Below are 248,167 nucleotides of genomic sequence, written 5' to 3' on the forward strand. Positions count from 1 at the left end.
TGGGTGAAGGGCAGAGGGAGATACAGGCTTCCAGTTATGAAATGAATAGGTCACAGGAATAACAGGTACAACATAGGGAATATAGTGGAATAGTATTACAACAGCATTGTATGGTGAGAGATGGTAGTTACCTTGTGGAGATTGTAGCATAATATATAAAGTTGTCAAATCCCTGTTATATACCTGAAATGAATGTAACACTGTGTGTCAGCTATACTCAACACACACACACACACACACACACACACTCACATATAAAGCACTAACAAACGAGAAATATATAGATAGATGCTCAATATCACTCACAATGCGCATGCTGATAGAAACCAATGGGGGCAGAAGGGAGGTGCTTTAGAGGTCTGCTGGATTCAGGCCTTGCTGGGAAGGAGACTCAGAGCAGAAATGATGAATCAGAAAGAAGAGGCCTATGTAGATGTAAGAGAACTTAGCTGATTACTCACCATTTATGGCTCAAATTGTAATTTCAGAGTTATTCTGGAAATAATAGTGTGAGTTTCAAGCAAGGAATGGAAACCCCATAACTCCTTTGGAAAACTCAGTTTCCCATTTTTCTTGTCATGGTTACAGGAATGATCATGAAGGGAAAAGGGTACAGTTCTTTGACTGTAACAGGTGATCCAGGGTGTTACTTAAGCAAGGTGTTTCTACAACACCTGTGTTGTGATTGAACACTACAGTAGAGGGTCTTGAAGATTGGAATGCTCAGTTTTGGAGAAGATTATATCCCTAGAATATGCTACCCAGCTTGGATTTCCAAGCCCTACAAAAAATTGACCATATCCAGTCTGCAGAGAAAGTTGAGGTATTTTTATTTTATCATGATTTTAGGCTTTCAAGTGGCCAGCTGTAGTTCCAGTCATTTTCACCATTCCTGTCATCCCCTCAAATCCATATATTGAAGTCCTCATCCCTAGTACCTCAGAATTTGGCCCTCTTTGGAGGGTCTTTACAGATGTAATCAAATTAAAAATGAGTTCATTTGGGAGGACCCTAATCCAATGACTGGTGTCCTTATAAAAAAGAGAAAGTTTGGAGAGAGACATATAGGGAGAATGCCATGTGAGCATGAAGACAGGCATCTACCAGCCAAAGAGGGAGGCCTGGAACAGATCCTTCTTTCATAGCCCACAGTGGGAATCAACTCTGCAGATACCTTGATTTTGGCCTTCTAGCCCCCAGAACTGTGAGGCTATAAATTTCTGTTGTCTAAGCTACCTAGTCTTTGTTACTGAGTTATGTTAGCCCTAGCAGACTAATCCAGTCCCCATGTTCAGTCATATTCTTCCATATGCCCTCATCTAGACTATAATAATTTTTAAATTTGAAGTGAATAAAAGTATACTCTTTGAAACTGTTTTCAGGTATGAAAGGTAATGGAGAAATGGTGAGGAGGAGGAAGAGGGACATCTGGTGATTTAACAAGTGTTTGTTGTATAAACATCTCTGGCACCATCTTGTATGTGAGAGGTATGATAGTGAATAAGACAACATGGCTCCTGTCTTCCTGGAGTCTGTAGTCTAGCAGGAACCACTCTGAACCTAGACAATTCTGAGAGTGTAACAAATGTTTTCTGTGACAAGGGTATGCATAGCCTCTTGTGAGAGCAGATCCTACTTTTAGGATCCAGAAAGACTTCTCTGATTTGGAAGTGACTTCTTTTTTTTTTTTTTTTTTAAGATTTTATTTATTTATTTGGCAGACAGAGATCACAAGTAGGCAGAGAGGCAGGCAGAGAGAGAAGAGGAAGCAGGCTCCCCACTGAGCTGAGAGCCCAATGTGGAGCTCGATCCCAGAACCCTGGGATCATGACCTGAGCCGAAGGCAGAGGCTTTAACCCACTGAACCACCCAGGCGCCCCTGGAAGTGACTTCTGACCTGGATAATTGGTAGAAGTCAGCTGGTGATAGGGGTGGAAGATAAAGGAAAGACAAGGAGGGGAATGAGAGCAGTGTTTCTAGGTGGAATATAAAGTCTCTGTGCCTCGAATATAAAGAGGAGGAAAACTTGTCTTCCATTTTAGAGCTGAAGACATGGCCCCAGAGTCATGAAGGAACTGAGCAAAGAGGGTAAGAATATATGAGTGGGAAAAAAATTCTCAGTTGCAGTCCCTATTGTAGGCAGCATGCAGGTGTAGAAGTGACCTTGATTAGGGCAGGTCACCTTGAATGCTAAATGCAGGAGGAATAAATTGGTTGCCTTCAGCGACCCCTCAGGCATGCTATGTAGTCTTCCTGACGCATTGGCCTAGTATTCTCATGCAACATTTTCACAGCCTGGTCTGGAAGCTTCTAATTTTTTTTTTTTTTTTTAAACAGTGCTCAACTCTGTGAGAGGGCCAACCAACAAAGAAAACCCCACTTAGCTGATGGGAGAATTGTTGGGGCTTGTCCTCAGATGGGAGAGGCCACTCCCTTCTCTTCCATTCCCTTCCAAGAACCATAAAACTGAAAGGGCCTTTTATGTTTCTGATAAATGGTTTGGCAAACATTTTGAGTTTTGGAATCATACCTTACCTGACTTGCCTTCCACTAATCCCCCACCTCTACACCCCCAACAGAATAAGTTGTGTCTCCGGGCAACACAGCCTGAGGAATGAATGGTGTCTCACAGAAGTTAATGTTTTCATGATGTCTTCTGGATCTTCATCCTGATTTTTGCCATTTATCAGTCCTGTGACTGAAAAAACTCACCTCTCATCCCTGAATTTCAGTTTCTGAGATAATAAACCAGTTGGATGAGAAAGGCTGCTAATAGGATCCCTCCCAACCTGAATGTTAGGATTCTGTTATTCTTTCTATATCCAAAAGCAATTTAATTCATCCCCATTCAACCTAACCGTCATTGTCAGAGGTCAGGGGAAGCAGCCTTTGGCGATGTTGGGGAGTCCTACAGCTCCCCTGTTGTCTTTAGTAAGTGTAGTGAAGAGTGGGTAAAACATGAACCAGCAGAAACCCCATTTCCCCCTCAGCTCTCTCACCTGCCATCATCAATGATGCTGCCCTTCCCCCTCCACCTCCCTCCTACCCTCTTCCACCCACAAATTCATCTAAAAACTTTTGCCTAGAGGGGAATTCAAGACTTATTTCTTTAATGGTCAGAATTGTGCTAGGTCAAGACTTTTAACTGTGTATTTAATTAGTCATCTGTATGCATGTAACTTAAAGGCGTTCAGCTGTGCCTTTTTTATAGGATTAATAAAGCGGGTTGTAAATCACCTATGCAGCCTATAAAAGTATTTATAGCAGCTTTTCTCTCCTTTTGCCATTACAGAAGCTCTGTTTGAACTAGCTGAGGTTTGCATGGGGAGAGTTCTACCCAGTTCTAGGAGGAAAGCGTTAACAGTCCCTTCCTGGCAAACCACAACTCCATCATTAGGCAATGCGAAATGTGCTGAAATGTTAAGCTCCAGCAAGGACGTTCCAAGGGGTTATTGCCAACAGCAAGCCTTCTATGTTAATGAAAATCAAAATACAAAAAGCCAGTCAACTGCAAGCACAAAACTTAAGCCGAGCTGGAGAAATAGGACCAGAGCTGGAATGCCATGGCTTCTTGACTTCTATAAACCTTAACAGGATTTGGCAAGCCCTTCTCCAAGCTCATACATTTGCACTGGCCAAACACCTTTTGAACCACCTCAGCCAATTCCACAGTATCACTGAGTCTGTAAAGGAACAAACCACCTTTTGTCTGATAGACACGTAGAGCTTTTGTGGGTAAAATAAACAGTTACCAGAACTGCTTCTTTGTGTCAGGAGGAGGTTCGCTTCTCACACCCTTCTCTCCAGCCTACCAAAACAAAGCTCCCAGGTCTTAAAAGAAAATTAGATCCATGTCATGTTCCTAGTATCACTACTCTTCAAGTCCTGCCCAGCTGGAATTCTTCCTCTAGTTGAATGTGATGGGAAGTAGCATTGACTGGGACCCTGTCACTGAGGTTGACAATTAGTTAAACACAGATATATCTCGGTTATCCATTTCAGGGCTAACCCTGAAAAATAGAGGCCATAGATTTTGCTTTTGCAGACACATGTTCTGAAACCTTGTAATACATGTTTCTTCTTTAGAAGAATCCTGACTCTCTAATGATCAGCACCTTCTCAAAAGGCAAAACAAAAACAAAAACAAAGGCAAGGGAAGCAAGGGCAAAAATGAACTATTGCGATTTCATCAAGATCAAAAGCTTTTGCACAGCAAAGGAAACAGTTAACAAAATCAAAAGACAACTGACAGAATGGGAGAAGATATTTGCAAACGACATATCAGATAAAGGGCTAGTGTCCAGAATCTATAAAGAACTTAGCAAACTCAACACCCAAAGAACAAATAATCCAATCAAGAAATGGGCAGAGGACATGAACAGACATTTCTGCAAAGAAGACATCCAGATGGCCAACAGACACATGAAAAAGTGCTCCATATCACTCGGCATCAGGGAAATACAAATCAAAACCACAATGAGATATCACCTCACACCAGTCTGAATGGCTAAAATCAACAAGTCAGGAAATGACAGATGCTGGCGAGGATGCGGAGAAAGGGGAACCCTCCTACACTGTTGGTGGGAATGCAAGCTGGTGTAGCCACTCTGGAAAACAGCATGGAGGTTCCTCAAAATGTTGAAAATAGAACTGCCCTATGACCCAGCAATTGCACTATTGGGTATTTACCCTAAAGATACAAACGTAGTGATCCAAAGGGGCACGTGCACCAGAATGTTTATAGCAGCAATGTCCACAATAGCCAAACTATGGAAAGAACCTAGATGTCCATCAACAGATGAATGGATCAAGAAGATGTGGTATATATACACAATGGAATACTATGCAGCCATCAAAAGAAATGAAATCTTGCCATTTGCGACAACATGGATGGAACTAGAGCGTGTCATGCTTAGCGAAATAAGTCAAGCAGAGAAAGACAACTATCATATGATCTCCCTGATATGAGGAAGTAGTGATGCAACATGGGGGCTTAAGTGGGTACGAGAAGAATAAATGAAACAAGATGGGATTGGGAGGAAAACAAACCATAAGTGACTCTTAATCTCACAAAACAAACTGAGGGTTGCTGGGGGGAGGGGGTTTGGGAGAAGGGGGTGGGATTATGGACATTGGGGAGGGTATGTGCTTTGGTGAGTGCTGTGAAGTGTGTAAACCTGGTGATTCACAGACCTGTACCCCTGGGGATAAAAATATATGTTTATAAAAAAAATAAAAAATTAAAATACAAAAAAAAAACCCAAAAAACAAAAAACAAAAAATGGATTGTTAAAAAGGTCATAGCAGCCTATGAAGAATCATCTCACTTCAGGTTTGGGCACTGAAGGCAAAGGACGGGCTGCCTTCTCAGGACTGGGGGCTTCTGTAAATGGGTGGTAGTTTGCATATTTCCCTGGCTATCAGAGAGTAGGTGCTTAATCACTTTGGTGGCTCCTTTATGGATGGTAACTAGTATTCTCTTTGACTATGGCTAGCTTAATTTGAACTTGTTTTTTGTTAATGGATCATTGTATGCTTCTAGAAAAGACATTCTCCTTTTTATTTGTTTATTTTTTAAAAAGCTGTTTCTCTCTCTCTCTCTCAGAGTTGATAAGGATTAGAAAATACTTGAAGTGGAGATTGAAAGTTTCATTTACAGTTTTTCTTTCATTGTATTTACTTTGGTTGTGACTGACTTAATTTTATTGAGGTACAGTCTACATATCATGAAATTCATTCATTTTAAGTATATCATTCAGTGATGTATTTTTGTAGATTTACTAAATGGTGTGGCACAATAATCATTTTTAAAACATCTTCACTGCTACAACAAGATTTCTTGTATCTGTTTATAATTAATTCTGTTTCTAACCCTAGCTACAAGCACCATTAATCTACTTTCTGTTTCTGTAGATCTGCCTTTTCGGCACATTTCATATACATATTACATTCAGTATGTAATCTTTTGGGTCTGGCTTCTTTCACTCAAAATAATGTTTTTGAGATTTATTAATGTTGTAGCATGTTTCAATATTTCCTTCCCTTTTACTGCTGAGACCATTCTGTTGTTGTAAAACCATCTTTTGTTTATCTGTTCACCAATTTATGGATGTTTGGGTTATGTTCACTTTTAGGTGCTTATGAATAACTTTTGCCATGAACGTTTGAGTACAAATCTTTGTGTGGACATATGTTGTCCTTTCTTTTAGTCACATGTATAGGTCTGGAATTTCTGGATCATATGGTAAATTTATGTTTAACTTTTAAAGAAACTGTTAAACATTTTTCCGAAGCATCTATACCATTTAAATTCCTACCAGCATTGTGTGAAGGTTTCTACTTCTCCACAGCCTGGACAACATTTTCTATTATCTGTCATTTTAGCAGCCATCCTAGTGGATATAATGTGATATCTCAGTGTGGTTTTGATTTGCATTTTTCTGGTGACTAATGATGCGTATCATCTTTTTTTGTGCTTCTTAGCCATTTAATATCTTTTTGGTGAAATGTTTATTTATATCTTTGGTCCATGTTTAATTGAGTTCTTTGTGTTTTTATTATTGAATTTTAAGAGGGTTGGTTTTTTGTTTTTTTGGTTTTTGTTTGGTATATTCTGGGTACAAGCACTTTACCAGTTATGTAATTTGCAAAAATATTTTCTCCCATTTTGTGGTTTAGTTTCATTGTCTCGAAGTCTTTTGAGGCACAAAAGTATTGAATTTTGATGAAGTCTAATTTATTATTATATTTTTCTTTTTTTAAAGTCATTCTTTTAGTGTTGTATCTGAGAAGTCTTTGCTAACCCAGGTTCCTGAAGATTTTCTCCTGTTTTCTTTTAAATATGTGATATTCAGCTTTTACATTTAAGTCACTGATCCATCTTAAATTAATTTTTGTGTTTAATGTGAGGTCTGAGTTAACTCTTTTATGTCGATATATAATTTTCCTAGCATCGTGTGTTAAAAAGATGATTCTTTCCCCACTGAATTTCCTTGACACCATTGTCAAAAATCAATTGACTATAACTATAAGGATTTATTTCTCTCAAATTGTTTGTATCTTTATATGTATCCTTATGCTGGTGCTTAGTTCTGATTTAGATTATTTTGGAATTCTGATTGTCTAAAAAGAATCACTGCAATTGGACATAAGAAATTGAGCTGAAAATTTTTTTAATACAACTCTTCCCACAGACAGAAATGGGAGAAATGAGGTGATCTAAGAAATGGTTTGCATGAAAGGAGAACCCAGAACCAGAGCTATCTGTGTGACTGAACTGATTCTCATGTAGAGAAGACCCACTATATGAAATGAAAGCCCAAAGCAAATACAAGACTTGAATATTTAGTAAGGAAGCTCTCCTGGCAGGGGACAGGCGATGAGACAGCTGAGCCAGGTGGTCAGTTAGGGAAAATATTTCTCTCTCTCTCTTGCCCAAACTCTTCAAAGATTGGAGACATGGAGCAATTTAGTAAGAACCTCTATTTTTTAATGGAGATATCTCTACAAAACTATGATTTATGAAAAAAGAAACACCTCCCCATTTTCCTAAGAAAAGGAAAATAGGCAAAAATGTAGCTACCTTGATAAAGAAGAGTAGTGGTGGTAGGCTCTAGCTTCTAGTATTCCTTTCTTCTTACTATTTCCATCCTTTTTCCCAGTTTCTCATATGTCAGGGATCTGCTACTGTTCTAGGTACAGACACAACCAGCTTCTGTGATCTTTTTTAAAATGGACATATCATCACAAATACTGTTGAAAGTGGCAACAATATAACAAATCTGGCTTATTATTATTATGCTTATAACTTAGAACAACATGCCAGGGACAAGGAAGACATTTGTACATAATTGAAGTCCATTCATAGCAGAAGTTTCTAAGAAATCTCCTTTACAGAATCATGAGTTATTGAAATTCCTTCCTCAAAGGGATCACTGTTTCCTAAGCTCTCATAGACCAGTGAAAGAAGTTCATTGAAGCAACAGAAGTTGACAATACAGAATAAAGGGCTTTTCCTGGAATCATGTTAAGAAGATGTGGCCATGCCTCTTCAAGATGCCTTGTCTCTAGAGCATCTTATCTGGAATCTTTGAGACTTAAATGGTAGGCCTGAGCTAGAATTAGTTTGGAGGCCTTCCATATCTATAGGTGAAATAAGTTCCACATCACCCAATATTATGGTCCCAGTCTCTTCCTTGACCTACTAGGTTAGGTGAAAATAATAGGAACTCGGCAATCATGAATACATTACAAAGTATGTGGGCCAATACATTACTGGCACCTAGTGATCTTCAGTAATGTTGATTCTCTGAAAAATGTTGTTGATCTCTCTGAAGAAGGAGACTTTCAGAGAGCTAGGTTATTAGGTAAGTTTTGATGAGTAACAAAAGAGGCAGGAGATCCTTGAGCAAGGCACAAGTGAGCATTTGCCTCTGAAGCAAAGCTTTGGATCTAAATGTGTGAAAATTAATTGACCCTTCTAAATGTTGAACCCATATGGATTTTATATTATATTTCCTTCTAAATAATCAAGCTTATAAAGCTGTTACCTAAAATGCAGAACAAGAATTGGCTGGAACTCACCTGAATAAGTACTACACTGCGCCCAACTCACAGGCAAATCAAACAGTAAGTCCCTATTTCCTTGTGTACCACCCCACTGAAGCAAGCACTGAGGATAGGCAGAAACCCCAAACCCAGGACAAAAAGTCAGGAAAACTATGTCTCCTAACCTCTTTTCCCTGCTTTTGTTTTTTCCTCTTCCCTGTTGGCCCCAGAGCCCTGCAGTGACCCTTCATCATGCCTGGTTTCCTCCTAGATCTATCTGTTCACTTAAGAAATGCCTTCACCATCCCATTCCTTCTTCAGAACATACCTACCTGCCTGTGTGCCTTCCCGGGAGAAGGCAGCAAATCCACTCATAGGGACTGCTACGGAATGACTATGTTAAGGCGTCTAGAAAGGATTTTAGTTGACTGAAGCTAGTTGGAGAGAGACCTACTTAGAGACTGTTTTATAGCTGGGAACCCACTCTACCCACGTTACCTACTGTTCGTGTCTTGTCCCTCTTTTCTTACAGAAGTCCAGAGAAGCCAGGCCCATCCAGGCCATGTGCATGGGGGCTAGGGGAGAGTGGCAATGCCTTCTGAGTTTTGTTCTGGGTAATTAACCTCAATTATTGCAGTAAGACTCTTGTCTGGTTGTGGACAAATCATCCCAGGCTGGCCTCAGATGCTCTGGTTAGTCCCTGCTGTTCCATGGGCCTCTGTTGTCAGCCCTGGACACACAGACATTGACAGCAGTCGCCACAGGCTGCACTCCGTTCTGTTGCTCGGACACTTTGTTCTGACCATGCTGGGCTCTGGGCTTGGCTTCCTTTCCACAGAAGCTGTGAAGTTCCCATTGTGTTGGGGTTGGCTGAGGCTCTGGAGAGTCACGTGGGGATGAGAGTCTGCTGGAGCATATGCTGCCTAGGGGTCTAGGACAGAAGATTGGAGCTGTTCTCAAAGCCCAAGGCCTGATGGGGCTTTCCAGCCCTTTCTTTATCCTAGAAACCCAGGAAAGGGCTCAGAGAAGGAGCTGTTGGTGTGCAAAGTATACAGAGGGGCCCTCTGGTGATGCAGGGCTTGGGAGGAGGGCTGGATGGGCAATGATGAAGGAGGAGAAGGAAACCCCAGTAGACCTGGCTTTGGCTATGAGCCAAGCTCATTACCAGCATTCTTAGGGAAAACAAAACAAAACAAAAAACATTTAGTAACTGTCATGAAAGGGCTCAATTTTTTTTAGTAGTGCATTTTTTTTCTTGTTTATAAAAATATCCATGTTCACTGTAACAAACATGGAAAAGACAAAAATCACCAATAGAAAAACAAAAATCATTCAAATAGGGATAACTGTTGTTAATGTGTAGATATTTTGGTATAAACTCATCTTTTTTTTCTTAAATGTAAAGAAATTGTATTTTATATATGTATGCACATTTTTAACCAAAGGAGAAATCACATTCTATTATACCCTTTTTTCCCCACTCAGTGTTATATATTTTTCTGCAGAATGATCACTCAATCAAACACCTATGGTATGGACAAACACATATGGTTGTCTCTAATTTTTTTCTTTCCTTTTTTTTTTTTTTTAAGATTTTCTTTATTTATTTGAAAGAGAGAGAGAGAGAGGAGAGGAGAGCACAGAGGGAGAGTGAGCGGGAGAAGCAGACTCCCCACCCAGTACAAAGCCTAGTGGGGGGCTTGATCCCAGAACTCTGAGACCACGACACCAGCTGAAGGCAGATGCTTACCTGATTGATCTACCCAGGCACCCTGTTTTTTTTTTTTTTAAAGTGGGCTCCATGCCTAGTACAGAGAGGCAAGTGTGGGTCTTGAACTCATAACCCAGAGATTAAGACCTGAGCTGAAACCAAGTGTCAGATGCTTAATTTACTGAGCCACCCAGGCACCCCATGTTGTCTCTAATTTTAACATAAGTCTTTGCTCACTTTCATAGTTATATCTTTAAAATATATTTCTAGAAGTTGAATATGCATGTTAAATTTTTTATACATATTGCAAAATTTCCTTCCAGTAAGATTTTTCTAAATTATATTTGCATCAGTAGTAGATGAAATATATTTTTTACAGTCTAACATTGGATAGATTGTATCTTTGTTAATCTTCATCAAATTGAAAAGCATTAAATTCTCTCATAACTTTAATTTGAATCTTTTTGCCTATTAGTGTGATTCAGTATTTTTTTCATGTATTTAATGATGAAATATACAGATACATATCACCAATAAATGGGATATTTCTATTTTTAATTGCTCTATTAGGGCTATTTATATATTGGGATATCTTCAGTTTGATGCAAATACTTTGCTAATTGGTCATTTCCCTTTAATTTTAATTTTAATTATTTAAATGTCATATAATCAAATGTATTAATCTTTTTCCTTTAGAGTATCTTGATGCTATCATGTATACTTGATGCTACTTAGGAAGATTGTTTCCACTGTAGGATTTAATACTCATCTTCGCCCGCCCCCAGTATTGAGAAATAATTTTTTAATTTCACAAGTAACCCTTTATTCATTTATTTATTTTTTAAAAAGATTTTATTTGTTTATTTGACAGAGAGAGAGATCACAAGTAGGCAGAGAGGCAGGCAGAGAGGAGGGAAGCAGTCTTCCTGCTGAGCAGAAGAGCCCAATTCGGGGCTCGATCCTAGGACCCTGAGATCATGACCTGAGCCGAAGGCAGAGGCTTGCCCCACTGAGCCACAGGTGCCCCCACAAGTAACTCTTTAATCTATTTGTAATATAAGCCTCCATGGATAAGGTAGGAAATCTAATTTTCTTTCCCAAACTATTTTCCCAACTCCATTTATTGAATAATAGAGTCATCCTTCATTGATACAAGATGCCACCTTGTTGGGATAGGAAATACTTACACATGAACTCTGTTGCTTGATCTGTCTGTACAGTTCTGAAGCAATACCACTCTCCTTTAGTGATCATAGATTTATGCAGCCCTTCTATTTATTTGTCAAGTTTTTTCTTTTCTTCCAATATGTTTATTAGTTTTTGTTGCTTCTTTAATGAGTCCTTTCCCTCTTTATTTTGGTATTTTGGCTTTCTTTATAATGTCTTCAATAAATTTTTAGTACACTTGTTTTATCTTTCTTTAAAAATGCATTTAATGTTACAAATATGCTTCTGATTACATCAGTCTCATACTTCAGATTTTAAAATGTGATGTTCTCATTATTACTATTTTCTAAGTATTCTTTAATCATAGTTTTGATTTTTCTCTATCCCCAGAGTAATTTTTAAAAGCGTGTTTGAATAATCAAGTAGTGACTTAAAGGTTTTATACTTTTATTATTAAAATGAAGTATAAAATATTTGGGAAACTAGTGCTGTTTTCTGTGTGTCCCAAAGCATATCAGTTATGGGGAAAAAATATTTATCTGTTTATATGGTCCAGAAGTCAATATATAGAAAGTGAGACAGTCATATCAATGATATTTCTGCAGTTCTCTTTCTCCTTCTATTCTTTTTTACCTCTTGATCTATCAATAACAAATAGGATTTTGTTAAAGTCTTTTGTGCTTCTATAAATTCTGTCAGAAGATCTAGGGTCGTAAGTGCTATGTATTTCAATGTTGTATTATTCTGTTAGTAAGATGTTAATGTTAATTATACAAATTGATGTACCACATGATAAGATATGAGAGCATCAATTCTGTGTTATTTCTGCTCAAAACATGTAATCTAATCTAATCATGAAGAAATAGCAGACAAACCCAAATTGAGGAATTTTCTATAAACAATTGGCCTGTAGTATTTTCAGAGGCATTAAAGTCACAGAGGTCAAGGAAAGACTGTATAATTGCTCTAAATTGATGGAGATAAAAGACATGACAACTAAATATGATTCTGGATTGGATGCTTTTGTCATAAAGAGTATTTTGGGAGCAATTGGTAAAACTTGCATGGGGTCTGTGAATTAGATGCTAGTAATGTATCAGTGGGAATGTCTGGATTTTGATGCTTGCATTGTAGTTATATAGGAAAATATCTTCTTTAGAAGATATACACTAGACTATCTGAGGGTTCTGCTGATCATGTGAGCCAGTCTCAAAAAGTTCAAGGGAAAAGTTTTCGAGAAGCTTTCTTTAAGTTTGAAATTGTTTAAAAAGAAAAAGATCAACACAAGTGTTTTCTGAGACGTTTGGACCTCTAAGTCCTATTGTACAGTTTGTCTTCATAGTCATATTGATGCCAATTAACATTATGATAGTTTTTAATGCTGGATGTGTTATTAGACACATCTGAGTGCTCCGTGTCCTGAGGGGTCCCAGCTAGTGACCTGAGCAGGGTAGTGCAGAGCTGGGGAGAATGGGTGAAGAGTGAACAGCAAGGGCTCAGGGCTCAGGACAGAACTGGCTGGAGACGCTCAGAGCAAGGTGGTGTCGAGTGTTGTAAGAAGGCAGTTGGAGGCAAGAGTCTGATTCACAGTGGAATGAAATGAATTCTGCAGAAAGTGGTGGCCCTTTTGCCCAATTTGCTTTTTAGGGAGTCCACATGATGCCCTTGGTGATGTCCTGGCATCTCTGTCTCTGGCAATCTTTGAGGGCAAGGTGGTAAGGCAGATCATAGTCAGGAGACTCGAATTCTTCTCTTGGCCTGCCACAAACCAGCTCCGACACAGGGAAAGTCATTTAGGCTCACAGTGACTCAATTTTCTATTTTGTGAATGGAGAGTGTTGGACTTTCAGGCTCTTCCCAAGTTCAGAGTTGCGATTTTGAACATCAGTGAGAATGAACATTTTAATAATTCAAAGAGAAGTGAGATCCAGGTGGGCTGGAGCAGATAGAAAAAGCCTCATGGAGTGGCTGGGAGTGGTGTGGGGCCTTCAACATGGGGCAGGATATAAATCTTTGGGCAAGAGGAGAGAGGACCAGAGAAAACCTGTGCCTTGGAGACAGACTTTCTGAATGGCAGAGAGGTCAGGGGAGAGCATGGAGAAGGGCAAGGAGGCGGCGGGACCAGCTTCGAGCGTGGTTACTCATCTTTCATCCACATGAACTCTGGCTGCGAAGATTCTGGCACAAGTTTCTGCTTCTAAGGTTGTTGTGTGGATGAAAGGCATGAATGTTTTCAGTACGATTAGGAAATGATCAGCTGTTAAAAGTAGACCAAATCTACCTTCTTACCTGGAATAACTGCAGTGTTTTAAGGACGTATTATCTTTTCCCCCCTCCTTAAACTAGTGGGCAGAATTGAGGAGAACAAAGGCAACTGGAAAGAAAGAACTATAAAAATTAATTTAGTGTTTTCTTAGGAAATTTAATATGCCACAGTTGGGCCTTGTGGGTGCTTTGTTACTTTTTCTCCCTCTTTCAAGAAAGGGTCTGGGTCGGGTACATGCAGAAGAATAGAAGGCAAAAGAAATGTGTCTTCCAAACCATGGAATGACCCATGGGACCTCCGTAGACCACATACTTCTCATTTCAGTGACCCCAATACCAAAGAACCACAGTCAGCCATGCTCACACCCTCTCTGTAGAGGCAACCATTTGTCAGCAGTGGATGGGAAACTGCCAAGGGGAAACAGATCCATCTGGGAAGGCAAGGGCACAGGGTGGGACAATGCACCCAGCAGGTTACTGACTCTCTCTCTCTTGCTCTCTCTCTCTGTGACAGTGGGGTGTGATACCTCTTGGTTCTCTGCCCTTGAGTGGCCACGAGGGAGGAATATGTCCCAGGGGGCAGACGTTAGGCTTGGTTGGGCACAGAGGCTAGGAAATTCTTCATTTGTCTAAAGGAAATCAGAATGTGGGCAGACTATTTTGTGAAAAGCCGACACATGCAGCCTGAGGAGAGAAGAGCCTGTACCCAATGGCTAAGTGGAGCGTGGAGCCCTGGCAAGGAAGAGAAGAAAAGCAGGCCTGGGCTGAGGGCCACGGCGGCGTGCCTGGTGGGAGCCCCATTATTCCACCCCCTCTTGCTCTCTGTGGCTGGGAACACAAAGAGAAAGAGGGTGGGATGGGAGGGCTTGGCCCTTCTCCCTGCAGAGGTCGGTCCACTGGCCTCAAATGATTATTGCCTTTAATGAATTGCAGCTTGTAAAAGGCTTTGAAGTTAGAAGGCAGAGCCTGAGCGCTGAGGATTCTTTTCCTTAAATCATTTCATTCTATGACTCGAAAAACAAAATTGCTCTTGAGCAGAGAGCAACGGTCAAGGCTGCCAACCTCCATTCGTGCTAACTTTTCTTTTTCTCTTTCAAACTGCTGTTAAAAGGTGAAGACTACAAAATGTGGAATAAGCGAAGCACAGGAAGACAATGGGAGGTAGGGGAACATGTTAAAGGGGCGGCCATTGGAGCAATAGCAATTAGCCCCATTAGCTTGGGCATAACCCATAAACGTAAGGAGCGCATAAATGGTGAAAGCCAATCGCTGTGGTGCCCCTGGGAAAAGATTTCGGTGCTGGAACCATCTCACTAAACGGACATAAAAAGATCATACGGTGTGTTTCTTTCGGTGGCAATTAACCTCAATTACTATGCTGTAGTCCATAAAAACAGCTGCATCAGATAGATTCCATGTGGGATCTGTGTCTGAGTCTGGGCTGTCCCCACCAGTTATCCTATAGACAGTGATTGCATTTGGGGCATTTTCAGACACAGTATAAAATTTTCCCTGGCATTGTTGGCTCCTAAGGATAAAAGCAAGAGTAGCAGGTGTGCCTTCCCAACCAACCCTTTATAAGCCTGGGCATTGTGACAGCATTTGCTGGCTTGCACCTTGGTAATGAGCTAGAGAAAAGCAAAGAAGGGAAGGCAATTGAATTCGCCAGGGTTCTTTCAGGCACCTTGAAGAGAAAAGTTCAGCCTAGGATTTTAATTCACATAGTTCCTTCCTCTGAAGAACACTTTGCTGATATTATCACTTTAAGCTGTCTGTGTAGCTTTATTTTGAAATTGTTACAGGTATTTCATATTGGTATTTCCCCTCATTAACAGCAAATCAATGGTTCTATAAACATCAGAATAATTGCATGCCTCTTCCTTGGAAGCATTTTTAAAATTCTGTGTCTTCCTCAGGGTCTTGTTCCTCTGCTCTCAGTCCCCTGCCCTCCCCCTCTCTTCTCTTCACCCCCTTCTCCTGCTTCTTGCTCTGTTTTAGGCAATTTAATTCTTTTACTTATTTCTAGGGTTTATCCTTTATATAACACGCTTATTTCTATTTCCTGTTCCACTTCCTTTTTAACGAAACTAAAGAAATACTTTATTTTAGTTGGCTTTGTCTGCATTCCCATTCTTCATAATAGTGGTCATGTTTCCCTACGTCTTCATAATGGTATATTTGTATATACATGGGCAAGCCCATTCTCCTTTTCCACTTGTTAGTCGTACTCTAATCTGGCCTGAAACTTTCTGGTAGTATCTCTTAATACTTTTTAAAAAAGATTTTATTTATTTGCCGGGGGAGGGGGGTTGGTGGTGGACACAAACAGGGGGAGTGGGAAAGGGAGAAGCAGACTGCCTCCCGAGCAGGGAACAGGAAACAGGCCTGGATGGGAGGACTCTGGGGTCCTGACCTGAGCCCAAGGCAGATACTTAAGGACTGAGCACCCAGGCACCACAGTATCTCTCAATACTTCTCAAATCTCTATTTTAAAATTTTTCATGTTGTTAATGGTTTTTAAATGTTGTGATATAATGATTTATAGTAAGAAATACATGTTTGGTCTTCCTTCCCATTCCCGGCACAGAGCTCCAAAATCCCTTGGAATTTTCTGAGATGCTATCAATTGATCAAGGTGTCTTTTATTATGTTAATGAGGGAAACTTCGGAAACCTCCCAGTAATCCAAGTGTGGGGGGCCTGGTTGCCAGGGGAACCAACCCGGATTAGGGGGTTGGAAGTTCAGCCCCACCCTCTGACCTTGGCTAGAGAGACTGAATTCAGTTACCATTGCACAGTGATTTAACCAATTCTGCCTGGGTAATAAAGCCTCCACAAAACCCCAGAAAAGAATGGGATATAGGAGAGCTTCTGGTTGATGAACCAGAATGCATCCCTATGTCAGGACCCAAACTCCCTGGAGACAAATCTCCTGCCTTGGAACCTTACCCTTTGTATCTTCATCTGGCTGTTGATTCATATCCTGTGATTTCCTTTGTAATAGTCTGGTAGTCTAGTAAGTAAACTGATTTCCTGAGATCTGTGAGCAGCTCTTGCAAGTGAATTGAACCCAGGGAGGGGCTTGTGGGAACTTCTCCTTTGTAGCCAGTCTGTCAGAAGCAGAGGTAACAACCTTCACTTTTATTTGGCATCTAAACTGGGGACAAGAGGGGTACAGTCTCTTGACACTGGGTCCTTAACCTGTGGAATCTAAGACTAGCTCTGGGTAGATAGTATCAGAATTGAGTTAAATTTGTGGGACATCTGGTCAGCATCCACAGAGAATTGAGTTAATTGCTTGGTAGTATGTTGAAGATAAAACACATTGGAAATGGTGTCAGAATTGGAAGTATCCTGGGTGTGTGATCCACGTAAATGGCTTTGATATTTTTCCATTGTATACTCGTTATTATTTTCCTTGTTAGGTTCTTTGTCCTTCACTTGGCCATCCTCTATTATATCCTTTTTTGAGAAAGCCACATAATATGGGAGAAAGAAAAAAGTCTTAGTTCCAGCCTTGGCTCAATTTTATCTTGGTTAAATTACACAACTTGTTAGCCTCAGCTTTCTTGATTATGAAATGGGAATAATAAAGTCAAGCTCTCAGAGCTATTATGAGGACTAATTGAATAGCATAGGTGGAACTTCTATATTGTGGGTCTCCAAAGTATTGCTTCTCCTTGCCATTTCAGGCAAATGGTGTCCATTTCATAAACTCTTGGTAAGGAAATAACTTCTAATAAGTCTTTCAGTATAGACAGGTGAAACTTCAAGTGTTGTCTCCCATTACAATTGTGTGGATTTTGGTATTAAAACATAAAACCGTAGTCCATAAGTAAATTAGGCTTTTGTCACATCAGGCTCCCTTTTTGAGGAGTATACCTGCTTCACAATAGCTCCATGAGCTATGGTCTGGTAACCCCTCTTTTATAGAGGTTCAGGAGTGTTACAGAAGTCCCATTCATCACTGGAGGGAATTACATAACTGTAGTCCATTCTGTAGTCATTGCCAGCTGAATGGGAGAGAGGAAAAGGGTGGCTGTTTCAGGTCCAGGACACGGATATTGTTGGGGAAAGAGAAGTGAGGGAAGAGAGAGTCCTGTTAGATCCTTGCCCAGTGCAGTCCAAGTATTCGGCTATGTCTCTATTGGGCTTTTCCTTTTATGGCACTGCACCAGATTTGCTATTGAATCAACCAATGGTTAGCTAATACATGAGAAAACAGTGAGCAATAATAATGCCAGAAAGAACAATAATAATGCAAGAAAAAGAATGTGAGACTGTGGGACCTACCCTCAGAGAGACAGAAAACCTCTACCTCACAGAGAACATGGTAGTGAAGTTGCCTTTGTTGTGGTGCATCAGTGGCTCAGTTCACTGTGGCTTCAAAATGGTAAGGCCTGGATAGTTTAAGACCTGGAATCCACGGGGCACCTGGGTGGTTCAGGTTATAATCTCATGGGTGGTGGAATTGAGGGGCTCCATGCTCAGCAGGAAGTCTGCTGGAGATTCTCTTTCTCCATCTCCCTTTGTCCCTGTCCTCCCCACCATACACTTTTGCTCTCTCTCTCAAATAAATAGATCTTTTAAAAAAACCCCACAGAAAACAGAAAGTACTTGAAATCATGAAAACTTGAGAATTAATGCAAGAATGCGGATGGTAGAGAAGAGAGAGTCATTCCCATAGAATCAATTCCTGCTCATTGGAAAGAAGCATTCACTTCAAACGGCGTAGCTACAGTCTTGAGGATGGGTGTCTTGGGCCACTCTAGAGAGTTTTCTTTGAACTGAGAAGTTGTTAGAAGAGAAGTAGGTGTCTCTGATTTCCGACTTTTTCCTGTTTCTCTACCTGGCCTTGGGTATACCAGTTCATTGCTCTCAGATTCTCTCTTAGCAAGCAGAGAAGGGAACAGAAGTCCTAGAATGGTGTTCTGTAGTTGAGGATCTTCTTTGAATAAAGCTTTTAGAATATGACTCTCTAATATCAGAGTCAGATATTAGAATAGTGGTTTTCAAAGTGTGAACCCCTAGTGTACTGAATCAGGATTTCTGGGGTTAGGCTCAGCATTCTGGTTTCACAAACTCATCGGATGATTCCGATTTGTGCCACTGTGTGGGAACTGCTGGACGAGAACACAGGGTTTAAGAATGCAGACTGTGTTCCCTGGGTTCTAATCTTAATTCTATGTTTTACTAAATGTCGGTTGTCTAAGGGCTGTTACAAGTATTAGATAAGAAAGTGTCTGTTGACAGGGTTTTATCAGAATCAGAATCCTAGCCGGCACTCAGTAGATGTTACCTGTAGTGTTGAGTGGAGTGAGGAGGGGGTCCTGAGTTTGCTTGTTGAAAGGCTTGCCAGGGGAACCAGTTATTTTTGCATATTAAGCCTCTCTACCTTGTTCGGTGCTGTGGGTTCTGAATGAGTGTGTCTTCCTTGTGTCCCACTATTATTTAAGAGGTGTGGAGAATGTTTCTTTTTCGAGTCGAATGGCTGCACCAATAGTGAAAACGCAGGCTGGCTGAGGCCAGAGCTGCATCTAACTTTGTCTTTTGGAAAATGGGTGGAGGGAGCAAGAGTTACCTAGCTTTTTTTCCCCTTTGGCAACACTGTTCTTCCTGAACTCTGAGGAGTAATGAAGATAGAAAAATGAACATTTTTGTGGTTTAGCTGACATTAAAATGGGAAAAAGCACATCACGGGAATTAGAATGTCCTGTTCATTCGTCACTTTTTCTTCAATTAAAATGTCTCAGCAAGCAGGGGAAAAAAAAAACAAGCCCTCGGTGACCTCATAATTCATTATTTCTAAGGAATATACTTAATTCCCAGTGGAGATAAATCTGAAATCGATTTTCCATTTCTGTTGGCCATAGACTGGCGGCCTCTCAGGTCCTTGTGAAGGAGAGTATGTACCTTTTGTGGGGTTGGCAGGGGCTGTTTAGGAGAGGGGGCTGATAACCTTGAAGGCAGCTGTGGAAGATCCAGTTTCTTTCATGAGCCACTCTGAGCCTTTTAGAGACTGAAGAGGAGGAACTTGGGCAGGCATTTTCATGACAAGGCTTTGCTAACTATAGTCAGGGCCACTCTTAAAACTGAGATCCTCTTTCCAGACCCTTAGAAAAGAATGTAAAAGGTACCAACTGCTGATAAGGGGCATGCGGGAAGGGCAGTAGAGCCTTTACTGATTGGACCACGGTTGTTAGAAAGAGTGTATGGTCCAGTGCTTTCTAGAATATCCTTTGCCTCCACATTCCCAAGACCTCTGAGCTTGAGGTTAACTAGAACTGTAACTGAACTTTGAATTCTCTGAGCCACCCCGCCTCCCCCACACCCCAATTTCCCAATGCCAGGATTATACTTTTCCTTACACAAAGGGGATGGCACAGCATTCATTTCTGTGGTTAGACCTGGAAAAATTTCTGGGGATGGTTCACATATCTTGTGCTATGACAAGCTGAACCAACATTAGACCCCCCTATGTGAGTAACACCATAGCCTTAACCTCCCTGCAAAGTCAACAGACTAGAGTATAGATCATCACAGAATTCAGCAGTGACAAATTCACCTCCAAGGTCAGTGAAATGTCTGCTGGTTTTTCAAAGGGTGTTTTCATGTTGAATTTACACTTACCAGCTGTGCAAACACAAGATGATAGGAACGGAAGTCACAAATGAGCCACACCTCAGAAAAGGTATACTAAATTTAACACTTTGTAACTTGATTCCATATAAATACAGTTACATTCCTTTTTACAGCATTAATTAAATTGAGATAATAATCCAGGCAAAACCCAAATAATTCTGGGGTTGACTATTCTATGGGAAGTAGCTGAATAATGATCAAATCTGTATTTCATTAGCTATCATAACAACCATAACAAATTGCATTTAAATAGCAGATTTACACATAACACTGTAATTAGAGCCATTGTTTGGCAGTAGTCCCTCATTAGAATGATAGAATAATTTCTGGGGACCTGGCCAGGAGAGTGTTCCCCACAGACTCTAGGGTCAAGCTTATGTTCCTATAGTAGGCTGAATAATAGTCCCCAAAGATACTAGGTCTTAATCCCTGGAACACATGAACATTAATTTATATGGCAAAATCTTTGCAGCTGTGATTTAGTGCAAGGCTCTTGAGATGGGGCGATTGACCCAATTAGCAAAATGGGATCCCATTGTAATCACATGCATCCTAGTAAGAGTGATGCAGAGGAGAATGTTGTGTGAAACCAGAGCAGAAAGAGGTTTGAGGATGCTGACCTTGAGTAGTGAAGTCATGTGGCCATAGGCCAAGGAGTGCTATAGCTCCCAGAAGCTGGAAGAAGCAGGGAGCAGATTTTCTCCGACAGTCTCCCTTGTGGCCCTGCCAACACCTTAATTTCAGCCTACTGATAGTGACTTTGGGCTTGTGGACTGCAGAGCTGTAGGAGAAAGTGTGTTTTCAGCCCCTGGTTTGTGGTAATTTGTTACAGCAGCTATAGGAAACTAATACAGAACCTACAGTCTCTTCCTGAGGGTGAATCTGAGTGGAGTACTAGGATGCTAGGGCAGACTTCATTGCAACAGTTGAGTCCTTTAACAGCCTCACCGCATTTAATTTCTCCTGTAGGACACCTGGGATCCTTATGCAAGTGAACCATGTCTCATCTCCTTTCTACTAACGCCCAGATGTGCCGCTCAAATCCTCATTCAGGATCCTGTTACATGCACCAGCGCTGTATGTAGGACACAGAGGTAAGGATTAGAGAATGTAACCCATTCCCTTCCCCATGCCTCATAAGCCACTCATTGTGGTTCTTTCATTTATTCATCCATTCACTTAGCAATTATTCTTACGAGGCTGTTCTGTGTCTTGAACTATGTATGCACTTTCAGAAATTCAGCAATAATTTATCTTCCAGCTCTTTACATTTAAGCCAAAACTCAGTTGAATCTCATTTAGTGCCAAGTTTACACGAGAAGTGCCTTTACAGGAGAAGTGCTTTCCTGCTTAAAGAAAGGCCCTTACTTAAATCTAATCTCATTTAAAAATTATTTCTGGTCATATGGATGAATAGTGATTCGTTTCTTTTCCCACCCACTGCATCAGGTGAACCATTCCAGGACAAACCTAGGATGTTGCCTATGATGACAGTATATACAGGTTTATCAGGTTTGCTTTTGTCATGAAATGATTTCAGAGGAGGTTACTATCTGTATTTGTACTTTGAAAATATCCATTGCCTTTTAGAATAGGGACTTTAGAGATCTAGGGTGACATCGCATTAATTTGTGTTGTGTGACTGCTAACAGTATCAAGTCTAGGAGCATGTGTGTGACCAAATTAATTATAACAGGAATATGGTGAATTCACCTGATTCTACTGAGCTTTATCTATTAAGTTATAATTCAGATAGATTCTGAATGTTAAAATCCACTAAGTCACTTTTGCAATATGTGCTCATTTTCATACCTCTGTGGATCTCTATACTTGCTGAAAAGCCTGAGTATCTTTGGATCTTGATACTTTTACAAAGGGTGTCTTAGTGCCTGAAATAGTAATTAAGAAGCCAGATACTGGAGGCAGAATAATGCGAGTTCAAATCTCACATCTGACCATTTATAAGATATGTAACCTTGGGCCTGACCTCACTTGATTTTAGTATCTTTATATGAAAATACAAGAATTACAAATGTGTCCCACTAGGACAAGAAGCAAGGTAGCATTGTCCCTGTTTTTGACAAAAAATGCAAGGTAGCATTTGTCACTGTTTTTGACAAACCAGATTATAGAGCATATACCAGTAAACAGCAGCAGGGAATGAGAAAAATAAAGAAATGGAGAAAAACCAAAAAATGGAAAAAATTTTTATTGACTTTATTGGCAAATGATGGGAATTGAGTATGCAGTACTTGACCTGAGGGCTTTTAGGCTTTTTGTGGGGGAAGCAGTGTCTATGAAGTTGCCTAGAACATATAAAGAAGGGGCCATCCTATTTTTTTTCCTTTTCTCCTTCCCCTTCCTTTTCCTATTTATCTATCTATCTAGTTAGTTAGTTAGTTAGTTAGAAGGACAGAAGCCTCCATGATATCAGAAGCTGATGGCACATGTCAATCCCTGCTCTATCCTTTGTCTTAGTGGAGTGTCTCTCTAGGATGAACCTATATCAGTTAGGATTAGTACTGGTTGCCAGTAACAAAGTTACTGTTACAGTAAGTTATAGTAACTCAAGTTAACTCAAGTAACTAAGTTATAGTAACTCAAATAAGATAGACATTTATTTCTCTCTTGTGGACATGTAGGAGGTGGGCCGTTCAGAACTGACTAGCAACTCTGCTTCACAAAGTCCTCAGGGACTTGGACTCTTCCAACTCACTGTTCTGCTGTATCTAGAGTGAGATTTTTGTCCTCAGGGTCCAACATGGTGGTTAGAATTCAAGCCATCATACCCAAGTTCCAAGAAAGAAGAAGGGATGGAGAAGAAAGGGACAAAATGTATCTTAAGCTTTCTTTGAGAAAATTCACGGAAATGGCATGACAGATCCATCTCTTTCCCATTGGTCAGCAACTAGAGACCTGGTTACCTCAAGCTGTAAAGGAAACCAAGACATCTGGTCATGAGTCTAAAAACTGGGGGTTCTGTTACTGTGGAGAAAGGAAAGTGCCATGGTAATCTCCTAAATCCCAGTTCTCAGTAAATCATTAATTTAATCAGTATATGTTGGTTCTAGCCTTCTTTGTAGCAACATTTGTATAACATTGCCATTACACAAAGTAGAAGATGTGGCTACCTACAATTTTAAGTTAGTAATGAAAGAATCTAGCTTCCTTCCTTGATTCTGATAAATCTTGAACTGCTCTTCTGAAGGGTGATGTAATACTTGAGTTCTCATTACAAGTGAGGATCTGATATAACTGGATTCAAATCCTAGCTCTTCTGCTTAGTACCTGTGTGTCTTGGAGCAGATTACTTAAACTTTCAGAACTGCAGTTTCATTTTCCTGTTATGGTCATAGCACCCATACCTAACAATTTTGTTAGGGTCGGGTATCAGTAGAGATGTTAAATACCTGTAATACAGATATAGTTGGTAGAATAAATGAGAACTTTTGTTCCATTCTCTTGTTCCCTGTTCTTTTGTGCTCTGACCATTTCTCCACTCCCAGTCTCCCAAGACATCTTCTCTTCTAGATTTGGATGTTTTCCAACAAGTTCACCTAAAAGGGTAGCCCCAGAATATTCAGGGTACATTGTTAACTGCAGGAATTGCCATGCTGTCATTGTAAGTAGAAAACAACTCAGCCAGGAGCACATTCCATAGACTGATGCTCACCCAGAAACATGCAGAACACACACAGCTATACCTAAGACTTCCATAAATATAAACCCTAATGTGCACAGGGATAAGCATTTATCTTTTTACAAGACTTGGTCATCACGGCTGAATCAAATTTCCTGGATGAGCTGAAGCAAATGTGGTCCCTAAAGTAGTACCCTGGTGGAGACTTAAGGGATTCTAGGACAGTGCCCTAGACTGAATATTTGTGTTCCCCAACATTCATGTTAAATCCAATATATTTGGATTTATTTACACCTTTATTAACACCTTTGAGAGGTGCTACATCATGAGGGTGCTTAGGTAGAGCCCTCATAATTTATTAGAAAAAAAAAAAAAAGGCTTCAGAGGGCTCCCTTCAATGTCCTACCATATGAGGTTGTAGGGCCCTCACCAGACCTTGAATCTACTGGTGTCTTGATCTTGAACTTCCCAGTGTCCAGAACTATGAGAATTAAATGTGTGTTATTTATAAGCCACACAGTTGATAGGATTCTGCTACCGCATCCAAAGCTGATTAAGACACCCAGGCTTATCCTACGCAGCCTGTTTTCCGTGTTCTCTCCTCATCCTTGCCTTTGCTAACAACAGACCATTCTGTCTCCTTGGTCATGAGGCTCATTGCAGGTAATTTATTTTAATACTTACTGTTTTTGTTTCCTAGGGCTGCCATAACAAAGTACTATAAATTGGGTGGCTTAAACAATAGGCATTTATTTTCTCACAATTCTGGAGTTGAGAAGTCTAATATCAAGCTATCAGCAGGACCCTTTGACACTGGAAAGTTATTCCTTGCTGTTGCCTGATTTCTGATGGTAGCTGGTGACTGCAACACTCCACTCTCTGCTTTTTTTTTTTTGTCTCATGGTGTTCTCCCTCTGTGTCTCTGAACTTTTCCTCTTAAGAGGATTAGGTGCCAGCCTAAAGATCTCATTTTCACTTGGCTGCATCTGCAAAAACCCTGTTTTCAAATGTGGTCACATTCACAAGTACTAAGAGCTAGGACTTTAACCAATCTTTTTGGGGAACACAATTCTATCTAACACTTAATGTAGAATTTTGAGAAATTAAGAATAAGTTAGAACAGATTCAAAGTTAACCCTGTGCAATTTTCACTGACTTCCAGTTGCTTTTGATAGTCTTGGTTAGTGGAAAAGAATGGGCCAGAATCATGTGCTATTAGCAGTGAGAAGTTGAGGGTGAGCTTTGGAAGTGAGTCTTGAATGTGAATATTGTGATTACCAGGTGGATCCCAAAACGTGGAAGGTTTTCCTTCTGCTTATGGGTGGAGCTGGGATGTTCAAGGAAGAGATGGCCGAGTACTTCAATTGGTGGTCAAAGTCAGGAGCTGGGTTGTTTTAAGCTTGTGTGTGTGCACGCATGCAAATGTGTCCATGTGCATAACTTTGTGTGTGACTATGTGCATGTGAATGACTGTGACTGTGTGAAAGTTCATGTATGTGAGTGAATGTGTACATGTGGGGTGAATGAGTGTTGTGTGTGTGTGTGTGTGTGTGTGAAATTTCTAGAAGGCAGTAATGGGAACCCTGGGATGTTAACAGCAGTTAGGTGGGTGGGAGAAAGGACAATCACAGGGGCAGAACATCTAAGTATAGGAAGTTAGAATGTGACTTTCTAATGAAAGGGAACACAGAAGATTATGTAAAATTAGAAACCTGAAAGTCTGTGCCAGGTCTATATCCAGTTGCCTTATGTTTCTCTTCCTCCATTATTTAGGATGAATGGCTATAGGCCAGATCCAATTGTAGTTTTTGCCTCTGATTTTTTTTTTTTAATGAGAAACAAACACTAGTATTTTTTATTCTGTCATATTTAGAAAACTATATCCCTTCCTCCTTCTTTCTTGATTCTACTCTAATATAAGAACCACCAGATTGAGATCAGTCTTGCCAAGAAAGTTTTATTATAAAGATGAAAATGCACAGAGAAAAGTTTTAGTCTGAAAATACAAGGTAGTTAGATAGTTTTAAAAAAAAAAGAAAGAAAGAAAGAAAGAAAGAAAGAAAGAAAGAAAGAAAGAAAGAAAGAAAGAAAGAAAATCTAAATTTTAATGCATGGGCACATTTTGCTCTAATTATTTTATTTGCCATTAGCAATAAGGCTCAATAACTCTTAAGCTGTAGACCAACCAAAAACCTATTTGGGAACTTAGTACCAATGAATGAGCTATTATCTCTACCTATCCCACTTACTCTCACTTTATTTTCTAACCTCTCTGATGTCACATTCAAAGAGTTTGACTATAATGAAATAATGCAAAAGAACAAGACAGAATGGAAAGTGAAACTAGCTTTGAAACTATTTTTCCTGGAAAAAAAAATGAAAGAATTCCCAAGAACAAGATACACCAACGGGAGATGAATATCCTGTAACTTTTTCTATAAAATAAATATGAATCAGAATATGGTGCCCTCCACATGGAAGACACTAAATAAGAACTTGTTTATGATGATGGTGGTGGGCATGGTGATTTGAGGTCTGGAATAACTTGAACCAAAAAGAATATTCATGTGGCAGATTGGGTTTCTCAAAGATGGCCATAATAAGATATGGCCTCAATTAGATAGCCATCTCTTCCCACAATATGTTCTTACAATGTAACTCTGACATACCTATATTATTATGTCAAGGTATGACCTTGATATATATTGGTATATGTTTCCTCCCTCTCATCCTGGGCAGACCTTTGTAAATACTTTGCCCAACAGAATGTGATAGCCATGGTGCTGGATGACTTCCAAAGCTAGGACACAATATATAATAGGGTTTCTATTTGGTGATCTCGCTCTCTCTGATTGTCCTTGAAGCCTAGCCACCACTTTCTGAGAAATACAGCCTACATAGAGAAGCTGTGTGTGGGTGTTCCAGCTGACAGTGCTAACTAGACCCCCACTTGATAGCCAGCATCACTGCCATACCATGGTTGAAGGAGCCTTCAGATGATCCCAACCTCCAGCCTGCAAGCCTTCCAGCTGATGCTCCAGATCCAGTGACTTGTCTGAATTTCGGACCCATGGGAAATGGGAAAGATAATAAAGAATTACTGTTTTAAATCACTATATCTGGGGAGTAATTTGTAATGCAGCAGTAGTATGCCTCCCTAGAGAATTCACGGGTACTACCAGATCACCCACACAGGGAGCTTGCCGATTCTGCTTTTTGTGGCATTATCTTGCTTGAATGGTACAAGCGCTTCCTCTCTGTCCTGGGGGTTACTTCTTGATCTAAGTTCCCATCATTGCTGGCCTCAGCCACTAGGCTTTCATAGGCTTGTCAAGGTGGGCCTCAAAGTTATGGTTAGGGTTTCATAGTCCACTATTGAAATTTTAATTTTATAGTCACATAATATACTTGTTTCAAATTTTGGCCTATGCTGTATGAATTAATGCTTTCCAACTTTAATGTGCATACAGATCACCTAGGGATCTTATTAAAGTGCAAGTTCTGATTCAGTTTCCAGGTCTTGCTGCTAGGACAGATCTCTGAACCACACTTTGAATCAAGGGTGTAGAAGGTTGTATGGACAAAACAAACTTTTGTATGATTGATCCCCAAGGAAAGAAACCAGGGATAGTATTGTCATTGATCATCTGTGTGGTAAGTCTCTACCTAGGTGTTCGCTATACATCAGCTTTAGTCCTCATACCACTAGCAAGGTGTAAATATTATCTCCACATTGACTATGTAGAAGCTAAGGTTCATAGAGGTTAGGTAAGCAAACAGAGCCGGGACTCAACTTTATCTTTGCCTTTGTGTGGTCCATCTTTCATGCTTTCTAAGCCTATGATTGGCTTGCTGGTTATCATATTATTTTGAATAAAGAGGTACTTTTGTAATGGGTCTGTGCAATAGAACTTTCTGCAGTGACAAAACTGTTCTGTATCAGTTCTGTCAAATATGATAACCACATGTGGCTATGGAGAATTGAAATGTGGCTGGTATAACTGAAAAATAAATTTTCATTAAATTTTATTTTAATTAAAAATTTAAATATATATAGCTATTGGCCAAGAAAAGTGACTAATTGCTGTTGGCTACTGTATAGGACAGCACAACTTTATAGAAAAGGTCCTAGGGTCATTGAGTTTGAAAGGTGACTTGGACTTGCACTATAGGTATATGTGCCATGACCATCCCTGCATGTGAGACATTGGGAGCATTTAAAACAGTGCACATAATTTTCATCCCTAATCTTTACTTTCATCTTCTTCCCTTTCCTAAATCACATTGCATCAGACAACTTCTTCCTTTTGGACTCAGATCATTTAAACAGAAGTTTTAAACATGGTACAAATACTGGAGGCTACAAAGAGGAGGAAATGCCACTTCAGGAAGGGGGGAGGGATTTGATGCAGGAGTCCCTGAGAGACTGGAATAGCAAGTGGAAACCGCTGTTCCATTCTTTGAAGATTTGGGAAAAGAATGGAAAAGATGTGTTCAGATTCTTTATTATTCTCCTGGGACTTACACCAATTAAAATGCTGTCAGGTATGAGGAAAAGAAACCTTGATTCAGATTGCTCTAAACAAAGAAGAAGTATATTATTTCACATAATTGGAAGTCCAAGGCAGAGTAGACTTCAGAGTCTGTTGACGCAATTGCTCCACAGTGTCTTAAAAGACCTGTGTTCTCACCATCGCTCTTCCCTTTCACCTTTAATGCTGGCTTCCTCATCTTGCAGGCAGTGAGGTGGCCTCAGCAGTTCTGAGCACTATATCCAGGCATGGCAATCTACAGAGGAAGGGGGAAACTCTTTCTTCCTGTCGCTCACTCTCAGAAGATTGGAAAGTTTCTCCAGAAGTGCTCAGATTTCCCCTTCATGTTTCTTTGGCTGGAATTTGGTCCCATAACCACTTCTGAAATCTTCCTTATACCAATCAGGTCCACTTATGGGGCTGGGAGTGAGGTCAGCTTTTTCTAAATACATGGATTCCTAAAAAAAAATTGGGTTTCTATTAGAAGGAAAGAAAGGGGAGGCAATCCCATTGTCCATTACAAGACAGCTATTGAAGCATCTAGTTGGGTAAAGGCAAACCAGAGAATATCAGAGTAAGTGGCCTGTTTCTCTGATGATGACCATGGGTGGCTCCACATTTATCTCAATGCCACATCTACTACATTTTTGGACTGAAAACATCTGTGGAGTCTCATGGATCTATTCTAGGGACTCCTGATTCCCTGTGGCCTGGGCAGGGCAGGGCCTGGGCAGGGCACACAGGGACCCAGGATTCCTACATGCCCTAGTGAAGGCCAAAGAGGGGCCAGAGAGGTACTGAGAGGTCCTGTGGCCCAGCAGAGGCCCAAAAAATATCAACAGCAAGAGTAATGTACCTGACACAGAGTTCAAAACAGGGTTTCATTTTCACATATGGAACTCTTCTTGTCTCTAAGAATATTTCCAAGTTGTGAGTCTCACCCTACCATCCTGGAACTGATATGTGCCAGTCTCTAAGATAACTCCATGGTGTCAGGGGACTGCTTTTGCCTATGCCTGGCTTCTTGATTCTTGTTCCATTTAGAGAACACCCTCATCTGGCTCAACTTATGCCTTTAGGGAGTCATCCCCAGACCTCTCTGTGTGGAAGCAGAGGCTTGGGAACAGTGTGATTTGGGTATCTTTTTCTCCACTTAAAAACCTAGAAAATGTTTAGTGAAATACTGTCAAATATTTTCCACTTAAAGGAATCATTTCCTTGAGTCACATTCTCTGATTTTACTGTTCTTCAAATTCAGTTGGATTATTCTAGAGCTCTCAGAGGAAGACATCCTAGAAGGCTAATACTGGCCCTAGGTGGCATTCACAACTTTACCTATTGCAACAAGAAAGGAACCTAGCCTTGAGCTGATCTTACTGCTGTGCCTATGAAATCTTTCCTGTCTTGTGCACTGGAAATCCCCAGAGCTGAACCTCTCTACAGCCTTTCCTGAATTGCTGCATGGCTTCCTTAGGCTTCCTTCCTTCCTTGCTCCTTAAGAAATCTGTTTGTGGAGTTATCTTATTATTATTATTATTATTTAATATTAATTCATATCCTATCCTGAATTCCTCCCTAGCTTCCTGAAATCAGTATTTGGTTTATGCTCTCACATTCCATGCCATCGTACCCATGTATCTCTGCCAAATGTGTCTCTCTACCTGACAGATCCTGTTGGCTGAGGATATTGCCATACCACTCCTTGTGTGTCCTTCCCATTTCCATGGTTCTACATTTTTTTGGAACACAGTGGACCATTGGGTTTATTTTATTTTATTTTTTTTAATTGTATTTATTTATTTGAAAGACGGAGATCACAAGTAGGCAGAGAGGCAGGCAGAGAGAGAGAGAGAGGGAAGCAGGCTTCCTGCGGAGCAGGGAGCCCGATGCGGGGCTCGATCCCAGGACCCTGAGATCATGACCCGAGCCAAAGGCAGCAGCCCAAACCACTGAGCCACCCAGGCGCCCCGACCATTGGGTTTAGAAGAGCCTTAGCTGAGTCCTGATGGATGACCCAACTGTATTTCCAAAGGTGATTCCACTCACTAGAACCAGAAGGCTGTATCAGAATTGCCTGTGGAGTTTTTGGGAAATGCATATTCCTAGGCCCATGTACTACTGAATAAAACACCTGGGATAGGAGTAGAGGAAGGGGACAGGAGAGTGAGTCTATTTTTGAAATACATTCCCAGGTGATACTGCAGACCTAGGCATGGGACTTGCTAGTTTGGTGCCTCCTTAGTTTTCATGTAGCTCTCTGCCTTCCATGTTGAAATCACTCTTACAGTGGTGGTAAATTAGGAACTGAGGCCTCTTTTAGACTGAGGGCAACACAGTGCCTTCCGAATAATGGGGATGAGAGAGTAAATTCACCTATAAGCCAGACCATGAGTCCGGACTCTGAACAGCCACTCACAGGGGTCAGCAATAAGGGTGCAGATATTTTGTGTTTGTTTGTTTGAGGGATAGGTGTTCAGGAATTTGGGTTAATGATAATACCTAGAATTTTGTCATGGTTTGAACAGTTCTTAGGTAACGTTAACTCAGTTATCACTGTCAACAAACGTCCATTGAATGTCAACCGTGTATAGGATACTGGGGCTTGGTATTGGAGACTAAAAAAAAAATAATTAAACACCTTCACCTAGAGTTGGAAAAGAACACAGAGGCTTCAGAAGATGTGCTGAAATCTATGTTGCAAGGAAAATTGAAATTTTCTTGTTTCAGGTCTGTTTTCCTCTTAACTCACTCATTTAAGGATTCCTAGGGGTTGTGATATACCAGATGCTGTGCTAAGCCAAGGGTGGTATAGAGTGGTAAGGGTATAGAGATAAGAAGAAATGGTCCCAGTGCAACAGGGAGCAGTATAATTTCCACACAGTGTAGTCAGAGCTAAACAGAAATCATACTAACCTTTGTAGGAGCCCAGAGAAGCAGCTTTTTTAATGTGATGTTTAGAGCACTGGTTGCTTAAAACTGCCTAAGAATGAACTATGTACCTGGGAGTACACCAAGCATTTGAAATTATCTAGGCTCTCTCCACTGCTGTAGCCTTCACCACTGCTCAGCATCTGCACATCCTTACAATGGCTAAAACAGCAATGGCCTACAAGGAAAAAAGGAAGGAGCTGCCATGCTGTCCCTGATCTGCTCTTGCTTTTACCCCAAACCTTGCAACATCAACATCTATACTTATGGTGATATGGAAGTGAAGCAAATCAACAAATGTGCCTCTGGCCAGACTTTTTTGCTGATCCTGAAGCTGCCATCTCCCATCTCAGAATCCCCATGAACTTTAGCTTCTCCAGAGAAGAAAGACCTGTCTCTGGAGGAGATCCAGAAAAAACTGGAGGCTGCAGAGGAAAGAAGTCAGTCTCAGGAAGCCCAGTCTCAGGGAACAATTGGCAGAGAAGAGGGAACATGAGTGAGAAGTCCTTCAGAAGGCTTTGGAGGAGAACAACAGCTTCAGCAAAATGGTGGAGGAAAAGCTAATCCTGAAAATGGAACAAATTAAAGAAAACCGTGAGGTTAAGGAAAAAAAAAAAGAAATTATCTCATCTAATATAATTTATCATTTTCTGGGATCCTTTTAGGTAAATATTCTTACCCCTATTTTACAATCACATAGATTCTCCCTAAATGGTAACTGAAGCTTCTTTGACAGGGCATAAAATACTATCTCTGTAACATTCCCAGTATTCATTTGAATATACTGATTTGCATAAGAGGGTCCCGAGGTTTAAGAAGGACTTGAACTCTTGGGTGGAAACAGTGGGAAAAACTTTGGGAGAAAAGTCCTAAAGGGGTAGAGGTAGCCTATTGAGTTGATCCAATTAAAGATTTGTTCAAGGTTTAAGGTTTGGAGACTTCTGGATAAAGTGTGCCCTGTATTTCCAATCCACCAGTATCTGGGGAAGAAGAGCTACCAGACTTTGGAATCCAGTCAGTGTCGTTGCTTCATTTTGGGAAATCCTTGACTGACCAAAACATGTTTGATGGGAACTTCCTCTCTTGCTCCAAAAAGAACTTTTAAAACATGGTAGTGATGGTGCCCAAAGGCTTGAGCAAGGAGGATCAAAATGGTGGCAGGGATGGTGGTAGATTTTCTTCCTAACTGGCAGCCAAACTGCTCCACCTGGCAAGGAAAGTCTGTTACCTTTAGGTAACTGAGATGACTGTGGCATTAACAATGAGAACAAAATTCCAATATCCACATGCACTGCATACATTAGCTTGGTCTGGATTTAGAGTCCGTGTTCAAGTCTTCCTTAGCAGTTCCTAAAAATACTTGGGGAGATGGGATTTATTTGAAACAAACAAACAAACAAACAAACAAAAAAAAAAAAACCACAACAAAACAAAACCATGAAGCCAGAACTGAATTTGCCTTTAAACTGGCTGGAGGAGGGACAGGGTGGTCAAGCTAGTGAGAGTCAGGGATTGGTAAGTGCCGAGATTTTTTAATCCTAGTGTAATGGAGCTCTTTGAGCCACCTACAGATGAGAAAACTGAAGATTATTCATTGCTCATGGTCATGGAACCAGGACACAGCAGAGCCAGGCTTCAAACCCAGACTCTTTGGACTACAGATCTATTCCTCTTGTGAGGTGACCTTTGAAAAGAGGGTTTGTAAATCGAAAGGGAGCCCTTTAGGTCATTCCAGAGACAGTTGCAGCCAAGTATGCAAAGACGTAAGGTTGAAAGAACAGGGTGTTTGGGAGCTTAGGCCACATAATTTGTAATTCAGCAAGACTGAGGTAGCCTTCATAGAGGAAATGATAATAGGCGAGCCCGAAAAGACACATTGGGGTGGATTGTGCAGACTCTGTGTGCCTTGCTAAGGTGTAACACCTAGACCTCTCATAACACACCCTCCTGCTTTTTGATAAACACAAAAATCTAATTTCCTCTTTTATAGTTATTTGAAATATCAACTACAGTCAATATGTAGACCAAAAAAATCACAGCAATGGAAATTTTTGCAATGCAAATTTCCAAATGACTATGTTCTTGAGTTCATATAGTATTTTCTATCTCTGTTGCCTGGAGGTAGACCTTTAGAGTTAGGGAGATCAGGATGAAGCCATTACAACTCTACAAAAGCAGTGCAGAAGGAGAAGGAACAGATTCAAGAACCCTTTCAGAGAAAGAACTGAGAAGAACTCTCCCAGGAGAGAACTATTGGATTTTTAAACTGCCTAAATTATTGAGGACTTCTGCTTTGAACATGAAGCTGCTATATTCCAACTCTGCATAGACATTGGAATTTGATTTTAAGTTCAGGAATGACTCAAAGAAGAGAATTCTAGACTCTGCTTTTCACAACATCAATATAAATGGGTGTCTTGTGTCAAAATGAAAGAGTCTATGACTTCAATGATTTCTCCTTCAGAACAAACATTTACTTTGCCTCATCCATATCACTTATTATAACTGCCAATGATTGTTGCAGGAACTGTAGGAATTTCTTTGCATGTAGCCTCTCATCAAATCTCAGAGTCATGCCATGGGTTAGTTATTATTATCCTCATTTTATAGAGAAGGGGCCGGGGGCTCAGAAACAAGTCCGTATAGCTGGTTTAAGTGGTGGAGTTGGAATTGGAACTCAGGCCTATTTCATGTCAGAGTCATTCTGAGTGTATGTATGTGGACCTGATACTAAGAGAGCTCAGGGGCTTATACTGTGACCTGGGGCACAATGATATTGTCACTTACTCCCAGAAGAGATAAGGGCAATGCTGAACAGCAAATGCCTCCTGGCGTCGGGTTGCACCATGCCTGTAAGGACACCTTTATATTGTGCCAGATGGCCCCTGTAGTCCTTTGACTTGAAACAGAGAAGACAAAAGTCAGTCCTCACTCTCTGAAGCTGAAGTCCTCAGGGCTGCCCAGCTCAGATCCAGATGGAATCTAGAATGGGTCCAGGTGCACATGGGGCCAGGAGTCTCAGAGATGAGGAGAGCGACTCATCTGACACCTCTGGCTCAGGGGTCCCAGCTATTAAATGACCTTGATACTTACTTACATGGGTTATATTAAATCCCTTGTACTTAATTTTTTCCCTTTTATTTTTTAAAGTTATTATTTAAATAATTCTGAAAAAGGTGAACATGTTTTTGTTTTAAGAATTCAGACATCATAAAATCCTGGAGCAGCTTTTACACGTTTAACAACAGGCTGCAACTGTGAAAGAAACAAGTTATAAATGGCATTTAAACACAAACTGAATTCTTTTCTCCCAAATGCTAAGGACTTCTGTCTGCTACCCACAGGATACAGTTCACCTTATCATCTATGGAAGCCTTTTTACTTGTCATGGATTTTGTGGGAAGAAAATACAGCATGTGTTCTTATCTAATGTAGTTGTTTTAAACTTAATAAATAGCCTTCTAAAAGTCACTTTTGGATTATTTCTCATAGGCCTACAACTTAAATTACTAAGGTTTAAAAGTGCACAAAGATAGTACAAAGACCCTTGGCTACTATCTTCATATATTTGGCACCTAAGTCTAGGTCAGACAAGTCCCAGCTGTTAAGTTGATAATGGCCAACCTTGGCATTGTGATATATGGCCCTAGAAATGAGGAAGAGAGCCGCCATCTCAGAAGGGTTGAAATTTGTTACCACTTAACTGGCAAAAGCTGAATAGAGTAATGGTAGAACAATGAATCCACATTTCTTAGGAAAAGGAAACTAAGTAAGAATGGAACAATCTATAAATGTGGGAGGAGATTAGGTAGTGAGTCTCCCAAGGTTAACCGCAATGCCAGTACTTGTTTTCCCAAGTTGGAAAAAAAACAAAGTTCTACACCACCCAAAATGAAGTCAGACCAAGCCCATCATGTTTTAAATATGTGGTGATGCTTTCTTTAGAAAAGGCCCCTGAAGAAGACATAAGAAAGAACAGTTCTGCCCGCAGGCCTGGTCGAACTCTGGCTTTGACAACTCCTGTGGGCTTTTATGTGGCTATTTACTCTGAATAAATAATGGAACCACATTCTCACACAAGGACTGCTAATTCTGCAGCCTCCTAAGATCCAGAAGTTACCACAAAACCAAACTGTATACTTACATGTGCAAGGGAGTCTGGAACTCCAACAAGAAGCTTGCGTCCCTCTCAGGCTGGCTAACATCACGAGTCTGTGTCCCATTTGCCTTTAGAGTGTTCTGTTGTTTGTTGGCTGGTTGGTTGGTTGGTTGTGTCTTCCACAGTTACATTGGAAGGTGGTGATGGGGGAATGGAGTATGCGGGTAGATTTGTAGGAAAAAGGGTGATGGCAACCTCTGTCTTTCACATGAAACTATTCGCACCATTGAGTTTCCAAAGAGACATCTTGTCAATGATGAGGGGATGAGGGAATTAGCAATTGACTTTTCCTTCTCACTGGGTAATGCTATGGGAATAAGTGCTAAATAGCCAAAGGAAAGGGCCAACTACTCTACTCCTCAAGTAGGACTGTAAAATTTCTCACCTTGTGGCCACCTGAGGCATTGAGGTGGTTCACTGTCATGAGGGAGGGAAGTGAAATTAAATGCATATCCCTCTTTTGCTGACCTCTCAAGACTGCATTGATCTCTCACTGCCACACTCCCCAGGACCACAGGGAGCCCTCTCTTACTACTAAACCCTTTGGGAATTGAACTCCAGGCCAATGAGAATTAATGGAAGAAAAGATTAGAAAGGAAGAAAAACAAGTGGGTCTTCACTTTAACAGTGGTCAGTCTTCCACTTGAGACTAGAGACTGTGGTTATTATAAATAATGCATACAGTTTCATTCATCAGATTAGGTGCACATTTTTACTTTGACCTATTTGTAACCTTTCAAGTGATTCTTTTTGCTTACATGCTATGGAACAGAAAATATTTTAGTTTCTTTATTTGTGATGGTTGTCTGCAGAACCACAAATACGAAAAAGGTGGACTAGTGGTTTCCTGCCTGATGATGACTTCTCACCTTCATTGTAGCTCTGTGAGGGAGGACCTGGATCTTTCTCACTGTTGTATACCCAGGGCTTTGTTCATGGGAGGCCCTCAATAGATAGCAAATGAATGAATGAGCATCAAAAACAAAGAGTTCGGAATTGAGTGCTATGGTAACAAATGCACTAAATAAGTATAATTGCCATGTGCATCTGTGATAGTGACATTAGGATGAAAAATACTTTTTACTGTTTACATGAAGATTCAGTTTTAGGAATGTGATGACAAGAAGGATAAGGGTCAGAGTATTCAGTGAAGCTGCCACATCCAAGGACTGACACACAATAGTAATAAGTAGTCAGTGCCAAGGTTAATTTTTAAAGCCTCTAACCAGTCATTTGCAAGGAGAGTTAAAAAAAAAAAAAAGGAGCTAAAAAAAGAGTTAAGAAAAAGTTAAAAAGTATCAGCTTGACTTTTGTACCATTTCTTTATGACTCATCCACTTTCTTTAAGTAAATCAGTCCTTTAAGGGTGTGACACTGACCTTTTAAAGCCACTAAATTGGCAAGATTTGTCCCCTCCCCAGACTAATCATTTATTCTTTCATTCATTACATATTTTTAAATGCCTATTATAGATCACTGTGGTAGCATTTCAGAATAAAAAGAAGATTGTACACATGGTTCTTAACTTTCGTTACTTACGATCTGTCTTAGTCTGTTCAGGCTACTATAGCAAAATACCATAGACTGGGTGGCTTGTTAACAATAGAAATTTATGTCTTACAGTTTTGGAGGGTGAAAGTCCTAGACTAGGGTACCAGTACAGTCAGGTGAGAGCCCTCTTCTGGGTTTCAGCTTGCTGACTTTTCATTGTGTCCTCACGTGATGGAAGGGACCAGGGAGTACCCTAGAGATGCCTCTGTAAGGGCACTCATTCCATTGGTGAGAACGTGGGCATCGATCTTATGACCTTCCAAAGACCCCACCTCCTAATCCCATCACCTTGGGGGTTAGGTTTTAACATTTGAATTTGGGGGGTACACATACATATCATAGTATAACCTATTAGGGGAGAAAGGATACTATAAGCCCATGAAAAACGAAGGTGATCCCCAGTGGAAATGGCTATACTTAAAAATATGTTGGAAGTCAGTATGTGATCAGAAACCTGAAGGAAGGAGTCTACCCAGAGCCTACTCTTCTTTTAGGAACCATCATTTCCCCATCCTGAGCCACAGGATTACTACATAAGCCATGTTCCCATAGTATGAACCCACTTGCCTAGCTGAAGTCGCATGGACCGAGGGTGGCACCTGACAATGCTGGACCCGTCAGATCCTAGGGATTTGGAATTGGGTGTAAGATGCCGGTTTTGTTCGGTTATCCGCCTTTGAGAAGAGATGTAAACATTGGTAGTGGCTATTTTCCATCATGACAAAGCAAAGAAAGTCAGTTGCAGTGTGGAAAAAGAATGAAACAAACGTGAGGAGAGAAGCAATGATAAGGGAAGGTGAAAAGGGACTCTGGTTCCTTCCAGTAGCTCCAGTCCTTATTTGGAGATTCATTTTCCCCCTGTCTTGCCATCCAGGAGACATCTCTGTATCCATTTAAGGGTGCATTTCTACTTGCTCCTGCAGAAAACAGTTTCATCTTTAACAAGGTGCCTGGTTAATCTGATGTCTGGCTGGCTTGTATCTTTGGAAATCCAGGGAATTTCTGGTCTAAACTGAGGACACTTTCCTAATCCCGCCCCCTACCCCTTCCTCCTGCCATGTGTGTCCACTAGCACCTCTCATTTCATGCCATCTCAGAGGTTGGGTTCTTCATATCTCCATGGGTCTGTTGCTACCCTTTCTTTCAGCCTCCAAAGTCGATGACAAGTGCTTCAAATATTTCATCTTATTTAATCCTTACAGTAACTCTTTTTGAGGTAAATACTATTAACTCCATTTTGCAGATTACTCAGATACATAAAGAAATTGACCAATTTACCCATCATCACATAACTGATACGTGACAGAGCCATGATGTGGACAGAAGCAACATGACTTCTGAGCACATGCTCTCAGCACTCAGCTTCTCCCCTTTTTGCTGTTACAGCAGAGGGAGCATTACATAGAATCATCTTTTCTTCAGCGCTTTTAAACTGTTAGGATGGTTCTATTCCTCTCATTCTATCAGTGTCATAAAACATAAACCTCATTGCAAACACAAGTTTGGTGCTTACTAATCCCTCTCCTCTTACCAGGCACACAGGCAGTCTAAATTCCTTATTCTCACTTGAAGTTAAGTTGGAGACAGTGCTGCATACTAGCCAATGGCATGGGGCAAAGGGTGACGTATGTTCCTTCCAAGCCTAGAAATAAATTTCTCTAGACAGTTTTCTTTGCTCTTTTTCTCTCCTTTGATATGTTTAAGGAGTCCATTTCCTATGGATGACAGTGGCACAAGTTACGAGGAGACAAGATCTCTGAGTCATTCCATGGAGGTGAACAATGTAGGAGAACCATCCAACCTTCACAGACTGACATGAGCAGGAAATAAATGGTTGTGGTGCTGAACTACTACAGTTTAGGGTGGTTTGTTACAGAAGCTGCCAGCTTTCCCTTATTGATCTACCTCCTGAATTCTAAAAATTAGGTGAGCATGCTGATAGACAATGAGGTAGGCACTTGGGTAGACATATCAAGATTGTTTTATTGGAAGCTCCATCCTTTAAGAAATCTGATTTGTGGTATTAATGAAAGAAAGTATTGATAATATTATCAAAAAGCACTCAGCTCAGTGCTTCTGTTCTTGTTAGAAGGACAGTGCCTTGGGAGTGTTTGCCATAACTTATGGAGTCAATCTTTCTGTGGCTCCTCAGAACATTCTCTGGGTGGTGGGATCAGTTCCTTGCTTATGCAGGGACAGGGACTTCAGTCAGAATCAGGGAGTTATATTTCAGTATGGGATGCTCAGGGGCTCAGGTCCAACTTACAGAGAGGCTGCGTTTAGTTGCTTTTTGACAGCACTGGTGCAGGATGGAAGGATTTGTTGTTGTTGTTTTCAACTAACATACAGTGTGACCATTCAGTCTCCTTGAACCTATGCCTGTAAGGACTTTCTCCATTCCTTCCTATCAGAAAAAGGAGTCAGTGTTGTCCACATGGAAACTTCTGGCTTGGGTGAGTAAAGGAAGATGTGACCAAGTGGAGTTGATTAAGAATGAACCCTTGGTGTTTGCATGTCACCTATTGGAGATACAGAATCAAAACTGTTGCCTTTTGTTAGGAACTCCACATTGGAAGCTGAGAGAGTCTTTTGCGGAAGTAGTTGAAAATGTGTTAAGAGTTGCTAAGTTTAACATTAATCTTATCATTTAGTCAGAGGTCAAGGTTTTATTTCAAATTAAATTTATCATGAAATTAGGAAAATGGGCTTGCCACATTTCAGTGATCTCCATGATCCCTGTATGGTTTCATCATCTTGCCAATGAACCTTCTGACTCTGCCAGTGCACACGGCTCTCTGTGGGACCACAGAAAGGTAAAGAGAAACAAAAGGGCTAAAAATCTATGCTTTTGTTCTATTCTTACAGTTCAAATTAAATGACTTAAGAATATCCACCATTTCTTCAAAATACACTGGGCTGCCAAGAGATGGCTACATTAAGATTCAAGGACATGAGCTTTGGAGTTGTCATGCTTAATATAATCTGTGGCTGTTGTTTTTCTATATTATTATTTATTCAACTAATAATTCCCGAGTACCTCGATGTTCTGTGCACTGAGTGCAATGGAACTGCTACCTACATCTGGTGGAGTATGTATTTACAATTTGTTGCCACCTCTGCTACAGCATAGCCAATTTTAATACGCTAGAAGATGGAATTCAGAGTCTGGCACATAGTGGGTGCTCAGAATGCTTGTTGAATGGACACATGAGCCCATTAGGGTATCTGAGAAATTCTACATGAGCAGCCGTGTAACATCACCTCTGCTTTACCTCAATCTGTGACCCTGTGAAAAAGATTGCCTTTCCTACTTCAAAAAAGGACAACACTTGTTCTATAGTGTGTTTGTACAACAAACATTTATTGAGTGGCTATTTTGTGGTGGACACGGTGCTGGGCAAGGAGACACCGAGGCTCTGACCTCTTCTTCTAGCAGCAGCATACTGGTTGACCTACCCTTTATTGACTTGGCAAGTTAGGTAATTCTCAGTTAAGCACTGCTGCCTTTGAAAATGTCTCCTTTCTTTGACCCTCAATTATGCCAGGAGAGGAGAGAGGGAGGCAGTTGATCGGTATGAATGTCAGGGCCATAATAAACCCTGATTTACTTAAGAGTACGTGGAATGAAACCAGTAGAGTGTTAACCAACATTTTCTCTGAAACGAGGTTGGGAAGGATTAGCTTAGGGGAGGGCACTGTTAGAAAGAGAAGAGCCATTAATCACTGTCCTGAAATAATCCAAATTGAATATCTTATTGTTTAATTATTTTTAATCTTTTGGATATACAGAGCGCCCCAGGGTATTTTCTTTTCTCTGTCCCTCCTACAGAGCAGGCTGCTCTGGGAGTTGAAGTCCTCCTGTGTGTACCTTGAACTGGATCCAAATTCATTACAGATAGACTGTGTCTTGGACAGAAATGATGAAGCTGGTAAAGAGGAGGGGGCAAGAGGGTGAGCAAGCAAGCCATGGTAGTAGCTAGGGCTAGCTGTACAAGTTGAAAGGTGATCTTTGACCTTCTCATGACTCATAAAGCACTTTATGCCTCCCACCCCTTGGTCAAGAATTTTCAAGCTCAACAAAAGGGCTTTTAGCTCAAATGCCACTTTAACCTAACTTCACAAGGATGACTTATTTTGGTTTCTGTGTTGACCAAGTAAATTTCTTCACTTTGACTACCTAATAGCCCACCACCTTGGTTGATCCCATGTCTGTTTGTCAGGTCATGCACTTTGTCCAGGCATGGAACAAGGTGGGTGAGGTTTTATTTTTCAGTTGTGGGAAATGGATCACCAGATGTCTGATTTAGGTATATGGATGGATTAGAGCTGCCAATTTGCAAATATTTCCATTCAAGAGTCATTCCAAGTTGTGAACCCTCACAAGTCAAGCTAAAAGAATCCTGAGAGGAGGATTTCTGAGCTCAGTACCCTAGACCCATCCCCAAGACTTTCTAATACTTTTGCAGCTTTAATCTCTGATGCTGCCCCACCGCTGATAAAGAGTACCAATTACTGCATTCACCACCATTGAAATGTCCAGTTTCCTTCTGGGAGAGAAAACTATTAGAGACTACAATGGGATTTAAATGTAGCTGAGTTAGGCAGTAAGCTATAGAGGGCCACAGGCTCTAGAAGATTTGGATTTTTCTGTTCTGTTTTATACATTTTCCCATCTCTTTCGAACTCTATTTCCCAAGCCAGACAATATGATTAAAGAATTACAGCCCGTCTTCTTTTAACAGGCCTAGCTAGTGCTATTGAGGTAAGCTAAAGATGGCTACAAATTCTTTAACATTCCTTCAATGACAGATGGGGTCTTCAGCTTGAATCTGGATACCCTTTGTGATGCTTGACCAGTAGAATTCTTTGGAGGTAACACCATGTTTCTGTGGCACTTTGTTATGTGGAAATTGATGTTTAGAATATGTTGGCTGGGGGCAAGATAAGGCATCTGAATATGGTGATACATAGGGACCTCTTATAGTTGTGGGAAAAGGATCACATTTAACAAGAATCTACTATTTTCCCAGACTTGCACCAGCTTTGTGAAACAAGGATATTCATCTATGGCTCCCATGTTTAAGAAGTTCACAGTCTAATGGAGATGGTAGATGTATGAACTAGGGATGGTACTGATGGGATGCAGCCTTACCAAGATGCACAGGTTACCCTGAAGAGCATGACTGAGAACCCCATTTTAAGCAGTACTAGCTGCAAGGATGTGGAATTTGGAGTGACTCCCAGGGACTGCGCAGGGAGTCCTCTGAAAGGTCTCCATGGAAAAGGTGACAGTTCAGCAAGGTTTTAAGAGTGGGAGTTGGTTCTCCTAAATCCAGAGCTCCAGCAGCCCTTTGTGCTGAGAGAGGTATAATATGGCAAATGCTAAAATGCTTCCCTAACCAAAAATACCTTCCCTGCTAGCCCTGCCATGGTGTTTAAAACTTCTACAATATTCAGTCTTTGAATAGGCTTTGAAGGTCTGCAAAATTTTAAATATTATTTGGGAAAGGTAACACAATAGGTCATTTTTAAAATTCACTCACACATTAACACACATTTCCTTATTTTTATGTACAAAATTATTGTTTTTCATTGACTCTCTAGACTGCTATATTATAGATGTTAAAAATAATGTTCTGATTAAATAAATGTTTGGCACTCAGAGATTATGGATACCTAAAGGCATAGATTGTTTTAGGGAGAGACACCTTGGTGAGTTGTAGGGAACCCCTCCTTTCAAAGCACGAGTTGTTTCCTACATAAGGAATGAGCATATGCTTTTGAAAAACCAAATACCTGCTTATGTTTGGAGCGTATTTAGCACTGGGAGTGGTAGTGAGGGACATACAGCAGGATTTGGCATGGTGTGTTCAAGGGGGTTCCGGTCTACTTAATCAAAAGTAACAACTAACTGAACTGCGCAGGTTATGATGTATGCGTATTTCAACATGAAGCAATGGGGCAGCCATTTACAGTTGTATAGGAGAGCAGCAAAAAAAGTCAGCTAGAGGGGACTTTAGGTGCCAAGGAAGGCTCTTTATGAGCTTTCTGTGACACAAAATGACCCAGCCCTTCTGTGCAATATATTTAGTGTTGTTCTAGATACAAAGAATGTCCATAGATTCTGTGGAAGGAAGATACATCGAACTTAGAGGACGGTTATCTTTTGGGAAGATAATTAAGCCCAATTATTGTTTGACTCCTCAGCTGCACCAAGTTCTCTGGGGCTGCCATGGTCAGAAGAAATTCTTTTATTTATTTTGGTTATCTAATCTCTTTGCTCTGTTTGTTTCCAGAAAAGGGTTTGAAGATCAGCAGTGTCATTGATCCCATGCCTGTGTAGCTGACAGCCTTTCTGAACTATGGGTCTGATGATAACACTTCAGTGCTGAAAGTCCATAAAAAAAATCCCACGTCCAGAGTGCTTGGGTAGCTCAGTCAGTTGAGCCTCTGACTCTTGATTTTGGCTCAGGTCATGACCTCAGGGTTGTGGGATGGAGCCCCATGTAGGGCTCAGTGCTCTGCGTGGCGTCTCCTTGGGATTCTCTCTCTCCCTCTGCCCCCCGCCCCAGGCCCACCCACCCTGCTTGCCCACTTGCCCACCCACTTGCCCCTGTTTTCATGTGTGTGCATGTGCATTCTCTCTCTCTGGAAAAAGAAAAAAAAAAACCCCACTTCCTCTACCCAGCATGGCATTCTATAATTTGGCCCCCTCACCTTCCGGCGCTCCCATCTTGCCCTAGACTTAGGCCACACACCTTTGAAATTCCTTTCCCCATAGTCCCTCTAAGCCCACAGTGCCTTCCCCTTCCATCTAGATTGACTTCTACCCATACCAGAGCCAGCTCAGGCATCAACTCCCTAATTACACATTAGCTTTAAGCTTCCAGGAAAGAATGCATTTACTGTGCCCTTCATCAGGTACTCGTTGCACTTAAAACCAGGGGGTGTTCTCAAGAGTGTTGCGTGCCCCCTCACCCCACCCACTCTCTACCCTTCTCCATTCTTCTCTGTGCCCCAGGAGGCTGACCCATATGCACCTCATACCCCCTTAACCTTCCAGCTCCCTGTTAGCCTTGGCTAATAGGAAACACCAACAGGGGATCAGGAAGGAGGAAGAGAAGGAGGGAGTTGAGTTATTAATCCCCTGCCTCCCTACTTCTGGTTGCTATGGTTTGTCTTTGTCTTTCTGCCAAAAGCTGTAGTCCCTTTTAGGCAACCCTGCCTCTCTAGCTGCCTTCTCCTACTTCTGGTATTCTCTCCTCCTTCTTGTGTATTTGGGCTTCCAGTGGTAGCAGAAGTTCTTAGTTGCTACTAGCCATGGAGCACTGCCTTGTTCTGGTCTATTCCCTGAAACCTTGCCCATGCCATTGTGAATAGTCTGATTCAGTACAAATGAACCATCTATATCCAGCAGGACACTCACTGATATAGCCAGTTTTCAGGGTAAGATCAGGAGCTTTCTGTAATGTTTATAATCTGATATTTTGGTGTCTTTCTTCCAAGATGTCATCTGAACTGTGGCTTCAAAGCTGTAAAGCAGGTAGACACAGCCTGCCTGTAGCACCAGAAAACCTTACTCTAAGCTCCCCATTCCTGTACTTCAAATGGGGAATTTGGATATCATGTTAATTTGCCACATCCACAGTGCAAATCTAATGAATTCAGATCAAGAAAACTCTAATAGTAGGATTTATTATTAGCCGTGTGTACCCCACCCTCAATTAGTAGAGGATAAAATATTTATACAGAGGCTGGAGGCAAATATAAAGAACTAATCCTGCTCCTCCAATCCCTCCACAAGATCTGGAGGTGGAAATTCAACTCAATAATAGGTGTTTGGATTAATTATGGCAGCTGAAATTACAAAGTAGATGCTCAGTAAAGGCTTGTAAAATAAAATTTAATTGGGTGATTGCTCATACCGCAAGTACTGTGAAGAGCTGAGTTGAAACCAGAATTGAATTCCTGTTTGAACAGGCTGGTTTCTGAAGGCACCCATGTCCCACCTTGGATGTTGGTGGCACAGCTGTGATCCGTTTGTGGAGTGCTCCAAGTGGGAAAGACCACCCATCGGTCTCTGAACTGCAAGCCAAGGAGGGTAACTTGCTGTAAAGTATTTATTTGCCAAATGATAATGTCAACTGCACATACACCATGGTGGCTGGAAAATTACATGTCTGAGCCAGGGACGGTTGTACATTTCAAGGTTAAGATGGGCAAGGAATCCCTCTGGCTTTCCTCCCCTATGAACGTCCAGGTCCACACAGCCAGATGCAGCTGAGCATCTGGGCTGGGGGGTTCTGCAGACGCAGCCACCACAGAGAGGGAGTTTTTCATGAGTGATGCTTGCAGATCAAAGTGAAACCCCTGACTCGTGTGCCCAGGGGCAAAAAGGCCTGAAAGAGGGCTCTGTTGAAAGAACAGTAGTCCTCCCTATGCTGAAGTTGGCCAGTGGGAGTTTTTCAATTTGCACCTGGTGTTGGGCAGGAGTTCACGAAAATCCACAGAAAGGAAGGTTTCCGAGTTGAATGATCGCAAAGGAAAAAAAAAGTTGAACCGGAGTCCTTTGGAATCATGAAAAGCACTGATTGAATTTGTGAAACAGAGACTTAAATCTTTGGCGAGAAGAAGGCTTCTCGGAGGTCTGCCCTCCATGAACGCGTGTGGTGGGGCGTCTGCGGTCACCTTTGCGGCCACGAGCCTTTGGAAGGGAGCTGAGTCGCTCACAGCCACCCGGGGGAGCCAGAAGGGCTGTGCTTTTCTGACCAGGAGTCTTTTTCATCTTCTCTTTCCAGGGCAGAAAGATTTTCCCAGCTCGCTAAATATTTAAAATTTGTACTCAGTGACAGCCCCTTTCTTTACTCAGCAGAAGATTTTTGGGATTTTGTAAATGCATTTCTTCTTTCCAAAGTGTCCAGAGCCTTTTTGTAAAACACACATTTTACCTATAAATGTATCTTTTAGTAGTACAGAAATAATAAATGCTCATTATACAAGCTTCAAATGCCACTAAAGAGACTAATAAAGAGACTTAAAATCACCCTGAATGTTACCCCAGCGTTGACCACCATCAAAGGATCAGAAGCTCTGCTTCCAGCCTTCATTTTCTAAGCATTTAGCAATATACAAGAAGTGAATTTTTTTAAATTACAGAAGAAAACCTAAATGTATATTTTAGTTCTTGAAACTACAATAACTGAGGTTAAAATTGATGAACACCACAGAGTGTTGCTTTGCTAAAAGGACACCTCTGTATTCCTATTTTATTTGACTTTCCAGAGCCTTTGAAACTTTTGACCCAATGTCTCTTTGAGCTCTTACGTTTCTTGTCAGTTTCCCCCTCATGCAGCCGCTTTACTACTTCGCTTCTAAAACACACTGCTCCTAAAGCTTTTCCCTTCTAGGATTTAAGGTCTCTATGCTCAAGATTTCCAAATTGGTGCTCTATGTGGCCACAGGGTAGGCATCTTAAACATAATACAGAAATGTGAAACTGGAAATATGCTGTGAATTCTGAACGCTTAAAGGAATAAACTTCCTCTCTGAGAAGTAGAAATGATCTAAATGGTTTCATTCCTGGCACATGGCTAGCTTTGTGAAGTTGAGGAAAATGCTTAAATGACTTGTCTGAAAAATATTAGGCCCGCCACATGTTAGGGCACTTTGGAGTAAAGTGATGGGAAGTAGGGTGAGGTAGATAGGGAGTGATTCATGGTACAATCTGGGTTCTAGGGCTGGTCCACACTAATGAGGAGAAGGACGGCACTGTTGATCCAAGTAATGTGGAAAATCTTTGCCATGTTTCACTTAAACGCCCTGTAATTTTTTTTTTTTTTTTTTACAGAAAGGGCTGTTCTGACACTGGGAGCTTCTGGCCTCCTTCATCAGAGGAGCCGGCTGGCCCCATCGCTCATGACTTCCCTTTCCATTAAGATGCTCATTTGCTCCCAGGTGGACTTATCTCAGCCTTGTCTTACTTCTTTGTGGTCCTGCTTAAATGCGTTTGAATTTGTAACTGTGCTAGGTCCAGGCTTTGGTCAGAATTAAGAGAATTTGTTAAAGCTGACAGAAGCAAAGACTTCAGAAGGGCACATTGGACTTCCCAGTAACTTAATGAAAAATAGACACTCTTGGATGTAGATAATAAGGACAATGAAGATTTTTGATCTCTGACCATGTGCCAAGCATAGTGTCTGATGCTTTATAAGCCTTATCTCTATTTAGTTCTCCATTGACCTTAGGAGTTAACTACAGTTCTTTTCCCTAGGCAACAGATGTAAACACAAGGCTCACAGAGGTTAAGTCACGTGCCCAAGAGTACCCAGTCACGGGCAGGGCCTCGGTTCTGGGCTAGTCTACTCCAGAACCTTACCTGTTACCTGTTGCTGCCTCCACTCGTCATCCTGGAACTTCTCATCAGTTGAGCCCAGTAATGGCGTTTCAGGCTGGCAGGGACTCTCAACCCTGCATGCACATTGACTCAGGGGGACCTTTGGAAGAATACTCATCCCAAACCCACCTAGCCCCCAGAGATTCTGATTTATTTAGAATTGAGGCCAATATCGATTATCTTCAGTTAAGTAGAGGCTAGCATTTCGTTTGTTTGCTTGCTTGTTTGTTTGTTTTAAAGTGATCCCAAGCTCTGGGTTAGAGATATAGTTTCTTCTGGGAGATGGATACATCAACTCCAGGAGTTTAGTGCTTTCCCCTCAGTCCTTTCACCTTGTTCTGAATGCCCAGCCTTCTCTCCCTCAGATACACCCATCTCAAGAATCATCAAATCACTCCCCTTTGCACTCCCTAAGTAATTCTGTATATAGTTTGGCCCAGATAGTGGTGTGAAGAATGCCTTATAGCTAATGATCAATTTATGGGTGCTACATCTCCCCGCCCAGTTGATTTGTATAGGGCAAAACTCTGACTTCTCCAGCTTCTGTTGGCTTGAAGATACTTTGTATAGTGGTGTGTGTGTGTGCGGGTGTATACAAAGTGCTGGCTTAGCTAGTGGCAAAACCACTATGGGATTTCAGGCCTATGAGAGAGAGTGCAAGGAGCAATGAAGAAAAATAAATCAAGTATTAGTGGTCTTTTATGATAATTGTATCTCTATTTATGTATTCAGTAAGTAGTTATTGAGCATCTGCTATGTAGCAATCATATTCTAGTGAGAGACATAGAATTATCACCTATGTAAACCCATAAACAAGTCGTTTCAGATAGTATTGGAATCTTGAAGGAAATAAAAGTAGTTAACATAGAAATGAGTGACTGGGTGGGAAGAGGGCCTTCAGGATAGCTGGGGAAGGTCTTGCTGAGGGAGGGGACAATTGAGCCTGAAGTCTGAGGACATATCCATGGAAATTCTGGTGCGTGTTACAGATAGAAACCTTGGAAGCAGGCATAACTTTGTGTGCTTAAGGCACAGGAGCAAGGCCTGTGTAGGGCAGACATACTGAACAGGAAGGGTGGTAGCGAGGTCAAAGATGCATGTTGTGCCAGAGTCTACAGGCCTTGAATGTCTGAGTAAGAAGTATGGATTTCTTTGTGGGTATAATAAGATTTTTGAAAATTGCAATTCACAGTCAAATGATGATACAAATATAAATATATGTTGGCTTTCCTAATTTTTCCTTCTATTTGGATCAGGGATCTTAAGGAAATTCTACTAGTGAATTTAGGGTAAGGAAAGCTTCCATGTATTGGGTTCTCTTTGTTCCAAAAAACATTTCTCTGACACAGTGTTCAAATGCCCGAGGGACACATTATCATTCACTATGGGTTTTTTCCCTAACTGTGCTGAAAGGTGAGGAAAGGCCTATCCCTGACAAAATGTTCGTCTCATTTTACTCTGGTGGTAACTTGGCAGTAGTGGAGTTGTGGCTCGTTGTGCCATTTATAACGTCAGCTAACTACAGAGCTCAGCTTGCTTTTTCATTGTTTTAATATGAAACCTCTGAGAAGTAGAAATGTGTGATGGACACTTGATGTGTTATCGATTGCTGAACAACAAATTACTACCAACTTAGCAGCTTAAAATGAAACACATTTATTACCTCAGAGATTCCATGAATTGGGAGTCTGGACACAACTTAACAGGGTACCCTGCTCAGGGTCTCAGAAGGCTGTCATCCAGGTATCTGCTGGGCTACATTCTCATTTAGATGTTTAACTGGGAAAGAATCTGCTTCTGAGCTCCCTCAGGTTTGGGGGAGAATTCATTTCCTTCCAGTTGTAAGACTGAGGCCTCTGGCATCTTGGCATCTGTCAGCCAGGAGCTGCCCTGGAGGCTGCTTTATCTCCTTGCCATGGGGGCCAATCTGCCAGCCAGATAGATTCTTATATAACACAACATAACAGTTGAAGTCATAGCCTATCACTTTTGCTATATTCTGTTGGGTCAGAAACAAGTTCTAGGTCTTATACATACACAAGAAGAAGAGATTACACAAGAATATACACACCAAGAATCTAGAACTAAGAATCATGGGGCCATCTTAGAGTCTGTCCACCATACTTGGTTTTATTAAAAAACAAAACAAAACAAAACAAACTTGTCTTTGGAAGTTATAACTAATGTAATAACATTCAGTGGTTGTTGATAAGAAGACATCTTAAACATTTTCCTTTTATAAATTAAAACTTTGTTCTTCATGGGTTTATTCTGGGACTAGAAGGGGAGGTACATCTTTGAAACATGACTTTAAAGCTGGTTTGTAAACTGACAAATGTCTGCCCGGTTACTGATACTTGGGGCAGTCCAAAGCTATCTCCCATCTTTTTGCGGTAAGACCACTTCATCCTGTTCTATATCACAGGCAGCCAAAATAAATCCATGGAACTTTTTAACCTGCCTTTTTAGGAGACAAGCCTTCCCCTGGAATATTTACAGAGTGACCATCCTCCGTGCATACTCACATGATGCTCTGTCATCTTTGGGAGGAGAGCCAATAGTATAAAACATTGCCAGGGAAAAAAATGGATCACAGCAAAGTAACCTGGGCATTTAACCAGGCTGAATTTGGCATGCTTTGTCCATACACTTTTAGTAAAGATTTGCCTTTTATTGTCACTCTCGCCTAGCCAGTATTTTAGTGGTTCTTTCTGCTTCTAGAAATTGGAGCCCCCCAAATACTAGATCCTAGTTGTGGTGTTGTCAGGTCAGACACAGTCCCAAAGAGTGGCTTGGAGGGAGTACCAAGAATCTCCCTTACTGCCATATTCACTCCCCCCAACAGCCCTCGCCATTCTCCCTTCCCTATTACCCTGCCTTTTCCTTGATATGGACAGTGTGTGTCTTCTCAGTCTTCTGTAAAGTGCCCTGCCAACTAAGCTGTGGGACTAGACTCTGACCTCCACCCTCTTCCAACCACATTGCTGCCCCCAGACCTCTCTCATTGAGAGTGTCTGGGACTTCTTCCATTTCATGTTGATATCAAAAGAGAGATTTGGGAATATTTTTATCTTTTTCTTGACCCTTCCTTTAGAATTCAAAGGGGTAAAAGTTACTTTAAATACTGTCTGAAAATGGGGCACCTCAGTGTCTCAGTCAGTTAAGCATTTGCCTTCAGGTCAGGTCATGATCCCAGGGTCCTGGGATCGAGCCCCACGTCAGGCTCCCTGCTCAGTAGGAAGTCTGCTTCTCGTCACCCTCTCCCCCTACCCCTGCTCTTGCTTTCTCTCTCTCTCTCAAATGGGTAAATAAAATCTTAATAAATAAAAAATACATATATATTGTCTGAAAGACAGATATGAGCTAGCTGTATCCCAGGCCCAGACAACTGGTTTTCTTTCTTTGCTAGGAGGTGGTTGTTGCCAGCCTCTGTAGGTTTCCTGGGTCAAAGAAACAGAATTTAGAACCTACAAGTGTTGATCAAGACCGATGCCACGACTTTGATCAGTTAAGAATAAATCAGAAATTTACGGTTTAAATTCCCTTTGAAATACATACACACTTGGAGGTTAAGGGGGAAAAGTGTTTGGCAGAATACATCTGAGAAGTTGCCAGCCATATAATGCTTGAAAAATAGCCAGATAGAATTTGCCAAACCTAAAAGCAGCCAGTTTGCTCATCTCCACATTAAAGGAACATTAAGGTCTTTATCTATTGACCTGAACCTACCTACGAAAGAAGGGGAATTCTAGAGCTGAGACTAATGTTTTTTTGGAAAAAACACCTTCTGCTGCCTAATTATTGTTGAGATCTCTGTGATGTGGCATATCTAGTGCTTGATATTCAATAATACACAAGGGTGGAGTTGGCAAGTAAGTAAAGGATGTTATAATGAGGGCAGGAACCGATTAGCCTCATTAGGTCAAGCCAGCCCAAGAACAAGTGATGGCCTCTGACTGCAGGAAGGAAAAAGTAGATGAAGTGTTAGGAAAGATGTCAGTGTGTAATAAGCAAGGCCACAGCTGCCTCAGGATAGAATATCCCTTTCTAAAGAGCCCCAGATAGAAAGCATACAACAGACACACTCTTGAAGTTCTAAGAAAAAAGAAGTATTCAGATAATAGTGAGAATTACTATTTTTTATCATTTTTATTGCTGTAATTTATTAGATCCCTAGCATGGGCTTACCTAGCATGTTGTGTGCTAAGCCCTTTGCATATACCATTGAGAAACCTAACCGCACTGCAGTATAAGTATTTAAACAGTTGGTGTGAGTTCTCTCACAAGATTCCTGATTGATATCTTGAAGTCACGTTATTAATCATCTGAAACCTATGTTTTATGGAAAGGTATCTCTGAGCAGCCAGAACGCCTGAGACTTAGGGGTTCTTGCAGATTTCCAACCATCTGAATATTGTGTCTTGCCCAGTCTGTCCCAAAGTGATTATTTGCAGCATATCATTGAGGCAGTTCAACAACTGTGAGGGGTCGGAGGCCCAGTCCATGCCCAAATTTGCTGAAAGGGTGCAAATAGTATTTGTTAGAGTTAATGGACCAAGTAGTGTTTTTGGATATTCCCAAGTGGCCAATATTGATATGATATGATATTGGCCAATATTGATATGTGAGGTAATATTTACTGAGAGCCTAGCATGTATACTGTTGTGATAGTTTCTATAGATGGTAATTAGTTTAATCTTTATAATGACTTATAATCTTTATAATGACTATATTCTTTAGTCATGGGGAACCAATACTTTGAGGTAGTATTAGAAGGGACTAACCGCTATAACAAACACCCTCCCATCTTAGTGGCTTCATACAATAAAAGATTTATTTCTTCCAGACCTCACTGTCCCGTACATGATTGGCAGGCGTATTTTCACACCATGGTTTGGGAAAGCAGCAACAGATTTAGAGGTCTCGGAATCTTCTCCTGGATCTTCTGCAACTGGCAAGAAAACCATGAAAGGCGAGAAGGAGCCCAGAGGATCTCGTGGGAAGTTTTAGGGGTCAGCCCAGGAGGGTCATTCCGACTTCTGCCCACATTCTTATAGTCAGAAATGGTCACCAGGCCCCACACCGATGAAGAAATAAAAGGAGAAGTGTGGTTTTCCTGTGTTCCCAGGAGGGAGAAGAAACAGTGTGGTAGAGGCATAGGGATACATTTTCCCCAGGGAAGTGCTATTATTCCTGCTTTACAGCTGAGGGAATCAAGGCATTGGAAGTTTTGATACCCAAGATCATGTCGTTCAATACCCAATGTCAGTGACAATAAGCAGGCTGATGATTCAAAACCAAGTAGTCTCATTTCTGAGCCCATGCTTGTAACTACACTCTCTACTGCCTCTCAATTACTGCCAGTCAGAAAAGTTATTCTCAAGTCATCACTATTCGGTTTGTTGATTTTATCCCAGATCCAGCCCCAGATTATTTTTTTTTAAAGATTTTATTTATTTATCAGAGAGAGAGGGTGGGGGGAGAGAGCGAGCACAGGCAGAGGCAGAGGGAGAAGCAGGCTCCCTGCCGAGCAAGGAGCCCGATGTGGGACTCAATCCCAGGACGCTGGGATCATGACCTGAGCTGAAGGCAGCTGCTTAACCAACTGAGCCACCCAGGCGTCCCCAGCCCCAGATTATTATTTAAACATTTTTGTGATTGGGTAGGAGTGCCATTTAGAGTCCTAGTCACGGATGATAATGAGAGGGGGTTAGACAAACAGCACAGAATTCTGGTCTGTAGGAACATTTTACATCACCCCCACCTCCATATTCTTTCCTGATCTCAGACCCACCTACCCACTTACGAACCACCAGTACCACCACTGCTGAGAAAAAAGGAGAAAGAAGTAAAAAGGAAAAAAAAAGAAAGAAAGAAAGAAAAGTCCTGATAAAGCTTTCACAGTAAGAAGGTCAAAGGGAGTTGAGTGAGTTAATATCTAACTGCACCTGAAATTAACCAGACATTTGGCTCTTTTCCCAAAATGGATGGTTAAAAATATCAGACCGTGAGCTCTGAATGAGTTTAGCCCAACCTTCAGCCTTGTGCTCACCCTCCACTGCTATTTCCCATGTGTTCTAAACCATCTGAAACCATCTCACTGAGCCTCCCCCGTGGTGCCTTGCCCTCAAGTCTCAGAGACAACCTCAGACTGGCCCAGTCAGACCCTTGGAAAGCTTCAGAATGCTGCCTGTCAGATATGTCCGTGTCAGCACGCCACCTGTTCTGGCAGGAAACCAATTTTCTATTTCTTCCTCCTTCGGGAAATGTGCCTGTTTCTGGCATCTGTCCCCGTGTATCCTGCTCACACACTGAGACAAAGAAGTCATTTCATTTCTAAAGCCGTCTTTCCCACTTAAAAGAAAAAAAATTCTTGCGTTCTCTCTTAACAGCCCTGTTGACTCCTTCATCTTCCTCCACTTTATGTATTTAAATCTATTCTTGTTTCCTTGTATAATAATCTTGCTCCATTTTCTCTTAAAGTTCCCTTCTTTGTTTTTTGTTTTTTTGTTGTTGTTGTTTGTTTGGGGTCTTCATCTTTTTTTAAAATCACCTCTAATTATATAAAAGAACCCCTCTTAAGTAATCTGAGGTGTTTTCATATGCATCAACCACTGATCTTAATGGTGTTCACTGCTGTTCTGGAACATTTTGTCGTTTATCTTTAGACAAGTTTGACTATTTGCTTTTCTTTCTTCCTAAGAGCCTACTAAGTTATAGATAGTATGAGTGAGAAAACATGACAGTATTGAAATATGGGCTTATGCTATTGATCTATACTTTAAGAAACACTATTTTTTAAAAGAACGTTGGACTTACTCTTTTTTTTTTTTTTTTTTTTCCAAATTCCTGCCACCTCTGTTGTTTAAAACATGATTTCTTCGGAGGGTGAAAAGAAACGCGTTCCAGGGAGGTTGCTTCACTGCCGTGTAGGCAGGTCACATGGAGTCTCCTCTTCCTACAGAATCATTCTGTGATCTTGGTAAAGCGAAGCCGCAGGACAAAAGTGTATTTAAAGAAAGATATTATGGGACCGGAAGCTTAGAGAATTTAACTTTACTTCTGTGACTCAGATGCCTCCCATTTTAAGAAAGTCCTCTGAACACTGTGTACTTTGGTTTTGCCTTTTCATAAAAAAGAAACCAATAAAAATACAGCATCTACAATGTAGGCCCCTAACAAACTTCCAATAAATGGCTCGTTAAAATCTTTTTCAAAAATGGTGTGGATGAAAAATTAATGAACTTACCAGGAAAATGAGATTTGTTTCCTAGGAATTGGTATTTTGTGAACATTCTATGCCCTCCTCCTTCTGTCTTCTGCCAGATTTTTGCCAGTTCTTCTCTTCCACTGAGCAATACTTGGATTTGCCAGATGTGTTTCAAAGAGCATGAGAATTTTAGTGGAAAACACAAGAAAGCAAGGTATAATGAGATATGTGGTGTGTGCTCTTGGACATGGGACAGATTTACTTATCATCACCCTTCTGTCCTCTCTAAGACACAGTGTCACTGTCACTCATTCTGTATATTGTCAAGGCAGAACCCATAGGCTCAAATCCTGGCTCCATTCATGAGAAGCTCTGTGATTTTCAGCAAGATTGATAACCTCTCTAAAGGTTAGTGTTGATTGGTAGGTAAGAGAGGTTAACCTCTCTAAGATCTTAGTGTCTTCATTAGTAAAGTCCTCTTTGGGAACTGTAAGGATCCCATGAAGAAAAGCAAGAGAAACTCTTACCACAGTGCCTGGCATATTGTTAATATGCAACAAGTGACCCTCCCATAAACTCAATGGAGTATATTCTTAAAATATTAAACTACCCTCTCTTCCTCCTCCCTTCAAATATTAATCCCTAGCAAATCCTGTTTCCTTAAATTCCTTTGGCCTTTACAGTTGATTGCCACAGGGAAAGAGGGTAGGCAGATATTTAAACTCAGAGGTTATCATTTCCCTCTGAATTAAAAAAGCTAATGTTTTGAGTTCCTAGTGTGACAATAACCTTGAAAGCCAAGTTTTTTTGGGGAAAAAAAGCCTTCTACTTTGTAAAGCTTCCCTTTGCTTATATGGAGTGAAGTCTGGTAAATTTGGACTCCAGAGCTTTATTTATCAGACCTAGAAAAAGGAAGAAGGGAGATATGATGTAAGAATAAATTTTATCTGACTGAAAGGGAAAGTAAGAAAGCCCTTCAGGTTCCAGAGAGAGGAGTCCAGGAAGGGAGAAGAGAGACAGGATATCAGAACTGAGTAACATGACTTTACCATCAAGATCAGAACTCCCAGTGGAAGAAGGTTTGAGAAACTCTCCCAGCAGGTTGACACATCCCAGACATCTCAAGATAAATGTTAATTCAGAATGTTAGCTAATCCCTCTTTAGGGGGGAATTCCCTGTTTTCAGCCTAGCTGTGGAGCAGCATGGCATCACACACATGGGAGTTCAGAAAGGGAAGAAGTACCCTTCTTGGTCCTCATGGAGCTCCAGAACCCTCATGTGTCCTAGTAGAAGAATCAGGAAGTGCTATAGGCCCTTGAAACAGAGAGAGATGGAGAAGGAGGAGGTTATTTTATGGTGTGGGGTCAGAAGCCTATGGTAGAAATCACAACTTCTACTTCAAGTGCTAGGTACAAATGAGGTAAGCTGTATCACACTAGAGACAAGAATGGGCAACAGAGACATGATCCAAACAGTCATATCATGTCAGGCCTGGAACATTCAAGGAATGACAAAGACACAGTAACCCTGGAGTAACAACATTAACTTTTCTCTGCTACCTGTGGAAGTAAAGCACCCTCCAATAAGATAAGATCTGAGAGAGAAAATAATCTATGTTTACTTTTGTGCATCTGAATGTAATTCGTAGATTTCTGACCCTTCTATGAAAGTAATTGAGAACTGGCCTCATATTGAAGCTGACTTTCAGTTTCTCTCTCTCTCTCTCTCTCTCTGTGTGTGTGTGTGTGTGTGTGTGTGTGTGTGTGTGTGTCGGGAGTGGGTGAGGAACAGGGTGGTTGGCATAAGGCTTCTAACTACCTCACAGGGATGTGAACAGAGGAAGCTATCTTTTAGAAAATAAATTTTGAAGCTCTATGGGATAATCAAGGTAGTCTGTCACAGAAACATTATTTTTTCATATGAGAGTTGGTCACCTAAGGGAGTCCACCAAAACACACAGACCTGTAGCCATTCCACGCCATGCCAGTCACTTGGCTGTAAGAGTCGTCCTGAACAAAGTTTATGAGTCCTAATCAGATATATCTCACTCCTTGCTGCCTGAAGCACTCCCTGTTTGGGGCTGAAGTAATTTGACTAAAAATATACCTACCAATCAACACCTCCCTGTTGTTTCTAGCTACATGGATGCTTGGGGCAGAAAAAGTCTCCAAATAGACTTCAAAGAGCCCACAGCTCTTCAGGACACTAATCACACCAGTGTTGTGGAAAGCAGAATAGATGTGTAGCACAGTTACCAATAATGTCAACAAACTCAAGGTGTTAGCGTGTGAAATGAGGTTGTTATTTTGATGACACTGATTATATCAACTGTTCCTCCTTACAATCATAGGGTACTTTTAGATCATGGACACTAAAATTACCAACCAGTAATTTAGAGATCAAATTTACAGCAACCCATTCAAAATAAATTGGTTCATTTTGGCTCCATGGCATTAGGCAACAGAAGGAATGTGAAGTTCTCAAACTGGTTTGTGGCACATCTTTGTAGCCAAGCTTGATAAAGTTCTAGACAAACAGCTCTTTCAGGCATTGTTCATCTAGGAGGTCTTTTCTGCTCTTGTCAGAATGGAAATCCCAAAAACACATATTTGAGAGTCCACAGACTGTCTTCATAGTATATTTGAGTAACTTCAGAAGCTTCGTTGGAAAATTATTTTGTAACCCAGGTCATCCTGCTTCATGAGGAAACACTATATTCCTGAATAACCATCAATCTTATTCCACATCACCATATTGGATACAAGAAGTACTATCCCCTCCCAAATATTTCTAAGCATCCCTGGATGGCTTACATTCCTGGTGGTTGTTCATTGAATCAGTTAGGAATTAGGCCCACTTAGGAAATGGCCAACTGCTGCTGTTTAAGCAGGAAGAGGGGTGTTGTTCTCACACATTAGAAGGCTGGAGTGAGCAATCCCAAGGGCTCTGTAAGGTCTTTAGTGTTCTAGGCCCCTTCAGGGTTTCTTTACTCTCTCTGTAATGGAAGGCTTTTACCTCATGCTTCTTGTCTGGTGGCCACAAGATGGCTGCCTCTTTTGCTCTCAGCAGAAAGAAGGAAGGACTGAGGGACTCAAAGGACTGAAAAAGAGGGCTGGGGACAACACTTGAGGCAGCAAAACAAAACTTTGACTTGTCATTATATCTCACTAGCCTGAAACATATGTCCACACCTTTGCTGTAGTCTGAGAAAGCAAGGATTTTACAGAGATACCTTCCTACCTGAAATGAAATATGAATAAGTTTGGTAAGGAAAAGGGGGAGCATAAGTTCCCTGAGCACCCAGCAGTGCCTGCCACTCTCCCTACCCCTCTTTCTGAGCCACTGCTCCTCCACACTGGCCATGTTTGGCCATTTCCTAACTACTGGGCAGAACCCAAACACTGTATACCAGATCTACATGTCTTGGTAGAGGCCTTGCGTCTTTCTGGGAGAGTAGCCTCCTGAGCATTTCTTTGTGATCGTCCAGCTTGATGCCATCTTGCTGAGACCACTTTCTTTATTAATTCAATTAACAGATACTTTGGTGGTGCCTCTGTGTGTCAGATACTGTTGTAGACAGAGAGAATATGGAAGGGAACAAAATCTCATGGCCCCTATTCTCATGGAACTTACATCATGGGAAAAACTGATTTTCACCCTTAGTCATCCCCATATCTGTGCACATTTGTGCAGGGTTCAACCTGCATCACTATTTATGACAACCCTGATAAGTCCCCAGGGATCCAGGCTTCTATCAGAAGAAGTCAGAAATAAAGAGAGAGTCAGAAATAAAGAGAAGTCAGAAATAGAGAGAGTCTGACAAGGTCTCTTTCTCTTTCCCTCTTGACTGAGAATTCCATAGGTAAAGAAAATATACAATGCCAGGGTCCTATGTAAGGTTTTTAAAGTGGAATAGGATTCTTAAGGAATTTGAAGAGTCTGTATGTAGGTGATGAAGGCTAATGTGACTGAGTTTATGAGTTTATAAACTTCTCAACGTAAAGTCCTCACCAGGCTCTCTCTTCTCCAGCTACTGTGTTCTGTTTTATGTTCCAGCTAAGCATAGGATTTTCCCTCTCTGCCCTTCTCCCCTTCCCTGAAGAGCTTCTCCCTGCTCTCTGTCCAGCCATATCCTTTAAACCACATTATTTCAAACCATTCTTCTTAAGCTCACCATATACTACAATGCTTATTGATCCGCACTCTGTTCTGCCTGACTCTCCCTCAACACTTGCATTTATCTATGTCCGGCTACCCATCACCACACCCTTGTACTGATGCCTGTTCTGGTTCTTCATGAAATGACCAAACTCACAAAATGGGTGTTAGGGTCTGCTACACACATGGGAGCTTCCCCACTATCTACTGTATTACTTTTTGTCCAGAATAGACTTCCATACATGGGGGTTCTGCAGGTATAAGATGCAAAATTTCTCTTCAGTGTGCTCAATTTTCTAGGCAATTTATATTTGAGATTGCAAGCAAGTGCTTGTGTCACTGGTTCCAGCCTTCTCTGGGTGGTGACAGAATCATGGGGAGGCAATCTGTGTTTCCTCCACCTACTGAGGGTTCTCTGTGTCCAAGAAAATACAATGCACCAACTCCAACGCTTTGGTTTTCCAGTCAGCCTTTGACTGAATCCCTCCTCTCTGGCAGTCCACTGATTCTGGGTCCTCAGAGGGATAGATATAAAGAGAGGTACAATTCCATGGATATGCTAATGGAGAGTGCAGAACTGAGCTCCAGTTTTCTTCCCAATAAAATCGGTGACTAGATAGGTTTCACAATTTGTTTTAAGGATTATGTGAGAAAAAATATAATAAAATCCTGTGTAGATTGCAGGCATGAGGCATGTATTAATTCACTGTTCCATCCCTGTTACATTCTCATGTTGAGATATCCACTGTCAGTTACACAAAGTCTCATTCCGCCCCATTCTGCTGTTGTGAACTCCTCTGGGAGGAAAGTCACATCCTATTTTCTTTACATAAGGAAGAATTAGATGATAGAAAGAATATGAGGAATCAAGAAACCAGGATCTTGTTCATGGACCTGCCATTCATTATCTATATGACTTTGGGCTGGTTTGCTTGTCAGTAAAATAAGGGGTTTGGTTTGGATGATTGCTAACATGTATGTGTCTAACCTATATCCCCTAAAGAACTTAGTGATGGGTACCCAGTAAACATGATACTCAAGACATTCTTTTTTAAGAAAAGTTTTTATTTAAATTCAATTTAGTTGACATAGTCCTATTAGTTTCACGTATATAATGTAGTGATTTAAGACTTCCATACATCATCTGGTCCTTGTCACAAGAAGCACACTCTTTCATCCCTAACACCTATTTCACTCATCTCCCCCACCAACCTTCCCCTCTGGTAACCTTCAGTTTGTTCTCTATAGTTAAGAATCTATTTCTCGGTTTGTCCCCCTCTCTCTCTTTTTCCCTTAGCTCGCTTGTTTTATTTCCTAAATTTCACATACTCAAAACTTTGTAAGAGGCTAATAGGTGATTGTCTAATGTTTTGATGGCATTGTGATCCTACCAGGTCTTCCTTGCCAGTGTCTGAGAGAATAGAGAGCTTAATCATGCTATAGGCCCACAGAGAAAAAGTAGCCCTTCAATCAAGTCCAGTCCCAGCCCAGATTCTAGGAACCAGCCAACAAGTCACAAAATGCATGCCTTCACCTAAACTCCATCCATCCATCCCAGCCAACAAACGTCACATGGGGATGCTGATGGGAATGGTAGATAAGAGATAGGAATTTAAATTCAGGTTCTGAAACTTCCCTTTTGTTTTACTACCACAGCTGATGACGGTGAGCAATGTTTTGGCACCTTCTCCACCCACGGACAGGGTCATGAAGTTCGGTATTGAGGTTGAGCATGGCTTTGAGATTTTCAGGTAAAAAAAAAATGCTATATTGATCAGATTATAAAATTTCTAATTCTTCTATCACATTTCTGTAGACCAAGAAAGGTTTTTCCTTGCCTGAGCCTTTATTTGTAGTTATGCAAAACACAGTGATTTGTATTACAACCAATCAATTTAAATGGTATCTTTGAAATTATTTTAAATAAAACTGGGATGAAGGTCCTGGTTCTTGATGTGTTTGTGGTACCATTACAAGAATACTTACCATATTGATCTCTAATGAGCTAGTTTGGATTTTTTCCTTTAAGAATGCTAAGACAAGGGGCACCTGGGTGGCTGAGTCAGTTAAGCATCTGGCTTGGGCTCAAGTCATGATCTCAGGGTCCTGGGATCAAGCCCCAGGGCAGGCTCCCTGCATAGCAGGAAGTCTGCTTTTCCCTCTCTCTCTGCCTGCTGCTCCCCCTGCACTCCTCTCTCTCTGTCAAATAAATGAAATTAAAAAAAAAAAAAGAATGCTAAGACAAGATCATTTTGATACAACTTCATTTCTGCCTCTGAAGGCAAGGAACCTCAATCTAAATACAAGTTTTCATAATTAATTTAAATTGGCCAAAGGTCATACTGCAGAGAGGAAGGGATTGGAAATTAGCTACCAAAAGGGAATGAATTGTCCAGTTCAAAAGGTAAGTTCACCTCCATTTTAGCACTTTCCTCATTTGGAAATCTGGACTAGAAGGCAGTAAGGTAAAGAGATACAACTCATCCTAAGATGTGAGGTAGCTCCTGGCTGTTTTCAATTTTCACACGTTCTTTAGTTTAAGGATTTGCCGAAGGTCTTAGAACAGATGTTATGTAGGCTGTCAACTCAAATGTACCTAGGCATAACTAATATATCCTACTTCATCGGTTTGGAATATGAAATAACCTCACCTTTCTTTGAATGTTTAATTTATAATAATTCCAATTCCGTGTTTTCACTGAGAAGTCTCTACTTTCTTTTCTGGCCATTGCCCATGAGAAGTCTAAGAACCCAAGTCTACACAGGCCAACACAGTCACTCATGGAAGAAGATGCTAGTTCTTGCTATGTCACTGCTGAAAACATCCATCCATTAGTCTAGGACAGATAGAAGGGTTGCTGCCATCATCTGTCTAGGGACCAGGGGAAGTTGGCAGGGCAGAGTGCTTCTCCCCGGAATGTCATGCTCCACTCAGGCATGGGGCTCCGGACCATAGCAAGCTGGGATCCAGCAAGATGAATCTTTGTGATCAGTTTTCTTTTCTCACATACTCAGCCATTTGCCACTGAGCATGGTCATGATGTGATGATGACTCATTCTGGAAGGGATAATATCAGTGCCAGACCAGCTCTCCTCTTGGATAATCTTGACCCTGTTCTTAAGCTTGGGGTACTCAAATGTGCCTCATGGTCAAGTGCCCCCCTGGGCCCCACCCCAGTGACTTTTCCTGCTAAATTAGTTCAGTTAAAAAGATTTCAGTGTTTCAGAGATGTTCTCACTTGACTCACTTGGCATATCTAAAGTAAGGACTCGGATCCCTGTTTCTCTTTGGCTCTCAAAGAATCACATTATAAACATGGGAGTGGTACATGAAGGAGTGACACTGACTAATGCCATTGCCAAGAGTATTCAAGAATCAAAACTTTGTCAAGTCAGAGAATACCCTGTTATAAGCCCTCTGTGAGAACAGTGGGTGAGCGCTAGCCTTATGTCTGCCAAGCCTCTCACGTGGCTCAGTCTAGAGCAAAAGTATCTATGTCAAAGTGATTTGATAACTAAAATCAGAAACAGCAACTTCTAAATGGCCTTTTCCTGAATAATAATGAAGATAATAATTTCAAGTTCGACATTGTTGGGCCACCAGTAATGGTTTGTGTGAAGGGTAATGCTTTGTGAGAACTGATTTGGTACTTTGTATTTATACGTTAATACTCAGTGGAAAGGAACGGGTAAGAGAGGAAGAGTCCTGACCCCCAACATGTGTAGGTCCTGTGCTAGTCCTGGCGTACTTGTCTCCCTACAAAGCTAAAGCTCAGAGAAGTTAAGGAACCTGCCCATTGTCACAGAGCCAGTGCATGGCAGAGCTGAGATTCAGAATCACGTCCTCCTGACTGTAGTAACATTTATTCTCTTAACCACTGTACCCTAGGTCTTTTCTGGGTGAGCAACAACGAAAGCTGTTAACTAATCAAATAGGCAGAAATGTAGAAGACACAAGGTCTGGGGTCCTTCTAAAACTCTGTCTCCTCCTCTCCTCACATCTCTGCTCCATGCCAGGTGTGCCTTGGTGATTAATGCTTCTGACGCTCTGGGTGTGTCCAGATGATATGCTATCTACAGCACACAAATGGGAAATTTCAAGATGGTGTTCTTTAACAGGCTTGCCACCAAATGCTGTCAGAAAACTAAAATTGTCCAGGCTATTTTGAGACCAAACTCAAAGTTTTATCCAGCTTCTCCCCCAAGTAAATTGATGTTCATGAATCTCAGAGCTGTTCTCTGCCTCATATTTTAATCGGAGTCATATAGCTAGAATTTGTGCTCATTCAAATTCATGTCCCTTTGTGGACCCCAAGCCTTCTGAAAAGCCCAGTGGAATTGCATGATCTCAGATAGAATCAGGGGCCTGCATTCATTAGCTTCAAAGTAAAGAGAGAGAAGGCAAGAGTTGACTCAGAACATGAACACAGTACCAAGAAGAAAATTAGAATTGCCCATTTAATGTTTACATATCTTCTAGGCTGGGGTGAGTGTAGCTTGTTTACTTTTGAGTGCAAATGACTGAGTTTTCCCACCTTGAGATAGAAACCCAACCTGTGAGACAAAATTTTCTTTTCTGCCCTCCTTTTCTAACAAGTAGGGATGGCTTGGTGAAATGTACATCAGTTTTCATTCCAGGTGAGAAAATAGAAGGAAGCCTGCAATTTCTAAATAACGCATCTAAGATGCATCTGAGACCAGACGAGACAGGACACTTATATAAATAGTAGCAAGGACTGGAAATTTCAAGCCCTCCCCAACCCCTACCCCAATTATTGGCATTTGACACTTGGCCTTAGGTTGTGGATTCCTCATGGTCACTGTGTAGCCCGGGAAGTGATGCTGGGTGACACACACAGAGAATCTTTTCCTGGAAGTGGGTTTGGAGGAGAGCTTATTATAAACAATAAGCCCTTGTGTATGGGGATTGAAAATAAACTCAGACAGTGCATCAGGTTACGGTTATGTGTTGAAAGGCTACAATCCACCATCTGTCACCTATCTGCATGCCCTGACTGCAGCATTTGCCTCTGCCTGGAGTTCCAGGAACTCTGACTAAGTGGTCAGGCACTTCTTTATACAGAGGCAGTGATTTACGGTAGATGGCCATGGAGTTGAAACTTATTTTTAAAAACAGATAATACTTTGGTCCTTTTAAAGAAAAGAGGTGATGTTGTATTAGATGGCCACATGATCTTTCATCTGTACACTCATTCCTGGTCACCCACCTGTGGTGGTCTCGCAGACTCTTCTGGATTAGTTTTCATGTATTTTCCTCCATAAGTGTATATGATATTATCCAGTCATAGCTATTGTTGGCTTCAAGCTGTGTGAATGAAAAATAGATACAGGCTCTCCAGCTCTGCCCCCCCATACAAAAAAAGTAATAATTTTCTATCATTACTTTTGGTTGTATACTAAAGTTATCATCAAGCAGATACTATTTCTGGACCAGAACGTGTGTATATGGGTCAGCTGTCTCATCCTTTCTGCCATGATGTACACCTCAGTTGAAATGCTTTCTTCTGTTGTTCTTTCTCCTGTGGCATAGCTTCCATTCTGGAATTAACTCTATCATTTCAAGAGGGTATTTTCTATCACCTCAAAGTCCTTAGGAGGGCTCAGGGAAGAGTATTTTGGCACTTACTTAGGCAGGATGATTGTGCTGGTTTTAATACCAATTTGGAAATTAAAGGTGTCTTGAGTCTTAAGATTACATAAATTCCTGCTTGGCAAACAAGGATTGTTCTGGCACTGGGGGCCCGGGGGCTAACATATCATCTTTTTACCCAAATCCTTTCTCTCTGAGTCTGCTTTGTTGGTAAAAGGCAGAACCCAAGACAGTGCTGACTATAAATCCAGCCTGAGAGCCAATGAACAAGGCAAGGGTCCAGGGGAGGGTAGAGGGGTGTCCTCAAATCTCTTGAGTCATTTTAGGGGATAGGGAGGATGCACTGGGAGTGTCATGGCTTCTCATTCCATTGGCTCATATTCAGCTACAAGAAGGCACAGGGGGCACAGGGGGAAAGCATGGCTCCTGTGTTCCCATAAGACAGTCCCTGAAATAGGAACGTTTCATGTATTAAGTGAGTCCCAGTGGCAGCTGAATGCTATAAAAAGTTAGAAATTTTCCCCTAAGTACAGGTTCCCAGCCTGTGGGCTGTGGGCTTCTGGCGGGTGCACTTTTTGTAGAGGGTAGAAAATTCACAATTGCTGAGAAAGAGCCTGGGTGATAGGGGTCATGCAGGTGTGTCCAGGGTCATCTAGCGGAGTGGTTAAGGCTCCGGACCCTGACAGATTCAAACCCTGGCTGTGCCTTTTACTAGTTGTATGGCCCCAAAGTGAGGTATTTAACCTCTGAGTGTTTCTGGCTCTCCATCTGTCTGGTGAGGGCAGTGGCAATACTATCACCCCTTTGGGTGGTCATCTTAAGTGAGTTAATATATATGCACTAGTGTTGCTCACGCAGTTAAGACAAAAGACATTTTAGCTATGATTATTAGGCAGACATATTTGTGGCTGTTCTCATGATAAATTAAAAACACATGCATTTAAAGGTAATTTCAGTGCAATGCTTTGTCAATATATATGGTTTCAGTGGATGGAAATCAAATGTAGAATTATCATCATAAGGGGATTCCTATTGTCAGAAACAGATAGAAGGAATAAAGAGCTGGTGCTGAGTTATCCCAAAACAGGAAAGAAAATACAACTGGCATGCTGGGCCAGTGTCTCCAGGTGGGCCAAGGGTCTGTGATACTTTCAGGAGCTCATGAAAATGTTCTAAATTCTTTTTAAAAGTAGAAATAATGTTTTCATGCATAATTGTTAATATTAAGTATACGTTGATCTTTAGTGGGTATTCATTTAAAATATTATTTTTTGGGGAGCCTGGGTGGCTCAGTGGTTTGGGCTGCTGCCTTTGGCTCGGGTCATGATCTCAGGGTCCTGGGATCGAGCCCCGCATCGGGCTCCCTGCGGAGCAGGTAGCCTGCTTCCCTATCTCTCTCTCTCTCTGTCTGCCTCTCTGCCTACTTGTGATCTCTGTCCTTCAAATAAATAAATAAAATCTTAAAAAAAAATTTAAAAAAAAAATTAAATATTATTTTTTATATTTTTTTGGTGGGAAGTTGGCCAATGAGGGAAAACGTATCCAGACCCATGGATGTCCTGTTGTGGCCCAAGTGCCGTGCTTCTCTTACATTTGTTCACATCCTTGTCTGTGTCCCCTCCTGAATGTGGGGGGGGGGCAGTCTTAAGAGCAGAGACTGCAACTTATTTGCCTTTGTACACAGAAAGCCTTTCATGGTGGCTGGCACCTAACAGGCAACCATAAATATTTGATGAAAGAAATGATGAGGATGGGGCACCTGGGTGGCTCAGTGGGTTAAAGCCTCTGCCTTCCGCTCAGGTCATGATCCTGGCATCCTGGGATCAAGCCCCGCATCAGATCTCTGCTCAGCGGGGAGCCTGCTTCCTCCTCTCTCTTTCTGCCTGCCTCTGCCTACTTGTGATCTCTGATCTCTGTCTGTCAAGTGAATAGGTAAAATCTTAAAAAAAAAAAAAAAAGAAAGAAAGAAAGAAAGAAATGATGAGGATTTGGGTGACATGCAAAAGGCCTGGGGCCTTGGAAGGAAGGTGGTTGTTCAGTCCATCTCAGCCTAGAAGTACATTTGAAAGTAGCATTCTATGTGATGTGGATAAAAACCCAAAAGGAGGAGTGCTTGGGTGGCTCAGTTGGTTAAGCTGCTGCCTTCTGCTCAGGTCATGATCCCTCGGTCCTGGGATTGAGCCCTGCATTGGGCTCCTTGCTCAGTGGGGGAGTCTGCTTCTCCCTCTCCCTCTGCTCATGCTCTCTCTCTCTCTCTCTCTCTTTCTCAAATAAATAAATAAATCTTAAAAAGAAAAAATAAAAGAAAACCCAAAAGGACAGCGAGCGAGCAGAGCGAGAAAGAGACACATACTCCTTTTTCTTTGGATTTGACTTGAGAGCAGTCTTTACATGAAAGATGGACCATTGAGCTCCACCTGGGACCCACCTTCTGGAAAGGGAGCCCTCACATGTGGGTCCTAGCAGAGTGGTGCTGTTCACAGCAGAACGGGGAGTGAAACTATGGAGATGTGAACACAAACAAGTCATGCCTTTCTCTTCTCCCTTAGACCTCTTCTGAGTCCTCTGCTGCCTGAGGCCAGGGAAGGAAGAGATCCCTGAGGGGACAGCAGTGCCCTGAGCAGCCAAGGTCTTGGTGGCTAAGAACTAGATCCAGTGAGTAGTAAGTGGAATTGCTGAGGTTATGCAAGAGAGGACTTGGAATCCAGCTTATTTGAAGGCCTGTGTTACATGGGTAGAGCTCTGTGTCCACAAGCATGTCCATGTCTTATTTTGCTGTAATCCATTTCACTTTGCCTTGTTTCTGCCTGAACTGTGGGACCCAGAACCCCAGCTTGCTAGAAGAGGTGGTAGAATGATTGCCTCCCACACAGGAGAGGCGCATCCATTCCAGCCAAATGTATTGTGGGGGCTCCAAGAAGATGCCTGCGAGGCAAGGTTTATTTCTGGCAGGCAGGAGAGGTTCCAGAGCAAGGGGGAAGACAGGGAGGAAGAAAGAAGAGAGAAGGGGGAAAGGTGAAAGAGAAAGACAGAAAAGGAATGAGTCAGGGGAGGGTTTGTTCATAGCTATTTACAGTATATATTTAAATTGATGAATTAGAAAAACTGTTCCAATTTCAGCCTATGTCCTCACTTGAGTTTTGAATTTTGGGTGCCTGGGTGCCTCAATTGGTTCAGCATCTGCCTTCAGCCTAGGTCATGGTCTGAGGGTCCTGGGATCAAGCTCAGTTCTCCCTCTGCCTCTGCCCCTCTCCCCTGCTCGTGCTTCCTCTCTTGCTCTCTCTCAAATAAATAAATAAAATATTTTTAAAATAATGAATTTTAATATAATTGTAGTAGAGGGAATTGCTTGATTTAATTAACTCCCATATATTGAGCCAGAGGGGAAGGGCAGAGTGTGCTCCATTGAGATACCCTCTTTTTAATCCTGGCTCTGACCTATTCAATGGGTCATGCTCTCTGGGCCTCAGTTTCCACATCTGTAAAAACAAGGAGGTTGAACTAGAAGATGTCATCCATTTCAGATGTAACATTTTATGATAGAAGAAATTTTTATATTTCTTTTTGTATGGTTAAATGACTTGAACCATACCATGAATTGCACAGAAATGAGTATTTCACAGAGATTTAAAAAGCAACAACAACAACAACATAAATTTGGTGTCTAACTCCCCAGATTAATGTTAAATTTCTATACATCAGTTGCTTGGGTCTTGAATTCTCATGTTTTCCCACATTTCCTCATGACCTGCATACCTTAAGAGAAAATGAGGCCTGCAAAATCTTCTCCACAAAAACCCACATTAAATGGAGCAAAACTTTTCTTGAATAAGAAAGAGTTCTCTGAATGGGAACAGTCACTTAAGGGAACAGCTTCAGATTCTAGATTCTGTATTTGGTAACAAAGTCATAGGTGGAAAATGGCTGTCTGATTTTGAGAACCACAAGATACAGAACACACACACACACGTACATACACACACAATTGACGAGGCCTGAGGTGCTGATGACCAGGGGAGAGATGCTGAGATAGGAGTACACACTCTAAGATCTGTGCTCCTGGGCGGGGGTGGGGGGGGGTGGGGGCAAGGAGTAGAGAGTGCGGGACTGGAATCAGGAGTAACATATCACAGAAAGTCAATAAAAAGCCCCACATAAGACCCAGATATAAATTGTTTTTAAAATATGATGAAGATCAAATCAGTGGAGGGGGGGCATTATTTAATAAATTATCCTGGAATACCTTTGTTCAGTTCAGAAACTCCAAGTGGAAATCTTAGCTCACATTATACACTTAAATACATTCCAAGTGGACTAAAAACCAAAATATAAAAGTAAAACTACCATCTAGGTAGGAAAAAAAAAATGCATGATTTTAGTCAAGAAACCTTTTCCGAGGCAGAAGCTATGAAGGAATAGGCAGATAAGTTTCACAATATATTTTATATTTCTGTATATGCTAAAAAACATTAAAGGCAGAGGACAAACTGGAATGCATATTTGCAAAATATGTGATGGATAAAGATTCAACATTTCCCTTACAGCAAGATTTCTTATTAGTCACTTCAGGAAAGATAAACACTCAAAAACAGAAATTGGCTTGGGCAGTAGGAAAGAAAGAACTACAAAAGAGCCTCAGGTATAATCAAAGTAGTATAAATTAAAACAACAAGATACTATTTTGCCTGTAAAGTCAAAGAGTAAAAAGGCTGATAATACCCTTTGTGGTAGTGTGGTGAAATTAGCACTCTAAGATTAGATTTATTCCTGGCTCTGACTTTTGTATAAAACCTTAAGATAGACATTTAAGCTTTCTGAGCTTCAATGTTCTCATCTATAAAATGGAACATATAAGAATCTCATAAGGTCAGGGTGAAGATAAGACGAGATAATGAATTTTAAAAGAACTTTGTAAATTCAAAAGTAGTATATACACAGGTATATACAATTATGATTACTGGGTCCTATAAGCCAAGTGGATCTGTGCTATACCTCCAAGAATAAAAGGCAGAGGCTTAACCCACTGAGCCACCCAGGTGCCCCAAGTAGACTTAGATGCCATCTTTAAGATACTATACTACTCATACAAGTTCCTTGAAAGAGCTGTGTGACATTATAGGTTCAGTACCTAAGATACCATGAGGACTCCAAAAAATGTGTTGGCTGGAATGAATGCCTGAAACCACCATTCACTGGCAGCCTTCATGACAAGAGGTAGTGATGGAAGCCACTTCCAGTTATGGAAACTTCCCCAGTGGAGCACATGCTGAGAGTCTTTGGGATGGAACTGTGTCCAAAGAGAAGTATCACTAGGGATAACTTCAGTGAGCAGAAATTACCCACAGAGGTGCCTTTAAAAAATCACAAGTCAGAGATGGCCCTGGGGAGATCCCATGGAGGTGGAAACCACCATTTGTTTTTTGTTGTTGTTTTTTGGTTTTGGGGTTTTTTTGTTTGTTTGTTTTGTGTGTGTGTAGTGGTTAAAATGTGTGGGTTTTAGAACCAGACCTTTTGTATTCACATCCTGACTCCAATTGTGTGACCATGTGGAAAGTCTCTGTGAATTAGTTTTCTCATCTGTTAAGTGTGGATAATTGCATTTAACTCCTATGGTTATTGTGGGAATATATGAGTCAATACACATAAAACATTTAAAGATTCCTAAAACTTCATAAATACCTAATCATGTTAAGTATTACTATTATTGTTGTGGTTATTAGGAATACCACTAGTACTACCATGATAATCTTCCTTTAAAAAGAGAATAACAGCTTCTCACTAGGAAACCTGGAATCATCAGAGCATTAAAAATTCTGGTTAGTATCTCCATGCAAGTCCTAGATCTCCTCTAATTTCAAAAAAATATAAAAGTCTAATAGTTCCAATCATAACAGTAGGTTATTTCCCTTGCTACATAAAGAAGTCTTCATTTATCATTTGGCTCCACCCCCTTTTTTCCATGCAAAGAAAGGAAGTACACACTAGGGTAACTTATAGCATTCACAAAGGTGCAGCTCCATCTCACCCCCACCAGAGACCCTCTTGGGTTCACAGCCTCAAATTCATGCTCCAAATAAGTGCCCCCAGTGGAAAAGCCATTACTGTGCTCTGGCAAGAGAGAGGCCAAATATAATTCCTTGCTTTCTGTATTCAACAGGAAGTTCAAATATCTCAACCATGAAAATTTCCTAAAGAATTTCCCATGATATTTTTGGAATGTCCAACGTGGAGGTGTTCGATTAAAAAATGAATGAGAGCAGGTTCAAACTCCACTTCCCCAAATTACTCTGCCCTTCCCTTCTGGGTCAAAGTGTGCTATGAGCCCTGGTGTTAGTGGTGCTAGAAGCAAAACATTTTCCCTGGGTAATTTGGAAAATAAAAAGATTTCAGAAACTAAATTTTAAGTGCAGCATTGTTGGGGGAGGTTGTAACCAGTGAGACATGCAGAATGGGCCTCCTCAGGGATGTCTAATCCCCACCACCCAAGATTGGTGTGTTTACCAGTCTTAACTGCCATTCAGAAGAATGCCCACTAGAAGATGTCTCTCTTTAAGGCATGTCATGGGAATAACACTTAATTATTCATATCAGAAGAAAGAGATTGTGTTTGTTGGAGGGAGTAGAGGTTCAGGAAATGCTTTGGGTCATGCCCCTGCCATCAGATATATGAGGTACCATCATCTCTATAAATGAAATGATCAGGTTTTAAGAGGCTAACTGGTTTGCTCAAGATCATTCACCCAGATTATTATTCATGGGAGGGAACAAAGGAGAAAGGAAGAAAAGAACTTACTGCCTTATATCCCATCCATACTGTCTTTTTCTCCAGAAGGAAGGGGCCACAGCTGTCAATGGCTATAGAATATACACCAAATATTCAAACTATAAACTGTAAAAGAGGCAGCCAGAGAGAGAGAGAGAGTAGAAAACAAACAAAATGCAAACAAAAGTACTCAAAATAAATGGAACAAATCAAATCCTAGATGTTGAACAGCCATAGCCCCCAGAAGATGGCTGTTCTACTGGCTTGTCAGAGATGAGTTGATAGAAGAGAGTAATGAGAGGTGATAATGCAATCCAGCTTTGTTGACTTCTCTGAGGAGCAACTTGACTTTCCTGTCCTATTTAATTATAGCTACTCTGTTTTAGCAAACGGAACTCTGTTCTTTCTTGGGTTTCTTGATGCTGACAACATGTTCTTCTTTTCCCCGTGTAGTAGAAAGACATTCATTGGAGTAATATATGATACTGACTTGGCCAACTAACTCTGAAAACATATTTGCTCATCTATAAAACGGGAATGACAATGGTAGTAGTGATTTTGGAGAGCTATTGTGAGAACTAAATGGAATAATATTTGTGAAGCACTCAGCATTGTGTCTAGCACATGTTTCTTACCTAACAGAGGTGAATTCCCTATTCTTTTTGTAGAAGTAGAAATAGGGGCAAAAACCAGCTGGCATCATACTCTGTCAGCCTGTTTAACTTGAAGTAGAGGACTCGGGCTTAGTAATTTCTACTCCTCTGATATTCCCCCACCCCTTATCCCCTGAAGTGTGAAATGTCAGTGAAACTAACAAAATAAAAGTTTTAATTCATCAGGATTTTGAGCCTATGCAAACCTATGTTCGGATAAGATAGCTTCACCCAACCACTGGTTACATAGCCTCAGTGTCATATATTTATGAGGAATGGAACACTTTTGTTGTAGATTTAACATGGATATTGTATCAAAATGTATTAGCAAGCCAAGAGTTCAATTTATGATATTGATGTGACTCAACCCAAAATAAGGACAATAGAGTAGCTTACTTACAACACATGCTAGAGCAGGAATAAAATTGCAATGTCCCTTTTAATGTCAACACCTGTGAGGTGCTGGGGCTGGAGGATAGCCTGTTGATATTAGCAGAATATACCATGTGTCAGATGGCACATCTCCCTCTGTAATATTACTTCAACCATCTGATCCTAGTTGTTTTCTGTGAAGAAGTTCAACAGATCAGCCAACTTTGAGGGGATACATATAAGAAAACTGCATTTATATTATATGAAGGAAGGGAGAAGTAGGACTAGATTAGTTAGAAGCCCACCAATCACAGAGGAAGAGCAGATATGCCAATCCTATAAAACTTTGGTTGAACCACGAAGCTCAGAATGACCTCACTGTACCTTGAGTACTTTGAGTACTTTATCCAGCTTTAAATACTCTATCCAAACATGGTCATGTTCTGAGATACTTGGGGTTAATTATTCAACATAATAATTTGGAGGAACCCAATTCAGCCCATAACAGATATCTCCACTGGATACTAGTTATAGGACACTGTTTCCCATTGGTGTTGTTACGTCTACCATGTTGGTAGTAAGGGAAGAATGCAGCACTGCCCAGGCAGGAGCATCTTACTTGCGGGTCTTAGTTACATACACATCCGACTCCTGCCATTGAGTAGAAGGAAAGCGAGAATATGGCCTTTTCAGTTCCTAATTGGGAGGCAGGTTCTGCTTTTTACCAAGACTCATGCTGTGAGGATATCCCCAATGTAAGAAGGAGGCTCAGTGGCTGAGCATTTCAAAACCTGACAAGTAGCCACAACAGTGCTTTTTAAACCAACCAGTGTCTTCAAGTAGGCATATGAATCTTTGGAAAAAAGCTCTGAATAACACTGAAATACAGGGTTTAGAACCAAGCCAGACAAAGAAGGAACTCTAAAGATTACTGGCAAAACATGTAAATTATAGTCCGTGTCTACTTCTTTTTTTTAGATTTTATTTATTTATTTCACAGAGAGAGATCACAAGTAGACAGAGAGGCAGGCAGAGAGAGAGAGAGGGAAGCAGGCTCCCTGCTGAGCAGAGAACCCGATGAGGGACTCGATCCCAGGACCCTGAGATCATGACCTGAGCCGAAGGCAGCGGCTTAACCCACTGAGCCACCCAGGCACCCTCCATGTCTACTTCTGATTCACATTGAGAGAGGTGAAGTAATGCATAACCTTTCTGCTCAAAACCATTCCTTTCCATTTTCCCAGTCCCCAGTGGAAGCAGCAAGTACCCAGGCCCACATATCCCTTGTCCTTTCTGACTTTCCACCACCGTTGACTGTGTTGAGATAGGCAAGTACTGAGATGGGGAGAGCAAATGCTTCTTTGGATTAGGAGAGAAGCAGAACTGGACAAATGTTGCCAGAGCTGTTGTTCAGAGTCACTACTGGGTGATAGACATGTGTGTCAGGAGGGTCAGGGAGAAAAGGCAGTTCCTGTGTCTTTCCATGGTGTTGAAAGGAATTAGAGCCCAAGAATGAGTAGCTACTGCCATGGCAAAGTTCTTGGCTTCACACCCTTCATTACCATGTCTTTTGCAGTCCTGTTTTACCTACTAGAAGTTTCTTATTTATTGAGCACCTATGGGCCAGACAACTGTGCTAAGCAGTAGAGATGTCATGAAAATACTTGGCCCCTGCCCTAGCACTGAGGCTAGGGCATTGAGGCTAGGGCAATCCCAGCATTGAGGAAGAGACTGATATGCTTTAAATAGCTACAAAGCAGTATTCTTAAAGCACATATTAAAGGGCGCCTGGGTGGCTCAGTTGTTAGGTATCTGCCTTTGGCTCAGGTCATTGTCCCAGGATCCAAGGATTGAGCCCCACATCAGGCTCCCTGCTCAGCAAGAGGTCTGCTTCTCCCTCTCCTTCTCCCCCTGCTTTTATTTCCTCTCTTACAGTCTCTCTGTGTCAAATAAATAAATAAAATCTTAAAAAAAAAGCAAATATCAGTATATGGAATTATGTATATTTTTATACATTTACTTATTCACTCTGTCTCTCCCACTGCAGTGCAGTGGACTTGGTCACAGTTACCTTTGTGTGTGCAGCACTCTGGTGCCTAGAATCTAGAAAAGCTTAGGGATTCAGTAAATATTCATGAATAATATTTATGATGGAAGCCTATTGAAGAGTGCTGAGGGAAATCAGGAAAGGCTTCCCAGAGGAGGAAACTACATGTCATCATGACTCATTGTCATTGTGGTGAATTGATTGCATTATTAGCAGTGGGTTTTTCGTACTTCTATTATATTCATGCTTTTTGGCAGTGGTCTTGGCCATGTGACTTGTTTAGACAATGGGATACCAGCATACTTTATGCAAGCAGATACTTGAAATGTGGCTTCTGATTTCTCTCTTGGAGCCCTGCCACCACCAGAAACACAAGCCTAGTCTAGCCCAGAAGATAAGAGACCATAGGAAACAGAGATGAGTTACCCCAGCTGAATGGACAGCTGATTGCAAATACATACATGAGCCTTGGCCAGATCGGCAAAGCTGGCCAGCTGACCCAAAAAAGAATGAGAATAACAAATGGCTTCTTTAAGCCAACGAGTTTTGAGGTGGTTTGTTATATGGCTTTATTGTGGCAGTAGATAACAGATACACTTACACCCAACAACAATTTGTGAAATAGTAATTTTTATTGCCGCTTCAAATATAAGAAAACTGAGGCTGAGATATAGGGGTAAAATAGAGTTTCTCCCAAGTGTTTGGACTTCAGATCAAGGACTCCTTTCTTTATACCATTGCTGCCTTTACATTTAGAAATGTGACTCTGCTAGATCGTGGTAGCTGATGGGTTAATTATGTAATGGAATGGAGGAATAGAGAGAAGGAAGGAGAAAGGGAAAGAAAGAAGAGAGGAGGAATGAATAGAAGGAAGGGGATGGGAGGAATATGTCTGACCCTCCCCAAGGCAATGTTTGTACCACGAATGTAGCCACACAAATGGTGCTTGGCAAATTCTGAGGGTGGAAAGGAAAGGAAGTATAGTCAAGAAAGCACAGAGTCAAGGACGTATATGTTTTTGTGAGACAGATGAAATCATTCATCCCACTTTTGGCGCTGTGGTTGGGGAAGAACTCTCTGAGGAGGTAGCAATCTAAGATTTGAACAACAAGAAAGAACCGGCCACATGAGGATCAGGAAGAACAACCTTCAGAGGCAAGAGAATGGCTGTGGCTAAGGACTCAAGGCCAAAACAAGCTGGGCAAGTTAAAGGACTCAGAGGAAGGCTAGGGTAGCTTGAGTGAAGTGGGGGTGGGGGACAGATCTTATTCTAGATGACACATGATATATGCTTTGGAAAAGAGAACTCTGGAGGGTGGATTATGGGAGAATAGATGATAGGTGGGCAAACAAGGAAATATTGTAGCTGCCCCTCTGAGAGATGATGATTGCTGGGCTTTGGTGATTGTGGTCAAGACTGTGAAAAGTGGATTGTTCTTGGAAGTCATGTCAACCAGACCCACCTGGGGATTGGATATCAGGGAAAGGCAAGAATCAAGAATGAATCCCAAGTTTTTGGCTTGAACAACTGGGTGAGTAGTGGTGCCATTTACTGCATTAGAGACAATCACAGGAAGAAAAGGTTTTTGTTTGGTTTTTCCCAGAGTAGGGGATTCATAGGAAAAAGGAATGAAGGGTTAAAACAAGAGCGGCTGCATTGAGGAGAGAAGTGGTACAAACATTGCCTCTTCACTAACACTCTGAAGCATGAGTACTCTAGCCTGTGCCCTGATCTCATGTCTTAGTGTATCTGAATGATCCAGGAAGGTTAGATTGTTATGGAATAAAAACAAACAGTTGAAAAATTAAAATAGAACCACAGTGATGCTGAAGAGCAGTTTGTTAGTAAGTAGCAACAGCTGGAGGCAGAGTATGAGCAGTTTGTTTTTCCTCCCCAAACCCAAGCCTGGTGCACACACGAGGCCAGTGCTACTCAGTGGTGAGTTCTTGGGTAACCACCTCTCTTTCCACCCACCCTCTCTCCACCACAATGGAAAAAAGAGACATATGAGTTTGTTTTCTAGTACAGCCCACACTTTTAGAGCACTTTACATGATCGCTGACAATAGCTTGGTGAGGTGAGCAGAAAAGATGCCATTTTCCCCAATTTTTAAATCAGGAATCTGAACCAGAGACAAGACCACATGGGTTAACAAGTGGTGGGTGGGACCCCTTCCATTGCCCGGGTGCAAGGCTTACTCTCTTTTCTAAGTCTGACTCTGTTGAGGATGGCCAGCCATCTCTGCTTTCCACAGCTGTTCTTCCACTTTGGGGTCCTCCTATTATACTCCTGTGTTTGCTGCCCTCCTCGTCTCACCTCCCTCTCTACCCAAATGGATTCCATGGTCCAACATTTCAATCATAGTCTTGTATACTTGATAAAAGCCTATGAGAACACATCCTGTAGATGCAAATTCAGTAGCCATCAGGCATCCATTCCCCACTGTAGTTTCACTAACCTAGGCATAGCAAGGCTCTCATTGCATATAGTTGAATTTTGAGACCCCATGGAGAGTGTTTGGGTAGGTTTCTGCTCAGCCATCAACTCCTTTTTACTGTATTCTTCCATCACGTTTGCCAACTAGCTGTCCATCTCTTTGGGTTTGGCAGTCAGGCTTATGGGAGCTGCTGCTGTAGGAAATCACCACTTGGTCAGATTAATGCCAAAGTCAGCTTTTGCTGGGCCAGAGGCACTGCTCTGAGATCCTGCTCCATCTCTAGTTTGTTTTTCTGTGCCCTGTTTCAGGCCTACTCTCTCCCATCCTCAGATCCCTTCCTCATTAGAAGGAGGTGACTTCCTACTTCACAGAGACAATAGAAGCCATCATGTGGAAATGATATCATCTTCTGGCCATGAGGTCTACACACATTCCTGAATCAGTATTCATCCTTTCCCTTCCATTTTTAGTGAAGAAGGCGGTCCTTCTCTATTCTAAGGTCTTTCCATCTACTGTGCTCTGGATCCCATTTTCTTCTATCTTTCAGCATGTGTATTTCCATGTGTATTTCCTCTCTTAAAAGTTCAAGTCTGTCAAGAAAAAAGAAAGGTGAAACACAGAACCTTCCTTAGACCCTCGTTTCATACTGTAGCTATTATTTTGTCAGTATCCACCCATTCATAGTAGACTTGTCCTCTTTGCCATCTTTTGAAATTCTTTTTCACTCTTCAACCTTTTATCAAATCTGGGTTCCTTCCCCATCTGTTCTATCCAAATCTGGTCCACTGACTGAGCTCACCAATTATCTCCAGGTTATTAGGTTCAGTGGACACTTGCACATTTTATCTGATCTCTCAAAGGTATAACACATAGACATTCCATACTCACCTTCAGGACACATCTTACACTTGTACACACCATTCCCACTAGATTTCCTTTTAACTGGCTGATCACACCTTTTGCATTCTGTTCTGAAGCTTCTTTTTCTTTTTCTACTTGTCTTTTAACTTTTTTCTTATTTGACACACTTCTTAGATGATCTTATCCCGTGTACTGATAACTTCCAAAGCTTTACTGTTGCCAACAACTTTCTGCTGAGCTTCAGACAGATGTATCCATCTGCCTACTTGACATCTGCATGTATAAGTTTAATAAACCTCAAAAGGAACATGTGCAAACTTGAACTTGTGATCTTTCCTCTCAACACTTGATTCTTCCTCTGCCACATCACCACACTATCCACTCAGTTGTGCCTGTGAAAATCTAGTTATTACCTATAATAAATACTGTCATTCTCTTTTGCCTAGCATCCATTCCCCACTGTGTTTGTAATAGTTCGTCAGATTTCTTCTCCCACCCTAGGTCTGTTTGCTTCAGGAAGAATGATATTTCCTGATAATACTGAGATGTTCTCTTCTGCTGGAGTTACTGCCCTATGAGGATGTGGACCTAAAATTACGGGGTGCTATCTTGCCACCCTGAGGACAAAAGTGAAACCAAAGCGGCAGATAAAGCAATCAGAAAGAGACCTGTTCCTAAAGACATCATCTGAACTCCTGGATCCAGCCATGTCTGAAGCATGTCATCTACTCCTGGGCTTTCCCTGTACTTGAATCAATCCATTTCCTTTCAGGCTTAAGCTACTTTGAACTGGGCTGCAGTCACTGCATAGAAACAGACATATTAACTTTAGTGCCTCCCCTCCTATACCCCTTCCTTACCATTCAATCAGTCTTCAGGTGTTTTTTATTCCATTTCTTTCTTTTTTTGGGGGGTGGTTGTATTTTTTTTTAATTTTTTATTTTTTATAAACATATACTATATTTTTATCCCCAGGGGTACAGGTCTGTGAATCACCAGGTTTACATACTTCACAGCACTCACCATAGCACATACCCTCCCCAATGTCCATAGCCCCACCCCCCTACTCCCAACCCCCCTTGCCCCAGCAACCCTCAGTTTGTTTTGTGAGATTAAGAGTCACTTATGGTTTGTCTCCCTCCCAATCCCATTTTGTTTCATTTATTCTTCTCCTACCCCTTAACCTCCCATGTTGCATCTCCACTTCCTCCTATCAGGGAGTTCATGTGATAGTTCTCTTTCTCTGCTTGACTTATTTCACTAAGCATGATACCCTCTAGTTCCATCCACGTTGTCGCAAATGGCAAGATTTCATTTCTTTTGATGGCTGAATAGTATTCCATTGTGTATATATACCACATCTTCTTGATCCATTCATCTGTTGATGGACATCTAGGTTCTTTCCATAGTTTGGCTATTGTGGACGTGGCTGCTATAAGCATCCGGGTGCACGTGCCCCTTCGGATCACTGCGTTTGTATCTTTAGGGTAAATACCCAGTAGTGCAATTGCTGGGTCATAGGGTAGCTCTATTTTCAACATTTTGAGGAACCTCCATGCTGTTTTCCAGAGTGGTTGCACCAGCTTGCATTCCCAGCAGCAGTGTAGGAGGATTCCCCTTTCTCCGCATCTTCGCCAGCATCTGTCATGTCCTGACTTGTTACTTTTAGCCATTCTGACTGGTGGGAGGTGATATCTCATTGTGGTTTTGATCCATTTTCTAATTAGCTAAATATCTGTGAAATCACTCTTCTGCAATCAGTTCCACCCATCAGTCTAGGCCAAACATTATCTCTCAGTTGGACAATCACAACGGCATTCTAACCGGTTCTTTGTGTCCAGGTTGATGGGAGCTGCTGTAGGAAATCACCAGTTGTCTCTTCAGTATACTGCCCTCACAGTGGTCAGTGTGATCTCAGTAAAATCCAGGTCTGATTATATGTCTTCTTTACTTAGAGCTCTTCATTGCTCCCTCTTGCCCGTGTGATTAAGTGCAAAAATCATTCATGTGGTCTTTGGCCTCTGAATGGGCTAGCCCCTGCATAACTTTCCAGCTGAAGCTCAATCCATTTTCCTCCTCATTTCCCTCATGCCAGTGAGGCTGGGCATGGTCCCTAGTGCTGTTCCCAGCACCTGGAACAGTCTTCCCCCACCACTCTGCCTAACTAACTGCAATCTGAATGTCATTCTTTGGGAGAAGACTTTCCTAATATATTACACCAGGCTCCTTTCTTCCCTGAGCCATCTCTCATTCCCCAAACCCTTGTATTCTATCTTTGCCTTCACAACAATTGTATGTGTCCTCATTTAATTCAGCATTTAATGTTAATGATCCACATGTAGTCTTTTTCCCCCACTATACTATAATAAGCTTCTTGAGGATAAGGGCCAGGCCTATTTTGTTTACAACTATAGCTTATCACAGGGCCTGACATCCTTTTGATTGATTTCCTTTGTTCTGGGAGTGGGGAGATGGGATGAGAGAAGAAAGAGAAATTAAAGAAAAATAGAGATGTTTGATCGGGCTTACAGATTTCATTTGAGGTGAAAAACTTCAGATTGAAGAAGCTGACCATCTGTTATACCGTTATTCTTTCTTTCTTTTTTAAAGTATTTATTTATTTAGGTAATTTCTATACCCAACGTGGAGCTTGACCTCTCGACTCTGAAATCAAGAGTCCCATGCTCCACTGACTGAGCCAGCCAGGTGCCCCATCTGTTACACCATGAAAGCAGTATCTTTTGCAGGGGAAGATAAGACAGAAAGTGGGGGGCAATTTCCTAAAAACCCTGGTTTATGTGAAGAATAGAATCTGGGACACAAAAGGAAGGAAAAGCACACAAAAGCTCATCCTGCCCTGTTCTTTTCAACAAGGAGTTTAGTGAAAAAATAATGATAATAAAGGGAGGGGAGAAATCATGCTAAAGATTTTTAAGGGACATAATAACTAGGTACAGTGCAGGATCCCAGGTTTGAGTTTGGTTTGGATAAACCAACTGTAAAGGGCATTTTGTGGACAAGCAGGGGAAATCTGAATACAGGCTGAGCTTTAGATAAGAGGAAGATAAACTGGGAAGGGGAGATGGGTATTTTTAAAGAAAGCAGGTTACAAACTAGTCTCCTTTCTGTAAAAATGCATATATGTGTATTTGTATGTGTATAGATTCTAGATTCTTTAATTAATTAACATAATTATAATTATATAATAATGACATAAGACAGATTCATAGTAAAACACACATTTAATCTCATATGTATGGGAGCCTCACATAGACATGAGATGGTCAAAAGCAGTCAGGCAGTCAAGGTTTTTATGTCATTGCGAGCTAAGGAAAAGGGTGTAGGGATCTGGGGCTTCAGAAGGAAGGAAAATGATTCACAGGAAGATGGGAAGAACATATGTTTGGTAAACAATTGTTTTGTCATGCCATGCAAAGAAGTGTTAATGATGTAAAAAAGAGTTATCTCTGAGCAGTAGCTCTCTTCCTGGTAGAGGCTCCCTATCTAAACTTTTTAGGCAGTTAAGGGGGAGGTAAAAAGTTGTTCTTGAGTGTGTTAAGCCTTGATTGCCTTCGGTTGAGATAAATGTATGCCATAGTGGTACATTCTGGTTCAACCTCCCTGAGCCCCAGCACCTCATAGAAATAGCTTTCAGGATATACTCACAGGTGTGTTAACAGTGGTGACCAATGGGTGGTAGGAATAGGGTTTTATCATTTTCTTATTTTTCTGTATCTGAATTCACAGCTTTCTATAATGCACAAATGCTGCCTGTGAAATAAAAATTTAAATGTGAATTAATTTAAGAAATTTATAAAGTAGGCCTAAACAGACTCAGATTTTTACTGAAAGCTGTCCAGGACATTTTTTCTGTGTCTTCCACCTTAGCAATGAGTATATATCCCAACTTCTGAGTAGGCTTCAGCATGAAGGATTAAAATTTTTAGCTGTCCTTGAACTGAAAGGGAATCAATCTGATATTGAGCATGCATACATTTTCTGCTGGCAATGTCAGTAAGTGACCTCCCCATCGGTAGCAGGAAAGGTTGCAAGAAAGCAGCCTTACAGTGAGGTGCTCATATAATCACCAGGCAATGTTGAAGCAGCCATTTCCTGCTCTAATGGAAAAATCCACAGTTCATCAATTCTTCAGAGTAGTAAGTACATAGAAAGTTTAGAAAATACACAGTTCCAATGCTGTCTGATAAGGGGAGGCATTTTGGAGACAACTGTGAAGGACTGGAAAGGTCACTACTGGATGGACACCAGGGAACTGAGTATCCAGAGGCATGTATTCCAGCCCTAGCCTTACTCCAAAGGGGGTGGAAATATCTACCACCATGGTAGTCCTCACATTTCTTATCTGTGAAGTAAGATCTAGACAAAACCTAAAATTTTAACAGCTTCACAACCATGGTTTATTGGATAACAAAACATAATTGTTGGATACTAAGTCACCACATTAAATATACCAAGAGAATTTTGCTAACATCCCCTTTAATGAATTATCACAGCGTGCCACAAGTTGCCTGTAGAGGGCACTAGTCTGTTAATAACATCTTTTTAAATCAGTTTGACTCAGGAACAGAAAGGGACCTCCTCCATATCATATGTCCAGTCCTTCTGTCTTACAGAGGAGGAAATTGAGGCCCAGAGTTATCAGGTGATTTGCATAGACTTAGACAGCTCACACTGGCCAGAGCTGAGGTAGAATAAATTCTGATCCATGCTAAACCAAAACAAAATCCCCTACAACCTACAGAGATCTAAAAATTGAATTGTATTAGTTGCCCATTTACTGAATCACCTTCCTTGAAAATAATAACATCATCATCACTGTAAAAAAAGGACACTATTCCAGAAAAAGAACTCTTGAAGATACTTTTTTTGAAGCTTTTCATTCCAATGTCACTCCTCAGTAACATTGTTATTCAGTAAAATTCCCCTAGCCTACTACCACTTTGTTGATAACCTTTGCTATTTTAATACTATCTTGCCAAATGTATACAGCCCTCAAACTGCACTGGGAGGGACAGAATGGTGTGTAGGGATTTTTTTCTCCTCCAGTCCCATCAGTAGCGATGAATTTTCAACCAGTGCATCATTCATTTGTTAGAATTGGACTTACAGCTGCACTGACGTTGTGGTTCCCTCAGGTTGTTGGTCAGTTATTTCAGTTATCCTGTGGTCAGACTAGATTGAACACTTTGCCAGATTGTCTGTATTACTTGCCAACGTTCCAGAAAACCGTTCTTCTGGTCAAATACTATACCTGGACCCCACTCCATAAAACCATGGTTAGGATGTATTTGATATGTTTGGGCTTTTCTGTTTGTTGTTGTTTTGAGAAATAGATGTATGGAGACATCATGTTGCAGTAGAGGAATCATCAACTTTGGAGCTCAGGAAACATAGGCTTAAATCCTGCCTCCATTTATTATTCAGTGGGTTCTCCTCAGCAAGTTATGTTGACTCTATGAGTATCAGATTTGTCATCACAGTATTTATCTTATAGAGTAAGGATTAAATGAGAAAATTCTGCAAAATGCTTTTATCAGCCCCTGGCACAGTACAAGTGAATCTCCCACTTGTAGAATATGACTTGTTTGTGGAACTAGGAGAGAACAAGGAGTAGAATTCTACAGTGTAATGGACTCAAGGTCATTGCTACTAAAGCAAGGTGTTTTCTTTAAAACACACCATGGAGAATAGATGAGATGAATATTCTAGTGGACGAGTTTCCGAGAAGTAGCTGTGAACCTAGACCAAGCTAGCGCCATGGTGCTCTTATTGTCCGTCAACTTTCACAGCAGTGACATTACTAAATGACTGCCTAAGGCACCCCACCAATGTTCATGGAGTTCAAAGAGCATGCTCAGTTAAGAGTATGGGTAGAGGAACTTAGAACACTTAGCCAGTCTCACTCCGTCATATTTCCAGGGTGCAGAGAGAGCATTTCAGCTTCTTTTTTAAACTCAGTCTTTTCTTAGAGCTTATAGGAAAGACAGTGATGGAGCTCCCCAAAGTATGATAGTTCATGCTCAGATGCCTGGTTGCATTGGCAGTGGCATTTTTTCACAGTTCTGCATGGTGGGTTGACACCCACCAATTGTATATTATGTTTAGAGCACTAGACAGATATGATTTCATTCAAACTCCACCACAACCGGATGGAGAGATACTATTCTTAATTTCAATATACTGATGGAGAAATTGAGGTTTGACAAGAGTGGATTGTTAACCCAGGTCATGCAGGTAGTAAGTAGTGTAGTGAAACTAGGGTGAAGCCCTGACAGTGATTCCAGTCCATGCTCTTCACCTCTGCCTCTGGGGTCTCTTATGTCCTGGCTCTTTCTAAATATGCTAATCATCAGCAAAATGGCAGGTAGCAGCCAGAAGGGGAAAAAAAAAAAAACAAGGAACTTAAAAATACACCAAGAACCAACACCGTTTACATCCACACAGTTTATACTGACATGGCTTTACTATTCTAGGGTCTTCATCCACCTAAGTTTACTGTTCCATAAAGCTATTTCCCAGGAAGATAATAGTTAGAAATAACTTCATTGCTCATTTCAGGAACTTCCCCAGAGACCCATCAACTCATTGATAGAAAACATCACGGGACAATTTTACATCAATTTGAGCATTTTCAAAGCCCTCACCTGAACATCTTCCCTGCTGAGTTCACGAATTCTAAAGATTGACCACCCTCACCCAACCCTAACCAGACCTCTCCCACCCCCTCACTGAAAGACCCACATTGAAAAACCAGACTTCACAGTCTCAAAATGTTCTCAACCTTGACTTCCCCACTCTAAGCCTCTACTAACACTGTCAACGTCATGTTCTCAGTTCTTATGTTCTCAGAGCAGTGGTTCTCAGCTGGATCTGATTTTCCCTCCCAGGAAACCCTGGACAATGTCATAAGACATCTTTCATTGTCATGACTGGGGGTGCTACTGGCATGTAGAGGGTCTAGATCAAGATTGCTGTGAAGCCTCCTACAGTGTACAGGACAGTCCCCCTCCCCCAACAAAGCATTATTTGGCCAATAGGTTATTCTGGTAATATTTGGGGGAGCAGTATTTGAACCACAAATTAGCAATATCTATATTAGTTCTATAAAGAAGTTTCTCAAACTCTGAACCATTCAGTCTGCGTTCTTGTTTTCCATCACTCCTGATTTCTTATGTCCCGTCAGGTTAGTGAGCCCTAAATCCATCATGCCCAGCCTGAAGAAATTTCATCCTGAGCGTCTATATTATAGACCTATATCTGCCTTCCTTTTTATGAGGTTGTCCATCTTCCCAAAAAAGATCACCTGGTGGCTCATTTTTCTTTAATTTCTATGCTTTGTGTTCTGTACAAGCAGTTTGAATCAATGTATTTGAGACCATGAGTTTTTTCAGGAGATGTCCTCCTTAGCTATTTTAATAACTGCAGAGTTCCTGAAGTTGTGAGCATGGCTTTTACAAACAGGAAGTACAGTCTCCTTGCAGCCAAACAGCACTAATTCAAAGTAGCAGAGAATACGGAATACCACCTTTTGAAATTAGCACTTTGAACTTCACCTTTTCTTCTAGATATCTCCTCTGATAGCAATGTTTACTCGGAAACCTGCTTTTGAGCTTATGAGATCAGTTTGTGACCCCAAAATACAGTCTACTTCTCCTGCTTGTGGTGGGTAAAAGTCAAAAGCAAAATTTATATATAAACAGTTCAAAAACTGCTATTACTTAAGTCTTGAAATATTATGCAATAATTTTCTGAATGCAAGTAATCGTCTTGGATCTTGGGAGCTTACTGAAGTGAAATGCCAGCCCTCACTGTGGGCACAGAAGCCAGGGCTCGCGTTGTTGGAATGAGGCCCAGGATGATCTCAGCCTGTGTGGAGGCTGTATCGATGACCCCACAGTGCCTTTGTATTAGGCAGCCAAGTCTCTCCAACTGGGAGCCTCGGTGAACCTTCCCAAAGATCTCAAACCCATCACAGAAATACCGCCTGTCTCAAAACTTGCCCCAGGAAGGACCCAGGCAGTTTTCCTTTCTTAAGGTTCTTGTAATGATACAAATCTTAAATCTTGTGGGGACCCACTCAAACCAGGGTTTGCATGAAGATCATGTCAAAGACAAAATGGGTTAGCTAAAGCAGAGGCAAAAAGAAATCTTACCTAAATTGCTGTTATCTGACTACAGCAGAGGATCCAGAAAATACAACTACCATTAATCCCCCAGGGAATTTCCTGCAAATTCGGCTGCCATGGGGACAGTCTGCCCATTGCAGTAGCATCAAAAAGCACAGCAGAACCTTCCATACCTTCCTATTAAAAGCCCTAACTAACAGCAGCACTGCCACCCCTTTATGTGAGGGTTGGTACAGGAATCTTTTGATCTCTGGCATTGAGTGGGTGCCTTATCACTGAGTACTTCCACCTGGTATGCATAGATTATTCTTGTCTTTTCTCTTGATAATCTATCTATTGTCAATTAATTTGCAGGCCCCCAATAACTAGACACAAGTTAGAAGAAGCAAAGTTTATCTCCTAACAGTTTTGGTGATGATTGCAGCCTACTGCTCCGATCCCAGGATCTCTGACCCAGCTGACCTCGGTCAGTCTCCTTACCAATGCTCAGGGTCTGGTGGAGCAAGGCAAAAAGCACCTCTCTTTTTGTTTCTTGCCAAGTCAAATCAGTAGGAGAAAACAGTTACACAAACCAGCTCTTTGTACTTTGTGACTCTTGGTTGGAGTGCTCTTACTATAGACGCTTCCTTCCCAGGGATAGCTATTGTGGCCTGTCTGGTTGTTTCATTTTGTGTCCTGAGAGCTTGATCTGGAACTAGGGAGAGCATTCACTCTCTGGTTTTCTGTCTGCCTGGGAGTGCATGTTTTTGGATATGTGCTCAGAAAAGGCTTTTAGGTTGGAGGCATGGCACTCTGTAGTCTGCAGGCAAAAATAAGTGTGGGCACTGCATTTGCTCCCGGTTTCCTGCAAACCATTGTCAGCCCTTAGGGGGTTTGTCTAAATCCAAATAAAGGGTCTCAGTTGACTTGCTAGTGCTGGGAAGTACCATTCTAGCATCCTCTGCCTGATGTGACAGGGGAAGTTCTGTGATGAAGGGGTCTCACTTTTATGAGAATCCAGAGACACAAGTTTTCACAGACACCATTCTCGTTACCTGATGGAGTGAGATTCTTATCTTTCTTTCTCTTTGGCTATCATTGGGAGTGACTTTGGATCATGGGGCTTCATCTTCCTGTGCCCTTTTTGTGGGATGCCTCTTATGTCTGTGGCTAAGTCATAGAAAGGCTTTTTGGTTTTGAGTCACACTTCAAAACAGGTATCCCCTTGGAGATCTTACATCATCAATGGCCAAACAACAGATCCTTTGGTTTAGAAAAGATTTTGTATTTGAAAAAAAAATTTTTTTTTTAAAGAGCTCTCACCTTAAACAAAAATCCAGTTACCAGTATGGCAAGATCATCTGGAAAGGAGGACACACACAAAAATGATCAGCTAGCTTAAGAGGCTTTTTTAATAAATTAAAGAACAGAAATCAGATTAGAGCAGAAACTAAAATCGACACCCATCACAAACACCTCCACCACCTTCCCCCTGCAAATGACCCACTTGGGGACAGATAATCAGGGCCTGACAGAAGCTCTTATAGAAGCCTTCTCTCTGTAGTTTAATTGAACTCAAGTAGAATGATGTACTCTGAGGAAAGAAATATATCCTAAGACTTTATTGAATGATTTATTTTAAAAAATCCCAAAGATGAAGAGCTCTAAACCTAGAAGTCCTAGAACATGGAAATCTTTTGGTTTCCACCTGATATAAATAAGAATTTCAAAGTAATGTAGTTGGATGTGCAGACTTTCCCTTAATATTATTACTGAGGCTGCCACTCCATTTTTTGAAGAATTAAAAATAACCATCCTCATCTTGTCTTTACAAAATAGAACGTGGCTCTAGGAGTTACCCAAAGTTCACCCATCCTCCTTACCAGTCCCCAGTCCTCCCCTGTTTGTCTCACAGATGCTTGCAGATACTTTAAAAAGTCAGGACATCGCACTCAAGAAGAAAATCTTAAATGGTAATTGGCTAGGCCTCTCAGCCTCCTCAAACAGGCTCCCCTGAACCATCTTCTTAAGTAGGCCTCAACCTGGACCTATTAAAAACTACAGACTTTCAACACAGATGATCGTGTCCATCTGCCACACCTCTTCCCCTTTAAGATGCCTACTTGGGAAAGCTCAGTGCTACGAGGAACGTTTACTGTTTGTTCTAGCCCAAACCCCTGAAAATCCTCTTGGAGCAGTTACTTTTAAAGGTTACATCTTTCCTGTCCCTCTTCAAGATGTAAATCTTCTACCCCCCGCCCCCCAGCTGTCTTCTCAAAGACCTGAAAGCCATCTCTCTCAAATGCAAACATCCAAGGAAATAACTCTGGCTCTCAGCCAAGGGCTGCCTTGCTTCTACTTGTACTGCTGCTTCCTGTCATAAAATGTGAGAAATTTATTTCTCCTCCTGATAAGCACGCATGTTCCCCCTTAACAAACCCACTATGCCTATTTCCTTAGCACACCCAGCCTCTAAAAAGTAACGTCTCGGTCCACTGACATAGTCAGCTGGGGCTGAACTGCAGCCTCTATGTGATTACACATCTGGGTAGAGAGAAAGAACATGAAGGTGTCCCCCACAAATGCCAAGAGAAAACTTTAGCCTTTCTACTGAACAAGTAGCATTCCACCCAGAAACATAGTTTGAATAAAAAGTGGGGCAAAGGTGAAAACTAACTCTTACATAAACTAGTGAGTTTTGGATTACTGTGAAAGCTGTATGATCTCTAAATCTGTGTGTACATGTATGTATGTCTAGGTATGCATGTTATAGGATGTATTTTCTTACCTTGGGATGGTATTGTCAAATTAATTGATAAAATTCCTTAAAGGAGCTTTCTTTTAGTTGGCAAAGAAAAAGAAATGCGTAAATAAATGAGATATTCCTAAAACTGAGAAACATAGAAACTAAAACAGATATTTTTCAAATTTACATCATTTGGGTAAGTCTTTGGTAAATAAGACCAGTTTCATAATGTTGGCTTAATAAAAACGACTATGTCTTCTGAGTTAATGGCATCATGATTCAAGCGTATACTTTTAGACTACTTAAGTTTATTAATCAAGTAAGCTAATGATATATTTGTTAGGTGTTTAAGAGTATAAAACTTTATAGATTTGATTTTAAGCAAATTTAACCTTTGCTCTTATAAGCTTTAGCTCAGTAATAATTGTGCTTCATTATATATCTGCTTAGATGTAGTTTCCAAAATCTTTTTTGTAATTTGAAACCTTGAATTTATACTGAGTTAAGTTAAATGACAGATATTCATTGAATATTTAGATCACTTTTAGATAAGCTACCACACTGAACCATTAATTACTGAGCATAACTTTATCTACTTTGGGTTTCTTACATATACAGAGAGACTAAAGATATTTGATCTATTCATAAGCATGGTCTTTTGTAACATTGAGAAATTGTACAATGAAGAAGCATATGCATCTAGAAATTGTGAGATAATATGTTGATATATTTGCTGATTTAACTACAGAATACTGGTATATGACAGTCTGTTCACAATTGTCTACTTAGTTTTATCTGCAAAATAAAGGTTATTAAGGATTGAAAATTATAATCAATATATGTAAATGAAGCTACAGAAAATAATAAGAGTGAAGAAATAAAAACACACAGTATTCAAGGAATATTGGATTATATTCGTGAAAGGGGAAAAAAAGAGTAATTTTGTCCTAAAGTAATTGTTTAAAGATTGTTTCAGAATGGGAAAGAGAAAAGTGAGGGACAAAAACATGAATGGATTTAGAAAGTTGCAAAGGTTTGGGGATTCAGGGTTTGTGCAGTGCACGGAGAGAGAATCGTATCTCATGTGGTCAAGCTGGCTAAGATTGAATGGATTTATTATACTGTTTAAAATGAGTTTTAATACCAGTATGTACCAGTGCAAGCCAGAATTTGATTTTCTCTCTCTCTCAAAAAGACAAAGTTTGTTGGACTATTAGTCTGTTCTTAGTAAGAAATTGTGAACTATTTTCTTTACCTTTTAGTAAACACAGATTCTATGTTTTATTGAAATAATTTCCAGTGCTTTATCATGGCTTTGATTATTTTAGAAAACCAAGTCTCTTTTTTTCCCCCCCTCAAAAAATGATGTGTGATCTTGTTTAATGGGATGTTCAAACCTGTGACATTTTGAACAGCTTCCTAAAATCAAATTCTACATGATGTCTCCTTGATCCCAAAGTGACTTTGAGACTCTCCGGAGAGTCTCTGGAAAGTCTCAAAGGATTACTCCTGTTACCTTGTAAAAAGAGAGATATAAACTAACTTCCTAGAAAGTTGTTAATGCCCTCCCTATCAATGATATGTCTTGATATAATGTTATCAGCCATAATTCCAGTTATTATCTTAAAATGTTATTTGTCACATAAACAACCAAATTTCTTCATCAGTTATAGTTCTTCTTCATCATCTTCATCATTTCTGGTTCTTTACTGTTTTATTTTCTAGATATAATTTCTCTTTTCTCTTCTTTGGATATTTTTTTCTTTTCTCTTAAGCTATCTATAATTCACAACAATTTAGTAGGTTATATCTTTGTAAATTAAAGTGAAACATTTATCTTTATCTCCATATCTGATCCTTCTAGACTTTAGAAACTCTTATTGCATATTCTTATTTTATTTGCAATGTAATTGTTTGAAACTTCAATAAGAATCTGTTCATTCTCCTTATAACAGGACATAATTGAGGAAGTTTTGTTTTTATCACCAAGGCTTTTATTAAAATGTCCTATTTGAGAATAGTATGCTTGGAATCAGATATAACTAGATAGTTTTAAGGAATTAAGATTGACTCCATGCAGTCAATATTCACAAAGCCCTCTCAAAAAAACTGGCCTGCCAACTGGCTTACAGGTTTCCCAACCTTATGGATGAGTACAAAAGGTCACTTTCTGGCAGGCTCCAGGAACTTTAGAATATTTGGGGGATTTCAAGAAAAGAGGAGATCACCCAAATCTGTAGGAACTGCAGATGAAGTCTGATGAGTTCTTGGCTTGGCTTATAAAAGAAATTTAAAAGTCTAATCTGAGATTCTTTGTAATAGTTAGAGTAGAACTAACATAAAAAGGTCTATTGGCTACTTACCACTCTTGCTGCATTAATGTAAATGATCAGGCCAAATTTAGTGAGAGTAGGCTTATTTTGTAAAGAAGAGTAATCTTTTTTAATTTTTTTTTAACATATAATGTATTATTTGTCTCGGGTACAGGTATGTGAATCATCAGTCTTCCACAATTCACATCAGTTACCATAGCACATACCTTCCCCAATGTCCATCACCCAGCCACCCTATCCCTCCTACCCCTCCGCCTTCCACATCAGCAGCCCTTAGTTTGTTTCCTGAGAATAAGAGGGTCTTATGGTTTGTCTCCCTCTCTGGTTTCATCTTGTTTCATTTTTCCCTCTCTTCCCCTATGATCTTCTGCTTTGTTTCTCAAATACCATGTGTTAGTGAGATCTTATGATAATTGTCTTTCTCTGATTGACTTATTTCACTTAACATAATACTCTCTAGTTCCAGCCACGTCGTTGCAAGTGGCAAGATTTCATTTTTTGATGGTTGCATACTATTCGTGTGTGTGTGTGTGTGTGTGTGTGTGTGTGTATACCACATCTGCTTTATCCATTCATCTGTAGATGGACATCTAGGCTCTTTCCATGGTTTAGCTACTGTGGACATTGCTGTTATAAACATTGGGGGTGCATATGTCCCTTTAGATCACAACATTTGTATCTTTGGAGTAAATACTCAGTAGTACAATTGCTGGGTCATAGGATAGCTCTATTACTTTGATTATCTTTGATTAAGATGGGGGTGATTGTAGAGAAAAGTTTTATGTTTCCATAAAAAATAATAATCTACCCTTCCATGTTATCAGCATTGAGGCTTGTTCACTGTTTTTGAGCTGTTTTTTCTATCTTTGTAAACTGTACCCTGCTGTCTTACATATTTTGTTGGTAGTTAATGTTTCCAGTTTTTCTCCCATTCTGACTTGGTATCACTGGGAATCAAAACTGCCTTTTTTCTTGAAGCTCAGTGAACTGAAGCTGGCCAACTTGCTGTAACCTGACAGAATGTATCACAACAGTGTGGGCTACTCATAAACACTAGAACACCTACCTGCATCTTCCATGTTCTGCTCCAGAAAGTAAGCATGACTGTGACATTACCACTACCATCCTCACTAAAGATGCTTTAAACCCAACATCTAGAAACCATTTTTTTATTTGAAAGGGGAGATAGAAGGGAGAGGGACAAAGGAAGAGGGAGAGAGGGAATATTAAGCAGGCTCTATAGCCAGTGTGGAGTCTGACACAGGGCTCGATCTCATGACCCTGAGATCCTGACTTGAGCTGAAATTGAGAGTTGGACGCTTAACTGACTGAGCCATCCAGATCACCCAAAATGTAGAAATCTTGACTAGCTTCCCTCTTGACTCAGAAACTGTATTCATAGTGTACTCTAACCATTATTCTTTGTTTTTCTTTCTCTTTCATTTTTTAAAAGATATTATTTATTTATTTATTTATTTATTTGACAGAGAGAGAGATCACAAGTAGGCAGAGAGGCAGGCAGAGAGAGGGAGAAGCAGGCTCCCCACTGAGCGCAGAGCCCAATGTGGGGCTCGATCTCAGGACCCTGAGATCATAACCTGAGCCGAAGGCAGAGGCTTAACCCACTGAGCCACCCAGGTGCCCCTTCTTTCCCTTTCTATATCTTTCCCCAAATCTTGTAACTGGAATCTTTCTCCACAGCAATCAAGCTTTTTTTGGTGGGAGGGGAGGTGGAACTTCCTGGGGAGTTTCAAATGGGGAGAATGGGAGGAACCATTCAGACATCCAGAATTGATTTTAAAGTGAAAACATTTGAGCTAAAAACAAATGTAAAGAAATCTTATTTTAACTCCTCTTATCTAACTGGAGCAGAGCCTCTTCTACATCTATTTTCTAGAGTGTACAGCCTACCATTAACCCCAACTTGATGGGAGTTTCCTGTGAATGCAGCTGCCTTAGTGACAGGCTGCCCATTCCCATTGCCACCAAAAAACCCCACAGAAAGCCTGTTTTTATCCTTGGCTGTTGAGTGAGTTACCCATCACTGAGTAGGTCCATGTGTCAACATAAGTAAACCTTGTCTTTTTTCCTGTTTATCTATCCATTGTCATTAATTTGCATTCCCAGTCACTGGACCCAAGTTGAAAGAAAAAGGATTTCCACCCAACAGCCTCCTCCCTGCTGATTATAGCAGGCTGCTCCCTGATGAAAGCAGCACCGCCATGGCTACAGAATTTTCTATTCCTGTACACATGTGTGCTTATGGTCAGGTGTGTATTTACAGAGCAGGCAGCTCAGTAGGCTGTGACTGAATGTCCTTAGGAATCTCCTTTGAGAGGCAAAGCTTATTAAAGCAGAAACACTTCCCAGAAGATCAGAAATCTATCTTCAAACCAAGCTCATTCCCCTGCTTGTTGCATCATCAGGCCAGGCAGCTTAAAATAAATCATGTATTAAAAGTCAACCAATTACCAAACTCACCTTCTGACACTTCCAACATTAGTTTTGGGAAATGTACTGGAAGGACTCCTACAATGGTAACTTGACCATGCTCTCCCTGATGACATCGTCTTGGAATGTTGGTAAACTTCTTTTGGCATATGCTCCAGGGAGAAGACAGTTGTCTAAGTTAATGACAACCTTTAATTGGAGGTAGTTATGAGCTTTGGTGTCTGGTAGATTGGGCTCAACTCCCAACTCAACAAATTGTTAGTTTTGCAACCTTGAGCAATGCTTTAACTTCTCTGAGGCTGCCTCAGTTTCCTTATTTGCAAAGTGGGTGAAATAACACTTAACTTGAAATATTTGGGGAGAGATTAAAATGAAAGAAACGTATATGCAAGTGCATATACATTTTCTTCCTGGCTTCTTTAAGGTGCGTTCAGAATCACTTGGGACACAAGATTAGTGCTCTGTAGGCAGCAATGACACAGCTCTTCTCTATATTATAACATGTACCCTACTTCACTTACTTAATTTTCCACATCTATTTTCCTGTTTCCATTATTCCTGGAAAAAGATCACACCTGCTTTATATGGGCAGAAAACATACTCAGTTTTTCCTATGAAAATTAAATCAAAATTTTTAGAGAGGAGAATATCTTTGGTCATTTCCTAAATAATAATAATTTTTAAAACTTGAACTATTTAATTTCATGGAAACTAAATTAAATTAAAACTTCATTTTCATGAAGTTTGCTAGATTTGCCTCTAGTTTAGGTCTGGGGGGGCAAAAGCTGATAGGGAGTCTGGATCCCCTTCTCTTGTCCTTTCCTTGCCTGTATAAATCTCATTATAACTGGCTCTACCCACCATGACCTGGCTCTACTTGCCATGATGAACCACCCTGAGTCTGGACTGACTGCATTGGGCAATACACAGGCCAAGATCTTTCTGGTCAGGGCTTGGCAGCATGAATTAAACAGGATGCCAACATTGTTGCCAAATGGATGGCTCATATTTTCCATCTTGGTCTTTGTGGATGGCAGCCGCGCTCCCCATGGTGCCCAGTTGTGCAACGAAATCTGAGAGGCACTGAGCCAGAGCAAGGGCCTAGGATGAAGTTAGGCCTTCCTGATAGGCATGGGCCTGCGTTGGGCTAGCAGATAAGTATGTGTTTAGCTTGAATAATCCACTATGTCAGGCTAGACTAACACTTGGTTGGGTAGATAAACTCAGAAACAGAGGCTGAGAGTGACCCTGTGGATAGCCCAAGAAGTGGTGGGTCCAAATGAGGAACTTGAGCTAGTGCTGATGTAGAGATGGGGTGTGGTCATCAGATTGGACTCAAATGAAGGGTAGGAGTTAGTCAGGTAAGGCCATTGCTTGGACACTACCGAAGATAATAACCAAGATCATTTCGGATGCTTCTAAAAGGGCATGAGATGCTGATGGAGGCTTCCATTTACCAAAGTGTGACTTAGAATTTCTGTTGACAGCCCCACTATGGGGCAGTCAATCTGTTCTTCTCTAAGAAACTAGTTAAGGTGAACCAGGACTGTGAAAGGGGGATTCTGATTCCACTGCAGCAAAAGCTCAATATTCTCTGGGCAATGACCACTGCATCTTTGTAGATAAGCATTTCTGTTCCCTGAACTGAAATCTGAAGCAAAGACTAGGATTTTTACTGTCCATTCACAGGCCATGGAGAAAGGTACCTACCATGCAGCATCCATCCAGAGAAAAATGGTGCTTTGGGCAAAGTGTTTTCCAGCTTCTATCTGTCTTCATGTGAAAGTGATGACTTTGGTGAGTTTCAGGGAATATATCACAGGGCTAGATGTACCATCACAGAGACCCATCCATTGCACTGAGTGCTTACCTGTCTATAAGCATTTCTTATCCATGATACCCCAGAAAGGATAAAAATTTTTCTCTATAATAAGTAGGTGTTGGAGCGCCTGGGTGGCTCTGTGGGTTAAAGCCTCGGCCTTTGTCTCAGGTCATGATCTCAGGGTCCTGGGATCAAGCCCCGCATTGGGTTCTCTGGTCAGCAGGGGGTCTGCCCACACCCCACAGTGGTTGCCTCTCTGCCTACTTGTGATCTCTGTCTGTCAAATAAATAACTAAAATCTTAAAAAAAAAAAAAAGTAGGTGTCACGGTCACTGGTGATGAATAATTGTAAAACCCTTTGAGGTCCCTTAAATAATTTATCAGTCCCAGACCTGGGGTTGTTATTGAACTGTGCTTGGTCCCTCAGCCTGGGATATGGCTTACAAAGCCCTAAGGATTGGCATAAAGTGGAGTAGGGATAAGGGAGGAGGGGAAAGGAGAGGAGCCATTCCCATGAGATTTCTGGCCTCTTTTGGTGGGGCACATGTCTCTCAGGGCTTCCTATACTATATAGAACTCTTTCCAGAACTCGTGCAACTCTCCTGAGTCTTCTAAGCATCACTGGAAATGAAAGACCCTTGGACTAGGCAGCAGGTGAGGTCCTTCCTTGCTTAAGAAACTTCTTTGACCACTTTGGTAGTTCACACAGGAAATAGGGCTACCTGGGTGACTCAGTTGGTTAAGCATCTGCCTTTGGCTCAGGTGATGATCCCAGGGTCCTGGGATCGAGTCATACATCAGGCTCCCTGCTCAATGGGGAGCCTGCTTCTCCCTCTCCCCTCTGCTCATGCTCTCTCTTGCTATCTCCCTCTCTCTTAAATAAATAAATAAAATCTTCAAAGAACACAAAAAATGAAAAACAAAATAACAAAGTAAAATGGGCATTGTGGAATTGCAGAATCAGGACTCCTATGCCCTGGAAGAGCTCCCTATCTGTCCTGAGAGCTTCATTCTGTCCTAACATGGCTGTGGCCATTACTGACCCAACATTCTGTGGCCCAGCCCCATCCCCACAAGGTGTCCTTCCAGAGGGAGAGGCAACCTTCCCCAGTGACCACACCCTAGTTCTCTAAGGCTGCCAGGCCACCTGGATTTTCCCTCATTAACTTTCATGAGACTCTAGAACATATTATATATACTAACTACATAAATTTAAAGTCTGCATGTGACAGTTTCTTCATTGGCAAAAGAAGCTTCAGTTCTAGGCATAGGAAATAAATTGGCTTTACAGTACATCTGAAAGAAAAAAAAAAACTAAGGCTAAAATAAACAAACAAAAATCCTTGGCTTCTTCAAGGTTCACATATAAATAGAGACCTTGCAATTTTCAGCAGAAATGTCTTTGTACACATCAAAGCAAGATACGAGTGCTTCAAGCTTGTAATAGATCCTGGAATGTCTTCAGAATCCGAGGTAACACGCAATGTAGGGTGAGGGGAAATTTTCACGTATCGCTAGCCTGTGCAAAAATGACCTCATCCATCTGGATCCTGTCCATCTACAAAGCACTTCTTAGATTGAATTATCCAGGTGATTGCTCTATCCCTCCAACATACTTTCCATGTATAAAAATAACAAGTTAACACTAAACATGATGCTATTTTGAAAAAATTGGACTTGAGCTTTTACAGTGTTTTGCAAATCTATAGTTTGAATTGTATTTCCTGGAATTTTTCATTTTTGTAATACTGTTAAAAAAAATTTCAGTTGATTTGTGTGGCTGAGCTCCCCCGGGGAATAGACTGACCTCCAGCAACTCCTCACTCCACCCCCCACCCCCCCTGGAGCTTGAATAATGACTGAGTGACAAAGTGTCCCATTCAGTTATTATTCAACTATATTAAATTGCTAAAGTTGGTAATTGGAGCATATCTTATTACAAAGGCAAAAGTTCAACATTTTTTCCCCAGGCATAATAGGGTTGCACATTTAAAAACTTCTGGTCTGGGGAGGAATAGATGTCAGGGCACCGAGCATGCCCAAATTAAACAGGGAAAGATATGTTAACCAACCCTGCACACAACTGCCAGGCATTACCTTGAAGATATTTAGCATTCGTTCTCAAGCCTCATATAAAGGGGTTCAAAAGATAAAGTAGAAGGGAATCTTGAAAATCCGCCAGTATTCCCAAGCTCTATTAGGCTTACTCAACTGAAAAGCTATCATTTAAAATACTAGGGACTGATAGTTACACAATAAACAAAATGTTTAAACTTTTTTTTTAAGATTTATTTATTTATTTGACAGAGAGAGAGAGAGAGAGATATCACAAGTAGACAGAGAGGCAGGCAGAGAGAGAGGGAGAAGCAGGCTCTCTGCCAAGCAGAGAGCCTGATGTGGGGCTCAATCCCAGGACCCTGGGATCATGACCTGAGCCGAAGGCAGAGGCTCAACCCACTGAGCCACCCAGGCGCCCCACAAAATATTTATATTGTATTTTTTGTCTACTTTTATTAGTTGGTACCCACACAGTACTGATATTAAATATCTTAAAATCTCATCTGAGTTATTAAAACCTATTTGGATCTACCAGATACAGACTATTTACTGGAAGTATCATCTGGGATAGGGCTGAGGCATCTAATTTGCTATAAAATGGTATTCTGGTGAAGGACCAGTTTTAGTAAAGACAGTGGGAGCTTTGGGTACCTGTCATCCAAAGTCACTGCTTCAAAGACCAGGAAGTAAGGGTTGGGGAAACTACAGAAACTATAGCCCGTGTTATTATTTTTCAAAGATACCTCATCAGAAGATTAATTTGGGGCAATTATTTAAGAATCTGGATTCCCAGATGCCTTCCCTGAGTGTTGTGAATACTGGGTTTCAGGTAGACATAGGAATCAGTATTTCTAATAAGCATCCTGATAATTCTTAAGGTAAGGCAGATGTGGGAAACACTATTCAGGCAGTGATGCTCATTCATGATACACTCCTTTTATTCAGTTATTTAGTACTCACTCTGTTGTTTCTCAAAGTGGGATCCTGGGTCCCCTACATCAAAATCATCTGGAGTGTTTGATTAAGATCCAGACATTGGGCCCCATCCCAAACCTACTACATCAGAATCCCCAGGGATAGGTCCCAGAAATCTGCATTTTAAATGAGCATCCCAAGTGATTGTTACGTAGTACAATTTGAGACTATCTACTATGTGTCAGGCACATGTCTGTTCCCAGTTAATAGGTCTCAAACACTTCGTCATAGTTCTACTGAGGCAGGGATCAGTGAATGATGTATGTAGCAGTAACGCAAAGGGTGAAGGGAGACAGGCAGCTCTTCCTGCTTTAAATTGGAAGTCTGCAGGGCTTGTAGGAGCAAGAAGGGAAGCTGCCCTACAAATGGAGTGGCCAGGTTTTGGGGAACATGGAAGATCTAAGTGAGGACCAGGCCCCTTCAGCCTTTGCAGCCATGGATGGGCCAAAAATGCCTGGTTGGAGTTGGCTCTGCAAAGGCCCCACAGTCCCAGGGTCAGGTGGCGGGGCACTGACGAGAATTCTCACTTGGAATTTCCTGCCACAGCTCCAGCCCTGCAGGACATAAATATACTTTACTTCTCTCTTTTCTTCTCCCATTTCCTTGGTTTTGTTTGTGCAACTGTAATGGAACTTGCCCAGGCATTGTTTCATTTTGACACCATATCAAGGTCTGTTCTGAATTCACTTTCTCCATCAGAAGTCTATGGAGTGTTCATTGTTCCTATGGACTTTTACTGATGTACAATTGTTTTAAAAATAACTTGTCCAAAGCGTAGCTGGAAAATAATAAGTAAATTTATTTCAAGTAAGTTTTGGCTGATTATTCTAATTCTGATTTTTCTGATGGCTCGTGTGGGTCAACGTTCAGGCAAATGCCTTTCTGGTTTCGAATGGTAAAAGAAACGAAAAACACAATGATAATGAAGTACTCAAGAGTCTTGTGTAATTGTAGCTCTAGCATAGAATTTGAAGTCAGAAAATCTGAGTGATTCTCTTTCTCTTCATCTATAAAATGGGAATAATGAGACCTGCTTTAGCTACCTCACTTGGTACACTATAAAGATTTATACCAACAGTGATTATTGTTTTTTAATAGTTTTCTTCTTGTCACTTTGTCCCCCTCTAGCTTCAGATGTCATTGAAACATTTTTAGATAGTATGGGTCAGCCTAAAATAAAGCACTAGAAAGACAGGAGTTTGGGGAAGAAGTGTTTACCATTGAAATTGTCTTTATTACAGAGACAATTATTTGGACCAAAGCATTATTTTTGCTCAGGTCTGAGAAGGAAGAAGTATGATCCAAATAGCAAAGGTCCCCATGACAAATGAAAGGCGTTTGGAAACTATGGTGCATTGTTCTGTTCTTCTGGAAGGCAAAACACTGCCGGGATGAAGACAGAGCCCTTCCAAGTGGGTGATGAAATTTACTTTATTGACATTATCAATAAGGATGTATTTGTGGAAAACAAACATGAAGTCTAGCTCACACTTAGAGGACTTGGCAGGTAAATACAGGGAAGTGGGATGTCTGATCAGGAGGCTTAAACCTTTGGGTTTATTTGGCATCGGTTTCATGCCTGATTAGCTGTGTGATTTTTCAGTAATTGTCTTCCCTCGTAAACTCTCAACTTTCTCATGCATAAAATGGGTATAAAGCTTTCCATTACCCATTATAAGAGCACCGGCCATGTTTTTCACTTGAAGTGAGACACTGTGTATAGTTTATCATTACCGTAATGAACATTATGTCATACATGCCGGTTAAAAATCAAGAAAGATATACAATAGAGATAGCAAATTGCAGCACAACACACAGGCTTCTATTTAATATTTCGACCTGTGTAATATGAATACCTTACTTTTGGTTTTCTGGGTTTTTTTTTCTCTTTCAAATAAGTGCATATGTATCTACCCTCTTGTTAGATCATCAAAAGTTAAAAACACGCACCTCTTCAGGACAGCAGATGGAAAAGGAGTTTTAGTTTCATCATTCTGTATCATCTCTTTGCCCTTCTTAGAATCTCATGAGAAGAATGAAGAGTTAGGGTACATGAGACGCAAGTTCATACAGTTAATTGTCCTGCCCTAAATTCATGCACATTACACGTAGATGACTCATTGCTGGTTCCTGCAGAATTTTTTTAACTGGAAAAAAGTGAGTGTATTGATTGTTAAAGTTGTGAAGTTGACAAATCCAGGTAACAAAGAAACCTCTCTTTTAAGATGAGTTAGGAGTCATAGCATGTTTGAAGCCAGAAGGAAGCTTCAAAACCATTAGTTTATAGTGGAGAAATCTGGGGCACAGAGGTAGCTTGTTATAGTAGTAATAGGAATCCTAGTGTGTTTTACGTCCTAGATATATACTAAATGATTTGCATGTATTATTTCATTCAATGTTCAAGACAACCCTCAGAAATAGGTGCTGATATTAATGCCGTAGTAGAGATAAGGAAACTGAGGTTTGAAGAAATTAAGCCTTGTGCTCAAGATTACACAGCTGTTAATTCTTTGTCAGTTCCTGCTGCTATAACAGAATACCAGAGCCTGATGGCTTCACCAACAGGAATTTATTGCTCACCGTTCTGGAGGCTGAGAAATATGGTATCAAGGTGCTGGTCAATTTAGTATCCAGTGAGTGTCCTCTTCTTGGCTTGCAGATAGATGCCTTCTTGCTATATCCTCACATGGTGAAGAGGGGTCTTTCCTTATGAGGGTGCTGATTCCGTCCCTGAACTCCATTTTCATGACCTAAGTATCTCCCAAACGCCTCACCTCCAAATACCATCACACTGGGGGTTAGGCTTTAACATGCAAATTTTGTGGGGGGTACAAACATGCAGTCCATGGCATGTGATAAGAATTACTGATTATTAATATTCATTAAGCATACTTTATGTGTCAAGCGCTGTACGTGGCACTGGGAACAGAAAAGTAAAATAATGATATACGTTTCCATCTTTGTGGTATATACAGAGCAATGGGGGACACAGACAGGGCTTAATTATCACATGAACACATAATTACAAACTAGGAAAAGTGGTTTTGAAGGGAAAGAGTAGGAGTTGTGAAAGCAGAAGACTTTGTCTAGTTTGGGGAGTCAGAATGGCTTCTCAGGGGCTAGAACAACTGAGCTACAATATGAAGGGTGAACAGTCAGGGGAACAGGCGAGTGTTTCAGACTTGGGAAACTCAAGTGCAAAGACCCTTGGCTGAATCACAAAGAGCTGTGTTGAGGGTGAGAGGAGTGCAGAGAGGTGAATGCTTGGCGGGGGCCAGATTATCCAGGGCCCTGAGATATTTAGTCTTCTTCATGAGAACGGTGGCTTCTGGAATTATCCTCAATAAAGGTCACCAGTAACTTGGTAATTACCTCATTTTACAGCCTTTCCCCAGGTTCCATCCTCCCCAAATGTGTGGAACACCTGAGGCAGTGGCCTTGGGTCCCATGGTCCTCTAGCACTGGGTCTTCCAAGAACCTCAGGGCCCTTCCTCTGCTCTATTCCTCTTCTGTCCCCTCAGTGTAAGACTGTATAGTAAACTCCTTAAAAATGTGTGTATTGGGTGGGTGCAGGGGATGGTTCTCAATGTTTATTCTTGCTAATTTTTCCAAATACTCAAATCTCAAGTACTGCATTGACTACATTTAGTGAGGCCACTTGTATTTTTGGAACAACTATTTTTGAAACAGTATACTTGTCCAATATTATGTTTTATCCCATGTTCATTAATAGCTCTAAAGTGTCTAAGCTGGGGCACCCGGATGGCTTATTCAGTTAAGCGTCTGCCTTTGATCTCAGGGTCCTGGAATCAAGCCTTTATCATACTCCCTGCTCAGTAGGGAGTCTGCTTCTCCTTCTTGCTCTGCCCCTCCCCCCACTCACTGTCTCCCTCTCTTTCAAATAAATAAAGTCTTTAAAAAATGAAATGTCTTTGCTGTTAAGATCTCACTTGGTTGAGAAGTCATTCCCCCATTGCCACCATGCTTACTGGCAAAAATCACTTTTCACCCATGGTCTGGCTGCTAAATTTCCCATTAGAGCTTCTTTCTTTAGACTAAAACGTTATGTAGTATGTTAAAATGAATGAATAATCTGAAAACATGTAACACGCAGGTTATCAGTCATTTATACCTTAATGAAAACGACTTTCAGATCTTTTCCATTGGGCAAGTTTCGATAGAGAGAAATGGAGGGGAAGTGCAGAAGGTCATTGAGCTCCTGATTAAGGTGGAAAGGGGAGCTGAGAGGTGTGTGGAGGAGGAAGGACCTGTGGGGAAGAGATTCTGCTCTTTGAAGTTGGCTACTTTGAACATTGTCAACCCTTCTTTCTTTCCCGTTCATAAATGCTATTTATTCTTTGGTAATTATCCATTACAGTGAGTAAATTTTTGGTTAAAATTTTTAGTGTGGTTTCCTTTAGGCTGTAATTACTTGAAAACTCTTGATTAAAAATAGTAACTTGAAATGCAAACATTTAACCCTGGCTATATAACCAATTGTCCAAATAAACTTAACGTTTTTTCACATTTCAGTTATTTTCCACTCCAATACCGTACAACATTTTAAAGGACTACCGTGCCTGAAGGCATCATTTGGCTTAATGGGAGATGCTACTTTGAAAAAAAAAAATTAGCTAAATTCAACAGCAGCATGATTCAAGATGATTGACACTTCAGAGTGAGCATCCAAGTTTGTTTCATGAATAGTAGGGAGAATTTGGCTTCAACTGAACATTTACTTATCAGTGTTTGTGCTACTGGTTTCCAGGCAATATATAAATTACTGCTTGCTTGCATGTGGTACAGAGAATCAAGGCAAACGCATCTTTTTGGAGGCAGCCAGACTCTGATTTATAGTTATGGCACCATTAGGCCACCTAATGGGAGGACTCAAATGGACACACGACAAGATGGCAGCTTTGTGCTAAGTCGGGAAGACTCTGGAACTCTCCTGGTACACTGGGCTTATTCCCTGGCTGGAAGGAAATATGCCACAGTGGCCATGGAGGGACATGGTCTTTCTTTCTTTCTTTTTTTTTTTTTTAAGATTTTATTTATTTATTTGAGACAGAAATCACAAGTAGACAGAGAGGCAGGCAGAGAGAGAGGGGAAGCAGGCTCCCCGCTGAGCAGAAAGCCCGATACGGGGCTCGATCCCACGACCCTGGGATCATGATCTGAGCTGAAGGCAGAGGCTTTAACCCACTGAGCCACCCAGGCGCCCCAGACATGGTCTTTCTGTTCGAAACTTGTATCTCCACGGGCTTTGAGGTAGTTTGTGAAGGTCTGTGCAGCCTCATACCAGGTGTGGAACCAGAGGTAACTAACTGTTGTATTAGGTTTCCTTCAAAGCCTGTTCAAGAACCTGACTTCAGCAGTAAAAAGTGTCTGATGTTTGCATTGTTACGGGCAGTGATTCATCCTCCCCTTCCCTCCCCGCCACAAGAGCCTCTTCTGAACGGAAAGAGGTAAAATGGGTCACTATGTCACAGATAGCCTAGGAATAGAAAAGAGCTCGGGCAGAGCTGTCCAGACAGAGGGCAGCTGAAACCCAGTGATGGTCAGAAACTCACCTGTGCTCCACTCAGCAGGTGCACGGGGTGTCTAATGGAAAATGGATGTGAGTCATGGCACGCGCAGTAGGACAGACAGAAACCTGCCACAGAGATGGAGTCTCCTTTCTTAAAGGGGAATGTTAGCTAAAAGGGGGAAAAAAACTGTCCTTCTTTTATCTGGAGAGCTGACTGGTTGTCAGCGTCTAGTCGAATACCAATGGGCAGCAGCCAGCACGTCTGGTGCAGAGTGAGGCAGAGAGGAACTGAGACTCGTTTTATCAGACAGTTACTCTAGAAAAGAAAGGTTACTTGGTTTATTTGATCAGATTGTAATCATGCCATTTTCCAAAGCATTTCTCTGTTTCCCCCCACTTATCAGCCTCCTTTTTCTCACCCCAAACCATATGATTCAACCAGAAATTTTGCTCCACAAGCATTTGAAGAGGCCAGAGGTGAATGGCAGGGGAAGGGTCTGAGGGCCCCAGCTCTACTCCAACCCCTTCCCTTCTGCACTTTACAAAGCAGATACTCCTAGGAGGGAAATCAGACTCCCATAAATCACCAAATAGCTTTCCTGAATCTGTTACCCATACTGCTCTTGTTCTCGTGCCGGGCCATAGCAGGTGGCATTTGCAGAGAGGGGAAGTAGTGGAGCATTGGCGGGAAAGCTGGGGGGGCACCCACCGGGCTGCATGGTGCAGTCACAGGAAGCCAGACAACTTCCTGCCCTGCTTGCCAAGTACCATGCTGAGCCATCCCTGGGGAGCATGTTTTCCCTCCTATGTCTCAGTATCATGGCTTTCCTGTGCTGACGTATATCCCTCTCTCCAGAAAGAAGAAAAAGAAGATAAAATTTGGGCTAGAAGGAGAAGTAAGTTTTAAGTGCAGGGAGGCTCACAGAAGGTCAGTCAGTGAATGACCTCAGAAGGAAGAGAGAGGCGCAGGGTCTACCTCAGGAGGGTCTTCCTGACCCTCTTCCCCCATGACCCTAATGCTCTTGCCCTGTCTGCTCTGGTCTCCAAAGCTCCTTCTTCATTCCTTTCTCGTTTCCCTCAGAGAGCTCCCGTTGGCAGTAGCCAACTGTTAGAATTCACCCTGTTCTGTCCTTTAAGGAGCCTGAATTCCTGCTTAGAATGAGGCAGCTCAAGTTCAACCTGCCCTTCCTACTGTTGGGAAATTAAAAGTCTAGCCAACAAACAGAGCTGTCTTCACATCACTGTGGAAAGAAAGGCAACTGATTTATTATTTGAGTATGCCCAGTAGAGCACATGCAGATAGGTAGCCTACAAGACACCATGGAAGGCAGGATGAAATTTCACACAATCTACACAGTAAAGCAGAAGTAGCAATAGAATCTCTCTCTCTAGAAGCAAATATGTACATCTTGAGATAGGTTCCCAGGTTGACTCCAGGGACATGTGGTTACACGTGAGGGGCCATGAGGTTCATGACCTTGAAGACATCACTGCATGGTAAAGCTGGAGCCTGGGCTTATCTAGTCCCTTGGGAGACGCCTTTATCTTCTCAAAAGGCCAGAGCAAGGGTTCAGGCCCATTCGCTTTTCAAGGAGACCCTTACTCCTAACAGTCCTAGCAAAAGGGCTCTTCTGCAAGGAATCAACCTCTCAGAATTAAAGAGCATCCTGTTCTTTTCATACTCCTATCCCTGAGGCTGCACGCTGCCTTTCATGGCTTGTCTCCTTCACCACCACCCTTTCCCTGGGTGCTCCTGTGTAGCCATGTCTGTGCTGAGGAGTCAGGTCCCAGGGGATGGTTTTCCCATGTGACAACCCCCTGTGGCAGAGACAGGTCCTGTGGAGGAAAAGATGCCCTTTCCCTGAGGGCCAGGGCAGAAAAGCAATCGGATTAAAGGCCCCCACACTCAGCTGTGATGGATGGCACCCCTTGAACCTGCTCACTAGAGCTTCCAACGTGAAGAGGTAGGGAAAGATTCCCTTTTGTCCTTTCGACCAACTGTTAAATCAGTTCCACAGGCTTGGAGGTGAGAGCAAGGAATATGTGAGGCCTCTTTGTTACTGCCAGCTTATATTTAGCTCCCAACACCTACTTAGTGCATCTCCAACTTGAGTTGATGCTTGCAATGCCTATTTAAAGTGCACACTTCTAGGACGCCTTGGTGGCTCAGTCAGTTCAGCGTCTGCCTTCAGCTCAGGTCCTGATCCCAGGGTCCTAGGATCCAGATCCCCAGGTCCTGGGCCTCCCTGCTCAGTGGGGAGACTGCTTTTCCTTCTTCCTCTGCCTCTCTGCCCCACTCATGCTGTCTCTTAAATAAAGTGCACACTTCTGATACATTTATCTAATTCAGCTTTGGGATGGATCCAAGGAAGCTACATTTTTAAAAAGCACCCTAGGTGAATTTGGTGCTCGTCGTACTGAGAAACACTGATTTTCATTGTGCTCCTACCTAGCAAATATGCATGAGCCTGTCTGCCCAGCATGAGCCCATGTGCCCAGCCAGGGGCTCCTCAAAGGTAGGATAACACATGCCCACAGTGACCTAGGCTCTCCTAATTGTGCCTGTTGGAAATACCGAGGTAAATGGCTCTGGGGGACCAGGTCTCAGGGACATTAGTAAGTATTAAGGGATAGAACATGTCAGAAAACAGGGTTAAACCAAGTTAAACAAGGATTTTTACTGCAGGACTTAAATCCTTTAACAAGTCAATGTATGGTGAATCCCGAGGAGGAGCAGATAACAAACACAGTGTTCCAAATTTCTGACTGTAGGGTCCTCTGCTGAACTTGGAGCACATATTGAGAAGATAGGATGGAAGGGTCTTTAGTGATTATCAGGACGGTTTTCTTCTCTGTGTGAATGGCTACACGGAGGCTCGTTTGGCTTTCTGAAATAATGCTGGACATGTCAGTGTATGTGGGCTACACCACACAATACAATGTGCAACGGTCACATCTATTATCATAGAGTTGCATGTACTATTTTACTTAATCTGCCCATAATCCTGTGAGGTGGGTATTCTTATTCATTTTTATTTGACGATGAAGAGACTATGGTCAGGAGAACTTAGGTAACTTGTTCAAGGTTACACCCTCACTAGATGATGTATTCAAATCCAGGATTCAAACCCAAATCAGTCAGACCTCCAACCGGCATTCTTTTCTTTATACTTTTCTGTATCCCTAGCCACATAATAATACTTTCAGGGGAACCTCACCTTCTGTGGGGTTAGGTTCTAAAGTCAGGTACAATCAAAGGTAAATGAGAAAATATTTAAGTTTCCCATAAAGTATAGTCATACAAAGTTCTGGGCGTATAACCCCGTCCAGTATTGTGTTGATATAAATATATGATGCTCATGTGTATGCAAAATACAATTTTGCAACACTTTTATTTTTAAGTATATAAAAGAGAAAATTTGTATAATTGAATTAATGTAAATTAAACACCCCTATGATGCCTCTCTATGTATGCGTGTTGAAATGTGTGCCCCACTAAAGGTGGTGACATCTTAAGGAATCATACAAGTTTAGCGTCCAAAAGAAATCAGTGATCAACGAGTTTCTTTTACATTTGAGAGAACTGAGACCCCAAGAAGCTATCATTTGACCAACCTCACTGTCTCTCTTTGCTTCCAACATGCTTTGCAACCCTGGGTGTCTGCTCCTGAGTGTCAGCCAGGAGGAGAGTAGCGGCTACCTACCTTTCTTCTGCCCATCACGGCCCTGCTGACTTGATGAATGAAGCCCAGGGAATGGGCAGGTGGTGTGAGTTGGCTGACCTCTGGTCTTTGCCTCTTACCGGGAGGCAGTTGCTGTCACACGCCACTGGCTACAGCTTCAGCTCCACCTGGGAATTGTCTCCCCACAGGAGATAGGTTCCCAGCCTCTGCCTCTCGTCTGCACAGTTCCTAGGTTGGTCCAAACTGATGGACCCATGGAAGGGTCCAAGGTGTGTATAAAGGGAAGGAAATCTGTAGCTTTGGAACTCAGTACCTCCTATGCGCGCACACACACACACACACACACACACATGCGCACACTGCACACTTGCTCCAATCCTTTGAAAAGAAGAAGCCAGACTATGTGATGTGGTCAGCTGTTTGGACTCTTAATTAGTGTACTGAATCTGAGGAATGGGGCAAGCTATGGCAGGGCACTCATGATTTTTTGGTGGGGGTGGAGAGAACAGGGATAGTTCCAGCTCTAATCCTATGGGGCAAGGAGTGAGCTGAACTGGCCTTTGTCATGGGAGAGCACACACACCCCCATTAGGTGCCCTGCCTGATGTCATCAGCCCTCTCCCATCCCATTATCCATGTGATGCCTCCTTAGCTGCCTTCATTCTGTCAGCTAGCTGCCAGTCTGGGAGCAATCCACACCAAGATGGCAAATGACAAGGGAGAAAGTTCCCTCTCAGGCACTTTCACGTGGGTAATCCTACAGCTCCCAGTGCCTCCAGAGGCAAAACCATATATGGTTACAGTGTCAGACGGGTTAAAGAGAAATTTCTGGGCCACAGGCCTTCATGATGCTTTTCATATCACAACCCAGTCAAGCCTGTTACTTTGGTAAGCAGGAGAGAGGCTGGTTGGGAAATGAGGGGAGGTACCTCACCCTCTATTCTGAAAAACCTTCTGTGTCTGGACTTGGAGGGAGAAGCCTCCCTCTGACACACAAATGCTTACCTGCCCTCATTTTCCAGAGATTTGGTTTTATATGTGAAATTCTTTCATTTTATAGCACCACTGGCATACAAGAATCCCCCAAATGCAGCCCAGGCCATTCATACTTGCATCTTTTCCTGTGATTTTTCATCAAGGCAACTGAGGGTATCACGAGGGGGTGGCCCCCTCCCTTTCTCCCCTCTAAAACATTCACCTGTGCTGGTTGTGAGCAAATGGTTTTTAGTTCTTTTTCAAAAAATAACACATCCTGGAAAGATACAGCGGTTAGGCCAGACACCCAAGTTGTTGGCTCTCCTTTGATGAGGAAACTTTCAGTGTCCACTTCCCTTGTTTTATTGAAGGGGGAAGAAGACCTACATCCTAGGACACTGTCAGTGTGCCAGTTCCTGGGCTGGGAATTTGATTTTAAGGGCACTGATGCTTGAGAACTCTTAGACTAAAGGTTGCTGTCTCTCTTGAGAGTGACAGCTCCACCTGAGTGGCAGGTTATCCCATCCGTCATTTCATGGAGAGTTCTGCATAAATGCTCTGCCTAGGAGGAAGGTTCAACACATTCAAGGGCTTGGAGGGAACAGGGCAGGAGCAAGTCAATGTTCATCAAGAAGGCCCCTTGTCCTGTGCTGCGGGGACTTCTGCCCACAACTGCTACTCAGTCAGGGACACTGAAGCCTCATCCTTCCTGTAGATGGGCCTTGGGACAGCTGGCTCTAGAACGACAGAGCCATTGTCACCAAGAATTTATCAACAGTCCACCATTCCCTGTTCACCCTATGGGTACAGTAGGCTCCCTGAGACACCCCTAAGAACACAGCCTTGAAAAAGTCACCCCAGCCACCCAAGACTTGGTCCTCCTCCCCCACTACTTCCCCCTCCTCTTCCTCCTCCTCCTTATCAGGACTAACCAAAATCATACTGGGAGGGGGCTTGGCCTGTGTTCTGATTCCTAATGTGATTCGAATAGCTCTATGTGGTAAGCAGATGGTCTTCCTTTTGGTGCTTCCACGTCCTCAAGCAAAACACGGAGCTACTGAAAGAATCTGCCTCTCAGGATTGTTTTAAGAATGAAATGTGACTGTGTGAACCCAATTCCTAACACAGAGTTTGCCATAGAGTGAGTGCTCAGGGAACAGACCACAGCTAGCCTGGAGGATGGCCCTGTGTTAACAACAACAACAACAACAACAACAACAACAACAGCTGTCTTCTTCTAGGTAGACACATTAGAGCACATGCTTCCTCCTCTGGCCTGGCTGAGTCTGGTGCCTGAGTTCTTATCTGGGAGAGCAGAGTCTGTCCCTCAGCTGGCCACGCTTTAGCTGCTGGCAGCCCATGAAACTGACTGGGGAAAGCCGTTATCAGATGTCAGCCAGAGTGAGCACGCGGGAGGGCTGGTGGGACTGCGGTGGGTTGGCGGTGGGAGCTACCCCGACCCTGGATTCTCCCTCCTCCTCCAGGGGCCTCGAGATAGATGACAGATGACGGTGGGGGCCCAAGTGCAGGGGGCGGTGCCTGCATCTCACTTCTCAGAATCGTCAGTGCTGTGCTCAGCAGCCGCTCATCTTGATAAACTTCAGTGAGAACAAAGGCCCCAAAGACACTCTGAATCTTCCTCTTCTGAGCTGGGTGCCAGCTGATCATGCTTCCGGTTTCTCTAAGAGCTTCCTCGACACAGGCAACGTGCTTCTTTCAAATTTGGTCATTGCTCTCCAGCTTTCTTTTGTGAGTCAGTGTGGCTGCCTGGGTGCAAGAGTGTGTCCTCCTGGCCCCGGTCCCCCACCTCCCCCAGGTAATCCCCCGCTGCCCAGAGTGAATGTCCCCGCCCACACGGCGCCACCTCAGAGATGTGCACTGGGGACATGAGTCACAGCCTCGTCCTGTCCTCCCTGGCTGAAAGTATTCTTGGAATGCCTCTGCACGCAGTGCACGCCTGCTTCCTGGATTGCACAGTCCTCCGCTCAGGGAGCCGCAAATCACACTCCTCAACCAGAGGTTCCACTTGGGGGATCTCAAGGTGGTTGCCGGCAGTCAGGAAGTTTCTGAGGAAGTTCTCTATAGGCCAGACACCACTAGGCCTCCGCACGACTTCGACTGCACAGGGGCACTCCCAGCCTGTGCCTAGCAAGGTGTGTCCTTTATGGTGACTCAAAAGACATTGCTCTGGAGTTCTGCATTATATTTGGAGGCTGCAGTAGAATGAGAAGCCAGAATGAGTGTTATAAACAAGAGATGAGGCAGCACAGATGTCTTTGGGCAGATGTACCTGGGGTGTTAAACCTGGGAGGAAAGAGGCAACAGACTGAGAGAGGTAAAGCCCCTGTGCCCTCTTTACAGATGAGGACACCACCTGGAAGAAGGTGAGGTCCTGACCTCAGGGTCTCAGGCAGTGAAGCACATACCCAAGCCATCTGCCTTGTGAGCATTAACTTCTGTGGCTCAGGGTAAGAAGAAATTCTTTTTCCAGAAGGATATTAGAAGGAAGGGGAGACGAGTTTAGGTCACTGATCCTCCTGTGACATCCTGATGTGCATCACTCTTCTCCTATGCTAGATCTTGACTTATGCCCAAGTGGCAAGGATCTCAGGCAAGTTCTGGTGCTGGATGCAGATGAGGTCATCTCGAATGGGTCTTGAGTTCAGAAGTTCTAATTCCATGTTAGTGTGGCACTGGCTGAGTTGCTGAGAGAGAGAGAGAGGAGAGCCATTAACTTCCTGATTTTCCTTATTTGACAAAAGCATGAGAACTTGAGCATTCCAAAACAGAAAAAAAAAAACTTTTGGCTAGAAATTTTTCACATTCTAAAATATAAAACCAAAGAGGAAGAAAGCAGCTTCTCGGACAACATGGCAGAGGACCCTGGAAGAGGCTGCGGGTGGGCTGTGACAGAGGTGCCTTGACTGTAGGCGTACAGAAAGAGAACGAGAGAGAGAAAAGGAGTCTCTCTTCAAGTTGCAAACACACACAGCCTCCTAGGATGCCTGAGAGATCCCTCTGTCACTTCCTTCCCCCCGATGACAAGGGACATACGAGGAAGGGGTCCTGTGACTCACTTTACCTGGCAAGATGGTGCTTGTATAGGACACCTCCATAAATAAAGGCTGATTGATCTTAACTCTATTGCTAGGCACAAATATTATCCTGAGTCTCTGACCTTCCCCAAGAGTGGTCACCTAATAAAAGCAAAAAGCCTGCTTTTTTGTGCTGCTGTAATGTAGCTATCTGAATTCACATTCAGGAGGAGGCTTAAGTTGTCCCCTCACAGTTTGGGCCAGTATGGAGCTTGAGCTTGGCAGAGAAGAAGTAGAACACCTTTTTATTCAGTGATCTGAAAGGGAGAACTTACACTCTTGCCGTCAGGACAATCTCAGGGAGATGGGAAGATCCCCTGAAGGATGACTAACCATAAACTGGGATCCCCTGAAGGATGACTAACCATAAACTGGGTTACTGAGTTCTCTGCCCACCTCCTCTCAGAGTTGTCCAAGGATGCACATCTCAGCATCTCCATTGTACCCTCAACCTTAGTCCAGAAGACCAAAAGATTTGTTCTCTTAGACCGGAGAGCAAAAGGTGCCTGAGTTTAGAATAGTCACATCGGATCGTTATTGAACACCTAATGAGGGCTTCCCTGGAATCTCCTCTTTATAATTCTCTCAGCCTCCTTTGAGAGAGTTCTTATTACTAGCCCCATTTTTTTCAGATGAGGAAACTGAGGCATAGAAAAGCTTTTGAAATCCATTCAATTTAAGAGCTGCTACTTTAACAGGCTTCTACTATAGAGCCACCTTCAGTGATTACAGGAAATGATGTTTAACAAAAATGGAGCAATTCAGTCTGCGATAATATCCAAACCACCTGCTCTGGGAGGGTGAAGACTAAAAAGAATGAGAAGTTATCCACTAGGAGAGTGTGTGTGTGTGTGTGTGTGTGTGTGTGTGTGTAAACTGAAGAAAGGCAAGAACAAAAGAGAAGTATTCATTTTCTAAGACATGAGGTTGAAATCTTTTGTGGCTAAGAAATGTTGCATTAGAAATATTGAGCTGGGGGGCGCCTGGGTGGCTCAGTGGGTTAAAGCCTCTGCCTTCGGCTCAGGTCATGATCCCAGGGTCCTGGGATCGAGCCCCGCATCGGGCTCTCTGCTCAGCAGGGAGCCTGCTTCCTCCTCTCTCTCTGCCTGCCTCTCTGCCTACTTGTGATCTCTGTCTGTCAAATAAATTAAAAAAAAAAAAAGAAATATTGAGCTGGGGGGAGGGGAAAAGGCATTTAAAACCACCAGGAACACTAAAAGAACTCAAAACCACCACACTGTTTTTGCCAAAGGCATATCACCAGATAACTGTACTAAAAATGGACCATTTGGTTAAAAGTAGGGACCCCCGGAAACAGAATCTCCTATTTACACATCTGCCCTTCAGGTTCTATGTCTCCAAGTTATAAAAGAAGTTCTGCTCACACATGGTTGGGTAGTTCAGACTTTTCAGTGTGACCTCCCTGAAGTACTTACTCCCTTACCAATCCCTCCAAAACACAGAACTGAAAACTGCTTCTGCTGTGTCAGATCGAAGTTTGCATGAGGTCAGAGGTCTTCAGAGAATGAAATGCTATCCTTTGGTCATGAAAAACCATTGTAAAGGAAATGATTTGGAAAACAAAAAATGAAAGACCTGCAATTTTTCAATCCAAAGTGGACTGATAAACATTTCAGTTCATATTGTTTAAATAATGAATATGAGAAACCTATTGTTTAGTATTTTTCATAAAAAAAAGTCTAGCATTCTTGAGGGTTTTTTCTTCTTTTTTCTTGTAAGACTTCTTTTATACTCTGAATATTGACGGACCTTCCAGGGCCTTAATAAAAAAGAACCATGAAAAAAAGTCCTTGACATGAACCACAAATAAAGCCGGGTAGCAATATTTTTAACTGAATTTTGAAGTTTTATAAGGGGTCTCCCCTTATAAAACTACCAATAAACTGCGCACAGTCAGAGCTGAAGCTTTTTTTTTTTTTAAGTGTTGAATTAGAATAGATGAGTACATCAGTGTATTCTCTAAGTTCATATTCTGATTACCGCAAATTTCTAGGTTTCTCTCCATTTCACATTATACATGGAAAGTTTCCATTAGTTGGTAACAAGAGTTTTAGCATTTCCATGTCTCTTAAAGGACACAAAGCAAGGAAGGTGATGATGAAACTGTGGAGGGTTGTCGCCCCCAACATTATATCCCAGGAAGGCTGTCGCTCTATCATTTCAGACAACAGAAAGTTCCTTGCACTGTCCTCTGCTCACACACTTCTGTGTAGTCACACATGAGTAAAGGAGCTATAGTTTTTGTGATTATGGGTCTCTGGGAAAATCCTGGAAGAAGAAGGAGGATTTGAGTGTAGCAGAGCAAGGATCAGATTGTTTTGAGAAGAGTTTTAACACTGAGCTGACCTCTTTTCCCCTCCGCTATCACCCTCTTAGTCCAGGAACAGGTGAGGAAAAAAGGTAAAGCTGTTTCCTCCCGAAAGATTATTCATATTTGAAACAGTGCTGTGGATGGGAGATGAAAAATCAGAAGACTTGAAAGTTTTCATTCACCCTTTAAGTAGTTTTGACCATTTGGGCATCTTGATCTCACTCAGTCAGTATTCCCATCTGTAAAATGGGGGCTAATGGCCTATCCTTACAAAGCTATACAGAGGAACAAAATGAGAGACTGCACAATGGAAGAGCGTGGTTATTGGCACACCACGGTCAGCCCTTCAAATCCTGCACCACTGGTTTTGGGGAGCTGGAGACTGTATTAAATTTTATTTACTCTTTCGTGAATCAGTTTCTCATTCAGCTATGTAAACTAAATTTGTCTTTTCCTGCCTTCATTATTGTCATTAAGTCTTAAATTGTAATGCATCTATTTGGGAGCTCAGTTTGGCTGTGCCATGGGGTATGAATATTAATAGAAAGTCCATATGTTTTCAGTCTCTCTGTAAAATATGAAGAAAAGTGCTCTTAGTGTTCTGTGTAAAACTCTATTGTTAAATACTTGTGTGCAATCATTAAAATAACCGGGGCGGAGATGAAGGCCAGAGAGGCTTTTAAACCAAGCATCACCTCCTCTCCTGCTAACTAAATGAGAAAGACCAGGTGGGATGGGGAGGGAGAGCAGCTGAAGTTTACAAACTCGGTTATATTCCTTTGGAAAGGTGAGCAGATTTTAGGATTTCAGGGGGCAGGATGGAAAAATCAGGACACTACCAGAGTCCAGTCTTTTTGTGTGTGGCTCCGTGATTTTGTGCATGCACATTCCAATTCTAGAAATGCTATTCTAAGGTGGAAACATTTAGATCACAGGGTTTTTCCATTCTTTTGGGTTTTCCAGGTCTCTGCTGGTCTCCAGCATCCTTGATAATTAGGAGGTCATGGGATCAGGCGAAAATCAGAGCCTCAGGGGGCGTTGGACACCCCCCAGCCCAACCTTTTCATTTCACATATGATGGGCTGAGACCCAGAGGCTGGAGAGCAAGGCCCAGCTTAGGGAACATAGACTTTAGAAAATCAAAAAGGAACGCCTTCCCTATAAAATGATGACAGGCAGGCTTAAAACTTGCTTGTCACTGTCCTGGTGTCATTTTTTCCCTCAAGTCTCAATAAGGGGAACCATTCTGTGCCTTATGGCAGAACCCCCAGAAACTGCTGCCTAGAGCAGACACTCCCCTTTCTCTGCCTACAGGCTGGAAGGAAGCCTGGTTGGGAACTGCCAGCACCTTTGGAGGGGGCTGGGCTGTAGTGAGTCTACAGTTTGTATAAAGGGCCAGAGACTGACGGGCCTGTGGCTCTAGCTTTTGCATTTGGGCAAGAAAAAATGTCTTGGTAAAAAGAGTAAGAATAGCGGCTTGATAATGAAGGGGACAAACAGGATCCAGTCAGTTGCGAGGTTCCCTTCCAGCCCCCAACCCACACACAGCCTAGCACACATTTCTTGCTTCTCTGCTCTTGCCTGACAGGCTGCCTGCAGTATTTATTTCAAAATACCAACTGAGAAAGTTCCATAGGACTCTGTCATGTAGGCAAGCACTCTAGTCCCCCTTTTGAAACTGAGGGGAGCCAGGAAGAAACCATGTTAAATTAGACCAGACAAGAGAGGAAGAGGCCCCCCTGGGCCTTCGCTCAGGCCCCTGAGGTATGCATCACATCTGGCAGCCAGAGCACAGGAACCGCCCCGAGGGAGGCCCTGGGCAGCCCACAGGCTTTCCTGCTGGCTGGGGACTCCTGCCCCCTTCACAGTGTCTCCCTTGCTCCCACCGAAGCTATCAGAGTCTACTGCAGCTTGAACGTGGGGGCCATGCACGTGCTGCTTCCTGTGTGATTGAAAAGGAAACTGGCCTCCTTCTTTCCTTTGCTACAGAGGCCTGCTTGGAGGTGATCCTGGCCAGAATTGCACTACTAAACACAACACCTCACTTTGAATCCTTGCTCATTGCCTGAAGACTCACCCCTTTCTGTTTCCACACCCCACACGCTTGTTTGGAAAGACTGGAAGGAAATTCATATGTAGTCGTAACTAAGAAGAGAAAGCCCTTACAAGGGTGTTGTCCAGTCTATTTTTTTCTGCATCACCTTCTATCTGATACTTTATGCGATGATTTTAGTTTTGTTTTTGTATCATAAAGAGCACGTATTTGTGTGTCTCAGAATCTCTTGATAAGTACTTGTGAAGCAAATTGTACATTTCCGCTTGCAGAGTTAAAAGTAAGGGGCCAGGGGCACCTGGGTGGCTCAGTAGGTAAAAGCCTCTGCCTTCGGCTCAGGTCGTGATCCCAGCGTCCTGGGATCAAGCCCCGCATTGGGCTCTCTGCTCTGCAGGGAGCCTGCTTCCTCCTCTCTCTCTCTCTGCCTGCCTCTCTGCCTACTTGTGATCTGTCAAATAAATAATAAATCTTAAAAAAAAAAAAAAAAGTAAGGGGCCAGCGTTTAGGAAAACAAACATTTATTCGGCACCTACTATTTGCTGACATCTATGCTAGAACTCTGAGGCCGTGGAGCTGAAAAGCACACACCTGCTGCTGATAGGCTTAGATTATTCTGTTTTCTGCTCTCTGTGAGCGAACACAAAGAGTTCTAATCAGTGTTTAATTCCCAAATGGCTCTTTTTTTTTTTTTTAAGGAGGGATTTGAGAACCTGAGTACCTGTATAAATCTATACAAGTATTAAGGATCTGAACACGGAAAAAAGAAGAGCAAATCTACTTTACCCAACTATAAGCCTTAAGCTTTGGCAATGCTCAGGTTTGAGAACTTGATATATATACATTTATAGATATCTACATGTCTGTATATCTAGAGCCATAGCCATCTATCTTTATCTTAGATACCTACTGTGAAATGTGGGACCAGGCTCTATTAGGTGTTTGATATATCCTGGCAATGGAAGGGGATAAAAAAGAGAAACCAGATCTCCAAGTCATCTTGGGTAGGTAGATGGAGGTGGGTATGATGAGGGAGCATGAGGCTGTCTGAAGACAAAGCAAAAGCTGCCGCCTTACACCCCCCTCTCCATCCACTCCCCCTCAGTCATATGTGTAGCATCCCTCAGGCAGCCCTGACTGCCATGAACTATAAGCAAATAGTTAACTTGCAGAGCTCCCAATCCTGCTAGACAGAAGTCTCGCTTGGCTTACAAATGTCCTAAATCTCACTAACAAAGACGATTGATAGTAGGATTGTGACATCCCACCAAAAAGTCTCCCAACTATGTTAATGCTAATGGCTGGTCTAAAGACAACATTGATCAAGCCCCAAGGGCAAGGCTTCTGTTAGGCCTCGGACATCCGGACATCCTGACATCGGACATCTGGGCACCTTGTAGGCCCTCTTTAGCATATGAAAACTCCATTGAAACCTTCCTTCCCCTCACCTTCCCCCAACCGCAGGGTACATAACCTGCCATCCCTCACAATCCGGGGCAGCAGCTCTTCCTGCCCATGGGTCCTGTCCCCATGCTTTAATAAACCACCATTTTGCACCAAAGATGTCTCAAGAATTCTTTCTTGGACATCGGCTCCGGACCTCAGCCCACCGAACCTCACCTAGGTTCTAGAACTTCATCAGTTAGGTAGGTAGGTGGATAGGTAGGTAGGTAGGTAGATGGGTAGGTAGATGGAGCTTGGATAAGGAACTAATGAGAAAACTCAAGGAAGCCATCATGAGACCAAAATGGAAGGATGAGATGTCATGAGTTAGTCCTGGGTGGGAACAAACATATTTACGAATATTCCTCTTTTTATCTGTTGCCACCTTAGATGGGAGAAGCAAAATTCTGATGGCCAAGAACATACAGTCAGTGAAATCCTAGGGGTAGAACAACTCAGAAGACAAGGAGAGGGCCACAGTAAATGAACAAAGATTTTATTTATTTGTTTGAGAGAAAGAGAACAAGCATGAGTAGGGGCGGGGAGGGTGAGGAGCACAGGGAGAGGGAGAAGTGGATCCCCAGTTTAGCAGGGACCCCCAATTCGGGGCTCGGTCCCAGACCCAAAGATCATGGCCTGACCCGAAGGCAGAGGCTTAACCAACTGAGCCACCCGGGCACCCCAACGAAGCATTGTTTTAAAAGAAAAATTGCAGCTGGGTATTTAAGGATTCTGGCATTTTACAATAATAAAATAAATTATTATTTGCCTTTTCCTTTGGCAAAAGCTCTCTGCTTTCCATTCTTTGGGGTTCTTTGTTTCTTTTGCTATATAGGCCAGCTCATCTGTTGCGCACTTCTGTCTTATTGTTATGGCTGGAAGCCTGGGAACTACATTTCCCAGAATCCCCAGCCAGTAGTTTCAAGACTTCCACTGATGACCAGAGGTACCAGCATGAGATTTTGAAGGCAGAAGAGAAACAGAAGCCACATTATGGCCCTTCTGTCAGCAGTGGGCAGATGTGTGGGTGTCAGCAGATATCAGAGTTTGCACAGAATTCCAGACCTTCTCCTGTGAATCATCCTCCTCAGAGCTGGAAGTAGATGACATCACTACTAGCAGTTTCCTTTAGTCCCTGAAACTTCCGGTCTCTTAAAACTAGCAGCATATTTGAAAGCTTTCCCTAGTTCCTTCAGCCCTCCTGGGCATTTTGTATGCATCCAGTTCCCTGTATTAATTTTTTTTCCTGCTTAAAATATCTAGAGTGTTTTTCTTTACTAAATCCTATTCTGTAAATCAAAATCTCATTTCATAATGAAAACCAAAATAAAGTAGAATTTCTCTTTATTATATAGTTTTATATTTTTTCCCTAAATAGCTACAGATTTCTTTCATGAAATTTTGAACGCAAACCTGTGTACATAATAATAGCGTGAAGTGAAATGCATGTGGAAGATTGTAAAATGGCAAGAAGTACTAGAAGGTATAGTTGGGGTTCTAAGGATGGGGGAAGTAAGCAATTTGTTTCCCCAGTTAAGGTTTCAGAGGTAGGGTCATGATCATCAGATTTAGCAAATGACAAAACAGCTCGTTTAATTAGAATTTTAGATAAACAGTGTGGTAGGCAGGATAATGCCCACCCCCAGATAAATTCGTCTCCTAATCCTTGTGACCCATGAATGTGTTACATGTCAAAAGACATTCAGGTGTGATTAAGCGTTGGAGCCTGAAAAGACGGGTCGTCTCCATCATGTAGCTGGGCCCAATTAATCAGAGTCCTTAAAAGTGGAGAACCTCTGCCAATTGTAGTCAGAGGGCGGGCGGTATGACTAAGGAAGTCTGGAGAGGTGCAATGTTTCTGCCTTTCAAGATGGAGAAAGAAGGCACTGTGCCAAAGAATGTGGGTGGGCCTCAGGAGCTGGAAAAGGTAAGAAAGTGGATTGTTCCCTGGAGCCTCTGGTAGGAATGCAGTCCTGCTGATATAGATTTTATCCCAGTGAGGACCGTGTCAGAGTGCTGCCCTCTGTACCTGTAAGATAATAAATTGGTTGTCTTAATCCATTCACTGTGATGATTTGCTGCAGCAGCAATAGAAAATTGATAACCAAAAACAGGTCGTGTTTTAGTGGAAGTATAGCCTTGAAATAATTAAGACGTGCTTATATTAAAAAGGGGTGGTTTTTTTAAAATTAAAATTTAACTGTGAGTCTTTGTCTTACCTGGCAACCATATTTATAAGAAGGCGGGGTTCCAGAGCTCCTTCACAATATCAATCTTTGGCACATATGTCAATTTTTGGCACTTACTATGTGCCAGATACTTAAAATAAGTGAGTTACCTATTCTGTTTTTGTATGATCGTTGCAAGACTTTGGTGTAGGTATTACTGTGGCTATTTTTAAATGAGGTAACTGAGTATACATAGAATATTAAGCAATTTGCTTAATACAAGTCGTAGACCATGAAGGAGCTGGGGTGGGGTTTGGCAGGCCTATGTGACCCCAGAACCCTTTAGCCTAAGCTCTCTCCATCTGCTTTGCTAGGCCGTGACACCATTTTTTCATCTTGCTGTCATCTCTAGAGCCCCCAAAGACAGCCTCTACTATCTCCTCCACATCCTCCCACCCACTCCTTCCTGCAGCCCAGGAATCCGACTTCTGCTGCCACCTCCTCTGTACCATTGAAACTGCCTTCTCAAAGGTCACTGATAACCTTTAATCAGCCACACTTCTTAGTCCTCCTTTTTGCTATCTGTGCACCGTGTAACCATGCTGTGTTCCCCTCGGTCTCCCAAGCAGGCCTCCTCTACCTCCATGCCCCCGACCAAGCTTTTATGTTATAATATTGAAGAATCTTCTGCCACTCTGATTTACTTTCTAGTGATGGCTACTGTTATGTGTCAGCTTGACTAGACTAGAGGATGCCCAGATATCTGGTCAACCCATGATTTCTAGGTGTATCTGTGAGGATATTTGTGGAAGAGAGGAGTATTTGAATCTGTAGATGGAGGAAAGCAGGTAGATAGCACTCAGTGATGCAGGTGGACATTGTCCAAACTGTTGGTTCCCTGAATAGAGCAAAAAGATAGAGGAAGGGTGAATTTGCTTTCTGTTGGACCAGGATGTCTGTCATCTTCTGCTCCTAGACATTGGCTCATCTGGTGCTCAGGCCTTTGGGCTTGGACTGGAACTATACCACCAGCCTTTGGTGACTTTTCAGCCTCTATTAATTGTGTGAGCCAGTCCTACATAGTAAATCTATAACTTGTATATATCCTATTGGTTTGCTTTCTGTAGAGAACCTGACGAATACACTTCTGTCTTCTTACTCTTCTCATCTTTTGTGATGGTATGAAAGAGGCTTGGTCCTGTTCTCCCACACTCCCATTTTTTTTTTCTTCTATTCAGAGCTCCCTTGGCTATCTCACTATCCTGGCTTCAACTTCCACCTCTAATGACCATTCCCAAATCCCGTCTCCAGTTCTCACTGCACACTTGTACACGTACCTGCTGCCCAAGCTCACCCCCCTCATGGTCCGCCTGCCCTTCTTCCCCAGTCTGTGAAAGGCATGGGTGCTCGGCGCACACAGGTTCTAGGACTGATGTATTTTTGAGTCTTGCCTCTTTCCCTCAATGAGGTCGCTGAATAGTCAATGTATCGCAAGTGCTTTGTTCTTCACGGTACCTTCAGCATTCCTTTCTTCTTCTCTGTAGCATGTGGGACAGTTTGTGCCCCAGGTCTTGATACTGCCTACTGTTGCCTCAGAGGCCCTCAACTTAGCAGCCTGCCAGGGAGGTTTTACTGATGTCTGGGAACCACCCTCCCACCCCCTCCAGATTTAGTGGTTCTGGGACAAGGCCCAGATAACAAACTTGGGTAAATCTTACCCAGGTATATTCGTTTTCTATGGCTGCTATAACAAACTACCACAAACTGAGTGGTTTGAAAGAACACAAGTTTATGCTCCTACAGTTCTGGACACCAGAAGTCTAAAATGAGTTTCACAGGGCCAAATTTAAGTTCTCTCACTCTCTGGAAGCACCAGGGGAGAATCTGTTTCCTTGGTTTCCCATCTTCTAGAAGCCATCCCATTCCTTCATAAGTGGTCATATTATGTGTCTTTTCTTACCCTGCCTCAGGTGTTACATTGCTTTATTCTTCTTCTGTAAGTCCTATTCCCTCCCCTCTCTCCCACAGGGATACTGGTGATTACAGTTAGGGCCACCTAGGTAGGCCAGGATAATCTCCCCAGTCACAACGCTGGAGTAAGTCAGCAAATTTAAATTTAAATTTATTTATTTATTTTTGCCATGTGAAGTAACATCACAGGTTCCCAGGATGAAGCTGTGGATATCCTTGGGGTCCATCCGTGGGTCTGTTGGTCAGTCCGTCAGTCACACTAGGTAATTATAATTTGCAGTCAAACTTAAGAACCACTTTTAAAACTGACCAACCTTCTTCTAGGCTTCTTTTTCTAATCTATCTTATTCACCAAACTCCTCCTCTGCTCTCTTAGAATACATCCCAAATTCCTTAGTGGAGAACACAAACCAGTACATGCAGACCAAAGACTCCTCACTGAAGCAGGTGTATTCTACTATTCCTGTACACGAATGTTTTGCTTTAGGTAAACTGCTTTTCTGAGACAACCCCTGGCATTCTGATTGGCTTAGTTATTTTGTTTTTGCTGTTTCACTCACATGTAAGGCTTTCTTCCCCATCCTGTGCTTACTCAGATCTTAAACCATGTGGCAAGATGTGTTCTTTTCCACAGTCTTCCATAAGAGAGGACTATAGCCTGGGTGGCTTAAAAAGTGACTTAGAAGTGCATTGTCTCACATTTCTGGAAATTAGAAGTCCAACGTCAAGGTATGAGCAGGGTTGTGTCCTGAAGGCTGTGAGAGATGTAGTCTGTTTGCGGCCTCTCTCTGTGACTTGCAGAGGGGCATCTTTTTGTGTCTATCTGTATTGTCGTCTTTCTCTGGGTATGTCTCTGCAAATTTCTCCTTTAAAAAATGCTAGTCCTGGTTAATTCGGACCCATACTAATGACGTCATTTTAACTTAATTACCTCTATACAGACCCTCTCCCCAAATAAGAGTACATCCTGAGGCACTGGGGGTTAGGATCTCAACATAGGAATTTTTAGAAGGGGTCACAATTCAGCCTATAACATAGGCTTTCACAGTCCTTTTTGGTTTCTGATGCCTTTAGCCTCCTTTGGCTTAGGTGAAAGGTCCCTCCTCCATCTAAGTAATAGAATAGTTTTTGTCCATGCATTTGGAAAAAATAACAAACTAAACCTTGAATTTGCCTTCTCAGTTGTCTTCGAACACTTAACTTTGTGTGTGTCTGTGTATCCGTCCTTCTGAAAAAGAGCATGAGCTCTTCCACAACAGTCATTGTATCTTGTTGATCATGTCATTATTACACTCAGGACATCTAGGATAGGTACTCAATCAATACTTGGTGATTTCACCTCAGAAAATTTAAGAGTGTTTAGTTTGGGATGGGGAGTGAGCAGAGATTATCTCGGTCATGGGAAATGATCTAATGTATCCTCTAATGAAGGATCAGCTCGGTACCTTGGTTGGTGAGAATCTACGAGCATGCTTTCGCGTGGCATACTGCTTTAAAAAAAGCTCCTGCATAAAAGCCAGGAGCTGACCAGAGGGAAAGAGTGGGGAGAGAGACACAAGAAAAGCAAGTCTCTTGATACTCAAACTAATTAATCTAAAAACTGGGTGAGTCAAGGGTAATAGCATTTTGCCTCATCAGCATCATGCCTACCTCTCCCCCCACCAGTCCTCAGGCTGCAGGGATAGTAGGGGGCTTTGGAGGACTTATCAAGCTGACACAGGCAGCCTGAGTCGGGCACCTCGCCAGTCCTTCTGAGTGTGCCCTTGTGCTTCCGTCTACTTGTTCTAGTTAGGATGCTGCCTGCCAGGCAGAGAATCTCTGGTCACTTTCACCAAAGCGCTGGCTGTACAAATGGCTGAGTGGGAGACTGTCAGGCTGAGGAATGGCGAGGGCTGCCTATGTAGGAGGTATTTATCTTCCTAGCCTGAGTGTCTCCAGAACTGCAACAGGGGAAGTCTCCACATCAAAAGGAGTCACCGGAGCACCCAAGTGTGTCATCCCTTCAGAGAGGAATATGTCTGAGCCCCATTGAGAAAATGAGGAAGTATTTAAAAATAAACTCCTTTGCCTTGAAAGAGTGTGGAACTGAAACACCTGCATCTTTCCTGGATGATCCGGGCGATTTCTTCCTCTCTCCCGGCCCCGCTCCCTTCTCCAGGGGGGCCACGTGCCTTTCCGTGTCTATTGACATTGCCGGGCTCCAGTTCCTGCAGCTCCACTTCCCGCTTGTTTTCTTGTTATCCCGCCCAGGTCCCTCCAGCCGTCCCTGCCTGGTGTTGATGCTGGAGAAAATGAGAGCCTGTTCCGTTTGTCCTGACTTAAGCTGTGTGGAGGCTTTCCGTGGACTCTTTAAAACTCTGCACCCCTGTACTTTTCACTCCCTCTCGAGGGGAGCCTGGGCACCCAGGAATGGCTACCTCCTCTGCTGCAATTCCTGTGCGCTTCTGGAGCATGTGGGATGGCGAGCGTTATCTGGGTCTCCTTTCTTGCTGCAGCTGCCGCACTTGGAGAAGGAAGGGGAATCTTCAGGCATCTGATGCTTGCTTGAGTGGGCAGCCCTTCCCTCTCAGAACTCCGTGTGTGGAGCGTAGGGCCGGGCTGGTCCCCATGGCCTCCAGCACGACTGGAACAGCTGGGGGTTATTTTTGCAGTGGGGGCGTTAGAGGAACAAGAGCGCAGTTGCCCAAGGCTGTCCTCCATATGAGACTGTGCAGGGGGTCACAGGTTAGACTGTGCTGCGTCAGCTTCAAGGATCGGGAGCTGAGCTGGTGTCAGCCTAGCCCACATACCTTCATAAAGTCCCTTCCATCTAGTCTTCCTTTCCAACCTCTGAGCTTCCGGCCGACAGACCAGGAGCTTTAATTACCTCATTTTCATCCACCAAGCTGTTCAAATAGCTCTTGATTGGGGACTCACCCTCATCCTATCCTGTGTGGACTTGGCACAGAGCCTCTGTTTTCTCTCTAAAGGGTCACCCTCACCTTAATAGGTATCAGCTCAAAATTCTTTATTGTTTGGTAGACTTAATGCCTTTTCTTGCATTTTCCTTTATCTTTGTGCTCTCTCAGGGCTGTCAGATGGGGACTTAGCAATCTGCTTCATACCAAATCACATCCTGTAACTTGAGGTTTGTGTACAAGCAACAGAAAAATCCCAAATTACCGAAACTCAAAAGAGCTCAAGAAACATGCACAGATTTCTCTCATGTGAAAGGGTAGAATAAAATTGTGTAGGGCGGGTAGTGTGGCTCTGCTCCAGAAAATTCTTAGAAAACAGTCCACTGGGCTTTTTCCTGTGTAGTGCAACCTCATGTTCATAGTGCAAGGTGGCATCTGTTCCCAGACGGCAGGAGGGGTGAGGTGATGAAAAAGAAAGGCAAAGGGCATGTGTCAGCCAATGCTCCCACAAGGTTCCCAGGAGCAGCTCTCTGACATTTTGGAATACTTCTCGTTGACCAGACCTTCCTCCCAGGACCATGCTCTGCTGCAAAGGATGCTGGGTAACATGGCATCTATTTAGAGCAGCCGTGTGTGTTAAAAATTGCATTACTAGAAAAGAAGATGAAAACGGATAGTAGAGAATAACTAGCAGCCTCCGCTGCAAAACTCTATTCTAAAAATAGATTGGGGGTGTTCTTGGTAAAAAGAAAAATATGTCTTTCTACAAAGTAAACCAAATGATTTGTTTTGGAGTGCACATCATTACCTACCCTGATACATGTACAAACACACCAATTTATGTAGGTCAGTACTTACATTCATAATAGAGTTAGAGTTTAAGTCAAGTAGACAAAGTTATATACTGGGAACGTTTTTAAGCTATTACTGTAAATAGAGATGACTTGTTCTGGAATGTTTTCCCCAATATTGCAATAATCCTTGGAGCTATTATGTTGGTCTGTGATCTTAAGCAACTCAGCCAGCCACTCAGATGGTGAAATCTCTGAAATCTCTCTGGGGTCCCAGTTGCCAGAATTATTTCAACTTAGTGCCAGGAAACAATATCCCATGGCTATCACGTCTGCATATTTCATTATAGAGGAGCAGGATACTGGGGGAGACAATGACACTTGAGTTAAAGCAAGGTGTGGGGAAGGTGTATATATGTTTATGCATGGGGGACGTATATAGGCTGGACATTTGTGGGAAAATGCATGGAATGCCAGATGAAATAAGGTGCTTAATCAAGAATTTTGAGTGCCCTGGGGGACAAACATATCCCTTACATGACAGTGGCCATCTAAGAGAACTTAAAATAATCTTTTGGGTTTTTAGGTGAACTTTTTAAAGAGGACAGAATATATTTTTGCTTAATTTTATTGTTAGTCTTTAAATTGAAACAAAGGATTCCCCTCTCCCCAAGAGAGTAAAATTCCATGAGGGAGCAGGATTTACCTTGATGAACTTGAAAATAGTCTGTGAATGGTGATCTGCACATACAAAGTTTTTAAGCTACCGTTTCTTAAAGGAATGACATTTTTAATTTTGTCATTTGTGCTATCTAAGAGAGAAGAGTAAATCTAAATCAGGAGGACTTTTGAACAAAAAGATCTTTTTACCTTCAATTAGCAGCTGCCTTTGTAGATCTCCTCTCTCCCCAGTCCCACTACATGAGTGAGTTTTCTGCACTCTTTGTCTGTCTTCTGAGGTATAGGATTTCTGTGATCATTTTTGTTCTGTGTGTTGACACATGTTACTATAAACCTTCCTGGACGTTGAACAATCACCTTGTAATTGCTCACTACTCCAGTTTCCATGTCTGAGTTCGCTTTTGTGTTTGCCCAAATTGAAGACTCTCAGCCAATGACACCCAAGACAGTCTGAGTTCCACAAGGCCTCTGCCGTAGCAGTCACCGCCATGATGATGTTCCTAGCAAGCATGGTGGTGGGTGCCCTTCTTTAGTCATACAGGTAGGGCAGTTCATAGGTGGCAGAATGGGGAGTCACAAAAATGCAGGCAAAACTTTCTATTAAATGAAACATTTTTTAAGATTTTATTTATTTGACAGAGAAAAAGAGAGAGAGACAGAGAAGCAGAGAGCATGAGCCTGGGGGAGCAGCAGAGGAAGAGACAGAAGCAGACTCCCCGATGAGCAGGGAGCCCAACATGGGGCTTGATCCCAGGACCATGAATTCATGATCTGAACTGAAGGCAGACTCTTAACTGACTGAGCCACCCAGATGCCCCTTATTAAATGGAATTTAATGTTTTTTTCTCAGTATTGCATTTGGGTAGTTTTGTTTTATTTTCTAGAAAGATTCTATTTATTTATTTATTTATTTATTTATTTATTTATTTATTTGAGAGAGAGAGTGACAAAGAAAGAGAGAATGAGCATGTAGAGCAACAGAGGGAGAAGGAGAAGCAGACTCCCTGCTGAGCAGGGAGTCCAATGTGGGGTCGAGCTCAGAACCCTGGGATCATGACCTGAGCTGAAGGCAGATGCTTAACCAACTGAGCCACCCAGGCACACTATGGGTACACAGTTTTAAATGGCTCATCAGCCTAATAAATTGATGACTAAAAATTAAATTGGTTAACAAAAAATAAAAATAATGACTCAACAGTTTTCAAAAGTAAAAGATCCAAGTTAAAAAAAAAATGACTCATTAAGCATGCACATGCATCTTTGTATTATTAGCTCCAATAGGGATGATTTTGTTTGACCAAAACCAAAATCTTCCATTTCATTAAATTGTAAAAATAAATAAACTTAAATGTGTAAGAATAAAATTCAATGACTTTCTTTGGATTTTAGGATATTATTATGGTATGATACATCTGTTCAGTATTTCTTTTTATAATTAAGTAAAATAATAAACTATTTCTTAGCACTAAAGATTTTGAGAATTTTTTTTCCTTTAACAAGAGGCCATATAACAAGTTTGCAGAATACAAAACTAGGAAGCTAGTTTGTAGTGTCTATCCTTGTCCACATTTTAGCACCATCTCTTGCCTGAATTTCTAGCTCACTTCCCCATTGGTCAGGAGCACCACAGGCGGACCATCCATTGAAGCACTCAGATACCTTGTCTGCCTAGGAGGCTGACACACTTTTACCCTAATGAGCATTAGTAAAATGTCAGAAGGTTAGTTTAATAAACAAGGTACACCAAGTGAAGAATATGAATTTATATTCTATACTAAAAAGCAAGGATGATAGGGAGCATTAGTTGGCAGAGGGCCAACCCCATAGAGCTATTTGATTAATAAATTGACTTAGAACTGTCATTGCAGGAAGTGAGGCAGAAGGAGAGTCCTTCTGAAAATCTGTGAGAATGAAATTGAACATGGGCGATTATAACAAGTCCTTCCTAAGGCTCGTAAATTGAATTTGTTATTTAGTTGGATATATTTTTATATCACATGGCTTTTACCTTTCTTAGACTTACATGAGTTCATCCCCCTCATTCTCATTTTCTGGGTCCATCCATTCCCACCTCTATTGTGCACAAATCCCATCACCCCTAATTGTATGCACTCACACACACATACACACACACATGCATGGTGTCCTTGGGGGAAGGAAAGGATTGATAAAGTAGATAAAATACCAGAAACAATGGCAAGAAACAAAGTAAGAACGGGAGGAGAATGAGTGTAAGAAAAATGGAATGCATCAAGTAGAAATATTTGAATATTGCTGATTTTAGTTTATGAATTTGTATTTACTTTTCTGAGCACAGATGTGATTATTGAGCAATATTTTGTTCTCTTGTGCCTTATTTCATCCTCCCATAATATAACCTTCAGCCAACAGCTAGAATGCCTAAACTCTCTCTTTTACTGGAGGAGATCTTGAGTCTTACAGGTTATATACTGCAGAGCCAACATGAAAGGACACTGGTTTTTTTTTTTCCCCCTAACCTCTCATGAAGTTGTTAGACTCTGACCCTGGGAGGCTGATTTATGTCTGTATATTGGGGAGGGATGCTTAGTGGACAAAGACAAGGAGAATAAACAGAATTTGGCCTGTGATTTGGTACTGTCTGAGTTTTGTAGTCAGGAAAACAGAATGCTCATTTGTGTACCTTCAAAGACATTCTCAAGACATATCATCCCATAAATTTCTGAGTGAGTAATTTGTATTCTCAAAGGCCCTCTGAGGAGTGATCTACAGAGTAACCTTTAGGGATGTTCAGGCAACCAAGACCAGGCTGGATTCTTCAGAGGGCACATGGCTTCCTCAGTACTTAATCAAAGTCTGTCAGGAGATGGGCAAAACCTCCCCTGTTCAGTTAGCTTTTCTTTGTAACTTGAGTTTGTTTCTCACTTTCAATGTTGTAAGGTAACCTTTGAAGCAAAAATAAGATGCATGATTTGTAAAAGTTTTTCAGTCTTCATGTATTTTTTCTTTGGAGGCCAAATGGGAAGGTAGATAAGTGAGATACTAGAAAATCAAAACCTAAGGAGCTTTAACTAACTTTTCCTATAGTTGCAATTCAGTAAGTTGATCTACTTTACCATAGGAGAAGAAGAAAGGTGACTCACTAAACCTCTGTAAGGATCAGCTGTAAAATGAAGACTATATCAACCTCAAAAAACAAGGCATTATGTAACCAAATGACTTATTATAGTAATAGCAAGTATGTGCTAATGGCTATTACAAATACAAGTTTATCAAGTAATATGGTTTCTTTAGCCATTTAAGAAAACAACCATTTAGCTTAGTTAGGCTGGGCTCAGCTGGATAGTTCTTCTAGTGTTAGCTGGGCACCCTTATGAGCCTGTTGTGAGTGACAGATCATCTAGGTGTTTCTGCTTCTGGGATGTGGCTGGCTGTCACTTGGGATGGTGGAACCAATGGTCCATATGTTTTTTATCCTCCAGAAAGATAGCCTGGGCTTATTCATGTGGTGATCTCAGGGATTCAAGAGGAAGAAGAGCTTTTGGAACTGGCATACTATCATTTTTGCCATATTCTCTTGGCTAAAGCAAGTAACAAAAGTATCCCAGATTTAAGGGATGGGAAAACAGATTCCACCTCCTCCTAGGAAGAGTGGAAGGCATATGACAAAGGCCAGGAATAAAAGGAAGCTGGAAATGTATGGACATTTTTATAGTCTGCCACAGTAAGTATATACTGTATAATTTATTCTTTATACTTATCTTAATGACTTTGACATGGCTTATTTAAAAAATCAATATAGTGATATAGTAACATGTACATAAAAATTTAAAAGCTAGTCTTACTATACATGAAAACAGGATGCCAGATCCAGGATTTTTACATTAATAGAACATGCGATTGTGAACAGTGAGGTTGTCTTCGTAGAATATTTAAACCATTGGGGCAACAGGTTTTGGTTGAAAACCTATTAAATAAAATGGTGACATAAGTTAATAGTAATGGAACCCTTGAAACTGTATAATGTGTATTAGAGCTGATTCAAGAGCCAAGGGATATGTGGTATAATTGTGTTCTTCTCTTGAACTCTTGATTGCTGCTATTCAAGGACCTCATGAGAGACTTTGCAAGGCAGAAAAGAGGGCTTCGGAGTCTTGAAGACCGTCCTGATCGACAAACTGGGGGTTTAATCCAGTTCCATATGGCTTTTCTTAACTTTCTTAATAGCTTTCTCAAATTGGGGCTAATGATGCTTATGGGATGAAACTGTTAAGTCCTATAAAAAAAGATGTAGATATAAAACATGTCACTTTCCTCTGATTATTTATTTTATGTTGTCTCCCCCAAAACATGCATAAGGTCTTTTTAAGAAAGAGATTTTTTTTCTCGATCTCATTCACAGATACATCCAAAAATATAAAATATTTATGAAACATTATGGTTCACTGGTGAATATTCTGAATCTTGACCCCATATAAGATTTCTGAAAATAGTTTCTGGAACCAAAGCAATGGCCTACCCAATATACTGATGCCTTCAAGTGCCAACCTGCTCAGCTCTCCAGTTCCCAAACCTCTAGGGCATTGGGAACATTTTCCAGTATAGCAGTCCTCTTGAGAGTGTGTGGGGTGCCTTCTGCTCAAGCAAATTTGTGGCCTCCTGAAGCTACATTACTTGCTTCTTTCTCTATGAAAAGAGGAGCGGATCGCGTGATTAGAAAGACCTCGGTGACTTGATTGAGACATTCATTTGTATTTCTTATGCTCCTCCTATGTGTTTTCGTGGCTCAGGGTAATGTGAATAAGAAGGACAAAGTTCCGGCTCTTATCCTTGGTTTCCGTCTTATGGAAACCAAGGGGCAAAGAGATAATAATGTACAAGATGAGTTCAAATGATGATAAGTGTTATTTTTTAAGAAGCATGATATTGTGTTAGAGTAAGTAGTGGGGACAGAGGAGGGCACAGTTTCCATCTGGTGCCATGGAAGACCTCAATGGCAAACAGGACTTGTGTGAACTGAGATGCAACTCAAAGGAAGTCAGCCAGGTAGATCTTTCCAGTTGGAGGGTCAATAAGTATGACGAATCTGAAGCAAGAATAAGCTTGGTGTATTTAAGGAGCAGCAAATGCAGTATGACTGGAAGTCCTGGGACAGGGAGTGAATGGAAGGAAATAAAGCCAGAGAGATGGGCAGGAGTCAGACCATGGCGGTCTACAGAGACCCTCATAGACTTAGTAAGAAGCTGGGTTTTCTTACTGAGGGGAAAATTATGCATATAAATGTATATAATGTAATACTAACATTTTCAAATATATAAATATATTTTCAAAACTAAAGGTAGCTTTTTGGGTGTCGCTTCCATTGGTAACATACTCCTTGGTTCAAAGTCACAGACAACATGAAAGTTAGGTCTGCTTGAATTAAATTTCTAGTATGTGCAGGCAACTCATAGATGCTAGAAACCTTTTAAGTAAAATATTCTTTAAATATACTGAGACAGAGGACCAGAGGACCTAAGTGGTCATGGTGAGTATCTTTGCCATAGAGTGAATCCAGAATGCATGGTGAAACCTGAGGATCCATGTGTACTTGATTGTGATCAGAGACTTCAGAAATGTTCCCTTTGTTCTCTGCCTTCTTTCCCTTCCATGATTTATTAGAAAATAAACATTTGGTAGTTTAAGAATCCATGATTTATGTTAGTGAGATTATGTGCACGTATCTGAGTTATCTGTTAGACATTAGCTAGTAAATTTCTGAATTATTCAGGAATCATTTGCTAACTTTCTACTCACACCAGTAAGCTCATCTATAGAAAAACTGCTCTTCTATAAAAATATGTCCATGTAGGAATTATGGGCAGGGGAGTTATAAAGTAATTTATCAGTTTTTAATGAGCACCTACTATGGGCATTGCACTAAGTGTTGGGGATACAACAAGGAACAAGAAATGCATAGCTTATTAATTGAGACCAGAAAGTGAACTAGCTTTTTTCTCTCTTTTTTTATGAAAAAAATGACAGTAAGATATCGCATATAATGAAAACTAAAACTCCTTCCTCAGAGATGACCATTTGCAATTGTTTTTTGGAATTTCTTCTACATATTTGCAGATGTATCTCTTTGTGTAAATGTTACTAAAGACACATTACATATGTCTTTTTCTATTTGTCTTCATCTTGAACATCTTTTTGTGGGAACACTCAGCAGTCAGCTCTTTTTAAATGGTTGTGAACTGACAGAAATAAATCATTTTCTTATGGGTCCGAGGAGGCTACAACGGGAACATGTAGAAAGGGATATCCCCCCTGATTCTGGAGATTAGGAAGGAGTTCCCAACTGATGCATGAACAGAGATCTGTGAGGTAAAAATGATAGGCAGGGTAGGAGGCTGGGGAAGGGGAAAGCCAGCATGTTGGAGGAGACAGCACTCCAGATAGAAGAGACCTGGGCAAATTTAGTGAGCAGGGGTGAGGATAGGGGAACAAGGAACTGAATGTAGTTCAAGTCTCTCAAAATTATATATGTAATTCTACTTTTTAAAAAATTATTTATCTATTTTTATTTGAGGAATCTCTACAAATCTCAAACATACAACCCTAAGATGAAGAATCACATGCTCTACCAACTGAGCCAACCAGGTGCCCCTAATTTTTAAATGTGAGATAAAATTTATTTTTGAAACTTTTTTTAAACTTTGATGCAAATTGAAGAAATTTATAATGTATGTTGTGCAAGGGGGTTGAAACTGAGGTAATAATGCAACTCTTAGCAACCCCATGGTGTCTTGTAGGGATCACCACTTTATTTTCCTTGAGCCCTTGGAGAAGAAATGAGTGATGACTAGAAGCATCGAGGGCTCGTTATTTTGGTGGAGGCAAATAGTGCAGAGATCAAAGGCATTATCAAGTAGTTCGAGAGGCAAATATTACTAATAATTTTTGTAGTACTTTATGGTTTAACAAATATTTCCACTTAGTCTTCACAGCATTTGTGAGAATCAGAAAAAAATTTAAAGTCTTAATTTGTAACATTTGCCGATTTTCATGGTATAAATACTCCTACTATGGCCAATTTTAAGCTAATAACATTTTAACAGCTGGCCCACAAATTCCTGAATATTTAACAATCAGGTCTCCAGCACACAACTATAAATAGTAAGTGGTACTCGGCTTCATTTTTTTCTCATTCCAAGTTTTACCTCTAAAGATGCTTCTGTGTTTGAGCCCTGGTATTCACGTTGGTCACAGTATGAAGTCTGCCTATGGGTTCGGTTTGTTGATGAGGCAGTTTCTTCAGCAAAGAAATTCAAAGATAGCTTGTGTCTCCTTTATCCTTTTAATTATTTAATAATACTTACATATTAAGCATGTGGTAATGGTTATAGATGAAATCTCAAAAAACTTACAAGACAGCTACTATTATTACCTACTTGTCCACAGAGATGGACGGCTTTGTCCAGTGTCACCCAGTCGCTAAATGCAGGAGCTGGGATTGGAACTCCAGCGTCTGGCTTGAGTCTGTTCTCTTAACCACAGAAATATACCTGCAGCATGTGTAAGCCTGATGATTCACAGACCTGTACCCGTTGGGCAAATAGTACATCATACGTTAATTTAAAAAAAAAAAGGAAATATACCTGCCACACATTAATATCTCAGCCCATATCACCTAAGACATTAGGCCCAAGTCAAAAACTTACATGTACAGTAACAGTTCATTTCGAAGTGAAATTGTAAGGCAGCAGCAGTGATGGGAAAAGAGGGGAAATCAGGACAGAGGAAAAGCACATTGAAGGGAATGCTGCCCACAGCCCCTGGGAAAGCTCTTATGTGATCTCAGAGGCTGTCTTCAGAGAAGCCAAACAAAGCTTACGTATCTCTCGACAGTCCATTCTGCAGATGGAAAGAGAAATTCATCCCAAGGGATGTTAACTCACCTGTACTTTTTTGGGTTGTCCATACGGGGATGCCAGGTGGGTCCTATGATGTCTCCTGTTTCACCAGCCACAGAAAATCCTGCGACACGAGGTTGGAAGGCTGTGGTACGGACTGTGACAAGGTGCCATTGAGCTACGCCTCTGAGTGGTTTAAAGGTCAGAGTAAGTGGCCACTGAAGCGGGCTCTTCAGTCAGTGGTGGTGGCTGAGGCAGCGGTGACCCGGTTCTGCTAGTACAGGTGTTGATTATGGCCCAAATTAAGAGAAGAAGACAGACCTGAGAGGATGCCTAAATTAGAGGGAAAGACTTCCTTTGAAAACTTCCGATGACCTTGAGTGGAAGGGTGTCAGTCTGACAATCCTAGAGGGTCATAAATAAAAGGATTAATTCAATCTCCTTCGATTATACTCTCATAATACTTCTGTTGTTCTTTATATGACACTTACATTGTACCACAGATGAATGATATGTGACTCAGAATCCTAGAATTCAATTCATTGAAGGTATATCTCTTTTTTCATCTTGATCCATCCTTTTATTAGTGCATATAATCAACAACTCCATATACATCTGTTGACCTGAAAGCAATGTTGTATTCAAGGCCAGTTACATAAAATATGCAGGTGTCAGTGCAAAACGAAAATGCAGGGTCTATGTTCAAAAATGAGAAAGTGCTGGGTTGCCTGAATGGTGTAATTTTTTGGGTGACCGACTCTTGGTTCAGGCTGTGATCTCAGGGTGATGAGATTGAACCCTGCGTTGGGCTCTGTCCGGAGCTCTCTCTCTCTCCTTCTTTAAAATAAATAAATAAATCTTGGGCAAAAAAAGTACCCTAAGTGTACTAAAACATAAAGTTTTTTTAAAAAAATATTTTGTTATAAAACATAATATGAATAATAATGGAGTAATAACACAACCTTATAAATTACAAAAAATATTTCTGATGCTGTCATTTTAAACAATACTGTAAATAAATAGATGTGATCTTAATTGTTCAAAAATAATTTATTGGCCCCCTTCTCCAAATTCCTTTATTAGATCATTAATCTTAAACTTTGAGCAATACTGAAATATTTACATATATATTTTCTTTTCTTTTCTTTTTTTAAGATTTATTTATTTATTTGACAGAGAGAGATCACAAGCAGGCAGAGAGAGAGAGAGAAGGAAGCAGGCTCCCGACTGAGCAGAGAGCCCGATGCGGGGCTCAATCCCAGGACCCTGGGATCATGACCTGAGCCAAAGGCAGCGGCTTAACCCACTGAGCCACCCAGGCGCCCCTACATATATATTTTAAAGATTTTATTTATTTGTGTGAGAGAGAAAATGAGCAGGGAGAAGGAGGCAGAGGGAGAGGGAGAAGCAGACTGCCTGGTGAGCAGGGAGCCCCACATGGGGCTAGATCCCAGGACCCTGAGATCATGACCCGAGCCAAGAAATTACTGAGCCACCCAGGGGCCCCCAAATATGTATATTTTAACAGCAATATTTAAAGTGACAGTGGTCATTGGTCATTCTTAAACTCAAGATTGAAAATATTTTTCTGTAATTTGTAATTTTGAGAAAAATCTGATGTAGCCATTATTGGAATTATGAGTATTTCATAAACCATGACAACATTAGGATAAATTTCTGCTAGCAAAATTATACAAAAGTTTTTAGTACATCTAGAACTGATTCCTGTGGAACAATTGTTCTAAGAAGATGTGATTTTTCATAAAAATCAGTTTTGAGTCTGTCTGAATTTAATTTTACATGTGAATTTATGCAATGGCCCTTTAATGTTTCCTCTGACAATTTTTATAAACTTACAGAGGGTGTACAAGAAACTACAAGTGACTTCATGATGTGCATGTAAATCAAAACATGTTTATGCCTTCTATTGCCATCTATTCAGTTACAGTGAAATTTGAATTTTAAAACTGTTTTTGTCATTAATCATGTCATCTCAAGCTTCATATGAAAAAAGTTTTCATTTATTTTTTAATTCAGTGCTACAGTATTTCCATTAATATCCGTTTATAAGCCTGTGGATATTTCATTTGCAATATGGCAGCATTGTTCAAAGCTGGAGATTCTAGGCTCTTTGAAGAATTCTCAGAACCCCCGATAGGCTTTATTTCGATGTCCCTGCACACGCTTTGGTTCTGTAATAATAAACTGCCACAGTTTACTGCCTCCAACACCACTGTGCCTGTTCCCTGCAGCCAGGTCAGGCTCTGACCAATAGGCAAGTGGACCTTGCATCCCCGTTTGTCCTGGGCTCGCAACCACCTCTTTGCTGCTGCTGCCGCAGATCTACATCTTGGTTGTGCCCCAGCCAAGCCTTCAGGACTCTGTGGTGACCCAGACTGTCCTAAGGCTGGTCCTGTGTGCCGGGCGACCTGGTCTGCAGCTGGGTGCTCGAGGTGCCCGCACCGTTGCTGCTGGACCAGAGCCGTGTGGGCTCCCTCCTGTTTGGTACATCTCTGCTCACACCAGTCAACAGCTAGGACTCTTCCGATGGTGACAGCCGAGCTCAACAAAATGATCTACTGAACAGGTCTCACACCCAAGAAGTCAACCCTGGTTTTATCTTAATTTTAGCAAGACATCTGTCAACTGTGGAAAAATAAGGCCTAGTTCAGTGGCACTGAAATGTTTTTGATCGCAAACATCATAAGAAGGACATTTACACTGTGACTCAGATTACACACATACCTATATATATCTGAGGCAGAAGTTTCCTGCAGTAATACTTAACATTAATAGGAGAGGCCCTCTGATAACTTCTGTTGAACTTTTAAGCACAGACAGCCCACTCAGTGGATTTCCCAACCGGTATCAGTTGTGACCTGCAGTTTGAAAAACGCTGGGCGGGTTGGTGGTGCAAGTCAGTAGTAGTCTGGCCATGATGACAGTTCGCAATTATACATCTTAAAGCTTTGCAGTAAAGTAGATGAACCCACTGGAGAATCTTGCTCAAAGGCAGTTCATTAAAGGAATGGTTGTAAAGTGGAGGCGAGTATTTGGTGATGAGCTGCGTCTCTCGATACTCCGCCCTGCCCAGTTGAACGTTTTCATCTGTGGCTTGGATGAAACAGCCTGTGGTCCCATTCAACACAGGGAGTGCAATTTTGGGGCTCTGCATGCATGAGACCCATGCATATGAATCAGCATGGGAAGACAGAGCACCATGATGGATGTCACCACCCAGGGATACAGGAGCACACAGACAGGAAGGAGTCCACTCCTAGAGTGTGGGCCAGTGAGGCACCGTCTTGGTATCTTTGAGTACCATCCCCCAGCATGTGAATTATAGATAAAATAAGAAATTGGGGAAAAGTAGATTTCACATGCTTTTACTTCTCTCCAACACATAAAGACCAAAATGCCCATCAAGTAAAAGAATGTTCTAAAGCAAGAATGTTCTAAAACTTTTTGACAAAAGATTTAATTAAGAGGCTAAGGAAAGACTAAATTCTCAATCTTTCTTGATTTCAACTGAGATTTCCATAGAACTTTTTTTTTTTTTCCTGGGATGGCCCATTTTATGTGTCAGCTTGACTGGGCCATGGGGGTGCCTGGGTATTTGGTGAAGCAGTATTGTGGGCGTGGCTGTGAGTGTTTCTGGATGAGTTTAGCATGTGACTTTGCAGACTGAGTTAATCTGATTGCCCTCCTTAACACGAATGGGCTATATCCAGCCATTCGAGGACCTGAAGAGAACAAAAAGCTGCCTTCTTCTCAGTGAGGAAGAATTTCTCCTGCCCCGCTGCTTTCCAGCTGGGATATCAGATTTTTCCTGCCTTCTGACTGGAACTGAAACATCTGCTTTTCTTAAGCCTCAAGCAAACCAGCCTTTGGGCCAAATCCCTGCCATTGGTTCTTCCACTTCTCATGGCTTCAGCACTACAACATCGGCTCTCCTGGTCTCCAGCTTAACCAGTCACCCTGTAGGTCTTGGGATGTAGTCCATAATCCATGAGCCAGTTCTTTAAAATACATCTCTTCACAGACACACATGTCCTGTTGGTTCTTTGTATTGGTTCTTTTTTTCTGGAGAACCCTAATAGTTGTAAAAAAATTTTTCAAGTTACTTCAATGTTCTTTTTATTATAAAAGCAATGTAGCTTTAAGTGAAAAAGATATGCAAAAAAAAAAAAAAAAGAAGGAGAAGAAGAAGAAGAAGAAGAAGAAGAAGAAGAAGAAGAAGAAGAAGAAGAGCTGGAGAAGGAGGGGAGGGAAAGAGAAGGAAAGGAAGGAAGGAAGGAAGGAAGTGACAAAATCCATAATCCTACTAGTTTTAGTTAATCCCTCTTAGAACCTTGGTATATATACTTCCAGGTCTGTGAATGTTTATACACATGTATATTTAGTATAGTGAAAATGGAATTATATACTTTTTTAAAGTTTTGTTTTTTCCGATAATGATATATTTCAGCTCTTTCCATGTCAGTAAATCTCCATCCTCTGGATCTTTTAAAGCCAAATAATATTCTAGAACTTACCACCAATGCTGTGTTGATATTTAGATTGTGTTTAATATTTTAACATAAACAATGTAAACATGTATGCATCTATTCTTAGCGTATATCCATTATCATTTCCTCAAGATAAATTCCTGTAGTGGAATTTCTGGAACACAGAAATGCACATTTTTAAAAAAACCTTGTCCTCTTTTTTGGGGGCTGGGTTGGTATAAATTGTCTTCCAGGAAGCAGGTCCCAATTTGTACTTCTGCTAACAAAGTCTGAGTGCCTAACATGCTTTCTAAATGTGCACCATTTGCAGAAAACACAAACTGAGAGAAGTCATATGTTAATTACGTAACAGCAAAAATTTACAAAAATCTCAATGGTTTCACCTTTAAACAGGATGAGCATTGACAGAAATAAGTAAAAGTTCTTTCATTTTAGTTTATAATTTTTTTGTGTGTGTATATATTACTGGCTGTGAAAAACCTGCATTGTGCTGATCGTCTTTTGCTGCCTAACAAACCACTTCAAAACCTCGAGGCTCTGAGCAGCGATGTCATTTATTTTGTTAACACATCTGGATCTGCGATTTGGGCGGGCCTCAATGCAGTCCCTTCATCTGTGTTCTACTGAGCCTCAGCTAGTGTTGATGCTGGCTGTTTGTGGTGGGACTCCAGGTGAGGCTGTCACTCAGAACACCCACATGTGCCCTTTCCTTGGTTGACTGGTTTCCTCATATACAGTACAATGGCTGGCTTCTAAGGGCAAAGGTCATCACATAGTCCAGGTTGAGGTTCCATGGCTGTGATGACTAAGCCTTAGAAATCATCTAGTGTCATTTCCTCCAGTCACAGGCCCACCTCAACTCAAGAGAATATACCCCCCACACTTCTCTATGGAGTGGTATCACTATCCCATCCTAAGAGTAAGTGGAATGGGATATACTCATAGAGCCATCTCTGGAACATAAAATCTACTAACATATGTTCTGTGAAGGTGGTGTTTTAGCTTTAAGAACAGTGCAAATCAGTTACATATCCTGCATGCCAAATACAGTCTGAAGTTCTGTACTGTATGTGCCTGAGCATAAAAAGCATTTTTCCCTATAATTATCCTGCCGGAAATAGGGGCTAGCCTCATATTTGAGTATCTTCTATAGTGGGGTAATTTATTTTGCACAACTAAGTACTGTTTGTGTAAGGAAGATAACCTGAAACAAATTCAGTGCTTGCTTGTTTGGAGATGGTTTTAAAGGTCGTGTGCTAAGATCTGTGAGAGAGAAGTGAAAAAATTTTGAGAAGTTTTAGTCATTCTGGATATAGGACTTCACAGGTGAGTGCTCTAGATCATTGAAAATAGGTATTTTATACATCAGTTTAAAATGTGAGATGGGGTGCCTGGGTGGGTCAGTGCGTTGAACCTCTGCCTTCAGCTCATGTCATGGTCTCAGGGTCCTATGATCGAGCCCCACATCGGGCTCTCTGCTTTGCAGGAAGCCTGCTTCCCCCTCTCTCTCTGCCTGCCTCTCTGCCTACTTGTGATCTGTCTCTCTCTCTCTCTCTCTGTCAAATAAATAAATAAAATCTTAAAAAAAAAAAAAGTGAGACAGTAAGTTGTAGTTATATACCCACAGAATAAATGTGTTGGTGGGGGAGGGACTATTCTCTTCACCTGTGGCTTGGGATAAAATTTCCTGTGTCAGCATTATACACATTTGTCTCAATTTGGACAGAATTGAAAATGGTATTTTTTAGAAACTGTATAAGATCATCAGAATTGGCTTAAGTGATGATAAATTCAGTGATGGTAAAGGTGGAGATACAAAATTGGAGTAAAATAATTCCATGAAATGAGTAAGGAAAAATACTGCTTCTAAGTTAAGATTATTTTATACAATTTATAGTTGAAAAAGCTGTTAAAAAATTCATAAATTCATAAACAGCTGACTATCAGCTCCATTGTTCTATAAATATTTGCTTCCTGTTTCCATGCAGAGTTTTTACTTTCAAATTATTTTTAGAACAGTATTAAAGTAAATGAATTTCTGAAGTATTCTCATTTTTAGTTTATTAGGGTTATTTTTCTCTTCTTGACTGTGTTCAGTTAGTCAAGTGATTTAAAATATTCCAAATAGATTAAGAACAACAAAATCTGGGTTTCAACCAACATCATGATCTCTTCGTTCCAGTGCCTGGGATGTCCTGGGCCCCTGGTGAATGTAAGTGAATGGATCTCTTACCTCCCCTCTGCCATTTTGTAATTAGTCTGTAAGGCCAAGGGGAGGAAGAGGAATGGAATCCAGCAACCACTTCTGAGTGCTTGCTCCAAAGGGATCCCCTGCCCACTACCCCCACCATGTTCACTCATGCAAATATTTAAAATGCAGGAGAAGGAGGGATGCCAAAGAAGGTCGATCTTAACATTTTGAATGTTACCTACCATAGGAAAAAGAGGATATAGAGCATAAATGTTATGACAACCTTTTGGCGCTTGGCCAAACTCTCTGCCAGGTTATCCCTTGCCTGGAAGAATACTCTGAGGGACTAGGTCACACAGGCCAAACGAAGGAACACATTTATTCCACTTCCTGACTGGGCTTTTTGAGTGACAGACTCTCAGGGCCACAGGTGGTGGCCCAGCTCCTGTGGGCAGTATGCTGTAGGATTAAGCTTATGTTTGGATTACCCAAGTGACAAGGGTCTCGTTTCTTGGACCTGGTGGGCTGCTGTGGGACCAGGGTTGCCTGTGGCATGCTGCTACTGTAGGGGCGATGGACCAGCACTGAACTGGAGGCCCCATCTGACAAATTATACAGACCGATGCTAAATGTGGAGAACACCCTAGTATCTGAAATGTTAGAAACCTTCCAGCATTTTCCCTTAATCCATGCATGGCACCTCTTGATTTCTATTTATTATGCACTCCATGGTGGCTCCCACTCCTGTATTTTTTTCCTGCAAATTGTATCTTTTAAAAAATACCTCTGTTGTCTGAATATCAGATGGGTTTGAGGATGTGTGAGCTTAGAAAAATGAAAGCTCTTTTTCTGAATGGTGGAATGGATACTGGTTTCTTTTTCTTTTCTTTTTTTTTTTTTTTTTTTACACTTCCACACCAATCATTACTTTATTTACTTCATAGCACTTACCTCTTTCTTCTTAAATCTTAATTTTTATAAACCAATTTTCTTTTCTTTTTTTTTTTTTTTGGATACTGATTTCTACTGCAGATTGGTCAACAATATAGGCATGGTAATGTAATGTACATATTAAGAAATAGTGTTTCATAGAGGATTTTTGGAGATGTTCCATCTAGTTAGAAAAAGGTGACTGGTGAAAGGAAAGTAAGTCTTAAATAAGGTTATTGGTGGAGAGAGAGGTCTTTGATGTGGTTGCTGATGCTTTGGCAATGCTATAACCATTGGGGTAGGTCCTAAAGTTGCGACTTATTCTTGGGATGATCTATCTCTTGATTTTTTTAAAGCTATGAAGCAATATACAACAAAATGATGTGTGCAAGGAGAAAGCTAACAATCCTATTTGTGATATCTTCATACTGCTTCACAAAGCATGAAGTAAAATATTAATAATAGAGTATGAGTAATTCCGTATATGTCTGTACATTAATTAGTTTTCCTAACAAATTTTACCAAAAAAGCACTCTTAACTTGGTTGGTCTCATTTAACAATATACAATATTATGGTCAATACTCTATGTCAATCCATACAGCTTCAACTCATTCTTTTTAATATCCATACCACAGTATACTTACACTACATTTGAAGCTGTCGTGTTCTCATTTTTTTTTTTTAACTCCTTGAGCAATGCTTCTGTAAATGTTTTTGTAGCTACATCCTTATGTATGGATACTTAAAGGGTAAAAAACCTACTCCTAAAGGGCAACCCTTTTGTGCTTTTGGCAGGAATGCAACCTGGTGCAGCTACTGTGGAAAACAGTGTGGAGGGTCCTCACAAAGTTAAAAATAGAGCTACCATATGACCCAGGAGTCACACTACTAGGTATTTACCCAGAGAATACAAAAACACTAATTTAGAGGGATACATGAGCTTTGATGTTCATAGCAACATTATCCACAATAACAAAATTATGGAAACAGCCCAAGTTCTATCTATAGATGAATGGATAAAGAAGATATAGTGTGTGTGTGTGTGTGTGTGTGTGTGTGTGTGTGTGTGTGTGTAACATGGAATATTACTCAGTCACAAAAAAGAATGAAATCTTGCCATTTGCAACAACATGGATAGACTAGAAAGTATTATTCTAAGTGAGAAAATCAGAGAAAGGCAAATACCATATGATTTCACTCATATGTGGAATCTAAGGAATAAACAAATGAGCAATGGGGCGGGGGCAGGGAAAAGAGGCTAACCAAGAAACAAACTTTCAACTATAGAGAACAAACTGATGGTTACTAGAAGGGAGGTGGGTGGGAGATGGGTGAAATAGGTGATGGAGATTAAAAGGGCACTTGTGATGAGCACTAGGTGATGTATGGAAGTGCTGAATCTCTATATTGTACCCCTGAAACTAGTATGATACTGTGTTAACTAACCAGAAATTAAATAATTAAAAAAACCCTTACTCCTCACTTCTATTGGATTTTATAGATCCGTATCCAACCCAGTAGCCATTAGACAGAAACATGGCTGATCTGAGTGAAAATGAGCTATAATTTTTTTTTTTTTAAGAGGGAGGGAGAGAGGGGCGCCTGGGTGGCTCAGTGGGTTAGGCCGCTGCCTTCGGCTCGGGTCGTGATCTCAGGGTCCTGGGATCGGGTCCCGCGTCGGGCTCTCTGCTCAGCGGGGAGCCTGCTTCCTTCTCTCTCTCTCTGCCTGCCTCTCGGTGTACTTGTGATTTCTCTCTGTCAAATAAATAAATAAAATCTTTAAAAAAAAAAAAAAAAGAGGGAGGGAGAGAGAGGTGGGGAGGGGCAGAGGAAGAGGGAGAGAGAATCTTATTTTTTTTTTTTTGAAGATTTTATTTATCCATTTAACAGAGAGAGAGAGATCACAAGGAGGCAGAGAGGCAGGCAGAGAGAGAGGGGGAAGCAGGCTCCCCGCTGAGCAGAGAGCCTGATGCGGGGCTCGATCCCAGGACCCTGGGATCATGACCTGAGCTGAAGGCAGAGGCTTTAACTCACTGAGCCACCCAGGCGTGCCAGGGAGAGAGAATCTTAAGCAGGCTCCACGTCCAGCGTGGAGGGCTCTGTCTCCCAATCCTGAGATCGTGACCTGAGCCAAATTCAAGAGCTGGATGTTTAACCAACTGAACCACCAGGCACCCCAAAACATGCTATAATTTTAAAATATACACCAGATTTCAAAGACTTAGTATGAGAGAAAAATGAAAATATCTCCAATAATTTTTTATTGTTTACACGTGGAAATAATACTATCTATTGCTAAATAATATTACTAAAATTAATTAAATGTGTTTGCTTTTCCTCTTTTAAATGTTACTATTGGGGAGGGTGTGTGCTATGGTGAGTTCTGTGAATTGTGTAAGACTGATGATTCACAGATCTGTACCCCTGAAACAAATAATACATTATATGTTTGTTTATTAAAATTTTAAAATTCCATATATGAAAAAAAATTCCATATATGGCTCACATTTGTGGATTGTATTATATTTCTCTGAAGAGGAATGTTACAGATATGTAATTTTTTTTCCCAGATGGCTCCAGGCATTGTCCTGAAGAAGTTTTTTTGCTTTGTTTTTATTTAAATTTTGAATAGGTAATACATGTATACAGCCCAAAATTCAAAAGGGATAAAGGGTATAAGAAGTGCTTAGAATAGTCCTCTATTGCTGCTATAACAAATTACCCCAAACTTGGTGGCTTAAAACAACACACATTTGTTCTCTTAAAGTTATGGAGTTTGGAAGTCTGAACCAGGTCTCGCTGACCTAAATACAAGAAGTTCTTTTTGTAGACTTGCCTTTGCCCATTTTTAGAAGTGGCCTCCATTCCTTGGTTCATGGCCCTTTACCATCTTCATGGCCAACTTCGTGGGTCACATCTCCTAATCTGACTCTGGCTCCCTTTCTGTTTCTCCTTTCCACTGTTTTCAGCTTTGGTGAGAGTTTTCGGCTTTATTGAGAGTCAAACTTTGTTGAGTTTATATATCACATAGCAAACAATTCACCCTTTAAATGTATAACTCAGTGGCTTTTAGTGTATTCATAGAGTTGTGTATCCTCGATGACAGTTCTAGAACAATTTCATCACCCCCAGAAGAAACCCTGTATCCCGTAGCCTTCAACTACCTTCCAATCCCTCATTCTCCCAAGCTCCTGGAAACCACTCATAGAGTTTCTGTCTCTCCAGATTTGCCTATTCTGGACTTTTTGTACACATAGAAATACAAAATATGGTCGTTGGTGATGCTGCTTTCACTTAGCATGATGTGTTCTAGATTCATCCATGTTGTAGAGCGGATCAGCACTTCATTTGTTTTTATTGCCACTCCTTTTCCACTTTTGAAGACCCTTTGATTCCTGGTCTTCTCAGACAGTCCAGGATAATCTTTCTATCCAAATTCAATTGTTCAGCAACCTTTGTCCCTTCTGCAAACTTAATTTCCTCTTGCTATTTAACATACATACTTACCAGCTCCAGGGATTAGGATGTGGGGGTTCCATTATTCTGCCTATCCAAGTGCCAAACTTCAGGAGATACCATTTACAGCAGAACACAAGAAACTCTCTCGCCAGAGGCAGCCCTGTTACTAGTATCTCTTATATTCCTAAGTCATAGTCTATGCATATGCAAACATATACTTTTTTTAATGTCACTCACTGTGGATACACTACACTATAAACTGTGTATACTGTCTTTGGCGTTGTTTTTGGGTTTTGGTTTTCTAGTCTTAAATCTCCTTTAGAGTTTGTAGTTATTTCCTCGGACTGCCATAACAAATCACCACAGACTAGGTGACTTAAAACAACAGAAATGTCTTCTCTCCCAACTCTGGAAGGCAGAGGTGTAAAATCAAGGTGTGGGCCACGTGGGAGGCCCTCCAGAGGATCCAGGGTAGAAGCTCTTCTTTGCTTCTTGCAGCCTCTCATGCAGCCAGATGTTCCTTAACTGACAGCTACATCATCCCAGTCTCTGCCTCCTCCTTCATATAGCTTCCTGGCCTTCTCTCTGCGTGTCTTCATCTATCTTTTAGAAAGAAACTGTCATTAGATAGAGGGCCCACCCAGATCATCTAGACGATCTCATTTTAGATCCTAACTTAATGACATCTATAAAGTCCTTTTCCCAAGTAAGTTCCCATTCACAGATTCTGGGCCTGAGGACATGGGCATATCTTTTGGGACACCAGCTTTCACCCTCCTGCAGAGATCAGTTCACATCCTGTCTGTAGCCTCACATTATTCTTGAAGCAACTGCATGGGATTTCATGGTAAGATGATGCTTAAACAAGTGTCCTAATGATGGACGACTATATTGTTCTATTTATGGCTTTCCTTTTAAATTAGTTGTCAAAATATTTTGAAATGGCCTGTAAGTTTTCATAAAGGTGTGAACTTTAAGAGACAGAAAAGATGATGTAGACTGTCTTGTGGAATTGTGCAGGGAGCAGAATTTAGCAAAGGAACTTGAAAGAGGGTATCAGCTGTGCCCATGGCTGTTGAACTTGGAGGTTATTTTATACTGAAGGAGGTACTGGAATCCCGCTGAAATATTTCAGGTTTGTGAAGGGACCTGGGGTCATTGTGACCAGGGAGTATGACAGGGCCCTTGTTGGTTCCTTCCCAGCATTCCTTGCCCTTCCAGGGCGCAGTGGGCTTGCTTCCACAATGAGCGCATGTTTATAGACTGCTTGAGGAGCCTTGGAGAGAGGCGAGCAAGCAGCCAGGCAGGCCAGCATTCGGGAGCAGCCTTTATTCCTCTGGGGAGAGCGAATGTCCTGGAAGCTGTTTACTGTTTAACCAAGTGTTTGCCAGTAGGACAGATGTCTTGCCCACACACAATGCACGGTCTGTAACCGGGTGGCAGTATCTGGTTAAATCACCCTCCCCGTGTGATTTCTAATGCTGCGTTTTGTGTCCTGTCTTCATTTCCCATAGATTGTGCAGTGAGAATTTCACGTGTGAGCTGCATTTTGGTGCATCTACCCACAACACTTCCCCCTCAATATGCACGTACATACACACACACACACACACATAAGCACACATACCCCGACAGGTAAACTTGGGCTGTTGTGTTTCTCAAGTAAGGCTTTTAGATAAAGCCTGAGGTGAGGCGCTGCCCGGCTCCAGTGGCCTCCAGCCCAGAGACAGTTTGCACAGACTGTGTTACACAAAGGCACGATTCAGGGAGGGCTCCAAACAAGGGCATATTGTGTCCCTGTCACTTTGTTGGGAGTCCTGTTAATGGCTGACATGCACTGGGTCCTCCAGTTTAAACATGTATGTCCTATTTGGCAGGAGCAACCTGAGGACTAATACTTGTGCAGACTGACTGCATTGGAGGGAGACCCGAACACCCGGGGTGCCAAGAAACCTCCTATCCTCCCCTCTCCTTTCCGCCAGCTTTCCTCATGATTGCACCCTCTGCCCCCTCCCCCACCACCCCCAGCCGCTGCTAGCCTCCCATGTGACTCCAAGCCCTCAGGGCCCTCTCTGGGACTCAGTTCTAGCCAGGCTCAGACGGCCTAAAGGGGGGGGGCAGTAGGCATCCCAAACCTGACAGGACAGAGCAGCACCCTCTCCCGCCCTCCAAGGAAGTAACTGCTTCAATGTTGTTAGATGAGACTCTCTTGCTCTTTGTGAGTCAGGATGGATGGTTGTCGGGTTCTCCCTAGATTACTCAATCAGACAATTAAACAAGCACACAATGTCCATTTCTCCATGCTGCCCTCAGGAGGAGACGAGCCATCTGTCTTCCTCAGCAGAGGAAGAAACCCTCTCCTCAGCAGAGGAAGAAACCCTCTCACCTCTCTGCCACAGCATGGAGCTCAAATAGAGCTAATACGAATATAATGCCTGCTAACACTCACTGAGTGCTCAGTATATGGCCAGCCCTTTTCGAGATGATTCCTATCAGTCTTCACAGGAAACCGGGGAGGTGGGCCTTATGACTGACACCATTTATGCAGATGAGGAAACTTAAAGCACAGAGAGATGAGTGGCCAAGGTCATGCCTTGAAAAGGACCTGCTTCAGGGCTCTTTCGCTCACTGGGAAGACGACCCCACCACAAGTACCAGGCTGGGCCAGTGAGAGTGGGCTCTCACTGGCCCAGCCTAGTCCTGTTTGGGGCACACTGACAAAGAAGGTGGGTGTGCACTGGTGGGGAGGGGCCATTTCTTTCATTGTCTATAATGTAAGGATGACATAAGACCTCATCACAGGCTCCATTCCCATTACATTCAATAGCCTGGCAAGTTCTACCCAAGGTAGGAGTAATTGCTCCTATTCTTTTTATAAACACGCCATATATTAAGGATGGCCTTTTCTTGATCATCATCTCCCCCTGGAGTAGAAATGAAAAGACAGTAAACACACTGTGTCAGTTTTAAGGAGGATCCAGGACCACCTCTCTTCCGAGCCTTGTTGGCCATATTCGTTCAAGTCAAGATAATCAAAAGCATCTTCTGGTTCTATGTTTGAAGAGACACGATCCCAGTGAAGGATGTTCAATTATTCTTTGCACTGGGCCTCCTGGGGCACTCCCAAGTGCCCTTCCTGTCATCATTTGTCTCCTTGGAATTTTATCCACTGTTTGTGGCATTGACTGACACCATTTTTAGTCAGCCAAGTGCTTATCTAATCAATTCCTTGGGTTGGAACTAGGGCAGCTCCATATGTGCAGAAAAACCTAGATCATGTGAGGAGGGAGGGGGGACATTCCCTGTGCCTAAAAGACTCCCTCACTCCTCAGGAGTGCCAAGGCTCTGGTATTTCACCATTAGTTTCCACGCTTGCCTTAGACATTTTCGCCTTCAGGCCTTTGTGCCAGTCAAGACTGAGTTGGGCTGGGGCGCCTGGGTGGCTCAGTGGGTTAAAGCCTCTGCCTTCGGCTCAGGTCGTGATCCCGGGGTCCTGGGATTGAGCCCCGTGTTGGGCTCTCTGCTCGGCGGGAAGCATGCTTCTTCCTCTCTCTGACTGCCTCTCTGCTTACTTGTAGTCTCTGTCTGTCAAGTAAATGGATAAAATCTTTGAAAGAAAGAAAAAAAAGACTGAGTTGGGCTTCATGTAATGGGAACCCAACTTTCGTTGTTTCACCAAATAATTTGTCTTCTCACGTATGAAGTCTGGAATCACTAATGCAGAATGGCACATGCCAGAGGAGGCTGCCCAGGGCTCCCACCCCTGTGCCATGGCCTCCTGCTCCAGTACCTTCTGTGTGTGTCTTTTGTCTTCACAGTGGTAAGATGGCTGCTGTGCCTCTGCTACCTGTTCTATCCACATTCCAAGTCAGAATGAACCAGGAAGAAGAACAAAAGGAACAAAGCTCAGTGCCAGGTAAGTCCGCCCACTTTTATTAGGCAAGCGGTCTCCTTCCAAACCTCCACCCTCTAGACTTACTGATTCACCTCTGTCTGAAAAGATGTTTGGGGTGGGGGAGAGTAGTTATTGGTTTTCACTGGGCACTTGCTTCTTTGGGCAAATTCAGGAGTTTCTTCAGTAAGACAAAAGGGGAGATTGCCTCTGACATAGGGCCCTGGCAAAGACCACCACACCTCCTCTTGAACGGGAATGTGTTTTGAAACGTTAGCATATTAAGCCATTACTAAGCTAAAAAAAATTGGGGTATGGTAGCCTGTTACTCTTTTCCTTCCACTAAAAGAACCAAGGGCTGTCTAGGGACACTGGACTCTGTGACGTGGGGTTGTTGAAAAGAAAAAGTTTAGGCCCAGAAAGATGACAGCTGTGTCCTTGTTGTACATCTGCTTAGGGTCGGCCTTGCTTCTGGGACGTGGTTACGTTTCCTCTGGTCAGGGTGTCTGAACACTACTGACATTTTGGCCCAGGTCGTTCTCAGATGTGAGAGCCGTGCTGGGCATTGTAGGATGTTTATCCTGGCCTCTACCCACTAGATGCCAGTAATTCCGGCCCTCGCCCCCAGCTGTGATAACCAGAACTGTCTCCAGACACTGCCAGCTTGCCCCTGGGTAAGAATCACTCTTCGGGTCTGTTCCACTCCCCAGAACATTGCTGACAAAACTCCTCTTTTTCCTGGTTTTTGAAATGAGAAGTGTGGTCTTGACCTGCTCCCCACAGCAGACCTTGACCAAGTAGGGCAGCAGGAGGAGGAGTGCCTCCCGGCACAGCTAGAGCGGGCTTCTTCTGGCCTGGCACCCTCAGTCCCTCATATTCGAAGCCCAGCATCCTAGGGGCAAAACTGGGGGCTGCCAGTATTAAATAAAGACAAAAACATGGGATGCCCAGGGATATTTGACTTTCCAATAAACAACAAGTAGTCTTTTAGTAGAAGGAGGTCTCACACAACCCTAAATGGGAAGTGTGGGTCTGCATTCTCAGTTTGGATCATTCCTAGGATCTCCTTCTGCTGCCACGTTGCATGACGTTTGGCACAGCTACTTCCTGGTGCTGCTGCCGAGCACGCTGGCAGCCGAAAGCTCTGATAGAAAGGTGTCCCACAGACTCTGTGCCCTTACCCTGACCTTGAACCCCATGTGGTGCCACGCAAAGTCACCAGGCCCTCAAATTACAGTTCCTTTTTCTGCACCCTCATATCTTGAATGCATCAGGCCCATTCATTTTCACCGACGAAGTCATCCTTTGGCTGGGCTGCTCCCCTTGTTCTCTGTATCTGGGGGGCACAGAGAGTTTTCCCCAGGCAAGGGGCAGGATTGTGTTACCAGAGAAAATCCAGGTCAGCCCCAGACTCTCCAGAGCCAAGCTGCCAGCACTGGGAAAGTAGGGCGTTTGCCTTCTGCAGGTGAGCATTGATGTTCCACCTGAAACACTCAGAAACACTCAGAAAGTGTCCCCGGATTCAGCTTGTGGCCTGCTGCAGATGTGCCTCTGATATATCAGTGACCTATCTTAGGGAGCCACGGGATACATGAGCATGTTTAAATCCAGAGGGATCCTGCATTAAGGAGACCTGTTGGACTTTGTTTAAACCAGGGTTCCTTCACATTATTGGACAGTCTTTTCCTTGCCCAGTATCTATTACCAGAATGTACTTGGGCATTTACCGCCAATGCAGATAACGTGTAGCATAGCAGACAATGGACAAATATTTATTATACATATATATAGTGCTGGGCCAGGTGCTCGGGATATAGAGGTTTGTCCTTTGTAGTTCTTAAAGCAGTTGTAAATATTTAATTAACTATAATTATTTGTTTAGTGTCTGACTCCCCCAATAAAAAATTCATAAGGGCAAGGATGTTACCCCTTTTACTCACTATCATGTGGCCAGCCCCTAAGAGTTCCTGGCCCATTATAGACACTCAATAATTATTACTTGAATTCATAGAAAAAAAAAATCTTTGTCCTTTGAGAACTTCCTGTCTAATACAATGGTCCTCATAGGACTGCAGAGCAGAATCATGGGAGGAAGTTTTTTAAGATATAGGTGTCTGGTCCCCACAGCTGGCAATGGTGTAAAAAGATGGGGAGAGGGGCGCCTGGGTGGCTCAGTGGGTTAAAGCCTCTGCCTTCGGCTCAGGTCATGATCCCAGGGTCCTGGGATCGAGTCCCACATCAGGCTCTCTGCTCAGCAGGGAGCCTGTTTCCTCCTGTCTCTCTCTGCCTGCTTCTCTGCCTACTTTTGATCTCTGTCTGTCAAATTAAAAAAAAAAAAGATGGGGAGATAGTGTTCTATAGACAAAGCTGAGGTTTGAGACAATGCCCCCGACTCTTCAGGAAGCATACATACACATACCACACTTGGAATTAGACAGCTTCGTTGAGTTCTCTCTTTTGTCTGCCAAGGCCAGCCAGTCTGGACCTCGCTTATGCCCCTAAGAGGCCCCAGGAGAAAAGCCACTTGGAAGCTAGGGGCTCACCAGGGAGCAACAATCCCTGCTTTCCAAGGAACCAGAATAAAGCCCAGAACATGTTGGTGTGCTGAAATGGAGTAGACCACTTACTCATTTCCAGAAGACATTTTAACTTTTTTTTTTGAACCATAGCCTGGGCTCCGAATTTCAAGCCTGGCCCTAACTTCCCTCTTCCTCCTGTGAGATCCTTACTGTTCACACATGATTCTCTCTGAGGCTCCGAGATAATTTGTCAGAGCACACTTGTAGTCCCTGGCTTTACTTGAGATAGAGCAAGTTCCTATTCTAGCTCCTGGTAGGGGTTTGGCCTCCCCACGTCTCACCGCCCATCACTGGCCTCCAGTTTAGCTGGAGGCAGACCATCTGCTTAAGGAAGCCTTTCAAGGGAAGACTTCATACACGCAGTACCCCGTAGAACTCCCATTTAAATGGGCTTATTATCAAAGCTGACTTTTTTATTTCTGCACAATGCTTTCAACATTGATGGAAATCTGAATATAACTGCACCTCCTCAAGAATCTTGGATATACAGAAATTTGAACTCATTTATTGCATCAGGATCTGGTTTGCTATATATATACACACATGCACATACATATACATATATTTATATATACTATCTAACAACATACTTTCCAGGGGTCTTAGGTGTCTTTTTGCACTGAATTGTAGTGGAAGTGCATAGCTTCTTTGTTTACTAATGCGTAAATTATGCAAGTTTCCGTTCATCATTCTACTGAAATGTGATGATTTATCACCTTAACTGGGCTTCTGAGTCCTCATCCTCACTAGTCCTCTTCCTTAGAATTGGTTAATTCTTGTTACTTACTTGTATCTCTCTCTTTCTTACACAATTACCAAAAGAAAAAAAAAAAAGAATAGAACAATTAAAGAGATTTGAATCAGCTGCTAAAAAGCCAGCGTTCACAAAATTCTAAAGCATAGAACCCTAGCAGTAGCTTAAGTGAATAATGCAGTATACTACTTACAGAATTTGGAGCAGGACTTTGATATAAACTAAGAGACTTTTCAGTTAGATTTTTCAGTTTTGCATGTTATGTTCCAGTAAACTGACCTTTCTATGTTGAACATGAAAATAACCTTGGTTGTTCTGTGTAGATCCTTCTACTTCTTTTTCATGCGATGCCTTGTCCATCTCAGAATTTTTTTTTTTTAAGATTTGTATTTATTTATTTGACAGACAGAGATCACAAGAAGTCAGAGAGAGGTGGAAGCAGGCTCCATGCTGAGCAGAGAGCCCGACGAAGGACTTGATCCCAGGACCCTGGGACCATGACCGAGCCGAAGGCAGAGGCCTCCACCCATTGAGCCACCCAGGCACCCTCCATCTCAGAATTTAACTGCACTATCTCTAGTCCAACTGAGATGCTCCCTCAGGACTCACAGTCTGTGTTGATATCTATCATAACCCATGGCCCTGTCATCACGGCATTGTCTATCTGTCCCCTGTAGTTGACTGGCAGCTCCCCAGGGATGTGGGGGGTTGTTGAGGGAGTCCTCTTCAGCTGTCCTGGCTAAGACCTGCATTGCTGGCTCAGAGAGGGCCGTGCCAATCCCAGGCACTGACCTCCAGATTCTTCTTTCCTGGCTGACTCCTAGGGAAGATCAGTCTTCGAGGAACCTATTGGTCACTCCAAAGAAATGTTAGCCTTGAATTCTTCATGGTATTTTAGAATGCTGGGATCTCCACAGCACAGTAATTGCGAAGATAGAGAAAATACTCTCCTGTTGTTTTTCTATTTCAAATTTCATTGATTGCTATGCCTTGTTATTTCCTGCCATTTTCTCACTTTGGATTTAATTTGCTCTTCTTTCTCTGATTTCCTAAGGTAGGAGCTTTGGTAACCAATTTGAAAACTTTCTCCTTTTCTAGTAAAAGTGTTCAGTGCCATAAATTTCCTTCTAAGTACTACTTTAACTTGTATCCCTACATTTTGAGATGTTTTATTTTTATTTCCATTCGGCTAAAATATTATTAATTGCCCTTGAGAATTTCTCTTGGAGCCCTGGGTAGTTTAGAAGGGCATTGCTTAATTTGCAAATATTTGTGGATTTTCCAGATATCTTTCCGTTACTCGCTTCTGGTTTAATTCTGGCTATGGCCAGAGAACATATTTTGCATGATTTCCTAGTCTTTTTAATTTGTTAAGGTATATTCTATGGGCTGGAATATGGCCATATCTTGGTGAGTTGTCCATGTACACTTAGAAACAATGTGTACTTGGCTTATTAGTTGGAGTATTCTATACACGTCAGTTAGGACAAGTTGGTTGATAATGTTTTTCAGGTCTTTATCCTTTGTATTAACTGAGAGAAGAGTGCTGAGGTTTGTGTGTATAATGCTCACTTTATCTCCTTCATTTCTGTCTCTTTTTGATCCAAGTATTTTTTTTCAAGATTTTATTTATTTATTTGACAGAGATTGAGAGCACAAGTAGGCAAAGAGCAAGGCAGAGGGAGAGAGAGAAGCAGGCTCTCCCCTGAGCAGAGAGCCCAATGTGGGGCTCAATCCCAGGCCTCTGGGATCATGACCTGAGCCAAAGGCAGCCGCTTAACAGACTGAGCCACCCAGGCGCCCCGATTCAGGTATTTTTAATGCTCTGCTGTCAGGTGCATCCAAATTTTGGATCATTGTCTTTCTGGATAACTAACCCCATTGTCATTATACAGTGTTCCTCTTTATCCCAGAGACAGAGGGTTTTTTCCTCACCCCAGTTGCACTGTGGGGTCAGTGTTGGTTGCCTCCTCCTCCTCCCACAGCTTTTGTTTTGCGGAGGAGATGCTGGGGAAGAATCCAGGCAAAATTTCAACCCTTTCTGGCAGTGGCTGCCCTTCCCCTCACCCAGCCTGTCCCCTGGAGATACTTTCCCGTGCCTCTTGCCAGTCCTTCCACAAGTGCCCTCCAGGTCAGTGCAGAAGGGCCTGCATGACCTGCCCTCCTATCCATGGCTCCCAGGGTTCTCCTCTCTCCCTTGCCCGTACGTGCCCCCTGCCAGTGAATTCTCTAGTGGTTTCAGCTGACTCTTTCTCTCTAGAGCATGTCTAGCTGCATCAGCCCTGGGGATGGAGGGGACTCACATCCTGTTTCATCTGTCTTCCTTTGGTTTACTTAGTTTTAGTTGGTTAGTTGGTTAGTTAGCTGGTTGTCTCATGACCTCAGCTCTCTAAGGAATTTACAGAAGGTTGTGAATATGCAAGTCTGCCTTTTTATTGTTTGAAGAGCAAGAGTGCAGCTCTTTTTCGCTTTCTATGTCTCATGTGTCAACGGAAAGTATGGATTATTATTTTATTGAATACCCCCATCCTTTCTCAAAAAGAATTCGAATGGCAATCTTAAGAATATCTTTCTGGAACCCAGCCTAATATGAGATCCATTTCCTTGCCCTTGATACTAGAGCCAGACTTTCTGAAGGGGGGGAAGGAAGAAAGGATAAAATGCCCAGGAGAAGAATTCCCTGCTTGGGCTTTCCTTTTCTCATTGATGGAGGTGGAGTAGGATAGCATGAGTATTGTTCTTCCATCCCGAAACAAAGGGTTTGAGCTTGGAAGGCTAGGCAGTCTCTGGAGGCCAGAGGAAAAAAAGAGAGCAAATGTTTAACTACTTCTAAATGAACTGAAATGAGGGGTGCCTGGGTGGCTCAGTCAATGAAGCGTCTGCCTTCGGCTCAGGTCATGATCTCCGGGTCCTGGGATGGAGCCCCGCAGCAGGCTCCCTGCTCAGCGGGGAGTTGTCTTCTCCCTCTCCCTCTGCCCCTCCCCTTGCTCATGCTCTTTTTCTCCCTCCCTCCCCACCCCCTCATGCTCTTCATCTCTGATAAATAAATTAAATCTTTAAAAAAAATAAATAACTGAAATGAAAACGCTTTCAAAACCTCTTTATGGAATTAAACCATATAGGAGAGTAACTAATAGTACGCATTTTGTCTTCCTTCTCCACCTTCCCGGACACCCCCCTCTTCTCCCCACCCAGTTGGGACTTCAGTCCGCCGCCCCTTTGGGAGAAGGCCGAGAGGCTGGGCAGGAGTGGAAGATGAAACACTGTTTGCTCCTGCCACTCACGTCTGTTAAATGGTGGCATCCACCCCTTGGTCATGTTTGCATCACAACACACATCATCGGCTTGCTTTGACCCTGACACCATTTTATAGGCTTAATAATAATAAATCTATGCCTGAAATAGTTTTGCAGATTATAGCAATCAATCAAAATTCAGGGAGCCCAAGACCATTAATGTCATCAGCAGTGATGCAGCACCCCGGGAATCCATCTAAATCAGCCATTATGATGGAAAATATACCTTAAGAGTCTAAAGAGAGAGAGGGGAGACAGGCATAAATTGCAGTTCTATTTTTATCAGCCATCAAGTGATGATTTTCTTCGGAGGTTTTGTTCCTGGGAGAAGATGAAACTAGGGTTTGCTATCCGTACTCCAAAGCTTAAACTGGGAAGATTTTGCTGGTCCTGGGACTAAGAGCACCAAAACCCAAGCTGTAGACACCTTTAAGCCGAAGCACTGGGAATTTTTCTTTTGAAACTTGCCAGTGAAATAAGTCCAGGCCTTGTACTCTGCCTTTCTGGGTAGACGGCTTCAATTGCTCACGTGTTCCACGTGTCAAAACAGATCCTAAAGGAAGACTCAGCTGGGAGAGGCTTGAGATCCTGCCACAAGGAGGTCCCCAGCTGTCCACAAAGATCACTTGTGGTTAATCACAAACTGAGGATGAGGGGTAGTGAGGATGAGAAGTTTCCTTCTCAGGCCTTTGATAGTCTGTATCTTCCTATAAGCTCTCAAAGACTTATTTCCTGTAAGTCGATATGGTATGGTAAAAGTAACTGAGCTTTCAGAGTCAGGAAAACGGAGTCCTGGCTGCTGAGCTGATTATAGTAATCTCACCTTTAGGCACCTTCTTTCTCCATCTATAAAATGAGCAGATGGCTCCATATCAGGCATTCCAAACCTGGGATCCATGGATTAGATCCAGATGTGGGTTTTGTTTGGTTTTGCCTTGGTGACTGTGTTTGTGAGCTAAACAATGTTGGAAATCTTGGTAAATTTCACATACAAACTACCATTTCATCTTCTCCCCCAAAATTGGCGGTGCTGGCTACATGGGGCCGTATACCCACATGGCAGCTACGCAGCATTGCTGTCTAATGAGGGCTGCTTGTGACACAGCCTGCCCTCTTCCTGAGTACCCCAGGGTCCCCACCTAATGTCTTGCCTGCCCCTGCCCCCGTGACTTAGTCACATTAGTTGTCTGGCTCTTGGAAACACAGCTCCTGGATTATATGATCTATATAAAGGGTGATATTTAACTTTGCCTACTAAGGCAGAACTTTCTTTCTTTTTTTTTTTTTTTTAAGATTTTATTTATTTATTTGCCAGAGACAGAGGGAGAGAGAGCGAGCAAGCACAGGCAGACAAAGAGGCAGGCAGAGGCAGAGGGAGAAGCAGGCTCCCTGCCGAGCAAGGAGCCCGATGTGGGACTCGATCCCAGGACCCTGGGATCATGACCTGAGCCGAAGGCAGCTGCTTAATCAACTGAGCCACCCAGGCGTCCCAAGGCAGAACTTTCTTAAAAGACTTTGAAAATAAAGTCCTTAAAAAAAATAATGGAAGGTAGAAGCCCCAAAGAATCATATATTGTATGGATCCTGCATTTTCATTCTTCACCTCAAACAACCACTATGAGTATAAGCAACAACAGATGAGTAACTAACTGTGGACTTAATTCACAATAGAAAAATAAGATCTAGTTCATTTTTATAGCCTCTTTCATTTTCAACTCTTTCACATGTCCTAGAAAAGCTCATCACAGGCCTGGGGAACAGGCAAGAAAACTGGAATTTGGAACTTTTCTCTAAGCATTGAGTTCTTGAGCCAGGAATAGGCTCTCCACCCTCTCACTATTCTTTCTCTATTAGCAGTATTAACTGTTTGTTTGCTGTATTTGGTCCGTATCCTCAGGCCTCCTATGGCTGCTTCACATGTCAATTATAAGCTCCTTGAGAGCAGGGATGAGATATAGAGCTTTTGTAACTTCTTGCCTTCCAAGTGCATTGCCAAGCAGAGCCTAGACCCATCCAAAGTGGTCACCAAGCAAAGACCTACTTTTGCAGTATCGACCAGTGTAAGCATGTTCCTTTCAAGGAATCCAACAAGTCCACAAGATAAGCCCATCCAAACTATGATGCAGGTACTCTGATTGTGGACAAGTTCTGAGGTCCCGGGGGGGTCCTCGTTGAAGCAATCAGAGCCAGAACACTGGAGAGTAACAGTGCGGTTGACGGCTGATGTTTCTGGACTCCTTGTATTAATTTCGCTGCCCTCTGTGGCTAAGCTGTTGGTACCAGATGAGTCCCTCTTCACCTCATTTCCCACTTTTCCCACAGCCTCCCCTTCCTCAGTCTTCCCTGTGGATTGATAATGGCAAGACACAGGGAAATTTTCATGGACTAAATGCCCATAAAGATAAGTCATCTGACCCTTTCCCTTCTTTGCACCCTTAGCCGTGGTCTCAAATGGAACTTGTGACCCTTTTTATATGTTTTCTGATAAGAGAAAAATTGATTCCGTGGCAGGGAGTGGTGACCTTGGCAAAGTCAAATAATTTAATATGCCACGAGGTGCCGGGCCCATCCATCGGGTTCGTTTGCAGTCATTGCTGGTACTGTTTTCCTCTGAACAATACGGCTGTTGAGTGGGACTGAAGTGGTGGTCGTCCGTGCAGCAAGCTGCTAAAAGAGCCTTCCAATTTCATTGTTAATGGGAAAATAAAATCAGTTACTGTATCAGAAAAAGCTTTTCAGAAAAAGCTTTTCAGAAAAATCAGGTCATTCTGTGGTCCACGGCCCTTTTATTAGGACTAGAATCACGTGACTAGCTACACACATAATAAAATGGGGCCTCATAGGTCTGGGAAGACAGGCAAGAAAGTTAAGTTTTCAAAAGTTTCATTAATTATTACTTCCCTGACACAACAGAACTGTGGGAGCTTTGGGAAGAAAGTGGCCTCAGCTTGGCCAGGAAGGTAGTTGAAGCCACAAGTGGTCTCTTGGAAAAAAGAAAAACCAAATTTTCTCATGTGAATCTGCAGCCTGCTCCCTTCATTGAGAGACCAGGCCCTTGTACACGATCCATCTCTTTCCCTTAAAATTACACTGGCCACCAGCTCTTGACGTGGGCTTGAAATCAGGCACACTTGATTTTATATCTGAGCTCTTCCATTTACTGGGTGATCTTGGGCAAGTGACTTCATCTCCGTTGCCTCGCTGTAGGATTGAAGTGAGATTGTGCTTAAAAAGTGCTTCTCACTCAGAGCCAGAGGTCAGAAAGTAAGAGCTGTATCAGTGTCATTGTTACTACCAGGCTTGGTCCCTGGTTCCTTAATCACCTGTGGGCTCCACCCGCTCCCTCTCTGTCTACCTCTCTGAATGGCCTTCTCTCTGTACCCAGGCTTCCCTGCTGGATCACTTCCAGCTTCTCCCCTAAAGAGCACTGAGGGAATGGCGTCCTTTTCCTTTCTTGGGATGGTAACATGATAACCTCCAGGCACTTTCACATTCCTCGAAACAGAGCTGTAATCTAACAATAGGCGCTCCCTGAACTGTGGACACCCAGAGCCTTGGGGCAGAGCAGAGCTCAACCTGTCTGAGCTCTTTGGACCACCCAGCTAGGGAGTTCTCTGAACCTTCCACTGCAGGGAAAATCACAACACAGCAATCCTTTGTTTCTGCCCAGAAATGTACTTCCAAGGTGCACGCAAATTTTCTTTACAGTACTCCCAAGCATCTGCTAGCATCCTTTGGGCACAGAGGCCAAGACCACCTGAGTTTCCTAGTGGCCTCCTGGCAGCCAGCCAGTGCTTCTCAGGACCTGGAGATGGGGGGTTCTTTTCTGAGCCCACAAATCTGTCATCGTTGTTGTTGTTGTTGTTTTATTGGAATCATCAGCCTTAAAAATTACACATTTTTCGCATGTATATTTGGATTTGGGGCTTTTCTTGATAAAAACTGGAGGTTCCGACAACATTGAGCTAGCACCTACTTTTTTATGTTAATCCCCTGGCCCACTAAGTACCTGAGTTTGCAAATCCTGACTGGAAGTTATTGGACTTTTGTCACAAACCATAGCCTCTTACAACTGGGGGAGGCCATAGGATTAAGTCGTCCAGGAAGCTAATCCCAGAGAGATTAAGGATGTGTCTAAGGTTTGCAGAACATTTGTGGCAGAAGAGAAGCTGGGGTTCCTAGAGTCAACACCCTTCCTCAGGGCAACATGCTTTCCCTATAGTCTGAATGAAATAGTGTGGGAACCTTGGGTTTCAGAGACCTGTCAATCCTCTTCAAGTTCCAAGGGTGTGATTCAAGGATCTAAGAGAACCATTCAACCCATGGTCTCTCTTCCTTCTGCCTCAATACCCAGAATTCCTACTGTTCATGTATCACAGTGTTCATCTGTGGAACAGTGAATTGTACTGGGTTAAGACCTCAGAGTAGCAACGTTTACTCAGAAAATGGGCCAATTAAAAACTTTTCCCTGAGTGCTTGCTTGACCTCTGTCCTGGCCAGCTGAGAGCAGGGAGCTCAGAGAATAGGCTCTGGGCAATTCTGAGCTGAGGCTGGGGTTGTAGAGTATAGCCTGGTAAAGTAGAAAAGTCAGAGTTGTGAGTTATGAACCCAATATAGTCAGTGGCTTCCCTTGTAATCAGTTTCTACCCCCATGAGATGGGGGCATTTGGCGTGGTGATGTTTGAGGTTCGAGAGCCTCCCCAGGCCAGGCAGTCCACGGTTTTACACACAGAAATGTCCCAAGTGATGGTTGTTCCTGGTCTGAAAGATCAGCATGAGGAAGGTCTTTTGGAAGCCAAATCCGTGGGATTACAGGACCTGAAGGCAAGAAAGTGGCTTGCCAATATGAGGTTGAAAAAATTTTTTTGTAAACCCTGGGAGGTAATCCTTCTCTGTCCTTGGGTGCGCTCATCTCATTGCTTGAAGCTGACAGATGGTGGCTGTTGCCTATATCCCTAGAGCAAGAGGAGATCCTACCCACATTCTTTCGGACCAAGTGAAGACTTCTTCAAGAACTGACCTCTAAGATGATTTTAGTCCCCTGTGACCGTTGCCATCCTTAATTAGCCAGTTACGGCTTCAGGGCCACCAGAGTTTATCAAAGCTCACTGAGTCCACCTGAGAGTGGAACTCAAGCAGTGGGTTTCTTAGGTGCCAAAGCTCCATCTTCCAGAGAGCCTTTGTGCCCCATCAACAAAGGTCCTTTTGGGGGACTCTCTCCCCAAACTTCCTGGTGTGAACTCTACTCCCCAGTGTCAGCATCATGTTTTTTAAGCTGCTACCACAAGTTACAACTGACGTAAGAGGTTTTTACCACTGTCTGTTTTCAGAAACCTCCATCCCCAAATGTCCTGAGGCTCAGAAGAATCTTTTTCATTTTAAGGACTTTCTGAGAAAGAAAGTTCTATAGAGGTCTTGATCAACCTGTTTTGGCACTGAGCAGCCTTTCCATCCACTTCCTCACTTTTTCCCTGGCCTTTGAGGGTTGGAGAACTATTTGCCACAGTCTTCTTAGTACTAATCTTTCATATGCTCAGACATGTTATTGTGGCTGTTTCTGTGGTCTCCTGTAGTTGATGAAAACTGGTGACCATGCCAGTGACATTTGCAAGTTAAGAACCCGCTGTTTCGCATGAGCCAGACAGATGTGGGAGACAAAAGTGGTGCCATGATTCCTGCCTTCAAGGAGCTTCAAGTCCCACAGGGGCAAAGGGGTCTGTGTATATATATATTCACTTCAAGAACAGAATGCTCACAGGTACCCCTTTATCCTAACCTGGAAGTGAAGGACTTTTGGGAGCCTTGACACCTACCCTCTGGGAGGGTAGGAGACGTTTGTAACAAATCACCCAAGAGTTTGTTCAACTCTTTCATTTTTGAACTCTTTGAACGAGGGCAACTCTCCTGGGGTTTGATGACATTTAGGACATGGGTCTTTATACCCAAGTGAAAGCACTGTGTGTGCAGTTACTGTATGTGTGCTGTAAGGCAAACCCTAGGAAGACAGGGATTTTCACATCTTTGGTTTGCCAATTAGCCCAAGAGCCTACAACAGTGCCTGGCACAGCAGTGGTGTACTGTAGTTATTGAAGGAAGAATTAGGGAGGGGAGGGCTCAATGGTAACTTTTTATTCTGGTAGCCTGGGAATAGTGTGGTTCAATTTTTTTTTCCATCTGAAAAAAAAATAGTCATGAAGAGCCACCAAAGTCTTTGTCTCCTGATCAAACCAGACCTACAAGTAACCCCTTTTCAACCAAAGATATTACCTCTTGTTACCCAATTTTGTTTCCTCTTTGGGAAGCATTTTATCTTCACTTTGAGCTCTTTTACCCCCTATCATGATTTCTTGCCCGGGGCAATTGACTTTACCACGCAACCTTATCAAATACTTTTTGGGATTTAGGTAAATATAATCCTAGGCTTTTAGTTCTCTTTGGTCTATCCAAGTAATTCCTCTAAACACCCCTCCCCCCCAAAAAAACAAAACAAGCAAACAAATCCAATGAGTTCTTTAAAGTGAGGCCTGCCCTCACAAATCCACATTAGCTGTGTGTGAGCGGGCTCTGGGACTGCGAATCCTTTGTACCTCCACTATCTACGTGGCTGCTAGTGTTCCTTTAGGTGATCTGGTAGACACTCTCTTCTGATTCTAACAGTTTGGTAATAAAACAGGTTGGGCTTGGCACTCATCCTTTTCTGACTGGTAGCCTTTCCACCCTCCTTTGTGACTGCTGGGTTGGTACTTTAGTGGGAACCTGGCCAGGGGCAGGATGTCTCTCTTGAATGTGGAGATGAGCTTTGCTACAATGACATTTTACTTTATTCCAAAAGCAATAACCTCTCTCTGCTCTTTAGGCAGTGTGAGTCTGGGAACTGGGAACAGGCAGGACCAGTCAGTCAATACCATTTAGAATCTATTGGGATCATTCTTATTTCTCTTTCCCTTTTTCTCAGCCTCTGCTTGCCTGCTTCCATTCTCTGTGCCCCCATCATACAACGATGATCCCCGGCCTGGTTGAGACAAAGTGGTGCTTTAGAGTCAAATAGGTCTGGGTTTAAATTCTAACCTTGGGTAGTATACTTTGTCTCTTGTTAGGAACCAAATGTGTCCTTCCAAGTTCATGTGTTGAAGCTTTGATACCAAATCTGATGGTATTGGAAGGTGGGACCATGAGAGGTAATTAAGTTAGATACAGTCATGTAGGTGGGACCTGAGTTCCCTCTCCACCTGTGAGGATACAGAAATAAGACAGTCACCTACAAACCAGAAAGAGGGCCCTCAGCAAGAAATGAACTGGCCAGCACCCTTCATCTTGGACTTCCCAGTCTCAGCCAACCCTGCGTGTTGTTGAAGGCATGCAGTCTCTGGTATTCTGTGAGAACAGCCTGGGCAGACATCTCTAAGCCTCAGTTTCCTCACATGTGAAATGGGTTAATAATATCTTCTTGAAATTGTTGTTATCAGGATTACATGCAGTAACAAATATAAAGGGATGGACTTTAAAGAGACACAAAATGAAAGGTAACTATTGTAGTATCCTCCCTCTATTTGAGTCCACATTTTTCATGAGTAACAATAGTAGTAACAAAAGCAGTAACCTTTACAAAGACCTGATTACATATAATCCACTGTTCTGAGTCCTTTGTGTATATTAATTCATTTTATCTCAATTACTGTGTTCTCCAGTTATCTTTCTTTCCCTCTTTTCCCAGCTCTTCTTGGGTTTGCCTCTTCCCCATTTTCTTCCAAAAAGTCTTTTCTCTAATTGTCCATGGAGGTTTCTGCGTGGAATACAAACAGCACCTAATAATAAACAATTACAGTGTGTAGCAAGAGCATTTACCCAGAGCCATCTTTTCAGCCAGAGCTCATGGCCACTTCCTGGAGATCTATAGTAATTCTCAGCCATGGCTGCACTTTAGAATCACCTGGCGAGCCATCACAAAGCCCCTTGCCAAGTCACACATAGACCAATTAAATCAGAATCTCTGGGCATAGGAGAATTACCTGAAGATCTTATGGAACTGCAGGTTTTACTTTTCCAACAAGATCCCAAAGAGGCAATTCTGCTGGTCTAGAGACCACTTTAGGTGGCAGGGCCAGGCTAGACACCCCTCACTGCCCATTGGGTTTCTCCTAACTCAGTCATATAATATCTCTTGATTACTCCTTCTGGTCCTCCTTGGTCACCTAAGAGTAGACCCTAATTGGGCCTGACTCTCAGGTACCACAACAACAGAAGATATGAGCAGTGGAAGAGAAAGATATGACCATAGCAGAGAAAGTGACTCACATACATAGGCAAACCAAATGTCTTTGCTTAGGAAATTCATCTAGAGTCCAGGATTTGGAGGTCAGGAATAAACTACCACCAAATGCCTGGGGACATCTTAAAATGGGAGCAATTCTCAATCTGCGCTCATTTCTAAATCTTGGACCATTTTTTTTTTTGTTTTCTAAAGTAGGTTTCATGTCCCACATGGGGCCCAGTACTGGACTTGAACTCACAACCCTGAGATCGAGACCTGAGCCAAGATCAAGAGTTGGATGCTTAACCAACTGAGCCACCCAGGAGCCCCATCAGGAGCCATTCTTGGTGGGACCTTTATAAATAGGCAATGAGGGAATAGTGAATTATGATTATGTGGCCTGGTCAACTTCCTACAACATTCTATACCAAGATTCCCTTTATTCTGACCTCTTAACTGAGTTCAACATTGACCACCCAAACCATCCTCTCTCTGGCTTTGTGCCAAATGCTGATAGCACATGATATTTGTGAAATTCCTACTTGGAAATGTCTGTTTGCAGGACTTTTTGAGCTATTTAAGTCATGTGGAGGGAAAGAAAAGTAAACTCCTCCAGGAAAATGCTGGAAGGTTACAATGCCCCCTCTGGTACACAGCTTCCTCATTCATAGGGAATTAAAAGGCTAGAGTCAGCCAATCTCTGAGGTGTCTCCCTCCCAATGTGTGTATTTTGAGTTGAGATCAGAGCATTGCCTGCCTTTCATGAGCCTAGACAAGGTGACCTTTGAGGGTAATGATAATTGTCCAAATGCACATTGCCTCATTCTCTCATTTCTTAAACCAGTTTCATCCTTAAAGATGACAAAGGTCTTGCAAAGCACAGTAAGTGTTCTGCATCACAGTTGCCAATAATATAAGGGAACGTAACGGATGGTGAATTTAGGTTGGAGAAACAGACTCTGATTCCAGTCTTACTCTGATATAGGGATGTCCAGGGTAGAACAAAACCAAGTGTTTAATAAGTAAGTTGTTTTCCTCTTCATTTAGAACTTAGAGACATTCGTAGGCAACCTTTCTAGTCAAGTAAAACTAGAAGAAGGAGGGGCGGGGAGGGGAGGGAAGGAGGAAGGGAGGAGAAAGAGAAGAGGAGTTGGAGAAGGAGGAGGAGGAAGGAAGGAGGAAAGAAAAAGAAAAAGGAAGGAAGGAAGGAAATGAAAGAAAGAAAATCATGCTGCGTGGTGACCATACTACCTATTGGCTACACAATTTGGGATAATTTTAGTAAGCAGGTGATAACTTATTTCTTCTTTTCTCTTCTGTTTACCAAAAGAGCAGCAGCTGTGAGTAACATTTGCTGTGGGAAGAATCTAACTGTCTTGAGGAGTTAAGATTTAAGTCCACTCTTTCAGCATTTCCAGAGTACCCAGTTGGATTTCAGCTGTGTGCATGTTTAATCTTGTTTAAAACCCAGCTCCTGGAATGAACCTGGAAAAGACGGGAAATGCTGGGAAACCTAACTCTTATTTATTTTGGAAGCAAAGGTCCACTGCGTTCCAATTTCATGGCAGGGAGACAAATCTATATCATGTTGTAACATTGTAGTTAGAGTGTGGGGAAAGAAAGGGGATTGAATCCTGTCCTGAGTTGGCCTCCAGTTGTTCCACAGGAGTGAGCTCTCTGATAGCAGCAGATATATTGGTTTCCTTTTGAAGACACGTGATAGGAACTTAATAAGTCAATGTGGATTTGATTTTGCAATTTTGATTGTGAGGTGTGGCCACTTTTTAAAGCAAACACTTCAAATTATCTCACAATAAGTACAGCATTCTTCTGAGCACCCCAATTTTTGCAATTTTTCGCAGCCTTTGTACAATTTCAGAACACACCTTTCTGTCCCCCCATCCCCCCAGAGTTAGTAATGTAATAGAAATGAACACCAATGATTTTGTCATGCAGGCAGTGTGGTTTGCCTTGGTAAAGAAGAAATAGTGATCTGTAAGATTGCCTTGAATATTACTCATTCTTAGGAAAAGCAAGTTATTCAACACTGAGATGACTATAACCAAAGAAAATTCAGGGGTTGGCAATTGTTTAATGTATTTTAGGTTTTGCTGCACTACCAGAGATCAAATCCAGAGTCAGTGTTGGAAAACTAGCCAAAAACAACAACAACAACAACAACAACAACAACAACAACAAAAATCAAAACACACACACACAAACACAACAACAGAAAAGCATGGTTTTATTCAGCATATATGTGGAGGAAAACAAGAATACTAGTGCTATTCAGGTTTGAGTTTCCCTCTTCTCAAAGTGAAGATAATGAACTATCCCAGCCTGTTGTGTTGCTAAAATGCCTTGCTTTCCTTTAGTTAAAAAAAAAAAAAAAAAAAATGTTTTCACATAAAGTATTTGTTAAGTTTAAATTTCTTCTGGAATTTAGGCTTCTGGCTGAGAAGTTTGGAGGAGTTCATGAGAGATTCATTCCCCCATATCTAGTTTGAATTACACTATAACAGAAAGAAAACCACTCATCTGAAATACACACACACACACACACACACACACACACATATATATGGATTATTTTGGGAAAAAATAAATGGAACCATCTCTCCCTCTCTTTATGGTCAGAAGATTTGTCATGTCTCAACTCCATGTACCTCTTGCCACTCAGGTCCTTTCCTTAGAGCCAGGTCCCCTGAAGGAGGCAGGGACTGTGCTCTGTCATTCAGACAATATACACTGAACACTTTTCATCCCTCACTCTTTAATTAGGCTCTCTTCACAAAAGCCCTTCTCTTTGCTATACAATTACATCCCATTCCCATTTTCCTTCCAGGTATGGCTCACTTCCAAAATCTTTCCTCACTTTTGCTATCTATTTCCCTGGCTCACCCCAGTTGGCTCTGGCCCACTGTCTCTGTGGGGCCCAGATATGAAGTGCAGTAAGCAAATAAAGTTTCCCCCGACTGGGAAGAGATGAGAAGTCCCTTGGGACTCTTAGAACCCTCTAAGTAGGCTGCTGGTGGGAGTGGGAGGGGAACCAAATGACCTTGAGAAACTTTTTCTTTGCTCCTTCTTACTGGAAAAAATAGAAATGCGTGTAAAAATCTTACCATTCTCTGAAATGTTGATCTTCCACAAACTTGCACATACATGTACCAGCAGCACAGAAGGAATTGAAATGTTTGACCCATCCAAAAACAAACAAACAAAAAACCCCACACAGACCAGCCAGAAGCCCTCCCCTTGCTACCCCTACCCCATTACCAAACCAGACTTCTTGATGCGCACCTGCCACCACACCCCAGTCTATGTGAACACGATGTTTATTTGAATGTGCAATCAACAATGGTTCCCTTTCTTTTTAAATTTTCTATGCCAAAGACAACACATGCAAATGGTGGGGTGGATTTAGGATTAAAAGAGTCCAAATAAAGGTGAGCACAGCATGAAGGTTGGGCCTACGGGATAATCCCCCAACAGTCAGAGAGTCAGGTATTTTACAACAGCCATGTAGGCCATAAATAAACTTTTATGACTTAGCATGTAAAATCTCCACCAAAAATGTGACATTAACATTGTTTTGTATAACCAAAGGGGGAAAAGCCCTCATGTAAGAACCTTGCCTTTTTGTTGTTTCTACCTAAGGCAAATGGAACCAGACATTGAATTAAGGTTTTGAAAGCCCTTAGAATTGGGTAATTTCTTGGAATAAAATTGGGGTAACTGCAAAATGAGGTGGGGGGGAAGTAGTGGTGGTGACTGTAGAGAGTGTGGTGGTCAGGCAAAGGGCCAAGAGAGAAGTTTCCCAGAAAGTGTTGGATCTATTCTCTATCCTGCCGGAAATACCATCTCTCTTCATTGAACTTGTCTATGATATGAGCTGTTGTTCTCCCCAAGTACGGTTTTAAAAGCTTAGAGACAGGGCGCTGCTTTGAAGCTGAGATATCCACAGTTTCTTTTTAAAATATACAAATTAAAACAGGAATGAATACATAGGAAAAGCAAAGTTGGCTCTTGGGCGTGAAGCTCGCTCCCACAGTCATAAAGATGCAGACAGGTAGATCTATCACTTTAATTTAAAAATGAAAATCCCTTTAGAAAGTTGGCAGACAGTCAGCCCTGGCCAAATGGGTTTGAAAGGATTGTGATTTCTCCTGCTGTCAGCTGGCTCTGGGAGAGTTGCTGCTGGCAGGCCCATTCATAGTTGGATTTGCAGGGGAGCCTCCAATGGACCATCACCCTTAGCTTTGGGGAAAGTTAGGAGGAATCTTAAAAATAACAGCTTCTGTATACTGAGTCCTTGGTAAGTGTCAGACGGTATATGTTACTTGAATGGTCTAGGCAGTCATTTTAAGATGGATACGGTCATTAACTGGATTTTATAGACAGTGCATTAGTTTTCTACTGCAGCTATAACAAAGAACGCCAGATGTAGTGGCTTAAAACAACTCACATTTATTATCTCATGGTTCTGTAGAAGTCGTATGCAGGTTTCACCGAGCTAAAATCGAGGTGTGTCAAAAGGGATGTAGTCCTTTTTGAAAGCTATAGGGAAGAATCATTTTCTCAAATTCTTCAGCTTCTAGAGGCAACTCACATTCCTTAGCACATGGTGCCCTTTCTCCATCTTCAAAGCCAGCAAAGACTACTGAGATTTTTTTTTAAATCACATCACATCACTCTGACCTTCTCTGCCTTCCTTTTCCTTTGTGAGTACTGTGGGCCCATATGGATAATCTTGGATAATCTCCCCATATCGGAGTCAGTTGGCTGGCAACTTAGGTCCATCTGCAACCTTAATTTCTCTTTACTGCATAACCTCCCATGGTCACAGTCTCCAGGGGTTAGGAGGTAGCCATCTTTGGGGAGCTCCACATGTGGAAAAAGTGAGGATCAGAGGGGTTAGGACACTTATGTTGGGTCACACAGCCAGTTGGTAGCAGCCCAAAGCCTGAACTGGGAACAGGAAGAGAAACAAAGAAAGAGGGAAAGAAAGTTGAGAGGAAACTTTTCTATTACAGAGGAAACTGAGTTTTGTCAAAAAATGCAGTATTGGTTATAAGTCAGTTTAACAAGAGGAATGTGTGAGTGGACAATTTGCTTTTGTTAACTACCTCCTTTATTCCCCCATTTAACCTGGAAAGAGTTTCCATAAATCATAGTTCACCAAATTACATCAGCCTCAGTCATAACACTGGTCTTACTGGTATCATAAAACACACCGATGCATTAAGACCCACCCCACAATAGACCACACACACTTCTAGGGATCCAGTATGAAGGTGTTAATGTATGTACACACTTACACCACACCAACATGCAAATTTAAGCAAGTAGACTTGTTCCATATAATCCTAATGGAAAGGATTTGAATTACTGGGTGAAAGGTATAGGGAGACAAGTCAAGAGTAATGTCAAGAAGACTTTTGCTAAGAGGAAGAACAATAAGCTACCCCACAGGGAGACTCTATGCCCTGGGAACTATTGAACTGATGCTGGAGGAACCCTAGACAGCACCATGTTAAACTTTTTAGTGTGCTTTCTCATTTAGGACTCCTGCCACTTGCTTCTCTAAAAGACACATGCAAGGAGGGAATAAAAGCAAAGAAGGCCAGAAGCTCTTTTGTAGTTCCCTGCTGACAGGTGTTTCCTACAGCCCTTCCTACTCAACTGGACTCCCTGAATAGTGCAGGGATATTTATGACCTTCTGGTCTACCTCTCCATATACAGATGAGAAAACTGAGCAGCAGGAAGATGAAATAACACAGTCCACAGTTGATTCCAGTAGAAAGGTGTGAAACATTGGACATAGGTTCCGAAGTCCAAAAAGCCACAGATGTCACATGAAAATTAGACCAACATCCCCTTAGGAGAGCTCCCAACTGGAAACTGATGTGTGATCTCTTGAAATATCTAGCACAAGCAGCTTTTCATCTAGTACTGCAAGAGAAGACCCTTTTTTCAGTGCATTTCAGGAGCCAACTGAAACGAAAAATATGTGTCTTTAAAGGTGAAAAGTACATTTCACTGAGGAAGATGCCCACTCTGTCAGAGGCCCTTGGGAATGAACCCTGAAGCAGGACTAGTAGAAGTGCCTCCCTACCTCATACCTATGTTAGGGTCTCCACCTTTCCTAAGCAGAAAGCCACGTTCTGGAAGGAATTGAAGTTACTGTAAGTTATAGTGTACATAGCCCTTGGGGTCAGGGAAAATGGAACAGTTTGTCTCTTTCATATTTGCTGCTGTGGGCTCTCAAACATTGTGCAGATAGGACTGATTTCTTATCCAGTCTCTGGGGCCCTAAGCAAAGAACTAGATTTCTTGAGAACTGTTAGGTCAGACTTCTCTGGAAGGTAAACCAAAGTAGGAAGAAGAATATCTTTCTTTGAGCAGGTCCAAAATTCTCTGGTGATTTTGCACAACAAGAAGAGCACCTCCTTTTTTGCCTTTATCAGACAAATTATTATGTGGACAAATGTGTAGTTTTTTCAAGGGTCCCAAGCCTTGACTAGTTCTCTAAAGCCTCTAATACACAAATGGTGTTGTCAGGTCTGAGCATTTATGTTTGATTTCATCTTCTGTCCCATTCAAGAATGTTAGTCATTATGAAATTCTCATTATTTTAAAGGATGTAACCTTCTTCCGTGTAAGGATGAGTATTTTATATTTCTCCAGGTTCTAATTCTCTCACCTCCTCATCCCAGAGGTATAATTCATCCTGGTGGCAAAAGTCACTTCTCCTTTTAAGGGGAGAATTCACAGGCTTCTAGATGAACCTTCCTTTAAGGACACTGATAGCATCACAAAGACTATGGCAGTAGGGGCCGAGATAGGTAGGGATCAACACTTGGAGAGTCAGGGAAAAAAGGGAATTTAATTGTATACTACTGAAAAATCAGGTGTCTGGGTGTCATCAGATGCTAAGGTTATCACATCAGCTTGAGTAGGCTTTCAAATGGTACAGGGTTCCTAGACACATGGATGGACTATTCTCTGGCAGAAGCAGAGGTCAACTGGCAGTTTGGCAGATGAGATGGTGCCTGGTGGGTAAACTCCTCCTATGCTTGGGCCTCACACATTGATTCAGTTACTTGGCAGGATTGCTCCCCCAACATCGATGGTTTCTTCTCTTTTCTCTGTCAGTGTGAAGATAGCAGGCTCCTTGTCCCCAAAGGATCGCCAGAGGGGAAGTCCTTAGCTTTGTCAGGAGTGGCTCGGTTGGTTAAGCAACCAACTCTTGAATTCAGCTCAGGTCATGATCTCAGTGTGGTGAGACGGAGCCCCACCTCAGGCTCCGTGCTGAGCATGGAGCTGGCTTAAGATTTCCTCTCTCCCTCTGCCTCTCCCCCACTGTGTGTGCATGCTCTCTCTGTCTCTCTCTAAAAAAACAAAATGGTCGGGGCGCCTGGGTGGCTCAGGGGGTTAAGCTGCTGCCTTCGGCTCAGGTCATGATCTCGGGGTCCTGGGATCGAGTCCCGCATCGGGCTCTCTGCTCAGCAGGGAGCCTGCTTCCTCCTCTCTCTCTCTCTCTGCCTGCCTCTCTGCCTACTTTGTGATCTCTCTCTCTCTGTCAAATAAATAAATAAATAATCTTTAAAAAAAAATTTGAAAAAAAAATGGTCAAGACCATTAAATTTATGGTATGTGTTTTTTACTGCAATTGAAAATAAAAATGACTAAAAATGAGGCAAAATTTAGGTTAAAACAGATGAGAGACTTAACAGTGATAAGTATCCGCAAGCAAAAAACCCACAGTCTTAACAACTCTCTGAGATGCACTTCCCTTTCGTTTTCCTGGGGCAGAGGACTTTTGCGGAGATCAGTACATAGAGATTCCTTGCAGTGTCTGCCCTTAAAGGTCGTGAGTCTATTCAGTCAGCTTATGTCTGGAAGCCAGCCAGCATGTGAGAATTATAATAGTTTAGCTACAAATGCTGTTATGCTTCCCTCAAAAAAAAAAAAAATGAATGAATGTCTAAATAAATAAAAGGTGATCCAAAACTCTCTGGCCTGTTTCCAGGATTAAGCTTGAGGAACTGCTTTCAGGAGCCCACCCTGAGTCGTTCTCCACACCTACACGCTTCTCTACTTCTGCTGGGTGATACCTCAGAGGCCTGGGAAACTTAGCATGGGAAGGGACAATAATGGATAAGTGAATAGATCTTTCTAGTTTGTTTTCATTGCAGCTCCAAATTCCCCCTCTCAAGGGCCCCTGCCCTGCTCCCCCACTCACGTGCACTCGACCCTACTGCAGGTGGCTTTGTGTGTGTGTGCATCCGGGTATCTGAGCACTTCCTGTGCTCTCTCACCAGGGAGCTTGTGGGTTTCATACCAGTGAAGGATTTTTGACTACTACTAGCACAATGACTAGAGTCCTGGAGATGCTTAATAAATAAATGTTGTATAGTGATGACATTGGTGATTGTTCCATATTCTCGGAATACAGGTCACGAGGATATCCTTTTTGGACACCTGACCATGTAGACAGTTTAATTAGGATCCTATTCTGGCCTCAGCATTATGATCCTGCCCAGAACCTCTTCGGGCTCCACCTTCAGGTTCCTGACTTACTTCATTATTCCATCATCCACCTCCTTCCTAAATATGCGTGTGTGGTTTCTGTTTAACTTCTTTGGGTTATACATGTCCTTAGTAGTCATGTGTGGGTGTTCCTACACCTCATTACCTCCTGAACTTCTCAGGGACAGAGTAGCCAACACATTGTCTGCATCTTTCCAAAGCATCACACACCAAGATACCAAGTTAAAGGGCCCTGTGTGCTTGAGAAGAGCCCGACATGTTAATATGATGGACACCTCCACCGCCATGTTCTGCCTAGATCTCCGTAGGTGATTCGTCATCTTTTCTGCACCTGCTCATTTTTCTGAATTCCTTGAAGGGTGGTTGCTAATATATTTAATCATATTAATTAATTAATATATAATTGTTTTGAGAGAAGGTACTTTTCTTCATGGTACCAAACATTCTCCCACTCTTAAGGCTTGAAACCTTCCCCAGGCTCTTTGGCCTGACTTTCTTCATGCCTGGCCCCTCCCCGCAATCAAAACTGCAGGCACTGACTCCTATTGATTATTTTCTGGATAACCACCACCTCTCCTACTTCACCCTCATTGTCATCACACTGAAGCAATTGGCACCTGAGCCAAGGACTATATATGCCAGTTTCCATCCATTGGAGTCACCGTCCAGATGGAGCAGGGTTCTGAGAAGATGTTGATGCTTTGTCTGCCATCAGCAGAAGGGAATATAGTATTTTAATCAATTAAAGATCTCTGTACTGAGTATAGTTGAGGGGAATTGTGGTCTAAGTGCTGAGATTCTGTCATCTCTGGCCTAGATGAGTATGATAGTCTTCTTTGTCCCTTGTGTCTTAATTCAGTGCTTTCTACACCTTGACCCCAAGTTGACTCGTTTCATTGGTACTATGGATTCTCACTTCCTAAAGAAATGATATTTCATTGCCCACGCCATCTGTCAAGCTTCCCAGGCAGTCACAAGAGTCTCAAATGCCGTCCACCTACAGGCTCACTCATGCCTGGGAGCTGAGCTGGTCTAGATTAAGACAGGAAGTATATCAGCTGCCTCAGTCCCTCCAGATACGGAGCCTGGAGTTAATCGTGGCTGCCCACAGACCTGGTATCTGCCCCACCTAGCATCAGCCCTGGGTGCCAACCTAGCCTCCAGGTCACACCATTTTTTATCTTTTTTCCACTTCCCATTTCCCCACACCCTCAGAGGTACTGGTCCAAGAGTGGTTCTGAGCTTCTGCCACAGGTTACTGGGTTGTTCTTAACATTTTGCTTTCAACATAGCCTGCTTATGTAGACTCCCAGGAATTCAAGACTTGCCAGATTTTCTACTCCAAGCCCAGGCTAGGTTCTGGTCATAGGTGAGCAAGTGGTCCAGAATGACACAGGAATCCTCTATTACTAGGGCAAACCCATCAAACCCTCTATGCCCTTCCTACCATTAGTACAGCGAGGCCCCTGGACAAGACTGCCACATCCTCTGGATACTCAGCCTAGGGAAGCCGACAAGTTCCCTGCTTGCCCCGTTCAGTGTCTTCCTTTACCCAGCAACCCCAGCCTCTCCCGTGCTTAAACAGAATACAAAAGTGTCATTCATTTAGTACTTGTTATGTGCCAAGCGTTTGAATAAGTGCTTTGTACATATTACCTCACTGCACCTTCACAAGGACCTACGAAACCGGAAATAAGGGTGAGAGTTTGAAAGTACAACTGTCCAAATCTAAAGCTTGTGCTTTCAGTCACTGCGCTAGAGATTGCAGACTAGTAGCTCATGGGAGAATGTCGCCCATGGTTATGTTTAGTCACCGCAGAGTTTTTGTTTGCTTGTTTACTCATAGCCAATACTTAAAAAATCAGGAGACATCCCATTAAAAATTCAGAGGTAGGACTCCTCTTTACCAAATTGGAAGGTCTGGAAACAGAGGTTCCATGTCCTACAAAGCAAAATCAAATACAGCTGGGAAAAGTCTGTCCTGCACTTGGAGTGGGAGCTTACCCTGTAACTCTTTCTTATGGCAGGACTGCTCAGACGTTCCTACCCATCAGAACCATCTAGAGATGGCTGGGCCACATGCAAGTGTTTGATTCGGTAGGTGGGGGGAGGGTCTGAGAATTTGCCTTACTACAACCCAGATGCTGGTTGCCATTTCTCATCCCTTCAGTGCTGTTGCTATTTTTACGGACCTACCCACCCGCCTGCTTCTTTCACCTCCGAGCTCCCCGGGGGCATTTGAGTCTATATCTCAGGAACTCCATTTCATGAACACTAAGGCATCAGGGCCCTCTCTTCTGTTCTTAAATTTCCACTAATCTCTGACAGAAATCTTAAATCTCATCTGGACTTCCTGTTGTTCTAACCTCCTCTTTCAACTCCTTTAAAAACATGATACAGCTTCTTTATTTCGTTACACGAAGGCAGTAGAAGATTTCATGAATGGCCCCCAAACTGGTGTGCTGCAGTAGAGCTTCTTCCCCTGAGCTGGAAGGGACAAGCAGAAAAAAGACATCTTATGTGTACAGAAGATAGGAGATCCTGCTAACATAATCCTTTGACAGCTCAGATTTAAAAGCTGTAGCATCCGCGCAGAAGCAACCACTCCATCTATTCTGTTCTTCCAGGAACAGCGAGCTCTCTTCCCTGGTTATGGAAAGTCAATCTGGGAGAAATCTGTTCAGACAGTTATGAAGTAAACCTAGTGCCTCAGTTCAACAGATGCTCATTAGGTTTTCGCTCTGCCTGGAAGGCCCTATTATAATCTTCAAGACCTATCTCAGATGCCGCTTAGTCAAAGTGCCCTTCCTAGTGAGCCTTGGCCGAAAGCATCGTTCATCTCTAAACTTAGAGCATGACCGGAGCCATGACGCTTAACCCATACTTGCCTGAAATAAAAAATAATTATGTTGTCACCTCTCTCAACTATGAGATCATCAACTCTTTTAGAACATAAGATGAGACGTACACAATAAGGACCTGTGATTCCCGGTATAGTGCTTTGCTTGTAGGTGACACTAAGGTCAGATTTCTGAGCATTGAGATGAAGAGAGGGATTCACACAGTGTCATTGGAAGGGCAGAGAGCAGAGCAGGGGTTCAGAGAGATTTGGGACCCCCTGAAGTTCTCAGTTGTTTCATGAGGGCCTATTATGTTTTTGGCACTCATTGGGCACTCCTGAGAATAAGGAGTAAAAAATGATGAGCTCTGTCGTGAGAAAATTGGCAAAACCAACACACGTGAGAAAAACTGAGAGCACTCTCCAATGTGAGTGCTAAACTATGTGAGAAATAAGATAGAGAAATAAGGGAACATCAGATAAATAACAAGTTAAGAAAAGAGCACAGAGTGAGCAAGAAAAATGCAGAAGACTATACCGAGCAGATCAGAAATATCCGACACATCCAAGCCAGATATATAAGTAAAGGAGGCGTTTCCGTTTTCTACTGGCAAGGTCATGAAGATTTTTCTCAGGTTACCTTCTAAAAGCTTTATTATTTTACTTTTCACATTTAGATCTAAAATCCATCTAGGGTGGAATTTTGTGAACAGTAGAGATCAAGGCTCATCACTTGCTGTGTGGATTTTTTTTTCTGTGTGGAATTGCATAATTAACCAAGTATCACTTATTGAAAAAAGCCCTCCCTCTCCTTACTGCGGTACTGTGTACCTTTATTGTGAAAATGATTGTCGAGTGGGTATAAGTGGATTTTTTGACTCTGTTCCATCGTGCATTTTTCTATCCTTGTGTCAATACCACACGGGTTTTTATATTTTGCTTGTTTGGTTTTTAGATAACTAGCTTTGTAATACCTTGATATTTACTAGCTTAAATCCTCTAACTTGATATTTTTAAGTTTGTCTTTTGCTCTTCTTGGACCGTTGTGTTTCCATTCTAAATTTTTAGAATTTATGTGTCAGTTTCTACAAGATGGTCTTCTGGGATTTTGATTGGGATTTTATTGACTGTAAAGATTAATTCAGGGGAAATCAACAGTTTTAGTATATGCAGTGGTTTAATCCTGAACTGACATGTCTTTCCATTTGCTTAGATATTCTTTTATTTCTTTCAGTAATGTTTTGTAGTTTTCTCTGCTATTATCTTACACATTTTTAAAATTTGATTTGTTCCTAGATATTTGAAGTTTTTAATTCTATTTTCATTTGTAGAATTTTAAAAATTTCATTTCCCAGTTGTATCTTCCTAAGATACAGAAATATATTTGAGTTTTCTTAATGTTGATCTTGTATCCAGGGAACTTGTGAGATTTACTTATTTATTTTAATATTTTATCCTTTGAATTTTCTATACACACAATTATGTCATTGTGAAAAATGACAGTTTTATCTTGTCCTTTCCAATTTTTACATCTTTTTTTCCCCCTTAAATTATTGCACTGGCTGAAACCTCAAGTACAGCATTAAATGTACCTAGTAAAAATGGTCATCTTTGCCTCATTCCTGATCTCAGGAAGGCTTTTTAAAAAGTAATTGTACTATTATATATGAAGTTTTATGTAGCTTTTAAAAATACATACTTTAAAGTTAAGAAGTCCCTCTATTCTTGGTTTGCCACGAAAATTTTTTTATCATGATTGGATATTAAATTTTATCAAATTCTGTTTTGTAGCTAACTATATAATCACATGATTTTTCTCCTTTAGTCCATTAATGTGGCTAATTTTATTGATTAATTTTCTAATTTTTTCAAACTTACAAGAGCACATTAGTTTTTCCCTGTAGTATTCTCCTGAATTTTGGGAATGAGGATTTGGTGGTCTCATAAAACTAGGTGGGAATCATCAGCTATTTTGCTATTGTTTGGAAATGTTTATGTGTGATTGGTACTATTCCTTAGATATTTGGAAGAATTCACTGTGGAAGCCATGTGAATCTAGACTTTCCCATATCTTTGAATACAAACATAGTTTCTTTAATAAATATAGGACTTTCTATTTCTTGTGGTGTCCATTTTAATGTTGTATTTTTCAATGAATATTTCCACTTATCCAAGTTTTCAAATGTATTGGCAAACACTTCACAGATATTTTCATCTTTGTAACATCTGCACAATCTGTACTGATGTTCCCTATTTTACTCTTTTTATTGATGTGTTTCCTCTCATTTTTCTTGCTAAACAGAGTCGATCAATTTTATCAATATTTTTAAAGAACAAACTTTGGCTTTGTTGAGTTTCCCTGTTGCATGTTTGTTTTCTGTATTATTGATTTTTACTTTTTATAATTGCCTGCTTTCTATTTTCTTTGGGTTTAATTTGCTGGTGTTTGTCTAGCTTCTTGAGTTAAAAACCCAAATTTTTGTCTTTGCTAATGTATTTAAAGATAGAATTTGCCTTTTTCTGAGCACTACCTAAACTATGTGATAGATTGCAAAAACTACCACAATTTTTTTTTTCCTATTGCTGTCAGCATGACCTATTGTAATATAATTTAGCAGTTTTTTCCATCAAGATGTATCTCCACCCTTGAGTCTAGGTTTGGCCATGTGACTTGCTTTAGTCAAGAGATGTTAGCAAATATAAAACAAACAGAGACTTGGAAAGCTTTTAACATTTGAGTTTGTCTTTCTTGTTGTGCTTGGAAACTTGAGAATACCATGAGAATGAGAGCAGGCTAGTTTGCTGGAGGCCCCATGGAAAAGAACTGAGGCATCCTGGCTGAAAGCCTACCAATGGCCAAATAATGTGAGCAAGGTCATTCTAGATCTTCCATCTTTCCCAGCCTCTGTCTGATCATAGATATAAGGCAGCCCAACAATGTCAGTTGAGCCAGAACAGAAGAACCACTGAGCCAACCCACTGAATCTTGACATAAATAAAATGTTTGTCTTTAAGTCACTAAATTTTGGAATGATTTGTTACACAGCAAAAACTAGCCAAAACACACTATAACTTGACCCAAGAGTATTGATATGAGGTATGTTCCCACTATCATTTAGTTCAAAACATTTTCTAATTTCCATGGTGATTTCTTATTAAGATCAATGAAATAGAAGTTTATTGTTTAATTTTCAAATGTTAGAGACTTCATTAGTGATATTTTTGTCATTGTTTTCTAGCTTAATTCCTCTAAAGGCCAGAGAATGTCATCTGTAGTCTTTTTAGTCCTTTCAGATTTGTTGAGATTTGCATTAAAGCCTAGCAAGTAGTCAATTTTAACAAATAGCCTTTATTGTATACTTGAAATTTGCTAAGAAATATCAGGCTTAAATAGCCTTTATTGTATACTTGAAATTCGCTAAGAAAGATCAGGCTTAAGTACAAGATTGGTCTGATACATGTTACTTTGTAATTTCTGGAAGTGAAATTCTCCTGTCTGTAACATTTAATGTCTTTAAATGAAAATATTCATACAATTATTATGAGATTAAAAAACACTTTAAAAATCATGATTTGACCAGCCATACAGTGGTTGTCACAAAAGTATGTTTTTAAATACAGTATATGCAGGGTGCCTGGGTGGCTCAGTGGGTTAAAGCCTCTGCCTTCAGCTCAGGTCATAGTCCCAGGGTCCTCTCTGCTCAGCGGGGAGCCTGCTTCCCTCTCTCTCTCTGTCTGCCTCTCTGCCTACTTGTGATCTCTGTCTGTCAAATAAAGAAATAAAATCTTTTTTTCTTTTTTTTTTAAAGCCAATAAATTTTTATTTAAGGAGTTTTTACATGTGATTCCTTCCACGGCCAGTCACTGCTCATCACCATAGTTCCTCCAAAGTTAGAATCATAATCTTCAAAACAGCCCTTTTAAAAAGAACTTGATCAATCCACAGTTGTCACTGTCACTCCAGAGTTCTTTCAGCTGGGTTTCTTGCATCTCCATTTGAATACAGACTTACTTTAAGAACTCCCCACCTGTAATCTTTGGGATCCAATGTCTTTACTTCAGGGCCCTAGAAGTCAAATTGTAGAAGTGCACTGACTGCTATTTTGGCAAACAGATCTAAAATCATTCCTTAACTGTTTCTAATGCTGAAGTCTTATTTCTTCCACTCTACTCCATGAACATAAGAGAAAATGTTAAAGGCCTCATTGTCACCACAGCAATAAACTTGCTGTGATGGAAGCATAACCTGTGTCTCAAAGTAGCCACAAATAAATAAATAAAATCTTTAAAAAAAATACAGTATATGCCTGTATATATTTGCAGTGTTGACTCAGTGTCCTTCAAAATAATCTTGCATTAATGTCAATGGGTTAGACTACTAGCTAAACTGAAGCTTGTTTGATAATAAACCCTTTTAACGCCTTTATTTTTAAAAGTTTTGGACCATTCTACCCAACTCTATAAAATATGTCAAATCATAGTCACCTGGAGGCTGATGTCAGCCACAGGTATCAACAGCAAGGAGTGAACTTGGAATGATTTATTCATGAAAGCCTTAAGAAACTCCTTTTGTCAAATTTTAATTTTTCATATTTCTTTAACCTCAAGCAATAGATAGGCTATTTATGACCATTACCTATCTGGTAATTCAATTATTTTTATGATAATCTTTAATAATTCTAATGCCATAAACTTTTAAAAATAACCACTGAGTAGCCAAGGGTACAGCAACAGAGGCCTTTTATGCATTTGTAAAGCTTCTGGCAAGTTATTTAAAATACAAGAAACTGCAGAATTATATGTTTCAAATGTATAATTTTTATATAATCATTTTTATAATGATTTTACCTCAATGTATTTATAATAAGGAAACAATTATAGATGCATAAATATATATGGAGAGAACTCTATTTTTTAGCCTTATTTATAATAGCAAAATATTGGCAACAATAGTAAAGAAAACAAAATAAAATACCCAACAACAGGACGTTGTGTTTTCAAAGTGTTACATCTGTGGGACTGAATTATATGCCACTACTTAAAAATATTTTAGGGGACTATTTAGTGATATAGCAATTCGTAAAGTAGGGGGACAATCATTTTTAAAGATTTTATTTATTTATTTGACAGAGAGAGATCACAAGTAGGCAGAGAGGAAGGCAGAGAGAGAGAGAGGAGAAAGCAGGCTCGCTGCTGAGCAGAGAGCCCAATGCGGGACTCGATCCCAGAACCCTGAGATCATGACCTGAGCCGAAGGCAGAGGCTTTAACCCACTGAGCCACCCAGGCGCCCCAGGACAATCATTTTTAAAGGACTCCCTGGAGGTTGAATCGATGGTTCAGGAGAAGGGTAAAATTCCTTTCAGAGTGGTATTTCACTACTGGTTTAGGAAAATGCCTGAAAATGTTTGCCTCAGTTTGAAAGTTGTACCCCCAGCCTGACCTTACCCCCTCACCCTCCCACGTAATCTAGATAGAAAACTAGAAAACTATAGACAAAAAAGGGTTTTGTTTTGCTTTTTAAGATTTTTATTTATTTATTTGACAGAGAGAGACACAGCAAGAGAGGGAACACAAGCAAGGGGAGTGGGAGAGGCAGAAGCAGGCTGCCCACCAAGGAAGGGCCCAATGCGGGCTCAATCCCAGGACCCTGGGATCATGACTGGAGCCGAAGGCAGACACTTCACACTTCACACTGAGCCACCCAGGTGCCCCCAAAGAAGAGTTCTATCCCACTGCTTTAAATAGCAAAGTGATTTGGGAGTGGACCTTGGGCAGCTTCTGAGCAGGCGTAGGAGGGGAGTCCGTGAACACAGGAAGAGGGGAGTGGGACTGGGGAGAATCTACCGCACGGGAGCAGGTGGGGCCCCGGGGAATACGTTGGTCAGTGTGAATGTTCTCATGGGATAGTGGTGGCCAAGGAAATTTGGGACACAAATCGCTCTGACTAAATCTTACATAGCTTTCTGTGGTGGGATGAGAAGCACATGTCCTTTATTCACTTGTTAACCCAAGGCTCCCCAACAAACGACAAATGAAAGAACATGCTTCTCATGGTAACCCTCACACTCTCTCTTCACTGTGGGCCTGGAGAGAACCCGAGGAAAGAAAGCAAGGTGTGGCTGTTAAGTTGTCTCAGCCCTTGCCTGGCCGGCATCCTTTTCTTTCCTCCTTCTCATTATGTGCTCCCGGTCTTGCCTTTCCATCTGGATCCTTTCTGGCCACATGCAATTTCCTGGCTCTGAGCTTTCACACCAACTTCAGAGATGTTTGTCTTTCTATCCACAGTCACTCAAGTTCCATAAAATGGAGTATCCTGCCTGTGTATGATATCTCCTTTTACTTTTTCTTTGTTTTGTTTTGTTTTGTTTTTGTCTCTTGCTTGTGTTCATGTTCATAGAGGGAACTCTGTCCTGTGCTCTGACTTTTGGCTGGGAGGCTGGAAACAGCCTCCAAGTTAAATCCATCTGGAAAAAGACTCCTTCAGGACTTACATATTCTATACTTCCGGCGGAGCACCATCATGGGTTCCCCTGGCTGCAATCCTTCGTGTAGGTCTCCTGAGCACAGGGCACATTGTGATCCAAACTGATTCTTGAAGTAGCCCTTAAAGAATCTTAGAGTCTTCCTGCCCTTGCTTCCTTTTCTCTTAGGCCTTCCCTGTGGCCGCTTGTACTTAGGCGGTAGTCACTCCTTGGGCTGTTGCCCTTGTTCTGGAAATTTCCAGCTGCTGCTGGGCCTGAAAGAAGTTTGAAACCTGGCAGCAATAAATGTCTTTAGGTAGACACAAGAAGAGACACAGAGGAGGCATGTAACCTAATTTTTTTTTTTTGATGGAAAAAGGTTTAATTTATATGATTTTTAATTAACCAGTAATCAATTTTATTTGTTGAAGTAGAGCTGATATACAGTGTTACATTGGTTTCAGGTGGACAACTTAGTGATTGGACAAGTTCATAGGTTCCACGGTGCTTCCCGCAAGTGCAGCTACCGTCTGTCACCCCGCAACATTGTGACCAAACCATTGACAATATTCCCAATGCTGTGACTTTCATGTTACGTATTTTTTCCATTATCCATTGTTGTAAGATACCACAATCATTCCCTTCCCCATCACCTGGTTTTCAAACTAGAAGGTCACCAATAGTGTCCTTGCCAATAGAATGCTTTAGAGTGGAGATGAGATACAAATCATGACATCACCTCAGCATCAAATCCTACTCTGCTCTGTCTTCTGGGATCCCACTTCCTTTTTGGGCCTTTTATTGTGTTGTGTGTGTGTTTTTGTTTGTTGTTGTTGTTCTTGTTGTTTGTTTTGGTTTGTTTTTGGTTTTTTGCTAGATTCTGCTTGATTTCTTTTAATGATTTTTGTCATCAGCTTCCTGATTACAATTCTGCATGCTGCCCTGCTTTTTGGCTTTCTTTAAATGTAGTTCAGACACATCCCCAAGTCCCCAAACAACAAGGCAGAGTAAATATCCTGTAACTGGTAATTCACTTTAGAAAAATCAATTGTTGTATAAAAGGCAATTCCCCCTGAGAACTTCATTTGCATGAGATCTGAATATTCACTTCTCAGGTTTTAATGGCATCACCTTGATACCTTCAGCACACCGCCTTGGCAGAGTTGCTACCCAGCTCCTTGACTTCTTATTCCTTTGAGGTTTTTCATAGTGGAGACTCTCACTATCAGGCAAATGGAGAACTTGGAAACTGTTCCTGTTTGCGAGGGAATCTGCTGGTAGCTGGCATTTCACGTATCAAATTCAGTTTCTAAGTCTTAACGATAATCTTCAGGCTTAATGTTGCCTTTGTGCAGGTAATCTAACAAAAGAGGGTTTCAAAGGCTTTATGGACCACGACTTGAATATACCACTAGCAAAGAGTTAGAGTGTATTCCGTTATTCTTTTTTTTTTTAAGATTTTATTTATTTATTTGACAACAATCCCAGGACCCTGAGATCATGATCTGAGCCAAAGGCAGAGGCTTTAACCCACTGAGCCACCCAGGCGTCCCAATGTGTATTCCGTTACTGACAATTCCTTTTCTTCTGTAATAAATAAACATCTGTAATAGAGGCAGAATGGGCTAGGCACGGTGGCCAGGACCAGTGCAAAATAAAAAATGGAGGATTTCTTCCTTGAAAATTATTGAGAATTTAGTAATAATTATGAAGAATTTAGTAATCTAACAGCACAATGTTGGACCAAGTGCAGAGCAATTCTAAGCTCTGGGCCCTGCGTGACTGCACAGGTCACGAGCCTGAGAAGCAAGCCCCTGACTGGGGCCAGTAAGGTTGTAATGTCCCTGACTTCAAGGAAGCAAATAAGTGAGAACCAGGCTAGTCTCTAGGAGGGGTGCAAAATGTTCTAGAATTCATTTATGCAGATTTTTAAAGCACCCTCTCAGCTAAGGAGCTGACATTTTACAACTGAGGGAATGTAAATGCTGATGGGTGTGACTTGAGTCTCTACCTTTTTATCCTTTTAACTGTTTAACAAAAGCCACAGACCCAAAACCGCCAGAGGCGCTCATTCCACTGGCAGCCAAACAGCCAAATTCGCCTTTCTTGCCAGTCAGGCAATTCTTCTATAAACTAGATTCAGTTGGAAAATCCTCCTTGAAAGTCTTGATGGGCGTCTCCTTGGCTCAGCTACTGGGTTGGTGGACCGCTAGGTGGTCTCCAGGAGCTGAGGGAGGAGCAGGGCTCTGCAGCCTCCTCATCTGTAGACCAGGTGTCTCTTCTGATGGAGGCCTGACTTGGTGACAAATTGTAGAATGGGTGGATATGATGATGCTGCCGGCACCCTTTTTGCACTAACAAGCCAGTCCTGGCTTCCTCAGGGGTTCCGCCACCAGGGACATGAGAATCACAAGGGAAGGCTCAACGGCTGAACTGCCACTGTCTGATGATCACCTGACCTGGTCTTGTTAGACATAAATGCCACCATTTACTGAGGGCTTTGTCCGGTGTTGTGCCAGACTGCAGCTGCCGTGAACACATACTCCCATTGTCTTCCTTCTCAGGGGCGTGGGGAGGTGGGGAATGGGGACAGACCGGGGTGGGAGACGGGCTCAGCAAAGTGAAGCAGCCATATGCGGCCCGTGCACGCCCAAAGCTGGATGTGAGCCCCGGTGTCTGGGCCTCTCGTGCCCCTGCTCTTTTCCACAGCCCGGTTCTGTCTGCCATCCCTGTTGGCGCATCTGGAGTGCAGGGGTTACATTGCACACACTGGGAAGGGGCCCCAGCTCAGTTCCCAAAGGGGCAGGAAGGCAATTGCCAGGACACTGTTCCGTTGTTGTCTTTCCTGAAGAAGAACATACTCCAGCGGGACATTGAAGAGAGAGGTGTTAGTTGCTGTCATCTGTGAAGTCGAGCACTACTAAAGGTACAGAGCGCTGGGAGGAGAGAGGCGGCCCTGATGGCCGAGGCTGGTGATGGCTCCCAAGTAGCCTCCTCAGAGAGCTGGGAAGGGGAGCTGGCTGCTTACCACTGGCAGAAGGATGTGGAGATGGCAGTGTTCACAGGCCCCATGGAGGGCCTTGCCATGTGCCCAGAGCAGCATAAAGCCTGACCAAAGAGGCTAAGAGAGGGAGGGGGCATGGGAGGGAGAGAGATTAAATGTGTTCTTCAGCTTTCATGAGCTTACCCAAACTTTTGAAATCAGAACATGAATTTACTTCCGTTTCACCACACATGTGGATATTATGTTTATAGTTTATGGGGTTTTAAAAAAGATTTTATTTATTTATTTGAGAGAGAGAGTAAGGGATGAGAGTGCATAAGCAGGGGCAATGGCAGGCAGAGGGAGAAGCAGACTCCCCAGCGAGCGAGGAGCCTGATGCGGGACTCCATCCCAGGACCGTGGGATCATGACCTGAGCCGAAGGCAGACACTTAACTGACTGAGCCACCCAGGCGCCCCTATAGTTTATGGTGTTATATAATGTTTAGCATGAATTATATAGGATAGGGAGGGTATCAAAATCTCATCTCTGCTTCATGCCTCCAATTGTCCTAATCTGGCCCTGAGCGTTTGGCAGCACTTTCTCTCCCATCCCCCATCTGCCTCATGCAAAACCCCTTCCTGGACCGACCTTGTGCCAAAAATCCCACAAATATAGCCCCCTTCTTGGTAAGAGTAAGAACTCTTTGCCACTACCTCTAGGATGAAAATAGCCTCTCAGTAGTTACCCCAGTTTAGGGGATTATCGTAAACACCAGTATTTTCAAGCAAGATGAGGACCTGGGGCCATCAGGAGCTCAGGATGGGAAAAGTCCTAAAATGAGGCTGTAAAGGGCATGCCAATTTCCATTGTCCATAGTTGAACTTAGTCACTTCCATCCTCCAGTTTAAACACCTTTTCTTTAATTCTGTGAAATCCACCCAAGAACTCTCCCCGTACTTCTGTGTAAAATGTGGACCCCAACTGAATGCAGAGACTTCACTCTGGACCTGGCTCTGTGCTCCCTCCCCTACACCACACACCCCCAAGAAGGCCAGCAAATATGTATTCAAAGCTACCACTTCATGGAGAACACAGAAAACCTCTTGTATATGACAAGATAATTCTGAAAGGCTCCTAACAATGCCCTTTGTTTTCATATTAGCCTGTGTTCATGAAGAACTTGACATAGAGTAACTAATTGATTCTCACCAAACTATCTGAAGTGGACACTCATAACCCCATTTACAGGTAGGTAAGCTGAGGAATGTCAAGGTTGAATAATAAACCATATCACCTAGTGAGTGTGGCTGCTGGGTTCCTGGTCTGAGCTCTTCATCCCTCGTTCACTCTGCCCCTGGACCGCCTCGGGTGCTGTCTCTTTAAAACATGTTTTCAAATTCACTATCATATGGGGCGCCTGGGTGGCTCAGTGGGTTAAAGCCTCTGCCTTTGGCTCAGGTCATGATCCCAGGGTCCTGGGATCGAGCCCCGCATCAGGCTCTCTGCTCAGCAGGGAGCCTGCTTCCTCCTCTCTCTCTGCCTGCCTCTCTGCCTACTTGTGATCTCTGTCTGTCAAATAAATAAATAAAATCTTAAAAAAAAAATTCACTATCATAGTAACTTCTCACATAACCCCACTGGGGATGAATTATTAACCCCATTCTACAGAAAAAGACACTGAACCTCAGAGGTTGAAGTCTTACTCTTCTTTGTAAGGTGCATTGTAATTTGAGTTTTGCTGTAGAACGTTCTTGATAAGAAATAGAAGGGGATCGGAGCAGTTCGTGAACTTGAAGGAGGAAGACAATGTGGGATGCTGAGAAATCTTCGAGGAATCATTCCTTACCTCCTTACCTCTACCCTTTCAGCAAGGGGGAAATAAAACTTAATCATCTATCATGAAAAGCTGTTTTCAACTCTAGTGAGAAAGGCTGGCCCCCTGGGACCAGAGAACTCTCTTGGAATTTATAGAATTAATGGAAAGGTATTTAAATGAGAGGATAGAGAGATAATGAGACAAGAATGCCATCAGTTTGACCTTAAGCTCTGTACTTTGCTTCACAGAAAACCTACATACATATTTTTTGAATTGAATTGAATTGAGTCCAATTCTTTGGTATGCATTTTCCTCTTGAACAATCTACTGCCAATTCAAAAGTCAGGAAACAGCCTGCTTTCTAAAACATTTAGGCTTTTGCAAGAGTTCAGGTCCTTCAGACTCCTGTAATTACCCTCACATGATTGCTCCACATCAATTTAGTGTTCAGATTGAAAATGAAATAAATGTTTACCAGAAACCCATTTACTTGTCAACTTCAACAATGAGTCTGGGATGAGAAACAATATTCTCTGAGCTGAGGGGTGTAATTTCACACCTGATGCCATTGTCAATGTCTCATCAATTGAAAACCGATACACTTCAATCGGTTCCCTAGATCCTCGTACGTTAACCTAACCTTCAGGTCTAGCATAGTTTTGCCTTTTTCATATAATCAGCAAAGCTCAAACTGCTTCCTGATTGAAGAAAATTGCTCAGCAGCTCCTGGCAAATGATGGGAACATGTTTTCCAGTTTGTAACAACGACCTCGGGAAGCATGCGCCGTTGGAGAAGGCCAGGCTCTCGGCGTCTCTGCAAACCCCCGTGGTTCTTTGCTTCGTTTTCCTGTTTTATTGCTTTTATTTTTCCTGTGTTTGCGGTAGTGACTTGAAGCTACCTGGGCCTCTAACTCCTTCTCTAAGGGACAGGGAGACCCCCATGGGGAATCTGCGATAGCACAGACCTTGCATGACAGGCGTCGACACTCCCCTGCCTGGGCTTGCCCCAGCTCCTGCTGTTGTAGGATGGTTTGAGGTTACCTTTTCCTTGGTTGTGTTGGTTCTCCCATTTGCCTGTTCCTCTTTATGTCCTTTTGCAAAATTCTTCCTAATTGCTCTCCTGTTGATAGCACTTTTCACTTTTTCATGTTGAAAGGGTTTTTTGGTAACATATTCTAAAATATGTATTGGACCTTTTCCATAGGAACTTAAGAAAGGGAGTAGTTCCATGTGTAGGCTCCACTCGCCATTTTAGAACGGAAGTCTTGACATCCTTTTCAAAAACAATTACGAATACAATTTATCGTCCTGTTTATGGCATAAGAGTAAAAGCCCATGAAACTACTCAGCACTGTAGGAAATGAATGGTTTATTAAACTGTTGACTGTGCTCTAATCCTGGCTTCAGAATGATTAACTAACAAATCTATCATCTGGGGGAAAGCTGGCTTGGCAGAGATTAATTCCTAAACTATTCTTCCTTGGGGGTATTGTTTGGTTTTTATTTGGGAGAACTTCCAGAATTGTTAAGAAACATTATATGTGTTTGTTTTTACTTAAAACAGAAATAATCTGCATTTTACACATGATTATAGATGTACTTTATACATTTTAACTGATTTTGAATTTTTTCAATGGTGAAAAGGATCAGAATTCAAACAAGGCATTCTAAGGGATTTTCATCAGTACTTTCAAAAGGAAAGCAGACATATCAGTGAAGATTCAATTGATGGGAGGTACAGGAAATCAACTTGCGATAATTTAAGATCAAAAGAGGAATTTATTAAAAGGCTATGATGGGGGGGGGGGCTCCCAGAATCTGCAAATACATGTGAAACTAAAGAGGGTTATCAATTACCATGGATTCACCTGCCAGTTACAGAAAACTAGATATAATCATCCTTTTCCTGACTCGGGTAACTGAAAGTCAGAGGTAGGAAAGGTTCCCAGGCTGGTCAGTGATGTTACCACATTTCTTTCAGCTCTCTGCTGCCGTTCATGCTGCTGGCTTCATCCTTGGCCTGATTCACGTGGCAATGAGAGAGCTACCAGCAACCTACGAGTTTACATCCTCCTTGTCTTAGCCTGGGTTCCCAGAAAAACCAGTGGGCCAGTTTTTATTGGAGTGAGATTTGGGGAAGCAGGAGAAGAAAGAGGGGCAATTAACTAGGAAAGGGGCAAAGAGCAAGTGCAACGGGGAGGGGAGCCTTCAGAAAGTTTGCACAAGCTCCTGTATCTCAGGACGAGCTATGTGGGTGGAACCGAGAAGCATTTATCCATCAGCAACTTCCTGGTCCCTGTTCTTCCTCTGACCAGAGTCGTTTCTATGGGACTTAACTTCCCTTTCCTTCCTACTCTGTTCCCAGGCTTCTTCAGGCAATTCCGGGGAAAGCTGCAACCCCCACAGAACAAAGTGGGGCCAGGGGACAGACTCGGAAATCTTTCTGTTCCAGGTAGCACTGCTGTGTGGGTTCTCCATCTCTAGAGATAGTAATGGCTGCAAGAGTGACTGTCCCCATAGTCTCCGGGCCGGCCTTGATGATCTGTAAGCAAGGAGGTTACATGGATCTGGGATGACACAAACACCGAGTCCAATACATCCTCCCCAACTGGGGTGGGGCTTTCTTCCAGAAGCTGCTCCAAAAAAAATAAGGAAGCCTGGCTCCTTGAATCCCTTAATAATTACTTTCCTCTGTTCATTCCTCTATCCCCTTAGTGTTCCCACCCATCTCTAAACCAACACCATTGCCCAGGGAATAGTATTCTGATAAACTTGGGCCAGAATCATTTAGCTATGGACTTAAACCATTTCCAAGGGAGGTTTGAAATAGCTGTGGATATCAAAGTAAAAAACTGAGGGGTTACCAAATGAAGGAAAAAATAAAAGTTGAGGAGATAATCATAATGTTCACTTCAAGAAAATTCTTGGAAACAGGAGCCAGAAAAGATAAGAAGACTGTTTCTCCCCCATATACATCTGTTTCATTGTTCTCATTCTAAGGAGAACTTAATTTCCAGGGCATAAAATATGGCATGAAAGTTTAATTCTTCCACATCTAGCCACAGTCAAAGAGACTGAATCTGATTGACCCAACTTGAGCCCCCGATCTCTCCTTGATCTCTCAGGGTCCTGGGATCAAGCCCCACATCAGGCTTCCTGCTCAGCAGGGAGTCTCCCTCTCCATCTGCCTCTCTCCCAGCTCATGGGATCATGACCTGAGCCGAAGGCAGATTGCTTACCCGACTAAGCCACCCAGGTATCACAAAAATGTTTATAGACCAAAGTAATATTCATAGACTTTCTTGATAGGGGCATTTTTATACGTTTTAAGTTTAAATGAGACTGTATTTACGTCTAGATTAGCATATTCCCTAAACATGGTATCTCTGACCCCATTGAAACTTTCTCGGTGCTAAGGAAATGTGGCCAATACCATCAGGCTGTTACTGGGCAATATTCCCTTAAGTTGCTATAATATTTCCTGTTTCCATTTCATGGATGGTGACAAGGCTTCCACTCCATTCTGGAAGATATTTTATTTCAAATTCTAGAGTGGAGGTTTCACTGCTTGGAACATCCAGGAACTCCCTCTTAGCCCAAGTGGCCAATTCATTGTGTAATTGTGGACATGCCATCTTAAACATATTCCACTGGCTGCAAGTGTGTGTTCAAATACCATTTGCCAAGTACACCACTGGCACTAAAACTGCCAACCAGAAACACTAGGAGCCTGACTGTCATATTCATGGAGGTAGGAACAGTTGTCATATACGCTACTAGAGAGAGATACAAAATTCACAGCGACTCATTAAAGACATGATATGGAAGTAAAAAATACTCTTGAGAACTAATTCAAGAACAGAGAAGCAAAAAATAAATTATGGTACATGCATGGATAAACAAACTTTGCTGTATCGCTACAATGGAATATTATTCAGCAATAAAAAGTAAAGAATGGCTTCTTTCACTTAGTGACAAGCACTTAAGTTTCCTCCATGTCTTCTCATGGAAAAAACTTAAATGCATGTTGCTCAGTGAAAGGAGCCAGTCTGAAAAGACTACATACCATATGATTCCAACTGTTTGATAGTCTGGAAAACACAAACCTATAGAGATGATAACAAGACCAGTGGTCACCAAGAACTTGAGAGAAAAGAGGGATAAATATGTGGAGCATGGGGATTCTGAGGGCAATGAAACTCTTCAGTATATAATGACAGAGGGATGACATTGCACAATCGTCAAAGCTCATAGAACTGTACAGCACAAAGAGTGCACCCTAATATAAATTATGGGCTTCAGGTAATGGTGCATCGATACTGGTTCATCAATTATAGCAAGTATACCACACTAATGCAAGATGTTGATAATAGCGGAAACCCTGGGCAGGGAGGGGACGGATCAGAAGTATATGAGAACTCTGTATTTTCTGCTCAATTTTTCTGTAAATCTAAAAAATAAAGTTTATCCCAGGAAGCAAGGAAGGGAGAGTGGGTGGAGGGAAGAAAGGAAAGGAAAAGAAAAAGAGAAGGGAGGGAAGGAAGAAATGGTTGGGAGATGGAAGGATGAGACTAGGGAAGAGCAAAGCTCTCTTGTTTGAACAGGAAGGGAAAGAAAAGAAAAGGGCCAAGCAGGTCTGGCCCTCGGCAGCATCTTCCTCGGATCTCGAGGTGGAACAGCTGTGTTCCTAGTTCGCACATCTTGGGAGCCACTTCCTTCCTGAGTCACAGGCCTCTTTTGTGGGTGTGAGCCTCTGTCTTTCCCCAGCTGCCACCCTGGCTGCAGGTGGATTGTTCTAGCAGAGAACACTTCACTCCAGGTGGGCCTGAGACTCAAAAGAGAGATTTGGTCTTTTTCAGTGTAAATGGGTTTGTAATTTTGTTTAAAGAGGGGAAAAAAAAAACCCGCCCATCCAACAACTGTGTTATCAGAGAATAGATTTTGCTCCCCTTGAAAGACCATTATTTGTTTCCTTGGGGATTTTTCCCCATCTGGTCTCGTAATAAGGAAAGATTTTAATTCAGATCTCCGTAATGTAAACTCCTTGAGGATGCGAATTCTATCTGCAGAGTCAGCCCTCCAAAATCATGTGTTGTCTGTGATAACAGTGATGGTCAGGGTGATAATAACGATAGGAGGAAGTTGTTCAGTAAATCTTACACCAGATTCATCACCTCAAAAATGACATTTCCCCCCTTGGTCTTTTCCTGGATGTCACACCAGTCTATTCCCCGCACAGTTGTGTGCTCTGTGAGTGTGAGCTGCGGCGCCTGGTGTGCGCCGGCAATCCCAGGTTCACCTGCTGCTGAGCACCACCGTCCCCCTGGCCCCTAAACGGCTGCTCGGGCTGCAGGTGGATTAACAGGAAGAACGACATATAAACCTGGTCTTAGGACAATGACATTGTTCTGCTTCTTCATAGTTTTGCCCTTGTCTTCCAAGGGTGGCATGGGCTTCGCTCTGCGCGGGAGCTATTCTGGGGCTTCCTGCGAGGTAGGCAGTTGGAAGAAATTGGGAAATCTTAGCACCCACGAACACTGGCAAGTCCTTTTCCGTAGTGTCGCCTGGAGAGAGCTTGATGACATCCGCAGCACAGTCTGTGCCCACCCCCCAGGATGTCACCCCCCAGCTTCTGTGCATGGGTGAGCGAGTATCTTATGAGCTGGATGATAATTAGGAAAACCGTTGAGAAAATGGGAGAGACATCCTGCAAATGAAAGAAAGTTGAAATGTCAAAGACAATGAAATCTTCAGTGTTCCAAATGGAGAAGCAATCTCACCGACAAACCCACCAACCCTTGGACCGTTTTTCTCTTGCCTTCCTCCCAGTCCGTGCTCCTGGCTCTCTTTCCGTGGGCCCTCATTCAGATTCTCTGAGCTGAGTTGATTCTGCTCTGGGGGGCGGTGTGGCCGCCGTAGGTGGGTCATGTAAAGGACGACATGGCTTCTGGCCTCCGACACCATGCTGAATTCAGGCTCTGTCCGCCGAGTTCGCGAAGGGGATCCACCTTGTCTTGCCGCATGGAGCCTGCGGGAGGTCTGGGGTGCACAGTGGGCTCTGTGTGAGCACCCAGGAATGTATTGGACAGACATGTCAAGGCTGTCAGGCAAGGGGTGTGGCCTCGAATGATGTGTCTGAGGGCCGTCATGACTGCCCACAGGTTGTCCCAGAGGGCCTGTCATTCCTGCATGGTGGGACGCTGGTGGGACAGCATCGACCACCTTACTCATCAGAGCTTTTACTCCTGTAACCCTGGGGTGTTCCTTCGGGTGCTGTGTGGTCAGGCTCAGCCGAGCCTCTGTGCCTGGTGTGGCTTGGTGCTTCCCCCATGTGAACGCGCACACGCATCAGCGGGGATCTTGTTAAAATGCGGGTTCGGATTCAGTGGGTGGAGGGTGGGCTGACAGTTCTGCACATCTCCTAGATGCTGCCGCTCCAGGGACCCCACCTTGAGTAGCACGAGCTTCCCCGATGGTAAGCTTCCCTGAGCATTTTGTAACAGCCTGCCTCCGTGAGAAGAGGGGAAAACAGAATCACATGTGCCTTTGGAGTTTGCCAACCTTTGTGACCTCCACAAAGGGGGAAGGAAATGGAACTGTCAATGATGTGGCTGTTTCCACGCGCCAGGCATGGAGCCCAGCGGCCAACATTCAACTATATTATCTCAGTTGAAGAGAATCTGAGCAACTTGAAAAAGAAAGTGATGAAGTAAGGCTTGTTTTGGGAGTCCCACCCCTTTCTGATGTGATGAGTAGCTAGCGTTGCCAAGGCAACTCGGCAGGCCAAGGTGCCAGATCAGATCCGAATGGAGGGGGCCTCCAGGGACACTGAGTAGTTAACGCACACTCCAGGAAACCCCAACTCCAAAAAGACCTGCCCAAAATAGAGGTGTGCCGATGCAAATGAGTAACCACGGCCATACTCAGGATGTAAGAAGGGGTTAGAAACCTCTCTGGTGACTCATCAGCCTCCACCGTTGCCAGCCGTTAGCTCTAGCTCTAGACAGGCAGCCGGTTTCTGCCAGGTTGGGGCACCCCCTCCCAACCCTCCACCCCCTCACCCCTGCAAGCTTTTTCTTGAGGACGTTCCAGATATGAGGCAGGAGCAGTTTGGGCCTGTCAATCTGGAGGCCAGATCGACTATGCTGCAGCCTCTGGGATGGACTTCCTGAGGGCACAAGAACCCGGACGGGTCACCATGGGGGTCACCCAACCCCTTCTGGTCTAAGTTCCGTGCATTGAAGATTGTGAGTGGTGGGGATGTATTTTTCCTGGGAGGCTTGGCTGGTTGGTCAAGTGAATGAGGACCCATAGCTCCTCCAAGCACCCCTGGGCCGGCCCCACGCACCAGGTCTCTATGGGGAGCAACGGCCTTGAAAGCTTTTTTTAGCTGAAAGTGCCACTAGCAGGAAAATGTCCCCCCCCCTGAGCGGCCCCATGCTTCTTTGCCTTTCCCTCACCATTCTGAGTCATAGACCTGTTTCTTCCAATACTCATGATGACTGAAGAAACTAAGAGTAGGAAATGAAGTATGGATTCCAATGACATCAGGTCTTCTGAAATGTTGACTTCTCTGTGAAGTATTCCTAAGACACCAAGCTCCTAGCCTAGAATATGACAGAGCAGAACTGTTTCTTTGGCTTGTTGAGAGGAGTAGCATAGGAAAGAATTATCTGTGTTGGCTTCTAACATATTCTGTGGATCTGCTCTGGGTATGACACTGTGTCAGGAGCTGTAAGAAATAACAAAAGTTACACCTCAAATTTTTATTATCTGACGTGAAACAGGAGTTGTGGATTTAAGAAAAAACCGTGGATAGCACATTCCAGTTTCTACAGCACTTTCATATAAATTATACTATCTGTTACGAGCAACCTGTGAGGTAAAAATGTGTCTTCTGCATTTCGTAGATTAAAAAAATGAACCTCAGAGAAGCTAAGGTGATTTTCAAAATTAAATAGAAGTCTAGATGTGGCTTTGGGATGAGGCAGAAACATTGGGATTTTGTTCTCCTCATCACAGTGCCAGAGCCACGTCGGCCCCTCTGGAATGGGGAAGGAGAGGGAGAATGAATGCTGCTTGTCAGAATGTTTACCCTCACTTAGAAGAGTCCTGAGTGTGTGCATCTGCTTGGATGTAAGCCATCCCTGTGCCTTTTCCTCTTCCTTCCATGACCCCTCATTCTCCAAAGGGCACAGAGTCCTCTAGGGCAAAGCTCATGACACTTGACAGTGTGTCCTTCCCCCAAACATACCCCTGGTCCCCTCAGGACTTCCATCTTGGCTTAGCCATACTCACGTCCCTTGCTGGAAGGATAAAGAAGCAGAGTTCCCGGTGTGTAGGGAATGAGCCATCCAAGGCAGAGACTACATGAAACCTTACACTGGAGCCATTTTTAACCAGCCACAACTTTGTCATAATCTGTGCTCTCCTAAATAATTGCATTAAGGGCCACTCATCTGGCCAATGAATCACTTTTATGTAAGCATTCCTGATATGGACTGTGTTGTATTCTTCTTCATGGCTCTAGCTCCTAACAGAGCTTTGTATACAACTATAATTAGTAGAAAAACCCAGGGAAAAGCCTGGTTATTAAAGAAAAGCCTGGAAAACTCTTCTCTTTGTCCAAAAGTCTTTTCTCTTTGGTGGTGAGAAGAAACTTGCAGGGCCTGGACTGTTTACCCTGGGGAATTCAGCAGAGAAGGCTCTCGGAGGAATGCTCAGCGGTACCACCTCCCCGGAGTCTCATTTCTTCAGTCCTCTCACCCAGTCTAAACTTGGTCAGTTCTATGAGGCTCTGAACACAGAGAGGATCAAGGATGCAAATTCCCACCTCACACCCACCTAAGAGGTGCTGTCTGTAGATCTGGGTGGAGCCCAACCATAAGTGTTTTGAAAGGCACTCCATGTGATGGCGACTCATGTGGCCCCCACACACTACTAAACAGAGAAAACACTACTAAACAGAGGTCACATAGAGGGCATTGGGTACCATAGAGGAATGGGTACCATTCCTTGGAGAACCTCAGGGTCTGAGTCATGCCCAGTCTTGTCACACCTTGGCAGGCAATCAAGAAAGGCATTTCTGAGTCATATGAGGACCATTCTATGGGAATACGATGTTTCTGGTCCATCCCAGAGTCACAGTCTGTGGGACATACCAGGCCTTCTCCAGCTGAGGTGAGAATTTACTCACCTTCTTCTTCACTCAACCGATTTAAGAAGCGCTTTCTCTGTGTCGGTTAGCACATCGTCTCTCACATGAGTCAGCTAAGCCTCACAATAACTCTGAGAGTTATTCCTCTACTAGAGATGATAAAACTGAAGTCCAAAGAGGTTGAGACATTTGTCTAACCAACATTAAGAAGACTGTTAAAATATGCATCCAAGGGGCGCCTGGGTGGCTCAGTGGTTTGGGCTGCTGCCTTCGGCTCGGGTCATGATCTCAGGGTCCTGGGATCGAGCCCCGCATTGGGCTCTCTGCTCCGCAGGAAGCCTGCTTCCCTCTTTCTCTCTCTCTCTCTCTGCCTGCCTCTCTGCCTACTTGTGATCTCTGTCTGTCAAATAAATAAATAAAATCTTAAAAAAAAAAAAAAAAAGAATATGCATCCAAGCACAGACCACAGCCCATCTATCTTCCTTCCATTATGCTATGCTCTTTTCCATCGAAGTCAGACAGGTCTGGGACTGGAGAGGAAAATGGCTCAGTGGAGCTTCTTTCTGGCTGAAGACATTCCGTCCCACACTGATACTGCATTTCCATCCTGTGATCTAGCTGGACTCTTTTTCTACTTTGGATATTCACTTAAAAAACTAAAATAAAAGCTAAGTAGAAAGTCCAGCAAGGTGAAGGGGAGTGGGAGCATTTATGTGTAGGACTCGATGGGCCTTGCCTGTGTACCATGCAATTTCTTTCCCCTTTGCCCTACACACCGACCTGACCTTGGGGAGCGCGGGCAGCCCCTCACCAGGGCCAACCAGGACAAGGGTCAGTGGGAACACAAGCTCGGACCACATCACAACCTGGATGTGTTGGCTTTGGCAGGATCTGACCCATTTTATCTCGTACAGAACATTCGTCTGTGTATCTAAGTGTAAAAAGGGAGAGAGCAGGGATGAAGGATCAGCAGAAAATACAGCAGGAATTAGAAACTGGTGCAGACTCTTTACGACAGACCCTATCCCCCAGGCTATATATTTGTTCTATTTAAATAAGTATTTTAAAAATAAAAATTATATTATAAATTATAACATCGTGTTGTTGCTTTCCTAAGAAATTCAAGGCACAGAGCATAGATTTTGGATTAGACGTACCTGAATTCCTGCCCTGCTTCCATCACTTGAGTAAGTTACTTAACCTCCGGGTCTTCATTTTTCAAGTTATAATTATGGACAATAATATCTGCTTGAATGAGTGAGCTCTGGGGACTAGAAATAATGTATGCAGGGGAGGCTCTCAATAAATGTAGCTAATATTATGATTACTACTCTAGAACTCATTTCCAAAGTTAATGGAGTATCCGAAGATGAACCTAATTGTACGAAAGGTGTAGACTTCTGGTTGTTATGGTTTTGAAAATAACAATATAGAGTTTTAACTGGTATATTCCTCCTTCTGTGAGCTCAAAACACTTTAGAAATACATGGAAATTTTGCATCTATTATTCCATTCAGTCCTCATAACCATCCGGTGATGTATAGTAAGTGTTATTTTTATTTTATAAATGACCGTGTTAAGGATTAGCAATATTAAATAGTTTACCCTCATAATTGATTAAGAGCTGACCCCGACACATCAGACTTCTGAAACAGAATTCAGAACTCCTGCTACCTGACCACACTAGAATTTATGTCACTTATCTTGGAAGTGTCCAATGAAAATACATGCTCTACCCTTTTTTTTTTTTTTACTCTATTCTCTTTCATATTCAGTTCCTGGAAAATTGTATTCCAGAGATGGAAAGAAAAGAAAGTTTATTCAGATCATACAGAAAAATCAGCAAGAGGAGTGGGGTTTTTTTACTTAAAAATTTTTTTTAACTTAAATTCAACCAGCCAACATACAGAACATCATTTGTTTCAGAGGTAGAGTTCAGTAATCCATTGGTTGCTCATCACATCATGTGCTCTCCTTAATGCCCATTACCCAACTACCCCATCCCCCCGCCACCCATCTTCCAACAACCCTCAGTGTCTTTCCCATAGTTAAGAGTCTCTTATGGTTTGTCTCCCTCTCTGATTGCTTCCCATTCAATTTTTCCTCCCTTTGAGTGGGTCTTCTTTTAAAAGGAGACTTCAGTACCTAGTGAAGATGACCCAAGGAGATCTGTGTGGGCTCTGCTACTTGCTTGCTGTGCAATTTGTGCAACTTACTGAACCTTAGTAGGCTGCTTTTCTGAGTTCTAAGAACAGCATCAGCTTCAGAGTGTTGCTGTGGTGATGAAATTAGATTATAGATGTGCACCTGGCAAACCGATGCTCAGTAGACATGGGTTTCCTCTATCTTATGCATTACGTTTACAAATGTCTACTTAGCAAAATCTGGTCGCAAAAGTCCTGGAGTCATGAAGCCTTCTCCTGGCTACAAACCAGGTATAGTGGGTATTTGGCAGGGGTGGTCAGTCATTTCATCAGTTGTCAGCTTCAGCCATCCTGAAGCAGAGCAGTTTCTGGGAGAGGCACCGAAAATACTATGAGTAGGTTGATTCCGTCCCTTTGCTGGGTAAGGGTAACTGCCAGTCAGGTTGCTAAATGCAATTCACATGTCAGACTGGTTTGTCTGCCTTGGGTGACTTAGATGCTGGTAACTAATAGATAGACAGGCACTCAAGTTCAAGCTTAATGTGAATACATGCTTGCCTACGAACCAGACTGGCACCATTAGCTCATAGCACGAAGGTTACCCAGCCTCTGTGAAATTATTACAGCACTCACTTTTTATTCCTCTCAGAGCAACGATGAGTTCTGATTCCCTTTACCAACTATTGAAGCCTCATTCCTCTGGCCCTGTTTGTGGTCTACCTGGGCACAGGGGCAATTCTCAAAGGTGGGAGGGGGAAATCCATTTGATTCTTCATTCTTCTGAGCAGACAAGGTAATTGGAGCAACTGAAGTTTGAGCTGTCTGTCTGTATGGGTGTGTACATAGGTGTGCATTGGCATGTATATAAGCGTATCAGCTGTCCATAAATCAATATTGTTTTCACAGTTGTCTCCCATATGACCATGATATAGATTAAGGGTTAATTTGTGTGAGGTTGATTAACAAAGTCACCTTTCTAAAGGTCAGGCCGGGTCTGTGACTCTCAACTTGGACTCATCTACGTCAAGGTCTTTGGGTTTGGCCCTGGCTTCTTGGCTGGTCCAATCAGAGTTCTTGGAATTCTCCATCTGCCTTGTCTTGGGGTGAAAATATCCAGTGATTTTTTTGTGTTTTGTTTTCTTTTTTAGTATGTTCTAATTTGATGGCCATATTTCAGGTGAAAATGGCAGTAAAATGTCAACCAAACTCTGGACTGCTTTGACCCCAGGAAGCAGACTGCAGGCCAAGAAGGACCTTGTTCTTTGGTATCTTCTTTGGTTTTAGTCTACTTCCCAATCATGGGAACTATGAGTATCTACCCTCCTTGTCTAGCCTGTGGTCCCTTTCCTTTCCTGAGGTCAGCGTGGGAGGTTTCCATCAATCTGCCCTGGTCCTAAGAGTCTAATCATATCAAGACCACTCTATCCTATGCACTTTCTGGGCAGAGGCTGAGAAAACCTCAGGCCATAGTATGGTATTTTCCCATTACTGCTGTGACAAAGTAAAACAAACTTAGTGGCTTAAAATAACACAAATGTATTATTTTATAGTTCTGGAGATTAGAAGTGTCATAGAGGTCTCACTGGACTAAAATCAGTATTGGAAAGAGGGGCCTTCCTTTTGGGAGTGTCAAGAAGAACCTTGCTTTTTCAAGCTTCTAGAGGCTATCCACATTCATTGTTTGGCTCATGGTCTTTGTCCTTCACCTTCAAAGCCCGCAAGATCTTACTGAAGGCTGAAGGCTGATGCCATCTCTTTGGTTCTCTCTTTGGCTTCTTTCTTCCCCTTCAAGGACTCCTGTGATTACATTGGGCCTACCTGCATAGTCCAGGTTAATCTCCTCATCTCAAAATCAGATGATCAGCAAACCCAATTCCATCAGTAACCTTCATTCCTCTTCATCATGAAAACTAACATAGTCACAGTTCTTGGGTATTAGGTTGTAGACACCATTGGGGACCATTATTCTGCCTACCACACACTATCACTTTTTTCCACAAAGTAGATGATGCACAGGACCATTGCTAAAAACAGGCTGGTCTCACCCACTGAACTGTCTGTTCCTGGCCACTGGTAAATGTTTGTGATCAACCTCCCTTGGCAGCCTTCCCAGGCATGCGGTCTGAGTCAACTATCAGGAATCCCAGTATCCTCTCCCTTTCAACTGACACAAGCTCCGTGTCCTTTGGAGTTCACCACACTTCACCTTGGATGGAAATTTCACTTTGGGAAAACTTGGCTGAAGCTATGCTTTCTGATTGCTAAGATCTGCTCCGCGCAGAGTGTCAACACTTGTCCTTGGCCTGGGGCTGCTGGATCTCTGAAAAAGTTCATGTTGATTTTCTTCCACCAGCCCCTGGTTGACATATGGCCCAGGCACAGCAGTAGAAGCATGTCATCCTCTGGCCCCAGTCCTGACCTAAAGATGGGCATGTGACTGAAGGCAGGCATGGCAGGGATGGTGATATTCATCAAACATTCTAAATTTTCCCTCATATTCCTAGTCACCTTGCAGTTAGGCAGGGTCATTGAGCTAGCTCTGAGCAAAGAGTAATATTGATCATTTCAGGGCCAAAGCAATGAAGAACCCATGAACAATTTTCTAGTTTTCTCCTTCTGCTGCAGCAATAAAGGAAATCTTAAGTTCCAGATGGCATGGCTATAAAATGGGGGAACATTCAATATTGTGCGTGTCTGAGCTTCAATGATGCACATCAGACATGTAATGTGAATGGAAACATGGGTGCTGAGCCTCAGATTTGAGATCGATTATTACCACAGCTTAACCAGCCCATGCTGCTGACTGATGGACCAGCCCAGAGCTCCCAGGAAAGGTCCTGCCTCTCTCTTGCTCTAGCGCTGCAAGCTCATTTTGAAATGTCTTAATCTTAGAACTTCCAACTGCCATCTTGCCATCATGAAGAGAGGGCCTATCAAAAAAGGAAGCCACTCAGAAGGAAGCAGAGCCATGAGATGAAGGAAAAGATTCTTGTCAACCTCATTTGAATTCTTTGATACATTTGGGCACAAAGGCTTCTTGACTCTTTGAATCTCTCAGTTATGAGAGAAAGATGTTGCCATTTTTGCTTAAGCTAATTTGAATTGTGTTTCTGTCCTTTTCAGTAGCAAGAGTCCTTCCAACCCCTTTCTTTTGACTGGCCCACATAGCAACATGGAATTATCCTTCCCAGAGAAAACAAGATTCCTGGATATTGGAGTGCGGCTCTCAGCACATTTTGTTGCCCTTAGAGAGTCTGATTCTCCTGTATTCTATATGGATGTCCCCCACTGAAGTATAATTACATACCTCTTTTCCATTTCCTGAGAAGGATGTGTTTATAGTCAGGAGTAGCGAGGCAACATCATCATCAAATCACTAAAGGGAAGAATTCACCAGTGATCAAAATTGAAACAAAGGGAAAGTGAATATTGATTGATCTCATCTTACAAAAACAATGGACAGAAAATGGTGCTGCCTTTATTCTACTGTAATATTTTCTCTAGGCATTGTTTTGCCTTCACATGTTTCCTGATAGTTGGGGCCTTTGGGAGAGTGACTAGAGGTTTTGAGGGTTTTTCCCTTGTAGAAATGATGACTGTGCACAGACCCACCCCTAGTCTCTCTTTTGTTCTCTGTAGGAGCCAGGAAGGAGGCACGTAGGAGGTGAATGTTAGGAATGAGATTACACTCTGTGGCCATGGGATTGCTCCAAGCTAGCAGGTCCACTGAGGGGTCAAACCAACAGAGCTGACCTCCGCTCCACACTTTGACCAACAGTGTTGAATCCTGACCAGCTGCCTAGGCTGGGCTGAAGCACACTTTGATGTGACCTGAGCTGACCCCCAGTCCCCACAATCCAAACACATGATTCCTCACAAAGCATCCTGAATTGACCAAATGGAAACTCCTGGCTTAGAAATGGCCAGTGGCCTGGAGGCTACAGAGTCAGCATTGCTTCAACCTTGGCCACAGCTGTGAGTCAGGGGGTAAAACTGAGTCTTCACCAAGTGTTCTTCTGGTACTGACTTGGGAATTCAGCCAGATCCAGAGGAGAGATGGCATTTTATGGAGTGCAAGAAGTCAGGTTCAAGTTTTCAAAAAAATACTCATTATTGCCCTATAGCTTTTTTTTTTTTTTTTTTAAAGATCTTATTTATTTGGCACACAGAGGTTACAAGTAGACAGAGAGGCAGGCAGAGAGAGGAAGGGAAGCAGGCTCCCTGCTGAGCAGAGAGCCCAATGTGGGGGCTTGATCCCAGGATCCTGGGATCATGACCTGAGCCCAAGGCAGAGGCTTTAACCCACTGAGCCACCCAGGCACCCCCGCCTTATAGCTTTTATTTAACGAGGAAACATATTTGTAAATTCCTGTGTATATGTGTGTATTACAGACCCAGATGTTATCATTAGAAGATTGGGAAACTTATTTTCTTAGTCACGATGGCCTCTGATGGAGAGTTTTCAGGTGCTTTCCCCCACAGCTGACCAAAGCCAGAATATGTGAACACATATTTCAAAACGATCTACTTATCCATTGTAACTACTACCATCTTGGGATCAAGTCTAGATAGTACCTAATTGGATGAAAAGGAGTTAGATGCTATTGACAGTATTTTGTTAAGTTATACTTCTCATTTCTCTTGATAATTATAATGTTAGCAACATAACACATTTATTTGTTGACAAGTGCGAACTTTTGCTTTGCGAATTTAGAATTTCGTATGTGAAGGGATTATCTAGCCTACATGCTCAGATCTTCTCTGCAACATTCCTCACTTCACCCTAGCATGCCACTGCTTCTAGAAGCAATCTATAGTAGCATTGTTGGAGCCCTGTACATCACTCTGGCCAACCTCTGATCTTAGCAGTGGCCCAGACCAGACTCTTTCAGCTGATGGTATCTCACCTCTGTTGGGTGCCCCACAGATTTCCACATCTGCTCATGAGCTTCTCCCAGGCTACTTACTGGACTAGTGCTACCTGAAGTAGAAGAGTGCTTCAGCCTTGGAGGCAACCCTCAATAAGAAGGGGATGGAGGTGGGCCCTGGGTCATTCTCACTGCCTGCCCTCCTCTAGGTGAATGATTGGGGGGTGTAGTTTCTGCCCAATTCTCAGAGCTCTGGGTAATGCTGTCTTCTATTGACTCCTCTTCCTTTCCTAACTCACTCCTCCAATCCATTCTCTTTTTTATTACCTGGGATCATCTCCCAAAGAAATGGCTTGCCTTCAAGCCCTTATCTCAGGCTCTAAATAGGAGGGAAAGCAAACTAAATCGCAGTCTATTGCATTGTAATGGATAAGAATATGAGCTTTAGAAATACACTGCCTGACACCAGCTATGTGACCCTGGGCAAGTTTCTTAACCTCTATGCCTTGGGTTTTTTTACCTGTAAAATCAGGGTAATAATATCACCTATATCCTATGATGATTTTGAAAATCAAATATTGTAAAAGCACTTAAAGGATTGTCCTGCTCATCATAAATGCTTCATGAGCACTGCCCCCTATGTCGGTTTGTGGGTGCATAAATAGCAGCTGTGGTTTAAGGGCTTTTCCCTAATGTGAGGTGGATCATCACCCTGTGAATTTCATCCTCCAGACAATGATGGCCAAGAGCTTCAGGTCACAGCCGTTTAGTTGGTTAGAAGTGTGGGGGATGGGAAAATGAGTTGAGGTTACTGGAGATTCCCAGGTCACTTGTAAGTCATTTCTCTGGGGCTGGCTTTGTCCTAGGCTCTCAGGCCATTAAAAATGAACAAAAAAAATTCTACAGCAGTGAGACAAATACATTATTTTAATAAATCTGGAAGTGAATGGCAGTTGTTACAAAAATTCTAATGAAATGCTATTTAATCCAATAATTTTCAAAAATTTTGAATTCTTTTCTTTAAATTCAATTAGCCAACATACAGTACATCATTAGTTTTTGATGTAGTGTTCAACAATGAATTATTTTCTTTTTAAAAGGAGGGTCATAAATATCAAAATACAACATCTACCCATCTGACAATCTGAGTTTGTTTCTGTACATGTTCTACTGAGAATACCCAGCCTCCTTTTGATACAGGGCCTACCACTACGTACAGATTTACTGTGCAAATATAGAGAGGAAGTTTCAAGGAAGTGATACAAATCAAAGATTGAGAGACTACAATGGAGATTTGTGGATCACCAACTAGCAGATTGTATGCAACAAGGAATACAGGGAAAAAGACTGTGATTGCAGGCTTCTACTAGCCCATGCCCCTTCCGCTCTTCTGCGAACATATTTGGAAACCCAGTTTCCAAAGCCTCTTTACTCCAAATGTGGTCAGCATGCACTACACCAGAGAGTTCAAGCACGTGTGAGTATCTATGAGATGTACAACACCTCTGCTTCCAGGGAGCTTTTCCCCTTCACAGTTGTTACATTATGAAGATACTGCTGTTAATCAAAATACTTCTAGAATTTCACTAACACCAGAAGCACATTCTTTTGACTATCATCACAGAAGGCAAATCCTTATCTTTGGGGGAAAGTCTTACTTCTGCAGATAATCAAAATCAAATATTGTAAAAAAAAAAAAAACAAAACAAAAAAAAAAAACAATTATCAGCTGAGCAAGAACATTTTTGGTCAAACAATGACTAAAATTGATTTTTCTGATGTGGTTCTAGAGCAAAGCACCCATCCTAGTTGTCCAAGGCTAGGTTTTTGCTGGTTATCCCAACCAAATTATTAATAGCACCCGCTGTCATTCTCAAAGGGCTCCAGTGTGTGTGATAAATTGTGATATCCTGTCCTGAAAACAATTCCAAAAAATAAGTCACAAACATGTAAGTAGTGTCAAGATTTCAGGATGGAGTGCTCAGCTTCCTAATATGGCTACTTTTAAGAACACATTGATATAAATGTACAAGTTCTGATGTGTTTGCTTTGGGGGAAAAAAAAACAAAACCAGAAACAAATAAACCCCCTGTACATTTTTCTTGGCTTCTTTTGGTAAAATCGTGAGCGTGCAGGTAATAGGCAAACAGAGGTGAGGCGTGGTGATGGTGATAGGCAGCAAGCCTCCCCCCTCCTCTTTCACACACCGTCAGGATGAATTTGTAGGACTCTCCCCCCATGGATGGTCCTTGATGTTATTTTCTGTAAGTAGAATTTATTTCAGTAATAACGTTAGGAGAAAATGAAGGAGCTCATTTAGTGTAATGTCCTGAGACCTTCAGTCCCACAGGAATGGCCTTGAAAGTCTGAGTTTCTTTTTGGGTCCAGGATAAAACCAGGAGGAGTAGGCTGATCCCTGACACCATAACACAGGAGCTGTGAGAACATTCCTCTTAATGCAAGCAGCTTATTCCCCTGCATTGCCAACAACTTAATTCCATACCCGCTCTATCTCCTTCCATTTTGGGGAGGGATATACTGGCATCCCTCCATAAATACGACCTTAGTCATTATCATAATACGCTTTCCAGTAAGCTGGAGAAAGGCAAAAATACCTCCTGGGGACTGGGGATTATTGCTGTAACATCATAAAATTCCATTAGAAACATGAAGACATAATACTGACACTTCAGACTATTTTGGGCCAAGGAATGTAAATAGACAATGTTTCAAATAGAAACATCCCCAACCTTCTGATATCAGAAATAACAACTTTGCAACAGGCTATATATCTAAGGGTTCTGGCAACAAAGAATTTCAGAGTGGAATCACAAACCATAGTGATGAAATACAGAATCAAAATAACAGTTTCAACTATTTTTGGAACCCTTTTCTCCCAAGGAGGTCAACACAATGAAGACGTTTGATCATTTTTCCCAAGCCGGCTTTCTTTGAGAAGGTAGCGTAGGCAGGACAGGGCAGAGGAGGGGTGGGAAAATCAACAATTAACTGATGAGCAAATATTTATTGAGTGACTATTGTGTGCAGGGCATAGCCTGGTGGTTAAATACATGACCATTAGCTCTGCCTGCCCCACGGCTTACTAACCCCTGGTGACTTGCCTTCCCTCTCTCTGTCCCTGCTCTCCAATTCAATGTGGGGTTAATAACAGGACCTGCCTCGCATGTTTGTTGTGAAAACAAACAGTTTGAGGCATTTATAAATTATAATTCGTCATTTGTAAAGTAAGTGGCCCAGAGCAAGCTTTCAAATGTTTCATTTAGGGGAAATAAAATATCTGTAGACAAAAATACCCATGCCAGAAGAAGGTTGCATGTAACCAGTAGGCAGTGGTAACCACAGTGACTTAAGAGGGGGCAGATCTTTGTGAATTTGTGAATTCCTCCTGAAGGAAGTGGGTCTTACCCTAGTCCTGATGTTAGCGGCAGGTGGAGGGGGTCATCTCGTGTCCCTCCCAAGGTGCAGCCACCACATGCACCCTGTGCCAGCGGGGGCAGAAACGCAATAAACAGGTCATTCTGGCTGGAGTTGAGGAATCCTTCAGAGGAGACAGGAGAAGAAAAGTGGCAGATGTGGTTTGGGTTAGTTTGGGAGAATCTTGAGTTTTAGCCAAAAAGGCTTTCCGACAAGGTCTTGCCTTGGTGGAACTGATGCGGTTGGAAGTATCATCCATTGAGACTGGCTTGCTGGGCCTGAAGGATAGACGACCCTCCGGGTGCGGATCAGCTGCCCTGAAGCTTTTGCAGGGAAAAAGAGTCAGGTGTGCGGGCCTGGAGTGGGGGCAGGTGGCTGAAAAAAGAAGTCTCCTGTGGATTCAGCTAAACAGGAGCGGCCTCTGCTTCACTCGGTGAGGACTGACCCCAAGGTTCTGGTGGTGCTGGGGCCAGGCCTACGGTCACAATCCAGCCCAGGTTGCCAGAAAGGAGAGGTCTTAAGAAAATGACTGGTCCTTGTATTTTGTTTTTGGTGTTGGACAAGAATATCCTCAGAGTAACCATTCTCATTTATCGTAAAACAATGTCAGATAACATTCAGAAGCCATATGAAAACCAGTTCTCTAAGATCCCAAAAGATCTGACAACCAGGGTAGAGGAAGGGAGAGGAGGGATTTAGAGAGAGGCATTTCTTCAGAAGAAGACCAGATACATGGCATCTGTTTGTTCCAGAATCAAGGGAGTAATGTGAGTAAAGTGGGCCACTGAAAGTCCCCGGAGATTACGACAGCCACGGTAGTTATAGAAGGCTGATTTGATGATTTGTTATAAATTGAGATACTTCTAATTTCAGAGACAAAAAAAAACCATTTTGCATTTAGGTAGAGTGGAGAGTAAATTAGAAAAACAAAGTAAAACTCGACAATGTCTCTCATCTTTTTACTCTTACAAAGAATTCCGTCTAGCTCATAGACTTGAACTAGCAAAGAAATTTAACGGTAATAGCTAACATTTACTGAGCACTGATTTGTGTCGGGTACCATGTGACACCAATTACACCAGTTCATTAATCCTCCCAAACTTTCCTGAAGAGGTCCACTATTTTTTTTTTTTTTTTTTTTTTGGAGATTTATATATTTGGTGGTGGGCAGGGGGAGTGGGAGAGGGAGAGAGAGAATCCCAAGCAGTCTTCACACTGCGTGCGGAGTCTGACACAGGGCTCAATGTCACGACCTTGATATCATGACCTGAGCTGAAACCAAGAGTCAGACACTCAACCGACTTAACCACCTAGGTGCCCCTAGGTCCACTATTATTGTATTCATTTTGCAAATGGGGAATGGGGTGCTTGGAAAGAGTCTATTTCACTCTCTAAAAGATTTACTTTTCAGATTTGCTGATTAGACTCTGACCCATCACGGCCTCGTTTTTGTCACCATCTCTACCGGTCTTTTGAGACTGATAACCTTATGTTTGGGCAGCTTCGACTGTGGGGACCCTGGAGCTCTAGCTGAGGCAAATCCGTGCATTCACTCTTGGCGGAGTCACCCCATCACACCTGTCCTGGATTCAGGGCTACCGGTGTTGTGTGAGCACTTCTAACTGCCACTGCCACCAGCTATCCCCTGCAGGACTCCCAGGCCGGGTCACCTGCTCTGCCTGGAATACCTGTGTGCTTGTTGGGACGCTGATGGGGAAGTGGCTGAGGCATCTGGGGTCTGGTTGGGTTGTGTGTTTCGTTGAGTAGCTGTAAAGCACAGACTGATGCCTGGCACAGAGTCAGTGTTCGGTCAGTCTTTGTTCATTATTATTTCCTGAGCTTCTCCAGTGGTCACTGGGGATATTGCGTGGATGCAGGCACTAGAACCAAATCACGACTTAGGAATTGTAAATAATTATATGTAAGAAGAAGTTGTAACATGGTTACAGGACAAGGTGGACAAGTAACTATTTTACATGTACATTGGGCTGTGACTGAAATTTCTTTACCAATTAGAAGGTAGAACCAAAGGGAGGACAGACAGCATTGCAAGGAGAGCCTAGCACCTTTGATTTGCATGTGCTGAAGGTTGTTGTAAGTGCTGATCAAAGTGAAGTCTCTTGCCTGGTTACGTTTAAATAGGCAAACGCCTACTGATTCAGAAGCCATGGGAATTTCTTCCTTCTCTCTCTGTTTGTCTCTTTCTCTCTCTTTTACACGAGTATCTTAGCTGATCATTAGGCACTTTGAAAGTTTGGTTACCATTCATCCAAGGATTAAGAAACAGCATCTCACCGGGATCAGAGTAGGCATACAGCTGGGCAAAAGCAAGCCTGAGCCTTGAAGTTGACAAATGATCCCAATTCCCAGGCCTTTAGGACATCAATTGACCAGAGTGATAATAACAAACTGGCCCCGCGGGACATTTACTGAGTAAAGAGCATTGATCATTTTAAGATCCAGCCTTGCCTGATACCAGCTCTATAGGACACCCAGTGATCAAGGGACTCCGGGCTTAACAATAGCAGAGTAACAATGGCCTAATCTCCTCTCAAAACTCATCCCTTAATAACAGGAAATACAAGCAACAGCAACACCAACACAGCCATCCACATTACTAGAGGCCAAATAAAGCCCAGAAACATGAACTACGGGGACAAAAAGAAGACGGAAGCTTGGTAAACGACTTAGTAAAACCGTACAAGGTCAGAACTCAGGTTCTGCAGAGGAAGAGCTAAGTCAAGTCAATTCACCTATGCTACTCTGAAAAGGGATCAAAATTGCAGGCACCAAGTTATTATAAAAAATGGGAAAAGAGGGGCGCCTGGGTGGCTCAGTTGGTTGGACGACTGCCTTCGGCTCAGGTCATGATCCCGGAGTCCCGGGATCGAGTCCCGCATCGAGCTCCCAGCTCCATGGGGAGTCTGCTTCTCCCTCTGACCTTCTCCTCGCTCATGCTCTCTCTCACTGTCTCTCTCTCAAATAAATAAATAAAATCTTTTTAAAAAATGGGAAAAGATTGGGTGCATGATGCTGAAAAACGATGAGGGGGCTAATAACAAAAATATTGGCAAAACAAACCTGCTTTTAAATAGCTACATTAACCAGGAAGCTCGACTCTCTCTCACACACGCACACGCACATGCCCACACGTAGTTCCTTCCTCCGGCCCTCTCAGCTCACAGGAACTACAAGCCATTTTGCCTCCTTTTCAGGACAACCCCCGCCCCCCCAGATTCCAAATAACTACCCAACCCAGTTTTCCAGGAAACTGCTGAAGGATGTACTGACCAAATAGGGTATAAACTAAGAAAGAGGAAGACAAGGATTTTAGGAAACAAGAGACCCACACCGGAAGGAGGTGAAAGGAATTCCCTGGATATTGGCACAGGGAAGCCCCTGAACAACAGCTGTGTGGCTGTGTAGCAAGAATAGAGACAAGCAATCCAAAGGGGAGCAGGAGAACGGAAGACTCCGGGAGCAATGTCTCCAAAGAGAGAGAGAAAAACTTACAGTTATCTGATGGGTTTGAAGATATGAAAAACTGTATTGAAAGCCATGGTACATAGCAATAGGAACACATGGAAAGATGTTGCCCTTGATTTAAAAAAAAAAGGAGCAAGTAAAAAATTAGGTAATAATTAACTTCAGGAAAAACAAAAAGTTATACAGTATAGGAAATGTAAATAGTATACATTTATTGGCTTAAAAGTAGATAGCCATCAAAAAAATGAAAACCCTGAATATGAATTTAACTAAAAATTATGATTACACTTATATTGAAGGAATAGGAGAGTGAAAGTGCTCATCTACCATCGTAAGAATTAAATAGATTTGCCAAAATTAAAAACCAAGAGATAGAAGTATATGAATATTATTTAGAACTCTAAGGGTAAATATCCAAAGTCATAGCCTCGGAGAGTTAAAAGTCGGTGCTTCTGAGAAATGGGACACTTAGGAGAGAGAGAGAGAGAGAGAGAGAGAGAGCCTGTGTGTTAGGAATCTGCTGCTTTTTTCCTAAGACTCTAAACTCTAAACTTTTATTATAAACTTTCTTGAAGCAGAATGCTGTAATATTATACATACTGATTCTGGAGAAAAACTGTCGAAGGTCAGATTTTAATGCCACTACTAAATAGCATTGTGGCCTAAAAGAAGTTACTTACGACCCATGTGCCTCAGTTTTAACATCAGTATAATGGGCATAATTTGGCTCGGGGGGTGGGGTACTGAGAATGAAATGAGATAATACTTGTAGAATACCTGGTATGATTTTGGCAATCAACACATCCTATCCATTATCATTTCACTTTTTAACTTACATTCATGCACTATTTTGATAAGAAAGAAAAAATTTTTAGAAGCAGGTAAGACAAACAGATTTCTAACAAGGGACTTTGGGCTTCTATCCAACGCATCCTGGAGACTGCATCCTGGTTCATGATGCCAGAAAAGGAGGGTAGCTAGGCTGGGGTTCCTGTGGGCTGACAGGGAGGGAAGAAGAAACTCTGCGTGTGTGTACTCACGTGCGTGTGCATGTATGTGCACTTTTGCACGCCCACGTGCTTGAGAGCATGTGTGTGAGAGAGAGAATGAAACTTCCTGGTTAATGTTAGTGAAACAAACCTGCTCAAAAACAGGTTTGTTTCACTAATATTTTATCATTAGCCTTCCTCTCCTAAGACTTCCCAAGCGTGGAAACAACTCCCCTCCTAAAAGGATCTCCCCTCTTAAAAGGTAGGAAGGAGAACAGTCTGGCAATTTCCGATGACTTAGCTCGGGTGCAGGCATAGTCCTGCTGTTTGCTTGGGGTGGGCGTGCGCGATTCACAGGCCTGGGGCAGCGGGGTTTCAGACCGCGCTGTCTCTCCACTTGTCTAGCTGGGGAAAATGACAAGTGAAGATTGGAGATAGGCTGAGCTCAGGGCTGTTTTCCTGACTGCTGCTAAATCAAAACAGCTAATTGGTACCTTTTGCAGCTCACTCTAGGTGCAATTGGCTGAAAATCAACCATAATAGCTGATACAGCTGCAACTTGATTTTGTTTCTCTTAGAGAGGTCTGTCTGCAGGGCTCTTATTAGGAGCAAATCGCATCTGCTGATTCACTCTGCTCTGAAACTTTTCAGGCCAGCATCCACCCCCAAAGGCTGATCTCCTGGGGACCCATTACACTGCAGGTGTCTGGGGTACCGCTTCCCTTACACACTACCCCATGCAAGGAGGTTCATTGACGTTCATGACATGGCGCCCTTTCCTCAGGACTGACCACTGGAACAGAGATACTAACTTGTCACTTCTTCCTGCCCGGGCTTGGAAGTGTGGTTGTAGCTCTTCATGCACTTACCCTTGACCTGCATGGGTACATTCTTTTCTTAATGAGTCAGCATTTACTGTTTAGGTTAAACACTTCCTATCTTGTCCATGTCTTAGCTGGTGAATGCCCCGGGGTGGAGGGCTCAGTCTGTTTGTAGTTATTTCATATCAGATGGTAAGTTCTTCTTGCCTCTATAGCTGCTTTGGTACATGGGGAGAAGTGAAAAAATTCTGAAGCTCCAAGAGCGTTTAGGAGAGGAAGAGAAAAATCCCTGGCTTTGGGGTAAGAGAACAGGAAAACTAAGTTCAGGAACAGGTGTCATTTTAGTTTGCCTCTTTGCAGCGTGCCGTGCGTGTTGTGAGGATTGTTAAATAAGGGGTCCAGCCAGAGCTGCCGAGCTGCTTGGGAGGATGAGCCCTGTTTGGCTGCTTGCTGGCCGTCAGCAAGTCCCCTGTGCTGTGGTCCTTCGGTGTCCTCGCCGAAACATCCCCAAAACTAGTGAGTTGTCGAGGTTGAGATCAGGTTGAAGAATGCTTCTGAGAGCCCCCAGGACCTGACGGCTTAAACCTCAGCAGTGTCATTTTTGGCAAGTGAGAGAGAGCGGACAGAGGAAGAAGGGATTAACTCCGAGGTTGTTAGAGGCAGGGCGGCGTTTATGGCTTCAGCCAGAGGAAGGCTGCGGGGAGAATGAGAAGTGAGGACTCCTCCTTCCTGCCACAGAAATCCAGAGGCAGGAGTTCTTAACACAGCGTCCCATGTCAAAACCAACAGCAAACACTCCCCTATAATGCATCACTTCGGGGCACCTTCTGATCACAACGGTATTGGTTTTTTACTGCTATGGCAGCAAACGACAAGGATCCAAGTTAGTTACCTCAGAGTTCTGGAGGTCAGAAGTCCCAAACAAGGGCTACCTCAAGGTAGAGCTGCATTGCTTCAGGAAGCCCTGGGGGAGATTCCATTCCCTTGCCTTTTCCTATAATTGAAACATTCTGTCTTTTTGGTTTGTGACCCTTCCTGCCTACTTCTGCAACCCCTGTCTCGTCTCACAGAGCCTGGCTCTCCTGAACTCCCTCCCTCTTCTGAGGGCCCTCGTGAAGACATTGCTCCTCAGCCCTAAATCACCCATGATAACCTTCCCATTTTGGGATCCTTAAAGTAATCCCATCATAAAGTCCCTTTTACCAAGGAAGGTAAATTAATTCAGAGGTCCTGGGAATGAGGGGATGGACCTCTCTGGTATCTCACCGCCCTCCATGGTGAAGGTCATTCCCTTTATTAATGACTTCACATATATATACAAATATATCAAAATATATATGGAAAGCCATGACCCTCTGCAAATACAAAACAAACGTGTCAAAGATGGTATTTAACTCTCAAATTAATTAAGGAACTGATCCCATGGCACAACTGTTGCAAAAATGAATCAAAAACCCGCACACATACTTAGGTCCTCAGGAATCCCAAACTCAATTTATGTATGGCTAGAAAATTGTCAATATGGACAACAATTGAGTTCATCTCTACATAATTTACATTTCTCTGGAAGCAGTGGTTTGCGTCATTCTGTGTTCTACTGTGGCTCAGCTGTGGCTGAGACTTGGAACACGTGTGGTGTGGTGTGTCAGCACCTTCGGCCGTCAGCCAGTGCCGGAGAACTTCCAGAGTTTCCCCTTGCCTCTCCGAAGCACTTGGGTTCTTCCCCCGCCTCACGTCACCAAGCTAGCCACCTCTGGGCAGGCATTTATGATGCCTACACTGTATGATGCATACACTCCTGGGTGAGTGTAAAACAAACAGGAATCCAAGCACTGTAAACTGAATGCAGGAAAGCTGGATGTGTGGGCAGCAGTTTTCACCCTGGTCAGAACGACCTGAGGAGATTTTTTTAAAAAGATATTATCTATTTATTTGACAGAGAGAGAGGGAGACAGTGAGAGAGAGAGAGAGAGAGAGAGAGAGGGAGAGCACATAAGCAGGGACAATAGGAAAGGGAGAAACAGGCTCCCTCTGGGCAGGGAGCCCCATGTGGGGCTTGATCCCAGGACCTAGGGATCATGACCTGAGCAGAAGGCAGATGCTTAACCAAACTCTTAACCAGAAGCTTAACAACTGAGCCACCCAAGCGCCCTGAGGAGATTTTTTTTTTTTAAGTACTAGTACAATTTTACACCAACCAAATCAGCATTTCTGGGGGCAGGCTTAAGCACCGACAGTCTAAAAGTCTCCCCAGATGATTCTCCTGTGAATTCTTATGTGAATCACCAATGTGGAGCTTTGCTAATTAAAGGGTGGTCTAGACACCAGGGCATAAGCAGCATCTAGAATCTCCACAGATGACTCAGGCTTCACCTAGACTTACTGAATCAAATCCTAAAGATTAACACAGTCCTAGGTATTTTGTATGTAGGTTAAAGCTTCAAGAGCACAGGCGTGGACCCGTGGCTCTCAAACTTTGGTCAAGCATAGGAGTCACCGAGATGGCTTGTTATCCTCTTGATTGCTAGGTCCCATCCCCAGAACTGCTAATTTGATGAGTCTCAGTGGGGCTCAAGAGTGTGATTCTCTTACAAGTTCCTGGGCAAACACATTTTGAGAACCACTCCTGTAGGGAAGTAGAGCACGAAAGCATCACGAAGAAGCAGCTCTTCTTCCAGGCAAACCGCACCACCTTCCTGGCTTATCCTCTGAGCTGGTTGGTCCTCTGAGCAAAAAAATGGATTCACATACCCCAAACTCTTCAGGGTGACCCTAAAAGTAGTTGCAAAGCCAGGCAGGGAGATTGTCCTGGGAACAGGAATGTGCAGAATGAATCCTGGGCAGAATTTACTCACCTTCCCCTCGGACGTCTCTCAGCATCCCTCATTCTCTAGAAGGCTTTCTTGGAAGTAGAAATGTCTTCTTTCCCCTGAAAGTCCACTTAGATGTGCACTTACTTCAGCATTTTGAGAAGGCCCCTCCTTCCTCCCTTTCTCACGTCCCCCCTTCTTCCTTACCTGCTCCCCCACCTTCCTCGGTCTGCCCCACCTCTCCCTCTCTCCTCTCTTCTACTTTCCGTGCCTGTCAAACAGTCCTACTTAAATCAGGATGCCTTGCAGTTAACTGCCCCCTGTTGTCCTGAGGCAATTTCTTTGAACAGTTCCCTGCTCCAAACCTCCTCCTTTGGATAACAGCAGAGGGAGTCTTTTTTTTTTTTTTTTTTTCTTTCAGAGGAAGTCTTATTAACTTCATTCTGTGCTTGTGGCATCTAAGGCTGTTAGAGGCCCAAAGTTACTTAGTACATTTGGTGCTAAGACCTGGTCACTACCCGCAGATGCCCCCAGGGTTTTCCAACCAATAAGCCAACCATTCAGGCTGGCTTGCTCCAGCTGTCCTCCTGGGAGGAAATGCTGGTGAGGTAAGGGGAAGTGGACGCGCCTGGGGCGTGACTGGCAGGGGTGGGCAGGGAGGAATGGGTCTGTGCTCACCGCTGCACCTGGGGGCTGTTTGGCAGCCCTGTGGACAGCGGGCGGTGAAGGCTAAGGCGGAGGGAAAGAGAGTAGGGAAATCCAGCGGTCAGAGGGCCTGAGGGTAGACCCAGCCCTGTGCCTGCTTTACAGAAAGCCTGCTAATAGGTGGGTAGCCCCAGGATTTCACAATCAGTCTTATGCGTTTCCTTCATGCTTTCCTCGTTCCTCACAGAGCTTACCAAAGCCACCTTCTCAGGCTGATTAGGAGGATAAAGTCTTCTTTCCTCTGCACAGTTGAGTTAAATATAACACAATGGCCTCTTTTTCCTTTTCTTTTACCCTTCTGGTTCATTTTGTCTACATTTCTTCTTGCATCTGCCACCTGCGTCCTCAGATCCTCCCCTTATCAATGCCTCTATCCTCCCCTCGGCCTGATCTAGCCCTCTTGTAATGTTGCATGACCACAACAACTTTTGGTAAGTGCCCTACTTCTGAGCGATGGAACTTTGTGAGACTGTTCCTCCTTGGAAGTCTTTGCCACTCCACAGAGACGTGTTCTCTCTGTGGTTGTTTCTTATCGATGTCTGACATTCCCTGGGCATTCTCTTGTGTGCCAGCCACGGAGCTAAGTTTTAGACACAGTTTTTTGCTTCCATTTACTTCTCCTAACACTGTATGGGATAGGTATTGTTATTGTACCCATTTTGCAGACGAAGGGATCAGATAGGTCACAGAGAGGTTAAGTACGAGTTTTTAGTAAATGTGTTATGTTCCAGAATGCTTTAGCTGATTCCAACTGGGGAGGTCCTGAGGGTAGGTTACTCCCAAACCCTCCTGTGGTCAACCTCCAAACAATGAGCTTCAAGTAGAGGGATGACAGAAGAGGAACTATTCTGAGTTATCTGTTGGCAAGGTGAATAGGTGATAGGAGGTAAGGCCATACATTGTGTGGGAAAGGAGCACAAGACACAGTGCTCAAGGCCTATCGTCAACCCTAGATGCTTCTCTTTGTCTTTTAGTATTGGTCCCCTCACCTGTAAAATGCAATGGTTGAGCTACATTATTTCCAAGAATGTCTCCAACTATGAGAGGCTATAATTATAAAAGTTTTAGAAAAGCAGAAGTCCTATTTGACCTTAGACATCTGCACCCCTTTTGTGTTTGTGAACATGGAGCCAAGCCTTCCTGTGGACTAGTGGACCAGTGGGGGATATGACCTCGAGTAGCTCAGAGGCTGTGGCTGATCGGTCCCTGTCATGAGGGGAGGACTCAACAGCTGAAAGCAAAATGTGGCTCAAGTGGTTTGCTAACACCCTGCTCAACAAAATCCCAATTATTTTTGTCCTACATATGGGGATGCTTAAAGCTCTTACCTGTATGCTCCTTCTCTCCTTGCTGTGATCCAAGCTGGGAAAACATGATCTATATCCAAATTCTTGAGAGCTGCCCTCTAACCAAGGATTTATAAAGTGTGAGCCTGATCCAGTGGCCAAGTACTATTTCCTATCTCCTGGAGCCAGGGATCTTCTCGAAATGGAGATAGTGGGAGAAAGAAGCTATGATGGGAATAGATGGAAAGAGAAGTCATAGAAAACACAGGCATTTCTTCCCTCCCCAGAACTTTATTCCAAGTAACTGAGAAGCTCTGAACCATGGGAGAATGACATATGCTAACAGGAACTCTGAACTAAGTCTAAGCCCCTGCTGCATCATTTTTCCATCATACATTCAAAACCCTCTTTGGACAGAAACAAAGATGGCCAGAGGCTGAATGAGGCTAAAGAAGGAGAAGGAAAAGAAAGTTAGTTTGCAGATAGCACGTGCAATTCCATCACTCATCTCTCTGAGCCCGTGTGTGCTCATTTGTGAAGCACAGCTTATGAGACCCGTTCTTCCTACCTCATGTAAGGTCGTTCTAAGGATGAACTTAAGGGATGAGTATTAAACACTAAGAGAATGAGAATGGTAGTGTCTTGGGATTAGTGGCTTCCCAAAACAATAAACATCTATTGTAGCAGGTCGGAAATAAGCTGAGTGGCTCAGGTTTGAGAATTCTCATGAACGTACAGTCAGCATGGCTGCCAGGGTGGCATCATCTGAAGGTTTTACCCGGGATTCGTGATCTCCTGCTTAGATAACGTGCTCACATGGCTGTCAAGTTGATACTGCCCCCCTTTTTTTTTTTTTACAGGAGTCCTTAGTTCTTCACCATTTGGCCCTCTCAGTAGGGTTGCTTGAATGTCTCATGACATGTAGCAGACTTCCCTCATGTACACCTCCCCTTGGTTACATGGGTCAGCCCTATTCAGTGTGGAAGGGACCACAGAGGACCATGCATATCAGGGGTCAAGAATCAGTGAAACTATCTTGGGGTCCATTTCGTAAGCTGGCTATTGCTGTTCGTTATTGCCTTAACTGAGAATGTTGCTGTAACTTGGATCCGCTTCCAGCCGACGTGATGACTTTGGCTAACAGTCCGGCTTTCTCTCAGCCCAGCATCTCTTTCTGTTCTCTGAACTTATGACTCCACAATGTTTTAAAGGACATTTGGGAGAGCAGGGGTGAGTAGGGAGGTAATGCAGATGGTAGGAAAGAAAAGGCAAGGAAGTGTCAAGGCTCAGAAAAGCTTCAGGAATGCTAAGCCAGTATTGTCTCAGTCAGCCTTCATTGGCCTATCTTCAGACAGAAGCAGTAACAGACTCATCTTTAACCCATAGTTTCAGATTTCCACCCCGGTAGACCTGTAATCAGTTTTGCCATCAAAAGGCAAGCGCAAGTTTGACTTCCTGTGCCGTGTCCTGTTCAGACTGTGTGAAAGATCAGCCATCATGGAAATGGTCAGCCAAAGTGGCCAAATTGGAAAGTGTTAGGCCCAGCAACCTCCCTTCTGCTCTGAGCATTGCATTTTTTTTTTCCGTGATAGTGAAATACAATCAAATCTTGACAGAATTTCTTAAAGGTTTTCTTTCACTTTTTGTGTCTCAGTCAAAATTTAAAAATATAAAATGTCAAAAAAGGACATTTCTGATATGCATAGGTATGTTTTTTTATACTTAAACTCAATTTTAAAGGTGTTTATACAATACGAATGATGTGCCCTAGGACTTTGTGAGAGTGGGGAGGGGACACACTGAAGAGAGAATTAGAATCATTCCATCTTAAAAAAAAAAAACAAACTTAATGTCTATGTGGGGATGACAGAAGATTAAAGAAAAGGGCTGAGAGGGACTACAATGCCACAGGGGCAGGCTCCATTGACCGATTGATGGAGGAGCCATTCTAGTGCCTTCTCCTTGCCTACCTTCCACTATAGATGCATAAGTGAGGTACTTGCTTTCCTGGCCTCACCGGAAGTTAGGGGTGGCCCCATAACCCAGTCCTGGCCAAGGAGGTATAAAGTCTGCTGGAAGCATTTGGGAAACTTTCCTTTTCCTTATAAAAGGAACAGGTGTAAGAAGAAGGCTCATTCCTTCCTCTCCTTTCAGTTATCTCCTTTCAGAGCAGTTATCTTGTGACCCTAAACCAAGAAAGATGAGGCCCAAAACCATCTATGCAAGCAAAGCATGAAAGGACCTCCGTCCTGGATGGCATTGTTGTGCTGCCCACTGCCAGCTTCTAGATTTCTCGTAATAGTTATTGAAGCCACTTCTAGATGGCTTTTCTCTTATTTGAAGATTATCCTTGAAGTGGAAGATCGAACTTAAGACCAAATGAGAGTGTTAGGATGTATAGACTGACAGGTCAGTGAGAAATGATTTCACTGGGAGTTGAAAGGCAAGGGAGGACTGGTTAGAGGAGTCGGAATCAGCAAGGAGTGCTTGGATAGAGGGAAATGGAGCACACAGGTGATGAACAGCAGTCTAGAGTGGAGGCACGGAGAATCTGTTTACTGTTGTCACCAAATCTGTGCCTTTAAAGGCAAGGTTGTTATGGGTCACTGTTCCCTAAGATGTGACACATGGCTGAAGACATTTTCTGTAATTGGAGATTGTATAGGTTTCTGTGTCTGAACAGAGGCTCGGGCATCAGAGAGACCCGGGTTTGGGTACCAGGTCCATCACAAATTAGCTGTCTGATTTTTGAATACTCTGCATAGCCTTATTAAATCTTCAACATCTTCATTTGTAAACTCAGGGCAAATAAGGCATACAGAGCTCAGTACGAGGCATTCAAAAAAGTGAGTAGTAATTATTATCACCATGACTGTGACCAGATATTAATTATGTTGTCCATCTTTACATGTCATCATAGGCATGCTTTCTTAATCCTCTGGAACCCAAATATTCCATCTTTCAAATAGGAATGTCATCTCTCAAAGGTGAATTAAATATTAATGAAAGTCCCTGTGATTGTTTTTCTTTTAAGCAAATTTGCCTATAAAGAATGTATGCACTTTTGCTTTATTTTATTTTATTTTGTTATATATTATTTTGAAGCCCTTCAAGTAGACTTGTGAGCAAAAAAAATCAGAGTGATTTTTCTTCCTTAGCAGAAGATATGAGTTAGGCAAAAAGACAAAGATTAAAACTTTAAACAATGAACTTTAGGTTTGGTGTAGGTTTTAGGGTTGATATAGTCGGGAGTAAATGGTCTTAGATTTTAACAGTTTCCTAAGAAGTTTGACCTCGGGGCATGCTCTGGAAAATTCAGGGTCATGAAGTGGTCTCTTGTAGTAAAATTTTCTTGTACCATATATGGTCTCCATCACTAACAAAATATGAAGGATAGATAAGCAGCTTGAGAGTAGGACAGTGTCAAGAAGAAACCTGGAAGCTGCCATCTGAATATGCTTTTGAATTCTTGAAAACAGTATGGTCATCCAGATGTATTGGTTCCTCATGTTACTGAACCTCGTGACTGAACCCTCTGAGGATTAACATGAGCAAACACAGACACACATACTTTTCCTTACCTTCACACATTTTTTCATGCTTCAAACTTCATGTCTTCCAGAACTTTCCTCTCCTTGATTCACAGGATCTCTTACACACCTTTATGACACTCCCAATCAAAATGTGCTACTTTTGTTCTCCCTTAGATATTTGCTTTTACCATTTCAAAATTCCATAACTGTTCCAAACTCACTGAGGAAAAACAAATAGATTAAAAAAGACAAGAGACACAACACCAAAGGCAGGACCCTCTCAAAGAATTGATAAATTAGACTTCATTAAAATTAAAATTAAAAGATAAGCCATAGACTGGGAGAAAATATTTGCAAAAGACATATTCGATAAAAGGTTATTATCCAAAAATACAAAGAACTCTTAAAACCCAACAGTAAGAAAACAACCCAACTAAGAATTAAGCCAGAAACCTTATGCACATCTCACCAAAGGAGATCTACAGATGGCAAATAAGCAGGCGAAAAGATGTTCCACATCATAGGTCATCTGGGAAATGCAAATTACAACAACAATGAGATGCTACAACATATCTATTAAAAGACTCTTTCCTACTGACAGGGGTGTGCTGGAGCTGACTCAAAAATCAGCTGGCTGTATTTTCAGTTATTTTGCAAGTTAGTTGTTATACACAGTTATTATTTAGAATTAAGTGATACCAACTTAAAATCAAGTAAGTTATAATTCTAGGTACTATTAAAAATTAAATTATTTGAACTTATAATCAAATAAGTATCCAAAACTTATCACTCTCAATCGTTTTACTGTATGTTATATATGTACTGTTGAGGGTATCTTTCGTGTAGTGTATCTGGATCGGTGATACTGTGCTGTCTTCCCTACTCCACGTTCATTGACATACGGGACAGCTGAGGATTGAACACTTTCCATCATACCCCTGCTGGCCCTCCCTTACCTCTAGTGTCAGTTTCTCTGAACTGGGGAGGAAATGGGAAATCTGTTATGGAGTTCTGCTAAGGTTTAACAGCTGCTTAATTCCCAGAGACACCTTTTCTTCTAATGCCTTTAATCATAGGCTTCTCAGAACCTCCTTTTATCCTATCCCGTCCTCACAAATTTTTGCAAGGATTTCTAAAAGTTCTATGTACTAATGGCGATTCTTCCTCTCTTACCCCCTTCATAGGAAAAGGCCAGAATACTTGGCCTTCCAAAGATTCATGAGGGTTATTTAGCTTAAATTCATCATTGACATCTATCTTTGAGAGATAAAGTTCAAAAAAAAAAAAAAAAAAAAGGTGACATTAGAAATGAACTGGAACGAGGAAATCCCATGGAACAATGGTGAATAGAATGTAATGGCACATGAAGCTGCGCTCCAAACCAGACCGAGCTGATGTCTAGATAAGAGAATGCAGTGTCTGGTTCCCCATAGTTTTGAGATTTGGCCTTGCCAGAGAGGTCACAAGGACCTCTTGGAAAGTTGCATTAACTTTGATTACCCATATGCCAAAAGTAATGTTAAGTGGCAAAACAAATTTACCACTAAGATTCTGGCCCCAAATAGTGGAGCCTATGAGCTGTGGTCTGCAATTTTGTTGCCTTTTCCTCCAGAAGAACTTGCAGATCAGCTTTGTCAGGCAGGTTGAAGTGAGTCCTACTCAAAAAGTGCCAGGAAATGGACAAGTACCATGAACAGGGTTTTAGAGCCAAGCCACAGAAACTTCTTCCTAAATCAGTACTCAGCTTCTGCCACAGTTTGAATGAGAAAGTGCTATATGGAATGTTCTGAGACATTTGAAAATTAAGAGCATTGTGTGAGAGCTACTATCATTTACAAAGACCCCTTAGGCAGATTGCTCTCAAGTATCTGGACAAAGGAAATGCTAAAGTCACAAGGAACTACAAGTTCCTCCTCTAGCAGTGGTTAAGACTATGAAACAAAATGTAGTGCTTTTTATTTATTTATTTATTTTTGCCTGACTGATAGGGAGCTCTATTTTTCTTTAATTATTGGAACTTTCCTTAGAAAGGATTTGTTTATAACTAGACTCTAAGCCAATGCTGGTCCCCAATCACGGGGCACTTTCGTATTGGGGTATTACTTTCCAGTGGGTTGCTTCTGGTGGCTCCCTCCCCCTTCTGTTTATCCTCCGATATCAGTCTGATCATTCCCAGTACGCTTTACCTGTCCTCGTTCCCAGTATGCTTTACCTGTCCACTGGCGTCTTCTGCCCTCGTAGAGATCCAGAGATCCAGATAGAACCCTACATCTCAGGCTGGTTTCATGGGTGTTCAGAGTGTTCTGGTAGATATTTAGCTCACTTTAGGGCACCGGTTGAAACAGGGTCTCCTACTTCTCCACCATCTTGCCCCTCCTCCGGATTTGTTTATATTTTTAATAACTTCTCCCTGCCCCTCCTCCTTCACTACTTGTTTTGTGTCTATTTTCTGTTGGTCTTTTAAAAAATTTTTGTTATACTTGTGTTTAATAAAATATTACACAATTTTTTTTTCAGAATAATTACATAATAGAACAGTCAATGAATCCATGATTTTGGTGTATTGGATTGTGAGTAATCCAACACTGTGTACCTAAGATCCGATAAAAGTTAAACAGTAACATAATTTTTTGGAAGACAGTAGAGGTGTAAATAAATACTTCAGAAGTAAAATACCTTTTGAATGGTCTACCATATGTCTGGTGCTAGGAATGACAGTAAATTAAAAGTTGTAGATACAGTTTATTGACAATCTTACTGGGTGGAAAGACTCACCAAGAGCCATAATCATTAGCTTCCGTTTATTAGACACCAGCCATGTTCCAGGTGCATTTTAAACATTATCTCATGATCTCATTTAATTCCACCTCCCCTACTCTACTCCCCCACCCCCGGGACCACCAGACCCTAATTCCTATTAAATCTTTACCCAGGTGATTCAACCTGAAGGCGGAGTTGAGGGTTTCTAATCCAGAATAAATATATGCAGTTCACATCAGATGCCAAGCAGAGGCAAGTGAGGCCTTCACAGTCTGTCCTCGGGTGGAGGACAGCAGCCTGCCTGGGGCCAGGGTATGAGGTCAGCCGATGGAACCACAGATGGGAATTCAATCTGGAGAACCTGTAATAAAGATAATGCCTATGACAGTACTTAGAAAAACAAAACCCCTTCACTTGAAAAGTGATTATATTAAGAGACACAGTGGCTTTGCTACAAAGACAGGAGCCTAGCTCTCCCCAAGACAGGGGAGGAGTGTTACAGGCCAAATGTTTCTTTCCTCTCCAATTCATATGCTAAAAGCCCAGCCCCCAACGTGATGTTTGGCGATGGGAGCTTTGCTATAGGTAACTTGGGTCAGATGAAGTAAGGAGACACTTAGGTGTTCCTTATACAAAGACACCCCGGAGGGGTCTGCCTACAAGCCAGGAGAAGAGGGAACCTGGCTTGCCATCATGGTATCTTGGATTTCCCGGCCTCTGGAACAGTAAGAAATACGTCTCTTTTTTCTCTTATTTTCAAGCTACCCTGTTTAGGGTGTTTTGTGATGGCAGCCAGAATTAAGACAAGGAGGGAACAAGAGCAGAGCCCATTTTTCTAAACGAGGTAACATTTTAAGGTATCTCCTCTCTGAACCTTTGCCCATCCTCTCTCTCTGGCTTTTGGAAACTGACTCTTCATTTCCCCCCTCGACTCACTCTCTCTCTCTCTCTCTCTCTTTTTTTAAAATATTTTATTTATTTGACAGAGAGATCACAAGTAGGCAGAGGGGCAGGCAAAGATAGTATGCAGGCTCCCTCCTGAGCAGAGAGCCCTATGTGGGGCTCCATCCCAGGACCCTAAGATCATGACCTCAGCCAAAGGCAGAGGCTTTAACCCACTGAGTCACTCAGGTGCCCTCAACTCTCTTGTCGTGATGAAGTTTGCCTTCACCACGAACAGAGAACTTTGAAGGCAGCCGCCTGTCTTCTTTATGCCTGGGCTTCCAGAGGGAAGCACAAGGTCTTGTACCCATAAAGTTTGTCAAATGAATCAGTAAGCTATCTTTAGACCTCTGGACCTCACCGCCCAAGGAAACCGATCACCCCCCACTGTCAGCAAACCTATTTAAAGCCACAAACCATGTGTTAATGGGTCTCTCCTAAGATGACAGTAAATAGGAAGTAAAGCAACCAGCACGTTTTCTCCATTGTGATGAAGTTATCCATATTTTTTGGTTTGGAAAGGCATGGACTATAAATCACTGAACGCTGAAATAAGTCCATAAATAAATTGATTCCAGTAGGTAGTCATGGAATGTATGGTTTATTTTCCAGTCAAACCCTTGATTCTAATAAGCAGTCTTGGTGATGAATGGAACGGTCTTGTAACTTGGCTCATAAGGTGATGAGTAGAGGTAGTTGGAGGTTGATGTCCTGTTCTCGTACTATGGGCCAAACCTTTACATATGTCAAGCCAGGTGCAGCTTTAGAATTTTTTATTTAACAATGAGCTAAGCCTGAGGTCATGCTTCAGACAGTTGTGACTGAGCTACAGAAAGCAGAGAACTGCTATATTTTTTTCTGGAAAGCAAATTCAGATAAGCATGTTGGTGGTGACTCATTCCACATCCCACAACCCCCCACCAGCCCCCAAACCATCTTAACACTTTTCTGTTGAGTTGATTTATGACATCAATATCCAGCTGGAGATAACAAAGAGCTGTCAGTTTTTATCTTAAGTGTAAATGGTTAACAATCGATTATATCTGTTTACACATAAGAATTCTCATTTTGTTTTGTTTTGTTTATTGAGATATAATTGACGTATGGCACTGCATAAATCTAATGCATACAGCATAATGTTTTGACTTATGTATATTATGAAATGATTGCCACAGTTTAGTTGACAAGCATCATCTCACAAAAATAGAAAAAAATATATTTCTTGTGATTTACTCTTAGGATTTATTCTTAGGATTTACTCTTTTGGCAACTTTGAAATATACCATTCGGTGTTAACTCTAGCAGTCATGCTATAAGTTACATTCCTAGTACTCCTTTGTCTTATAGAAGTTTGTAACTTTTGACCACCTCCTCCAATTATCCCTCCCCTTCTGTAATAACCATCCCAGTAGGTGTGAGGTGATCTTGTGGTTTTGATTTACATTTCCCTAATGACTAGAAATGTTGAACATAGTTGCATGTACCTGTTAGCCACTCATGTATCTCTTTTGGAAAAAGGTCTATTTAGGTCTTTTGCACATTTTCAATTGGATTATTGTCACTGTTATTTTGCTATTGAGTTGTGTGAGTTCTTTATATATTTGGATATTAACTAGTTATCATATACATAGTTTGTAAATACTTTTTTCCCATTTTGTACCTAATTTTTTCATTTATTGATTTTCTTTTGTCTGAAGAAGCTTTTTACTTTGATGTAGTTCACTTGTTTACTTTTGACTTGGTTGCTTATACTTTAGGTGTCATATGCAAAAATCATGGCCAACCTCACATCAAGGAGTTCTTTTCCCCTTTCTAGGATTATGATGATTTGAATGGGTTTAATATTAGTGGATTTAAATGGATTAAATATTTAATCTGTCTTGAGTTAATTTTTTGAGTGCCTTAAGATAGGGGTCGAGCTGCATTCTTTTACATGTGAATAGCCAGTTTTCCCAACACCGTCCATTGAAGAGACCTTCTCTTGAGCATTGGTTGTCCTTGACTTTCTTGGGGTTTCAGTTCTATCGATTTACTTGTTTTTGTGCCAGCCAGTGCCATACTGTTTTGATTATTATAGCTTTATAGTATAATTCGAAATCAGTAAGTGCAGCACCTCCCATTATCCTTTTTCAGGAGTGCTTTGGCTATTCAAGATCTTTTGTGGTTTCATGTAAATTTTAAGACTGCTTTTGTTCTTCCTATTCCTATTAAAATACCTTTGGAATCTTGATGAGAATTGCACTGAATGTATATATGACTTTTTGTAACATTAATTCTTTCAATCCACGAACACTGATACCTTTGCATTTATTTTTGTCATCTTTGATTTCTTTCATCAGTGACCTGTAGTTTTCAAAAAAGAGATTATTTCACTTCCTTGGTTAGGTTTATTCTAAGTATTTTGCTGTTTTTAATACTATTGTAAGTAGAATTGGTTTCTTTAATTCTTTGAAAGATCATTTTTTTGTCAGTATATAGAAAAGCTACTGATTTTTGTGTGTTAATTTTGTATCCGACTATTTTGTTGAATTCATTGAATAGACAACTTTTTTTTTTTTTTTTGGTGGAGTCTTTAGGATTTTCTACATGTAAAAGCATGTCATCTGCAAATATAGACAATTGAACTTCTTTTCCAATTTTTTTTCTTTAACTTGATTTCTCTGGCAAGAAGTTCTAGTACTGTATTAACCAGAAATGATGAGACTGGTTTCCATTGTTTTGTTCCTAATCTTAGAGGAAAAGCTTTCAACATTCATCGTTGAATATGCTCTTAGCTGTGGGTTGATCATTTACGGTCTTTATTTATGTTGAGGGCTATTTCTTCTATACCTGCTTTGTTGAGAGTTGTTGATCAGGAATGGATGTTGAATTTGGTCCAGTGCTTTTCCTGTGTCTGTTGAGATGATAAGATTTTTTTTTTTCATTCTATTAATATCTGTTTCACTTTGATGGATGTGTATGTTGGACTGTCCTTGTATCCTAGTTATAAATCCTGCATGATCATTGTGAATGATCCTTTTAATTGCTGCTGAATTTGGTTTACTAGGGGTTTTTTTGTTTTGTTTTGTTTTTAAAGTATTTTTGTGTCTATATTTATCTAGGATATTGAGCTGTAGTTTTCTTTCTTGTTAGTGCACTTTCTAGCTTTGGCATGAGGTGGCTATATAAAATGACTGGGAACATTCCTTCCTCTTCTGTTTTTTGGGAGATTTGAGGATTGGTGTTAATTCCTTAAATATTTGTAATATTTACCAGTGGAATCATCTGAACCTGAGCTTTTCTTTATTGGGAGATACTGCCTCAATCTCATTATCAGTAATTTGGTTAATGCAGAGTTCCTATTTCTTCTTGATTCAATCTAGGTTGTTTGTATGTTTCTAAGAATTTTGCCATTTCTTCTAAGTTGTCCAGTTTGTTGGCATGTAATTGTTAATAGGAGCCTCTTAGGCTCTTTTGTATTTCTATGGTATCAGTTGTAATGTCTCCTTTTTTATTTATAATTTTGTAGATTTGGGTCCTCTTTTTTTTTTTTTTTCCCCCTTGCTAGTCTAGCTAAAGTTTTGTCAATTTGGTTTATCTCTTGAAGGAACAAATTATTAGTTTGGTTATCTTTCCTTTTGTTTTCCTGATCTCTATTTCATTCATTTCTCGTCTAGTTTTTTAAATATTTTTACTTTTTCTAACCGGGCTCATTTCTTTTTGTTGTTGTTGTTAGGGCATAGAGTTACATTGTTTATTGGGCATCTTTCTTGCTTCTAAATATAAAGGTCTATTGCTAGGACTTCATTTTTAAACTGCTTTTTCTGGATCCTCTTAGTTTTAGTATGTTGGGTTTCTTCTATTTTCTTTTTTTAATTTTTAAAAATTTTATCCAATATTTTTCTTTAAAGTATGGTTGACATACAGTATTATATTAGTTTCAGGTGTACAACATAGTGACCAGACACCCAAAAACGTAACAAAATGATCACCATGATAAGCGTAGTTCCCCCTATAATACGAAGTTATTATAATTCCAGTGACTTACGTTATGAATGGAAGTTTGTCCCTCTTAATCCCTGTCACATATTTTGCCCATTTCTCCAGCTCCCCTCTTCTGGCAACCATGAGTTTCACCTCTGTATTTATGAGTCAATATCTTTTTTGTTTTGCAGTTAATTTGTTTTTTTAGATTCTATAAAAAGTGAAATCATATGGTATTTGTGTTTATGACTTACCTCGGTTAGCGTAAACCTTCTAGGATTATCCCCGTTGTTGGTAACGGTAAAGTTTCATTCTTTTTTCTTTTTTTTAAATAACTGAGCAATGTTGCATTGTATATATTTATCACTTGTTTATCCATTCATCTATTGATGGGCACTTAGGTTGCTTCCATATCTTGGCTATCGTAAGTAATGCTGCAGTAAACATAGGGATGCACATGTCTTTTTGAATTAGTCTTTTTGTTTCTTCAGATAAATACCCAGAAGTGGAATGGCTGGATCATACGGTTCTTCTATTTTTTGGTTTTTGAGGAATCTTCATACTGTTTTCCGTAGTGGCTGCTTCAATTTCCATTCCTCTCAACAATGCATAAGGGTTTACTCCCTCCTCATCCTCATCAGCACTTAATTGTTTTTGTGGTTTTGATCCTAGCCATTCTGTCAAGTGTGAAGTGATATCTCATTGTGGTTTAATTTGCATTCCCTGATGGGGAGTGATGTTGAGCATGTTTTCATGTGTCCTGGCCATCTGTATGTCTTCTATGGAAAAATGTCTGTTGAGGTCCTCTGCCCATTTTTTAATCAGTTGTTTGGTTTTTTTAAGTGTTCAGCTGTATGAGTTCTTTAGATATTTTAGATACCCATATCAGATAGGTCATTTGCAAATACCTTCTCCCATTCAGTAGGTTGCCTTTCCATTTAGTGGATTATTTACTTTACTGTACAGAAGCTTTTTAATTTGATGGAGTCTCAATAATTTATTTTCATTGTTGTTTCCCTTGCCTGAGCAGGCAGATAAATAAATATATGGCTATCTATATCTATATATCTTTTATATAGATATATATTTTTTTCTGTATAGATATATAGATATATTTAAGATCAATGACCAAGAGTTTACTGCCTATGTTTTCTTTCAGGAGTTATAAGGTTTAAAGTCTTAAATTTAGGTCCTTAATCCATTTTAAGCTTTTTTTTCTTATTATTATATAGTGTAAGAAGGTGGTCTAGTTTAATTCTCTGCATGTAGCTGTCCATTTCCCCCAACAGCATTGATTGAAAAGGTTGTGTTTTCCCTCTTGTATATTCTTACCTCATTTGTTGTAGATTAATTGACCATAAAAGTGGGTTTGTATCTTAGCTCTGGTTACTCTTCTCTTCATCTTTGTGTCTGTTTTTTTGCTAGTACCATCTTGTTTTTATGGCTATAGTTTTCTAGTATAGTTTGAAATGTGTAAATGTGATGCCTCAGTTTTGTTCTTTCTCAAGATTGCTTTGGTATTTGGAGTCTTTTGTGATTCATACAAATAACAGTATGATTTTATCTTGCTGTGTGAAAATACTGTTGATATTTGATAGGGATTGTACTGAATCTGTAGAAATCATTGGGTAGTATGGAAAATTTAACAATATAAACTCTTCTAGTTGATGAGTGTATCTTTCCGTTTATTTGTGTTCTCTGCACTTGCTTTCATCAGTGTCTTACAGTTTTCCAAGTACAGGTCTTTTATGTCTTTGGTTAAATTTTTTCCTAGGTATTTTATTCTTTTTACTGTGATAATGAAAGGGATTGTTTTCTTAATTTCTTTTTCTGCTATTTTGTTACCACTCTATAGAAATCAAATAGATTTGTGTGTTAGTTTTGTATGCTGAATTTGCTGAATTCTAATAGTTGTAATAATATTTTCAGTGGAGTGTTTAGGATTTTCTATTTATAGTATCATGTCATCTATATACAGTGACAATTTTACTTCTTTTTTTGATTTGGATGCCTTTTCTTTCTTTCTTGTCTTTCCAGTATTAAGTTGGATAAAAGCAGCCCAAGTGAGCATCTTTGCCTTTCTCCTGATCTTAGGGGAAAGCTGTCAGTTTTTCACCATTGAGTATGTTAGGTGTGGGCCTTCACTGAGTTGAGCTATGTTTCCTCTAAATTCACTTTGTAAAGTTTTTCTTATGAACAGATGTTGAATTTTGTCAAATGTCAAACTTCATGCATCTTTTGAGGTAATCTACAATTCTTGTTTTATTAATGTGGTGTATCCCATTGATTGATTTGTGGGTAATTCATTATCCTGCATCCCTGGAATAAATACCACTTGATCTTGGTAAAATATTCTTTTAATGTATTGTTGAATTCTGTTTGCTAATATTTTGTTGAGGATTTTTGAACCTATGTCATCAGGGATACTGGACCGTAATGTCTTTCTTTGTAGTGTCCTTGTCTGATTTTGGTATTAGGGTAATGATGGCCTTGTAGAGTATATTTGGAAGTTTTCCTTCCTGTTTTGCTATTTCCAATAGTTTGTGTAGGATATGTATTAACTCTTCTTTAAAGGTTTGGTGGAACTCACCCATATGGAAGACTGTATGTTTGGAAGACTGTATGTTTCTAGGAACTTAACTATTTCTTCCAGATTGTCCAGTTGGTTGGTATAGATTTTTTTGTAGTAGCCTCATAATCCTTTATTTCTCTTTCATTTCGGATTTTATTTATTTGGGTTCTCTCTCTTTTGTTCTTAGTGATTCTGGCAAAAGGGATATTAATTTTGTTTATCTTTTCAATGAACCATCTCTTGGTTCCATTGATCTTTTCTATCTTTCCTTTTTTTTTTTTTAATCTTATTTCATTTATTTCTGCTCTGATCTTTTTTTCTCTCCTTTACGATCTTTGGACTCTTTCTGTTCTTTTTATAATTTTTAGAGGTGTTTTTTTGATTGATTGTTTCTGGTTACCATAAGGTTCATATATAACATCCTAAGTACATAGTGGTGTATATTAAGTTGATGGTCATTTAAGAAGATCAAACACATTCTAAAAAAACTTCATTTTTACTCCCCCTTTCTCCATGTTTTATATATATGTTATTGCATTTATTTTCTTTATTTTGCAAGTCTCCTTAACTTTTATGATATAGTTTATTTTCCTATTTTGGTCTTTTAATTTTCATCCTAGCTTTTTAAGTGATTGCTATACTATCTTATATGTTTGTTTTTACTCATGAAATTATTTTCTTTCATAATTTTCTTCTAATTATGACCTTTTGTTTTCTACTTTAAGTTTCTTTGGTATTTCTTGAAGGCTGGTTTAGTGGCTATGAACTCCTTCAACTTTTGTTTCTTTGGGAAACTCCATCTGTTCTTCAAATCTGAATGATAACATTGCCAGTAGAATATTAATTGTTGGGCACCTGGGTAGCTCTGTGGGTTAAGCCTCTGCCTTCAGCTCAGGTTATGATCTCAAGGTCCTGGGATCAAGTCCCACATCGGGCTCTCTGCTTGGCTGGGAGCCTGCTTCCTCCTCTCTCTCTCTGCCTGCCTCTCTACCTACTTGTGCTCTCTCCCTGTCAAATAAATAAATAAAATCTTTAAAAAAAAAAAAGGAATATTAATTGTTGTCAGATATTTCCTTTCAACACCTTGACCATATCCTGCCACTCCCTTCTGGCCTGCTAAAAAATAAGCTGATAACCTTTTGTGGTTTCCCTTGTACAGAACTAGTTGCTTTTCTCCTCCTGTTTTTAAAATTCTGTATCTTTAAATTTTGACATTTGAATTAATATATGTCGTGGTGTGGACCTCCTGGGGTCATCTTGTTTGGAATGCTCTGTACTTGCTGAACCTGGATGTGTTTCCTTTCCCAACTTGGGGAAGTTTGTAGCTGTTATTTCTTCAAATAAATTTTCATCCCTTTTTAGTTCTCATTTCCTTTTAGGACCCCTGTAATGCAAGTATTTGCTTGATATTATCCAAGAGATCTATAACTTATTCTCATTAACTTTTTTTTTTTCCTATTCAGCTTTGGTGTTTTCCTTTACTGTCTTTGAAGTTGTTGATCCATTTTTCTGCATCTTCAAATCTGTTGATTCCTTCCAGTGTATTTTCCATTTCAGTTATTGTAGTCTTCAACTGTGGTTCTTTTTAATATTTTCTGTTTTTCTTGAAGTTCTCACAGAGTTCATTCACTCCTCTCTCCATTCCAGTGAGCATCTTTATGAACATTGCTTTGAACTCTTTGTCAGGTAGATTTGTTATCTCCATTTCATTTAGGTCTTTTACTGAGGTGTGTGTGTGGGTTTTTTTTGTTGTTGTTTTCATATGGAGTACACTCCTCTGTCTCCTCATTTTGTTTGACTTTTTGTGTTTGTTTCTATGAATTGGGTGAAATAACTACTTCTGTACTTGAAGGAATAATCTTGTGTATGATTATCCCTGTGTAGACTGTGTGTGCCTGGTGACTTTGATTGGATGGCTGGAGCTGTGGTTAGCAGGGGCTGGGGGTCCCACGGAACTTTGTGCTGCCTTGGTGAGATTCCTGGAGCATAAGTGAGCATGGGCCACGGCAGCTGAAGTTGACATGGGTACAAGTTAGAGGCCCCAGGGCTCTCTGCACAGAGGATGCCCTGGCAGGACAGCTGAAGCTTAAGTGGATATAAGCTGGGGGATCCTAGGGTTGGCATTGCAAAGAACACCTGGCAGGACAGGTGAAGCTTATGTGGGAACAGAGCGTGGATTCTGGGGCACCCTACTTGGAGGTACCCTGGCAGAGCAGCTGGAGCCAAAGTGGGCACAGGCCAAATGTTCCCAGGTGCTTTGTGAGGGTGATGCCCTGGTGGCTCAGCTGAAGGTGAATCAGGCATGGGCTGTGGGGTCCTGGGGTGCTTTATGCTGGGACTGCCCTGGCAAGTTGTCTGGAGCTGAAGTGGTAGAGGCCTAGAATGCTCCTGTAGGCTTTAGGCCTGTGTCACTTTGGCAAGATGACTGGAGCTGTAGCGAGCGCTGACTGTGGGTGTCCTGATATGTACCACCCTGGGGCCACCTGGTGGGACATCTGGGTCTAGTATGGGCTAGGAGCCCAGGACTCCTTGAGAAGGTAGGCTGAACCTTGTGTCTGTCTGTACTGTTAAGGGGGAAAGGGAGCATAAACCAGCCCCATTGACCCACCGAGAATTTCAGCAACTGCCCCACTGTTTGGGAGGGTTTTAGGGCTAGATCTTTTAAATTCTAGTTGTTCTAGCTTTTTTCCTATGGCCTCAGGGATCTGGGGCTGGTGTAGGCTAGAGGCCAGGTGCTTGCTGGGTTGGGGGCAGATCATCAACACACCCAGATCCTGCTCCCATGAACACTATTAAGTTGGAGGGGAAACATAAACCATGGAACTCTCCAGCCCCTCCAACTCAGAGGAAGTACAGCAGTTACCTTTCCTTTTGGTACAGTTCTAGGCCTGGTTCCTTTATATTTGAGTTGCCACTTTAAACAGAGGCCTTTGCTCCATACCCTGGGGTAGACAGATCTGCTCACAGTCTCTTAGTACTGTTCCTTACCACGGCAGTTCGCAGTATTAGGGGTGAAGGTTCCCTTCATTACCATGTCTCTCTCTCTCTCTTGCCATTCTTTTTGTGGTCTGTCTTTCAGTGAGCAGAAACTGTTTGGTTAGCCCTCAGTTCTTCTTCAGGGGGAATTGCTCTGTATAAATCAGTGTAGATTTGGTGTGTCTGTGGAGGAGGTGAGTTCATGGTCTTCGTACCTCACCATCTTAGACTGGAACGCCCCCTTTACCATTTCTTGTAAGGCTGATTGAAGGTGATAAACTCCTTTAACATTTGTCTGGAAATCTCTCTCTCTCCTTCAGTTCTGTAGAGTATTCATGGTTGTAGTTTGTTTTTCTTTGAGCACTTTGAATATATCTTGCCACTCTCTCTGCCTTGCAAAGTATCTGCTGATGAATCAGCTCATAGCTTTATGGGCATTTCCTTATATGTAACTAATAGCTTTTCTCTTGCTGCTTTTAAGAGTCCCTCTTTATCTCTAATTTTTGGCTTACTTTCATCTTGCTTGGGGCTTTCTCTACTTCCTCGATCTGGATGTCTCTCTTTCCTCAGGTTAGGGATGTTTTCAGCTTTCTTCAAATAAGAATGTAAGCTGAGAATGAAGGGATAAAAATATTTATTTCAAGCGACCCTTGCTTTTTTGTTGCTTACCATGTGCTTGAAATACCTATTTTTATACTGCCATTGTCAGTTTATGTGTGTCCTTAAGGCTAAAATATGTCCCTTGTAGACAGCATATTATTGGATCTATTTTTTTTAAGTTTGTTCACCTGTTCCATGTGCTTTTATTGGTGAATATAATTTTATGTTAGTTGTTGATAATTAAGGACTTACTCTTGGCATTTTGTTATTGTTTTATAGATCCATTGTTCCTTGTTCCATCCAGCTGTCTTTTCTTGTGTTTTGATGTCATGTGTTGCTCAACTATTCTTTTTTAAAAAAATTATTAATTTTTACACACCTCCTCCCCTTGGTAAATGTCAATTTTTTCTGTATGGTTAAGAGTCTGTTTTTGGTTAGTCTTTTTTCCCATTTGCTTGTTTTGTTTCTTAAGTTCCACATGTAAGTGAAACCATACAATATTTATCTTTCTCTGACTGACCTATTCCACTTAGCATTGTGCTGCCTAGCTCTGTCCATGTTGTTGCAAATGGTAAGATTTTATTCTTTTTTATGGGTGAGTAGTATTTCATTGTATATATGCATATATATTATAACTTTTTTTTATCCACATATCTAGCTATGGACACTTGGGCTACTCCCATAATATAGCTATTGTAAATAATGCTGCAGTCAACAGAGGGATTCATAGATGTTTTTGAATTAGTGTTTTTGCCTTCTTTGAGTACATATCAATTACTGGAATTGCTGAACATATAGTAATTCTATTTTTAATTTTTTGCGGAACCTCCAAACCGTGTTCCACAGTGATTGCACCACTTTATATTCCTGCCGGCCGTGTAAGAGGGTATCTTTTCTTCCCATCCTTGCCAACATTTCTTTTCTTGTGTTTTTATTTTAGCTATTCTGAAAGTGGGAGGTAGTATCTCATTATGGTTTTGATTTGCACTTCCCTGATGTGAGTGATGTGATGATGAGTGATGTTGAACATATTTTCATGTATCTGTTGGCTATCTGTATGTCTTCTTTGGAGACGTGGTCTTCTGCTCATTTTTAGTTTGGGTTGCTTAATTTCTTGGTGTTGTGTTGTATATGTTCTTTATATATTTTGGATGCTAATCCCTTATTTAAATATTTCATTTGCATATGTCTTCTCTCTTTTCAGTAGTTTGTCTTTTAGTTGTTTTTTTCTTACGATTTTATTTATTTGACAGAGATCACAAGTAGGCAGAGAGGCAGGCAGAGACAGAAAGAACGAGAGGGGAGCAGGCTCCCTGCTGAGCAGAGAGCCTGATTCAGGACTCTATCCCAGGACTCTGAGGTCATGACCTGAGCCGAAGGCAGAGACTTAACCCACTGAGCCACCCAGGCGTCCTGTCTTTATTTTTGTTGATTGTTTCCCTTGCTGTGCAGAAGGTTTTAATTTGATGAAGTCCTGATAGTTTATTTTTGCTTTTATTTTCCTTGCCCAAGGAGACATATCTAGAAAAATGTTACGACCTATGCCAGAGAAATTACTGCCTGTCCTCTCTTCTAGGAGTTTTATGGTTTCAGGTCTCACATTTATGTCTCCAATCCATTGTGAAATTATATTTGTGTAGGGAATAAGAAACTAGTCCAGTTTCATTTTTTTGCATGTAGTTCTCCAGTTTTCTCAACTCCATTGTTGAAGAGACTGTCTTGTTGCCATTGCATATTGACTTCTTGTCAAAGATTAATTGTCCTTATTGTTGTGGGTTTATTTCTGGGCTCTCTATTCTGTTGGATTGATCGCTGTGTTTCTTTTTGTGCTGGGACCAGACTGTTAGATTACCACAGGTTTGTAGTCTATCTTGAAATATGAGATTGTGATATCTCCAGTTTTGTTCTTGTTTTTCAAGATAGCTTTATTATAATAGTGGGGTCTTTTATGGTTCCATTACAATGTTAGGATTGTTTGTTCTAGTTCTGTCATTAATGCTATTGGTATTTTGGTAGGGATTGCTTTAAACATGTAGATTGCTTTGGGTAGTATGGACATTTTAACAATATTCAACTTGTGTGCATGTAACATCTTCTTGTATGTCATCTTCAGTTCCTTTCATCAGTGTTTTACAGTTTTCATAGCAGTGCTCTTTTTCCTTGGTTAAGTTAATTTATTGGTGTTTTATTCTTTGTGCAGTTGTAAATGGGATGTCTTCTTAATTTCTTTTTCTGCTTTATTATTAGTTTATAGGAATGCAATAGATTTGTTATTGATTTTGTATCCTGTGATCTTACTGACTTTATCAGTCAGTACTGATAAAGTTCTTGGTGGAGTCTTTAGGGTTTTCTATGTATATAGTATCACATTAGCTTCAAAGAGTGAAAGTTATACTTCTTCCTTACCAGTTTGGATGTATTTTATCTCTTTTTCTTGTCATATTGCTGTGGCTAGGACTTCCATTACTATGTTGAATAAAAGTGATGAGAGTGGACATCCTTATCTTCTTCCTGACCTTAGGGGAAAAGCTTCCAGTTTTTCCACCATAGAGTATGATGTTAGCTGTGGGATTTTTATATATATATGGCCTTAATATGTTGAGGTATGTTCCTTCTAAGCCTCTTTTATTGAGGTTATTTTTTATCATGAATGGATGTTGTACATTGTCAGATGCTTTCTCTGCATTTATTGAAATGATCATATGAATTTTATCCTTTCTCTTCTTAATGTGATGTATTACATTGATTGATTTATGAATATTCAACCACCCTTACATCCTGGGAGTGTAAATCCTGCTTGATAATGGTGAATGACTTTTGAAATGTATTGTTCGGTTTGCTAATATTTTATTGAGCATTTTTGCATCTGTGATCATCAGAGATATTGGCCTCTAGTTCTCTTTTTTTGTGAGCATCTTTATGTCATTTTGGTACTAGGTAATACTGGCCTCATAGAATGAATTTGGAAGTTTTCCTTCCTCTTCTCTGTTTTTGGAATAGTTTAAGAAGAATAGGTATTTACTCTTCACTAAATAGTTGGTAGAGTTGACCTGTGAAGACTTCTGGCCCTAGACTTGTATCTTTTGGGAGTTTTGTTTTTTTGTCTTGTTTTTTTGTTTTTTTTTTTTTAAAGATTTTATTTATTTATGTGAGAGAAAGAATGAGAGAGAGGGGGAGCTGAGCAGGGAGCCTGATGTGGAACTCAATCCTGGAACTCCAGGATCATGACCTGAGCTGAAGGCAGTCACTTAACCAACTGAGCCATCTGGGTGCCCTGTTGGGAGTTTTTTGTGACTAATTCAATTTTGTTGCTGGAAATTGGTCTCTTCAAATTTTCTCTTTCTTCCTGCTTCAGTTTGAATAGGTTGTACATTTTTAGGAATTTATCCATTTGTACATTTTTAGGAATTTATCCATTTCTTCTAGATAGTTTGTTGGCATATAATTTTTCATAATGCTCTCTTAGAATTTTTTGTATTTTTGTGATGTCAGTTGTATTTCTCTTTCATTTCTGACTTTGAGTTCTCTCTCTCTCTCTCCCTCTCTCTCTTTTTGGATTCTAGATAAAGATTTATAAGTTTTGTTGATCCTTCCAAACACCTAATCCTGGTTTCATTCATCTACTCTATTTTTTTTCTTTAGTTTCTGCTTTGCTTATTTCTGCTCTAATTTTTATTATTTCCTCCTACCAGTTTTGAGTTCTTTTTGTTTTCTTGTTCTAGGTCCTTTAGCTTTAAGGTTAGGTTATTTCAGATTTTTCTTCTTGAGGTAGGCCTGTATTGCTATAAATTGCCCTCTTAGAACAGCTTTTAGGGCATCCCTAAAATTGTGACCATTGTGTTTTCAATTTCATTTGTCTCCATGTATTTTTTGAGGTCTTCTATGATTTCCTGATTGACCAATTTAGGGTTTGTGTAGCATGTTATTTAAACCTGTATGTATTTGCGTTCTTTCCAGATTTCTTCTTGTGGTTGACTTCTGATTTCATGGTGTTGTCAAAACAGATGCATGGTCTGACTTAATTTTTTTTTTTTAAGTTTCAGAGGTAGAATTTAGTGATATATCAGTAGCATATAACACCTAGCACTCATTACATCAGGTGCTGTCCTTAATACCCATCATCCAGTTATCCCTTTGCCTCACCCACCTCCCCTCCAGCAACCCTCAGTTTGTTTTCTACATTTTAGAGTCTCTTATGGTTTGTCTCCTTCTCAATTTTGATTTTATTCTTTCTTCCCTTCCCCTTTGTTCATCTGTTTTGTTTCTTTAATTCCACTTATGATTTCATCCTTTTGATTATATTGACATTTGAAATTCATAATCTATTCTGGAGAATGTTCTGTGTGTACTTGAAAAGATTGTGTATTCTGCCATTTTAGAATGGAATATTCTGAATATCTGTTAGATCCACCTGGTCCAATGTGTCATTCAAAGCCACTGTTTCCTTGTTGATTTTCTGATTGGACAATCTATCCATTGATGTAAGTGAAGTGTTAATATCCCCTGGTATTACTGTATCACTATCAATTACTTTTCAATGTGTATTTTTAACTGCTTTATGTAATTTAGATACTCATGTTGGTTGCATAAATATTTACAATTGTTAAATTTTTTTTTCTCACCTATTTATTCCCTTTATGTTATATATATTTGTCTCTTCTGGCCTGCAGAGTTCCTGCTGAAAAATCCAATGACAGTGTTATGGAGTTTCCCTTCTATGTCATTGTTTTCTTTGCCCCTCCTCTTTAAAAAATTCTCTTTTTGTCATATTAATTACTATGCGTTTTGGTGTGCATCTTTCTGGGTTCATTTTGTTATGTGTTTTCTGTGCTCCTAGATCTGTATTTCTGTTTCCTTCTCCAAATTTGGAAAGTTTTTAGCTATTATTTCTTCAAATAATTTTTCTGTTCCCCTTTCTCTTCTTCTTTTGGGATCCCTATAATGAGAATGGTATTACACTTGAGGGTCTGGTTGAGTTCCCTTAGTCTATTTTCATTTTTTATTATTTTTTTTTCTCTCCTCTGTTCAGGTTGATTGCTTTCCATTACTGTGCCTTCCAGGTGACTGAACTATTCTTGGGCTTTTGCTAGTTTACTACTTATTCTGCCTGGTGTATTTTTAATTTCACTTACTGCATTCTTCATCTCTGATTGGTTCTTTATGTTTTCTGTGTCTTAGTTGAGGTTCTTCACTCTATATACTCAAGTCAAGTGAGTATCTTTATGACCATTATTGTAAATTCTCAATCAGACATACTACTACTTATCTGTTTCATTTAGCTCTTTTGCTGTGATTTTTGTCCTGTTCTTTTATTTGGGAGATACTCCTTTGTTTCCTTATTTTGTCTAACCTGCTTTTTGAAAGTAATGGCCTTATTAAGAAGAGTTCCTGTAGTGGCCTTCTGTGCAGTGTCCCTGTTCACCCAAACCTGGCACTTCAGGAATGTCTCCTGTGTGTGTTGCATGTGCCCTATTGTTGTGGCCGAGCCACCTTCTCCTTCAGTCCAGTCTTCTGCAATAGCTCACTTTGTCTGTTGTGGGCAGGGTTTAGTTCCTGTGTTGTTAGTTGGCTAGTCTGGGACCACACTGGCCCTGAGTTGTCAGATCAGGCATTTTGCCAGAGATGCGATAGCGTGGACCTGCAGGGCATTTTCCCTGTGTTAGCCCTTGAGATGCTTTCACTGCTAAGCAGGCCCTGAGGTTAGAGGAGATGCCTTCCACCAGCTCACTGTGGGGGCCACATTTGGACTGGTGTGTGTGCTTATCTTGCCTTCTCCCCAGGCTAGGAGTCACTTCCTAGTGGTGCTCTCCCCTGGTGGCGCTGCTTATGCTGCCAGACTTATGGCATTGGTTCAGATAGGCTCCTGCTAAGGGCATGTTGGACTGGACAAGTTTGCAGGAAAACTCAGGAGCAGGGTGGCAGTGTTACCAAGCTATTCACAGGTCTGCTGTGGGAGGGGACCTGGGGACCTGGACTAAAGGCCTGGCTACAGGGGTCATGTCTGCTGGAGAATGCAGGGGCAGGGCACTGTTAGCACAAACTAAGGGGAGAGTGTTGGTGCTGCCTTGGTTCCTCTAGGTGTCCATGTATCTAGGCTGAGAAGCAGGGGAGGAAAACCTCTGTTGTTCTTGGAGAATTGTCCAGATAATCCCTGCCCACCCCCCACCAGCATATGATCTTGAGAGCTGTGGCCTCTATGTCATATTTCAGTAGGCCTGTCTGCTGTGCTGTCTCTGGAAGAGCAGGGAGTCCAACTCCGTTTCCGCTTACGCTTTGGGTCTCCAAGAGCCAAGATTGCAGATTTTTAAAGTTCCAGTGTTAAGCTTGCTTACTGTAAAAACTCCAGAATTTTGGCCCCTCTAGTTTTCAAAGCTTCAAATATCATTGAGGCTTGTCTTCCCTGTGTAGGTCCCCCATGCCTAGAGTGCCTGGTGTGAGGGTCTGTTTCTTTCACCTTCCTGTGCCTGTGGTGTCCTTTCCTCCTGTGGACAATCCCATGGGCCTCTTTAGCTCCTGATGGTGTCTCTGCCTTTCCTTTCCTATGCACTTTGATGTGGCCTCTTCTCTACATTTAGCTGTGAGGAATCTGTTCTGCCAGTTTTTGCTGGTTTTTCCTAGGTGTTGTCTGATGTGGGTGTCATCTAGTTGAATCCATGGGAAGAGGTGAGCATAGGCTCTTCATACAATGCAGTTTTCCCTGAGAGTTTCTTGTGAAATTACTTCAGATTTTTCCCAAGTTACCATGAGTTATTCATAAAACATCTAAAAAAAACTACAGTGCCTTATTTTAAACCAATAATTCAATAGAAGTCCTGACCTTTACACTATTATTTCTCCTTCTCCTCAGGTTTTGATTAGCAATGTTACAGTTTGTCTGTTTTTTTATTCTGTTTAATAACAGAAAGATGTATTTGGATTATTGTATTTTTTTTTTTTTTACTTTTAAACTAGAATCGTAAGTGAATTACAACCATTGCCATATTATGGAATCCACCTGTGACTGTGGTTTTACCATTACTAGTGAGTTTGACAGAGCCTTCTTAAGTTTTTATGATGTTAAATAGTGTCCTTTTAGTTTCACTCAAAAAACTCCCTTCAGCATTTCTTGTAAGGAAAGTCTAGTGGTGATGAATTACCTCAGCTTTTGTTTGTTTTGGAAAGTCTTATCGCTCCTCCATTTCTGAAGGACAGCTATGCTAGGTATAGTGTTCTTTGTTAACAGGTTTTTTTTCTTCCAATATTTTGGATATATCATTATGTTATCTCCTGGCCTGGAAGTTTGTGTTTAGAAACCGTTGATAAAATTTATTGTAGTTGGGACGCCTTGGGTGGCTCAGTGGGTTAAAGCCTCTGCCTTCGGCTTGGGTCCTGATCCCAGAGTCCTGGGATCGAGCCCCACAACGGGCTCTCTGCTCAGCAGGGAGCCTGCTTCCCCCTCTCTCTCTCTGCCTGCCTCTCAGCCTACTTGTGATCTCTGTCTGTCAAATAAATAAATAAACAAATCTTTAAAAAAGTTATTGTAGTTAACTTTTCTCTTGCTGCTGTCTTTAACTTTTGATAATTTAATAATAATGTATCTTAATGTAGCCCTATTTGGCTTCAGCCTTTTTATGGTCCTTTTGCCTCTTGGATCTTAATGTTTATTTCTCTTCCCATTTTGGGGGAGTTTTCAACCATTATTCCTTTAAATATCCCTTCTGTCATTCCCTTGTCTTGTCCCTCTGGGATTCCCATAATGATAATAATGTTTCTTTGTGTTTTATACATTTCGTAGGCTTTCTTCACTCTTCTTGGTTCTTCTTTCTCTTTGCTCCTCTAACTGAACAATTTGAAATATTAGACATTCAAAATTAACTATCTTTCTTCTGCATGGTTTAGTCTGCTTTTGAAGCTCCTTATTGAATACTTCACTTATATTTTTCTTTCTTTCTTTCTTTCTTTTTTTTAAGATTTTATTTTTTTATTTGACAGAGAGAGAAAGAGAGATCACAAGTAAGGCAGAGAGAGGGAGAAGCAGGTTCTCTGCTGAGGAGAGAACCTGATGTGGGGCTCCATCCCAGGACCCTGAGATCATGGCCTGAGCCGAAGGCAGAGGCGCGCTGAGCCACCCAGGCACCCCTTCACTGATATTTTTCCATTGTAGAATATCTATTTTTTTTTAATGGTTTCTCTTTTGTTGTTGACTTTCATGTTGTCCATGCATTTCATTTAGTTGTGCATTCTTCTAATTCCTTAAAATTCTTTAAGAGGATTATTTTGAATTTTTTGTCCAACACTACATAGATCTCCATTTCTTTAGGGTCAGTTATTAAGAGTTTTATTAGTTCCCTTTGGTGGGGTCATATTGACCTGATGTTTCATGACCGTTTACTTCTTCCACCAGTATCTGCACATTTGAGTGACTGGTTTCATTTTCCAGAATGTAATGGTTCTCTTTGGCAGAGACAGATTTTCATGAGTCAGTTCAGCTCAGATTTTGGGACATGTCTGCTGGTAACGTTCTTGGGCAGATGGGGCCTGGTATTAGCATCTATTTTGGGGTGAGGCAACTGTTCAAGCTCCGAGGTCATCAGGAGGAGTGGGAGAGATGGTATGACACTGACTGAGAACAGCTGGATAGGACTGCTGTTGTGTTCCCTGGCCAAGTGAGGCTGTAGGATGGGCTCCGCAGTTGCCTGGATTTTCTGGTCAGGCTTGCTAGCCAGTGGGATTGGGTCCCATATTCAGCAGTACATGGGGCTGTGAATTAATTTCCCTGCCCTGGCAGGGCAGCCAGATAGGTCCCAGGGCCTGCTTGGCTCATTGTTTTGGGACCCAAATTAAGCAATGGTATACACTATTGGTTGTATTGTGCAGTCAGGAAAAGCCATGACCTGTGCCCTCTATGCAAGTCCACCTGTAAGCAAGGCTATTGGATGGGCTCTGTAGCTTCCTGTGAGTTTTGATAAAGTTCCCTGGTCAGGAAGGCTGAAGATTATATTCAGCAGTAAGACCGTACATGAGTTAGTTTCTCTGCCTAGTGCACTGGGTGAAGTAGCTCTAAGGCCATTAATGTTTTTAGTGGTCTTGACTTAAGCAGACCTGTGCACCAGGTTCTCTGGTCAAACAGGGCCATTGGCTCTGCTCTGAGGGAGATCAGCTTGGCCTGCAGTATTCTCAGCCCTTCCTGTCAGATGAGCCTGTGGACCCTCTGTAGTGGAAGGGACTGTGACTCAGTCTTTCTCTGCGGTTGGGGACAGACCAGACTTCAGGGCTGGCAAAGCCTTTTGTTTGAAGTTCCTAATGATCAGGTATCCCTGTACCCTGATAAGTACCCTGGTCAGACAGCACCCCAGACATGGCTCTGCAGAGAAGCAGAACTCCTGGGTGGGAGCTACTGCTTGGGCTCTACAGGTAGGAGTTTTGTCTGCCAACATCCAAGTGTTGGTTGAGGGAAACCCCTACTCCTCTCTGTGTTACAGTTCGGTTGCCAGTGGCTGAGTCCTATAGAATCCCCTGTGATCTCTGAGACAAAAGCAGAAAGAGTCTTTCCAGAAATGACCCCCAGTGCTGTGAGGGGTAGATATCACCCATGGCCTCCCCTTCTGCGCTGGAGGAAGTGTAGGGTCAGGGGAGATCTCTTGGTCTGGCGACGCACTGGCCTGAGTTGGTCCTCTCATCCATGCAGGGCAGTCTGCCTGGTGCTCTGTGGGGGCACTGAGTACTTCAGCCCCACTCCCGGGTTCTAGGATTCTTTCAGGGGTGTGTTGTTCGTGAATGGTTGTTACGTCATTCCTTCCCCTCCCAAATACAACCATGACCCTGTCTCGGTTATGTCACTTGCTATTAATAACCATTCTAACAGGTGTGAAGTGCTATCGCATTGTGGTTTTGACTTGTATTTCCCTAGTGGTTAGTGACATAGGCCACCTTCTCATGCACCTTCAGCTATTTGTTTTCTAAGGAAAAATTTCTGTTCAGGACTTCTGCCTATATTTAACTTGGATTCTTTAGGTTCTTTTTGCCATTGAGTGGAATGAGTTCTTTATGTATTTTTGGACATTAACCCCTTATTGGATCTATAGGTAGCAAACATTTTCTTCCATTCCATAGATAGCCTTTTCATTTTGTTGATAGTTTCCTTTGCTTTGAAGAAGCTCTTTAGTTGATAGAGTCCCACGTTTATTATTTACTTTGTTGCTTGTGCTTTAGGGGTCATAGCCAAAAAATGTTTGTCAAGACCTATGTCCAAGAGCTTTTTTCCTATGTTTTCTTCTAGGAGTTTCATGGTTTCTAGTCTTACATTTAAGTCTTTTCAAAATTCTTAATTTGTAGTCAGACTTTTTAAGGGGGAAGTTGAGAAGAAAAAGTTTCTAATGGGTTGATACGGTATCTGCTCTTAACATGCCACACTTGCTTGCCTCCTGCCATGCCCCACAGGATTTTGTGGGCTACGTCCTCTGACTCAGTGCCTCATGTGTTAGATAGATAGACAAATGTCATTTCCAAGTATACTCTTCTTCACATTATCAGGAATGTCACTTCCATTTTGATTCACCTGAAGTGATCAAGTGATCAAGTGAAGTGATGTAGCTTTAAGACATCAGCTAGTGAAATGGGCCTTAATTCTGCTAATGCATTCTTGGCCATGGTCACTGATGACACAAGGGACCAGTCCTTAATTGCAATGCTCTGCAGTCACCAGTTATGTTGTGGGTTGTCACTGTGGAGAACCAGGGGATTGAGTAGTCTCACTCATTCCACTAAATCATGTCAGAGTGTGTGCCACTATTTAGACTCACAGCTTTATTTTTACAGATAGGGAAATAGAGGCCTAGATAGGTAAAGTGAGTTGGCCAAGTTCTCACTGCTGGTTAAAGACAGAGCTAAGACCAACCTAGGCCTCCCTAACTGAAAATCAGTCTATTTTCAATATAGAGTGAATGCTGTATATGTAAATTATATCATAAAGTAAAATATATTTTTATCACTCATTAATGTGGCTTTTAATTAAAATAATGGCAGCATTCTTTCAACAATTAGGCAATCTTAAGTAGGGATCGTCAAACTCCGGTATGCATTAAGATCAATCTGAGAGCTTGTTGGAGGAGGTTGGTGGGTCCTGCTCTCAGAGCCAGTAGTTGAGGGCCAAGGATCTTGGATTTGCACTTCTGACAGGTTTTCAGGTAGTGCTGGTGCTAATGCTGTTTGTCAGGAACCCACTGGCCTAAAGCCAACCTCTGCCAATTCCTGTCATTTGTTCCTGGCCTCTTGTGCCCCATCCACCAATGGAGAACCATAGTTAGATCCCCATCAGGAAGAGTAACCAGTGAACTTTTCTCTGAACCTCCTAGTGTTTCCCACTGGAAGGCTATTACAGCGTCGGGGTGGAGAGTCTTGGCTTGAGTCAGACCACTTAGGTGTTGGACTCTGTGCTCTCATTGTTGCCTGATCTGAGTAAATCATCTCACATCACATGGGAATATTTTCTTTAAACTCAAAGCTGGGTAAGGATTAAATGAGATAATGCACAGCAAGTGTTGAATGGATACTTACATGTGTTATTAATCAGATCAGCCACGGAAAAAATTCTAGTTCTTATAGAAGGGATTGACTAAATCAAGAGAATTGGTTTCTCAAGTGATGGAAGGGCTCAGAGACCAAACAGGTGCTGGTGAGGGAATGCAAAAGATTCGCAACAGCAGAAAGCTGCTACCACTCCTTGGGCTGGACTGAAAATGGGAGCAGGCACGGATGGTATAGCTCAGAAGTCAGAGGCTTCTACTGCAAGGGAGAGCTTCCGGGGGCAGCTGAAACCTTGGCGAGAGGGTTTGTCTGGCAAGAGGTGGTGCCACAGCAAGACTCAGGACCTAGAGGCCAGAGGGCCAGAGATCCTGGGGATTAGTATAGCTCTGTGCGATACAGAACTGGGGGGTAGGGACAGGAGGAGCAGGACGTGAGTTTGGTATTGCCGGGCTCTGTATGTTAGTCGTTGCTGCCCTGACTCTTATTTTGGTGCCCTGCTCATTTCCATTACTGGACCATGCCTCCCTGTTTGGGACCCTTGCTGTGCTGCCACGTTACATGAGCACCGTATCCTTGCAACGTAGCCTCACTTTAAATTTGCTCAGCAGTGAAAACAAATGGGCAAGTTATTTCACAGTAAGAATGATGTGTAATTAGGGGCACCTGGGGGGGTCAGTGGGTTAAAGCCTCTGCCTTTGGCTCAGGTCATGATCTTAGGGTCCTGGGATCGAGCCCCACATCGGGCTCTCTGCTCAGCAGGGAGCCTGCTTCCTCCTTTCTATCTCTCTCTGCCTGCCTGCGTATCTGTGATCTATGTCTGTCAAATAAATAAAATCTTAAAAAAAAATGATGTGTAATTATTACCTAGATGTTACTATGAGAAACCTTGATCTTAAGTGTATTTTAGCTCCCCCTCCAAGCCGCATGTCACACCCCAGGTCACGCTTGGCTGTGGTGAACACTGCCTCATGCTGTCCCTGAACCGTAGGTGTTCAGTACATGCTGACCACAAAACAGGGACAGAAACAGCTCCCTTAACAAAACATAGTTTGTCGAGAACAATCCTGAAGGTTTGGGGATATATGGTAGGCAGGGTAAAGGACTGACGGACAGGGGCCATTATAGCAAGAACGTGCTTTGAAATGGCATCACCTAGAGGTATTTGTTTTTGTCATTAAGGATGTAGTGAAATTTTGCCAACAACACTAACCCATCGTTCTTGTGACTACATAGTGTCTTTCTCACTTTACAAAAATGAAATAACATGATAATAGGACGAAGACAGGTAGGTGGGAGACTGCGGGAACAGCAGCAACGTTTGTTAAGCAGAAGAGGAAGAGAGCAGGTTTAGAAGTATTTCTTCTGTGATAATGGACATTTCAAACCACAATGTAAGTTTCAAAACAACCTTTATTCTGTTTGAAGACCTAATACAATGCATCAGAGCAACTTAAAACAAGACATAGCTCCACTGAATCTATAGCTTGAACAAAATGTCAAGGAGGCACACTCCCCCCACCCCCCCCAACCCAGTTGCCTTGTAAAGGCAAAATTACAACTGACCATGACATCCTCCCTCTCGTCAAAAGACCAACTTTATTTTAACAATGTCATATAAACAGATTTGTAAAAACATTGAACAAATCATAGCTTTAAAAAATACACACATATAAATGAGTTTTTTTGTTTTGCTTTTTTTTTTTTTTTTTTTTTTTTTTAAATAGCAGCATCCTGGGCAGCTAATGCTATCTCATGGTGACAAGTTTAACGTTAAGTTGGATAGTGTTTCCAATGAACCCAATTCTGTTCCTTTGCTACTCATAATGCTAGTATTTTATACAAGTGGATTTGTAAAAAATAAGAATTTGGCATTTTTGAACTTTGTCCCATGTGAGGCATTGTGCTTTCAACTGCCCCTTTCTTAAAAGACCTTGAACTCAGATTTCAGGGTCTGCTTTCCAACTATTTGGATACCATGCATAGCAAAAGCACAGGTGTTAAAACCAGCAGAATTTTTCTCCCATTCAGGAACATCAGTAGGACTCCCAAACACGTTACTAGCTCATAACCAGCTACATGACAGAGCACTTGGTTCCCCACAGTGACAGCTCACAGAAACACATTTGACTTGACACACTGAAAATGAGGATTTCCAAGTAAAGCAAGTCATCTAGACCAGCTCACCAAAAGGAGGAACTTTACAAAGCAGAGAAAAGCGAAAGAATTATGAACTTCTCACTTCACTTGCAAACAGTTTTCACCTTTAGAAGACAAAACAAAGCCACTTCAAAGGAAAAAAATAACCCATACACATACACAAGAATTGTACTAGACATGTGCTTGTTATGTACTTGAACTCAACTGACTGTGGATCTGTTTTGGCTGAAAGGTGTACTGAAAACAGTCCATGCACATATACATATATACATAGATCAAGGGCCGTGACCTTGTCAGATGTTGCAAACACATGCTTTTTGCCTTCTTACACGGTTAGGATTTTTCTCTTGTGGGTAGTGGGTAGCATCGGGTCCCCGAGCTCCCACTGTCCAGTCCCCTCACAGCCTTGCTGCAGCTAGCCTAGCTTCTGGCTTTTATGTCTAGAATGCTACAGTGCGTGGGGAAAGTCACCGCGTGCATAAAAGCGTGTTATCAGGAGTGCCTCTGCTATATCCATTCATACTCATGAGCCACTCAGTGTTATGAGGAGATGACCGATCGAACCCCAAGAGCCCTTCTGGTCACCCATAGAAGGACGGATGTGGTGGGCCTGCACCAAAATCAAAAAAGGCATTTGGCAGAGGCATGACCTCATAGCTACAGTGTAACTCACTATCAACAGGGAATGATGAATCCTGCCTTTGCCGTTCAGAGAGAAACCTACAGCATTTGTGTCCGTGAGATGCAGAAACAAGGCAGGTGCCTGAAGACCAAGCTGCCTTGGGAGAGTGGTGACCCCCAAAACATGAACAAAGCTGTCTTTTAATGAAACATTCAATCTTAGATCTTGCATTTTCAATGTGAAATGAAAATTATATTTAACAGCATCCATGGGTGTGCTACTAAAAAGACCCCACTGGAACACTAGTCTAGCAATCACTGTGAAAGCAGCGGCGGGCTCGCGTGGGAAGTGCAAGGATAGTTTCAAGGCAACACTTACAGGCTACAAGCAGGGCAGTCCTCGGTCTATGGAGAGGAGAGGGAGACGGTCAGGTCTCAGGGCTGACAGTCTGGCCATGAGACCAACTCCTACTCTTGACAGGAATAGCCCCGTGTAAAGAAGAAAATAATACATTCTACAGATGATGAAGTCAGCTGGTGGACCGGTTATTACAAAAGAATTTTGAAAACTACACTGAAGAACAAAACAAAAAGCCCTCCCCGCAGTATCTGAAATAGAGCCGGGTTTGAATCAATCCCGGCAAAGGGAAACTGCCAATTGTGAGATGC

At 42.0% G+C, this 248,167-nt stretch overlaps 1 protein-coding gene and 1 long non-coding RNA gene across 2 annotated transcripts; one reads left to right on the forward strand and one right to left on the reverse strand.

Annotated features, from left to right (window-relative positions):
* Positions 1-24,570: 24,570 nt before the first annotated feature.
* Positions 24,571-170,293, forward strand: LOC309860930 (uncharacterized protein; the record flags this gene model as incomplete). The annotated part of the gene is made up of 5 exons (XM_082723359.1): positions 24,571-24,634; positions 46,989-47,095; positions 60,560-60,654; positions 148,557-148,654; positions 170,199-170,293. The coding sequence occupies exons 1-5, from the start codon at positions 24,619-24,621 to the stop codon at positions 170,291-170,293; spliced, it is 411 nt and encodes a 136-aa protein (XP_082579485.1). The 5' UTR covers positions 24,571-24,618.
* A 33,219-nt stretch (positions 170,294-203,512) lies between these two features.
* LOC309860805 lies at positions 203,513-209,357 on the reverse strand. Its single transcript, XR_014309645.1, has 3 exons — positions 209,286-209,357; positions 205,764-205,896; positions 203,513-204,599 (listed from the first exon to the last, which is right to left on the reverse strand). It is a non-coding gene; the product is annotated as an uncharacterized lncRNA (long non-coding RNA).
* Positions 209,358-248,167: the final 38,810 nt, after the last annotated feature.

Source organism: Mustela nivalis (assembly GCF_964662115.1).
Source record: "Mustela nivalis genome assembly, chromosome: 3".
Classification (NCBI taxonomy): domain Eukaryota; kingdom Metazoa; phylum Chordata; class Mammalia; order Carnivora; family Mustelidae; genus Mustela; species Mustela nivalis.